At 42.7% G+C, this 231,378-nt stretch overlaps 4 protein-coding genes across 9 annotated transcripts; 2 read left to right on the top strand and 2 right to left on the bottom strand.

Annotated features, from left to right (window-relative positions):
* Window positions 1–28,615: 28,615 nt before the first annotated feature.
* On the top strand, window positions 28,616–61,123 carry TOGARAM2 (TOG array regulator of axonemal microtubules 2). The gene is made up of 19 exons (XM_065631689.1): window positions 28,616–28,740; window positions 31,142–31,276; window positions 32,029–32,331; window positions 32,800–33,035; window positions 34,587–34,747; window positions 36,037–36,083; window positions 37,934–38,124; window positions 39,062–39,215; window positions 40,176–40,331; window positions 42,447–42,588; window positions 43,862–43,967; window positions 45,740–45,975; window positions 47,149–47,307; window positions 48,376–48,493; window positions 49,421–49,524; window positions 50,895–51,096; window positions 52,285–52,501; window positions 58,377–58,463; window positions 60,726–61,123. Exons 1-19 carry the CDS (start codon window positions 28,713–28,715, stop codon window positions 60,971–60,973), a joined length of 3,030 nt encoding a protein of 1,009 aa, XP_065487761.1. The 5' UTR covers window positions 28,616–28,712; the 3' UTR covers window positions 60,974–61,123.
* Window positions 61,124–73,053: 11,930 nt separating this feature from the next.
* PCARE (photoreceptor cilium actin regulator) lies at window positions 73,054–81,071 on the bottom strand. Its single transcript, XM_065632852.1, has 2 exons — window positions 77,299–81,071; window positions 73,054–73,183 (listed from the first exon to the last, which is right to left on the bottom strand). Exons 1-2 carry the CDS (start codon window positions 81,069–81,071, stop codon window positions 73,054–73,056), a joined length of 3,903 nt encoding a protein of 1,300 aa, XP_065488924.1.
* An 8,670-nt stretch (window positions 81,072–89,741) lies between these two features.
* CLIP4 (CAP-Gly domain containing linker protein family member 4) lies at window positions 89,742–122,217 on the top strand. 4 transcript variants are annotated; one of them, XM_065630642.1, is made up of 18 exons: window positions 89,742–89,842; window positions 90,846–90,882; window positions 93,138–93,199; window positions 93,787–93,933; window positions 96,862–97,001; window positions 97,901–97,994; window positions 98,883–99,044; window positions 102,368–102,486; window positions 104,739–104,975; window positions 108,227–108,362; window positions 109,073–109,213; window positions 111,779–111,862; window positions 115,164–115,304; window positions 115,761–115,892; window positions 118,082–118,205; window positions 118,959–119,023; window positions 119,640–119,712; window positions 120,357–122,217. In XM_065630642.1, the coding sequence occupies exons 4-18, from the start codon at window positions 93,801–93,803 to the stop codon at window positions 120,676–120,678; spliced, it is 2,103 nt and encodes a 700-aa protein (XP_065486714.1). In that variant the 5' UTR covers window positions 89,742–89,842; window positions 90,846–90,882; window positions 93,138–93,199; window positions 93,787–93,800; the 3' UTR covers window positions 120,679–122,217. The 4 variants fall into 4 exon arrangements, with proteins under 4 accessions (XP_065486714.1, XP_065486717.1, XP_065486716.1 ...); XM_065630644.1 differs by lacking the exon at window positions 89,742–89,842 and adding an exon at window positions 90,120–90,347; XM_065630643.1 differs by lacking the exon at window positions 89,742–89,842 and adding an exon at window positions 90,120–90,396.
* A 2,479-nt stretch (window positions 122,218–124,696) lies between these two features.
* On the bottom strand, window positions 124,697–207,946 carry ALK (ALK receptor tyrosine kinase). Of its 3 annotated transcripts, XM_065630536.1 has the most exons (23): window positions 207,874–207,946; window positions 187,432–187,601; window positions 175,423–175,517; window positions 173,894–174,037; window positions 162,667–162,829; window positions 157,899–158,049; window positions 155,294–155,425; window positions 154,203–154,347; window positions 153,190–153,372; window positions 151,495–151,593; window positions 150,365–150,517; window positions 149,066–149,164; window positions 147,137–147,323; window positions 144,857–144,947; window positions 143,614–143,678; window positions 142,577–142,706; window positions 136,584–136,681; window positions 135,412–135,504; window positions 133,610–133,711; window positions 132,078–132,212; window positions 131,409–131,499; window positions 128,030–130,092; window positions 124,697–125,591 (listed from the first exon to the last, which is right to left on the bottom strand). In XM_065630536.1, the coding sequence occupies exons 2-22, from the start codon at window positions 187,593–187,595 to the stop codon at window positions 129,388–129,390; spliced, it is 3,225 nt and encodes a 1,074-aa protein (XP_065486608.1). In that variant the 5' UTR covers window positions 187,596–187,601; window positions 207,874–207,946; the 3' UTR covers window positions 124,697–125,591; window positions 128,030–129,387. The 3 variants fall into 3 exon arrangements, with proteins under 3 accessions (XP_065486608.1, XP_065486609.1, XP_065486610.1); XM_065630537.1 differs by lacking the exon at window positions 151,495–151,593 and having other exon boundaries at window positions 153,310–153,372; XM_065630538.1 differs by lacking the exons at window positions 151,495–151,593; window positions 154,203–154,347; window positions 155,294–155,425; ... (4 more) ...; window positions 187,432–187,601; window positions 207,874–207,946 and having other exon boundaries at window positions 153,264–153,340.
* Window positions 207,947–231,378: the final 23,432 nt, after the last annotated feature.

The raw sequence follows: 231,378 nt of genomic DNA, 5'->3' as shown, positions 1-231,378 counted from the left end.
GGTGTAATCGCCTTGTTGCTAAATACATCCTGCTGTGAGACTCTGTGACTCCCATTCTTGCCTCTTGTTATGGTCCTGCTTCCAGAGGGGCTTAGTACTACACCAGGACTTGGTGCGAGAGCTGCTTGTTGCCCCTCTTGCTCAATATTTCAGTGTTTCATCTGATTCAGGGAGGTCTGGTAGAGGAATAAGAGCTGCCTGTGTGGGATGTGCACGTGTGTCTGTGAAAGGTTCTGCTGTGTAGGAACTTGGAGTAGGGATGTTTTGCTGTTGGTTTCCCTGCATGCTATGGGAGGTGATTTAATTGGTTTTAAAAGAAACAAACTTTTTTTAAGTTCATCCTTTAAATTACTTTTGCTAATAGGTTCTCTGTCACAAAATAACACTCTTAATGACCTTGGTTAAGAAGCAAACAGAAGCAAACCGTGCTGTTGGAGACAGGGTAGAGGAGGAGGAGGATGTTGAAAGGGAGAAAAGAAGGAAAGATGCACAACTAGCTCTTAGAAAATTCCTGATTACTGGGAACATCAGCATGTAGGCATTTGAAAACTTCATACGAAAATTACAGAGATGGTACATAGCTTGATAGACAAGTTGTAGTTTAGGCTGTCTTGTAATGAAACAAGGGCTTGGTATTGCATTCTCCCTTCTTTGCGTGGGAGGGAACCGTTTGGTGAGAAGGAAAGCTCAGTCTGTGCACAGTTTTGCCCTTTGCCCCTTTAACCTGTGCATACACCAAGATAAAGTCTCTGAGAAACCCATCTGCAGCCTTTGGGATGTTGGTTCTCTGCTCCCTGGAAGGAGGGGGCTGGAGAGAGGTGATCGTGGCAGACACTCCGTTTCCTTGCACATGTGTCCAAACTCGCACCTGTGGGACCCTGATGAACCATCCAGGAGACTCTCCGCTTCCTTGGTTTGTGGGAAAGACAGATATTTTGTGAGTTAATTTATGGTGGGCAGCTTAAAACTTCAGTTTTGCTTTAGAGAGCAGTATGATTGACCTTGGAAGGAAAAATTATTCCTACATCTCCAGTCTGCTAAAGGTAGGTGACTACTACTTCGGCTGGTTGCCAGGTGGCCATACCCTTCCAGTTTAGGACTGGGTTTGTGATCAGTCTCGGCATTTCCCTCCCGACATGTAGGTCCCTAAGCTCTCTAACTGGGTGTGCAGAGCACCTGGAGTCAGCGGGAAAGCTGCTGGAGCTGTCATTTGAAGGTGATCTGGTGAAGCAGGTAGTGTGTAATATTAAGTTACGAGGTCTGGATGCCTCAGCTCTTATGGTGTGACAGCTGTGGTGTTTTTCAGTTTATTTAAACATCTGTAAAGGATTGTTTTGAACTGGAGAGAGATCCATTCTCTGGGGACCAGATACCATCGGGTATCAGAAATAATGTATGGGAAGCCACTGCACTCGAGCAGAGGAATTCACTTGCCAAAATATGTTCTGTTGTTGCTGGCATGATTGTTTTTGACTCAACCGCTGCCTAAAACATAGCCTCTTTTTTGGGTCTTTTCTTCAAAACTACCTTATACCCAGGCCTTGCAAAATCAAGATGATCATAACGAAAATCCTGCTTGGAAGGGAACCTAGGCCTCTGCATGAGGAAAATTTTGTCCAAGTGCCTTCATCTCTGCTTCTATTTTGGCAGCAAGATACAAAACTGCTCAACAAGGATGTACGAGAAATAAATAAGATTTGTGTGAGTGAATCTCACATTATCTAGGAGGGGAACTGAAGTCACAGTCAGACCAGGAGCCTATCCAAAGCTCTTCTAATCACGGAGATGGGGTTAACTAGGTTATGTCAAATACCTTGGCTCAGTAATGAGCACTCTAAGTTATTTAGGAATAACTTAAGGAATTAATGGTGCATTTTGTCCTTGAGAAGAAAATATTTCCCTTAAGCTCCATGGGGGCTTGGAGGGGATGGGCTTGTCTCTGGGTTCCTCCTATGATGGTTACTGCACACAGACGCTTAGAACCCCCTTGATCTCTGCATCTGTGATTTGGAGGACTGTTTGCTTTCATCGACATTAGAGAGCATGGGCCTGTGGGTTATTTTAGTGACTTCCCAAAGCCCCTGCAATAAACCAGTCAACAGTATTTTGGTGCCTGATGGCACGTGTCAGAAGGAGCGGGCTTGTGCGTTTTTCATACTCTCTTGCACATAGTAAACTCATTCTTTATATTCAGCTGTTTGGCCAACGGGGGGCAATAAATGGTTTATAACCATGGCAACAGTTGCTGTGGGAAACTGGCATAAACAAGAATCTTTTTCATGGCCACATCAATGAAAGTATTAAAAATCCCACTCTGAATCGTGTGAGACCGTTTGTGACACTTCCCAAAAAGGTGGTGCAGAGGTAAGTCAGACTGAAATGATATCACACAGCCTGCCTGGTATAGGAGCCGATGACCCTTTCAGCTGCCTCAAGTTGAAAGTTCCTATAATCAGATCAAAGAAATGTTTTCTGCCCCCAGCTGAACCTGAGTTTTCTGGGAAGGGTGGTTGACAGCAAAGGTCGGTAGAAACTGCTTTGGCTGGAGTTGCTCTGTGTTGATTCAGAGATATCTGTAATGCAGAGAATATCATGGTGTGACCTCGGGAATGTAGCAACACAGGTATTTGCAGCCACTGTTTCAGCTGACTGGCTTCCAGCACCTATAGGTTGGAAGGAGCTTGAGTCTTCTCCAAACCTGCGGTTCTCTGAAGCTTTATTGCGCATTTGGGCTCCTCAAAGCAAGGTGTGTAGCTGAAGTAGGGTTTGCAGATACAATTACACATTTGTAAAAGGGGTACATCTAGTGAAAGAAACTAATAGGATGAAGGGAAGGCTGTTCTGGAAAAGATGAACTATGGTGAATGCTTCAAATTAAATGACTTTACCTTTAAATAAAAGGGGTTTCAAAGTGACAATTCCTGTTCTACAGTCTCCATGTTTCCAGGGAACTATTTCCATGTTTATAGGAAGGGTTTTTTCCCCTCTGTATGTAAATAAATTGCTCTCTAACTAAGGTAATTCCACAGCAGACTCCCTTTGTAAGGTGCTGAAACCTGCACTTGCTGCAACTTAGTGGAGGAGGCTGATAACGATTTTGGAGCTTGGTTGGTGCTTCCAGGCGTTGTCCCCCCACAAGGTGCTGCAAGTAGGAAACCACGCTGCACATGCTGGTGGGCTGATTAACGTCTTCCTCCTGTGTCCCGGACAAGGCCACCCTTGTCTCTGCAGCACGGGTCAGAACCGCGGCCCTCGCTGCTCTTCATGGATTATTTCCTTTTAGTCTGACTGTCTCATAGGAGAAGTGTGTAATGTTATGGACGTAAGGCTGCTTTTAGTTCAGAAGTGGTGTTTTGAATACTTTGCTTTTCTGGAAGCTTGGAGTTTGAAATGAGATTTCAGTTCAACTTGGCAATGGTACATTTGCAGAGGAAGAAATGAATTTTGAGCAGACTAATAGTTTGCACAAAAAAGGGAGAAGATGAAGTGAATGATAAGGGAAGGAAAAATTGAAAAGAGATTTTGAAGTTTTTTTGGCTGTTTTCTTTGGGGAGAGGGTGAAGCATTTTATTTTAGCATTGTAACAGAACTGCTGACTTTTTCATTTGAATTGCTTGTTTTTAAACTGACTTTCATATTTTCATTTAACCTCCTTTAGGTGCTCACAAAAAAACCCCCCAATTATGTCAATTTTGGTTTCTTTGTGTTTTTGTTTGTTTGTTTGTTCTAAATTAATAGGTGGTTGAATCCATCTTAAATTCAGATTCCAACCTGGAAATCTTGTTTCCTGACATGGTCCTGGAGAGGAGACCCGCAGACAGGTAGTGCAGCGGGCAGCGGCGCAAGTGAAATCCTGCTCCAGGGCCGCTCACCAGATGCGATGCTCTCAGTCTTTTGTGTTGCTCAGAACTGCTCTGGGAAGCTGTGGTGCTCCTGGGACAGAACTTGAGTGCAACGCTGAGGCCAGGTACAGGAGCCGATGTCACTGTGTCACTCAGGAGAGGAAATGACTGATTAGACCAGGCCTCGAACTTTGAGGCCCAAGATTTATTTTCTCCCAAGGATTTAAGATTAGAGCCTTAATTGCATCTGCTAAGAAATGCCCTGAACGTCAAAAATAGGGCATGCTGAGTGGGGCTCCAAGTGTCATCGCATTATGGCTGGTGAAGGATTAGATTAGAGTAGATTCTCCTGTACAAATCATCCTTCCATTAACCTTTCCAGTCAGCTCGATGCTTTCAGTTGCTGGAATAACATCTCCTAAGAGTGCCTGCTCTTGTTCCTCTCAGCATCCCTCTGTTTGTCAGTCCTTCCTCTGGTTAATATCTCTCACTTGCCAAGGCCAAATAAGCAGCACTGTTTAAAAAACAGCATTTAGCACTGTTTGTATGATAGTGCTATAATATCTTGAAGAGAGGGGAGGCTTAGGGAGGAGTCTCATCTGCTCCAGCTCTCTTAACTGCAGCATTCTGCACTTCGGTAGTCTGAAAGCGTTTAAAGTATGATTTCATGGGGAACAATTCCAGTTCGGTATGTGAGGAAAAGAAAGGCTGACAGAGCAAAAGGGAGTTGTATGTGTGTGCATGAAATTCTGTTCATTAGAGACAGGGGGGAAACAAAAATGAGCGACTGTGCAAGTTCAACTCTGATGCGTGCCTCAGGGGAAGACCTCAAATGCAGCCCCGTAATTTCCTTTTAGAAATATGGATACAGCTGCAAGCGATGAGAAGTCTTAAAACAGCTGCAGATATCTTCCCTTGGTTTTCAGGTCTTGCCAAAGGCGGCCTCTAGGAGTTATCGTAGTGTTTTATACTGAGACCTCTTGCCTTCTTTTTTTCCTCGCGCCTCTCTGTCTTTGTGGCATTTCACCCTTCCCTAAGCACACTTTCCCCGGGTCCCACCGCCGTGGCTGAGGGGCCGGGCTGGGCCCTGTGGCGGGACCGGCAGAACCAGCCCTGGGTGGTGCGGGGCAGCCCCGGCCTCTCCTCACACACCCGTCTGCAGCCCCCGGCCCCCTGCGCCTCCACACAGACACCCAACACCTCACCAAAGACTGTGTGCTAAACAGGTGCTATGAACTTGAGGAAATTCAGGAGCCGCTTCGGTTTGGCTTCGTCTTGCTCTTCAGAGAGTTCCCAGCCTCATTTCCAGCGCTGTGGGGGGTGGATGCCTTGCTGGTCATGGGCTGACTGAAGAACTCCCCGGTGTTTGGTGAGCACCAAACTGCTCTCACGTAGTGAGTAAAGTGTTAGGAGAGCAGGGTATGGGTCTGTAGCTGAGGGTCAATGATCTGACTGAAAATAAGAAGCTCCCTCCTCGACAGTGGTCCTCACCCCTTACCTTCCCAATTTGCCCTCAAATATCCTCTCCAGAGTGCTGAGCACTGGCACGCCAAGCCCACAAACTTTTCCTCAGCATTCTGAAACACCCTGCTCGTATATTATTGAAATCACTTTGCTAACGATGGTGCAAACACAAGGGTGTATGCACCCAGCTCTGCCTTCGGCGTGCACACCTGGTTTTGGAGCTGTGACAACCACCTGCCGGCACTGGGTGTGGAGCTTGAGAAGGTATTTATAGATAAGCTATTGATTATGTGGCTGCAAATGGCTGTGAAATCAGCTAGCTGAAAATTAGGCAGAGGTTTGCAAGAGGAATAAAGCTGCAGTGAATTTAACTGGCCTGTTTCACCAAGGTAGGAGATGAGGTGTGCTTATCAGGAATGAATTGACAGGTGGGATGGGGGCTTAGGTCACCTGCCTTGTGCAGAGACCCATCTCTGGCAGTCCTGGGTCCAGTATTTTAGAGGAAGGCACAAGAGCCCAGCCATGGGCAGATATAATACTTCATCCTAATGGAGGGCATAAACCCAGCCGTGATCTCTGCTTCAGAGTGCTTGATGTGAGCTGTTGGGATATTTATGAATTAGGCAAGAACTGAAGATCCTCAGGGGATCTGGTTTCCAGTCACACCTCTGTTCAGATCCTTTGCACTCCCAAGGACCCCTCCTTGAAAATTCAGCTATTAGAGAAAACAAAGCAAATGAACCCGACTCTGACCTATCAAGGCTCTTTTACCTCGCTCTCAGTGGAGTCATCCAGAGTGCAGACTCTCTTTAAATCAACTTTATATAAGCTCTTAATTACACAGCTTAAAAAAAAAATGATGTCCAGATGTGAAACAGGGTAAGACATTGACTCCTACTTGGAAAAAGGTGGTAGGGAGTTTTCCACTGAAACGTATTTAACTGTTTAAGTGCCATGCAGGATTCTGGAGGTTTTGCAGTTGTCTATCAGGAGACTGCTGTTTTGGTAGATGTTTTGGAAAGGTTCTGTTATGAGCAGACAAACCACACTGCAGCCTGATGGTTCTTCCTCTTCTCCCACAATATAATGGGTCAGTTATATGGTGATGCTGCATCCAGCTCACGATCTGGTGTAACTTAACTGGCCTAACTTAACTGGTCTATGTAACCCTCCTGCTGTGCCAAAGCAAAACTCAAACAATGCAATGACGGGCTGAAAGCTGTTACTGCTGCTTTCCAGCTCCATAGTTTGTGCCTGTACAGCTGTCCCTCAGGAGAGGCGAGTCCAGTGCTTCAGCTGGGTGAAACAAGGACTGGGCTGCTAATGGACAGATGTCAATTCAGTCCCTCAGCTCTGCTGCCGAGATAGGCAGCTGTTTGCGCCTTGTGTGTCCTGACTTGACCATGAGCAGAGGAGTTTCCCTGGGGAGGTAGAAGGGGGTGGGCTGGGTGCCAGGGGAAGCTCACGAGGTTTGGGGCTGTGGAACTGTGTGGTCCTGTGCTCCTCCGGACGCTGGGGACTCAGGAAACAAAACTGCCTTCTTCAGTGTTATCCGAGCAGTTGCAGAGCCCCTCGCTATGTTTAGTAGGACGTACTCAGAAAAACCTATACTTCGACACAGTTATACCTTCTTTTGCAGCAAATGACTGCTTTGTCCAGAACTTCACACTCACTAAGAGTCCTATGATGGAAAACCACTAGAGTAGGCAGAGTGGGTTGACGAAAGGTAGGTTTATGTTTGTGTGAATAGAACACATGATCATGTTCTGGTATCTTCCAGAAAAAGCTGTGTCGTTATTGCCATTGAAGGGGTTTTGCCTAGCTACTGGTTTGTTCAGTAAGATACTAGAAATTGCAAAGATTCAAGAATTTATTACTATAATTGCTTGCTCAAAATTCAAACTGAAAAGCAGCTGTAATTTGGGGTTCAGTTTGTTTCTGGGGTTTTTGCCCATTTCAATCACCTAGGCAGCATAAACAATGCCGTATGGCTTGGGCACCCAATTGCACATGTACCACTAGCACAGAGGCAAGAGTGTGGTAAATTGTTCCAAGAATAATTACTCAGCTGAAAGTTGCTTCTTTGAGCTATTTGGAAAATATTTGCTAATAATCAGTTTCTGCATAAAAGTCAGTATTGGTTTGTAGATAGCAAAATGAGCTATATTTGTCAGTTAAATTATTCACAAACATTTCAGACAAAGCTTGTTTTTCTTTTTTAAACAAAGAAAATATCTGTGTCGGTAGATACTGTTCTGCATTAAAACTCGAGAGCTTTATCAGGCATTACCTGAACCAACAGCTAAGTTAAAACTTTAGCAAAGCATCTTATCTCCTGAAATATTCAGAACTAAATAGGTGTTGAGAGAAACATAGAAAGAGATTTTTAAAACAAAATGAGAAAATCGTCAGTAGGGGTTCTGAAGTCTGGTTGCCTCTCTTCCTTCAGTAGCAATCTAGGTACCCTTTTTCTGGAGAAGTGGCACACCAGGGCTTTCCATCCATAACAGCAAAGCCTAGATGAGAAATGGGAATTGCTTTGTTAGAGTGGGACGGTTGCAGTGTCAGGCTGTGCGGACTCCTTGGATTTTGGAGGAAGGAATAAGCACTGCACTGCATGCGTGTTATTTTGCTCTTGCTACATTCTCCAGAAACCACGAGGCTGCCATTTGCCTTTATTATAGAAATATAATCAAGAGGATTAGCTCTAGCACATTGAAGTAACTTGGAAGGAGGTTACGTGCCGCTGTGTGCTGGCCTGTTGTCACTTTTCCATCTGCACACTGCAGAGGAGAGCTGTGGGCAAGGGCCCCCTCAGCCTGACCCAGCGCACGGCCGCTCGGGTGCCATGCAGGGAACGGCTGTGTTTCCCTCTGCCCTATAGCTGCTTTACAGCCTTCTTGCAGGGAGGAATGGCAACGTGTGTGGTGTGGTGGGTGCCTCGCGAAATCTAGTTGAGTGTAGTACAGATAGCTACATCTTATTTGATCGGATCACGTGGATAGTTTTTCTATATTTAAGTATAGGTGTACTTAATGCACAGACCATATTGGTCTGGATTTTACTGCTTTCTCACACACCTCCCCTCCTCTCAAAAGAAGACCCATTTTGCAGTCATGCATAAAATGCCCTACCAAATTGTTCACATAGTAGTATCTTGTCGAAGCATGTTTCTTATGGAATTGCATGTCTTGTGTCCTGTTGCATTTCAGGATTTTCCTCCAAGTATCTTTCCAGCCTGGTCCTGCTTAATTTGTGAGGTCTAATGAGATCACAGTCCAGGGTGAAAGTACTATGGGCAAGCTGCCTGCACAAGTCAAATGTATGCCAATCATAATGTATTCAAGTGTCCTGCAAAACCATAACTACCAAATTACAGGGCCAATAGCTATATTTATCAGGAATGAAATGTGACTCTCTGGGAAGGACAGAAGTTTGAATCTCGCCACTTGTGACAGCTGGTGCGTGTTATGGGACATGACAGAATTAACAGCAAAGATAGGTGCCTGACACCAGCAACTGCCTTCTCTCACACCGGTTTGGTTTGGTGGCCTCATTAGTCAGGCTGTGTTATTAGGATGGAAGATCAGTAGACAATAAATGCTGTAAGTCAGTACAGCTGTGTAGCCAGCCACGTGGTTATGGATGATGAGAATATTCTCTGTATGGTCCTGAAGATTAATGTAGAGGTGGTTTGTGTTATTCAGTCCACATGCAAGGAATGGTTAGTCCCTTGGGACTTGTTTTGGTCATGATTAGTGCCACATTGCCTTTACAGTTGAAATGCCCTGTGTGCTATGACACATATGGAAACTGCATAATCTCTCTGGAAGGCAGAAACAACTGATGCCACTTGCTGTCTTCTGCTGTCTTGCAGCAAGCAGTAGGTTGTAAATTCTTCTAGTGCAGCTTTGTGCAGCTGGTACTTTCTTTCCCCCATCCCTTTAAGCAAGAACACTGGCAATCTGCCTGCCCTCCCCCGAGAGCCTCATCCTCCAGGTTTGTTTGCACACTGCTTGCCAAATGCCTAAAAAAAGGAACCAATCAGAGTGAGTTTGCTTAATGCATTAATGAATCTGCTTAGGTGTCATCAAGTCTAATTTCCTATTGAGCTGTGACAGTTTAATGCCTTGGGACTGAGTTGCTGAGGAGAAGGGTGATGGATGGCCAGAGGAGTGCTGAAACCTGAGGACTTGACCATGCCATGTTCCCCAGCCCAGAGTTAAACTTCTCTGGGTACTAACGGAAGCATGTAAACAAAAACACAGATGAAGGTAGGTCTCCCTTCTTGTCATTCTTGCAGCAAACATGTTATTTGCTTTGTGGTTAATGCCCTTTCACACAGGAGCTTGAACTCTGCGGCTAGTTACACAGGAGTAGATTTTACTTGTTAGTGTTTGAGTCACAGTTTCAAATTTTTTTTTTTTTAAAGGATCATTTGGGAATGCAGAATTATTACTGCCTTTGTTATTCCTAGCAAAGTGCATGAAAATCAGATTCAATGCATGCTAGCTCCTTCCCTGTCTCCTGCGGTGACACACTGACAGTTCCGTAGCAGTTCTGTTCTATGTGTAAGGGCTGGCACACCAAATTCTGACACTTGTGAAAAAGCAGCTGGTAGCCAGCAGCACCGATCCTCAAAGAAAGGGTGTGCTGCAAGCCTTTTCACACCGGGAAGGCCACTCAGAGGCTGAAATGACAGCGGCTGGCCTTTTGGCCAGCGTGAGGAGGGTGCCTGGATCTGTCCATGCAATGGTCCACCACTGCTTTTGGGGTGAGCCTGATCAGATGTTCAGTCCAAACAGATGGCGTTAGAGCTCAGAGGAGCAGATCTATGGTTTTCCTTCATCACACAGAGTCAGGCTTGCCTTAAATGCCCAGTGTAACTGGGCTCTGCAACCAGCCTCTACCGACACCCCTTTGCTGGCTGAACCGGAGGCACATTTCACTCTATCCCAGGCGAAGCTCTGTTGCCGAATGCTGTGCCGATCCGGACTGCAGGAGTTGTGCAAGTCTTGTGTGCACCATGTCCCTTCCACAGCTGCTTCGGGGCTTTTGTTAGTGCTTCTTTGGGGACCAGTGAGATCCCAGTGAGCCACTCCTTTGCTTTAGGAAAAAAAGGGGTCGAGAACTTCCTCTCAGAAGCTGGAGCTTCTCTGGGAAATGTCTAAAATTTTAAACTTCCTATAAATGCACTAGGCCTATTAACCAAAATATAATATCTTTTTAGTGGAAACTTACCAAGGCAAACATTCAACACAAAAATGAGAGCTGTTTATGTTTCAGGTGTTTGCATGGCTTTATTAAATGTTTATTGAACACCTCAAACATTTAGCTGAATTTTAGCTGCTGAAAATTGTTTTGCTATTTTTACCCGTTCTGTGGAAAATAAAATATCACAACCGAACTATGTGTTTGGAGAAATTTGTATTTTTATTGAAGAATATATTTCCAGTGAAGGTTTTTATTGCATCTTTTAAAAAATGCACAGACAACAGGCTACATAAAGAAGCTTTATTCCATTTTAGTCTGTGTGCTGAAGGTTTTTCCCTGACATTTAAAATCAATTACAGGTTTGCTGTTAGCACTGATGGAAATGAGATAAGACCTAAACTGTCATCTCTTCTCATGCTATGATTAAAAAAAACCCCACCACAAACGAAACCAAAAAAACTTGAGCAGCCAGCACCAATCAGTCCTAGGGTTTTTTAAAATTTCATGGTCTGCGTTTGCCCCACAGACCCAGAGCTCTTTGGCAGCTGTAGAGAGGAAAATGACCCTGCCTGAGTCTCCAGCAGAGCCTGTCACAGCATTCGGCTTGCCATCAGACCCAGATTTCCAGGACACTTCTTTGCTTGGGCTCTTACTTTACTACTCCAAGGTATAAACAATGCAAACCTCCACTGTCTTTCAATAACTGCTCAAAAATCACAAAGTTCGGCATTAAGAAATGCCCACATTGATATGGAGCAGCACTTGTGCCCCACAGCAGAGCACGAAGTTATCACCCGCAGGAAGCTCACTTTTTAGCCCTCTCATTTCTTGTGAGACAGCATGTCTTGTAAAAAGCCTCAGTAAAGTCTCAGAAAATGCTGTTAAGCAGATGATAGAGTTTTATGTTTGAGGAAAAGGGTGAAGTCCCGGCTTTGCTTTAAGAGATGGTGAAACTGCGGACATAATTGCTCTCACTCAGGTGAGGAATTGAATGACACAGCGTAAGGTGTATGAAAAGAGATTTATTTCCTTAGCAGCTGAAGCTACCACAGTGGGATCCAAAGTATCTCAGGACTGAGTGATGGGAAACCAGTGACCATCAAGGCTGAAAACTTGTGTTTCCAAGTTGCGTGCTTCAGTTTCCCAACTACAAAGAAGGGATAACCTCACTTGGCTAGTTTACCAAATGCTTTCTTATCTGTGGCTGAATGCCTAGAGTTTCTCACAGAAAAATGTGTGGTGGAGGCAAAGTGCATGCTGCTGAACTTTCCTTTTTCTTGAGGAAAACACTGCAGAGAGGATCTCCAGCCTGAGCAAGCTTGCAGTGTAGCTGGGCAAGGCCATCAACGAGATGCAGGGAAGAGCAAATGGTTGCAAATGGAGTGCAGAGGGGAGAGCAGAAGTACATACGCACCGCAAAATGCAGCACCCCATTGAGCTGCTGACCCTTGTTCTTGGTGAGGCCAGGCAGGCTTTACTTTGCAGGGCCATGAGGAGCGGCTGGCTTGGGATCCACAAACTGGTTAGCAATCTCCTCTACCCAGGCACTAGTTCCACATGAGGTTTTCTCTCTGCCCCTAAATTCTCCGGTTTTGGGGCCCATGTGGTCTCTTCTAAATGCACAGAAGTTTCAATTACCCACCTGTCTTTAGGTGCAGCCACAAGGCCTAATTTTGCACAGAGGCTTGAATTGCTCTGAGCTCTGCCAAGATGGGATTTATGGCATTTCAATACACTCATTGTTTGCCTCTTCATGAGCAAACTCCACTTCATACCCAAGGCTCAGCACACAGCTACCAGCTCGATGAAAGAGAGCCATCTGCTAAATGACCTGTTCCCACTGTGCTGCCACCACCTCGGAGCAGGCAGGGACGATGTCGTTCCTCCTCAGTTCTCCCATTGATGCGCTGTGCTTGCAGTATTCCTCCATACTTCATTTCTGGCTTCTAGTGTAAATGATAGCTTGGCTGTTTTTCATTCGTTATTATCGTCTGCTGTGGGCTAGTCGCTGGAAATAATTTTCTACCCAAGACTGATGGGGGTAATGTGATTCAGAAGAGGGGCCATTTCTCAAAATGTCCAGGCTGGGCACAGTGGCTGCTTGATTTCAGTGAGGTCAGATTTGGTCCTCTAACTTCTACTATTTCTGCCCTTCAGCAGGTTCAAGGAAGAGAAAGTGAGGCAGAAATGCGTCCTATACAATTTTATTTCAAGAGCAGCTATATAAATCAATCAAACAAACAGCCCCCCCACCCCTTTCACACAAGTTAAATCCGAGGTAGCCATACAAAGCTTTTTCTCCACTGTAGGCACAGAGTTTTGTTTAAAATAGTGAAGGTGAACAGGGGAATATAGCCATCTACTGCTGCACTCTTCTCCATGAATTTATTGTCATCTGTAAATACTGAGATTTTGTAGGGGTTTTTTTAAGAAATATCCACCGGCCTGTGCCTATTTTTCTGTTCTGTAGTCCTCAGGCAGTTAATTTCTGGAGCCATAGAGGATTTGAATGGAAAGACATCAACAACCAAATGGGGTCCTTCCTCATCGTGTCTCTTCTCCATGTATATGTTGTCATGATGTCCTCCAGCACAGGAGAGTGAGGAAGCCGCTGCTGCGTCGCTGTCTGTTTGAGACAGGCTGTTACCTGCCTGTGAGTCTGGGTACCCTCCAGCTTGTGGTATGCACTTTGCCAAGTTATTATCAGGGATTGATGGAAGCTGAAAGTGTTTTTCAGGACCTCTTCAAAGCTGATGGCAGGTAAAACAAGTTGTGGGCCTAATTTCTCATCTCTATTTCCAGTTCAAGTCTTCATCACCTTCATTACATGGTTGTTCAACAGCCTGAACAAATCTTTCCATCTGCTAGCACTTTTATTTGTCCATCCAAATGATCACACTTTTGTCTCTTTCAGAAATGAATAAAACAAGGTATTTTCCAGCTTTTTGTAAGACTTAAAGAAACAGCCCTGCTTCTCTGTATCACTTTTCCCCCAGTGCATTCAGGGCTATCTGCTGTTTGACCTGTGCTGTGCTATGGGGGTTACTGAGAAGGCTTAGCAGGTCCAGCATCCCAAACGTGGTTTGGTGGCTGCCACCTGGTAAAACATGTGGGAAAATGTGGGCTTCTAAACATGCCCACTGTGCATCTTCACCCTTTGTCTCCATGGTGGTCTGTCTCTGTTACCATGAATGTACTTGTTGTTTTGCAGGTTTTGAGGTTGTGTGCTCTCTGCTTGTAATCTTTGTGAGCCCTTCAAATCAGAAATGCAGTCCTGAAGCCTCAGCCCCGCACCCCAAATTGTGTCATCAGATCTTCTGCTTGGAAGATGAATGGTATGAGGGGAAAATGGGGCTCTTGGGACAAGTGCAACTAATTTTTCTGTTGAGCAGAGGGATTTTAAAGTCTGAGGACTGAACTCTGCATGACTGGGACTCAATTTGTGGATCTTGCCTGGGCTTTAATGTGGTGTTGTAAAAAAGAGTTCTATTTTTTGTGCAGCTTTGATGTTGCACAGCTGCCTCACTGTGTACAATAGCTTGCTGAAGCACTTAGAAGCAAGTTGTCAGGGCCTGTCACCCCTGCAGTTGCATTCCAAGGCAGCAGAGCAGGTATAGCAAGGCTGCAGTTAGCACCATGTGTTGCTCTGCAATAGTGGTCCATGGTGGAGTGTTGGTGGAGCTAATGGGCTTTGCCCACCCCCTTAGAGGTGCAGCAGTCCAGGCCTGCCTCCAACAGACAGGTACTCGTGTTGACATTAAGGACACTGGGCATTTGGTAAAAACTGTTGAAGCCAGGTTAAGTTTTCAGAATGATTTGGGCTAACAGGTACCAGTATAAGTTGGAGAACGACCTGCTCAAGAGCAGTGCAGGGGAAAGGGACCTGGGGGTCCTGGTGGACAGCAGGATGACCATGAGCCAGCACTGTGCCCTTGTGGCCAGGAAGGCCAATGGCATCCTGGGGTGTATTAGAAGGGGGGTGGTTAGCAGGTGGAGAGAGGTTCTCCTTCCCCTCTACTCTGCCCTGGTGAGACCTCATCTGGAATATTGTGTCCAGTTCTGGGCCCCTCAGTTCAAGAAGGACAGGGAACTGCTGGAGAGAGTCCAGCGCAGGGCCACAGAGATGATGAAGGGAGTGGAGCATCTCCCTTATGAGGAAAGGCTGAGGGAGCTGGGTCTCTTTAGCTTGGAGGAGACTGAGGGGTGACCTCATTCATGTTTATAAATATGTAAAGGGTGAGTGTCACGAGGATGGAGCCAGGCTCTTCTCGGTGACAACCAATGATAGGACAAGGGGCAATGGGTACAAACTGGAACACAGGAGGTTCCACTTAAATATGAGAAGAAACTTCTTCATGGTGAGGGTGCCAGAGCACTGGAACAGGCTGCCCAGGGAGGTTGTGGAGTCTCCTTCTCTGGAGACATTCAAAACCCGCCTGGACACCTTCCTGTGTAACCTCATCTGGGTGTTCCTGCTCCGGCGGGGGGATTGGACTGGATGAGCTTTTGAGGTCCCTTCCAATCCCTAACATTCTGTGATTCTGTAACATCTGGTAAACTTGGGGAGAAGGCTTTGGACTTTTGTGTGATAGCTAACCCTCAGAATTACAAGGTGTGTTTGCATACACTGGGTTAGCAAACTGGCTCACCGGCCCTGCTTTTTAAATGCCTGTGTAAGAGCCAGGTCTTTCTTTCTTTCTCTCTCTCTTTCTCTCTTTCTCTCTCTTTCCCTCCTTCCCTCCCTTCCTCCTTCCCTTCCTTCCTCCCTCCCTCCCTTCTCTCCCTTCCCTCCCCTCCCTCCCTTTCCTCCCTTTCCTTCCTTTCCTTCCTTTTTTCTTCTGTGTCCACCTACCCTCAGATTGTGTTTGTGAAGAGGATCCTGAGGTGATGATTAGGTTTTGGTTTTGTTGTGTCCTGTCCGCCTCCACTATATAGGAACAGTTCTATTATGGTCAAGCAAATGAAACGCAGAATTGCACGGGCCAGCAGGCACTTGCAGCTGGCTTCTCTGCGTCCCCAGATGAGGTGCAGTTTCATGTGGCTGCTGACTCTTCAGGTAGCCAGAGCAGATGGAGAGATGCCACACTTGGCAGAGATAAAGCCTGCAATTAGTCAACATGTAGTTAACTAGATTAGCAACATGGGGAACCAAGATGCCTTAGTTTAGGACCACATGATCCTGAATGAGTTAGGTAGAAAAGCACAGTGCCTGTGCATCACTCTGGATCACCAGAGGGTGTTAGAGGGGCTCTGTGCAATCCTAAACTGGGACATTTTTCTGCTGCCACATGGAGGTCTCTGTTCCAGTTCGTAGGTCCTCTTTGGGGACAGGTGCTGCGACATCCTTGACTATCAGGGATATCTTGTCCTTGTCCTCTAAGGCACACTTACAGCTTGGGGCTAATTGGCTGCACCTGTTTGTATCACGAGTGTCCAAGAAGTATCCTGAAGTCCTTTTTTCAACCCTTACAGAAGTTAAAATATTCTCTATGACTTCCTAGGCATACTGCAATTTCTACTGCACTGCTATATCAAAGAAGCACTGGAAATTGGCTTTTGTCTCATCGAAGTCTGATATGGAAATATGTCTGAGGTAGGTGGTACATGAGTTTTCACTGTGTAGAATTATGGTTACTCAGAATGGAGACAATTTTATAATTTCATGGAAGAATTAGAGACAAAATATCAAATGTTCAGGTCTAAAACTTACTTTTTCATGTAAATAGTTGAAACAAGCACATTTTCTCAGATCACATAAATTTTGTGGATTTACCAGGTTCTCCATCAAAAAAATTTGGCAAGCTATAGTCAAGATACTCTATCTATCAGTCTGAAAGCCCCTGATCCCCACACATAAATCTGTAATAATGCTTAGCTGTCAGCTTTTAATATAGTACCTCTGTAAATGAGAATAGTGCCCTTAAACCTTACATTGTTTTAGATTTCTTTTTTAAATGCCTCAGCATTTTCTTCTGCAGCTGACCCACTCCCAGTTGTTACCCTGCTACAGAGAGTTGTTGCTAGATGAAGCTGCGTTTTGCTGGTCTCACTGCAGTTTATTTACTTCGAGGTCCCAAGTGAGGTTTGGACTGCTTTTGCCTTCCTCAGTGTCCCAGTGTATTTTAACAGCACTTGAGTCACCTCCAGAAGAGGTGTGAAGTGCCACTTGTGGCAACGCAAACTGCTCTGGGCTCATCAGAGGGAAGATGCAATGTAAGTATGAGTTCAAATTAGTACTGTAATAATTTTCCCTGACCTTAGTGCTTCACAGTCTGTGTGTTTATGCCTTAAAGTGTGAAATTGTCATTTCCTTTCCCGCTTTCTTTCATGAGCTTTGTTCACAAAACACATCTCCTTTAAGGAAACCGAAGCAGTGTTTTTCCTGAGATTTTTGTCTCAGATGTTGGCCTCAGCATGCAGTGGTGCAGAAGTCCTCCCCTGCAACAGGAATTTTGAAAATGTAGATGCCAAAGCTGCAGGTTTCTCTAATGCATGTTTTTGTATCTTAACAGGTCCTCTTTGCTTGCCTTTTGTGGCATTGAGGTGCATGGCCTGCACACTTTTCTTGTCACTCCTTGGATAATTTGAGTTATTCTTCATCTCAGCACTTGGTGGAGGAAGGGTTGTAGAAGGTGGTATCCCTCTCAGAGCCCTCAGCACCCTGCTCATTAGCGGACAATGTCTAATGAATAAAGAAGAGCCAGGGATGTCCTGATGCTCCCCAGGGTTGGAGAAAGGCAGATACAGCAGTATCTATACTCTCCCTGTTTCTGTCCAGTTTTTTTTCTCTCTTTTCCTATCACTCTGAATTCAAGATTGATAAAAATGAACATCTTAAAAATAAAAGGCCTTCACACCCACCTTTTCTGTATACTGGTATTTCAGCTCCCGTTAGTTTTTATAAGTGGAGGAGTTGTTGGAGCACAGCTTGTACTTGTTACTGAAACTCAGCTCTTTCCCACAAGTCTGCAAAGATTCACTGGAACCTCCAGTCCTAAATTAATAACCTGCTTTGCTGCTGTAGGTCATATAACCAGAAGGTCTGTATAAGCTCACCAGCTCCAGACCTGTCTGCTGGGTTGTAATTAACGTTTACTCTGTGCACTTGGGCTGTTTCCCTCATGGGCTTGAAAGCCACGCAGTATCGATTGCCCTTGCCCAGTGTGCAAATGAGGTTGCCACGGGCAAAGCCCACAGGCTTGCAACCCAGCAGAGGTGCCTGTGAACAAAAAAGAAGCTGCCTGCGCACCAAGAGGCTGCTGCAAAGGGCTGCGCTGCACAGCAAGTGTTCTGTGTGAAAGAAAATGTGCTGAGAGGAATTGCTGAGCAGGTTTCTGGGTACCAGTGTGTAAGATGCCACGATTTCCTTCCCTGCTGTGGACGGTGGGAAAAGCCCTGCTCAGCCCAGTTCTCCTTCCTGTGTTGCCCTGAGGCTTCAAACCAGGGTGCAGAAGTTTGGCCAAATAAGTCCAAGATGTGTTTGTTGAAGTAGAGATGCCACGCTCCATGTCTAGAGAGAGAGGATTTCAAGGCAATTTGTTTTGTTAACTTGGGAGGGATGATGGGACTGTTCCCTGTCGGGGAGACTGACAGAGGAGTTTGGGGTGCTATGGATAGATGAGAGAGAGAGAGTTTGACCTTGTAGCAAGGTTTATTCCATGGCTGTCTCAAGGAATGTCGTGGTAGCTGTCACCAAGTTCATTTCCAGGATAGATGTGAGCACATAGACACTGCCCTTTCCCCTGTAACGTAATGTGTCATTACAGGGCATGCAGGTGACATAAGAGCACGGACACGTGGGTGATGCTGCTGGAGCTGAAGTGGGTCTGACACAAATTAGGCTCAGGAGGGAAGGTACTCTGTTCCCTGGTTATGGCTGCAATATTTTTCTTCCTTTTAGAAAGCATGAAATAAAACTTTGACTTGCTGTTTTTAAGGCTAAGCACATAGGCTTTCAAGTTTCTCTTTGGTCGAATCTGTCCCATCAGCTTCAGTATTACCGAGCCAAAAGAAAAAAGCATGTAGGTGCTCAGAGAGGGAGACTGGACATTAGATGCTCCTGAGTGGTCTTGTTATTACAGCTAATTATCCTTTCCCACTTATCTGTTGGCTTGCAGGTTGGATACACCGGCTTGGGACTCGCTGCTTACTGCCTGAATTCCTTTTCTCATAATACTTATGGGGACACTTTCCATCCAAATCATTGTAAAGACAGGTTGAGCTGCTTCTCCTCATGGTTAACAGAGAACCTCATGTGAGCCCTTGTGGTCTGACCAGCTGTGGTGGTCTGACCAGCTGACCATCTTGGCTCTACTTCTGCCACTTTTGGTGATATAACGAGGGTCACGCTTCTCAGTGCTGCGAATCCTGTTTTCCTATAGAAGTGGTCATTTTGAGACACCCAGGAGCTTAACTTTTTCTCTAGAGCTGAGATGGTAGCTCATTTCTGGGCCCTTAATTAAAGGGGAAAGACCTGACACTGTATTGGGGAAAGTCTTTTGAAGAGCTGCTGCCACCGCTATTTTATGGTGATGCCCCTAGCTGACTGCTGTGCCAGCTCTGTTAAATGATGCACACATGTTTAGGAAGAGACAATTCCCTCCCTTAAAGGGTTTATTGCCTTAAAAGAAAGCACAGAGAAAGGTGAACAAGCAGCATTTCTGCTATGCTTGCTTTGCAGACAGAGGCTGGAGCAGATTAAGTCTTGCCTGAAGCCTGCAACATGGCTGAGGCAGAATTTTTCTTGTGTCTACTAAGGTCTAAAGCAGTGCAGGAGTCTGAGGGCAGTCCTCTGCCTCTTGTTTGTAGCAAAAGGGAGAAGTTTTTCGGGAGAATTCGCCTATTTCATGAAGGAGATGTCACATTTGGAGACCCATTTGCTGCAGTCAGCTCATTTTCTGCCATTCTGCAATATATATAGGGTTGTTATTTTCTCACATATGTGATTACTCAGCCTTGGAGAAGCTGAGAGAATTGCATGGTTTAAGGTGACTCATTGTAAGGCGGAATCCTTTACTCCTACAGTGCTGGTACCAACAGGGTGGCTTGGCAGTGACAAGAAGATGTTTCCCTTTGGCTTTGCTGCTGCTTTTACCAAGTGATGTGACAGTTACCTCCCCAAATCGCAACAGGGTGTGTGTGCTGCCTGTGCTAGTTGGAGCAGGATTGTTAACTCCTGCAGATGGTTTTCTGTGGGTTTTTTTCTCCTGTAGGGGCTGAATTATTGTGTGTTATTACAGCTAATTATCCTTTCCCACTTATCTGTTGGCTTGCAGGTTGGGTACACCGGCTTGGGACTTGCTGCTTACTGCCTGAATTCCTTTTCTCATAATACTTATGGGGACACTTTCCATCCAAATCATTGTAAAGACAGGTTGAGCTGCTTCTCCTCATGGTTAACAGAGAACCTCATGTGAGCCCTTGTACCTCTGCACAAAATTTCTTTCTCTTTTTGTGTACATGAGGGTTTATAAATACAGCCAGAAGCGACCTTGCTGTGGAAGATTTCCAAACTCAACATGGACATTATGAAAGTATTATTATTTTTACATTTGAAAGTATCTTCTGAGTGAGCATAACTACAGCAAAGCTAAATTTCTGTTCTGCATTGCCTATTGCACAATTATCCACAGCAGAGGGGAGAGGTATAAAATATTTGTAATGGGGGTGGTGGAAAATTGCTGTTTGGCAGCTTTTAGTGGAGACTGCAGTGAATGTGGCCATGCCACGTTGGAGAGGGCCAGGCTGAAGGAATAATTTCTCCTCTTTTCCTAATCTTGCCTGAATGTGATGATTTCTGTAGGGCTGGTATAGACTTAACACTGATCTAACTGAGAGGGGCTCCAAGCTCACACTGCCCAGCTGAGCAATTTACCATGCAGAGATGTCATCAACTCCTGCAGCACGGGGGGTGGAAACCTTCCCCTCCCTTTTATCACTTTCCAGCAGCTGCAGACTTTGCTGTTTGCTCGCACGTTGTGCAAAGCTTTAGGGATGATTCTCACGTAGTGGTTGCAGGTAGGCAGGGAGGGACGGGGAGCACGTTGTGGTTCAGAGTGTGTCCCTGCCTGAAGCTCTGGGTGCTGCTGAGCTCCCTTGGGTGCTTTTGGCTGCAGCACCCAGGGACCTGCCTGCCAGCCCTGCAGGCAAAACATATTCCTTGCATCTCACGCTCAAGATTTCTTCAGAGAAGGGGTTGCTATGCAGCCTTGTTTATTCCTGGTATGTGACACTGTTTGCTTGCTGAGCTTGTACACCTGGAAGGGGGAGCCTGCTGTCCTGGAGAAGGGATCCAGCTTGACAAATGGCCATCCCTGCTTCCAGTTTCGGAAACACAGGGTCTGGAACAGAAGAAATCCTCGTTCCCTTGTGGGTGGCAACTCGCAGCGGGGCTTTACAACTCCTGAGGGCATTACAAGCTTAACAACGTGGAGCCAGATTTCCAAAGTGAAGGACACGTGTGTTTGTGAAGGAGGTTGGTGGACAGCCCTGTCTCCTGTGCTATTGGTTTCTCAGCAAGGTGGTGCTCCAGGGGAGGCTGGCAGGAGCCAGGCAGAGGGGTTGCTTTCACTCTGCTCTGGTGGAGGTTGCTTGGTGCAAGCATCTTTCCCAGAAGGCAATAAACTCTGGGAGAAAGATTTGATGATTTTTCCTTTTATCTTTCTCTTTTCAAAAAATTATTTCAAAAAGTCTTGAAGCTGCTGCATGACTGTAGCTGTGTGCCAGAGAGTGGGTGTCAGTTAAAAGAGACACAGTCCTGGGAGGTGTGGAAGGAGAGCAATTCTTGGGATGGCAGATGGAAGGAGGGGAGAGGACAGGTGGGAGCTGCAGGGCAGATGGGGCGGGTTGTTGACAGGGAAGCTCCTCTTCATAAGAAGAGCAACAGCCTGGCCTCTGCCACACCACGGGAGGCAGAGCAGGAGCTCCCACCTGGGCTCAGGTGCTGTCCCAGGGCTCCCTTTGCCGCTGTGTGTGGGCAAACGGGCAGGTCCCCGCTCAGCTCCTGCTCCAACTCCCTTTGCTCTGACTGGGCCCAAAAACTGCATCGTTGGTCCTTCCTGGCTCATACTGTTATTTTCCAGGTAGAATTGAGGAAAGTTAAAATCAAATCAACTTTCTGACTCAGCCCCTGCTAAAGTTTAGGTCACTGTTTATGGCTTCTGGGGGTGCTGGTTCATCTGTGCGGGATGGTAATCGAGTTTGCTTTTGCCAATGGTTTAAACTGTTGTGTTTCACAAAGTTTAACCTTGGCGCTTTGCTCCAAAGGATGTGGGGGAAAAGTGGAATCTTTTTACTCCAAGCAAAGAGAGAAGTGAACCTTAGTGAGCTTACAGGCTCTCTGATACGTAAATGCCTAGTCCCAAAGCAATATCACTCTGATGAACAAACTTGCCTTCAGGTTAGCTTCTGTTTTCAAAGCACTTTATTACTTATAGTATAAATCTCTGAAAATTTGATCTGGGAAAGATGTAGGAGGAGGATGAGGAGGGAAGATCCAGAGTCTGACAGATCTTGAATTCCTTCTGGGGTGCAGAGATGCTGGCCTGCCACAGCAGCAGAGGGACGACAAACCAAACTCTCTGAAGGATTGAGATACAGGGACCCTGCTCATTATCAGAGTGTTTGCTGGTTACTTTCTCCCTCTGCTTCTCTCTTTCTCTCTCCAGAGAGAATGTCTTTGCTTCACTTTTTTGTTGCATTCCATTTCTTCCTGGTAATACCCCAAACAATTTCGCTAGCTGGGGCTCTGCTGCAGAGACCGCTGCTGTAATGACAACAGCAACTGCTCATATTAGCGTAATATCCATCACTCCAGGGCCTTTGAGAGCTTTGCAAAGCTTCCAAGCATCATTTGCTATTTTCTGTTGGAGGATATGTACCTGAAAGAAACTAAAGCTGACTTATTAAATATCTGTGGCCTGCAGAGGTCACATTTATAAGCTCCTAACAGTTTTCTGGCCCTAAGATTTATATTTCTGGCCTAAAGATTTACATTTCTTTTTCTCTGCAGGCCAGTGAATGAGTCGGCAGCAGAGCAAGCCCTGCCTCTGCATTCTTCCACTTTTCATGACGTTCCTTGGCTTCACTCACTTTCAGAGGTTGGAAGTGATGGCAGTTGGGAAACGTGGTGTTTTCTCTCAGGTTAGTAAACCCAACCATTGCAAGTTTCATCAGCCAACTCTACATCGTTGCATGTCCAGCTCTGGCAGCTCCTTTTTATCCTCTTCCCTGTAAGTACTGCAGTTGGTTGCAGAGACAATTACCCCTTTGCCTCTTAGTGGCCTCAGGCTCATGCAAGGTAGATGCTGCCGACTGGCAGGTATTGCAAAATAAGCATTTGTCCATCTTGACTGAAGGTCCTGCTTTGGGACCCCTGGTCACCACGGTGTGGGGCTCTGAGCAGCAGGTCAGATGCAAGAAAGCCCCTGTGTTTAGCAGGCATCAGCCCGTGGACACTTGGGCACTCCAGGGATTTAAATGCCTGTGGAGTTAGGTGGTGCCTTGTACGTCAGAAGTATGGAGATTTTAACTATTTCAGTGATACCTGAATGGTGGACTTCGGACCTGAACAAGAGAGAGATGCTTAAATACTGTAAAGACCAGGGCATGAATTCTGAGCAGTGGGAACTGTTGTATTTCAAGGTTCGTACAGCACTAAGAACAGTACTGGGACTTTAGTGGAATAGATGTAAGAGTAATAAAATGGACAATTAAGCTGGTCTCGTTAGAGGATATGGTCTTGTTTTAGTATGTCAGCCCTGCACCTCATGCTCCCAATGCTTGTTACTCATAATGAAAAATTTCAATACAGACCTCGGATCCCATGTTGCAACTGAACGAAATTGCTTCAGATCATTGAGAATTTCCCTGCCTGGTGATTACACAGGAACAGGACAGAGCCCTGTCACGGTTTAACCACGATAGCCGCTCACTCACCCCCTTCCCCACCCCCCAATAGAGGAGAGAATCAAAAGGGAAGGGAGAAACTTGGGTTGACATAAACATAGTTTAATAAAATAACAAAATACTAATACACTACTAGTAAATATATATATCTAAAATAGAAATAAAAGATACTCAAGGCAATTCCTTACGAACACACTGAGCAGCCAGTCCTAGGAAACAGCACCTGGTCCCAGAGGGAGAAGAAAAACGAAAAAAGGCAGAAAAGCTCAGAGTCCTCTGCAAAACGGCAAAAAACTGAACCAAATGTCCTGCTCCAAAAACTCCCCAGGCTCTGACAAAAAAAAGAGCGAAGAAAAAAACCCAACATGCGCAAGAGAAAGCGCCCAAGAGAGACAGCGGAAGAACCTGCAACCCGGAAGGTCCTGACTTCTCTTAAATATGTGTCATGATGCTAATTGGATGGAATACTCTTATTGATCAGTCTGGATGTCAGTCAAGCTCTGCCCCATTTCTGCCCCGCTTCCTCTCTGCCTCACACCTGTGGGCAGAGCTCAGAGTGTCCTTGGCCCTCAGATCAGAGCAATTAAATACATTAACTCTGTGCTGGGGTGTTATCTCTTGTTCTCAAACTAAGTCCAAATAATGAGCATGCTAGCTATGAAAAAGAATGGTTTCTAAATGCATGAAGAAAATTAACCCATTTTCAGCCAAACCAGCACAGCCTTTAGGATGCTCACTTGCAGTTATCTTGGATTTATGCAGCTATTTGTTGAAATCTGCTGTATGAAAGATGCATGGAACACTATGCAGGGCCCTACCAGGAGAAAACTACTGGCCAGGGAATGTATTTTAGTAGCCCTGAGAGATGGCTTCACACAGGAGTACAGGGCAGGAGATCCTTCTCCCCAAGGCTGCTGAGAGGAAGGCACTGATGAAGATGAGCCAAATATTTCTAAGGAAAATGCTTTTAGAAGAAACTGATGCGAGCTGAGAAACAGCTGATATAACATTTCAAGACATGGGCCACTGGTTGGACTTAATTTGAGGATACAACTAGTTCAAGGTGCTGATTGTGACTGCTTCTGTACCCAAGCCTTGAGTGCTGGGCATCTAGAGCCTTCATCCATGGCAGAAATCCTATATGCCATGAAGACCCGCTCTCAGAGGAGATGCAGCAGCTGATTGTTGCATGCTTTTTCTAGCACTAGCCCCCGCAGCAAGGACTTCTCTGCATGAGATGCTCTGCAAAATCCTGCGTGGGCTCCGGATCTCACCTTTTGAGGGTTTTCTTCAAAGTGTCCAGATGAGGAGGGGAAACGTTTTGATGCTTTTGGTCGAGGTTGGGTTACACTCAAGGCAAAGGTGTGTCCGTGTACTTGGTTCCTTCTCATCTCATTGTGTCATGCAGTCACAGGAGCTCACAGGGCAATTGATCACCCACCTTTGGAGAACGACCGCCCTTGGCCACAGCTCCAACAGAGACTGTCACAGTGCTCAGTGGGAGCAGACTTGTGTACAGTACTCAAATAACCGTGGTGTCCAGCACAACACCTCATTAGAGCTGGCATGAGGGATTGTTCAAGTGCTTTTTGAAGGAGCTAATGAGGTTTGGCATTCAGATCAGCTTATTCCTAACTCTTGATTTGCTGCCCTGGGTAAGCTGCTGCTTGTGGTAACTCTTGTTTCATGGTTGAGCAGCCCTGCTCTGCTGAGAGGCAGCCATTAAAGGCATTTTCGATAGGGGCATTGAACTTTTAAGATCTTCCAAATGAAAGCTGAGGGCAGAACTTATAAAAAGAGCGTCATGTGGGTGATGCTTTTAACATTACATCTTTGGTCTGTGCTCCTTACTTAACAATTGGTTAATATTGTTAGCAACTTTAACAAAATTAAAAACAATTATTAGTAACAAGTAAATATTTGTGAAAGCAGTCTGCTGGTTCAGAAATTCCTCAAAACAGTAAGTTCAATGATAAGAGAAAGGAGATTTTGGATGTGATATCTCGCTTGCACCATCGTGCAGAGAAAAGATACAGGAACACTTCTTGGGAGCTGTGCCTCTAACCTAAGCGGCTTTGACACCAAGAACTTAGAAAACAGGTGAGAGATACAATTAGTGGCCCAGGGATCTGACTCGCAGTTCTCCCATAGGCCTGGGGAAGCTGCCCAGTGCCACTGGGTGATGGCTGTTTACTCTATGTAAAAACTTCATGTTAAAGATGCATTAGGGCCCTGTAAGCTGAAATCCACTGGCCAAAAAAACCCCAAACAACTGTCATCACTCCAAGTGAATTTTATCCTAACAACTGCTCTCTGGCTGGTGAGATATTTGATTCAACCTCCACAGCGGCTCCAGTCCTGATGGACTCTGCAGGGTTGTTGGCATCGGCATGTCTCATGTAATGCTACTGTATGTTTACTGCTCTGGGAAACCACCAGAGAAACAGCTTGTTAGGTGGGAAAGAAACTAATGGTAGCATTAAATAATCTCTGCATTTACTGGTTACTAATGATCCAAAGAAGCTGAAAATCCCAGAGGATGCATTTCCTTTTGATTAACCCAGCAGAAGGATGACAAGGAGTATGGTTACTGTCGACTGAAACACCACAGGGCCTGGAGCTGTTCAAATGCAGCTGTGTTCCATTTTTTCCTCTCCAGAAAGCCATTTTCAAACACTTTTTTGCTTCGTAGGGAACCTCTGCCACTGTTCTCCTCTGTACAGAGAATGGCACCAGCTTGTTTTCTAATGTCCTATCAGTAGTGGCAGAAGATGAGTCCTGCACACCCAGTGCTTCCCCCAGGCTGCAGGCAAATTGCTTTGCCTAATGATAATTCCGGTTACAGTGGTTTCAGTGCAAGGGAGAAAGGGGTGGCCCTGCATAGCTGTACATTTGGGCTTTTCCGTATCATGTAGTTGGCCTGGATTAGGAACTATGCCCTGAATTTAGGCAATTAACCCTGTGGGGGCCACAGAGGTGTTGTAAGTAATGCCTTTCTTAGTTGCGCTTACAGTGTGCTAGCATTTAGGTAGGACAGCCTGGCAGAGGAACAAACCTGAGGCATGGAGAGCCTGGCTTTGTGGTGCAGGGCAAGTCAGTGACAACCTTCTCCCCTGGCTACAGGATACACTCATTCTGGTACTTACCACTTTGGCATTTGTAATGCCTTAGGAAATGTGGCATGCTCAGCTTCACTTAAGAGCTGATCTTAACCAGCCAAAATTGCCATTGGCATATTTCTTAGATATTTATCCTGTGCAGTGAGATGAAAGAAAATATACCTTAATCTCTGCTTTATGCCCTAGTCCAACTCACAATTATAACTCCATTCCTTGTTTTAAAGTACACAGTCCAAATAGACCTACATCTCTATTTTTAAAGGTATTTAGTGCCTGCCTTCCATTGAAAGTAATGGGAATTAGCCTCTAAAAACCCTCTAAGCACCTTCATACCTTGACCTTAAGCTGTCTCTGTGAATTTATCTAGACTAACAAAAACAGGGTGAAAGCCAGAAGTGGTCTGACTGTGTCAACTGACTCCAGCCTTTCTGGAATCACTTGCTTTATTCCAGGTGAACACTTTGACAGCTTTTGAGCAGAGTTAAATCTCTTGGGCAGAGGGTGGAGCAGTACAGGGCCTTGCTGCAATATGAACAATTTCTGTTGAAATTTGCTTGAGGATACCATTTTATCTGACTATAAGTTTGATCAGTAGGAGGGTACCTAAAGTCCCTGTACAGGCATTCTTTGGTATTTGTTTAAAGCTTACAGAACACATTAATAGGGACCTGCCTTTGCTTCTTCCATCTAGTGCAGAGGCATTTTTCCTTCTGTAATAATTTAACTGAACTGTTCCGTGATTGATCCTTCTGGCTGCACTTAGCTAGCATGCGATAGTTGTTCTGTTTGCAGACCTTTAGAGGCACCTATGAGTGGATTTTCAAAAGCAGCTCACATTGGCATCCTTCTGTACTCCCTGATGTTTGTAGGAATTTTACTGCTGGTTTACCATCCTGACCTCTTATCCTAAGGTACACTCAGCAAAATCCCCTCTTACCTCTCACTTAGGCCATAAGAAATGGGTTAATACGTTTAAGGAAGCAAAAGCCCTGTATGGTGACTGAGGTACCTATCAGAAGGTGAAAAGAAATCTCTCTAGAGTTTCAAAGTGAAAGCGACCAAACTTAAGGAAGCGGACTGCAGAGATTGAGGCTGAAAAATGTCACATTTTGCTGTAGCACTAACCTGAAGGGCTAAGTATAAACTTCCTTTACGCCCATATACACTGCACACTATAACACTGCCTACAACTCCTCGAGCCCCTTGGGATGTGTGCTTGCTGATGTGAGAATGGCAGGCAGTTTCTGGATAGCTGGCAGCCCTGACTACGTGCTGTGCTGTGGCCTCAGGCTTGCTGAGGTGCTGCAAGCGCGATAGATACCTCAGCAACGCTGTAAATGTAGGCAATTCAACTACAACAGCAGTTGTTTCAGCTGCTTTTCTCCTTCCTTTCCCAAGGGGTGGCAGATTTGGAAGTATTTGGCTTGTGGTTTGAGTTGGGGCTCAGAATTACTCATGGATGTGTCAGAAAATCTTACCTACCCCTTTCTGCAGAAAAAAAATCTTGCAGACTGGTGGAAAGTGCTACAGATACAAGTTACGCACCAGTCTCCACTATCATCAGCCTTGTAACCCCTCTAAAATCCAAGTACATTTGTATTAAAAAAGAGCAAACTATTCTACCCCCCATTTTTCCAGTTGTTCTTGGGGTAAGTCCAGCATGACATTACAGCTCTTTGTTATCAAATGTGTGAAACGATGCTCCTGCCGCAGCGGCAGCAGCGCTGAGGTCAGTGGGAACAACCCCGAGGTTCTGTGCTGGGTACAACAGCACTGGGCCTGCTGAGAGACTTGCCTCTGCTGCTGTGTCCATACAGCCATGGGGAGAGCAGCTGCTGGGGTGGAGTTACGTTTCCCCCATTATGCCAACAGCAGTCTTCCTCCAGCATTTGGACTTTATGATTTTGACAGAATGTAGAAAATGTATAGCTTGAATATATTTTAATGTTGTTTTAACACCACCTGCCTTGAGCAGTTTTGCACGCAGGAACCCCACAGGCAAGGCAATGCCAGGGACTGGTGGCTGTCACTTGCACTAGCAGCGTTATTTTTCCATGCAGGCTCCTGATGCTGCAGGGGAACCCACCAGCAGCTGTGTCAGGCCCACCGACCAGCAGCACATGAAGTAGACTCTCATCTGCAAAGAACCCATCGCTCTCCTCCAACCATGGCAATGCAAGATGATTTCACAGCAGGTAAAGGGCTGCAGCAGACTGGAGACTCCTTCAGCCGGGGCTTGTTGCAATCCTGTTCCTGCAGCTTTTGCCTGGAGGATGTTTGCCTGCAGCGGCAGTGCTGGTGCCCAGGAATGCTGCTTGGCTCATGGAGGCAGAGCGTGTACAAAAGCTGCATTCAAAGTGCTGATCACAAGACCCTGGAGATGCTGGCAAGTGTAGCAGCTATTCTTCACGCCGTACAAGTGAGGGCCCAGCCTTAGAGGCTGGGGAATGGGGAAGATATTGAATGGAACAGGGGGCAGGGAAACATGCTGTCTATAATCTTGAGTTTTCAGGAACAACCAATATCAGAATTTTTTGGGGGCAGGCTATGTTTGTGTTGCTTTTGAGTGTCTCTGCAGTAAAGAAAGCAGGGAATAAAGCCCTGGAATGGTGAAGCAGAACAAAGGAGAACATTTGGATGGACAATTTGTGTCCTGCAGATACAATAATCAAATATGCCAATGGGGACACCTAATGCAGAGTGCAAACCTTTTAGTTATAATACCTGGTGATGAACTGTTTGTGTCCTAGTATTTTCTTTGTTGTGAAAAGAAATTTAAAAACAAACAAACAAACCAAACAAAACCAAAACTCAACCCAAAATTGAGTGGGAATTACAGGAACAAAGGACTTTCAAACTATTATAGCTTTGGAAAGTATCTACGTATTAGACATTGCCAAACTGTAGAGACCATTGTGGGTTGTCTACACTTTGAAAGGAGAGGAAAGAAATCCTGCAGTCGTGGATGGGCAACTAGCAAAACATATGCAAATTTGTAGAACGTTCAGCTGTCATAATGCTGGAATGCAAGTGCATCACCAGGCGGAATCATTTGAGGTTACTGTCGCGGACGAGTGCCAGTGTTTGCCACAGAGCAGTGTTAACCTCACTTAGAGTGCGGCTTAAGAGAGTGGTGTCAAAGATCACTCTGTTACCTACTGCGTGAAGGAGATATCAAGGAGAATTGGGTGAGAGTTGTTTAGAGTGATTTATATGGGGGCAGGAGATGTGAAAGGGTAGAGGGAGGTCCTCCCGTTGAGTCATGAAGTTCAGAAAGGACCCCCTTGCTTTCTAAACTCCTTCTTGGAGAGGAGTCTAGGTGCGGCTAGATCCAAACTTAGCCCCAGACTTGGTCAATAGTTTATATCTAAGAGACACAAAGGGTAAAGGAAAACAGGTCAGGGATTATATGTGTTTATGGCCAACGGATTATATGTGCACACCCAGGTCTTTATATTACTTAGCTAGGATTTAAAAGTTTCATCGTTCTGCATCTCAACCTGCTTACGTCCCCTCCAGGGGCCTGGTGTCAGGTCACTCCAAACTCTGGATCCCAGGTCTCTCAGGCATCAATCTTCATAGAAATAAATAATTGAATGGAGTAGTACAGCAGAAGGGTCAACTCAAACTGAGTGACTTCCCAGAGATGCTGAGCTGAGTATAGAAGTCCCTGGGTAATTATACCCTTACAGACTATTTACCTGCCCCTCACACAATGATTCAGTCCAATAGCATTATTTGAATCTGGGGTCTTCTTGCTTCTCATTGGATTCTTTCACTGTCTTCAGACAGGCCCTTATCTTGTTTAATTGCAGACATGTTTATAGTCCATAGCCACTTTGTGCTGGCCTTGAAGGCATTATTTGGTCGAAATGAATCCTGTTTTGCTCAGCAAAGTACAAAACAGGCCTTGTCTTAGGTGTCCATGATTGTCTGTATTTGCTTTTGTTTTAAGTAGATACAAGTTTGGTGAATACGAGCAGAACTTTACAACATACAGTTTAAGATTTCAGCAAATCTAGCTTACTAAGTAAAGTGAGACAGACAGCATCTTAAAAATTGCACAACCTTATAAATCTAAGTGATTCATTCTATTTCAAATGCGTTTACTTAAGCTAAATGATTAGTATAAAACTTAAATTTGTGCTTATCCAGTGATCAGTGAATAGTAAAAGATCATTGCCCTACAGCCACGCTTGTCTAGCAGAGAGAGCTCACTGTAGGCTCACCCAGGCTGTCATATTTATGTAATAAAGTGGTTGGCTTGAAGTCAAATTGCACACAGTGGGAAAGGTCTGCATGAGACTCCTTACACCCACAACTTATCATTATTCACTCTGCCATTCTACTTCCTTGTGGGTTTCCTAAAAGGAGTTCTTGGCCTGGCTACAACTCAGGCCTTTATCTCCTTTGGAACCTGTACCAAACTGCTGCTGGTGTGTCTGGGGGTAGGTTGAGTGCACACATCACAATGACCATTCCAGAGGCCAGGACTGGTGTGTTAATCTTCTATGAAAAAAAGTGTCTGTTGTGGTTTTTTTGTCTCCATATCAAATGTTGTGAATTTGAGTCTTTTGTACTGTCCTTATTTTAAAGCTAAATACCACACCCCAATTGCTGTCTACTGTGGGAGCGTTCCCAAATTCAAACGCAGATACAAGGCTCTGCGAGGCGGAAGCATTGATTCAAACTTGCGGTTTTGTGGCAGCAGTTGGACCACTGAAGAAGAAGGTGAGGAGGGAAGGGGGTTGAATGTGCAATGGTGGCCTCAGCCAAATGAAAAAAAAAAAAAAATCAGGCAGAAAGGGTCCTTGGAGGTCAGTCCTCATGTGCTGGCTCTGCATCAGAGCAGGTGGCTGACAGAGAGCTGCAGATGATCCTGCCCTCCTCCAGTGGTGCATATGGCATCACATCTTGCTATCATTAGTTCATTACACTTTCTCCTTCATCAACAGTAGCCAAATCACTACCACCGCCAGCCAGGACAGGGACTGTGGCCCAACTGCCATAAATCAGGCATGGTAATGAGATGCAAGGTCTGTTTCTATCCTTGCTATTATTGTGTGGTCTTGCCATAGGTAAATTCCCAGTTCTTCTTCTGCTTGCCCATCAGATCTGCCCTTGAGGATGAGATGGTGCTGTAGAAACACTGGCAAGGTCTGCCTGCTTGCTGAGATGTCTTTCTGCTTTCCAGAAATACCAGTAGCACTATGTGGGTCTTTACTGGCAGTCTTCACAGAAGCCAAGGCCTGAAATGGGAATCTGTTTCCCCCTCTTACCAGTGGGGCCTGCAACCTCTCTCTCCTGGCTTGTGAGCTCAATGCTGTTCAGAGGAAGTAAACTGAAGCTAGTTTTATGAAAAATACAAACAAACTGATCTTCAGAACTATTAAAAAAATCTTTGAATGGCTCACTTATTGGATGGGTTGATCGTAAAGGTGTGAGGTCAACTAACTACTTCTTTCTTTTTACCTGATCTGCAGCTTCTTTTCAGTCCATATTAACAATCCAGATGAAGAAGCAGCTGAGATTCTGGGATGGCGACAGCCTTGAGAAACCTTCACCCCCAAGAAGCGCCACCCCTCCCCTGGATGGCTGGGCCAGCGAGGCTGATGTGCATGACTTCAGCACTGAGCAAGGAGGTGACCTCCCCCACCTTTCTGACGGAGCCTTGAACCAGGACCCCCAAGAGAGGGAGGTGAGCAGTGCCACCCCGGATACCATCCAGATCAAAGACAAGCTGAAGACTAGGAGGATGTCTGAAGGTCTGTTAGCCTCATACAGAGGTAAGGCGGGAATCTGTCTGCTCTCCTGTGGGAAGAAGGGTCTTTTCCAGCCTAGAAAGCTAGTGCACATTCCCAGGGAACAGTTGTTCCCTGCATGTGCCCCCTGCAATAGCCTTCCCTGTTCTCAGTCCCCTGCATAGGCCTCCTGTTGCTGTAGGAGTGTACAACTGTGGGGCAGGGAGAGGAGCAGGAAGGTGAATGTGCAGGTGAATAATTCTGGGTAAGCACAGGTCTGTGGGCTCCCTGTTGTCTGACAGGAGCCCAGAGAACCAGGGTGTTCCTCTGGTGGCTCTGTGGGAGTGCTTAAGTGTTGTCCACTGGCCTGCTTCAAGTGGCTGCCAGCATGAGCATGTTTCCCTGTGCGGTTATTTAGAAGTTTCCAATAAATCCGTCCAATGAAATATCTAGCTTCAGGTGCTTTATGTTTGCAGTGTTGCTTCTATTATGCTTTGTGTCTCTGCTTTGCAGGCCTGACTGACTGCAATGACTCTAAGGAGGTTACCCTGAAGCCAGTAGTTTCCAGATCAGCTTCCCAGAAGCTCCCGGTAACCTCCAAGACCATGCCTCCCATCCAGAACAGACGTTTTTCCTCAGAGCCCAGCATGTTAAGCAACGGAGAGCAGGAGCATGAGGAAAATAGCACAGACTGTGATGACAGTGATAGCAATAACACGGAGCTGACGTCAGAGAGAAAAGGATATGAAGTAAGGAAACCAAGCCAAATCACATGTGGTGGATCTTCAGTTTATTTCCTGTAGGCAGAGCTCTGAGATCTTCTTTCTCTGCAGTGTGAACCCAGGGAAGCAGCTGAGCCAAGGAAGAGCTCAGCTGGACATTGTGCTTCAGGCTGTTTTTGCAGTGTGCATGCTGCAGACTTGATGTCCTCAGCCTGTATCAATAGGAGAATAGTTCTTTAAATAGTTTCTGTGCTCTCCAGTGGCTCCTGCTGTGTTTTCTGACTGAGAACACACCAGCAACCACTCAGAGCAACTAAATGTGTCTCACCTGGTCAAGCGTGTCCTTCTACAGTTAGTAAAATCCACGTTTCTGTGTACATGGTATAATAGTTACTGTTGAGGACACACCAGTGTCTTTGTGGCTTTTTATATCAGCTCTGTCTGGTTTAGAGGGAAATAGATGTTTGCTGGTTTTTGCTCTAGGTTCTCTCAGCTTTTGAGTTATACAGCCATGTCCTTCTACGTGGTTATCTCTAATAATATTTTTAGAGTTCAGTGGCTTCTGTGCAGCTTCATTATCTCCCATGGGTCTGCCCAGGGCTAGGTGAAGGGAACTGCCAATTCTGGAATCCAGACCACATCCACTTGATTGCCTTTTCAGGACGGATAGAAGCTGCAGTTGTTTTGGGTTTGCCGTGGTGGGCAGGAGAAGACAGATGAAAAACAATTTTTGTAAACAGGGTAACCAATAAAAGGCTAGCGTATTTGACTTCAGCCTTGCAGATACAGGGCCAAATGTATCCCTGACATTAGCTCTGTTGGTTTCACTGGAGTTTGAACAGGTCCTGATTTGGCTCTTTATCTGTGACAAGAATGATGGGATACTAAGGAAGGGTGTGTGTCTGCATCCACTTCCTCCATCTCCCTTCCTAGCCATGGCAGGGAGAGCCTGAAGTAATTTCAGCAGGCAGAGACCTTACACAGAGCTGCAGGGTGGGAGCTCTGCTGAACTTCAAAAAATGACAGTGGGCCTGAAATGAATTGTGTGGGAGCTGGAGAGCACCCAGTATCTAGAGAGCACAATAGAATCAGGGCCAAAGGGCTAGTGGGGGACTGTAGGAAAGGCAGAAGCAGGAAAAAATGATGGGCTTGAGAAAAGCAGGTTTTGTCAGCGTGCAAAATGACTATGTGGGGACTTGGCTGGAGTTCAACAATGGCTGGTAGGTGCTTTAGGGACAACGAGAGGGTAGTGATCTAAACCCATTCCCCTACCATCAGAAAGGCTGCCTCTATAGAGGCAATGGCACGCAGAACATCCTTATGTCAAGCAGATGGATGACAGGTGGGAAAGCAGCCACTGCCAGAGAGGTGAGTGAGAGGAGAGAGCTGGCAAAAGCGTGGGGACATTGTCTCTCCCTCACCACTTCCCTTTCCATTGCCCATCCTAGGCCAAGTTGCTCCACCAGTTTGACTTTTCTTCTCCTGCCATGTCCTAGCTAAGAGCATGGCTAAACTTCTTCTGCCATCGAGGGGGAAGGCTGGATGCTCCAGCTGAGCACTGTGTTCTGCTATTTCCAGGCTTCCCTGGTGCACTCGTATTGCAGTGGTGATGATGGGAACAAGTCACTGAGAGTGGCTTTGATTACCCCAATCCTCAAGTCAGCAAGACCATCTGATTGGGCTCCTAGAAGCGCTGCAAAGTCTCAGCACCTGGTTTTCGAAGAGGCCCTGGAGATGAGGTAAGCCAAAGTGTCCGCTTCTCCAACATGCCTTTCATCTCACACTTCTCATCTCGTGAGATTGTTTTCCACAGTCAGTTCTCCAATATATTTATGCAAACTTCTGTACTTTCACCACTTTGTGTATCTGTGGTGACCAGCACCATGTCAAAGCCAACATCTAAGATTAGCTCTAAGCACCTCAACCAACTCTAACCAACTCTAACATCAACTCAAAGCCACCTCTAAGATCATGGGTGGTGGGGTGCAGGAGGAGGCAGGACTTAAGAGGAACTTAAAAGCAAGTCCTGTGCTGGACTCTGATACTGATTCACTCTGTAATCTTTGTGGTGCCCTTTGGGAACTGTATTGCATGGATCTGAATACAGCATCTGGTTTTGTGTGTGAACTTTGCCAATATCTGTACCCGCAAGGTTATGTTAGGGCAAATATTGGCTATTGTAGAGCTGTCTGCAAATTCAGATGCTGCTTCTGTAAACATCAGTCATAACATCTCTGTGTCTGGGCCTTCACTGTAAAACAGAAGCCCAGATAAATCTTTGTTTATAGATGTCTAATCATATAGATGCGTAATATTTACATATGGTTTTAAGATCAAAGGGGGGAAAGCACTAGAGAACAGTTATAAGGCTGTAACTGATGGAAAGATATTTGCTTGGATATGCGTGAGGAAATCTAGCTGTCAGCTTTATCCTAGTTATAACAATAAATAAGGAGTCATAGAAATACAGTTCCAATTCAAAAGCTTCAGCATAGCTTTTGCAGTGCAATCTGAGTATACTTACCTACCAGCTCAGTTGGAAAAACCCTTTTTCTTCTAAAAAGAGCAGGAAGGTGTACAATTATTCCCAGGAGGCAGCAGTGGTATTACCATGTGTAACAAGATACTGTCATCAGTTTAAGGCATGGCCAAGCAATGTTAGGCTTCTACAGCAGTATAAAGGTAGCTGCCCTCTATACAGACTTATGGCTGGCTTAACATCTCTTGCTGATTCAGAAAGGATGTATGAACAGTGAGAGCCACTCAACTCCGAAAAAAGAGACAGCAGAATTGGATGGTTAAGGCCCAAATTGAAATCCTGTGCTTCAGCCGGAGCTTGACCAGTTCTGTGTGACTCCAGCAGCTGAAGGTTTAGTGACAATTAATCACCTTTGTGTATTGTTGGTTTTATGGGTTGCATTTTCTCCTTCATCAGACAGACCTTGCTAAGGAAGTTTGCCTCCTTTAATGCCACCCCTGCTTCTATTTCTGTATCCTCATACATTCTTTTGTCCTCAATTTTCTAAAGGTCAAGATCAGGCAAGAGAAGTGAAGAGAAGACATTTAAATCTCGAGGTGGGTACAGGGCTTGGTTGCCCTAAAAAGAACATAGGTGACCCATGGATGGCAGTGTGAAAGTTCAGCTGAAAACTGTCCTGTAACTTTTTTCGTTCTTTGGTGCACTCAGATGGCTCCCCAGAGCCCAGTCACTGGGAAATGTGCTCTGTTGATCCAGTGAAAATGACTCCAGGATGGGGTTATGAATGACAGGAGCTGGAAGGGTACCTTGGGGCCCTGGAAATGCACAGGAGGAAAAGAAAATGTTCCCCTAACTCACGCTTATACCTTTTATCCCCCAGCATGCTCTGTAGTGTCACAAAGATTAGAGAAAAATGAGGCATTTTGCATGAAACAAGAAATGTTCCCACTCATTCTTCCAACACTTGAAGGAGAAAACCTTCTCTTGAGCAGCTTCTGAAACAAACCCTTTCAGATCTGAAGTAGATTAATCAGCATAGCCTATTTTTGCACTGGGAGAAATAGTGAAACCTTGTGTGATAGCAAGTCCATGTGAATTTTCCATTTACAGAGAAACAGACTTAAGCATCCAGCCTATGCAGGATCTGAGCTTTCTGTCCTTTTAAGTACAAGCCTAAATTCAATGCTGAGTAATGAACTGAGGTTTCCTTGTTGCAACTCATTTACCTCAAGTCACATATGCTGAGTTTATGACTACAAATCTCTTCCCCCACTCTATGTGCATATGTCAGTATTGCGCTCTGAGGCTGGGACAGGAGATGCCTACTGGCTTTCCCCTGCTCCCTGCCTTGTGTTGTCACTAGCAATTAGAGTTCTGCAAGACAAAACGTGGTTTCTGGTGCATCTGTGTCAGCCAATACTTTTAAGCTGAAAACCTCAATGACACCATTGCCGCCCCGTTGCCATCTGTGGGTTTGTAGCGATAGGAGAGATGGGAATTTGAGAAATAATTGTGCTGATGCAGAAGAAGCAATAAGATCCACTGGTCCCTCAGCTCAGTGTTAGTTCTGACAAATAATGGGCATTCCCAATAGGAATAATTCCTTTATTGCTGATATGCAGCTAGGATGCTGGGTGCAACTAGGGAAACTATTGCTGAGTAAGTAATGTGACATTTTTGCTGGATACATTATAGACTAGAAATGAGATATATCATTAAACCATCTTTCTCTCTCTTTTATTATTGACCTGACCATTCTGCAGGGAAAAAAATCCTGATTTAAGAAAGTTATTCCTTTTTTACTGCTTGGCTATCACGTGATTTTATCATCTGCGAAGCCATATAAGGAATGATTAGTTCTCTGAGTTTTAATAACTCTTTTGGAGAATATTTCAGAATGAGCTGCAATGTGCTATTCCTATTAAGAAAATCAGCCTTTAGTGAGTCTGCACAGAAAGTGGGCTGACCTGCTGCAATTTAGAATGAAACCCCTTGGGGAAAATGAATTCTGGCTTCAAGAGCACAATTCTGCTTTTGGTAACACTCTAGCAATCCTAAGCTTTTCTTTTAATGCCCTCTAAAATATTTCAGCAAAGAGGAGGAAATGTTAATTCTTAGCTCTACAAAGATTAATAAATATAGCTATTAAAACCCAGGAGTTACTTAGTAACTGGGAAAAAGAGGTTGTTTACTAAAATAAAAATGGATAGGAACAGAGACGAACCCTTTTGGCAAGGGCAATCTCCATCTCTCTGTTCTCTGTCAAACACGGCTGCTCACCAGAAGCCAAGGGCTGAGGCCTTTATCACGCAGTAGGTTTGCGTCTGGTGGCCAACAGAGCAATGTCATTTCTGCTGCCAGTGCAATATGGTAGTACCCCATCTGTTTGGAGAGGTGGTATCTTCCTTGCTGTTCTCATACACAATCTATATCCGTGTCTTATCAGGGGTCCAGACTTCGGAACCCATTTTGCCTGCTCTCCAGCATCACGTTGCTCGTGGTGTGAAGTCTGCCAGACGTTTGTGTGAACCTGCGGCCCCATTACCAGGCCTCCCACTCAGCCAGGCCAAGGAGACAGACCATCCTGTGAGCCCTTGCCTTCTGAGTGACAGCGACTCCACAGACAGCAACGGAAGGGTAAGGGCTAAGGACGGGGGGAGCAGGCTTCCTTTTCAATGACTCTTCAGTGCTTAGCACAAAATGTCACTGAAAATCATAATCTTCCTCTCTTGTGGAGCAGATTCTATAGTGAATACATTTGACAACTACAGAGCAATTACTTGAGTATTTTCCCTGGTGCAGAAGTCACTGGTTGGGAGGTGGTGCTAAGGTTAGGCAAGAAGCATTCTTTATGTATGAAGGCCGATTTAGAGCAGATCTGAATGGCAGGGCAAGTTACACGTCAGTGAACATGTGCACAGTGCATGCTCGGAAGCACAAAAGCAAAGATTATAATGTTCAACGCAAGGAAGGCTGCAAAATAAAATAGAAGACCTTGCTTTTCCTTAGTTAACTTTCTTGCTGTATCTCTCATTCTCAGTTTTTCTATTCATTAAGACCAACGTTCCTCCAACTTGTTTTCACATGACTTCTCTTTTGGACTCTGTGCTCTCAGAGAGCAGCTGAGTCATTCAGAAGCAAGGAAGTTAGAAGTAACTGCAATTACTGGCCATGAGTGTTAAGAAATAGCAAATTACCTCTCATTGCTGGTTATTGCAGATGGGTTTTATTCCCCTACCATAGCCTATAGGAACTGAACCACCTGCTTACGGTAAGGTGAGCTCTTAATCTGTCTCAGAGCACTGCTATGACTCTCTTGGTTCAAGTAGGGCTTCCTGACATAGATTGAGAAACAGTATCTTGGACCAGTGGAAGGTTATGGCAATGGAGTGTTACACACCACTGGCTGTAATTGTCTGCCAAGGTGAGGAAAGGATGAATTTCTGAAACTATTGGGATGTATATGGAGCTGCAGTAAAGACGACGACACGCTACCACCGTGTTCATGATGAGGTGTTGTGTGTGGTTTGTGTATCTTTTTTCACGCACCATGATTTATTTCCATTGCAACTAGATCCACGTTATCTTGTCCAAGTCAGCTCAGAAGAAAATACACCAGAAGCGAATGAGAGAGACGGAGCTTTTGCTTATGGAGAGGGAGGAAGAGATAGAAAAGTCCTCGGAGCTCCCTACACAGAGCATTCACCCCAGGGATGCAACCAACAAAAGTAAGTGGTTGCAATAGTTGTGGGCCTTTTTGTTTGCTTGCTTGCTACTTACATAGTGTTGCAAATGTCTATGAAATCAGACTGGAAGGCTGTTAAACTTGCAGCCGAGTGGAAGCTCAAATGGGATTTATTTCCACTTTTCAAAGAAAAATACAGAGGCATGATGTGTCTTGCTCATGGCCCATACTGAGTCAGTCACAGTAAATCACTTACTCCACTTCTCCTATAAAGTCTTTCAGACTGGGTAATTCTGTCTTGCAAACTACACTGGGGATTCAGACTCTCTAATTGAGAGTAGCCTCCAGGAAAGGTGAATGGATGAGTTCAAAAGAATGCTTTTCAACCAAGGTGCAACCTGGAAGAAAAAAAATCAAACTATTTCTAATTAAAATGCAAAATATCTTGCTCACATGATAGGACAGATTATCCTGCTCACCCCACTCCTTGCTGAGGAGCTCACACTGCAGAGCTGTGCTGGAGCCTTTAGCCAGCGCTTACGTTTTACCCACACGAGCAAGCAGTGTTGCTGGCTTAATTGCAGCTGACAGGCTCTGATTGTACAGCTGCACGCACTACCATGAGCACAGCAGCAGCAAACTTAAGCGTCAGCACTCAGCCCAAGGGCATCAGACAAGGTTCTCTGCTCTTTTTCTTGCTATTATTTTGTGAAGTACTAGTGAGGAGTGCTGAGGTGGGAGCCTCTAGAACGTAACTTCCCTATCCAGCCTCTGAAACAGGAAAGCAAAAGAAAAGCAGCACTGAGTTTTCCTCATTTCTTAAGGAAAGCATCACCACATTGTGTGATCATTGTCCCATGCTGGTCTGCAACTGTTATTCTTGGAGTTGTTTGGGATAACAAAGAGATGTTACCCAGCTCCAGCAAGGTTTCTAGCCCTTTCCAAGCCCACAGCCACCCTGTCCAGAACTCTCGACTTACAAGGTCCTTTTTGGTCTCTGCAGGCTTTGGCCCACCACCTGTCAATGGGACAGTTCCCAGCATGAGGAATACAGGCAGAGCGAGTGCTGGTATTGCCTTGAGGAAGCGACTCAACAGGCCCTCACTGCCCAGCATCCCTGTCATCAGCCAGGACAGCAGCGTCCCACGCAACTCCTCAGGTGAGCCTGCTCCCTTGCAGCCCCCGCACCAGCACCTTGCACTAGGAGCACAAACTGCCTCATTCCTCAACTACAGGTAAGATCTCAGGTCCAAAGCCTGTTCAGAGGACTGAGAGCAAACCTGCTTTGGATCTACTCCAGCTCAGTGATACTGGAGCAGTTGGTGCTTACAGATCCATTGGGAAGTTGAGCTGCATAAAGTAGGGGTAAAGCCTTAAGCTCTAGCTTTTGCCGGTCCTGATAGTCCAAAACATAACACTGGTGCTGGGAAGCAGATGTAACTGCAGGACTGAGCCCCGGGGTAATGTCTGGCAGGGTGTGCTTACTGTGCACATATGTGTACCACCATGATCAGTTAGCCACTCACGGTCTTGGTACTCAGCCTGTGCTGCTGTCTGGCTCTCCAGCCAGTTTTTCTACTATCGCAGCAAGGGTTGTCTCTGCATGGAAATTAGAGACATGGTACATTCATGCTATTGCACCTAGAAGTGCTTAGTGACTTGTAGCATCTCTCATCCCACTGCCTGCAATGCAAACTGGGAACAAGCAGTGCCTCTTCGGTCACCCCACCCAAATACAGGGGCTCTCTGTAGCAGAAGACGTACATGAGAGGCTGCTGATGCTCCCAGGCTGCTCACTCCCTGCAACAAATATGCAGCAGACAGTGAGCACACTGATTCTCAGCTTTCATTTGTGAGTGGCCTACCTTGTGTTATGATCCTGAGCACCAAGAGTTAGGAAAAAGGGAGCTAGGAATGATACATTTAATGCTTCTTCCTAGTGATGCTACTCCAGTTTTCAAAACTGATCAGAACTAGCCTGACATGGCTCTCCGTTCATCTCAAATATAGTTGTGTATATGTACATACTTGTTCATATGTACATACGTCACTGATGTCAGTGACAGTGGTATCGGTAACATCCAAATTAGTCTCCATCTGAATATTTTTGATTTTACAGTTCCTCCATCCTCCATACTTTGTAGAACATGTAAGGTAGCATAAAAACCCTACAGAGTCCATAGTAGTGCATAGATTCTATGCAATATTTATACTCAGTACTCTTAGACAGCTCAGATGTTTACATCTACACTTTAGAAAATGAGCTTTTGCAGACAACACATGAAGTTTTTGACCTACAGTGCTTTCGATGATAAATAGGTTTCATAACAAATGCATTTGTCATCTGAATGTTCTTATACCTGGTATATTTATCATCAAGAAACTGTGTTTGCCAATAATTTGCATCTATATTTACATATTTTTATTCTCAGTTCACATTTGGAAGGCTTTTTTTGTCACAACTATCAAGACTAGAAATTGCCTTTTTCCACAAGAGAAAGCTTAGGCATTGCATAGTTTGCAAACAAGTACATTTGATGACAAATAAATTTCACCTCAGCATCTTCAAAATACAGCCAGTGGGTACCTCTGAAATAGTAAATATTCCTCACGCTTGGAAAATAGTGAAATCCATAAACTACTGCTTTCCCAATGGTATGCTAAAATGTATGTGCACTTAGCTGCCTGCTGTCCAGAATAGTTGAGATAAATGGGAACAGAGGCACTGTCAGGCTTAGCAGGTCAGGTATGACTGTTCCCTGGCAGTTGCTCCTTGTGGATTCAACCAAGCCCAGCAGGACTCGGTTGTTCAGGCTCGGTGCTTGCTGGGGACAGCTGGAAATGTTTCCTCCGAAAGTTACAGGATCCCTCTGTCCCCATTGCCCCAGGTCACAGCAGGTGATACAGGGAGGTATGTGCACATCTCAGGAGCTTACTCCTGGGTTAGCAAGTCCTGCTGAGCAGCACTGGCTCCTGGTGAGCGTAAGCCCTGTAGCACAAAGAATCTGAAAGCTGGCTGTGGTACCCATATGGATGTGGGAGCTGGCTCTGTGTGCACAGTTTTCAGGTTCACACAAAGAGCTGGTGCCCAACTGAGGATGAATGAGAGATGGTTGGGTAATGGAAAAATGAGCCAGACAGCAGGGAAGCCGCTGAATCAATGCCAGTTTGCACCCATATGTAATCTTGGCTGGAGACTGGGGTGCCGTCTGCTCGGTGGCGGGGTGCCTTGCCCTGGGCTACGCGATGCTGATGTCTGACGCTCTCCTTACAGCGAACTCACTGCCGGCCATGGCTCTGGACTTCTTCGAGTGGGGAGATGAGCCAGAGTGCAGGAACGCCCGGGAAGCCAAACCCTACCCTGACCCACAGAAGGGGCTGCTCAATGCGCTCACATGGCTCAGCAGCGACGACTGGTAAGCAAGCCTCCTGTTCAGTCTTTCTCCCTGTCAGTGTAAAGGTAAGTTAGAACCTTTTTTCTAGTGTCTCTTAGCCCAGACAGCCCAGATGTCCCAAGGGAACTACTGAAACCACTCCGAAGTAGTCACAATATAAAGATGTGAGAGCAGCCTTTTATTTGCCTTGGTCCGTAGCAGTGCTACAGCCGCAGCAGGTCCCTGCTGTTTCCTGGCTTTGCTTTTTGCTCCACGTAGCTGCAAATGAAACCTTCAGGGAAGAAAGAAAGTTGTGGAACAAGACGATTTGCTGGCTGAAGCCAGAAGCAGGATGGAAGCGGTCTTGAGTTTACAGATTTGGGGGCCTCAGGTCACTGGCCCGGGTGGGACTGAGTAAGGATTTATCTCTGGTCCTCCTGCACGTAAGTCCCAGAAGCATCTATGGGGAGTTCCTATTTCTGAGAAACGGACTGAGACATGGTACAGAGTTTCTCAGCCTGTCATTTCTCCTGAAAGCCTTGTGGCAGAAGACAAGGAAAAAGAAAAAAAAAATCCTTTAGGAATCTTGCACTTTTAGAATTTAACTTTTTCTTCCTCACTGCTTAATATGGGCCAAACATGTTTTTGTTGATAATCACAGTGTGTCCTGAAATTGAACACAGACAGGAGGAGACTCAGCAAATTTCAGGTGATATTGGTTGTCTCTTTGAGTCAGCATATGTGCACTAAGGCTCCATTCACACTGGGATAATAGTGAAAAGTCTTCCATGATGCACCTCCTTGTGCGATACCGCTTTGTTTTGCCTCTCTCCCCTTTCTCTTCCCCATTCCTGAAGAGTGCAAACTCAAGCTATGGAGCGGCAGTGAAGACTCGCCCTCCTGAACTGCCCTGTGGGGATGGCAAAGAGGGAAAACATCCCAGTAACATCCAGACGGGACTGTTTCTCAGACTCAGGGTACAGGGAGGGTGCAAGAAACAGAAACATGGCACAGTCGCCCAGCTTTTAGGAAGCAGCGTCACAGAGACTTTGTGCGCCAGTGATTTCAGGAAGGCTGTCTTGTTTAACAGCCACAAATTAACCCATCCATTCTGAAACCATCTATTTGCCTTTTGGATTTAAGTGTGCTTTTGAACACCACCGCATCCTGTGGCAACGAGTCCACAATTTAATTAAGTGCTGTACAAGAAGCACCTCCCTGTGCTTGTTTGAGCCAACACCCTGGTAATTTCAGAGGGTGCTGCCAAGTTCTTGGGTGGTAAGAAAAATCAATCTTTTTGGTAATTGCCTTTCAGGGAGGAGAAAGCGAAGGGACTCTTCAGCGTCAGACGCCTGGCTGTCTGCCACTCAGGAGTCCTTCTTTCTAGACTTCATGATGTTTCCTTGGCAGTTACCAAAGAGGTAAGAATGTTATGTTTAATTGTGTCCTACATACCTCGTACATGGAGCATAGAGTTGGTGTGTGCTTTTTCATTTACGTGGGTGTCTGCCTTCATCACTATTTTATTCCTTATTTTTCTAAGGGCTATGTCACCCATCTATATGATCTGTCTGCACATATAGCTGTATTTACTGGCATGGAGGGCATCTGTGTCTCTTCTCTTTGGGATAGGTGTCATTCTCATGCAATATACAAATGCACAAACTGACACATTAATCAGGTGATTCACCACAGCCCGAGTCTCTGCCCAAGCTGTAATTAAACACTGCAGCTTTTGCCTCCCAGCTTCCTCCCACTTCTTCCTCCTCCTCAGCAACCTGGGCGAGTGACTGCAGGTATTTATTTTCCTGTGTTTCCTGATGATGTTTTCTCCTCCTTCCTTTCTGCTTGCTTTTTGGTAATTTGCCCTTTCCACTGACCTGTTGACGCTGTGCACCTGTGGAATTTTGCACGGCAGCCACTGGGTGCTTAGAGTGGCCTGGCTGTGGGGTTAGCAGGGCAGTCACACACAGCTTCACTGTCTCATCTCTCAGTGAACAGAGAGGTCTCATCCTAAGCTCCTTAATAACATCTGTGGCTGTATTTCCAACTTGGCACTTGGCAGCCAGTTCAGGCCACAGACTTGTACTCTTACTACGTGATTGCCAAATATATTAAATTTTCCTTTGCTTGCAGAAGACAGTAGGACAGCTCATTTCCATGAAAACAACTCTTCCTGTCCAATATTTAATGACATTGGAGGCTTGAATGTCCCTTGTGTTGTTGGACTCTTCAAACCTTTCTGATTAGATATGCAGGACTCAGATTCTATCCGTGAGATCAGGCTTAGGAGAAGAAGCCCTTTCAGCTTAGCTCATCTGATTTTTATATCACTTTTATATTTCTGAGGAAATTTCCTCCTCTCTGTTCTACACTCATGCACAGAGACATCTTTCAGCTTTTGTTTCACTCCAGTCCCAGATTTTGCTTCCACAAGCACTTCTAGCACTTATGTGGTTCTCTTTTATTAAGAGGCACAACTTAGTCTGGCAGAAAGAAGCACTGGTCTGTCCTTCAAAGTATTTTTCAAATTAAGCATGCGACTCTCAGTTGTTTCTTCCTTACCCTTGTGGGAGAGCCTTTTGGAAGCAGAGATCACCCAAGAACAGCCCTGAATGCTGCAAAACCCATTGGTTGCAGTTGTAATTGTATGCAATCTCCAAAATCCTTGAGTACCTTGAGTCCAACAGCTGGGGTTCTCCTGATCAGGCAGAGCAGCAGATGGACCTCAAGTCCCTGCTGCAAATTAGTCTGATTGTAGACTTGAGCCTGTATTTTCAATTTCCTCGTTAAGTGCTCAAACTGCCAGTGCTGCGATTTTGGACAGGAGGAAAGTACTACTTTTCCTCTGTCTTGTCTTTATGAATTGTGCCTTTATAGTTTAAAAACAGCCCTTGCTTTAATTTTTTTTTTTAAGGCCTAAAATCAAAGCAGTGCACATTATGGGCTGAGTAGCACGCTTACTTCTAGATTAAACAATATTTTTAGGCCTTCAGTCTCATTAAAATGGTATAAGTGGGCCTGAGGCCAGGGAAGAAGTTGGTGTCAGAGTAAGTGTGCTCCTGTGCTTGTGGTCTTCTGCTGTTACTGTGCTCTTATGTTCCATCTGGACACAGTGAGAAGTCATGTTGTTTCATGGGACTTTCGCCTGGTGAACTCATTTTCTTTACATTTGCCCTCATGATTTCCTCAGGTGAACAATCTCCGCTCAAAGGTGTGTTGCTGTGCAATCAACACTCTTGGAGAGCTCTTCAGGACCATGAAGAAGGACTTGGACCACGAGGTGGATGAGATTGCTCGGGTCTTACTGCAGAAGATGGGGGACTCCAGCGAGTTCATTCAGAAAGCAGCCAATCGATCCCTGGGGATCATGGTGGAGAACGTGACTCCTGCACGAGCAATGACTGCTCTCATGGCTAGTGGAGTCCAGTATGTCGTTCTTCTCTTAGTGCTATCCTTCACCTTGAATTGCGTGGGTAGGGGGAAGGGACGGGAGGCAGAAGAGAATCGATGGGAGGGAAAGGTCCTTTCTCCTGCGTCTTCTGTGAACTCGGTGATTAGATTCTCTGATCATAAGCCTCTCTCCCTTCCTCTTGCCTCTGCTTCTGCCCTACTGCAGCCTATTTGTTCTCACAGTATGTCAATGCCACTGAGATGTGGTGAATGATGGGGAAGCAAAAGTTCCTGCAATGGGTGGTGATACAGCCTTGTGGCTTTGTGGGAAGAGGGACAATGGCAATTCTAGCAGTGAGCGCCTTTTGATATTTCGCAACGCTAACCACAGAGGTGCTGAGAAAAACCATGCATCATCATTATGCCATTAACTTGAGAAATAAGGAGGCTAATTGCTAACACATGGAGCACACCGGGGAGAACCTGCTGGGTGTGGCTCAGCAGGCGCAGCTCCTACTAAGGGGGCTCTGTCTGACCATCATGTCCTTAGACCTCCACTTTCTATTGAAATTGATGTTGCAAGTCAGCCTTGAGATAGTGAGCAGCTTTATAGGTGCCTTCACAGGCTGACTCCCATGGGATAACTGAAGCAATTGCTGCCTTAAATCACAGAATCACAGAGTACCAGGTTGGAAGGGACCACATGGACCATCTGGTCCAACCTTTCTTGGCAAAAGCACAGTCTAGACAAGATGGCTCAGCACCCTCTCCAGCTGAAACTCACTTCCCTGGGGAGATTATTCCAATGACTGATTGTTCTCGTTGTGAAAAATTTCCCTCTGAAGATTTGGAGATAAACAGGTGGAATAAGCCCCAGGACTGCTGCAGTTCTCTTTGTGTAGTGGAGCCCTCTCACAAGTCAGCAAGAACTGTCTTTCATTTCCCTCTTTCCCAGACTTAATTTCAGGAAGGAAATTAAGTATCAAATAGTCCAGGGAGGTAGAATTCCTTCCTCTTACTTGCAGGTAGCTCCTCTGTACAATGCCAATTTTGTGTTTATCTGAGGACAAATCATCTACAGGTGGCTAAGATGGCAGTGAGAACTCATGTGTCCTTTCCCCAGCAATGACAGGGACCATGCTGTGACCGAGGCCTGTGCTTCTGGCCCTTCTTTTCCCCCTGCCCCACTCTTTGTTCCCTTGTTTGCAGACACCGCAATGTCATGGTGCGCAGGAGTGCGGCCGAACACCTACTGACTGTGATGGAGCAAATCGGAGCCAAGAAGCTCCTCTCGGGCATACATAGCAGTACTGAGGTGCTGGTGTGCACGCTGGTGAAGCTTGCTCAGGACTGTCACCAGGACACAAGGTGATGATCTTCATTTCACCTCCTAAAATTTGAAAACTGTTTGATGCCTGGCTATAAATGATAAAACCACAAAAGAGTGGAAGGTAAAATTTAAAAAGTTACTTCACAGTGTGGATGACATCTGGGGAGATGACTGTACTGGGTAAGATGAGGTTGTCCAGCAAGAGGGACCATTGCCGAATTCCTGTGACTTGAATGATTCTTTATTCAGATCAACTGAGCTCAGATTAGTCAGTCAAACAATTCTGTTCTGTCTCATGTGTGCAATGCAAAGCTGAAGCATTGGCCACTGTTCATCACTGAACAGTCCCAAACATCTATTTCTGGGAAGGTTGAGACTGTCCTAGAAGAAATCCAGCTGTTTTCAAGCGACGTATTCAGTCTTTCTAAATCCCTTTTGCAGATTTAATTGCCGATGGTAGTCACAAATTTTTCTTCCCAATCATTGTATAATGTTGTTGTCTGTGGCTGAATGACCTCCAAATTTCCTCTTCACAGTAGCTGAAGTTTCATAGTAGCAAAACCAAACCAACCAACCAAAAACCAAACCAAACCAAACCAAAACATTAGTCTGATTATTAATTAAATTCCCATTAATAGATGGGAAGAACACATGATCAATTGGCTGCCTGTGTGCATACATGTAGTATAGAATAATAAATAGTAAGCATGAGGTCATTTGTCCTAGCTTCTCTGTCAGTTAAGGAGAAGTAAATTATTGTGCAGTGGCAGCAAGACACTGCAAATAAGCCATGACATCAAAGCAGGAGATGTGCTTCACTTGTCCCACGGGATCTTTCGCTCCCGCAGAAGCATACCCTCAATTTCAGAGTGAAATTGTATTTTCCTGTTACCCTATGTTCTCCTCTTGTGTTCAGCTGGCAGCATTGTGCAGTGGCAGTAAGAGGAGGTAAATCTCTTTGCTGAAGAGGTAATACCTCCTCATGCAGGTATTACACATGATGAGTTTAAAATATCAGTTTATTAATGCTTTTCCTTTGTTTATTCACAAAGCTAGGAAGAAAAGGCAGTAGTAGTCTGTATTAATTTCTCTTTTTCCTGTGTTAGATGTTATGGACGGAAGATGCTGAATTTATTGATGAGTCATAAAAAATTTGATAGTTATTTGAAAAAGACTGCCCCCTCACGTGACTTGGAAGATATTATGGCAACAATTAAGCATAAAGTAAGTGCTTGGCAGGAGAAATGTCTTCTTTATGCTAGTACTGAGATTGCTAATATGAGATTAAACATACCTAATCTTTGTTTACGTCATTCTTCTTCTGCTGAATCATTTTGCTCCTGGGAATGAGCTGTTGATCCTTAGCCTATTTATCTGCAGACAGTGAATGACCTAGTATGGTTAGAAAGAAAGTGGGTGTATTTTGAATATCAGCCACAAACAGGAGAGGGAAGTAGGAGAAGATGATTTTACCATCAAGCATTAAAAAACCCAGTGCCACTCCCCACCCCCCCAATAAAGCAAGGAAGTGAGAATAGTGCTTCTGAAGGTAGTAGAATCTTTGCAACAGATGAAGTAGTAGTGCCAAGAAAATTTCCAAATATACAAAAGATGCACAAGGCAATCATAATTAGTACATATATTGTCTGTATTTTGGGAACACTGCCCTGCTGTTATGTACTGTGAAGCTGGAAGAAGCTGCATGAATTCAGCATCTCATGGAAAATCATCCCTATTTTTTTCATTCCTCTCCATTTATGTTCTAGACGGGAATGTGCCTTTGTGCAGGAATAGGGAGAGTGAGCGTGAACCAAATAAACTCCCAACACAATGGGCCACCCTCCAGAAAGTCCAAATGTTTCCCACCAGTTTGTTTCCTTATCGGTTTGCAGCATTCCCATTTTGCACAAGACTAATGAATTCTGGATTTTATATTGCTGCCCATTATGGTAGCACCTATAACCTGCCTTAGGTTATTGAAAACAAATAGTGGACATCACTGGATCTCTGGCCCATATCCCTCTCTAAGTTAGGAGATGTTTTCCTAAGCCTTTCTTGGTAGCAGTGATCCTGGTTATAATTTGTGCTTTAAATAAGTAATTTCCTCTTTTATCTTCTATAGATTCATGTTTTTTATATATATTTGTGTAGGGGACGGGAAACCATAAACATGAACCTCCATCTGCCAAGGAGCGCAAGAAGTCTAAGAAAAATGGCTTGATGATGCCCCAGGACAACTTGCCTGCTAATGGAGGGTACTGAGCATTTCTGTTATATCTGACAAAGCACATGAAAAGCTTTGCATGTCTCTTCCTCAGGAAAATCTTTCTGGTGGAGACGAGGTGTGCCAGAGATTGTTTCCTTGCCCCACAAATCTTCTACGATCAAAAATGTCTACTTCTACATTAGGCTGAACACAACTTCTCTGGAGGGTTTTCCACAAAAATTGAGAGAGAGGAAGAGACACCCACCAGTTTTAGTTCAGAAGATCCAGTGCAGTGGCGAGGACAGTGTTGTGGAGGCTGCGAGAGGGTCATTTCTCTGCTGTTTCGTTTGGGACAAGTAATTTCAATCAGGGTATTCTTATCTCAGTGGAATCTTTTTTAGATGCATGGTTTGATGAGAAGTCCCATTCTAGAACCAAGATGCCATTCCCTAAAAATAGCACTTCCTGTGCATTTTGTTAGCCTGGCTGAGTCATCGCTTTCTGACCCACAAACAGTACAGGCAAGACAATTCCTGAGCAGTTCTGGTCAACAGACATATCAGTGTGGACGCTGTAGCTATTCATGTCATTGAGACCCATTACTGGTTGTTTGATGAACAGCATACTTTTTTCCTTTGTGCCTCAATCAGCATTCAAGATAGGAGTTTGGTCCTCGCTGCCTCGCCATGCCAGGGAGAGAGCTACTTGTACCTGCTCTTCTCTGATAACAGGGTGGATTTATTTAGCTCTGTTGTGCTCAGCAGTGGCAGGAAGACGACCACACACCTCACTAGTGGGGTTAGGAGCTGCCCGTGCTCATGGCAGAGAGAGGCTGATCCAAGAGAATTGTTCCCATTGTGTTTGTTAAGCTGTGGGTCCAATCACTAGGGAAGCAATAATGTGAGCGCAGCAGTGGGATGGCTGGCTTCAGTTTTTGTCTCTGCTACTTATCCTCTGGATCCCTTCAGCTATGCCTTTTGATCTATCTGGGTAGGATTCATTTGTTCAGATGCATCTGAGCTATTTATCCAGATTCCCATACCTGTTGTAGAGGCACTTCTCCAGGACAATTAATTTCCTTATAATACAGACACCTGCTATAAGATAAGGCATTTAAACTTTGTAGTGCCTACTTTTCCCCACATAGGGATGCTAGATGAGTACCTGGGAAGACAACTGAAGATAAATGAGATTAATTCCATCCTTGGTGCCTTGGTTTTCCTGAGTAAGCACTAGTGATAATGTTAAGTGCAGATTGTCTCCTGTAATGATTGTCATGAGATCAAAGCTGCTTTTCAGATCAAGATCTAGCTGAAATCACATCATTAGGAAGTCTTCTCAAGATGCATTCCTCACAATTAACTGAAGGGAGATAATATCACCAAAAGGTCTAACTTTGTTTTTATTTTCCATTTTAAGGTCTGGCTCTGATGTACCTAAGCTACCCTCTCAGACAGCCCGTCAGACAGCCCGTCGCACATCACAGGAAGAGACTGAACAGCTCCAGGATCTTCACAAGCTCCTGACAGCCAAGGACTTTCAGACAAGAATGGAGGGAGTGCTGCTCCTCCTAGATCACTGCAAAAGCAACCCCCAGCTCATCTCCACTAACATTGTCCAGGTAGGTAGGGCATCTCCATCGCCCCTTTCCTGTTAGGTCCCTTCCCAAGCCTGTACCAGTAAAGTTAAAACAGTGTGTCTTACACTACATACTAGCTGTCTGGGACAGGCTGGTCTCTTCTCACCCCGAATAATTTCACTCAACTCCAGGCGTCAGGGCAAGTAATTTCAGTCCAAATGTATTTCTCTGGCAGGTGTCTGTTGGTGCTGTTCACGAGATGATGGCAGAATTGCCTGTTGCTGTAGCTTTTGCTGTATCTTACTACAAGTTAGGTTGAAATAAAGGAAATACAGTCACTGAAAGCCTGGAAACTATTCTCTAGAAGAAAAATGGGTTGTGGAGGGGGACAAGTACCAGGCTGCATTGATTAAAACAAAATTAAAATTAAAGGATGCTCCTGTAAACTTTCTCTTGTCTTGCAGACACAACTCTGGCTATTTACTTTTATCCTCATCCCTTTCCTGATTGGGACCGTTCTCACCCTTTCTGTGGGTCCTTTTTTCTCTTTAGAAAGAGGATGACAATGGCTAGAGATAGATCTCTTCCTTCTCCTCCCAGCAGCTGTTTTTTTTCCCCTTTTCCAGCAAATGTTGCCTGATAATGTGGTTGTCAAGGGACTGAACCTGCTCTAATGAGAACTACACAACACATTGAACTTCAGAAGTCTGCCTGTTAGCTAGACAAATGGTCTGGATCCTGAAGAGTTCATCAGAGCCCTGCACTCCTCCAGATGCAGGTTCTGAGACAGTTAAAAAAAAAAAAATGGATCACATCCAGCCACAGTTTTGGCAAAATCGATACTACCCTCAGTACTTGAGACAACTATATGGAAAAATGGGCATCATAAATAACCTGTTTTCATACCTCTGCACCAAAGATATTGCATTATTAAATTGGGATTAATTTAATGATTTATAGTGATGATTTATAATATAAAGAGAAACACCATATGAACTATCCTGTCCCCACTCAAACCTCTTAATAAAATATGAAAATCTTTTCAACCAGCATGAGGTGCAACCACTACAGTGAGTAGCCCACAGGAAAACAGTGAAATTGTGCTAGTAAGTGCTGACCTAACAGAAAACATTACATTTACGTTTTACATTTCTGGGTGCTTGTTTCTACATCTCTTCTTGAAACAAAGACATTTTAACCCAGCTTTCATGCCCTTTGTTTTCTTAACAGATTTTTGATGCTTTTGTCCTGAGACTTCAGGATTGCAACAAGAAAGTGAACCAGAAGGCGCTGGAGGTGCTGGCTTCGATGACACCCATACTCAGAGATGCCTTACACCCAGTCCTGGCCGCTCTGGTAGCAGCAGTCACTGAGAACCTGAACTCAAAGCACTTGGGGATTTATGCTGCAGCTATGAAGGCGCTGGAAGCGTGCATTGATCACCTAGGTAAGGCTGACCTCTGACATTGACTCTCCCCAACTGCAGCTCCTCCATCTCAGAGCCAAGTGAGCGCTGAGTCTGTGGATGGCTGTTGTTGTCTGTGGGAACATCCAGCTGCTACAAGATGTGTATGAAGTCCTGCTTGCATTCTTTCTATCCCAGTCAGTTGTACCATGTTGGGATGTGTAGCTGAATGGATGCTGCTTATCACCTGGGTCATAGGTCTCATTATTAATTCAATAGAGAGGACATTCTAGGGATTATTTTAAGTTCCTGCTATAAGAGCACAACGGAAGTGACTAGCATCTGTCATGACTGTTTTTCTCCCTTCCTCCTGGGAAACTGCATGCATTTTGTTTTTATTTAATTGGATTTCTAATATGTGCATTCTGTTAAGTTTACGACCACTAAAACAAGATGAAAGGAATGTGCTTTTTCCTTGAAACACATAGGGGGAAGTGTGGTGGAGGCTCTTTGCTCTTGCTGGGCTTCTTTCCATGCTCTGGCAGTGGCGGCTCTCCCAAGCAGATGCGGCTGGCCCTTGCTGACCCAAATATGAAAAGCTTTGAACTCAGTTGCAGTTTTAGGCAGTAGTTTCGCCATGTAAAGCCCAAATGAAAATACCTTTTGAATTCAGAGATTGAGACCTTGAATTTAATAAGATACCATGTTATGTAAGATCATAGTGGCAATCAGATGATGCCTTGGCTCCCTTCTTCCAGAAGGGTAAGGAGTCCATTATTATCCCCTTTTCTGGATCTAAGAATCATAGAATGTCCTGAGTTGGAAGGGACCCACAAGGACCATCGAGTCCAACTCCTGTCCCTGCATATGACAACCCCACAGTTCACACCATGTGTCTGAGGATGTTGTCCAGTCTCTTCTTGAACACGGTCAGGCTTGGGGCCGTGACACCTCCCTGGGGAGCCTGTTCCAGTGCTCCAGCACCCTCTGGGTGAAGAACCTTTTCCTGATGTCCAACCTAAACCTATCCTGGCACATCTTCCTGCTGTTCCTGCCATTCCCTCGGGTTCTGTCACTGGTCGCCATTTGATGCTTGAGCACAGGGCCCGAAGTGTTCCCATTGATGTGAAATACGTACCTGCAGTAGGGAGAGGGTGAGGTCCTGATCTGCCCTGTGTCCTGAACTGTATGGCCCACTGCAGGTTGTGCAGCTCATCTTCTGTGGCCTACCAAGGTCAATGCTGAAGCTCTTAGGGATCCTCAGGCTCTTTTCAGCTGGGACCACCTGCCCAGCAGAGTGCACCTCTGGCCCATCCCTATTGTGATCCAAAAGCTGTATGTTTGCATGCTATGGACTAGCAAACACAGTGACATGTTCCTTCATGGGTAATACTACAGAAGTCTATGTTGATGTCTTTACGGTTCATCAAAACAGTTTTTAACAGATACCTTTTCATCAGTGTATTTGGAATTATTCCCTTGTGATCTGCTCTAGAAACTGATTATACACATGTGGGTAGTATGTATTTCTAAAAAGCATATGGAGTTACTGTCCTGATGTTAGCTCCCTGCTTTCCCTCACCTGCCACAGATTTCAATTTACCTTAATTTGGAGGCAGTAGCCTAAAAATAAGGGAGTCAGAAAGGCAGAAATAAAAGGGTGGGAGTAAAGTAGAATGGGATTATATTAAGATGTTCTTTCTCTCACCTCAGTTTTGTGGTTATGTTAAAGATTCACAACAAGTACAAGGATAGACAACTGGGTGGCTCTCTCAGTGAAGAAGGGGCTGGTAGGACTGGTTGCAGCCAGGGGACACAGTTGAAAACGAGACCCAAGTCCATAGCAGGTGTTATTCTCTGCGACTCTTAGGTTATTCTTAAGGACTTTATCTTAGGCAGCTGGATCTCCAGGAGGATTTAGCTGCAAGGACCTCGTGGAGAGGTGTTGATGTTACCTTGTTTTCTTTTTGCACACGTTTCCATCAGGGAGGGAGACTAAGGCTGTGTAAGACTGCGTAGCTTGCTGGAGGTGTTTATGTCTGCCCACTGAAACCTCAGTGAAGTGTTTAAAGTTTGGTGAGATGAATCCAGGCCTCAATTTCCCTCTTCTGGTGTAGATTCAGAAGCACACTGGCAGTGCTTATGTTACCACTGTAATTGCTGTGAACAGAAGTTTCTACTCCCTGGGAGTCTTATTCTGCTGTTTACTTCAGCTCTGACTTGAAACGCGAGATGAGAGCTGGTGTGTGTACTTGTGTACGCAAAGAGTTTGGTTTTGGCAAGATGAATGCCATCGATAAAAATGTTCACCAGGAATTTTGGTTGTTTTTTTTACACTGATCAAAATCTACTACAGAAAAGCAGGTTCCACATAGTGTTTGGGTTCTGTGGTTGATGCCAGGTTTGCAGATCACTCGTGTCATTTATGCTGTCCATCAAAGGACCTGAATTCCTGCTGACTGTAACTGGTGAGCTGGGTAGCCAGAAGCTGTGGTGGTGCAGTCCTTATGTACCAGTTCCAAGACAGGCTGGAACGTGTACCAGCATTTCCCCAAAGTCCCAGGAGCCTTTGGTTCTGTGCTGCTTGTCTGCTTTTGTACAGAAGGAGCTGAACAATAAATCCTAGAGTACAACTTCGCTAGAATTCAGGGACAAAGGGATTTTTTGAGGTTGTTTGGGCCCAATTAGACTTCTCAAATGAATTGTTTTGCTGTTGGTGTGAAGGGATGCTGGCCCATCAGAGCTTCTGCAAACCAGCTTCCTGGAAGACTCTACATTATGCACACTAGCTGGCCCTGTCTGTTTTCCACCTTCCTTCTTTGTCGTCTTTTTTTAAAAAATTGAATTTATGGTTTGCCAAGTTCATTTCTTTAGAATAAACAAGTATAAATCGAGCTGTAAATGATGGCTTGTTCCAAACGTTGTTCTGCATGGGGCAAGACTGCTATAGCAAATAACTACATAGCCAAGGTCTGCTGTAAATTCCCTTGCCACACAGATTTATGTCAGCTGTGAAAATGCAGCACTGGGTGAATATGCCTGAAAAATTTAGTGTTGAAGAGGCAGGTGTTAAAGCGGAATTAACAACTTCTCCACATCAGCTGCTTTGCAAACTCAGTGAATCTGCTGACCTGCTGCCTTTCTGTATTCCAAGTATAGGGTTGTTCCCGATCATGAAGTGGGAGAGGAGGGTGAGACCTTTACTGCTCTTGGCCCTTACCCATTTTTTTGCGGTGCCTGGGAGAAGGTTTGGGAAAAGTTGCAGAATCCTGCTAGCAGAGGATGTGGCAAATAGATCCCTTCAGGGTTTTGTATGAAGCTTTCTGTCATTCCCCTCTCACCGGTTCTGAGAGATCACTGTAAATTTTCCATGCTGGCAGATGCCAGAACAGGAGCAAGGCACATCTGTCTCTCATCACACTGGCTTTACCCAGAGACAGGTTCTCAAGCAAACAAGGTGGGATATATTTTTTTGTTCTGCTCATTTTTATGGACATCTGTAAAAGTTCAAACAGGTAACTGAACCACAGATATTTCAAAATTCAAGACCCTAGGGCTTTAGTGGGGGAAGGAAGGCTCTACTAGAAAAATGCATGAGCAAAACCATTCCATATGCTATAAATTGGCTGTCTTTACAATTTAGAATCAAGCGGCAAGTGACAAAAACACCCCAGAACGCTAAAGGATTGTTTGATGCTCCTAGCTAACAAGAGAGCACAACCTCTTGCCCCATTGCTCCTATGAGTTAAATAGCTAAGAGCCCAGCTATTGCACCAAGGCTCTGTGGTGACATGCCTCAGATTCTGAGCCTTAGGTGAGACTTCCTCATCTGCCACCTTTAATGATCCATGCAAAAATGCAAGCTGTTTAGAAAATTGTTTGATCACTTGATGTGAAACAAAAGAACCCCAAACAACATACAAACAAACAACATAAAACACAACCCCTTATCCCTTAGACCAAAATTCTACCTAAAACCAAACTAATTTGCTTCCCAATAATACCTGAATCATTTTACCTTAACTCTGGCATTGGCTTGGATGTCCCCAGCTGAAGGCCACACACATTCATTAGCTGTGACCTGGGACCCTAATCCCACTCAAGGGAGCCACCTTGTAGGTGGAGGTGAATTAGCAAATCAAGCTCGACTGCAATGGGACCAAGACATCTTGCTGTCTCCTCTGACATCTGTCCTGCCCTGTCCTCTGTCATGAAAGAAATGCCCTTCAGATGGCCACTGCCTGACACCAGGGCCTGGAGTCAGACCAGCAGCCCCAGTAGCTCCCAGAGGAACCAGCACTCTGCAAGAGGGGAGGGGGAATTTCCCTGTAGTTGTCAACATAGCAAAGAGGGGAACGCAGTGAAAATGGGAGTGTGGAGAAGCAGATTCTTCTGCTCATACTGCAAATGCGGGGCTGCCTGTCCTGTGGCCAGCAGGTTTAGCTGATATGTAGTACAGGGAATTAAAGCTGGGTTAGTAAGAACTGGACTGCCTGCTGCCGTGTTTTTTCTAATAGCTATTAAAAGCTCCTCTGTCTTTAGGTCTCTCAAGGCAGCAGAAGTAATGGCTGGGAGAATTTGTTATTTACTGGAGCTTTACTGTTTCAAAATGCACAGGGCATCTGAAACCCTTAAACTGGAAGGTGAATAGTGCTGATATACTTAGCTTCCTAAAAACTGAGAAAACAAACAGTTCCCCCTCACCCACCCAAAACCCAAGTGTTCCCCTGAAAATCTGTGTAGATACCAATATTAATGACTAATTAACATTTTGTGCTTCCACAAGACCTCCAGACCTCAGAGTGGTTTATGGGGTTTTTTTTGTTTCAAAGCAGCAGCTGTAACTCCCTGGGGAGGAACAGCAAGTGTGAAACAGCATCTGCCAATACTACAAGAGTGTAGGGCAAAAAGTGAAGTGTCTATTTGAAAAGGTGAATGAGAAGAGTGTAATTACCAAAGCAGAAGCTTAATTAGTGTAGCAGGATCAATTCTTTACTGCACACTCACAAGAAGGGTGTTAGGGTCTACCTTTTTTATATCTCATGCAAAAAGGAGCACTTAATAGCACAGTGCTACTTAAAACCACTTTGGGATTTGACTCTGTAGTGGTTCACAAAGAAGCAGGTTGCCTACTCTATTTATCGGTGCTACTCCTGGTGACACTGCGGGGTATCGTAGTGCATCCGACATGCATTCTGCCTCCAGAAAAAGCTTTTGCTTGGCTTATCAAAGCAGTGAGACTGGAGGCTTGCAGACCAATCCAGGCAACAGTTTATTAATTACGACAAGACTCCAAATCAACAACAGGCAGCACAGGAGAAATTAAAATATATATGGCAGTCAAGTATCGGGAAATCAGGTTGTTTTTCACTCTCTCTGCCAAGATCTGATTTCGGAGATGTTATAAGAGCACCCGAGAGCGGATGGTGTTGGTAATGAGCAGCAATTATTTCTTGTAAGAGTAACTTGGAGTGTTGTCCATAGATCCCAACAGGTAGCTTAAAGATTTAACACCAGCTTATCCTTAAAGTGTGAATGAATGTGTGGACTTTTGAGCCTTCTCACGAATTTCCTTAGGCAAGGGAAAAGGTCACTTCTGCAAAGCTCCAGGATGCAAAACATTTTCATTGCTTACATGTGACTTAAATTTTGATGGCCCTGATGTGGAAGCTTTAACACAGCTCCTTGTACAGCAGTTAACTTTGGATTTACAAATGTGAAATGACAACTTTTCTTTTTGAATTTAAAATCCTCCCAAGTAAGCTGGAGGAAAGAAGAAAAGGACTCAGAAACTGGCATAAATTTGCTTTGTTCTACAAAATGCAGTTACCCCTGCCTTTTCCCCTCCTTCCCTTTTTAACTATTTTTTTTCTTATAACCTCGGAAGAGTGAGCAGAAATAAATGTTTCTCTTTCAGACAACACATTGCTGCTGCAAACCTTTGCCCACCGAGTGTGTTACCTCAGCGGCCAAGCTCTGCTGGACGTCATAGAACATCTCTCAGGTATCGCCTGCTTCAGCTAATCTCCGCTTCTAAGTCAAGTCTTCAGAGGGAATATTTAGAGGGAATGCCTCAGAAGAGACAGTGCAGTCACTCATCAAACACCAGAAGGTCCTGAGCTTGTTCCTCCTGCAAAATACTCGTACTTGGTGTATTTGGCAGGGGTTTGCCTGGCCACTGCAGAGGCGTGCAGTGTGTGAGAGGAGAACAGCGCTTGGGCTCCAGCGCTGAGCTTTCACTGAGGCATCTCAGGACTGGCCTCCAGGAAAGAGAAGGCCTAAAAATACCCTGGCTGGCTTCTCTCTTTGAAGGACAGTACAGTAAAGGTCATGGAGGTCTGTAAGAGGTCCCCGTTCTACAGCGAACCACCATCCTTTAGAAAAAAAATTGCGGCAACTGGTATTTCTGAGGATCAGTTTGTTTTGTCATCACAGGATTCTTCTTGTCCTGTTGGAAACTTTTGAGGTGGAGTCCTGCAGAGCCCAGGGGGTCACAGTATATGTGAAAACTCAACACACATATTACAGGCAAGGACTTTGTGCAAGGCAGGATGTGGGGGCAGAAGCAGGCAGTTCAGCCCAACCCACTGAGACTCCCTGCCTGTATTGCAGATACGATATGGACTCATTTCAGGATGTGCAAACCGTCTATTTCCGTATCAGCAGTGTGCAACACACTGGAAGTACAGCTGATAATTGATTTATAATAGTAGCTTGCTCTGTCCAGCAATAGCCAAGGAATGGAAAAAGTTATAATCTCAATATATACTAGAGAAGAGTATTTATAGCCTTGCTTTAATGAGGACTAAATCCATTTCTAATTATGCCAGCATCTTTTAATCCAAGGTTTAATACACTTTGCTTTTTCATTATGAATCTCAAAAGGGTATGTTTAGCCGTAACAAATATAAAAGGGCCTTTAAAGATAATTTGAATAAAATAAATCTCTGTAAACATATAATTTACTTTTACAGTTATTTTAATCTCTTTTTCAAATACAGCATTTGAACATAAATTGGAACTAGAGAGCGCAGATGTTCTCTCTGAGTTTCAGTGGGAACAGACAGCTCTTTCTGTTCTGAAGCTCCATAGTGACCACTGTGTTTAATAGCATTTAAATATAAATTAACTCCTATTTAAAAATAGGTACCCTTTTCCTGCTTACCAGAATTGGCTTTAGGTACTGTCAGGAGCTGTTTAAATGTTGATGACTGATGCTAGATTAACAGCATAGAGGAAATGAAGGTCCTTCCACTACAGAATAATAAATAGTTACTGCATAACATTTCCACTGAACGGAAGACAAGAAAGCTCTCTTCAGACCATTTCAGATTTTGATCTCTCAGCAAAATCTGCCATGCAAGGAGCCTATTGGTAGTAAATTTTTGTTTGTATTTAATAGAGCTCAGTTCAGAAAATGAGCTGAGAACAGACTTCAGAGAGAATGTGTGGGAACGCTTGACTTTTGGTTAAATTTCAGGCCTCTGTGTAAGATTTTTCTCTATCCCCCTGTTTCAGGGAATGTTGTGAGGGCAAATGCCATTAAGCTCCTGAGATTCTCAAATGCCATGGCAATGGGGTTTGGGTAATTATCTAAGACATCCTGAAGTTTGAAACAGCTGTTCATTAGAAGCCACCAAGTATGAGGAGAAAAAACCTCAAATTGGACCCTTCTGTCACAGACCTCAGTTAGTCACTGATGTTTTTAAGAAAACTGTCAAGCAGCACACATCTTTTGTGGGCTGAAGTTTTGAAGTGTGGTGTAATACTGCCATTTGCTGTGTGCCACTGAGCAAAGGGAACACTCAGATGGGACTTTTGGCATTTTTCATCAAAGGTCACAAAAAAGTAATCATCCTTTTTGTTAGAAATCTTTCAATTACCTCTCTGAGCTGCATTTCAAAATCTTCAGCAGCTGGTTTAGACAACTTCTTAACGGAAATAAACAGCAATTTGACATTTTTGGCATTTGTAATGCAGAAGCAGATAGTGAAATTATTTACAAAATGTGTATGATTCACTTCGATAAGTCTATCATGGATACAAAGCCTCTGATTTGGAGAAATTAAAGTCCTCAGAGGTTGATTATCCTGTTCGGTGGATGATCAGCCACTGTTGCCTGTTTTTGGATCATTGGGCCCTTTGTGCTTGCTGATATTAGCCAGAAAAGCCTTCCAAGAGCCAAAACTTGTAGGTACTTGTAGGTACAAGGTAGGTACTTGTTTACATTACGGTTGTTAATCCGTTTGTCTCTCTCACCTGGCAGTGCTCGTGACCACTGTTTATCTCCAGAAACCTCAAGCCATCCAGCGCTACGTCCTGCCTGCGCTCTGGTTCCTCCTGGGAAACAGAGCCCTGCCTGTCCGAAGTGGCAACGTCAGGGCTGTGGTCGCCAAGCTTGCAAGGAGCCTTGACCAAGTGATGGGCCCCAGGCTGAAGAAGTACGCCACCAACCAGCCTCAGCACGTGACAAGAAACCTCTGGGACCTTTTGGACCTGAATGTGAGGGCTTGATGTGCTCCAGGAAACACAAGGAGGGGTGCGGAGTGGGACAGGTGGAGGCAAAGGTGGACGTGGCAGTGGCATTGGTTTTATTCTTTGTGTTTGAAGAACAGGATTTTCCCAACAGAGTTTATAGTTACAGACGTACGTAGTATATTTTGATGCAGGCTTTAAAAAAAAAATTTTAAAAAAACTTTAAAAAATAAAAATTTTAAAAAATATTTTAAAAAATTTTAAAGTTATTTAAAAATAAAAGTTTTTTTTAAAAGTATTTTTCTAAAGTTTTATATCTTTAGCTCATGTTCCCTAAGAAGCTTGCATAGATATCAGACAAATAAAACCTGTGTGTAAATACAATTTGTAACTGTAAAAAGGAAAATAATATATTTATATACACGGAAAGTAAGAGATGTGCACATACATATTTTTTTACTTACAAAGTAAGAGATGGGCATTAGAGCTATAGGAACAGATGGATTGATTTGGGAAGCACAGAATGAGGAGCCAGGACCTGCTTGCCCAGAAGGTATGCGGTGGGCTTATGGGAGGATGTGCAGCTCACTGTATATGCCAGCGTACGCAGTGGGTGCCGAGCTGCCAGGCAGCCCCTTTACAAATCTGCTGGTGCAATGGCCTGAGATGTCCAGGCCAAGCTCACACCCCCAGTCCAATGACAGCAGAAACCTCACCAGCTGCACTGAATTTTTCTTCCCGTTTCAGGGGGTGCGTCCTGTCTGTGGTCCCCTGTGCACCCCATGCAATGGACTGATGTGGCGAGGTGACGAGTGCCATCCGACTGCCACCCAGCGCCCTGGGGCACCCCTGGGGAGGGGCAGGAGAGGGGCTTGGGGCAGGGGGCTGTGACACCTTGCACGTGGGGTGCTGGGTGGGCAGTGAGTGGGCTGAGGCTCTCCTACAGAAGCTGGGCAGAGGTAAGCTGTGGGCAGGCATTGTGGGACAAGGTATATTTTTTTAACTATATAGATTTCCTAAACATCTTTCCATCTTTTGAGATGTGAAGGATTTGCCTTCTATGCGGACCAATAAAGCACTTCTGAACCTGGGATTCAGGAAACAGAGTGAGGAGGGGATGTGCCAGTCCTTCGCCATACACAGATTTGGAAGCACAAGGGGGAGAAGTGATGAGAGCAGAGAGGAAGGGCTGAAAGCACTAGATGTTGGTGCATCTGTATAGTCAGATATGAAAACAAAGCAGCCTGATCTATGTTCATATAATCTTCCATATACAGGCAGGGTTTTGAAAGAAAGAAGAATAGAAGTTTTGGGGAGAAGAAAAAACAGGAAAATAACAGCATGAGACACATGGGGCCCATGGAAGGTTAAAAGTGCCTTGACAGGTTCTTGAAAGGTACAAGGACCTTGTAGGAAGCTGGAAGGTTAAAGAATACTCTGGGGAGATCTGACCATCCCGGGAGTTTTACAGTCTTATGTTTCTGTGCTGCATTGTTCAGTATGTCTAAAGCTATACAGGACTCCAGCTTGCCAGATAAAATGGTTGCACTGTGCCACCTCTTAAGGAATCTCTTTTTAGTACAGTACTAAAGTGGCAAAATTATTTAGTAGACTCTTCTAAAATGTTTTGTGCTGCTGGTGTTTGTGTTTTTTTTTTGTAACTCCCAACTTTTGGTAGCAGGGAGCACTCAGGAACTCACCTCTATGAAGTCAGAGATCCTGCAGTGGAAGCCACAGTCCTTGCAGATCTGATAGAGCATTTTGGAGTTTCGTTTGGGTGGCTGAGTTTACAGAATCACACAGAATCACAGAATATCAGGGACTGGAAGGGACCTCGAAAGATCATCTAGTCCAATCCCCCCGCCGGAGCAGGAACACCCAGATGAGGTTACACAGGAAGGCGTCCAGGCGGGTTTTGAATGTCTCCGGAGAAGGAGACTCCACAGCCTCCCTGGGCAGCCTGTTCCAGTGCTCTGTCACACTCACTGAAGAAGTTTCCTCTCATATATAAGTGGAACCGCTTCTGTTCCAGCTTGTACCCATTGCCCCTTGTCGTTTAAATTGCAGATCTGGAACTATGTCACTTCATTAAGCACCTGCAGTTTGCTACTGCCTGAGATCTATTTCAACAGACTGCTTTTCTGCCTTTTTTTTTTTTTTGAATTAAGCAGTTGGCATTTCTAGAGGGCCTCCTGGTTTTGCTTCCTCTACCTCAAAAGTTATTCTTGCTATTTTCCTCCTCTGCAGATCTCTCCCTCTGGAGCCCCGTAAATGCTCCCCGCACAGGCTGCTTTTGCTGGGCTGAATAATAGTCCTTTAGTTTTACTTTCTCTTTGGCTATGCATGGGCCCTTGGGAATGTGGGGGGGAAGCTTCTGCACTTGGGGGAAAAAAAACCTTTTGTGCACATGATATGAGGCCTCTAGAGCATGTTTTTATGCATTTAGTTGTAGCACTTGCAAAGTCGGTTTGAAACGTAACCCATGTAACTGGTTTCTTAACTCTCTGTTGGCCTTGAGTGGTGCTTTCATGCATACTGTTCCCCACAGTTGGTGAGAATAAAGCATTGCCTGCCAGTATCTATTCTCTGCCTAGGTGTTTTATTTTTTTAACTCTCCAGCTGAGGCAGTTTCCCTGTAAGAGGGGCAGTTCTACAACAGTAAGATCAAATTTAGCTGACAATGTGACTGTCTGTGGTGACAGGCAGAGGATTTAATGGGTGGAGGCTAATTCAGCTCAGATGAGCTCTCCTGCCGCAGGTTTGCACAGGTGCACATCCCAGAAGCTAGTAAGAAGCTGCTAAGGTTTTTGGATGATACAAACAAAAGGCAAAAGCAGTGTTGGACCTTCTTCCAGCACTGGTAAGAATTTAAATATTTAATTTCTCTAACTTATTTTTATTATAATTTTATTACAGAAGTCTCACCAGAGAGGAGACTGCAAGCTGCACTTGCAGGCCCAGTTTAATTCATTTAATTATTGCATTTAATGTGCAGTGCAGTAGCTAAACCACAGAAGTTAGCATAGGAAAATAAATGAATGGCAACCTTGTACTTTGGCTTACTCTTACCCTACATCCTTCCAGAGGCCCCAGGACAGACCCTGGCTGTCACAGATGGTTCCTCCTGCTTGATGAAGGTAGAGATGTTGTCGTAAGGGTAGGTAGGGGGGAAAAGGTAAGCATGGTGTCTACCATAAAGGAGTGAAGAAAGTTTACACTCCCCTGCAAAGTAGGGAGTAGTCTTCTGCCACCTCCCTGTGCAAGGGGGCATTAGAGCTCTGAAGCTGCAAGAGCAGAGAGACTGGTGCTATGCACACTGAATCCAGTCTGCAAAATTCATCTTTTCCTCAAATGGGAACTTTCTTCTCACCAAGACTCAAAGCACACACCTGATGGCATGGCTCATCTGCTCTTCAGAGTGCCTGTGCCATGCAAATGGGTTAGCTGGACCCCAAATCTGCCTGTGGAAGTGCAACCACAGACCCCTGCAGCAGAATGTATGTGCATGAACTTGACAGTGCCAAGAAGACTTTGGGAAGGGTATGGAAAAACGAATGGCAAACAGGGAGGACAAGGAAGGAAAGTTAGACCCAAAGTATGGTGCAGAGGCTGAAGGCTCCTGTTGTAAATAATGTTGATCTTGCTTCATGGTGCTGCTGTGAGAGGTGGAGCAAAGAATTAAAGAATGCACCTGAAGGGAGCTGCTTTTGCAGAGGTGCAGCTGGGTCATGGATCATAATAAGTTGATTCTGGTAGAGTTTGCTCTTGCCAAGGTTAAAGGTGAGCTTGGGAACCAGGTGCTGCAGTCCCTCTCTCAAGCAGAGGGAGGGGGTTTGCACTGAGGTGGCTATTTTCATCCTTGTTAAATAGCGATGATGGGAATAAAAGTGGTTGCATTGCTACCAAATCTCTGACAGCTGTTACTGAATCCTGATACTGTGATACTGCCTTTGATACAGACAGAGGTGAGAAAACCACTCTAGTTAAAATTAGAATTGACCTGAACCATTAAGCCTCCACTCTGCCTTGGCATCTTTAGCTGAAAAAAACAGTAACTCTGGCCAACAAACTGCTCCTGTGTTTCCTTAAAAGCCCCCCAACAGCTTTGAATGCAGTTGGCAGCGGTAAAGGAGCTGCGCTAATAGCTGTGCCCTGGATAAATAAAGGCTGTGCTATTTCCATGGTGGTTTAGCATGTTTCACCTCTGCTGCATTTGAGAGCAGAAAGTACAACCCCGGCCCCTTTTGGAGACAGGGTGAAGGCTGCAGGATGCGCAGGTCTGTCACTCCCGCTGCTGGCTCCTGGAAAGGACGTAGGTGCCCTGCGGCCGGCACTGCGGCTGTGCCCCGGCTCCCAGGCACAGCCTGAAATGTCACATTCCTTGTGATTCGACTGCTGCAGCTGGGGCTTCCTCTGCAGATGCATGCACATCTGTATGCACACGTCTATACGTAGAGACACTTCCTTTTCACAATAGTCCTCCTCCGTGCATGCTGTCAGTGTGTATAATAGATCAGACTATAAAACTGCTCAATGTTGACACATCCCTGTCAGTTCATATATACAAGTAGTAGTACATGTTATTTCAAGAAGGGAAATTGGCTGTTCTAATAAGATGACTTTCACATGTGCATAATTGTGCCAGTACCGGGATCTCCATTGCTTTGATTGCTGTATTATTCTGGCAGCTTTTTATTTTTGGTATCACCCAGTGAAAACAAAACATGCTCCTGTTTCCCCAGGGAACGGCCACCCTCCGGCTGACTCAGCCCGGTGGTGCTGGTGGGTGGCCCTGCAGGCTGGACCTCCCTGCATAGCCTGGCAGGTGCTGCTGGTTCGTTCTCCAGTGATCCTGCCATTCATGCTCCATTTGAAGGTAATGCTGACAGTGTGCCCCTCTTTCGGTCCTGCCCAGCGGTGACAGTAGTTCACGTTTCATGCCTGTAGGAAGCTATAATTTCTTTTTTTTTTTCAAACTTACAGATTGCTCTTGTCCCAGTAACCATTGGCCTAAAATCTTCCTTAGTGCATTTCCAACAAAGAATAAATCTGTCCCACTGTATCCTTTCCTCACTGGCCCTCTCCTCCTCTTTGTCTTTTGCCATGGCTTCTTTGTGTCATCTGCTGCTACTTTTCATTATTTGGCATTACAATGGCACCATTTATTTACATGTTTGGCAGACAATGTACCCAAAAGGTCCTATATAGAATAAAGTTTTCTAACTAGATATATCCTCTGCTCACAATAGACCTGAAGAAAACTTGGCCCAAATCCCAAAGCTTTGCACATTTGCAATCCAAGTAATTTCTGGCTTACAGGTGCCTTCAATCACAATTTTATATGTAAGAAAAGGAAACATTGGGAAAAGATGCCCTGCTTTTCAGAAGGCATATATATGTGCATTTACCCGGAACAGCAGTCAAGTAGTGTTGTTTGTAACTTGTTTGTAGAGGATGAGCTGACCATAAGGCCAACAACAGGTGAGAAGGGTTTCACAAATCTATTTATACTCCAGCCTGAGTGCCACTCAGCCCAGAGCTATGTGGTAATTTATTGCCATGGGCCAGTGCTTCCCAGTGTAATGAATTCCTTTGTAGCTGGAACAAGCACTTCTAGGTTGGGCTCCAACTCTTGATGGACTGCATAATCATTGACATTGCTGCCTTTTAAGAAATTGTTTAACAGTTTTGTTTCATAATCATTTGAATCTGTTAAACTTACATTTTCATTTGTAGCTGCCATTATTCCTGTGCCTTAGGGAAAAACATTTCACAGCCCAGTGCAAACTATAACATTCTGTCAGCATATTCTGCATGGTTGCCAGTTTCTGATGTTACAAAAGAAAATGCATGTGTGAGGTATGAATTAGGATTTCTGGAGGAAAAAAATCTATTTTATGTGGCTGTGTGTATTTGCTTAGCTATGATCTAATCCTGGCCTAGTAAAGCCCAGGCAGGGTAGCATGATGAACGGAACAGTCCTTGAGCTTACAGGGTTGCCATTACCAGCAAAGTGAATGCGTCTTTTTGGGTTTTCCTTGGAGATAAAATCAGGGAAATAGACTGCCTGTTTACCCCCCTCTCTGCTCTAATATTTTCTCAGATCTTTTTAAAACATTGTAGTAAAGACAGTGAAACTTACTGTTGGAAGGGCAGTATTTTTTTCTCTCCTTGAAGTCACTGCTCTTTCATACCAGAAACATTTCTTAGTCTTCAAACGTGGTAATAAACAAATGTGGATGATGCATGGTCCTCCTGATGGTGCTTCAGAGTACTGCTAAGTGCTTGGCTTACAAAATTAAATTTAGATATAGCTCAGGTCTTGGCTCAGCTTTATGCAAATTTAGGAGGAAAAGAAAATTTCAGATGGAAAACTCAAGATAATCGGATCCATTGGGCCCTGTGCTAGCTTTCTGCTTACCGCTTTGCAGGACTGGCTTGTCATCCACAAATGGGTGGGTGGGAGATGGTCAGCCCCAGCGCTGTTGCCTTGAACTTCTGGAGCACGTTGGTCTCCTGGGAAGCATCATCTGAAGAACAGAGAAGCTCGCACAAGTTCTAGTCTCCTTTTCGCTGCAAGGAGTCTAAATCAAACCTATTGAGGGACTCCTAAAGTTATTAGTACACTGTTTATTTAAAGAAGTGCCTTTCTATTTTTGCTGGTTTGTAAACAGCCTCTGCGGTGGTTACGACAAGCTTCACTGTGTGGCGGGAGCAGACAGGCTGCTGAGCCGTCGTGTTGGGAATACACTGGTCATCTAAATGCCTACTGCACTCGTTGTGTGTTTCCAGCAGCTTTTTTTATTTTTTTTTTTTTCCTGTGGAAAAGCTTTTTCTAGCTCTTTGGCTGTCAAGGGAACTCTGTGGGGCTGGAAAGGGGAAATTGTTGCCTTGCCTGGGCTAGCAGAGCTCAGAGGTGCAGTACATGCTTTCTCCGTCTCTTGGCTATTGGTAGGATAAATAGTTCTGAAGTACTGAGTTTTTCAACATGAAGAACGTAGTATTGTAATTTTATTTTAACTGTCCATGGTGCTTTCTAGATTATTTCTTTATTTTGCACCTCGGACATATCCTGTTACCAGTTGTTGTTAATGTGATATGTGGATTGATATGAAATTCATCTAAGATTCAGAATTAGGTAACTGCTTACCAGGAGCCCTGTGTCTGTCTGCAGAGCACTGTGCGCCAGCCGGGCCGCCTTCATGCTCCCCATTGCCTGGCTTATCCATGTGAAAAAGTGTGCTATGGAAACCTACTGCTATGCCAGGTCTCTTATGGTAATTCACACATGTATGTATATGCATGTGTTTTCTCTGAAATATAAAGATGAAAGGATCTGCATGGATATCAGGTTATTGATTAAAAAACATCAGTATTAAAAAAGTCCAGAGAGATGCATTGCCTTGTGCCCTGAATGGCTGTGGTAATTCTGTTTACAAGAAAAGATACAAAACTTTGAAGTGGAGGAAAACATTAAAAAAAAAAAGCACCATTGTATTATACCGACAGGTTTAATTTTGAGTTTGAATGTAAGACATCTTAAACTGATATTGGGTTCAAGAGGCAGGAAGGCTGCAAGATGGAAATTGCCCCATTAGGCTGACTTCTTAAGAGTCACACTCAAAAGCCAAGCAGCCAGTGAATTTGTTGGTTTAGGTTTTATCTGTAGCGCCATCTCAGCCTTGCTATATATCTTTCTGTGTCTGCTGGAATGCCCGGAAAGTTTTGTTCCCGGCTTTACAGTCACTGCCCTGGGGAAGGACAGGGCTTTGTTGGCAGCCCTGGACCTCAGCTTTTGTTCATTCATATGCTGAAGACCTAGTGGTTCAGTAGTAGTAATAATAGATGAAGGGCAGCCTATAACATTGAAAGCTTTCAGTTTCTTCTTATTTGCTATATAATCAATTCATCTATGCCTCAAGGAAAACTTTATTAAAGCTAGAGGGATTCATAAGGAGTAAGACAGGCTTATCGCCCCTTTCTCCTTTAAAATAACCTTGATAAAGGGTGTACTCTATACAGTCTAACTCCAGAAATCCTCACAGGGTTACTTAATGCAGTCACATAGTGGTATATTAGTAAAGAAACGGTGAGGAGAGGTAAGCGGCCAGATTTTGAAATTCAGAATGTCAGTAAAGTGGAGAGCAATTAGGGATGGTGAAGGCTGTAGATAATTTTGTGCTTGCAGTGGTGGAACAGGGTATATGCAGGGCAGGCAGATGTGAGATGAACCGAAATGAGATCAGAGGGATAATGTGGTCCTGGGTCTTGACCACCTTGTCCTGCTGAGTGTCTACTGTCTGTATCTGCACATCTTTTTTTGATATTTACATTTTCATTATTCATCCAAAATGAGCAAGAAATGCAAACTTGGGATCTTTGCTCCAAACTTCCAGTTGATCCAATATACAGTAGTGAGTTTGTATTAATCTTCACCTTTGCTGAGGACAACATGGAAGTGAGTCCCTAATCCATACTCCAAGCATTATGAAACCTGCAGGATCTTGCCCAGGAAGATAAAAATCTGAGTTTGAAGTTCATACCTGCAACATGCATCTATACACACTGCAGTCATGATGGCACTGAGTATATTTGCTGTGGAAGGATTAATGATCTGCTAATCTAGAAGGATTTCTCTTCAGGAGATGTTGGCAGCTCCTTACTGATGAGGCATGACAGTAAGAACAGGTTACTTTATCTCTGTGCTGTGATTTCTTTCCCTCCTACATAGAGCAAAGGGAATATTCCTCTTAATGACAAAACTTCATAAATGATTATGAAATGCTTTGGATGTTCAGAGGCGTGGCAGTGCAAACACTGTAACACACTGGTTTTATTGATAACCTGCATAGTGCTGTCAGCCAGATCGCTAATATCTGGGGTAGTTCTTGTCAAAAGAGGTAACTGGAGTATGTATAGTGCTTTCATGTTCTTGTGGTCTTCAGATGCTGAGGGTATGGAATGACAAGTCCTGCAAGGTCTGAGATGCGAGCAGCGTCACTGGAAGCAGGGGCAGCTGCCAGCTTGTTAAAGGTCTGCAGATAAAGTGCCACACAGAGCTGTTGGCCACTCTTTTTGCAGCAATGAAGCCCTGGCTGGAAAACTGATAACTGCTTCACTCTGTGCTCAACCCCCCTGCAATGAGACTCCACTGCAGCAGGTGCACTCTGGTTTTAATCCTCAGGACAAAACCACTACCCTATGCTCCAACTAGCCATGGTTGTACGTAGGAACTCCACTAAACAGAGTACAAAATTGCCAGGTAGCTCAAGCTTAAATCAGGGCAGGGAAAGGGTGGAAGCACAGCTGACCTCTGCTCTGGTCTGTCAGTGTACAGGCTGGATCTTGTAGCCTAGAAAAGGCACGTTTGCTTAGTGGAAATGCAACCTAAATTAATTGATGTACAAGTAAAACATAAAACAGGCTTGCACTGTGGTGAGGAGGAAACCAATGGACTTTTTATAGCACAGGGTACTAGTTAGTGCACTAAGGAAGAAATCAATAGTATAACGTTGGGCTAAGATTTAAGCCGTTTGCATACAGAATGTAAGAGAGCTCAACTCATACCTTGCATATAAAAACTCTGATTTATTTACATCAGTAAAAAATAAATCTTAAATTTAAATATGGTCTTATAAAACAATTGTATTCCAGAAAAATTGCATTAATGAAAAATGGAAGTGGTGTCCAAAAAAACTGTATAATTTTTTTTTTTTTAAAGAGGCCAGCCAAACTATCATTTCCTGCATACTATAGTTACTCTTAATCTCATGCTTGCGATACAAATTGAAGGTAAACACTTTATTTGCAATAGTCCTGTACATTAACTGTACCGAAGAGAATCTGTTAGCTGTATGTAGTCATGAATTCATACTATAAACTTGCTGGAGAAGCTCTGTTTCTTGAATATAATGCTCCGTTTTCTGCAGCGTCCTTAGAGCAGCATCCGAACCTTTCAGCAGCTGCAGTGTTTAGGTGGGGTTGTGTTTGCAATGAGCCTCCTGACGACCACGGGCTTAGTCAAAGCTGGGAGAGATGCTGTGGTAGGATGACAGCTCACGCGCCAGGTTTTCAGAGGAGCCTGGTTTTTGGGGGAAGATGCTTTGGCTGACTCCATGTCTGGCTGGAACATGTCTGAGGAGGTTTCCAGCCTGATTGCTGAATTGAAGTGTTGCTCCATGTGCTGCCGTAGCTCTTGTACCACAGAATTTGGTGCTTGGGGTGTATAAATAAATACTTTTCTCTCATCACCCATCAGGGGTTCTGGGAAATTTCGGCTTGAAACCATAAAGAGATAAAATGATTGTAGCAGCTGAGCAGAAGTTGTCCTCCCACTCTGTCACATTTTCATCTTCAAAGCTACATTGAGGCATGCAAAGCGCTGGCTTTCTGCTGTCACGTTCCTGGTTTGGTTCTATTCTGGGTGGTTCCTGCCAGCAGAACAGACAAACTCAAAAGTGCATGCAAATGTATTTGTATCTTTGTGCAGCTGGGAGAGAGCTACGCTTCTGATGAGGGGGAAGGCCAGCCTGCGCAGTTTGCCCTGCCGCTGATCTTTGCGGTGCCCCGCAGTGATTTCCCAGTTCAACAGGGGATGGTGCATCTGCCTGTGTGACTGCAAGGTGGATCTGTTGACATCTCCTGGCTCTACACTGTGGGTAAGGCTGCTTTGCCACTTCAAGCTCACAAAGCCCTGACGATCCAAAGCATCTGTTCACCATGAGTTACTTCGTTCTGTTCAATACCTCACCTTAAAATGACAATTAAGGTTTCTTTGTGTCTGTGTCAGAAGATGGCACTGAAATAATTGAAGAAGGATCGTTGTGATTAAGGCACCAGACTAAAACCTCAGGAGCTCAGTATCCAAAGGGGTCCCTTGTACAGCACAACATGAGTCTCAGTTCTCCCACCATGAAGGTGGCAGGAAGGGTTAAAAATCCTTTGTGAAGGCAGAGTGCCCAGATGCCACTATCATGAAAACTGGAAGAAAAAATTAAACTATTCCTATCAAAATAGGACCACAAATGGCGCCTTTTTTTTTTTTTTCTGGATCTCATTCTGTACTAAAGTTGCATATGAAAACACATCAAATTAAATTAATTAAAATTACATTAATTCAAATTTGTATCTTAATTGTGATGATAAATGAGATGAGCAAGATCCAGTAAATTCTGAAACTGTATTCCACTGTAAAAGCCTAGGATTAATCAACTGTAAAGAACTTGTGTTTTTATTAACAAACATCTGTCTAGACTCTTCAGTGAAATGACAATAAATCTCCTCAAACTGTATAAATCAGAAAGTATATAAACCTGTTTCAGGGAGAACAGGGTTCTCTATGCTAGCATTCTCTTCTCTTAAAAAAAAAAAAAAGATACATGTCCTTAGGTGCCTCAGGATTCATAATGTTGTTTGACTGGGCTATTACAAAACTACTCTAATCAGGATTAAGCTTTGTACCCTGGAAACTAGAGGTGATGAGATTATATGATGATCAAGGGTGATTTAGAAGATCAAAGCCTTTTTGAGGGAATAAGGTCCCTAATTTTACTCCTTTAAAAGAGGTTATTTTGGTTTAACTTGTATTGACCTTATTCTCTTTCTGCATGTTGATAAATACCTAGTGTAAAGATGTGGCTTTGCTGAAGCCATTGATGTTTTGCAATAAAAATCAATTGGTTCAGGATTTTACCTCCCCCCTGGAAATGTCACGACAGCCACTTTTTACATAACTGAACTTTGATGCCTCCTGAATAAATAAAATGTCAAATATTGATAATTTCTGAAAGTTTTTGAACTCCTTTAGCCAAACAGTGAAAGAAAGGGCTTGTCTATGGGTCCTGTCTTTATCAAATCAATTTGCCTCAGACTTGACCAACTGCAAAGTATTTCTTTTGCTCGGTGTAAATCTTTGAGTTGCACCACGAAATGCAACCCAAAGGAGAAGCAGCTGGCTACCCCTCTACTGATATTTCACTAGACTGTTGGGACCAGTCTGGGTTTTTCGATGTGATGCCGTCATATTGTTTCCTCGTGAGAAAAAATGGAGCCAAGCTTTGGAAGTTTGGGTGAGGCCCCCCGGGGCCTCTGGCCTTGATTCTTTGCAGGTGCTTCTGCTGTCAGTCCCTCTGCAGCCCCTGGCCCACGATGTAGAGCTCGGGGTGGGAAGCGGATCTGTTGGACTCTTTGATTTCGGGGACACAAGGGCTGTTCCAAGAGTCGCCTGCTTTTCTAGGGCTCTCCTCCAAGCTGCAGAAGGAAAGATGCTTAAGTTAAGAGGCTAATGAATTGTGACTTTTTAAAACAGCACTGATTAGACCACATTAACCCTCAAAGCACAGATGCTGCACGATACTATGTCATTCCCTGTCTCCTGTGTATATGCACTGTACTGTTCCCTCCCAAAACTCTCTTGGGAAGCAAACATTTCATATGTTGAACCAGGGATCAGTATGAATCTGGGTTTACTTGCAGATAGACACAGATTTGCACAAAAAGTCTTGTTCCAGACTCTGCTGGAGGAAAGGTCTTACCTCTGTTACGCATCTGTTAAGTGAGGTTACAGTGATTTCTGAGTATGCCAACATGACTGTGGGATGTGTGTTCTGGTGGTATAAATCCACCACGCTGCAGTCAGGAGAACTGAGACACGGAAAGCGTAAATGATGTTCCTGAAGTCACACTGGCAACCTTTAGGGTCACAGAGACTTTATGAATCAAGATTTATTATAGCAGTGGAGCTAGTCATGAATGTCTCACGCCCTGGGCCTTCATGCTGAAATGTGCCCTGTGTTGCTGTAGCTAATTAAAGTGGTTTAAGCTCAACGTGAGGAAATATTCCAGAGTTATCTGGGAATCACTATTGTATTTTAAGTACATAAACTGCTAAACTGAATTAGCTTTCAACTACAGACAAGCTGTTTGTTATGTTCCTATTCTGACTGCTAAGAGTTTAATTATTTGAACTGAGGAAGAGATTTCTGATATGTGACCAGTCACGAAAATAATCCAGACTCAAATATCACCCAGTTGCAGAAGGTCTCACTTGGGCTACTTGCTTTGGGCCTGATTCAGTCAACACAATCCATCCTCAAGCCCTCCTCGAACAATATCTTAAAGGCATTTAATCTTTTATCTTTGTTCTAACTCTTGGGAGATTAGCAATCTCAATAAAATATTATTTTGTTTAACTGCACACACAGAAATCCTATTACAGATCAGCAAGATTTCTGTGAGCAGAGCAATTTTACATGTTATGCCTTGATAAGATGCCAATAGCTGCTGTTTGCTTTCAAACGACCAAGCTTAGTCAGCTAGTCTGTCCATCTACTGGCTGTCCATGTGGGAACCAGTTGTACTGACTTGAGCACTGAAACCTGAAACTCTCATCAAGTACCCTAAGACTAGACACAAAAGCTCTAGCTCCAGCCCTAGGTAGGGCTGATGATGTCTGAAGTCCTGATACTCCTTAGAGAACAGGATGGGCAGGAGACATGCTTGGGAAAGGAGTGCTTTTCGCTTTCTAGGGGAGCAGCGAGTGTGCAGGAGACATGCAAATCTGCGAATAGCACTGACATTTAATGCCTGGCAACACCAGCTAGCAAGAGAGATGGAAGTCACCCTCTTTTTTTGGTGTTTCTTCTAAAATGGAGTGGGTGGGAGAGGGCACTCAGCTGCCTAACGAGAAACATGTTGCTTGTACAAGCTCCTCTCTTTAACAATCTGTTTCTCAGCAAATGGATGTTTTAATTGGGCATGGAAAAATTGGAGGACTATATCCTCGAGTTTGGGAGCATGGTAGAAACTGGCTAACTCACTGATTTTCAAAATGCTTTACTTGTAAAAGAGTGATGCTATTGCAGGTTTGCCTCTGCCTCTCCTCCCTCCTGTGACTAGTGCTTGAAGCTGCTAATAACACACAAAACCCACACACAGGCAAAAAAATAGGCGTTGTTATATTTGTAGAGGAGAGGTAGAGCAAGGGAAGGAATGAAGGAAAGGAGACTGACAGCTGGGTGAGAATAGCTTGTGAACTTGAGACCAGATGCAAACATGGCCAGAACGAGGAGGTTTAGGAATACAACATCTGGTTTGGGGACATATTTCAAAATTTCCCTCTGTCAGCTGAATGAAAGTCAAGGCAGAGGAAGCCTTGTACGCTTAATGAGCTTGAAGGAGAAAGACGGACCAGGGTATGGTGGTTTGTCTGTTATGGCATCTGCTGCAAGAGCAGGGGTCAGCATCTGTGCATGGGGATGTGGCGCTCACAGCTGCGGCAACCGCGCTGGTCCCCAGCGACAGGAGATGAGCAGCAGCGAGGGGAGGAGCTCTTGGAGCTTCTGCCTTATGCTGGTTCCTAAAACAGTCCTCTGCCCATCAGTGTATTTGCTGTGATATTCAAATAAGGCCATTTGATGTAAGGTCTGTAAAAGCTTACTCCAGGCAGCTTATTTTAAGTGTAAGAAAACACACAGTAGTGTATTGCATTTTAAATCACTGTATGTGGCAATTAATGGGCCAATTTTCCCTTTTGCTTATATGGATATAAATTTGGACTAACTCAGCAGGACTACTTTTGATGTCCATTTGTATAAATGGTAAGCTGAATTTGGCTCAGGATATATGTCGTTCTTCCAAAATGCTGCATATCATAACACTAGCATATATAATTTTTTTCATGAAAGGGATTATTTTATTTACAGTGGGGTTTTTTTATATTACTCTCTATGCTCTGACAGACTACAATAGCAAGATAATACACCCCATTTAAGCATAAATTAGCTAACAATTTATAAAAGACTGTTTTTCAAATTGATCCATAAAACTGCCAGGGCTTTTGTCTTGCAAGGTTTGATATAAAGCCTCTTTTGAAAACATTTATATCTGCTAGCAGGCACTGGAGTAGGCAAAGCTGACTTCACACAGTACATAACAAAAACAGAAAACACAGCAACAACGTACAGGACTTTTAGGAAACTTTCAAATGTCAGAATATATTGCAATATTAGAACTGGGAATGCAAACCGGTTTGCATTTCTCCGTGTTCTTTGCATGTTTTGTTCAGTACTTTCCTCTACTGTCAGTGTGGGAAACTTGGTCCTTTTTCTGTCTCTGGGGAGGGAATTCCTGGACACCTTACTTCAGTACCCATGACTGTCCCTTTACTCGTTCAGTACCCATGACTGTCCCTGTACTCACAGTGCGCTGAGGGCTTGTGCACTTACAAGTGCAGTTTTGTCTCCTGCTAGTGTTGGTCTTGCAATCTCTACTCATGGGGATGATTCACGTGATTTCAGCTGTTCTCTGGCAAGAGTAAAAATACTCCTCACATGAGGAAGGCTACCTGAGAAAGGTCTTAATCCTCTTGCGTAGCTTAGAGCTTAATGGACTTAAACATCCTAAGATGCTAAGAAACTAGAATAACAACCCTTTTTACTTCCAGGCTGTTACACTGATCTTTGAGTATTCCCAAATATCGTTTCTGTTTCCTAGCTGGTTTTGAGATTTTTTTTTTTTTTAAATGGTAGAGAGAATTTAAAGCTAAGCCCAGATTTTTTTAAAAATGGCCAGCAATGGTTGCAAACATGGAATTGGTGTGTGTTGATGCTTCAATTTCTTTAAACTGACTTTTTCAGAGCAATTAATCTCCAGTAGTCATGGGAGGTTTTTCCACTTTGAAAACTGGGCTTGGGCTGTGGACTCATTAGACTTGAAATTGGCACCTAGATGTGAAAGCCTACATGAGAAGCTCAGAATTTCAAGCTATAATTACATCCATACAGATCCTTGCCTACACATTATCTATCATTCTTGCCAGCTGATTTGAAACATTTTAATAGACATTTCAGGTGAACAGTTTACTGGCTTAGAAGCTGATGTTAGGAATGATACCGTTCCTCTTGGTCCAAGCCTACCTCCTAATGGTTATTTAAAGATGCGTATAACCTGATGGTTACTTCAGAGCTTTTAAGAATTAAATGTGGATATCTTTAGCCCCCATGCAAATGAGAGAAGTTCTGTGCCATGAAACCAACACTGAATTTTCCCTGGGGTACCTGTCACAGCAGATATGTAAGTGTAAGGCTTGAGCAACCCATGGAAGCTTAACTCTTCCCTGTATTCAGACTGGTAGTCTACTGAAATCTGGGGCAAGAAAACAGAACAGAATATTTCAGTTGGAAGGGACCTACAACAATCACCTAGTCCAACTGTCGTGGTATCTTTTGCCCAGCCATCTGTTCTGCACATGAAGAGGGCACTTTTCTGGGAAATCTCTTAACGACATTATATTCCCACCAGGAGCTCAGAAAGCCAATGCAGTGCTACCCTTCCGCTTCCTTGGCCTAGATTGGGAAGTTTCTTACCTTGCGTGGTTAAGCGCGGGTTCACTGCCAGCTGTCACGGGAGCTGGAAGACGAAACAGGACCCCTGGCCGGCGGTCAGAGAAACTTCTCCTCACAAACGGCTGAGGATTGGCAGCGCTCAGGGATAGCTTTCTGGTCCGTTCTCCAGGCTGCCGGAAAAGCAGGCTGGTCTTTTGGGAAAGCGGTGAAGCTTCAGGCTGGCTGGTCGCTTCCACAGAGGCTTTGGTGGGTTCCTGTGGAGGTCTGGCTTCAAATAAGGAAGAGGTGGCTGGGCAAAATATCGAATGAACATTGCTGCCTCTCTTGGAGGAGGAGAGCTGGTGCTCATCTCCAGCATCCAGCCCAGGTCTCGGCCCCTTGTAGGAGCGGGATGGGGAGGCTGGTGGGGAAGGGGCAGTGGAGAACGGTGGGGGACTTGCATCTCGGTGGTAGGCTGGGGAGCCCAGCATCCGGTACGGTGTTGGCGAGCTTTGCTTGTGTCCCGTGGGAGGGCTGAGCGGTTTTCGCTGGGGTGGTGGAGAAGGCAGCTTCTTCTGTGAGGGTGGGCTGGGCACCCTGGGACTTGTGGGGGGACTCGGTTTCCTTTGCATGGTGGGTGAGCTTGGTTGCGGGTTGCTACAAGCCTGCAGAGAGCGTCTGTGGTGTGTTGGGGGGCTAAAAAGCTGCTTCTCCATTGGTGGAGAAGGAGGAGTTCTCGTTGGGGAGACCCTCCTGGCAAATGCTGAGCCTTTTTCGTTTCTCCTGAGCAAATCAGGAGAACCTTGCTTCTGGTACTGCACCAAAGTCGCAGGTGAATTGGGCTCTTTACACTCTGAGCTGTTGCTGTGTGGTTTTGAAACCCCACTGGGATTTTGAAGAGGAATAATTTTATGGGTTTGCTTGTACAAATCTGCAGCCTCTTTTCTCTGGGTTTCCAGTATCTCCTCCTGGCTAGGTATGTGCACATTGGTAGGGTTCAGCTCCAGAGAGTACCTTTGCAGTTTCTTGTCCCCTGCTCCTGTATTCCTTAGACCTTTATTAGTGATCACACTGGGGCCACTGATATTTTTACTTGGCAATAAGTCAATGGACTGGAGGGAGGCTTTCATTTTTGGGGAAACTTGTGCTCTCTTAGCAGCATGCAATTCTGTTTTGGCAGGCTTTTTGGCATCTTCTGAAGAGTTTCCTTCTATTCTTGCAGTTTCTTCAGGCTCAGATAAATCAAAACAAGTGTCCATTAACATTTCAGGTGGTGGTGGTGGCAGGTTCTCAAGGTCTTCGTCAGCCTCTTCCTTGGCGTCCTTCTTGCTTAATTCTGCAGCTAGTGCAGGAGGAAAGGCATTTGGAAAGCTAGAAGAAACTCCATTGGTGTCTGAAGAGTCTGTGTCTTCTACTGGTGAAATACGATGCTTAAGATTTAAAGGTGCCAGGCCTCTCTGAAAAGGAATAGTGGGTGGAATGACTGGAAGTCCAAATTTTCTGATGCACTTTATTGGTCCTAAAGATCTTAAAGGTGCAGCTTTTACGAGGTCATCAGTAGGACTGAATGTTTCAATAAGCTTTTTGACAGACTGTCGGGGGGCACAGCTGCTGCCACTGAGCATTTGTGTTCCAGGAAGCTCCTTTTCTTTGTCTCCTGGTGTCTCCTGCATGGGCACAGTAGCTCTTAAAGGCTTCCTGCCTCTTTTTTCATCCAGCTGATTGGCAGGATTTTGATCAACCATGAACAAAGGGACTTTATCGTGGTTAGGAAGGATGCTGAAATTTTTTGAGAGGCACGCCTTCAGTCTGCTAGAGGACTTGGCTGTAACTTGTTCATCCTGTAAATAGGGTGCTGCTCTTGATTTCCAAGGCTCTGGGTTGCTATCTGTATCCTTCTTCTCATAAAACATTTCAAGCCTTTTGCTGAGCTCTTTCTGAGTTCTCTGAAGCTCTAGGAGGGTTGGGTCCTCTGCCTGGCTTCTGAGGGACTCCTCTGACCTGGACCGTTGTTGTTTCCTGAAGGTTTTCTGGCTGCCCGTTGCTGTACTGGGCCTTGTTGTTAGAACTGCTCTTCCACTCTCATCCTCTATCCATTCTTTATGTCTGGATTTAGCTGGGACAAACTTGATTTTTTCACTGATGGCATATTTCATCTTCAGAATAATTTCCTCTGTCTCTGCATTCTCCGTCCTCTTGATGGACTGCCTTTGCGTGTTATCAGTGACCGCAGGTGAAGACAGGGGCCTCCTCGGCAGGGCATCCTTCCCCATATCTGATAAACTTGTGTTGTCTTCATCCTCCCCCAGGGTGCTTCCCTCATCATCATCATCATCATCATCATCATCATCATAAGGAAAATCTGTTGATTCACAGATTTTGAAATGTTCATCTTCCTGAGTAGAGTCAGACTGGAAGGAGTTATAGGAACAGCTTTTTCTCAAGTTTGCATATCGGGGCATGGTAGAAATGCCTTCTGGTACTCCACCCTGACAAGAAGTCGCTTCTCTACCCTGCACAGATGAATAAAATATATCTTTAAAATGCCTTTCAAGTGCACAGTCATGGGATGCGGCTGTGCCCGGTGACATTGTCCCATCACGCGCTGTTCTGGCATGCTTTTGGGACAGATGTCCCTGTGCATAGGAATCACAGCTTGCTTGTCCTCCATGCTGGCTGAGAGCACTGAAGTCTTTGAGGGACTCGTTGTCCACGCAAATGCCACTGTCCTCAGAACAGAGAGTCCTGTCATCACCCTGGGACTGAGAGGATCTCACTGCTGAGGCTTCAAGCAGCCTCACCATCCGCAGCAGGCGCTCATCAAAGCTTTGCTTTGCTTTCAGTTTTCCTTCCAGGTTGCTTGCAGCAGACTGCAGGTAGCTGCATGTTTCCTGCAGGGCATCAGACGTGAGAGAGGCCAGTGTCCCACTCACTAACTGCATTTTATTGACCGTGTACTGCAGTAGTTGTTGCAGAAGATCAGGGTGCTCCTTCAAATCACCTTTTTCTGCTGGCCATGCCAGATTCCCACCTATGTCTTTGAGGAGACTTTCCCCGTCACTGGCAATTTCTTCTAAGAGCTGGTTGATTTCATCAAACCGAAGCACGAGAAAGCTTACCATCTGCTGTAGGAAGAGTTGAGTTTGGGTAGCCTGGTTGGCCATACGAAGTATAGTTTCATATTTCGAGAGGTTGGGATTTAAGTAGGCGTATGCACTCTGATGAGCCTTAACAAGCAGTTCTGGGAAATCTACTTTTTTCTCTGTCTCGCATGGTGACAAAATGGACTTTTCTTTAGTTTTGCTAGATCGACCTTGTTTTGCCAGCTTGTGATTTTTTTGCTTCTTTCCTTTCTTTGGGATTTGCTTTGCATTGCTTTCATTCTTGTCATCCCAAATGAAAGGTGATGCTTCTGATTCACAGGAGCTTTGCTTTCTGATCTGTATGGCCTCAGTGATACGTTTTTGAGACTCAATCAGTTTGGACATAACGACTTCAGCATCTGTGGCTGTCCTCTCAGTTTCCTTGTCTTCCCTGGAAACCTGGGGATCTGAATGAGCCTTGGAAGATAACTGCAAATCATCTTTGTTGTCCTGCTCTGATAGTTCATCCTCCTTTTCTCTCAGATATTCTTTCCTCTGGATCCCATACTGGTGGAATTCATCAATATTGTAGCAAGATGAACCTTTAACAAGCAGTGGGATTCCTTTATCTCCTGGATCAATACGCAAAACACTTTTGGGTTTATTGAAAGCCTTAAGACCACTTCTTGTGATTGTATTCGCAATCTCACTGTGAGAGGGTGTGCAGCCCATCCTTTCTCTGTCTTTGGCTTTATCTTTGATTAAAAATCCAAATGAAATAGGGAAAATACAACAAAGAGTCAAACTCACTGTTTTATCCCGAACTGCAGACTGGCATTTTTCTCATGACTTTTCCATCACAATTCCAGTTTTGTTGTTGGTTTTCATTGCTGTTTGCCTCAAAATCTCATGTGCTCACTGCTCAGGATCTTCTCTTGAGTTCTGCACTGTCCCATTGTGTGTTCCCACTCAGGTTTTCTTCTTCAATTCAAAAAAGGAGTGTGAAAGCTCTGCTGGATTTAGAGCTAATGGATTAAGAGGACTTGTGTGCCTCACTTCTATCTTGACAGATGTCCACTACAAATAAGAGTTTAAGCTCATTAGGGTAAGCAGGCACCAGCCAGTCAGCACCCATGTTGTATTTATAATGGCAGATTTTTTTCTGCACTATATTGGGAGGCAAAGAGACTTGGTACCTGTCCCTCCTTTTTTTCCCTTTTTGCAAAAACATAACGTACACTGAATGCGGAGATTCAAAGGAAGAGACTGTAGTTGAGAGGCCTTTTTGAAGGGAAACTATGTGAACAGGTGCATAAATGATACTCCTTAACTAAGAGAAAGGTGACCTTGACCAAGTACACATCTACTGGAAAGTACAAGACACAAAATCAAAGGGGTTAGAGACACCTGTTAGACTTCTGCCTTGAGGGGCTTCAAATTTTTCCCCTACTTCCCAGTGACAAGCTGTTTACTCTTCCTTCTAAGACTTCCAAACAAGATTTTGATTTTTTTAATTCCCCTCAGTTGATCATTCTTGGAAAGTATTTTTTTCTCTTCTACATAGTTTCCCAACCTGAAAAGGTGAACTGCACGATAACAGTATTTATAGAATAAGTTTTGCATATGTTGTCAAGATGGCGTTTGCCTCTAGTGGATCTAAACTGTAAAATTTTAGATTAAAAAAAAATTAAATGCAAATTCATATTTTCCTTCCTCTGAGTGTCTTGGGATAAAATCTGAATGTATTCTTTGCAGTCACAAAAGTGATTTGCTTACTTTTATTTCTTTTCATCACTTAGGGCTTAGTTCTCTTAACTGCAAAACTTTATGGGTTAAAACTATAAGAAAAAAGCTAACAAATTAAAAACACAGACCCATTTCTGAAAAAAAAAACCAAACCACAAACCTGTTGTTTGAATAACTTCTGAGATCAGAACAGAATAATCCTTTCTGAAAGAGAAACTTAAGAAGCCAAAGTAGGAACTGGATGAAGCAGAAGATATTTATCTTTTCCAAGTATTGGTTTACGAAGGGTGGTATGTGGATGAGGGTGATAATAGCAATCCCCGCCCCCTAATTTCCCTTTTCATTACTCAGACTGGCCTAAGTGGATTAGTCTTTTAATTTTCAGATGCAGCTTTTCTACCAAAGGTGGCCATTTCTCAGTGTCACAAGGTCACAGACAACAGTGGCCAAATCTAACGCTCAGTAGCCACCTGCAGCTTCTCTCTAGAAATGTGATTTCTAACTCCGCGGTTGCGGGTATCACGTCTGATTCCCAAAAATCTTTGCATGCTGCCAAGCCTGTAAAACATTCTTAGACTTTAATGAAGGGCTTACATGATTCATTCCTTGGACTGCAATAGCTGAATATATATGCATGGAAAGTTGTTATTCTCTGTAGCCTTGTTTAAATCTCTTTTTCTGTTCAATGGGGGAAACAAAATTACTGTGTTTTACCGGGGACAGGGCATGACAGTGATTCCCAGCAAAATTTTTAAAACAATGTGCTTTCTCAAAAGTAATTTTCTGGAACACATAAATTGTACTTAATATACATGATGGCGTAGTCATTTCCTTCAAAGCTTTTCTGGAAAGTATCAGGTAATTACTTCTTGGCTCTGCTTCTTGCAAGTCATGTAGCTCACTCTCTGGCTGCTTCTGGGTCTCACTGTGATGTGGTTTCTACACGATGGTCCCAGCTCTTTTTCCATTCCCTTTTAGGCACATATCTAATGTGTTCAAGTGGAGAAGTGGAGCAGATTTAGGCAGCTGCTTCATCCTAGTGATCTGAATGGTCAGGATGCTGTAGCCCTCCACAGTAAGTCAAGGAAAACACAGTAGACAAAGCAGCGAGCCTTAGTGCGCCTCTTTTGGTTACAGTGGAAGTTGAGAGACATCTTTGGCTATAAAATATCACATGACTTTCCTTCGAAAAGCAGCTCTAAGGGTTGCATTGTTAGTACTGGGAATTTCGACAATTAACTCCATGTGAGTTATTTGTTGTATTTGGGAAGTTATTTTTCTTTACTTTTTTCTTTTGATTATCCATTCATGTCCCCTATTTTTTTTTTTTTTTAGTTATTTTCAGGTCATGCATTAATATCTTACAGGAAATATATGCATGGTAAAAAAATGCAAAATCCTGCTTTATGCTTATTTATTATACATGCTTTTATTATTTTAAATATTAATATTAAACCAGTATTAAGTTTATTATTCATTTATTATTAAATAGAGATCCAGGGTCATGGAAAACATGTTTTTATCAGGCACCTGTTTTATCCTAACTGTAATTGCAGTTCACATGTATATGCAACAGGATTATTTAATGTTGCATCAAATTTTTTAGCTTATGTGAGAGAGAAGGAACTGCTTCCAACCACTTATGAAACTGCATTTCCCCCATCAATACTCCTGTTACTAAGTAGTTACATATTGCTTTGAATGTCTGAGGCACTTTAGAAAAACCCAAATGCTCTACCTCATAGAAAATGCTAAGAAAAATGCTTTGGCTCATGGTCATGCAACAAAAATGAAGACAAAATGGATAAATTAGGTAAAAAGCAGTGGTAAAAGAGAATATCAATGAGGTGAATGACAAGGAAATATTTTTGAGTATAAGGGGATTAGATGAATTTATAATCTGTGATTTATGATTGCTATATGTTGATGTAATTACAAGTGCAGTTACTATAGTAATGTATTTTGGTTTACAATGCTACTGTTTGCAGAACCCAAGCTGAAAAGGCAACAGCTGGTCATGTTCAAGTGGATGCCCAAGTGGTGTTACCTGTAAACTTGGTAACTCAAGTGATTTTTACAAGTGCACCAGATGAACACAAAACTGTGTTTGAGGAAGGGACCCTATGAAAGCACCAAAAATAAGATAATTAAGGATTAAAGGAGGCTTTTCTTTGCATGTGGATTGTGTATAAATTGCCTTTGCTCTTCCTTTCATATACTTTCTTCCTACTGTTAAAATTGGCAGTATTGTCATTTTGAGGGGGCTGCCTGGTCCTGCACTGCTCCTGAAGGGAAGAACTTAAATATTCAAACCCCATCAGACATAGTTGGTGCAATAGATTATAAAACCCAAAGACTAGTCTGAAAGTGGCACTGTAAGTGCCTTAGAAAAGGCAAGAAAAAGTCCTGAACCTAGGTGGAGATGTGGGATACTCAGCCCCCAGAGGTCTTGTCAATGCTGTAACCATGGGATGGATTTTAGAGCCTTATGAAGGAAGAGTCAGTTGACTAAAACCTGTATGAAATGGCAGTGTAAAACCAGTAACATAAGCTTAAAAATTATGGAAATAAGGAAAATAATAATGAGGGACTGCTTGTGAGAGTGTCCTTGTTTCAGCTGGGATAGAATTAATTTTCTTCCTAGTAGCTGGTATAGTGCTGTGTTTTGGAGTTAGAATGAGAATAATGTTGATAACACACTGATGTTTTAGTTGTTACTCAGTAGTCAAGGACTTTTCAGCTTCTCAGACCGTGTCAGGTGCACAAGCAGCTGGGAGGGGACACAGCCAGGACAGCTGACCCAGACTGACCAAAGGGATATTCCATACCATATGATGTCATGGTCAGTATAGATTTTACAGGAAGCTGGCCAGGAGAATGGCTGCTCAGTAACTGCCTGAGTAACAGTTGATGGGTGGTGAGCAATTGCATTGTGAATCACTTGCATCATCATCTTTTTTTTTTTTTTTTTTTTTTTTTTTTTTCCCCTTTCTGTCCTATTAAACTCTGTCTTAACCCATGAGATATACCTTTTTTTTTTTCCAATTCTCTCCCCCATCCCCTGAGGTCAGGGGTGAGCAAAGGGCTGTATGAGAAGTTTAGCTGCCTGCTGGGCTAAACCACAACAGAGAAGTTGCAGGATTTAAAAGAGGAATGTGCATAAATGCTCATATCGGATCTTAAAAATTTAAGGTTTGTATTTGTGGATGACTTCTGAGGAAAGTGCACTCTGCTCACTGAGGAATTATGAAGCGCTTGAGTGATAACAGCAGCTTTAAAGAGCTATTTTACTCTGAAAGAAACCTGCTTTTTCTTCTTTTATATCAGCAAATTGAATATAACAAGGGAGCTGTTCATATTGTTGGCCTAGATATCACTAAGTAAATAAGAAATTGCTGCTTTTTATTTCAGCTTCTCCTGCAGAGCTGATGCTGTTCTGGGAGATGGAGTAGATTCTCTCTTTTCTGTAACCACTAACAGAAATACTTACAAAGCTTCATACTGTTTCCCCTGTGGAAACCTGTTGACAATGGTAAGGAATAGGAGTATCATGGCCTGAAGGAAATCTAGTTGCAAAGAATTAAATGAACCCAGTGCATCTATACAGAGCCTTTATTAGTGGTGATGGTGCAAGTGAAAGACAAAATTCATATTGACTCTGGGTCAAGGATAAACTTCTCACAACTGGCTGTCTGAAGCTCAACTTACACCTTCTTTTATTTCTAACTTCTAAGTAGGTTGCTTCAGACTGATTGCATGAGACAATAAATATGAACTCAATGTTTTGCAAAAGCAGAAGCTATTTTTTTTTTAACAGCAGCAGGACAAGAAAAAACAAGTTGTTGAAAACAGGTAGGAAACCAGTTTCGTTCTCCAGCAAAAATACTTTATACAGGAACTAACAGAACAAGAAATATAAATAGAAAATTAAAGAGTTCTGGGTGTTTGCCTGCGCAGCACTGTTGATACACCCAAGATGACGCAAAGGAGTAGAGAAAAATTGTGAGTTTAAAGCCACTTGAGGTCAGCAGTAGTTTTGTGAGATATATTTACATTTGTCTACTATTTTTGGAATGTATATTCTGGTCACTTTGTCATAGTTTCTCTTTGCTAAGCATGCCACGGGTATCTAAAAGCTTGCTATCTGTTGTAACTAATACATTCATTGCTGCTTTCAATGATTAAGACAGTGACTGCCAAAAGGTAAGAGTTAGGAGTAAGAATTGTGTGAAACAGCATAAAGCTTTAAGTACAGATTTCCAGAGTTATGCAAATCTAGAAAATTGAAAGGGGACAGTCTCATTAGCCCAGGCAGTGGTTGCATCAGTTCTCACAGGTGGAAGCGGGTTTGTGTTTGCAATTTCAAGGAAAGTGAGTTTCTACAAGGTGAGGGTCTGGCAACTCAACAGGTGGGCAGTGTCATTTCTAGTGGAAGGTGGTACGTGGATTTGAGATCTAGAAGTGAGGTCCAGGTGACTCATATTCCTGAAAAACATCCCAGGATGCTATAGAAAAGGGAGCAGATATTTAGCCTCATGCCTTTTCCAGTTCCCAGTGGATTCCCTCACCTAAATCACTCAGGGTTTCCCTGAGAACAGAGATAAACACAGTGTTCCTCCTGGCTCCTCCTGCAGAGCATCTCAAACCATGCTGTGCACTGACAGCTGTGTGAAACCATGTCAAACCCACGGGCAGATGCAGTGTGGCAGCTGTTCCCGGCAGCACAGCTTGTGCAGGGGTAACCGTCCTGGTGCGGGTCCTGGTGCGTGTGTGCCGAGCAGGTGTTTACTCTGGAGACAAGATCATCTTTCACTGCTGGGGCACTAATGAGAGAGGAGCCGAGTGGCTCTTGCTGAAGTGCCAGGCTCAAGGCTGTGGATCCAGAAGCAGTGGATGTGATCTGAGAAGCTGGCGCACCTGGCAGAAACTGGAAAGGGCAATGTACACAGCAGGGCATTGGCTAAAACTCAGAGGGAAAAAGGGTGGCATGTCCCTCGGGAAATAATGGGCAGGGCTGGAAAAACTGACAGTAACCAGTAGCCTTTTTTGTAGGAGAGAAATATCCTGATTGTGGGTGTATACACAGCTTCCTTGTTCCACACCCAGCTCTGAGGGTAGCTCCTGCAGTATCCATGGTTTTTTTCAACATGCTGGCTGTCCCAAAGCTGCACTGAAAATGGTACGTAAGCGTGCTCCTTTTCGGAACCTCTCTGCTGCCCCAATCCTCACTCTGGAGTGGCTCTACTCAAAGCTGCAGTGTCTTCCAAAGCCATTTAAATGATCCGTTTCCTCTGACACGTACATTTATGAAGATGAAGGAACTGGCTAGTAATGCTCTGTTTCTGCCCAAGAAGTGAAATAACATTTTAGTTAAAATAGGCTTATTGTTCACAAGCATTGTTTCCCTGTGTTCCCCCTGAGGTGGCCAGAGCTGCTGCAGCCCATTGTTTTGAGTCCTCCAGGTGCTCAGCAACTGCTGCCCATGGCAGCACTGAATGAGTCAGACAGGATGGGCTGAACAGGCTTGTATTTAGACTCATATCCTGGCATGTAGAAGGTGCTGAAAAAGATATTGTGAAAAGGTACAGAATGAGGTTTAAATATATGCTTTTAAATTTCCATTGCAGGGCCCAGGGGTGGAAGTCAGGACAGGCAGGACTTTTGTCAGGCAATGGTGTCCAGTCTCCTTTGCGGCTGCAGAACTAAGTCACAAGATTCACTCTAAGCTAAAATGTTTGGGTTTTTTGCCTTTAATGCTCCAACCAGAAGGATGTTCTAGAACCCAAGATGCTTTATTAGGTGCTTGTTTTCATTTTCTAGCATAAAAGTATTCATACACAGTTTTATCCTCACATTCAACATTACCTTTGAATTCACACAGCGTTTTCCATAGTTTATGGCAGATGGCAACCCTATCCTGCCTCAGCTTTCATTCTGCTGCATTAAACAAGCCATGCTCTGGTAACCTCCTCAACCAGATTGTTCTTTTCCTTGACTGTGCTAGCAAATCATCTCTGGACATGCTAGATTAGCTGCCTCTTGCTGAAAAAGGGTGGTCAGAACTGTGTGCAGTTTCCCAAGAGGATGGCAGAACCTGCTGGCATGAATACTTCCCTGCCACAAGTCTCCAGTTATGCATCCTAAGACGAGTGTGTGCTTTTCATGCCATTGCATCATATTGGTAATGATGTGCATTGTGTAACTGTTGACTACAATTTCATCTTTCTCTCCTTCAGTCACTTCCATAAGAAGATCCCATACATCAAACTTATTAGTTTGTTGCTTTTTGACAGCAATTTTTTTTGTCTCATCTGTTTGCTGTTTCTTCTGCGAAAATGACTAAAGGAAAATATGAAAAAAAGTTCCAACAATAATATCCCAGGATGTCATTGGTAACCTCTCTCAGTCCAGTACTTTCTGTTCAACTTACTCAACACTGTTTCCCTCTGTGCTTGCACTTCAATTGAAATTCTCCTAAATTCTAGTCTTCTCCAGAATTGCTAATAATTTCCATTTCAGGCACTTCACTACAGTCCATTATTCAGTATCAGCCATAAAACATTTCAGTTTTCCCAGAACATCAAGAATCTAAAAAAAAGCAGATATCGACTGCCAATAGTAAGCTCACATTTGATCTCGCTTACATCCGTGTCTTTGATTATGCTTCAAACTCTTTCTAAAGTACCCTTGAGGTGAAAATTGCTGGCCTGCATTTTCCTGGATTATAGTTTTTCTTTGCCTTTTCTAAGTATGAAACATTTCTAAGAAATGGAAGAATTATCTCAGCTTTTCTCTAGCCATCTGGTCTCACATTTACTATCGCAGCTCCATGTTCCACTGCCTTCAGTTTTCAAGTCTCTGCGATCTGAGAGCACTTACAGCTCTTGACTTTTCCAGTACTTGAGGTAATTTCCACTTGTCCTTCCCATTCTTTGCCCTGCCTACCTTCCACAATTAATATTATCACTGGAAAAAAACAGCAACAAAAAACCCTGGTTCTAAACATCAGTTATATTTCCTTCATAATGACACACACTGAGCATAAAAATATAGCAAAACTTGTCTGAATTTTTATCCAGGTCAAATTCCCGTCAAGTAGGCTGGGCTCAAGCCGTACGAAACCGGGCTTACCACCGCACGGGTTTCTTAGAGATTACCAACCTTTGGATTTAGACCTTTATTAGGTTTAGAGGAACGGATAAGCACCCCCTGAGAAGCCTTCTTGGAAGCTGCTACTTTCGTTCCTCCAGCTGGTTACTGAAACAACTGGGAAACGCAGGTTCGTGAGCTCGGTGCTTAAGTCTAGCAGTGATTAGGTGTGACCTTAGGCCAGTCCCTTCACGCGGCTGTGCGTGCAGGCACACGTTACGGCGTTAAGCACCCACGAATACTCGGCACCCGAAACCCTCCGTTAAGAAGCCGCCGCCTCCCTTTGCTCTCCCAGTTTTTCCAGCTCTCCCCGCCGCGGTTCTGCCGCCGCTCCGGAGTTACCCGAACACCCACGACTCCGGCCGAGCAGCCGCCGGACAGGCCCCGCGGCGGGGCGGGGCGAGGCGGGCGGTGCTGGCAGCCGATAGGCCGATGGGCGGGGAGGGGCGGGGCGAAGCGGGCGGTGCTGGCAGCCGATAGGCCGGTGCGCGGGGAGGGGCGGGGCGGTGGCTGCGCAGGGGCGGGCGCGAGGATGGGCCCTCGCCCGGTTCCCTCAGCTGCGGGCGGGCGCGGGAGGTCCCGGCCGCGCCCCTCCCCGCCGGGAGCAGGTAGGGCTTGGGGGGGCGGCCGCGGCCCCGCACCTTCCGCGGGGGAGCGGGACGGGAGCTGGCGGCGTCCCGGTGCTCTCCCGCCCTGCTTCCGCGCGTGGTGGGGGCGGGGTGGCGGCGCGGGGGCCGCCGCAGCGGGCGGGCCGAGCCCGGCCCTGGCCCCCGCCGCTGCGGGCACACGCGCGGCTCCGGGGCCGCCCGGCGGGCCGGGTTGGGCGGGAGCGGGGCTTGGTGGTGCGGTGGCCTGGCGGCTCGGTGAGGTGTCACCGGGTGCCCCAGCCCGTGAGGCGGCGGCCGCGGCCGGAACCCCCCGCTCCCGGGGTTCGCTCTGATAACCGGGCCGGGCCGGGCCGTAGCGGCGTTTGCTGCGGGAGCTACCGGGGGCAGCTCGGAGGGGCAGCGCGGCCCGCTCTGAAGCTCTGTGAAGCTGGCAGCCTCTCCAGACCAAGCGCCGTGTTGCAAGAGGCCCCGCTGAAAAACCAGTCTGGGGTGTACCTGTACACACGTAACGTGTCTGCCGTTCTGCTGTACATTTTATAAAGCCAGCAGAATGTGTATGTGCAAGAGGCTTGCTCTCCAAACTTAGTTCTAGTTCTTGAGCGCATATAAGCATGCAATAAGTAGTCCATTATATGTGCTTATTGTCAAAAATAACATCACATTCATGACAACTTCTGCTGTCAGAGCCCCAGTGCAATTGTATTTAATCCCTTGAAGTGCTTTAGCATTTTATAGCACTTGCAGGAAAACTTTGTGCTGTAACACATATTGCAAAATCTGGAGTACGGGAAAAAGTTGGATCCTGTATTATACAACTTCTTTTTTTTTTTTTCTTTTATATATATATATATGCACAGTGGTACCACGCAGCTCTCTGTAACGCGTGGATTTCAGGAATCCTGTAGTTGCTCTTCAATCTTGCCAGCATAAGTTCATGCATATTTGATGACTCCTCCAAGTTTTCTTTACTTTTTCCAATGATATTTATATTTTTCATTTTCAGATTGAATTCAGTTAGAAGAACGTATGGCTGTCAAACGGTAAGCGTGGTACCCTGTGCTGTGCTAAACTACGTTTACTGATAGTTTGGCAGTACTGTGAACAGGAGATTTCTGTCCTTTCATTGAATTTCTCTAACCATTTCCTGCTGTTTGTCTAAAGTTCTTATCCTACTAATGCAGGGAAGTCACTGCTCTTCTGGAAGACCTTCTATTCTGTTTCACCAGGACATCCCACCTGAGTCTGCATGCCTTGGATATTATGAATACTTCAGGCAGTTGTGTTTATGCTCAGAACAGACATTACTATGAGGACAATGTTTTTTTTCCCTTTCTTTGGAATAGTTTTCAACCTTTTGCTTTCCTTTGCCTTTCTAGGTATGCACGTGTGACATTAACTGGTTGTGATGTTCTTGTGCCCGAGCTAGCAGGCTCTGGAGGGTAGTCATGGGTGCACAGCATGTTGCCTTGACATTGCACGGTTCAGTACTGTGTCATGACATGGTAATATTATTTCTGGATCCAAATTAAAATCCTGTGATGTAAGGATGTGCACGCTTGGGCCAAGGATTGTTGGCACTGGTGTGAACCTGGGAAGTCATTCTTTGCGGTGTTGGGTGGGCACATGCATTGTAGCACTTGGATCTTCATGTCAGCTGTCCGATGACAGGGCTTGTTTCCCTGCCTGCTTTGCTTTGGTAGCTTGTGTGCTGAATTCTTTTCACTTGTGTGACAGGTTGTATTCTCCCCTCTGGCCCCTCAGAGTAAAAGGTGCCCTGGATACTTGCAAATGCACATATTCTCTCCTGTTCAATCTGCTTTTCTGTGTGCAATAAACATCTTTTTTGGTATTAATTTTCAAATGTCTGTGTTGATTTCTAGTTGTAGCAGCTTTTGTTATTGTGCTTTACAAATCTCACCTCTTCCTGTTACCATTGGCTTAATCAGATCTGGCTACTTTTCATGGTGTTTCTTTTGTTTCCTCACTGTTGTACTGGCAGCGCTGTGCAAAAAGTTTAAAATTGCTTTCCTGTCTTTTTCTGACTTAACAGGTTCAGCTGTCATCTCTTCTACACTCATGCACATTACTTGTTCCTTTGTGCATTTCGTGAGAGTGTCTGATGTGCTACCTGTGCAAAACTGTTGTGGATTCATGCATTTTACAAAGCTTTGCTTTGTTTTGTTTTGTCATAGTCTCTGAACAAATATCAGAAGGCAGCAAATTTATTTCACTGTTGCCTTGCCAAAGAGATTTAGTGACTTGGAGCTTAAGGGACTTTCTAGTCCCTCATACGAGAAAGTCATTGCTGTCATGTTTATGATGACTATGAAGCCATTCAAAATGTAAACTCTAACTTTTCCTTACTGGATGAAAATAATTGAAATAATTAGTGATGTTTTTGGCCTTGTTGAATCTAAGAATGCTTAAGCCGATGCAATTTGATAATGCTGTGGGAAGAAATAGTCCTGCCCTTCCCAGTGGCCTTTTTCTTGATCTTTGTGTTGTGCCAGCATATGCATTTGTACAGCTGCGTAAGACTGAAGGAACAAACTAGTTGGAGAAAGATGAGCAGTTTTCACCTGGATCTCTTTTCCATGTTGAGGACAGGGTGGACTGTTCATGGTGTCCAAGAAGAGGAGGTTTTCATTTATTTACTTCAAGTTTAGCATCTGTAATCCACTGTTAAAATGATTTTTATGTTAGAATGTAGATTATGAGAGGTTCCCAAATAGTGTGATAAACTTATTTGGGGAAATATTAGAATAAATCTATTTGCTTAGCTGATTGTGTGTAGGATACAAACCCCCAAATGAGTCTACATATAAGTCTACTACAGACTACCTTTTTTTTTTCCTGTTTACTCATGTGTATAGGTTAAATATAATAAACCCAAACATACCTTAAAGCTCCACGAATTATTTCTGTCAAGCAAACTGGCTAAACAAATTCCTGAGCAAAGAGCGCTGTATAGCAATCTTCAGAATAAAAATGTACGTTGTCTAGTAGAAGCACTGCTTTTACTCTGAGTATTTAACCATGAAAATTCAAGATGCAGAATTCCAGTTTTTCAATTGTAAGCTGTAGTCTCTGAGGGGGCAATAATGCCTGTTTCTATTAAGAATAATGTTTTTTGTTATTTGTTACTGAATTTTTGTGACTAGATGTCTTACAAGTGGTAACCAGCTCTAATCTGGTCTTAGTAAGTGAACCGTAACTAGAATGTCACTTGACCCGGTCGTTAGGAAAATGTCAGTATAACTTCGTACAGCCATTTAATCTTTCTTCTGTCCCCTAGATTGCGCTAAGGCCTGAAAAGTTGTCTGGAAACAACATCAGGGTGGAGGTTACAACACTGTGGTAAGTGTGCTATTTTAAAACATAGAGGGGAGAAGCTGGGAAAGGAGCTAATATGGAATCGTGAGTCCAGGAGTGAATCACTTGGTGATGAATTGTCTGCAGCTTTGTGTGGGAAGATTAAAGTGCTGAGAACTTTAAAAGAGGAGAAGGCGGTAGCTGGTAGCGTGTGTCTCCTCATGGTGAAGGAAAGCAATATACATGCAGAGTATGAGGAAAGATACTTGAGCTTCACATTTTCATAAAGCTATAAAACATACCAAGCCATTCATCATCACTGTGTGCTTGCTAATTATAGCATTATTATTTTCATGACTGCTCAAGTGGGAAAGTGGGGAGAAATATAGTGTTTTCCATAAATAACATGCAAGTTTAGTGATTAAGTCAAAACTAGAAGTTGGGTATCCTTAACACCATACTCTACTAGCTTTTACTAATTAACTTTCTTTGTTTGTAAGAATACAATAGTAGTATTATTTTATGTTTGCAAAAAGAAAAGATTTTAGTCTCATTGCACATTCTATCTTACTCCGATAGAGCTGTTCCAAAGTATTTCTAATGCGGCTATTTATTTTTTTTTCCTCCTAAAGTGGCTTTCTAGAAGATGACCATAGAGGATCTCCCAGAACCCTCCTTGGAAGGAGATTCCCTCATTGAAAGAGAACGGTTCTTATTCCCAAATTCTGAAACTTCTGTTACTTTTTCTGTTGCTGCTGCACCAATGCCCTCAGACTGTGGTATGTACTTTTAAGAGAAAATGGATGTGATCATCAGACAATATATTTGAATAATGAATTTTAAGAAAAGCTCTCAACTCTTAATTTGTTCCTTATTTTCAGAAAAAGTTTACTGCTTGTTAAATGAATTCTCTATTATTTTTAAAGGAAATGAAATGTGAAGACCTATGCTTTTTCTGTTGTTCTGATTGCATACATTTTAAATTACACTATCTTTTCCTTCATACTGTTTCTTCTGTGCGTGTGGTCAGATGTTTGTAGGTTTTTTACATTTTGATGTGCAACTGGATATTGTGTTAAATGTAAAATTGCAGTATTTAAATGTAGTTAAGCATCTACATCACATTTAAAATCTCTCGAGTTAACGCTTTATCTCGTATTTTCAGTATGCAAGCAATATGCTATAGGGGAATATTTCTCTTGGAAGTGTAGATGTTTGTGGTGGTAAGGACTGTGAAATGAGTGTTTACAGAAAACTATAGCAAGTATCAGTGATCAGCTTTTGAAATAATGTTGAATTGTCTTCACATGTATAAATTATTATAAAATTTAAAACAGGATATATAACATTAAAATGTCACTGTAGGTAAGGACCTTCACAGATAGCTACAATTTTAATGTCTTTGAATGTTGCAGAAGATGTTAATAGCATCTATATACCTTCAGAATTACTGTCTCCACCTCTGTTTTTCCCATGCATTTATTACAGCAATCAACTGTATTCAGGAAAAAGAAATACACATGATGTTCTGTCTTTGACAGACTCAGTGTTCTTGAGACCCATTTGATGAGTTAGCACAGGCTGGAAATTTAACAGTTCCATAGGATATATTTTAGTACATGAACATGTGTCTTTATGTGGCTTAGCCCTGTTCTCATAACTTGTCTTTCCTATTCTACTGTAAGTACTGTGATTTATTCCATTCTGTTTTCTTATGCCTTAGAAAAATTCTCCGTTCATCCTTCTTTAGCCATTGTGTGTTGTGATGTCTTCTAATAACACTAAGATATCACTTGCTTTCAGACTGACTCAGTCTATGCCTACTTACTGAATTAAAAAATTTCCTTTTATAGGAGGTTACTGTCACCTGTGTAACAGTAATATTATGGAATCTGGTTAAAGAAGGTTAAACCACAACAGACAAAGATTCTTGGTCATTACATTAAGTGCATTTATTTTTCCTTAATATAGTTGAGCACTGTAATAAATGCATGGGAAAGATACAGGTAGAGAAAGCAATGTTTTAAAGTATTCTGGATGCTACTGTCCTTTCATGGAACTTCTTGTTTTAACAGATTTTCTGTAACATTTCTTTGGTTTGCAAACACTACAGCTGATCACCTGTTAAGCACTTAGGATGATTGTTTTTAATACTTAATATATTCTCAGATTTTTACCCTAGCATGCTGGTTGTAACAGTCTATTGGAGTTGATTTCTGATACATAATTTGGTTCAGGTTCATAGCTAGAAAGCTTCCTGGTAGACTAAAAAATCATGCATGTTGTGGAAGATCATTGATCTTGTTGGCTAGTTGTCTATTTACTTCATAGCTGTCAGAATGAGATCAACTGTGGTTTATGCAGAAGTTAAATATCAGTAAATACATCAGTAGATCTGTGTCAATGCATGGGATGTAGGTAAGAAGCACATTTTGTGTAGTGCTGGGAGATAGGGGGTTTGCTTTTTTTATTTTTGTATGCTAGGTACAGGTAAAAATTTGTGCTAAATATCAGTGAAGTTGTCCTTTTTCATCCTCGTTGGATCAAGGCAATGCAAACTCAAGACAGCCAGGAAGTGAGCACCATATGTGCTTTTATCTGTTAATCCAAGCTAGAAGTGTGGTATGCTCTTTTTGAGGGAAGGTAATGATGACTCATCTAGAGGTAGTTTATACCATGCCATACACCCAGATGGTTGATGCTCTATTTTACTTAACCTGTATGTCTGTTCTGAGAGCCTTTTATCTACGATTGATGCAAGCTGACATTGTACATTTATTTGAAACCTTTTTAAAAGGCAACTCCCTGATAGCTGCAGCGGGGCCAGAAGTTCATTGTTTTCCATGATTCAGTAATTTGCTGATGACAGTAGGTTCTGCTTCCATTCCCTCTCCTAATAGCCGTTGCTATCCAGATTGTTTCATACAATTTTCCGGAGTTTGAAGAAATTCCAAAATTTAAAATAGAGTATGTGTATACACGTGCACACACATACCCCTGTAAGTAACGTGAAATACCATACTTTAATAATAAGGTGTTTTTTACACCTGTACTTTGGGTTGCCTTAAGCAACGTGAGGCTTAAAATCTTAAAAATACATCTGTTTTCTGTTCTTGGTTTGGTGGCTTGATTTTTGAAGGTGTTTGTTATCTGCAGCTGCCACCAGCCGGGATTGATAGATTTACAAAATACCTGAAAATAGTGGAGGCCATGGGATGCCTTCCTGATTTGTGCATGTGTTTATATTTTGATATGCTTTATGTAAATTGTGATGGAAGAAGGAGGAAAATACATGTTTTACAGCATATGGAGAAATCATGTATGTATTTAATCACCAAGAGATCAAGAGGCTTGTCTGTGCTTGGGGACAGATTAAAACCAGCAGTCCTTTGCTAGCTTGAAGGAAGTGTATTAGCATAATCACTGTACACCTCTCTTGGTCTTTGCCTAAACTTAAAATCAGTCTTGCAGTACCATTGTATTGGTTGCTGATTCACAGCTTTTCAGAAGTACAAGACAGATGTTAGTATTAAAGAAAAAATAGACCAGATGCTAAACACAGTTTTCTAAATTAATTCAATATTCTCATTTTCCACTGTGACTTGTAGTAAAGTGACTCTCTCTGCTCTTCTTTGCCTCTGGGTTTGAAACGTTAGAAGCATGTTAAAACTTACGATGGTACCTAATGATTCTTTTTCTTTTAACAGAGTTTTCCTTCTTCGATCCCAATGATGCAGCATGCCAAGAAATACTTTTCAACCCCAAAACATCAGTTTCTGAATTGTTCGCTATCTTAAGGCAATGGGTTCCACAGGTCCAGCAGAACATTGATATTATTGGGAATGAGGTGAGGTATAAATGGGGATCCTGGAATGCTTTCAGTGTTAAAATACCATGGTGACAACAAATAAAAACAGTTCAGCGAGAAGCAGAACTAATCATCAGTTTCTGCCATGTAACAAGTACTTACTGATCAGTGCCTTGTATTGCACATGTTGTCATGTTTGGAAAGGGAAAGATGCTGGGTGAAAAATCAGTACATTTGGATTGGTGGTAGAAACAATGTTTCTTCTCAAAGCAGTTATTTAGAGACCCTTGGTGTTTCAGTTTCCTACTAGCAGCAATCATAAACTCCAGTGTCTGACGTTACAGTGAGGCCTGACCTTAAAGGCAATGTTTCCAAGGCACAAAATGAGGTAGGATCTGAAATCTTTTTGCAACCTGCAGTAGGCTGCTTTGAGAAGACATCTTGTTTCTAGTAATTCCATCCTACTTTCTTATTTTTCTTCTGGATTACAGGCTTTTCTAGCCAGGTGAGGAAGTATGGCAAAGATTCTTCCCGCCATAGTATAACTGGGGGCTTTTTTTTGGGAGGGGAAGGGAGCGGAGGGAGGCAGGAATTGTTGAGAGACCAAAGAGCGAGCAGAGAGACTTGATAAATGATGTTGTTTTCATGTTCAGTTAAGCAGTTAACTTTTCAGAATGTGAAATGTATGTTAGAAGTAATAATATAAAGAAGCTTTAAATTCTGTAAACAATGAAGGTTAATGATATTCACATAATATTATTTATTACGTTTGTGCATGTTGCTCAGTTCTGCAGTTAGAGTCTGTTCTGACAGACTTCTTTTTTATTAGCTGTTGAAATGAATCTAGGAGTCCATATATCTGAAATAACTCACTAAATAATACTGATGTCAGTGATATGCTAGAGCTAAAGTGTGTTTGTTTTCTACTTGTTTCTCAGATCATTAAAAGGGGTTGCAATGTGAACGACAGAGATGGACTGACCGACATGACTCTTTTGCATTACACTTGCAAATCAGGGGCTCATGGTATCGGTGAGTAAAGAAACATCGTTATATATGTAAAAACCCTGATAATCCCATCGACTATTACAAAATTTTTCCTTGCAGTAGATTATTTTTTAGTGATTGGTTTTAGCCCTTCTAGTGGCCATCAGAAAGGAAGATACAGAACTCTAGCATGCTTATGGCTGTGGCAGTTGGGAGTAAGTTGAGTTAGTGATATAGGTATTGCAAACAATGTTATCAACAGAAATATATACTTAATGTAGCAAAGGCTGCTTCAGATTGAGGTGCAAACTGTGAACTAAGCTATCGACAGTTTTCTCATGTCAGTGAAACTAGAACATTTAGGTGACTGGCTTTTCTTTTTTTTTTTTCTTTCACCCTGATCATGCCAGAAGAAAACAATACACTTTGTTTGTATTATTATGATCATAAGTACTGGAATAAGAGTGTATTTAATTCTGTTTGAATGTACCTGTTAGCTTTTCTATGTTGTGCTACTCTTTTGTTGACCGAAAGCCAGTTCTCTGAATTTGAGCTAAGTTTCTGAGTGAGGTCTGGCAGAGATGTGCCTTTCTGGTGGCAGCAGATCTCTTAACATAAACTTCAGTATCGTGGAGTGTATTTTTTTTTCTCCTATCAGATACTAAAATCCCTGTTTTTGATGGGTGACATGTTATTTACATTAGAGATAAACAGGTAGCGTTACTACATACTATAGTAGACATTTCAGCCCTTCATGATAAAAGGCAAAGCTTTCCTACATCCTAATCTTAAGAAGAAAGGCATCTACTAGTAAGTGTTCTGCTATGAGCCTTAAGGGTTTAATGTACGTTACATTTACATGTAAGCATGTCCATATTTTTGATGCCATTTAAATAAATCCCTGATGCACATTTTACAAAATTTGCCTTGCAGGTGATGTTGAAACCGCTGTAAAATTTGCGACGCAGCTTATTGATTTGGGTGCTGATAGCAGTTTACGCAGCCGCTGGACAAATATGAATGCCTTGCATTATGCTGCCTACTTTGATGTTCCAGAACTTATTAGAGTTATTTTGAAAAATGCAAAGCCAAAAGGTAGGCATCGTTCCTTTTTTTTTTTTGTGTAGTTGTCAGTATTTTCTTACTGTGTTGACCCTAAGCTGGTGCATAGTGGTCTTTAAGAGTGGGGTTTGTTTACACATTATAATATATAAATATTTCTTGTTCTTTTAGTCAGCTTCATTGGTTCATTTTCTCCTAAAATTTTTTGTTGTGGTTTAATGCACTGATGCCATTGCTGTTTCTTAAAGTTGATAAACTTGAGCTTTGTACAAGATGGTAGAGAAATATCTAATAGAATGGAAAGCAAACAGGTTAGTTCTAAGCTGTTGAGGACTAAGAGAATGTATGCAGAAAAACACTGATGTAAGTACTCTGGTGAATTCTTAGGGTTTTTAAGATGCCTTAAACATTGAGAGGTATGTTTGAAATGCTGGGAGAAGGGTAAAGGAGAAGTGGAGATTTGGCAACGGCACGTGGCAAACTAGTGACTGAAGCAACTTTGACACGCTCATTTTTCCCATATCTTGGCTATCTAGAAGGTCATGTGTAAGAAACAGTTTGTCTTTAGTGTTTGGCATAAATAAATGATACTTTTTAGAATGATAATATAAAGGATTGGTAATTGGAGTCTTATTTACAGTAATGCAAATGGAAATACAGAAATGGTTCTGAACCAGAACCATTAATTCCTAATTTTGTCAAATATCAAAACCAATAAGCAATTTTAATACTAAAATTGTACAAATGTTAATTTGTTCCATGGAATATCCTCCTGATTGTGCTATTTTGCAAAATTTTTAATTCCTTTTTTTAGCTAGTTGAAGCTAAAGGCTCTGTCTCAATATTCTGAAAAGCTGGTAGGTTTTTGGAGTACACAAGGCTTGCTTACCGTGTTGTGAGTCGTCATGGAAGTAATTGTTAAACAGAGCTGCTATTGGTGTGACATGCTTAGGAGGTAACGTGCAGGTTGGTAACAAAAGACAAAACAACACATTTCAATAGTCTGGTCTCCATAATTTGCATCAGCAGATTAGTTCTTTCAGACCTCACTTGTGTTTGGTGTTCTTGTCTCCTCCTGTGCAGTGCCTACAGAAGGGATGGGGATTTGCTCAGATTTCTAAGGAAACTACTCTGGTTAAATGCCTTGATTGTTGGCGACTCTTGGATCAGCAGATGATTTTTTTTTTTTTTAAAATCTCAGAAAATGTGTAAAATGATTTGCCCTGACTGTGACATGAAAACAATGGATGGGCTGAATTAACAGAAAGAATGATCTTAGCTCCATACTTCATCAGGCAGTTTGCAGAGAAGGGACCATGTACATAGAAGGCAAAAATGCCTTGGGTGGATCCATACTGAACTGGAGAAAAAAAGGCTGATGTATAAATGGCTCCTCAAGACAGTGCTGTACTGACTCTGAGACACCCATTGTGAAACAGCTGGTACCACAGATGTTTCCTTTTCATTTACTGCTAAACTATGTCCTTTATGACATTCTGCAGTTAAATTCTTTATACAGATCTACTCCTCAATAGTTAGAATAGAAAGCTAATTTGATCTTAGATTTTTAGAAGTGTTAAATATAAAAATTGTTAAAAGCTTAAGAATTAGAAATGTTGTGTGGTACTATTACGCAGTGACCGTAACCTGCATGGGTTGCTAATGACAGACCATTGCTGCATATTAATTTTCCCTAGATAGTTTGGGGGTAGTTATTGGGTAACATTTGATATATATGTGTTTCTTTTTGTCACGTGGACTATGCCAACTCAGACCTAGAACAAAGGTGTAAGAAAAATAGTGTTTACAAACTCCAAGTGTGAAGCTTGCAAGTCTGAGGAAGTCACAGGAGTCTAATTAAAAAAAAAAAAAAAAAAAATCAATGTGTCAGTTACTTTTAAAAATAGGAGTATGTACAACTCTTGCTGACTCAGTAGCTGATGTTACTGATCAGTATTTCTGCAAACTGATTCCTTCTATGTGTGCAGAAAATACTTTGATAGCCTTATCAAACATGGAAGTTTCCAGTGGTTGTTTAAAACTGCACAGGTTCTACTGAGTTTTAAACTGGTAACAGTTGTTTCACATTTGATCTGTAAAAGGTACATTTGCATAAGTAGCTGTGATGTCAATGCAGTCTTTTTTTCGTGCATGCGCCAATTAAATTTAAAATAGCTAAGTTCGTATTCATACTGGTGCAATTGTAAAACTGTTAAAAATTTATCTTTGATCATTATAAAATTCAGAATCAATCTTTTGTAGTATATAAAGTTGACATATATATACAGACATATTTTTGTATCTTCTATATATGTTGATGCTTTATTCGCCCTCAAAATATTAATTTAGTATAACTGTATAAGGATGTTGATACAGTTGGGATATACTTTCTTTATCACACTGTGAGAAAGGCTAGTGGTATTTGAGATAGAGACTGTAACTGGAAAATACTAGGAGACTGTACAACCCTGAGGTGGAAAGTTTTATGTTCCTCACCAGTATTTCAAATTGGAACATTATGGCTAATACTTGTTGGCTTTTGGGTTGTATATTAAATCAGTTGGCATTTTTAATAAATAAATAAATAATATACATAATTGACTCAAATTGACATCTCTCCTGCGTAGTTTAGGAGAGCAGCCCAAGACTAAATAGACATTAAAACTTCAATCTTATAAAACAGTAATAACTTTGTAGCAGATTGAAAGATATATTGGAAACAATTGATGGAAATAAGTAGTATGCTAAATATCTTCTAGACAAATACAGTGCTCTGTTTTCCAAACTATCAGTGCAAGACCCTTCAGAATGCAATTCTTTGAAAAGAAAGAAATTATAAAAATTGCTAGCTCTTACTTTGTTGTTGGCCATTTGTAAGTGAATCAATGTAAAGCAGAGGTGTAGTAAGCTTTTGCTTGCCCCACTACCTGCTCACAAAGGAAAACAACTGGTTGAAGATGCCTCTCATTTTAAAATTTGACACATAGAAGCAATAAAATAGAAATATTTTCTGAAACACTAATCTACATGCAAACCTAAATTTACTAACTTGTTAATGTTGGCACAGTAGATTGGGTATCTTGATAGCAACATTTTTGCAGTTAAGTCATCAGTATTATAAAATGAATGAAAGGAAATGCTTGTCTTCCAGATTGATTCATGGTGTGAATAAACAGATGCAGTTAAAGTTGATATTCTGTGTAGAATCACCTTCTATATGCATTTAGTACATAACTAATGGTATCTCTGTATAAATGTAAGCATAAACTGTAAAAAATCAATGTCCTCTCAAACAATCTGTAGGATGAAATGTTCACATAACACTTACATACCTCGCATGTGATGTTTAATTGCAGATGTGGATGCCACCTGTAGTGATTTTGATTTTGGAACAGCTTTGCATATTGCTGCATTTAACCTGTGTACAGGAGCTGTCAAGTGCTTACTGGAACATGGAGCAAATCCTGCCTTCAGGGTAAGGAGTTAGGCTGTAGATTCACCAAAAAGTGAAAAGTACCTGGAGAAACTGAACAGTCTGTCTGGGGTTTTGGTTAGCTGAAAATGTGTTACATGGAGTGATAGTGCCTCAGAAAAATTATTTGTAACTCATAGTCGATGATTTTGTGTGCTTTGTCGTACCTGTGTATTGAAGTTTGTGGCTTTGTGTCATGGTCTAGTTCACTAGTTCAAATAGCTGTCAAGGTGTTCTTCTATTTGTTGCTTGAACTTTCATTTGTTAATACTCCTTTGTGTCTCACAAAGGTTGTCATGGCAGTGGTGGGCCTTTTCAGAAATACAGGAGTGCAGTCTGTGACTTCCAGAAACGCAGTGTATCGCTTAGCAGTGAACTTAGTCTTAGCATAGGTAACTGGTAATGAAGAAACATTAACTGCTTCACTTACTAACCAAATAACAGGCCTGAGTCATAGTATAAAATGCTGCTGTGTGTGTAGCCACAGATCTTGGCTTTTAGTGTTTTGGTTTAGTGTTGCGGAGTTTGTTGTTGTTTTTTGGGATTTTTTGGTTGGTTTTTTTTTTGCATAGGCATTATCTCAGTTCTCCATTTTCGATTTTTTTTTTAAAATGAGAAATTATGATTGTTTTAAAGGTACTCAAAAGTAATTATTTTATGTATCACTGATAGTATGAAATCTTCTGGAACATCATTGTTCATACAGGAGTTCTTCATGATATTCAATCTAGATCATTTTAAAAATGCAGTTTTTCTCCTTTGTTTCATTACTGCTGTGTGCATGTACATGTTTCAAATTCTATGGCAGCTGTATGTTTGAAAGGCTGTCCCAGGGAGTGCTGGTTTGTAGTTGCACAAGCGTTCTGAGCTGGCAAAGGGTGGCTCTGCCCTTGAGAAGAGCAATCCAGTGCCGCGGTGCCCACTTTTGGTGCCCACTTTTGCCACCTTGCCTCTGCTCTATCCCCTGCCTCGTGGTGACACAAAGATTTCAGGGCACCTGGTGGGCTGAATTGCAGGACTGATCTGACTGATACAATCGCTAATGTGATGACTGAAAATTCAAAACAAGCTGCCAGCTCAACCTTAACCCGGCTATATAATGTTTTTAAGGTACTGTGACTTAAATGGGGCTGAACTTTTACTTATGGAATGACTGTAGATTTTTAGGGAATGGTAGGTATTTGATTCTTCAATCCCATGATAAAGCTCTGACCACAAACAGTGCGTAGAGCTTGCTCATATGAGGACAGCGGAGTGTAAATGCTGAGTAAGGATGATAGTTTTCTAAGGACGCGACAGGGAGATTTATAGGGGCTCAGGGAAGGTTGAGCTTTTAGTCTGTTTTTTAAGGGAACAAAGCAAACACAGTCTTACTCTGTGTCATTCCCTCTTTGAGTTTCTGGTAATTTCTGAGTCCAGGAGCTCAGCTGAGACAAATTTGGAAGACCAAGGTAATTAGTTTTCCACAGACTTTGTGAAAATCGGCAGATAGGTGAAGATCCATTACTAATGCCTTTGCTGAAGAAAGTGCGGGCAGAACTTGCCATCGTAGCAGCCTGACAGCCCAACACTGCACTTGCGGTCTGGCCGTGGCCCGGAGTTTGGGTTATCTCCAGGTGATCTGGTACTCCAGCTGCTCTGGCCAAGGGCCAGTGTCACCTGGGACACACAGAGAGTCATAGTCACTGCCCCCTGGGAATGGGAAGTGTTTGGAAAGGACTCTCTCCTTCATTCATCTCTGACACAATAGTCTGTATCTAAATCTGGACAGCTTTATTCAAGTATTTATATGAGACATCAACTTTGTATAGTCTGTGCATGCAATACGTATTAATTAAATTCTTACACTTGAAATAAGCCTCATCAAGGAATAAGCTATACACTGAGTAAAGCTAAATTCTTTGGGAAGTATTAGCATTACAGTATTGGTATTACAGACCAGAATTCTTGCTTAATTTTCTAAATCTATGTTCAGGTACAGAGATACATACAGGTGTGCTTTTCATGTGTTCTGAGTAGCAATAATGTTCTTTAAACTAAAAATTTTGGTAACTTAGCACTTTTGAAAATAAGTCACTGTAAATGCTAGTTTATGTATCTAAGGCTGTTTTGGCATCTTTCTTTGAAAATGTGGATGTTTTTGTAGCTGTTTATATTATCAAATATCTAATGAACTTCATAAACTACTATAGTTTTGCCTAACCAGGTTTATCTTGTCACAACACCAAGTCCTATGCTATGTTATGTTTCTACAGAACGACAAAGGGCAGATTCCAGCGGATGTGGTGCCTGATCCAGTAGATATGCCCCTGGAAATGGCCGATGCAGCAGCCAGTGCAAAAGAAATCAAGCAGATATTGCTGGATGCAGTGCCTCTCTCATGTGACATCTCAAAAGCCATGATTCCAAACTACGATCACGTCACAGGCAAGGCCATGCTTTTATCGCTTGGCCTGAAACTGGGAGATCGTGTTGTTATTGCAGGACAGAAGGTAAGATAAGCAACCTGATACTACCCTCATAATTTCTAGACAGTCAATTTATTTACCCCTTTGGAGACATACCTCAAATTTGAGGGTCTAAAATACTTTCTGGAAGGTATGAACTCTGTATGGCAGTAAGGATCTAGTTACAGATAGTAATAAGCTGAACGGTTATTTGTTGCAGTCACTGCTATGAAAAGCTGTTTTGAAGGGCACAGGCTGCATTTTGTATCTGTAGACATTTTTTTTAACAGTCTCCTGTAGTACATCAGCATGGCTCAGATTTTATTAACATTTTTGGTGTCACATCAAAATGATGGTAAAATCTACAGATTACTTGGTGAGTTACCCAGCTTTCAGTTCTGAGTATGCATCTCTGAATTACCCCTGCTAGTTTCCAGAAGGCGGTAAAAGAAAGCTTTGATTCTGCTTTGGCTGTAGTAACCCAATTTCACTGGTGCAATGCAGCTAAAATCTTTGAAGCAATGCTGTGCCAATGGGGTTGTTATAATAGGTGGTTCTGTGGAAGGGTAAGAATGTAGCTAATTCTGGTCCACCTCCAATGTGAATAGCTTTTGAGAAGCTACCTTGCTAGACACATTTTTAAAAATGTATTTGCAAAATGTAACATTGATATTGCAGTTAGTAGCCATACCTTTTATTTGTTCTGGTGGCAATGGCTCTGAAATGAATTAGGAGTGCCGGCACTCTTTTAAAGGTTTCAAATATTTTTCTGGTAAATATTGAAGGCATTTGTGAGCAAAATTTTATGTTTGAGTAGCTTTAATAATTTTTCTAGTCTAACTTCAGATTTGTAATTGTCACAACTGAAGTGTTTTAAAGTGAACCCCACCGAGAGCACAAAGCAGCTTCCATTCTGTATTGTCATTTGGTGTATTCTTGAAACTGAGTCAGGAAAAGTGAAGGAATCACTAGCTATGCAGAATGCATTTTAACTGAAGTATGTACAGGAAGGCGCTTATTCTTTAAAGGCAGTAGAAGTTCATGGAAGTTTCTTTTACAGAAAGCCATTGCACAGTGAAAGCAAGGGGAAATAATGTAATTGCAACTTAATGGAGGCTTTATAGCACAAAAGGGAAGAAATTAGTCCTACTGTGTGGTTTTTTCCTCCAAGTAAGGCCCATGGTACTGTTTGTACTGTAATGTGCTTACTGTGTATAGATAAAGCTTCCTGAGTTTGGTTGGTTGTTACTTTTTTTTTTTTTGACTATGCTATTACAGTGATTTTTAAGAAGTTGTTGAAGGCTGTTTTTCTGTTGGCAAAGGCCAGCAGGGCTTTCCAGTTTTTTTTAAAGGAACCAAAGCTGTGATTGTGCTTTTTGGTCTTCCTTTTCCACGTCTGCTTTACTCCCTTTCTTTGTATGTGAGGAGCGGTTCTGCATTACTCCCACGTTGTTTCCCCCTCCCTTTCTCCATTTGTCCGAATGAATATGTGGATCTCAGCCCTGTCTTCCCCTCCCCTTTCATACTCACAAATGCAGGATAGAGCAAAAGTGAGAACAGGATGATGGAAATGGTGCCTGATTCTTGATGTCCTCTTGGATCAGTTCTCATTTCCAGAATATGGGAGCTGGGACGAGGGTGCTGGGATGGCAGCATTTTTATGAGCAGTATTTATGGATTCCTGCTTCTGCAGTCTCCTAACGTATCAGCTTTAATGAAGCTTGAAAGCCACGCACAGCAGATGCCAGAGGGAAAATGGATTCCTCTCTCGATTCCTACTGTGCCTGTCATTCTAGTTGTCTTACAGGGTAGGAAGCTGTGTAAGCAGGTGTTTGTGTACATGATTTGGGGTCCCCTCAGCTTCACCGGCTCCTGCTGTGCTAGATTATATCTTATCGAACGGACAGTCAATGAAAATGCAAGTGCAGGGAAACAGCTGGGAGAAAACTTCCTCCTGTTCCTGCCCCGTTTCTCGTGTGCGAGATATCCTCTGCTCCTTGCTTGCACAAGTCCTAGGGCTTGTGCGAAATTGGAGCCTCAGTTTTGCCACCTCCACCTCCAGTTTCAGATGCCTGCTGCTCTCTGCCCTGTACGTGCCCTTTGGCTGGTGCCTGGAGAGTGGAGGAATCTGTTGGGCTGCTTGGCCAGGCTTCCTCCAGCTGAATTTGATCTCTGTGCTTGTACCCGGGCCTAACAACATCTGGGTCTAGATTAGTGTGATGTACTTGCCTATAACAATCAAGTTTAAAGGAGACCTTCTGAGTAAAAGAATAGAGTCTGGGTCACGTTTATTCCTTTACAGAACATTAAGAAAGAGTAGCTGGAAGTTTTTATAGTAAAGAAAAAAAAATGGTTTCTGTCTTTGTACTCTCTGAGGGTGGATTAGACAGTGCAGTCATGGTAAAAGTGAACTAATAGTATTAAGGTCACATGAGGTAATGAAAACTGAGCAACTGAAAGACCAAAGGTTTTTATTACTAAAACTAATTTAAAAATCAAACATAAAAATGAATTTAAATCTGTGCTAAATGCATCTCTGTTAGTTATTCCTCCTCCGTTTGGATGAAGTGTGTGAGCTTATATGCATATTTGTGGAGACTGAGGTCCACCAGCAGGACTGGTCTGTCTTGATATTCTTGATATACTTATCTGTTCAGCGTCTATATAGTATATATTGAAAGAGCAAAAAAATGTTAGAACATTTCCTGGCTTTTTAAATTTTGTTCTATCATAAAGAGGGAATAAATCTTTTGAATCTTTTCCAAAGAAAGAATTTAGTATGCTCTGAAGTTTACCCTTTAACCTTTGCAATAGATATAAGAATACATATACTTATGTGTATATATTTATACACACAGATATATTTATGGAGTTTTTAATCTAGTATTTCCATGGAATGTCCAGTTCAGCAAGACACCTAGTCGTGATTCTGCAACTGTTGTTGTGGAAGGCACTGAAAGTAAAACTTGTAGTTAGGCATATACTGCTGTACCTTACTGACTTGGAGCTGTGTTGTACAGTGGTGGTGTCTAATTCTTGCCTGTTGTGAGATCTGTCAATAACCTCTGCGTTTGTTTGATACAAAAATATACGCAGAAAAACTAATGCGTTTTGAAAAATGCATTGGCTGGCATTGAAAGACAGGAATGTCAATAATCAAGGGAGATTGTTATATTTGTGTTTCTCTGTTCTGGTCAAAAGCTTGGTGGTGACTTGCTTTCTTTGTAATCTAGACTATGTCCTTGTGGACAATAATTTTTTAGCCAAGTCATTCTATGTCGATGCTTTTGGTTTAGGTTGGTACGTTAAGATTTTGTGGCACAACGGAATTTGCCAGTGGCCAGTGGGCTGGCGTGGAGCTGGATGAACCAGAAGGAAAGAATAATGGAAGTGTTGGAAAAGTCCAGTACTTCAAGTGTGCACCGAAACGCGGTATAACCTTTAATGTTTTTCTTAAATTTTTTTGAAACCCGAATTTAAAAAAAGTATTGGAAGATATGGAAGAATAAATATAGATAATAAATTCTGTTGCTTTTCTTCTTTGTAGTGCTTGCTTTGTTTGTTTTATTGACTCTCTTAACTGTTCCTGGTTTTTTAGCTGCAACTATTTGCAAAACCACTCAAACAACGAACTAGTCAAAATTTCCTGTTACTTCTTTGAAAGTGTAAGATAATAGACTTTCTTGTTTTCCCATCTGTATTGTTGAAGTTACTTGTTTGTGTTGTAACAATAATGGCCATGTTTCTTTACCTGTTTTGTCTTCCTTTTACTTTAAGAGGGTCCACACTTGTAGCTGTTTTCTAACTTCCAGCTTGAGGTATTTTAATTGGTATTTCACGGACACTCATGATATACAAAGTCTTGCGTTTTGTAACAGTGGAGACTGAATGTTACCATTAGGACGAAAAGGAGATTCTAATCGATAGTTTTACTGCCTTCCTGAATTACTCTGTTCAAGTTGCTTGATAAGCCTCTTGGTTTCACTGTTCCTTTGAGCTAGTCCTTCCTACCCTGCAAGTGCTTGACAGCATAACAAGCTGAACAAAACCCCAAATTAATGGTGTGAGAGATAGTAGCTGGAAAGTTTTGTTACATGATTTTTACTCCTGGTTCTTTTTGGCACATCTGATTTTCTCTCCAGGTATCTTTGCACCTCTTTCTAAAATAAGCAAAGCTTCCGATCGCAAAAAAAGCTCTTTACGAAGTTCTTCCACGCGGTCTTCACCTTTGGTCAAATCCAAGAAAATAGACGTGACGCACATAACTTCCAAAGTGAATTCTGGTGGGTATTTACTTGTATGTTGAGACAGGATAGAAGGATACTAATGTTCAAGAATTAGCACCAATCCTATAAATTTTGATATTAAAATACTTGTTTGGTTTTAGTTCATCACTTGGGATAAGAAGTTGATATTTATTAACTACGCGTTCTCATTCACTAGCCTTTAAACTGGTACCGGAAGGAGATGGTGTGTACTTGCTTAGTGATTATAGTGATCTGATATACTATAAGAGGTTCTAGTCTTTGCGTAGTCTATTAAAAAAAAGTTCAACATTTATTCTCAAGCCTTTAAAGTTAATTTCTGATTGACTGTGATATTAGTTAAATGTCTAAGCTTAATGTGATTTCATTTATTGAGATCATCCTGGGTAATTTGAAACTTCTCACTGAAATCAGTGAAAATGTAGAAACTAATCTATGACACCTTTATGTATAGAAATTGAAGAAATGTAATTTTTTTTCTGGCAAAATGGTCAGGGAACTATTTAACTGATTGCATTTTATCTGCTAATTAATTTATCTGAGTAAAACCAGAGGGAAATCAGAAGAGAAAGGATGTCCTTGTAATAAGGCCTTGGTCTACTGATTGGAGTTCTAGGCTCAGTCTCTGGCTCTGGTTCAGTCTTTTAGTAGTTAACTGAAATTATTTAATCCTTCTAAGTTACCTCCTTGTGAAGGAAGAATGCCACATCTTTTCTCATCTGTTTAGGTTCCCAGGTGTTTGGAGCTCTGACTCTTTCCTGCTCTGTACAGTGCCCACCATGCATAGTCTGGCCCCGTGTCTGGCTGGCTACATAACGATGTCATTAAACATATTACATTAGCGTTTCTTTTGCCTTCCGAACCCTTTTTAGGTGACTCATACTAAGGGATGGAAGATATGCACACAGTCTCACGGAATTTACTCAAGCACCCTAAACCACTCTGCTCTTTACCAGTGATATGCAGGGTACAGAAAGAACGTGCCAGGCTGGTAGAAGAGGTGTGTTTTGGCAGCATTTTGCATGATTTATGTAACTCTTCCCTACATAGATTGAGGGGGAAGTAAGCCCTAATTATGTGTATTTACAATTAGCACAAGATTTAAGCTATTTATAAATGGACATCCTGCATAAAAAGCTTCTCAGAAAAACGAGGAGCAGATCTGAGCTGACTTTTCTGTTAAGTATTTTTCAATGGTTGATTCAGTTCATTGTGAACTGATTGTAACTCACTAATCTATAATGGAAAGCACTGTTTCTTTTGTCACAGACAGCGTGTTCCAGGCAGTTTAGTCATAAACCACCTTTTCTGTCACAAAGGTGCATTTGTGTCTTTGTAGATTTTAAACATTTGATACTTGCTTTAGGTAAAAAATCAGTGAGTTATGCATCATCTGCCCAGCAGAGTTACACCCACTAACAGTCATCTGGAAGCTGCTGTTTATAAGATGTTCTTGTGTTGAAATTTCCATTAGCATTTAATGTGCCTGGCTGATACGTGGGCTGGAGTGGGAGGATAAGGCTGCAGAGGCAGAACTTCGTTTTGCAGCGTTTACATCCATCTCCATATTACATTTATTTCTCTTAAACTTCATCCCTGCAATACACTGGTTTGCAATGATCCAAGAAAAATTAATACGCCATTCTACATATCTACAAAGTAAAATATAATACTGTATAGAGATTTTCAAATTTGATTGTTTCTACTGGATTTGAACAATCTATCAAATTGATGATAATAGGTCTTTTTCATGTTTTTAGAAAAAGGATTATTGTGATCAAATTGAGAAATGTGTTATCTGTCACAAACACTGGTTTTTAGATCTGATGCCTTAATGGATAAACTATCCAGTTTTTGAAAATATAATATATTTGCGAACTAGTTCAGTCCCTGTAGCTGAATTAAGCTGAGAGAAATAGTTACATAAAAAAGATGTGATTTTTCTTTCTTCACTGGAGGGGATCCATTATAGATAAGCTTGTTCTTCATTGAGTTAGGGTAGGAAACTGTCAGAAATGCGAAATGACTGTCCACAGATTATAACTTTGTGGCAATACTAGTTCACATGCATATCATAACATTGTTGCTCTAAGAGTTGGGCTCTTACAAATGGTATTGGCATACTTCATTATTGTAGACAGCCTGAAGATTTGATCTCTAAACTTTTATGCGTAATCTTTAACGCAGAAATTGTGAAATTAATCCTAGTGAATAGTATACCTTAAGTACTATGAAAGTGTATGTTGCTTATATAATAAATGTAAATGTTTCAAAGATTTAAGTAAAGCTCCTTCAATATAAACATTAATAATTTTTAGATAATTTGTTTATTGTTGGTCAAGATAGTCAGGACTGGTTTAAAGTGTTAAGTGGTTTAAACATCTGTGCTTATCCATCAGAACAATTCTGCAGTCTTGTTTTACCCATTTATCAAGAGTCTAAGAAATTGTACAGTTTTATCTGTTTTATCCATGCACCCACTAATCTGCAGATCTGTCAAATGGTTTTTGTGTATGACTTTCCTGTAAAATTATTGCTCATTGTTAGGATGTATATATTTAATTGTATATATGATTTTTATAGGACTAAATACGCCAAAAAAAGACAGTGCTTCTGAAACCAACTTTATGACTCCTAATAGGGGCAAAACTGTACCTGCAAAAGACGGTAATGAAATTTTTAAAACTTTTTTAACATCTTGAGAAAAATTTTGAGTAGGGTAGAGGAAGTGTTATTACTGCCGTACCTCTGAAAAAGTCCTGTATCTACACTATAGGAAAGAGTTGCCCAGCGTGTCTGTATTCAAGTCCCAAGCAGGCTGTACACATTTATTTTCCCAGGAGCAAGAGTAATTTGTGTGGGTGTTTGGCTGGCGTTCTGTGTTGGTTTGATAACAGCTTTGATCCAAATGTGTGGACAAGAATATTGACAAGCCCTTAGAGCTGAAAGATGTCTCTTAGTGAATGATTTTCCAGAGGATCTGCAGAGTTACCTTCTAGGGTTTCTGAGGGGAGGAGACCTTTTGCCCTGTATCGTTACTGCTTAGATTTTAATGAAGAACTGTGCACATCTTCTGTTGGAATTTTTATTCTCTCCTATATCTGTATGTTCACACTTGTATTATAAAGTGTTGTCATCTAACAGCACTTAACAGTCTTGGCATTGTATCATGGAAGCCTCATAGTAACAAGGTTCAAGTATGAAAAATGAAACTCTAGCATTTTCAAAAGTTCCTTTTACATATGAATCATTCTCTGCAATTATTTAGTTTCAGAATTGGATAGTGACTTCTACTGCATCAGTATTTTGTTTGCTGAATGAAAACGTAAAGGGACCTCACTTTCAGAGGTGTCTTTAACAAAGTGTAACAATCCGGTTTCCTTTGAGGTTTTCTCTTTGGAATCATACTGTAAATGTTGGTAAAAGCAATATTTCTTTGAAATAATTTGAAGTGTGAATTTCAGTATACCTTCTTTGAAGAAAAGCATCTTTTTATATCCTCTATCAGTGAACAGTTGTGAGGAAGAGACTTGGGGAAGAGGCTAGTGTAAGGTATTTAAGAGGTGAGCTAGAAAACTTGTGTAGACAGAGGTTTCCAACATTTTGTTCATGGAGGGCACTTAATGGCTTGGTCTTCAGGTTCTGGTCACACAAGGAAAATAACTGGCAGTGTAGTGTCTCTGATGGATACAATATGATATCTGCAATTAATAGGATTCCAAAGGCTTTGCAGCCTGTAAGTGATGTGAAGCCTCATTTTATGATTTAGTGGTTTAGATGATGCTGCTATAAAGGAGGTGCAGAACCTTTAGAAAAATCCAACTTAGAAAGTAGTTCAGCTTGGGGTTTTCCTGGAGTTTGTGCTGAGTCTGTTGTGTGGGGTTTGTTTGTTTGTTTTAAAAAAACTCCCCAGAAACCCTTGACAAATTTGTAAAAAGCTCTTGGGGAGACAGGAGGAGGCAAAAAGATGGAGAGGAGTAAGGACAACTACAAAGTTCTGTAGTAAGGCTGAAACAGTCAACTCTACAAATACACCTTGAGAATGATATGCCCAGTCATAGCTCTGTAGAAAAGGACCTGGAGATACTGAGGATTACAAGGTAAACGAGAGTCATTTCTGCCGTGCTGTTGCAAAAGGAGAAGCGTACTGCGGTGGGCCACCAGCCATGAGGTAATGCAAAGTGACCTGGATGCTTCACTTGGCACAGGTAAGGCCTCAGCTAGAACATGGGATCTAGTTTTAGATACCACATTTCAAAAAGATATGAATCATCTGGAGAGAATTCAGAGAAGCCACCACAGTAACTGGAGGTATAAAACATGACTTAGGAGTAGAGACTGTGATTGTGTGATTAACAACATGTGTGACAAGAGTAAGAAATCTTGAGTTAAAACTGTGGTAATTTAGGCCTTTATATTAGGGGGAAAAAAAAAATCCCTTGAACAGTACAGATAATTATGTGGTGAAATATATTGCTGACAAGTCCTGAGATCTCCCTGATGGGAGATTTTTAAGAACAGGTCAAACGCTTGTCAGGAGTGAGCTAACAAACAGGTGTTTTGCCTGATGAAGAGGAGTGGATTAGAAGACCTGCTGAAGTCACTTTTGTTCTTCCTTCTCCCACCCCATGATTTCCCACAAAATGAAGCATCTCAATGGCTGGTTTAGTTTCAGCGGGTTTTGTTACGTTCATGTAAAAGTGCTTGGTGATGGTCTGACCTCCAGCGAATCCATCACTGGACTGACTTCTAAATATGGACTTGTAGTATGTGTTCACAAACGCAGGTGTATATTTATATAATATCTTTGACTTGAAATTTGCCTGTTTAGTCACCATTCATTTAGTAATTTGCATTTTTTTCACTGTAGGACAGCTGCAGCCAATATCTCAGTCTTTAGATTGATGTCTCCAAATATCTAAGCTTTTGCTTTGACCCACTGAATTTGCTGTTCTGCAGTTCTTTACTGTTTTGCCAAACTGAAGGATTAAATTAAGTTGAACATGCTCTTTTGCTTTGTGAAGACTAATCTATTAAGCCTCTCAGAATGCTGGAAACCTCTATAAGCCATAGAATCATAGACTACCAGGATGGAAGGGACCACAAGGATCATCTAGTCCCAGCTTTCTTGGCAAAAACACCGTCTAGACAAGATGGCTCAGCACCCTGTCCAGCTGAAACTTAGAAGTGTCTGGTGTTGGGGAATCCACCACTTGCCTGGGGAAATTATTCCAAAGGCTGATTGTTCTCATCGTGAAAAATTTCCCTCTTGTGTCCCATCAAGATCTCCCCAGGAGTAACTTTTACCCAATACTATCTTAATTTTTCACATTGAGAAACTGAGGCATAGACATGTCTTGCTGAGGGTAGGAAAGGGAGGAACTGGGGAGAACCTTGAAAAGGAAGGAGGAAAGCTGAACATAAATCTTACCAGACAGTTTAGACTGCAGGGTTTGCAAATGGAGATAAAAGTGATTTATTTCCCATTCTTACTTTATGGTACAGTTTTTAATATTAATACAGTATGTAATGGAATATAGTAGGCTTTAATCCAGACAATAATTCACTCACATAATATCACCTTCCTTCTACTTCTCATCAGATCTTTAATAGGCTGGATGCTGAAAGTGTGGTGGTGTGATCTCTTATTACTAAGGCTCCCATATTTTAATTATTGGGACTTGGGACTATTTAGAACTTTAGCAGAGCGATAAAGAACAGGCTTTTGGAGACCTCTTCCAGCACTCAGCTATCGCCTTATTTCTGAGGCAGGGTCAGGTGCACCTGTCTCATTCCTGACAGGTGTTTGTGTAAGTGCTGCTTAACAACTTCTAGTTTTGGCTCTACTCTGTATTCTGCCCACCATGGAGAACAGATAACCTCCTTTTTACAGAAGCTTTCCCTTCTGCTTCATCTATCCTTTTCAAAAAATGATCTCTGAAGGACTATTTCCATTCCTGTCTTTTAGGTTTTCCTGGGTACAGCAGCTCTTCCTCTTCTACTACCTCATTGGAAGGCAAACAGAATTACTCCAAGAAGCGGAATGCAACTAGCAGCAATAAAAAAGCAGTGACTAGAGTCTCTTCTGCCTCATCTAAAATTAGTGCTGGTATAGTCTGTTTTACTGAGGTGTATTTTGACAGGTCGGAGTTTATTGCTATAGTGACTACTTATGTAGAACTACTTCTGCTGTTTCAGAATCTGAGATAGTTCAGGAAAGACACTTGGGAAGTAGTTTAACCATAAACTTGAGTTGGGCAAATTAAAAGAAAAAAAACCACAACCAAACAAACAACGTTTTTAGAACACATTCAAGAAGAAAAAATGTTTTTATAGTTGGTCACTGTGCCTTTCAACTGCAGAGAAAAGGCTGTAGTCCACAGTTCATGATGAAGCAAAGCAATTCTTTGTCTAAGCAAAATTTGTGGTATGTTGCCATGGGTTGAAGGTACACTACATTAAAGATAGATACTGTTTACCAATCCTTTGGCTCACTATTTTAGTCTTTTTTAAATTTTAAAGATATAATGTCACTAATTTCAGATCTTGTTCCTCTGTTGAACAGGGTTATATAGTTCTCTTGCTACAAGAAAAAATCGTTTTGATGAAGGAGAAATTCAGGTTGGAGACAGAGTGCTCGTGGTTGGACAGAGAACAGGCACTGTTAGATTTTGTGGGATGACAAAATTTGCACCAGGTATTTGCAATAATCTTCGTGTATGTTGTAGAATCAATATGGAATAACCTATATGTGAGCACATGAACATTAAGAGAACTCCATCTTTTTCCTCACTCCCTCAAAAAAAATATCTAAATTTACTGGTTTGTTTCAAAGTTCTTCCTCTCTCCTAAATCTAATTGATTTTTTTTTTTTTTTTACTTTAATGTAACTGCCAGGAAAAAATAATGGTTTTAAATATGACTTTTTACTTGTCCACTAGCTCAGCTTAATCAGGAGAAATATTTTGATGTTGAAATTGTAGGTATTGTTACAAAGCTTTCTGAAAATTCTCAGTTTAGTCTCCAAAGTGGCATATAGTTTATTGAAAACACATGCCTTTACTCCCTACTTGTTGTAGTAAGTCTTTTTGACACAGCTTCTCTCTTGCAATACTGGTACTCTTATCATGTCTTACACCTGTCTCATCCTTATCTTTTTAGCATCTTTAAGAGGGTAATTGTGAACATTTAAATCTTAACTAAGAAGCGTTTAGGTCAGACAACAGATTAAGAGTTACAAGCATCTCAAAAAGCCCCGAACTACCATTCTCTCATCCTTCTCCCTTTCAGCTCCTCCCTCCCTTCCCCTTGCTAAAAACCGCTTTGCATGAAAGCAGGTGTTTTCAAATGGAATTGCGTTGTTCTAAATTATGGAAACTGATTTCTGAATACTATCTTTTTGCAACCGAAGTCCATATTCTTTAAGTCCTTATCTAAAATCTTCTTGCAAGAGTAATGCAAAACCAGTTGGTAAGTATTGGTGTAAGTACCTAGCTTAAATGAGGGCCATTTGATTGATATGTGAGTGGCAATACTCTGTCTTGACACTTGGTGGCATCAATATTAAAAAAAAAAAAAGTTAGAATGACAGAATGTGAGATTGTGGTACAAGCTACATACTTTTTTCATTCTTGCCCCTTTCGCCAATTTCATTGTAGGCAAGTCCTTGCTTAAGATATTGCAGTTAACTGATTCTACACTTCCATGTGATCACTCTTACTTTCATGTTGTTGCTTACAAAGTAAACAATGAGAAAAGGATTGCTTTTCGAAATTTACTATAATAAGTGTAAAATCAGAAAGCTGTTTGACAATGTAAGTCTCTTCCCTCTCCCCCCAGGTTAGGGAATGAAATTTTTTTTTTAGAAGAACATGGTATTGTAAGAAGTGAGGATGGAAAGATCACAAGTCTTCACCATTTGCAAAGCCAGTAATTTATAGCAATTGTAACAGATGCATTTTTAAGTATTTCAATTTTAATGTGGATCAAAGCTCTGGAAGTTACCTAAATTTTATTTCTTTTTACTGCAATGCAGGTCTTTATTTAATTTGGAAAACAGGAAGGGAACAACACCTGACATTCTGAGTGCTTCTAATTGATAAGCTGTCAGCCCTGAGTTTCTTGGGCTGATAATTACAATTACCATTTTATCCAGTGCCTTAGTACCAAGTGACTTGAATTAAATTTTGAATCTTTTGGGGATGGATAGCATAAGGACTGCTAATGGAGTATGAAATTTAGCACCTTTACATAATTAGCTCACATTTATCACAGATTATGAATTATCAAGCTTATTACCATCTTGATGCCTGCTCAGTGTTCTGTACGAGATGAATTGCTGGCCAGGTCTGGTTCTTACACCCTTCTCCCAAAATCATACAACCAGCCTTGAAATTTGTATTAATTATAACTTGCTAGATGGAGAGAAGGAATGAATTAATATCAAAACTTTAATTTTACTGTTGATGATCTCAGATGAGGCATAAACCGTGTGGTCAGAGGACCGAAGAGGGAAACTTGAACCACTGCTGCTCTTTGTTCCCATCTCCTTTTTTGTCAGATGGCCACTGTTACATTCAGTAACATTCTGTTCAGCTTTAGTACGTATATCAAGGGGTTTACCTTTTCTGTATTAAATAAAATGTAAATAATTTTCTTGAAAGCAAATAAAAATGCGGAGATAATTCTCTTTAGGTTATGATATACATTTTTGCATAGTTACATAAATGATAATAATAATAAATATATATATTATAACTATCTGTTTCTAACTAGAAACCATTTTCCTTGATGTGGATAAATGCCAACAGCACCAACTGTCTAGATGAAGAAAAGCCTGTGGTGTTTTGTTCAAAATACTCTTGGTTTTACTGTTCTGAAATGTAGGATTCTGGTGTGGAATTGAATTGGACAAGCCTCACGGGAAGAACGATGGTTCCGTGGGAGGCGTTCAGTACTTCAGTTGTCTTCCCAGATACGGTATATTTGCACCGCCATCTCGCGTGCAGAGGTAAGCACTGATGCTGTTGTAATGTTTGTGTCGCCAAACGCTTTCTTAATACTTTTCTGGTAAGAAACAAAGTTTTGCAGCAGAAATGGAAGAAATAAATGTTTTCTTCTGCTAATGGAAGTTTATAGCCTCCACTAAAAACCTGGTAGGTTTTAGATCAGCTTTTTGAAAGCAGAATATACATTAGAAATGCAGCTCCCTGTTTCTCTTGCAGCCTGTTCAGGTATTTTCATTCCAGGGCCTCCATTTCTGGTAGTCTGTGTTCATTAAATCTTACTTCCATAACCCAGTCTTGATGTGTTGAGCTGAATTTGGTTATAAAAGGAGGTTGCCTTGGACATGACTGGAAATGCTGTTCTCATTCCAGATAACTGCACTGAGCATCCACCACTTCGTAGCCTCTTTGTGAGGTTTCAGGAAGAACATTTGAGGAATACCATGCTCTTTCCTCCTGCATTTGTATCTTGTCATTCTGCCAAACATGTTCTTGCTTTTCTATCCCTGAATATCCTCAGCCAAACTTAAAGACCTTGCCTTAAAATTATACATGCTCTCTTGCTGAGTAAAAGGCAAGTAACTTGAATAAACGAGTTTGCTCCAGGCACCTCTTACATAGCAGCCTGATCACAACTGAAATTCTAGTGTCTCCTGGGGTTGGATGGAGAAGGGAAGGAATGAGAACTTTGACAAGAAGGACTCTAGCAGTTCAGAGTTGAGTTGAAATGAATTCTTCATTGTGTTCTTGCTTTTCAGACTAACAGGTTCTTTGGATTCTCTCACAGAGACCTCATCGAGTAAACTAAATCACAGTTTTCCAGGTAGGAGCGTAAGATTGCAGTGATTTGGCTTGGGCAGGTGACTGTCCTACAACCAGAACCCACAGCACAAAGCCCCCTTCTCCAAAAGCACAACGGGTTTTCAAGGAACCCAAATGCCAACCAATAGTCTGGCTGCTCCCTTCCTAAAAATGTAGCCTGTGAAAGGAACTGTGGAGTACTGTGGTTGTTATTAACCCTAAGCTGGCAGAAATAATTATGTCAAAAACTGTTGCCACTCTTCTCTTATTACCATATTACATTCTAGAGTTAACCATAAATCGAAACTCTCCTTAATCTAAACTGAGATTGATGAAGTGTGGGGAGGGGTCTATATGCAATTACTAAAACTCCTGTGAGAAACTTGAAGTATTTTTATTTTTCCTTACCTCAGTGTTTTGTGAAAAGGCTGCTTCAAATTATCCTTGTCCCATTTGTTTAATTTCATTTCTGTGCTCTCTGAACATTTGAAAATGTAATGGACACTTAATTTCATGAGAAGTTTCATCACTTAACTTCCAAATTGGAGGAGAGAATGTGTAGCAAATGCAGAGGAAGGAGTATAAAAGAAAACACAAAGAATATGAGATCATAAAGGCTTTTTAACCTTTCCACTTAGGTTTTAGACGCAGTCTAAGCACCACTTCTGCATCTTCACAAAAGGAGATAAACAGAAGAAACTCCTTTGTTAGGTGAGTGTTTTGAGTTAAAAATGTTTGGGTGAGCTGGCTGTTAGCTTTACAGTGTCTTGTTCAAAATAAAATCTTTGCGTATAATATTTAGACCTTTACATGTTCATTTTTTTTTTTCTTCCAAAATGGACCAGTAGTAGACTGTCTTTCTGTGGGTATCCAGGAGTACAGTCCTTGGATTCAGGTTGGCATTAAAACTGTTTTCCAGTTGTTCACCACTGCATATTCTCCAATTCTTGTGTTCTCACACAGCTGGGTGAAGTTCAGGGGCTCTTTGTAAAGGACTCCACTTTGTCCTGGTGATTGTGACTGACCCTTGCACACTAAAAGTTGTTTTGGCTAAACTCTTTGAAGCCCCAAATACAATGTTTTGTACTGCTGAATTTACCAATACTATCACCTGCGGTAAATATTGTAGAGCCTGGCAGTAGGTGACAGGACATTGATTTTCCAAGCATTTCAGACTGCCATGTGTACTAGCCTGGTGATATTATTACGTGTTTTGCTAGCGACATGAGATCAAACCCCAATTATTTTAGAACGGTTTTTGAAGTTTTTTTGCCCTTGCACTTCACAGAATTACAGATTTGCCTGGGTGCTTTATAGAAAAAAGAACTCTTTTTTTTTTTTTTCCCCCTAACTAGATCTAAGAGCTCTGTGTTGCGGCGCAGCTGGAGTAATACCACTACAGCTACCATGGAGGGACCGGTGAAGCTGCACGAAGGCTCTCAGGTTCTTCTGACCAGCTCCAACGAAATGGGGACAATCAGGTACATTGGTCCTACAGACTTTGCACCAGGGATGTGGCTGGGACTTGAACTCAGAAGTGCCAAGGGAAAGAATGATGGTTCTGTGGGGGACAAGCGCTATTTCACCTGTAAGCTGAACCACGGGGTCTTGGTTCGACCCAGCCGAGTAACCTATCGTGGGATTAACGGAGCAAAACTTGTAGATGATATTTGCTGAGCCAAAATGTCCTCATACAATAGGAAATAAGTATTTAAAGCACACAAGACCCCATCTAGAATGCAAACTTATTTTTAAATTATTAAATCTACATAAGTATCTATAAGATAAATTTTAACATAAATAAAAAAATATATATAGACAAAGAAAGTTCGGTCGCACTAAGAAGTAAAAACCACTATTCAGCCCCTGACCGGGAAGATTATTGCAAAAGCATCTTGGGTTTGAGATGCTGAATTATTTGAATAATGTTCCAGTTAGAGAATGAGAGTATCACCAACATTCTCTGAAGTTGCTTTGTGATTCATGTAGTATTTTCCTCCATGTAGTAACAAACTGATACTGCTTTGCACATTGCCTGCTTTTGACAGAGGAGGCGGTTAATCAGTGACATTAGTCTGGTCACCAGGCACTTTGTCAGTTCCAATGTCAGCTGCTAGCAATAAGAAAGCAAAAAAAAAAAAATCATCCATTTTTTCAAGCAGTTGCAAAGTATTTTTAGATGTTATCATTCAGATCCCTCCTCGCCCCTCCTGTTCTCTTCTCCAGAACACAAAAGGGCTGATAAAAAGAAGTATTTGTGGCTGTACTAGTGTACAGCGGCAATTAAATACAAAGCCCTTAAAAAAGCACAAATAATGCTGCATGTCAGTCTATACAGTAAAAAGCACTTTTTGCTGGATGCATTCGTAGAAAGAGCTACATATAAGAAGCGCTCCTTAAAATAATGCACTTTGCACTCTCCTGGAGAGCTGTCCCTCATTTTTAAAGACTTTTTGTTTAGTGTGCTGCAGGCTAAGAGTATCACAGTTTTTAAATGCAAATAAACCCAGAGTGGAACTATACATAATAGCCTCGCCATTAATAGTAAGACTGTGTAAATACAGCACGGTAATTCCTGCCAGTGGTATGGATTATATGCAGGGTTTTCAAGCAAGCTATTACCATGATTTGATTTGTTTGTAATACATTTCTTTTTGTTTCCTTTGGAACAGTTTGCAGTATAAATTTATTGTAAGAGTCTTATGAGAAATTAAAGATGGTTTTAGGTACAGCATTGTTAACGCACCTTGATGTGACATTATTTGCATATCAGCTTTTTAAAGCAGCTAATATTTTGTCCATGTTTTAAACATATATTGTATTTTAATTGCTCAGCATATGTAAACATGATCAGGATAGTTTAGTGTTCCAGAACAGTAATTTTATTCTTAAATGATCTGCTTGCTCTTACCTACTTGAAGAAGTGACACTTTAAATTACATCATAATAACCTATTTTTAGACAGAATTCTGCTGCTGTTACCTTCTTTTAAATATTGCTGTAGCTATTTTTCCTGAGCTGTATTTAAAATAATGCATATTGTATTCTAACTTATGTGAATTTTTAACTGAATAAAAAAAGCTGTAAATTTTGAATGTAAAAAAAAAATAATGCTTTGTATTTGAAGATGCAGATGTTCAGTGATGTACTGAACTTTGTCCAACATCTGTTTCTTGCTGGTGTTAGTAAAATAAAACCCTGGTGAATAGTTTGGCAAAAAGAATTTCCATTAGGTTGTTACAGAATGTACATCCTCTCACTTCTGTTCTTAGGTACAAATTAGGCAAATAGCATAAAGGGTGGAACAGCAACTGTGGTATATAAACCAGCAGTTTTTATATCTTCTTGCTGTTTGGTACCAAACCGCCAGCTGCCAAACAAAGCGTTTGTACGTTTCGCTGGTTTGTCCCAGCACTGTGCTCCCGGGTGGGCAGTTCAGTTTCTGTGATGAAACACTCATTATCAGAACTGCTGTTTTTCCTGCCTGACACGATGGAATGGCTGTAGCTGCTTTTCCTGACGGGCAGTGGGAGTTCTGCAGGAGGCATGCGAGGGAAAGGCAGCAAGCTCAGGCAGTTGGTTGTAGTCACACCATTTCTATGTTGTGCATCTTGCACAGAGGAAGTACCACATGGAAATAAGTTATATCCAAGAGCGCTCTGATTCACTGGCAACTCTTTTTTCCTCCAAGGGTGCCAGGCTGCACCTTCCACAGCTCTGTAGCTGTACCCAGGTAGGCTGGAAGTGGGAGTCTCCGGGGCCTGGGCTGGCAAAGCCTGCAGGACTTCACTGAATCCTGTCTGAGGGGCAGCCAAGAGGGCACAGATGCCATCTGTGTTCTGGGGCAGTGTGCTCTCCCTTCAGCTTCTCCTGAAAGCTCTGGCTGTAGGTTAGCACTGTAGGTCACAGGAGCAAGTCAGGACTGTTATCAGTACAGAGCTGAGAATCTTCTGTACCGAAGAAAGAGGCTCTGTAAGTTTATGTGGCCTGAAACAGAAATAAATCAGGCCCTCCATTCCGGAAAGGATTACTGATGGCTGTTTTCAAGTTGGTGATGTGAAGGGATTTGTGCTTGCCTAAATCCAAGGTAAGTTGCCATAATCCTTTTCTCCAGCTCTTGCAGAAGGACACTTTGTGTCATAAAACAAGATTCTGAAAATAACTGGCAGTGAAGTTTGAAATTAGGTGCTGTCCTGAGGTCTGTGCAATCACAGTCCAGGACTGGTTAGAAAAAAAGACAAACGATCCTCAAAGTCCCCTTAAGCCATATAAATAAATATTATCTGTTCTATAAATAAATAAATAGATGGTCTCTAACAATTCTGTGCTGCCTGTGCAGACTTTGAGGCTTGTCCTTGTTCCACACCACATTTCTGGGGTCCAGTTTCAGAAAATGTTCTTCCTGAGTGCTCTCAGCAATGACATCTTTCAAAATTTGTTGGATGCTGGCTGGAAAGGTCACAAGTGTGACAATAGGACAGGAACTTTCTTGAAGTGTCCCAGGATGGGGAATTCATTTCTAGCGTTCAGTCCCATTGGATTCAGTGATAGTTTTCCAGATGTTGACAGTAATGGTTTTCTTGGCAGGAAGCCTGTGTTTTGAAGTGCTGCTATCTAGCAAGATCTGAGGCACAAGGAAGCAAAATTGGCACTGCAGATTTTCAAAACATTACCTAATTTCTCTGAGAAGTTAGCTCTGTTACCTGTGAGTGTTGCATAGGAGGCAAGTCCAGTATTTAAGTCACGGCTTTTAGAGTTCAAGTTTTGCAGAAGCCTTGTCCAACACCAGGTGGAAACCGAAGCCATGTCCATGAAAGCCACCCAGCGGAGCACCCACCTGTGTCCTTTCTCCTGCCTCACTGCAGATAGAAAATTCTGGAAAAAAGGGACATCAGAGCACAGGTTGCCAGCCAGTGCCAGATCTGAACCAGGATGTGGTGGGTGCCCGGGGACTGGAGGCTCCTGGGAGGGCAAAGGAGAGCTCCCTTCTCGGGGAACATACGGAGGAAGCAAAGTGTGGGCAAAATGGAGAAAGAGGAGAGGTGCCTGCCGGATACCTGCTCAGGAAAAAGTCTTGTTAACTAAACCACAGCTCCATCCTGCAGGAGAACGAGCAGTGCAAGAGAATATGGTTTATAGGTAAGTCAGTGCTCATTTTAAGGAGCATTTCTTGAGAAAGCAGCTACCTGCAGCACAGGAGTGGTACAGAGAGGGGGGAAAAGAACATTTCAGGGCAGGAGCCACCTCTTCCCATGTTGGTCACAGGACTGTAGGGCACTCCACTGTATTAAAATACAGCTTGTAATTAGACCTACTCAAAGTCCACGTACAGACTCGAAGAAAAATGCTGTCTTGGGATATAAACATTTAAGAATGTAAACACCTAGATTCTCTCTTCAGCCATATACTTTGTTCTCTCTATACCGGCCAGTCTCCTGTAGGTAAAGGCCAACCTTGGTGATTTGGCACCTTTGGAAGAAACTTGGAGATGTGACATTTGCAATGCAAACAAGTCAAACTCGCTGCTGCCAGCCAGGAAGGTGACTGTCTCAGTTTAATACCACACCTGCTCCTTTCTCTGTCCTTCTGTAACTTCACCAAGTAAAAACTGATCTCCAGAGCCATCCCTTGGTTATTACAGAAATGATTTGACATTGACCCAATCATTACACAGCGCAACACAGAGAAAGCCATTTTATTTGTCTTCATGCCTTGTGGTTCACTACACTTGTTTACAATACAAATACACTATTCAATACAAAATACTCATTACCATATATTAGTATTTTTCTTCATAGTATCCCTGAAGCCCACAGGCCCTTCCTTTATAAACAACGTTGCATAAACTGCTGTACATGAGACAGACACTCCTATAATGAAGCTTTGTTACTAAAAGAAGCCAGATGCAGACAATTCGGACATTTTCCTGTGATGGGTTGAACTTTAGGACAGACAAACGCTGATGTCTTTGCTGCAGTGAAAGGCTGTTTTATGCTATTCCTATCTCAAGGTTCTCGTCAGCCAGCAGACGGGCTCAGTAACAGGAGCAGACATGCAAAGTTAAGTCCTTCAGAGCCCATTTCACACCTCTTACATCAGGCAGCATGTGAGCGGCTGCGCCCAGCGCTGCTGCGGCTGCTCTGGCGCTGAGCCTGTGGCCTTCGGGCACAGACAGGGGGACACCAAGGGACCCACAGCACTGGGAAGGGCTCAGCCACATTAACGCAGCCCCCCCTGCTTTCAACCCGTGGTATCAAAACCTCCTTCCTTGCTAGAGCAAAGCCCCTCTCCTGCCACCACGCGAAGAAGCAGAACCACCCAAACTTCTTGCCTCCATTTCCAGGCACAGGATGGAGAAAAAAGATTCAGCAGCAAAAAGGAAGATGGAAGGAGGGCTGGAAAGGTAGACAAACAGGCATCCCAACCTCATTTACCTTCAGCAGCTTACAGAATCAGAAACCTACCTAACATTTACAGGAAACGGTTAAAATCCAGGTGGAAGTAAGCCATTGTCCGAGTAAGAGTGGTAGCACAGGATTGTCCCAGTCGTGCTTTACATCCTGTAGATCATACTGCTTCCTGCTGCTCCCCTGTAGAGTGAGGAAGACACATAAGACAAGAATGTAACCATTGCCAATGGAAAAGATTAAGTCTTAAAAACAAGTTCCTTAAAACTATTTACATTGTCTCAATGAATTATATTTTAAAAAAAAATAAGTCAAAGACAAAAAACAGGTAAGGAGGTTAAAATAACTTGATGATTTTTTTTTTTTTTTTTTCCTCCTACATCACTGTAAGGGAATTTGGGATTAACACATGCTGAGCTGCTTTGGTCTTGTGAGCTCACGGTGACTTAAGCCCCACTGTTCTCTGCAGCTCTGAGAACTGAACTGGACACAGAAATTTAAAATTCCTGGTTTATGACTGGACAAAACGCTGCTGCTAATGGTGTACAGCTACAGAAAATGTGCTAGAATGAAACTGCGAGAAGCTGGAACACAAGAAACATGAACACTGAACACTTCTAGATGTTGCAAAAGAAATGCTAAAATAAATTCTATCAAGTACCTTCTTGTACAGAATGTAAGCCACAGTCTCCCCACAACTGTGTTGAGTAAGTAACTCAGCTCTTTACACGGACACACCAAGTCTAGAACCTCTGAACTGCAGTCTGTTGGCCTCACCCTTCAGCTGCTTTGGGGTGCTGTAGTAAATGATTGTGCCCGAGTGTGAATTGTTACTTGAGTGATGGAAGAACTGGGTACCATGAAGAAAAGCTTTCCTCGCAGCATCCCAGTGATACCAGTAAAATCTTGCATTGTCACTGAAATCCTGGCAATGCTTTGGCAACAGGACGGATGCTTAAAGTTAAGCAATGCCATTGCAGAACGACCAGGAAACTCTGTGGTGCAGCTGCGCACAGGTAGCAGAGCAGCCTTAAGTACAGGCAATTAATTCACAGACATCATTTGTCATTGATGGCATTAGTTGTTTTCTAAGAAAGAGGACAGGCAAATACTCCAAGTGTTGTTTCTGAGTGGCAAGATTTGATTAGCATCAGTATTTACAAAATGATTTTTGCAACCTGGGGTACTGTGTTTGGACAGCACACAGGGGTACCAGCCTGAATGCTTCCTCTGCAAGAGCTCAGAGATTTTTTTTTTTTTTTTTAATTATTGTACTAAAAATAAGTGCAAACTAGATTTCTGAATTCCCCTCAATTCCAAGAGTTAATAGGGGAGATTTAAAAGAAGCCAACAACACAAAAACCCCACAACAAAGCATTTTACACTGAAGACACTGGAAGGAAGCTTACTTAAAACCACCTGCTACTGCAGGAACAGGATTTATCTTAATGCGCTGTACTCAACAGACTGGAGAATTTCAGCAGTAATTCACTATTTCCCTTGGCCAGAATTATCTCCTCACGTATTCCATAGGTAAGAAGCAGTAATGTGTTTAGCTCCTTCGTTGTTTACAACTCCCATTCTTCAAGAGCATTTCAGTTGAACTTCTGGGATAAAATAACTGCCCAGCACAGCTGGGGCCTTTTACCCCCTTCACTCCCACAAACTTACAATCATCTCTTGCTGCTCGCGCTTTTAATGCTTCTTTAGAAATGCTACTTTTGACATCATACCCTGGCAGCCTATCTGCCTTTGTGCCACATCAGAGCTTTGCCCCAGATCTAAGAATTAATAATTTCCACTAGTCAAACATCACTAACTTTGCAACTTCTTGTATATTATTTAAGAACATTCATCAGTATACAGGTCAGATCCTGCCCTCAGTAACAAGCAAAAGGCAGGACAGCAAAAACTCAGAGTGCTCCTATGCAAAGAAGAGCTAAAGAAAAACAATATGACGAGATTCAGCCCTTTTGAAAATGAGAAAAAAGAAATATTTAAATGAAAATTGCTATTATATGTGAATAACAGACCAGCATAAGAAACTGTTCTAATAGTGTGTACCTGGTGAATTAATCAGCCTTCCTGAGACTCTGGAAAACTACCCCATTGAGCTCGAACGAGTGGCCCGTGTGACAGGAACACAGTCCTACGCTGGACAGAATCCCTCCCCAGTGGCTATTCCCCAAGCCTCATAACCTCGCAGATCACAAATATTCTCTTAATGCAAGCTGAAGCAGCCTGCGCGCAGCAGGAGAGCACCCGAGGTGTGCAACCCTCGTGATCCCCACCAAGCTCACGCGGCTGCGTTGGATCACCAGCAGACGAACATGAAATCTGGAGCAGCTCCTGACCCAAGCTTCCCAACACAAGAGCAGAGCCCCATTAGCCAACCCCCACACTCAGCTTCGGCATTCATCTAAAAAAGGTTTTTAGTTCTGTGTATCAGAGGTGTCAGAAGGGCAGGTTAGGAGAGCACACTACCTCCCCTCTCTTATTTATTATTTTTTTAGAAGGATGGTGGCCCAAACCTAGCCCTCCGATGTCAGTCTGCATGTCTCAAAGGTTAGGAGCAGTATATATGGATTCTGGTTTGCTCTCTTATGAGGACAGGAGCTCACCTCCATGTTTGGATCCAGGGCCAGATTCGGTCACTTCACTGAAACGCAGAGTCTCAGACTGAAGAACACATCCACATTCCTTTGCTGATGCTCCATTACACCTATTTCCTTGGAAACAGGCATCCCTTTTTCGGATAGCGTTCATGCTAAAACAGCTCCTTGCAACCCTAAGTTGAAGTTACTAACGCACAACTTTACACGTGAATTACTTCCTACATCTATGTTTTGACAATACACTTAACTGGAATATTTTTCATGCACAAGGTGTACAAAATGAGTCAATGCAGTGCTTGTCTTTAAACCACTATCATACACTTTTTGTTAAAGAACAAGGGCTCTAAACCTTGCAAACACAGACAGTATCTGGCATCCAGACTGTGGCACGATGTAGTCTTCCACCTTTATGTTGTTGTCTGTACAGTGTACGTCAAAGGCTCTTGTAAACCTCTGAGGTATGTGGGTGGCTGTCCATTTTCAGGGCACGATGAAAGTTCCTCTCATGGCTATGGTCCTTTAAAACTTCACCTTGGTTCTGCTTGACATGCACAAGTTCCTGATGAAGGACATTCCTACTTTTGTAGGCCAGAAGGAATTTTAAAGGGCTTTACGCAGTTTTAGTTCTTAAGTATGGGGGAAAAAAAAAAAGAGAAACAAAACAAAAAAACCCTAGCCAAACAATGTCCTCCACACTCCCAACCCAGAATATACCTCATAGCATCTACACGCATCATCTGTGCTTCCTCTCCTCTCTCTTTCAAGGAATGTGGTATGACCAGTGTATTGCCCTGCCACCACCACCACTGTGCATTCAAGGACTTTCGAAGACCGGACTGTAGCTGGGACACAACTTGGGCATGTGCCATCGCGTCACCATTCAGCGCTGTTGTATCCTTTTTCAGTTTGGATGGAGGACGCTCTCCCCAAACCCGCTACAACCTCTGGCAGCTGCCGGAGACCTTCAGGTGTTCTACAGCAACCACAGGGTCGGCCTGGAAACCCCAGACATGAAACACTCGGTGAGCCGCAGCTTTACACTTAAGCAGAGAATGAACAACTGAGAAAAGCTCACAGGAAGGGCATGACAACAACCATGCGTATGAGTTGATGCAACAGCAGCAGGGCCTTGCAGATAACATCTCTTTCCTGTATCCTCCCTCCCCCTTGGTTCTTTTACTCTGGTGATTTGAAGCCTCTCAGGTCGGTTGAAATTACAGCTTCGAGGGTGGCACTTTCGGAGCAAGTTGGCACAAGATGGAAGGTGATGCGGTCGGATCCCTTGCTCGTGGTGTGTTGGGTAACAGGACATCTCTTCAAGGCTCAGGGGCCACAGGGGGAAAAGTCAAGAGGGTAAAGGGCTCTCATGGCCCCTGCTGGGTTATGTGGCTCTTGTTTCTAAGGACGGGGTCCTCGTAACTGCTCGTGCAAGGTGGCGTGGAGGCTTCCAAGGGTAAGCCCTGCTGTTGGTACCCATAGTTGACATTCCCACAGGGGAAGTGGCGGAGCCTAAAGAGAGGCACTTCTTTAACGCTTGCTGTTAGGGAAGATGGCTCCAACAGCAGGGAGGACCCGGGCAGCCGGCCAGTCACAATGTTGGGCCCCACAGTACAGTTTCCTTCCTGTCCCAAATTCTCCCTCTCGGGCATCTCCTTCTCCAGCAGAGAACTGTTCTTGCTGGCCTGCTTCTCTGCAAACCAGGAACCGTAGGTTGGGTTCCAGAGGTTGGTGGGCTTGTTTCTGGAGCCCCGGCTTTTGTGCAGCTCAGAAGGGGGATTGGACTGGGCATAGGCCATGTTGATATGTCCCCCCACTGAGGTTGGCGGCACCTTCCCCGGGACTGGTGGTTCCAAGGCTCCCACTTTGCCTAGAGCTTTTCCAGCAGTGATGGCTGACGGCAGGGGTGGTGGAGACGGCAGAGTTTGCTTGTCATCCTTTCTATCTTGGTGTGTGGAGACCAAAAGAGGAGGAATTCCTTCTGGATCGTCAGGGCGCATCGCTACCTTCTCCTCCTCCTCAGCTGACGGGCCGTATTCTACTGGCAAAGCAGTGTTGATGACATCTGGATCCTGCCGGAGAGAACAGCGAGAATTTCTCAAAGCCTGCTACCGTCATGCATACTCGGACTTGATAAAAAACCCGACACGCCTGACAGCTGTCACGCCATGATCACAGAGCATCTTTCCCACCACCCAGAGCCCATATTCCATGGGTAGAGGATGCTAACAAAATCCAGTTAGCCATGAGATGCAATAGGATATCCTTAAAATTGAACTCTTCAAAAAAAAGCAACCCTAAAACTCACCACAGAACAGCAGAGGCACAAAGCCAATGAAAAACATGAAAAACAGCCAAATTTCCTGTGGGAATGTTGTTTTGGAATCTATATCATCTTGAAGTTCATAACTTCCTCAGATAATATGAGACAGTTTCAGCCATGAAAGTATTGCTTCCACACACAACAAGGGAGGAATGGGAATGCAGAGAGAAGGCAATATTGGCAGACCCCTTGAATCCTGAATCCATAGGGACTGCAGTCCTGAGCTATTTAAGCAGTTTTGAAAATTAAACTGAGAGAAAACGTGGTGATCTGAGCAACCTTTAATTATTGTAGATGACATGGCAAGCTATAGATAGCAGAAAACAACGCTTCTCAATCCCAGCATCCAAACACATGAAAAACAGACCAAACCTCCCGACCAGCGAGGGAAAGCAAACTGACTAGAGGCAAATAACTGTGTGAGCCCACACAAGAAGCCTGCGCTGATGCAGGCAGCAAAACATTTTCAAAACTATTCCATTCCTTGGAAGCTAAAAATGGTGGTAAAAAAAAAAAGAAAATCAGATTTCAACCTGGAAAGCCAGCCATATCCTTCCCCCACTGCTTAGCCTTAGAATCCCTACTCCTTTGGGATGGCTGCCTCCACCTGCATTCTCCAGCACAGCCAGATTTGGAAAAATGTGCGCGGCTGCAGAAGCCACCTGGAAAAGGTGCTCTAAGCCAGGACCAATTCTGCTCAGTGCTGACCACATCTTAAGGGTGAACACTGGGATGGAGTGGCTGACATGACACATGGGAAGCATGTATGGGTGCTGGCCTGTCTTAACTCTTTTGCTTGTTAGAATCTGTGCTTTTAGGAGCAGAACTACAGGTCTACTCTTTGTAAAGCTAAGTTTGTGCCTTTTGGCAGTAAAAGACAAGAAGGATCAGCCTCCTGATGGGGTAAATACCCCAGCCACTGGTCCCAGGCTGACACAGTAATGGTCCCAGGCTGACTGCAGAAATGCAGTGCTGCCTGCTCATCGCATGTTCTGGCTCGCCTAAACTGCTCCTCGATGGGAATCCTCCCCACCCCTCTCAGTCGAGACAAATGAACATTGATACCTGAGTGCAGTACTCAATCCTCTCCAGGATTATGGCAAAATTTGGCCGGTCTTCCGGCTGGTGCTGCCAACATTGGGTCATAATGCGGTAACTGGAAGAGCAGAATAGGAGATGCTCATAAATAGCAGATCCTGTTGGTACAGAACAGCTACTTGCTGCAGCCTAGAAACCACGAGTACACATCACCACTCTGACTGTAATAAATACAAGTGCTCTGCCTTCCCCAGAGTCAGACAGCTGAGGTGATGGCAACCACGGAAATGTGGCCACCAGTGGGGTGAAATCCACAGCACATCAGAGAAATAACCCACCCACCTGAAATCCCTTAGGCAATTCACTAGAGATAGGCGAGGCTACAGGTAATGGAGACCAGTTTTCCCCACCTGTGAAGAACCTCATATATTAGTGGTTTCAGGGCTAACCTAAGGCACAGAAATATTGCACCATCTTTGACTGAAAAAGCAGTAGCCAGTACTTCTCAAAGGGGCCCTGAATTCTTCTCCAAAGCACACAGAAAAATTAACTAGTAGAGAAGTCACTGGCACTTAAATTCAATAAGGTAGATCCGTCAAGATAAGATCAATCTTAGAAGTGATTGAGTTCTGACTAGAGAACAGCATTCAAACATAACCTTATTTGTATGAATATATCAAAGTTAAAATCTCGTACACAGGGCCAGGGCAGTTTTTAGGTGGATCCATCCTTCCTCCGTTGGTTACAAACTCCAGAACCTCCTGGTTGCTTTTGCTAGGGTAGGGCATGTATCCCAAAGAGAATATCTCCCACAGCAGTACGCCAAAGGACCTGAACACAGAGGAGAAGGAAAACAAAGTGAAGGACATGGGAATGACCATCACTGAGGGGCAATGCCCCTGGATGCAGCACCGTCAACATTGCTCTCTGTGGTCTGTTCTCAGGCAGCTTGTGGAAATCACTGCTGCAGGATTCAGACATAAATAAGCTGCATAGTTGTAACTGTGGACTTTGAGTAATTTAATGAATGCTAATAGTTGACTGTTAAGTGAGTGAATCCTATGATAAAGGTAGGTAAATATGGTTGCTTTACCATTGTACTCAGCACTGTTCAACTAGATGTAACAAATGAGAAAGTCAGGTTATGCTTTTCTGAGACATCAGTCCCTGCTGGAGACAGCTCTGAGTGGAGCAGTGGCCTGATCACTTACGAAAAACTTTCCCTCTTGATTAAGCTGCTCTGCATGAAATAACACACCAATGAATCCCCACCGATGCTCTGAGCCCCACAGCCCCAAACTGTAGCTCAGAGTGCAACAAAAACGTTCCCCAGCTAACATCACAGTGCTGGGCCTGTGTGGTGTGGCTTGCGAAGCCCTGGGGACAACGGGACAGGACCCCCTCCAAATCTGCTCAGCTGCTTGGAAGTCACCCCCTTATTGATTAAAATTGCAAAGCACTATGTGCAGCAATGGGAAACTCTTGTGCTTGGTGCTGCGACAGGCAGCAGCTCAGCCACACGAGAGCTTGTACCTCCACCCCTCTGTCGGGGCTTGCTCTGGAGCTGTGTCCCCTCCACAAACCTCCAGAGCTCTTGCCTCCTGCTCACCCAATCTCCCTCCCCCTCTTGTAGCCACTGGCAACTCAAGAGCTCACAGCGCTGCTGCAGGCCAGGAGAAAGATGAAAGCTGCAATACATAACATCACAGAATAGTTTGGTTTGGAAGGGACCTTCAAAGCTCATCTAGTCCAACCCCCTGCAATGAGCAGGGACATCTTCAACTAGATGAGGTTGCTCAGAGCCCCGTCCAGCCTGGCCTGGAATGTCTCCAGGGATGGGGCATCTACCACCTCTCTTGGCAACCTGGGCCAGTGTACATGATGCTCTTCTCCCTCACTGGCAGGATGGACCCTGCCTGCAGCCTCCCGTGCTGCTTTCCTCTGTATGGAACTAACACATTCTTCCCTGTAGCAGTGAAGAAGCACTTGCATCTGCCTCAACCTCCCTTCCCTGCCTGCTCACCTCCCTGGCAGCACCCGCCTTTGCACAGGTCTGACCTTTCTGTTCCGTTGCCTCCTCCAAGAGTAATGGCTCTGAAAGACCCAGCTTGTCTTTTTAGTAAAGGAGAAATGAACAAGAACATGCGTTTTTTACAAAATATTCACACTTTACAAAAGAGGTTACAACACAGACAGACAGACGGGACTAAGAAAGAAAGGAAGCGCACCATGTGTCTGTTTTTGATGTAAATATCCCTTCCATGAAAGCCTCAGGAGGCATCCATTTGACAGGCAACATTGCACACCCCCCCTTCCGATAGTAGCTGGCTCTGCAAAGAACAAACAAAACAGAGAGTCAGCCAAGAATTCAGAAAATGTCATTAATTTAGAATTTTTATAATTACAAATATCAAAATTATAAGCCAGAGGAGACACCATTTAGACAAAACAGCATGGCACAGCTGAAGAGATCTGCTCCTTCTCACAAAAATAGTGGAAATGGGCAGACCAGGGAATGACTGCTCTCATGTCCCTCGCTTTAGGCCCGATCTGGTGAACCCAGGTTATGGTTACCTGTGTGCACACTCCTAGTGAATTACTCACACAGTGACCTGCTGTTGGCAGGGCCGTCCTCCTGTACCTTTCAGCCACAGCAAGATCTCCACCTCACCTCACACATGGTCACCTTGAGCACCCCCACCAAAAATAAACAAAGTCTGTCCCATATGTCTGAAGCACTGCAAGTGAAACGCAAAAACCTGAGTGAGAACCAGGGGTCAGTGAGGGGGATGCTTGGCCATTAGAGCTGGGAGAGGAGTACACAAACCACCTCCCGTGCTCCTGAGAGAGGAAGTACATCCATTCTTTAGTGTCATCATCATTTAAAACAAAACCTACAAGCCTTAGATCCCATGCTGGCAGCTGCAGGAGGCCGCTTGTGGTATCACTGTTCAGAACTACACAGCCAGAGCATCCAAAGGATGTTCCTGGACACAGGAACATGTGCAAACTTCAAAGGCATCTTTGAAAACTCAGCACCAAAGCGCTCATCTTGGCAGTCGGTTCTGCTGATTGTGTGACAGACGCTACTTTGTCCCAGCAGAGTCCCATCTGAGAGCGGGGCAGAGCGGGGGCTCTTTGTGAAGGGAGAGGGAGGAGGGAAGGAAAAAAAATAAGCGGCTCTGACACACTTGGGCTTTTGAAGGTAGCACTCTGTATCACCTCAGGCTGTGATACTGTCAGATCTCAAGTTAAGCAGAGCCAGGCCTGGCTTAGTAATTGCACAGGACAATCCCCAAGCAGGTAAAAAAGAAGGCAAGGCACCGGAATAAACAGCGCGGGTGACTGAGAACAAGGCATTTCTTCCGAGTCAGAGGCAAATCAATTCCTCAGCACAGCAGGACAAGGTGCTGCGCTTCTGGAGGTGCTATCTGGAAGATGAGGTATCAAACTGCAGCCCTGACTGCTCATGGTCATTAAAGATTTCCTGGCACTTCCTGCAAGAGCAGAGTAGTTAACCCTGCGTCCTGGCTGAATTCCAGTTTGGGTGATTACATTTTCCTGACCTTCCTCTGCACCTTCCTCCTTTATCTGCAGTAAATTGAGGAGATTTACTGATGACATCAAACCAAAGGGGCAGAGGTAGTATCAAGGAGAGAGATTAAACTCAGAATGATTTGGAACCACAAAAACAAAAGGGCACATCAATGCCATTCAGTGTGGAGAAGCTAAAGACAAGAAACTGAGGACATAGTACAAGAGAGAAGAAAAATGCCCTCCACGACCATCAGACTTCATCACCCGGAAGAAAGCTGTCAGGAGTGGGAAAAGTTTGCAGAGCACGGTTAAACTACGCATGAAGACAAACACCAAAAATGCATTAGCTGGGATTCAGCAGGGTAGCATCTCTCCACTCTGCCTTGCTAGCGTTATGCAGAGCAGGGTAGAGCCTGCTCTCCTGCACAAACACCGCTCCTCACTCGTTTTAGCCAGCTGCCACTTGCAGATACCCTGGGCTTAGCTCTGCTACCTGTATATATCCCGGGCCATTCCAAAGTCTCCAATTTTAGCCACTCTCCCCGGCCCTCGACAGGTAAGGAGGCAGTTCCTGGCAGCAATATCCCTACAAGGAAAGGGAATAAAAGCAAGAGAAAGAGAAGAACCACTTAATCATTTGACAATTTTGCAAGCCAAAAAGAAAACAAACAATAGTAGCTACTTTCCTGAGCTGCAGAGAGCCCACAAAAGCCAGATAAGTCAGTGTTTATAGATAACTGGTGATGTCCCAAATTCCAATCTAGCCCAAAAGCAGGAACAGTTTTGCTTTTTAACATTTCCTCTTTAATCCCCATGTAACAACTTCCAGCTGAAAGGATGGGCTCCCATGAGCCTCCCTTCCAACCAGGAGCTATTTTTACGTCTCTAAGGAGTTGCAAGCAGTGAGGCTGAGTTCAGCAATGTGCCAGTACCAACACTAGGTTGTCTGGGGAATGATCTGCTGACCTGTTACTACCATGCTCGTTTGAATATTGTCAAATGGGTGTTGTACTGTCAGAGACAGGATAAACAACAATGTGCAGGTGTTCTGAAGACAGAAGCTACAGGCCTGAATCCGTGTGTGCAGGTAAAGCTCCAGCTTCACCTCTGCTGGGCTGAAGTAAACCTTGAGATCTGAATAATGTGGTGGTATATCTTGTGGGTAACTCTTTCAGGAGAGTGAACTACAATTTCTCTCTACTCATCTCTACATAATGCTCCAGGCAGAATAATAGACATTTGCCAAACACCCTGCTCTGCAGGACCAGGTAACAATAGTCATAAGGTGTTGCACTTCTGGCTGTACTTCCATTCTTCAAGAGGGAGAAGAAAAGGGTTCCAGAACAAGCAGAAAGGCACTAAGCAAAATTTATGACGGGGAGAGCTTCGAAGACTTCCGTCACAAGATTGTGTTTCCATTTGCAGAGTAGCCAAACAGGCTGCACAAGTGCATGCACTGAGGCTTTGGTAAAACCTCAGTCCTCTGCAACATGGTTTATAGCAGCCTGTCTGTTAATTGCTTCTATTATTCTGATTTTACCTACCTTGTTTAAAGGTATCCAGCCACTAGAGTGCAGCAGGACATAAACATCAAGCAGCATATTACGAGTCCCTCCTGGCCTGTATGCAAGCCATGCCCATGCTGACACAGGTGTGCTCACCTACCTGTGAATGAAGTGGTTCTCCTCCAGGTACTGACACCCACAAGCGATGTCACGAGCCACATGGAGCAAGTCCAGCATGGAAAGGGAGGAGGGCTGATTCTACCAAAAGACAAATGACAAACATGGGTTAAAAGCAAGAACATGACATGATTCATCACTGGTACAGCACTGGGAACTCTCCAACATGTGACATAGCCCAGACGTTAATACACAAAGGGATTGCAAAAATGCACAAGAGAGAGCTCATATGCATGAACTATGCAAAGGATGTGCAGGCACGATGTCATGCAAATCCCAGGGACAGAATCAGAACAGCTGGATCTGACTTTCCAGCTCTGTTGGGAAGCCCCTGTAAGAATTTCTCCCCATTCTCATGGGAGATACTTGTGAATTTTCAGCCTGATTTTTGAGGAGATCTGTAGCCTGAACTGGTCCTCACTCAGTTTCTTTGTATTTTTGCTAGCTCTTCTCTAAAGTCACCTTGAACAATGAGAATGACATTTGGTATAATAGCATGAGTCACATTTGCTCTTTCCCTCCTCCACATCTGTGTAGGTTTTTTCTTGCCCCTCAGAGCACTGACACAGGTTTGTGTAGCCAAGGGCTATGGAAGAGTAAGGCTGCCAACTCCTGGTCCCTGCCCCTCTGATGAAGGCTACAGCCCTTGCCAGCAGGAGCAGATGCTTTAGTGAGCAGGGCAGGCTGAGTACCAGCTTGCGTTTGCTGGCCTCTGAAGCAAAACCATCAGCGTCTGCATCGAGGTGTGAAGCCGTGATCCCTGCAGCCAGTCCTGTGTAGGAGGAGGAGACCAGCGGGGTGATGATAAACAACCGGGCAGGACCTCAGGGAATGGCAGGAAGATGTGCCAGGGGAGGTTTAGGTTGGACATGAGGAAAAGGTTCTTCACCCAGAGGGTGCTGGAGCACTGGAACAGGCTCCCCAGGGAGGTGTCACGGCCCCAAGCCTGACAGTGTTCAAGAAGAGACTGGACAACACCCTCAGACACACGGTGTGAACTGTGGGGTTGTCCTGTGCAGGGACAGGAGTTGGACTTGATGATCCTTGTGGGTCCCTTCCAGCTCCGGACATTCTATGATTCTATGACTGCTTACTCCACAGCTGCCATTTGCTAGCTAAGTGTTTCTCTGTGGCCTTAGTTACTTGACCAAACAAGCCTGTCCCAACCTTTGGCTCTTTCTCGTGACACCTACCATGCTGCCCAGTGCCCAAAAGGCACACCTGCCCAGGGGTCTCTCCCACCGATGCACAAAGCAGCACGGGTTCTCCAGTGACAGGGACTGCTGGCTCTGCCAGCCCGTCTGTTGTGATGAAACTATCTCCAGACTGATGTGATGCTGTGCTGGCCATCCCATCTGATCTAAACCACTGCTAACTGGGACTGGAAGTAAGTCCAGGCTCTGCAGCAGGCAGCAGCCAGTAGTTAAACAGGGAACACTGGCTCGTAAAACGTAGAAAAAGTCTTAAAGAGATTAGGAAAAACCTGGCCTCAACACGCAACTAATGCAATAATTGAAAAATGCTGCATCTCTGTGTGAACAAAGCCTGCTTTTTTTCAGTGCAGTGCCATAAAAAGAAAATTGTTTGTGACTATGTACCACCTGCCTATATTTTATTATTTACACAGTATAGTTCATTGCATATATATACTTAACTGATTCTTTAAAACACCAGACTGCATCTCCCCCTAAAACCTTTCTTTTTGCAGACTAACAATTTTCTGAAAACATAAAGCCTTTCTCTCACCCCACTTTTGTGGGGAGGGGGGAATAATATTTTTTTATCTCTGCATGTTAAACTGACTCACCAGCTACACAACATGGCTACAGTAAGAAAGGATGCAGATGCCTTCTTTTTTTCCCTTCAGGGCACAACCAATGGGAAATAAATATCTCTATCCATTCCCTCCTCTTCCGAGCAAGGGTCAGAAACCTGAAGTGAAAACTGAGTAAAAAGCCCAATTCTTTATGTGTAATCGATTCCAGATCTGAGCTATACTGCAAGGCAGTCAGTAGGCTGAAGCCACAGGCTGATTTCAACAGCATAGCATTTTTTCCTCTTTTTCCCTTTTTTTCCCTTCCTTCTCCTCCACGGATGAATTCCTTCCACCTTTTATTTGGCTAAATATAGTCCTAAAACAGATGTGACTGCCCACCCAAGGACAATTTAGCCATGTAATTTGTTTGAAAAATGGAGGTTTGGGATACATTTTGCAAGGGGAGCAGCCTTGAGACACCAAAGGATTCACTTTACAGCTTTTGCTCCCCAGATGAATGGACAATGGCAGCTGCAATGCACCACTGCTCAGAGCAGTGGGCACGCTGGAAGCACTCGCCTGACACCCCCCTGGGTGAGGCTGAATCTTGCTAAAGGTGAATGGAATTCTGTGTACTGTTCAGTGTAATCACTGCTCTGTGCAACAGGCTGTGCAACGCAAAGGAGGGGAATCATTCATCCATATACGATTTATCTTCCAGAGCTGTTCTTTGATTGCTGTGCTGTGTGTGCGAGAAAGATCAGCACTGAACTTCCCAGAATAGACAATTCTGCAACACTCATAAGGAGCAAAGGCTCTGATTCCAGGCATCTCTGAATCTACCAGAATGCTTCTCTCCAGATGAGGAGGAAGGGGTAATTCTATAATAGATGTGAAACTTTACTAGAAATGGGGCTGAGAAGCCCTTCAGGACCATAAACCCTCGACCCGTGGAGAAGTTTCAGTCTGAAGCTTACAAGAGTAGACCTGGCTGGCACAAACTGACAATATTCCACAAGTCACTGGTATTGTATCTGTGATGTTGGATGAATATTTGGTTTACACATATGATCAATTCTTGCTTAGAGTCCAGAAGAATCACCACGTGTTGGCTGAACATTGCTTTCATTATTTATGTGAAGACGACAGACGAACGACATGCCAATAACCTGTGCGCTGGCAGCATCCTGATCTCCCATTAAGTTGCATCCCATTTCCTGATACCTCCTGCAGAAGCTCTAGCTTCCCACTTCATGTCCCTTGCAACATCTTAACTTCCCCCTTCCCTCGCTTTACCTCCTTCTCCTCCATTCCCTCTCTTCCCTTCCATGTTTTTCAGTGGCTTGCTCCGAGTCACACAGGTTCTTGCTGGCAAGCCAAACAAGACAACTGTTCTGCTCAGTGCTCATTCAAGGATGTTGCTTTCTCCTTCCAGGAGCCCTGGGAGGTGAGAATGCCTTTGACATCTCTATTAAGTTTCACTGAAACTGGCCAATGAATTTGAGGTTAGTGGCAGGGGAGTGGGGAGAACAACTGGGGGAAGAAGGTTGAGAATGAACACATAAATCTTTTATCTTCTGCAATCAGGATGAAAACAGAAGTAGGTGCAAAAGACAAGGTAGTAAGGAAATCAGATAGAAAAGACAAAACTGGGAAAGAAAAAAAAAAAAGAGAACCAAGTGAAAATGACAACAGTAATTCATATGGTGTTTACTGCACAGTGAGCAGTGCACCTCTGCTACAGAGTCAGTCAGCCAGGTCTTGTGTGTTCAGTTCATTCCTGTTGGAAGCAAAGCTCACAAAAGCCTGTTTACTCTGCAGTGTTCCTTGTCTTTCCTTTCCGTTAACAGACCTGGAAAACTAGACATCCAGTCTGCTAGGCCTGCTTTCAACCTGCACTCCTTGAATGAGCAATAGGAGGAACAAAGCAGCTCACGGTTCATTAGGAGCAATGCAAAGATACAGTCGGCAGTACTGAGCCACGGGCCTCATGTGCAGAGACTGTCACACCTCAAGTACATGCAGAGGATGAAGCCACTTCCACAGCTGCATCCCGTACCTCGCAGAGCACAACACCCCGACACATCTCATCTCTCCTCAGTGAGCCAGTCTCCTAGCTTTGTAGTTTCTGAGCCAGCAGTCAAGCTTGTGCACCAGAGGCTGATTTCTCAGCACTCACAGCTGCCATTAGCCCCTCAGAAGCTGCCCCCGCAGCCAGAGAATGAATTACCCTGTCATTCTCACCAGGCATCCACCGCATGGGATGGCAGCAGAAGCAGGGCAAGGCAAGGGGAAGGAAGCTGTTAGGGATGGAACTGAAACACCGGGATCTGTGTCTGCACATAGGCCATCCACATTCACCCAGCTGTTACAGAGGGACTGGAAATTATTTTTCTGAATCAGTTCCGGCTTGTAACTGCCCACCTGCCTTTGAACCTCAGGCTTTCCCCAAGAGTGACAAGCATGGGACAGAGCAGAAAACAGCAGCATCAGTCCCAGGTCTGCTTCAGTCCTGGGAGCAAGTTAAAACACAGAAACAGGGGAGGATTTCAAGGTGCTGGTAACAGCTCCTGCGTGTAGTAGTAGTTGATGGTCAGTCCCAGATAACCTCATACAGGTCAGGCAAGACAGTGAAAGAAGTGGCAGGAAAGGAGAGCAAAGGCAAAAAGAGAAACAGCAAGGAAGTAAGGTATGCTGTGCCTGGAGTGAACCGTCCACCTCTTCTGACATGAGCTTTCACAGGGGTTGCACAGAGCTACCGGTAACAGAAATGGAAGCCCTCGCATACAAGGAGGAACTGCTGACTGGGGTAGGGGCAGACAGAAAGAAATCCCTCAGCTCAGAAGGCTCCCATGACTGCATCCTATGAAGATTAAAGGCTTTCCATCCACAAAAGCAACTGCTTCATCTTACTGCAAGTAGGTAAAAATTCCTGCTGTTCAACACTAACGTTCTTGGTGTTTCCTCACAAGACCCTGAGCTGGCTTCTCCCTCTAATTTAATGAGCCAAAAAGATGCTTCCATTGTAAAGTGGTGGATGCCCTTGCCCTACACCACCCCGTTTCACCTGCCACTTCATCCATCTAGCACAGCCTGCCCCGGCAGTTTTGAACCAAGCACCTCCCAGGCAGCACACCCTGCCCATGCTGTTCTGCTCTGCACTGGATGAGAGCGGAGCCCACACTGCAAAACATGAATTTTCCCACTCTCCTACCACCAAGTTCAGCCCATTTGTATGAGCTAACAAAAGCATCTCTAGGTGCTGCAGAAAGCCAACCTCTGTTTATAAGGACTGCTCAGATTTCAAACATCTCAACTTTCTGTGTGTTTAGCTTTCTATCCAGGCAGGAGCCACTTTATTGCAATCTATCCAGGACTGCAGTGCTCACGGGCAACACACCATTTTATATGTCTGAAAACCAGACCGCAAGGAAAAAATACAAAGTCGATCTGTGTCAAAATGCCTTGAAGAATAATCTTATTTATATGTGTTAGATTCAATTTGTGTCTCTCTTGTACTGATAAAATTGAGCACTTTGCCCTGTGTCAAAGAAATGTAGAGACAAAGTATGAAGCTGGGCCATGGTGCTAAACTACAACAACATCTGGGTGCTTCCCTGATCCAGAGGCTCAGAGCAAAATTTATTCTTCTGAAGTACTGATTCCTCTCTTCAAGTCATAATTTATTTCTCATACATTTCTGACTCATTTGCTACTGATGCTGATTTCAGTGGGAAAATCTTTAAAACTCTGGACTAAAGATATTTGCTATTAAGTCAACAGCTCCAGGCCTGATTCTCTTCTTGCCTGTGTCAAACGTGTACTGACAGCTAGCCACAGAAATGCACCTGATCAGCAATTTAAATAACGGATTTATCATTACTAGCTTAATGCTTTCCCCCAATCTGCCCCCAGAGGGTGTGAGGAAGGTAAGAGTAGAAGTTTGTGGGGTTTTTCTAATTTTCATTTTGTTCTTTCTTTAGATAGTACCTGTAATGCTATCTAGCAAAGTCCAGGGATGAGGCGCCTCTGCATAACCCCAGCAGCATTGCTCTCTATACATCTGCATCCTGCCAATAGAGTGGTCTTCTAGCAACAGAAATTTTCTGACCCTCTGAAATGCTGGGAAACAGTAGCTGCATGGATCAGCTCTTTTATAGTTATGTATTTGCCTTGTGGCAGCAGCTTACTAAATAAAATTCAATTTTCTCTTTTCTTACCGGTCTAGGCCGTGTCTCTCTCAGGAACGATTTCAGGTCACCTCCAGCCATGAGCTCCAGCAGGATGAAACGTGGCAGTGCCTGCAAGCTCACCCCGATACAGCGCACAATATTCTGGTGGTTGAACTTGCTGTGGAGACAGGGAGACTCAATTATGGAGCAGCTTTGATCCAAAAAGCACAACTACAGAAAAGAATCAAAATGTTTTGCTGAGGGGAATTTTTTTTTTTTTCAGAATAAGTAACAAATCTCAAAGGCAGGGTAGCTGGAACAAGCCAAAGTGCTACCCCTGCACTCTGTGTCCATCTGTGTAGTGCAGAAATGGAGGTGGAGAAGTAACAGCTTTTGGCTGCTTTTCCACCTCCTGTATTCCGCATCCTTTTTAGGCTACAGCAAGACTTGGGGGTAACAGGAAGCAAAGAATGTCTGCTAAAATGGAAGTCTGCTCCTAATTTTACTGTCCAAGGGGCAGAAGCTGAGCCAGGGCAGAGTTGTCCGAAATAATATGCTGACAAAGGGATCTGCTTATGTAGGGGATATTCCTCGAGGTCTAGACTAATTCCATTTTCTTCCAGACCTCAGTATGATGGGAAACTATTTCTGTGGGTCCTAGGACTCAGTCACCGAGATGTGATATGACAGAAGCATTAGGTCAATGCCATATGTGAGTTTTGAGTAGTCAAACTAAAACTGCTAAGGTTTCTTTTTATCTCATGTTCTGATCTCTAAGAGAAATCAAGAGACCCTATTATTAATTCTGAAAACTGGGCCTAAAGATTTTCAATTTGGATAATGAAATCCACTGTGGAGTCTCCTGAAAATTCAGCCCGTAATCATTTGGTGCCTTGGTGTCTTCATTTGTAAGAAGAATACAAAAGGATGGCAATGCCTATCCTCTTCGTAAAATACTGACAGCCATGCACTAAAATTACTGTATAGATGTGTTGCGTGGACATAATCTCTCAAAGCATCATTTTCCTTACAGTGCTGGGCTTTGCAAGCCTACACAAGTGCTTGTTGATCTTATTCACACACACCTAATAATGAGAGCTTCCATGAGGAAGTCCAGCTCATCTTGCTCTGAACACACTTCTGGCAACGTCTGGAAAAGAAAGAACAGGTTGACAAGGAGAATGTATTTAAACTTACAGATATAGAACACCTGATACAATCAAAAGCACCAACATTGTCTGCAGTAATCCTTGTGATTGCTGCATTGTCTGCAGCAACCCTCCATGACAAAACCAATTTTTACAATGCGGGTGGTGAAACACTGGCCCAGGTTGCTCAGAGAGGTGGTCGATGCACCATTCCTGGAGACATTCCAGGCCGGGCTGGACAGGGCTCTGAGCAACCTGATCTGGTTGAAGATGTCCCTGCTCATTGCAGGGGGGTTGGACTAGATAACCTTTGAAGGTCCCTTCCAACCCAAACTATTCTTTGCTTCTATGATTTTTTCACTAAAAGAAACCACATTCTAAGGTAATACCTACACCATTACTAAAGTAGATTGTGAAGCCTGTTGAGGGATACAGATGAGAACACATGGCCCATTAACGCCACTGTCATCTTCCTCCCAGCAAAGGAAATAGCTCAGAGCATACAGGGAATGGTGTTCAATATATGGGACTCTGCTGGATGAGGAATGAGAGCCACAGCTCCTGAGCTCTCAGACAGTTCAATCCTGCTAAGTCCCAGCAAGACTATGAACTATAACCAGCAGTACGACTGTGCTGCTATGTAACCTCTAGGTAAAAACAAGCCAGCTGGGCTGCTGAAGGCCTGGAGAACCCTACCAGGATCTTGTAGGATTTAGTTTCACATCCAGCACATATCCACCTTGTAGTGGAGTGGTGAGATCCCTGGAAAACCAGACATCTCCTACCTGCATGCTCTTTGATGTATGTGCCAGCTGCTCTTGGCCCTGTGAAGACTTTTGGCCTCTGACTCAAAGGCTTTGGACAGGTTACAACACCAGGTGTAGCATGTGGAGGATGGGACAGAGCATGGATTTATTTCTCGTACCTGCTGTCTACTGCAGCTGTATGGGAAACCTTTGCCTATTTACTACTTACAGACCTTTTTTAATAGTCTCACAAGCCCATATGCTACAAGTTGTACCATCGCTATGATGGATTAAAGTCTTGCAGTAGAGCAGCAGCCTTTCCAGCCACATCCTTCAGTAACACTTAATTAATCTTCATTTTTATAATGCATTGGGGGGACTCTTGGGTGAGAGGTGCATGAAACCGTCATGATAACTCATACACTGTCACTTACTTTCACAGCCACCTGCAAGGGAGTGGGGTCGCTGGGGATCCCTGCCACCTGACCTTCATATACCTCACCAAAGGCTCCGTGGCCCAAACCCCTGGACAGACCAGAGAAGACAAGAAGGTTTTACTATAGAGAACACACATTATAACACTGTGGTCACAGCTCACAGAATGGGCTCACAATTTTCATTGTAGTGAATCAGGGAGAACTGGATATTGACACTGAGGATATCGCTCCTCACACTACACAGAGGACCAGAGCTTGATGTGTTCTTTCCTTCGCCTATAATGTATTTAATTGGTAGGGAAAACAATCTTCCGAAGTGAACAGTCCTCGGTGAAATCAACCTGCTGGCAGTGCAGTGTGTAATGGATAGCACTCTTCTATGGCTTTGGTGTCAGTGCTTTAGCAGTGGATGCTCCATAACAGGTCAATAAGGATAGGTCTTAAGCCTTGGTGTTCCCACACCCTGAGTACATTAAGAGTTCCTATGATGTTTATGCATCATTAAAGAAAATATTGAACAAGAAACTAGGAAGCACAATGGTTCTCAAAGGACCTCAATTCCCAACCAAGTATCTTTTCCTGATTTATTTTGTGATTCTGGGTAAGCACCTAAGCCAGTAAATGGTGATGATAGTGCTTTGTAAAGCACTCAGCTTTGGAAATTCATGGTGAGGTTTGTTTCTGGGACTGATCATATTATGAAATTTACAGTTTTATTTTGAATAAGGGTACAAGAGAGAAGAATTAAGAGTAATTACACAACAGATCCTGTCCTATGTCCTTGTGATACAGATGTTGCATACCTGTCTATTCAGTGTTCACTCGCTTAACGTTAAGTCGACTGCTACAACAACAGCTATACCACACAGGTGGCATATTGTAACAACACAGCGAACTCTGGCAGAGAATGAGGCTGCATCCCAGGTCCTGAGTCCCTCTTAACCCTGCATGGGCTGCACATTGGGCAGTTGTGGTCTGAGCCTCTAAGAGGCATGCCTGCACCTCGGTCTGGGCAAAAGGCTCTCTTCTACAGCATGAACTTTCCTGGTAGAGCCAGGTCTGGCCTGAGAGCTGCACTGATTCTGTTCTCTGGTCTATCAGTGGACAGGTTTTGCAAGGGCTATTGCCCTGCGGGCAGTTCAAACAGGCGCTGCTAAGGGCAACCTGCTTTGTTGTTGCATAAGCTCTCTCTTGTCGTTTTGCCAGGATAAAGACCAGTCTAGGCAGTGAAACCGCAGTGAGGACTTGCATTGCTTGTGACTCAATTGCTTCTTTTAATAACATTTTGTAGGTAGCAGCTTGAGACACTGTTCTTCGCTATGCCTGACCAGCTTGTTACAAACTGAGAGTATAAACCAGATCTCTACAGCTCATAACTAACCCATCTCCCAAAAAGCCCATCTTCCCCTGCCCTTATCAATTCCTGGCTGTAGCTTGTGCTCTCTGCAGCTTGCCACACTTCAAAAATCCTTTCAGAGCCCAAGTGACAAAGGCAGCAGCAAGATATGCAGGTAAGAGGAAATGAGGTAAGAGACAGCAAAACACTGCAGACTGCGCAGACTGCTCTGAGCATCATCTTTGTAGCACTGTAAGCTCCCTAGTCTTCCAAGCTCTCATGCTTCCACTTCTTGGCTTTTTGTGTAAAACTGCACAGTACCAGGGTAACGGCACATTCACAAATAGCATGCACTGTACCCTGGAGGAGAGCAAGGTGGGAAAGAATTCTGAATTTTCATGTTTTCTTCTTAAGAGACTACTTCAAACTTTCCAGAAGTTCTGATCTAGACATGACCATCCTGCTGGCTTTATGTTCCTGTCCTCTTAATAGTCTGGCAGTCTCAAACCATTGCTTTTCCTGCTATTGTACTTAAGGATGTCATTGTCTTTACCAAAGATGACATCAAAGACTTTTAAAAAGCTTCCTACAATCCTCAGCCTTCCCAGCATTTAATCAGTTAAAACTGGAAATGGGCTGTTCATTGCGCAGTCTGCAAAAGGTGTGTCTGAATTACTGGTGATGACTCTTCAGTTCCTCTCATAATCCCAGAAGATTAACACTGCACCTGTAAAAGGTTAAGGAGACTGCCAAAGTCTAGTTCCCTCCTCACAAGCCTAACTACTGCAGATTTACATTTTTCTTACAAAAAGGAGCATGAGTCTAGAAGTGCATGAGAATTTTTATGTGCCTGCACAAAGACATGAGTTCACACCCATGTAAGTGAGCCAGCATACGTGAGTGTACAGTGTGAAGCATGGGGAAGGCAAAGGTGAATTTACCGGATGAGGGAGATGTTTTTGCGAGGCACCTCTTTGAGGTCACTAATGGATGTGGTCTTTCCTGCAAAGCAGTAGTTGGGATTGTAGTCTGTCATGATAGTGGAGGTACGCAGCTTGCTCAGCTTATATTCCGGGCTCTGTAACTCCATCTGCATGGCTTGTAGCTCCTGGTGCTTCCGACGATATACTAAATACGGAGAACACAGTAAACCAGAGACACAGAGCGACTTTGGAACAGGACAGCAGCCATGCAGCACGTGTCACTGGCATTTGCTGTGTGGCCAGTTTTCAGTGAATCAAACCAGACAGTGACACTGTCATATTTCTGTACATCAAATAATTACAGATAGAAAATGGAATCTGAAGTTATCCAGGAACCTTTGATTTACACATCTTATGGAGAAACAGGCTTGGTCATGAAGAAGTAAAATGAATTTCACTTACAGAGATCTCTGATTTCACAGTTCTGAGGTTTTTGTTTTGTTCTTTGTAGCTTAACTGGACCTTCCAAGTATGAGTCTAGACCTGAACTTGAGGGAGCTGGGGTATAACCAACTTTCCTAAATCACACAGAAGTGACTAAAATCTGAAATTATTTATTGCATCATATTGTTCAAAATGGACAGACTAAACTGTTACCTCAAGAATAACACACTGTACATTAAACTAGCTCATTTAAGAAAACTTCCTGTTTCTAAACAACAATGCTGAACTAAATTTGAAATCAGTTTATGGTAGTGTTATGTTCCTTGAATCACCTCACTGATACTTCTGAAATGTCATTAGAAATCACACCTTGAAAGAAGACATCCTGTGGATATTCCTTGAAATAGTAACTGATATTGGAGAATTTTTTTTCAAAGCAAGATGCCAATTGTGAGCAGGTTAAGTCACTATTACCCTTACTATTGATTTCTGTGGGAGCTGGACTGAGCCCAAATACTGTGACGGTAATAGCTATCGCATCTTCTCCAGCAGATGTTGCTCAGGGGAAGAATTTAAGGGGTAAACATACACTGGCAAAGGCAGACGGATGTAATGACTTACCCACAAACCCTTCCTGCCCTCCATTTTCCTCCTCATTGCTTTTGCTTTGATTTTTTAAATTGCTGCTCTATCCTGAGATGGCAATGATAGGTTAGTTGGATGGAAAGAGGATTACTCTTCCACTCCCTGAGAAGTAATTAGTAATTTTAAAGGAGTACTGTCAGGCCAGATGTCATACATGTAGGACCATGTGTGTGCAACTGATAACTCCTGAAACTCTTCAAACTGAAACAGCTGCGCAAATCTAATTTAATAGTTGCCATTTGCTGCTCTGGCTGCATCCCTCTGCTCTCCCAGAGAGTGTGGACAAAGAAAAGTGGCAAAGCTGTGGTTTGAATCCCTGGCTGCTTTTTGTTGATTCAGATCTATTCTGCTTGCAATTGAATGCAGGTGAGCAACTTTAAAATCAGAAAATGAAAGGCTGAAAAATACCTTTTAGAATTTCAAATAAAGAAGCCCAAAATTCTCACATCCTACTAAGCAGTAGTTTGTAAAAGTGGAACCTATGTGAGAATTTCAAACTTAAATGTCACACATTAAGAGGCTAAATATGTACACAGAGACACAAATACAAGCTTGCTTTTAGGCATTAAGCACCAACAGCTCTCACAAAAACAGCGGCAGTTGTGTTCTGGCAGCTTCACACCACAACACGAGCAGTAATGTCTCTTTCAAGATGCAGTCAGTAACTGAAACCTCCTCAAATTGGTCACTGTGGTTAGAAACAACTACTGAAATCTGAAGTTAAGGTGTATGTGTGCCAAGGCGTCATTAAATACAGTAGCAGCTAAAAATCTGAATGCTTTTGCCTGCCAGGCCCCAATTATCCCTGGCTCAGATCCAGCCCTCATATGAAAATATCTTTTGCAGAGAAACACTCACCTATCATGATTCCTGAAAAAGCCAAAATTAAAGCAGCCACCAATGCTGAAGTCACTACAGACAAGACCAAGGAGAGAGGGAGGTGAACCACTGGCTCAGCTGTAACAGAGGCAGGAGAAGAAGGAATTACGTTTGAAATGATCTTCCAGCAGCCCCTTTTTTTTCAGACAGATTTTTCTGCTCTTCCTTCTATTGACTCTGCTGCTGCTGCTATAGTGCAGGAGCAACCTCTGGCATGAGCAGTTCTCAGGATCTATGACCTCTAATAGCTCATTGTTTCACTTCCCTCAGTTAATATCAAGCCATTAAAACAGATGGTTTGCTATCAACGAATTAACATGTGCACTTTCTAGGTATGAAAACAAGGCCATAAAAAACAGGGGCAGGAGGTTAGGGAGGTGGAAAGAACATTACATTGCCAGGGTGCTAAAGTGCTGCTACCAATGCCAAACCACAGCAAAAGCAGAAGGAGGGCTGCAATATGTCATCTCCCAAAGGCACCTAATCCAGGCAGAAAAACCTGATAACAGTAAGTGCAGTACTAAGTATCCCATAGCTGCATGCTCACTCGGGACCATGCAAGGCATCTATTAAGGTTTACTTCACCCTGGCAAAATGACCATGCTTTTTACCCATTTTACAGATGGGAATGGTAGAAATACAGAACAATTTTCCCACGCCAGTGACAAAGCTGAGAGCAGGATCTTGAGTGATCCTGGAGTCACTTGCTCTAACTGCTGGGCAAGAATATGAAGGAAACTGAGTAACGGAGCTCTGAACACTTGCTTTTTAAGTAAGGCAAGTACAGGCACTGTCTTTTGTTTTCCTCAGACATCACTCACTCAGAATTTCTTATCAATTCTGCACATGCACCTTATATGTCCAAACCCACAGGAAGTATATTCTCCTTTACATTGTACATTTTTTTTGGTTCTAAGAGGATGGACCTGGAAATTAAGTTTAGCTGGACAACTCCTTCAGTGTGCAAACTTCCATGATTTCAGAGCAGAATGTGAGCATCAGCACAACCAGATGCAAAATTTGACTCTCCTCAGTGCTGCCCAGTATGCCAAACATACTGCTGTAAAGCAAACCAGTGCCTCAGCACCAATGTGTCCATAGCCTAGCAAAATAACTCTGTAGCACACACCATCAGGAAAGAAGGTAACATTCAACAGAAGCCAGTTTTGAGAAAGAGACCAGAGAACACTTTCAGGACGTCTTAAAGTCCAGAATACAGATTTTTACCATGCATTTTCTGTTTCACATGCTACCAGCCTACCTCATACATCTACTTACCTATGCAAGACACACCATCCTCAGCCAACTCTGTGCCTGGTTCACAAAAGCAAATGACTTTTTGAGTCTCAAGATCAACACGGCACTCGTCCATCTCACAGTGACTGCAGTTAAGATGAAGCCTAATATCCACCTCTCCGTGCCCCTCTGTCACTAGGGAGTGGATGAAAGAAGCTGAGTTAACTACTGTAAAGATCATTCATATTGTTCCCTTGGGCTCTGACAGAAACAGGAGACACGGTAGACACAATTGCTGGATGTGGCACGGTGGGACCCCTTTAAGAAACTGATTTCTCCCCATGTTCCACAGCTCCTGTCCTTTCTCATGTAGAAAATAGAAAATTTCAGCTAAATAAGCCCCACTGCAGTTGAGGTGCACCGGCTCTCTTGCAGCAGGTGGTCCTACCAGGTTAGGAAGGAGTCTGCTGCCCAGCCTAACAGAAACCTGCCCTTTCAGCAGTCCCTGAGGCTCACCCTTCTCATCCTGGCCTTTCCTCCCTCTGAGATCAAACACTGCAATGTTTTCAAAACCTTCCGGCTGAATCTGTCAGGCCAGTCCATCGGTATTTGAAAATACTTTTGGCTGTTCTGAAGCAAACTTTTTTTTTTTTCTGAACAAAGAGATATTTTTGTATTTTCTGAACACATCGCAAACATATGGAAGACGCTGACTTCTGAGCAAACATAGGCTGGAGTGGCAGTATTTATCACTCCCATGCGCTGCTGGGCAGCACTGCACTGTTTTCTCTAGAAACTCCCTGGTCCAGCCTGGATACTTTGCTGAAGGATGCTCTAAGGAACATATTTGTTACTGAATATTTTGTCTGCTTCTTTCCAAAATTATCTGAACTATGAGGTTCTGTTAGTACTTTCTTTGGACAAAATTATTCTATAGTCCGGTAAACTATCTTGTTGGGAAGTGTTTTCTAACATCCATGATGTTTTCTCCACCTGCTGTCTTCCTACTACTTCTGTTTATTTTCCATTGGACTTTGTTATTCTATCTTTCTTTCTCCTTGTGTTCACGATGACACTAAGCTGTACCCAAAGGCTTTTAAATTGTCCTACAGATGCAAACTATTCTTAACATAAAAGAAACCCACTAGAAGACTTTTGACCAACATTAATACCTTTAAGCGCTGGAGTGTATAAAGTACCAATTGGATTAATAAAGGACACACCATCCTCCCCATCCATCTCTGGGTCATTGTCCACTGCAGCATTGCCACCTACGTCAAACCAGAAGTTACCTTAACAGACTGAGGCTCATTAGCACTAAAATACAGATCAGCATTGCAACATGCATGACTTCAGTATATTTAGGGAGGCATCCAAATGACAAAAGAGAATAAATCAAAGTATTTCACACATAGGGAATACTTAGTGAGTTGTGGCATGAACCACTGGTCTTTCATCTCTAGAACTTCAATTTGATCGCAGCATCTTGTGACAATCGATTTCTTAGCTCTGTTTTAGGCAGACTATTGCAAACTAAGGCACACCTAAACCAGAAACTTCACCTTTAACCATCTGGATGCTGTGAAAACACAGAAGTCCTTCTTAAAATTAATGTGGCCAAGAGACAAGAAAAGACCAGTGCTCAAGGGCTAAGTTCAGTACCCTTGCTGATCAAGGTATGTACTGTGTCAGGAATGAATAATTCAATATCCTTCCTCTTCTTTGCACCCTGAAAGCTGGGTGGTCCACCAGGAGTGGGGACTGAAGGAATTCATGAGTTACTCACTTGTGCTTGGGCATATAGAACATATCAGGAACAAAGTATGGGCAATACATAGAACATATTAGAAGCACAGTAGGGGCCATGTATTTTGTAGTACAAGCATGCAAAGATTCCCCCACTCCACCCAAAAATGGCTTTTTCCCTTTAACTATCTTCAGTGACATTAAAATTATGTCATGTGAGGCATTCTGTTGGAAAAAGCAGCATTACACAGTAACATTGGTACAAAACATGCACTTAATCATTTAAATGCAACTACTCCTACATTTATACAGTCCTAAAATTACATTCGGCCCTTTGAAGGCAACCACGAGACTGATGCGGTCCCCAGTGAAAATGAGTTTGACACTCCTGGTTTAAACTCATTACTTCCTCTCAGGATTTATAGTACATCATACACTTGATTTAAGCTGTGGGGAACCAGGGGTTAAAAAGTCCACCACAGTGCAGATGGCTGAAGAAATTATGTGGCCCAGGAGATTACAAGTTAGTAGAGATCTTTAATCTGGCCCATACCAGTTATAATCAACATAATGCCATCTGACAGCTGTCCTGAGACCCACAGCACATGAAATTAGCTCCTTGTTGACTGAAGTCAACACTGCCATCGTTATTAAGAGGGGTCCTGGCTGGCAGCCTGAACCCCTGTCCCCAGAGACCACCTGCGCAGGACCACAGCAGGACAGGGTAGAAGAAGCCGCGTCCTTCCCCTGGCATAAGGCCTGGCTGCCGGTCTCCAGGACCAAAGTCCTCCAACCACAGGTGCTGGCAATGGGAGCACATTGCCTGTGGCTCCTCCTTCTTCAGCACTGTAACCCCCCAATGGAAGGCTCAAGAATCGCAGCAGGATCTTGATGGCACATTTTGCAGAGTGCAAAGCCAGGATTACAGCTGAAGGACTGACATCTGGCTATTTGCTCAAAGACTAAATGCCATACGTTCATGTAATGCTAAAAAGGCAACACAGACATACTAGTACATAACAGTCAAATACACTAGCTACAGGAGAATTAGCTATCAGTGTTTTGCTGATCATTAGCACTAAAGGAGGGGAAGGGACACCTTGAACATGAAGCCACTTTACCTATATATCCTCCGCCTCCTCCACCTGAGGAGCACCCCCCTCCACCCCCTCCGAAACCCCCTCTTGTCTCCCACCCCCACTTCTTCATGGCCTGGGGGCAGGATCTTCCTCCAGTAGCACCTTCCAGCAAGGATTTTCCTGACCACAGGAAGGAAGTGTTATCATTCCAGCCACCTCCACCACCTGCAGTTAAGAGAAGAGAAGAGGCACGGTTAGGGATTATTTTGTGTAAAAAACACTGCAGGGAGCTGCAAAACAAGCCCTCCTTTGAAAGCACCTCAGCTGAAAGTGAGTCTCATGCCTTGGTTAGAAGAGGGGATGTGCTTGCTACACAGTGCTACGGTGACCTTTCTGTGGGGCTTTTGACCATGTCAATCATCTGCACCTCTTTTCACCTACCAAACAGGACAAGTATTTTCTATGGAAAATGTAAAAAGATATCCCTGCCTACTCCCCAATCACTTGTTTCTGGCTATGAGAGCTTTCTCCTCTTTGCAAAAAATACTTTCAAAAAACCCCTATGTCAGTTCCGAAGTGGAGAAAAAAGGGTGTTTAGTGAAAAGGATGTGAAAACAGGTCCCAGCCCTGCTCTAAATACAACATACTCAACAGTGATTCACTTTCATCTCTGCTGGCTGATCAGTCCAAGGTCTCTTCACAGAGACTTCTAACCAGGGTGCAATTATGCTCTTTCTGCATAAGCCGGGGAAACTGTGAGTACGTCTACACAGCACGAAATGGTGCGGGGAGGAGGACTGCTATGTTGGCACTGCAAACTCCCACATCAAAATATCAAACAACTTTTCTTATGAGAAGTACTTCATTATTTTGGGAAAATATTGCCATTGTTATGGCTATATCATCTTCAATACCTGTATTTAGGCCATCTGTTTAACACCCTTGCTCCCCCTGAACTGTGTTTTCGTGAGTTTCACCTCACCTCCTTGTGAGGAGGAATCTGGGAGTATCACATATTCACAAAGGTTTTCTTAAAAAGATTAAACTTTCCTTACCTGCAGCTCCTGAATTTCCATTCAACCCTGGAATGGAGGAATCATTCTCCAGCCTTTCTGGATGAAATGTGTCTGTTTTGGCCCTGTAGGCCCTGCCACCACCTCCTGCTGCAATTATCAAGGGGACAGGTTCTCCATTCTCCATCTTAACAAATTCAGAAATAAAGGCAGCGTTCAAACTGAGTCAGACACACAAATGGAAGTTCAACCACATGCTAGTTACTGTAATGTTGCACTAATGAGGCATCTAGGACTGCTCAGCACTATAAATTATCATTGCATTATTTATGTAACCACATCCAAAAGATTAATGAATGGCGCTAGTCCAACCAGGTTCTGCAACAGAGAACAGTGGCATCAGCAGCTCCATGAATTGTACCTACAGTGCTGATGGCTCTTAGAAAGATTGTAATGTTACCATGTGATGACTTCCATCAAACGAAACAGCTGAGGAGTGCTGCTCTATGTAATGCAATATATTGTCTCCACTGGTAACGGACTGCTACACTGGAAACTGTCTGAGCATGCAGAGTTATGTAGAATTACATAGAAGTTGGGTGATTCAAACATATTGTTAACACCCGAAACAGGTGTTGGAATGAGTACCGTCTCAGCTAGTACGTGACAGAAAAGATCAGTGGTCCCTAGCTATAGGGTTGCCAACAGAAAACATACAGGCTATCCTCAACTTTTCTTGTCATTGCACCATACAGACCAGACGTGTAGCTGAAGTCTAAGTTCTGCAATGACAGATTTGAATGAAGTCCTGTGGAATTTGCCTTTTACTATAGAATTATGCTTCAGCATCTCAGCTCACATTGAAAAAAATCCAATTCAAGCTGTTATCTTTGCCAAGGAAACTCCAAGCCACTGAAGCAGTGTGGCCATACTGTGTAGCCGTCCTAAGAAGCGTAAAGGGCCAACCCAGCTCACTATGGCTATCAACTGGAAATGAACCATACCCGGAGCTCACTTTATGGACCCTTCCCCAGGGATGTATAAAGGGTTCTCAGATATTCCAGGCTGCGATACTAGGGGCAAGTGGCAGGATGTGTTCATGCTGAAGGTGCACAGGGACTATGTTTCCATACCTTAAATATGTAGGTTGCACCTCCCCCACCTCCACCTCCTCCTGCCCATTCTTTGACACTTCTGTTCACACGTATCTCTTCTTCAATCACATTGTTCTCTCCAATGCAGACTTTCTGTATAACATCATTAGTCTGCAAACAGAAGACCAGGTCTGAATTCTGGTAAGAAATTGCCATGTCCTTGTACACACACAAGCCTCATGGACCCTTCACCCTCCCAAACCAATAAATTGTCCTCCAGTGAAATTCCATAAGCAGAAGCAAGTGAATGCTCTTCTAGAAGAATCTTGCTTTTTGCTTCAATCTTCATCAGAATAATCTGTTGCCATTTTAATTGAATTATTTTGAAGCAAGCTCAGTGCTGGTATCTATTACTATGTAAAACAGCTCCATAAACTTTTAACATAAAGATGTAGCAGAATTCACTGCAAATACTTCCCAGAATTAACTATCTGCATTTCACAACTGGGGGAAGGGAGTAACTCGGTGATGATGTGACCTGCCCCATGTCACGCAACAGCCAAATGGTAGCAACATAGAGAGAATCCAAGTTTCTTTACTCGTCTTCCAGCACCCCATGGGTGGGGGCCAGGCAACCAACGAGCATCTACTCAGAATGAAGGTGTATTGGTGGCTCATGCAGATGTACCAGAGCCAGCTTTAACCTAGGTAGTCACAGCATGGACTGTAGCAACAAGGTTGGTGTAGACTGGTCACCCAGTGTTTATTTAGGCTTCCCAGCAAGTTTTGATGTTGAACCGATGCTTACGTTGTAGCAGCAGTTTTACTGTAATTACCAGTGCTAGCTAGTTCAAAGCCTACCAAGACAGCTGCAATCCTACCTTTGACTGCAAGGTTGACCTAATGTTATGGGAAATACCTCACTAAAAAGCCTCCGTATTTCCTACTTAGCATTTTTTTCCCCTCCACCAATTAGCACCAAATGTAATGAACCTTTGGTATTAGGAAAATCACTGAATTCACTAACTGATTTCAAGCAAAACATTAAACCATTGTTTATAAGTACTTCTGGACTATGAGGTAATTGTTGCTTTGATTGTGCATGACAAGCAGGACTCTTGTGTTTGTAAGCTTCAAGCTTTGCTTCTAGCTTGTTTTACTTTATATGTTTCACCTCAGAAATAACCTCTTTTTATGCACACTGAACTCACAAAGTCAACAACACTTTAAGGGAAAAATTCACAAACAGTTGTTATAGTAGGATTGACCTTCTGCTTCCTTCTACTTCCTTCTTCTGTGTTTTCTTTTTGAAGAGGAGCCTGATAAAAGCATCCTCAAGCTACAAATTATTCTGTTGGCCACAAAATGTGTCCTAGGTTGTGCCAGAGAATGAATGGCATCCATTTTGCGTGTGCAGACTTGCCTATGGAACTAAGCAATCCTCCTTTCCTTAGTCTTCCCTCTCCTTAATTGATTTGGAGTTGGGTGGGTATGATTAATAAAATGACAAAGTCAATGACCCAAAGGAACCACTAGATTACAATTGAATTAAAAAAAAAAAAATCCTTCATGGCAAAGACATAACTGATTACAATCCAATCTAGTAAAAGTCCCTTCTACAAGTCAATGCAATCTCTTTGCCTCAATGAAAGAATTACATTAGCACTCAATAAATTCTCACTAAGATTACAGCGGCCTGCAATTTAATGAGTCCATATATTACACTCAGCTGGAATGTCCTAGTTATAGACGTTAGATGGAAGTTTGAGTTAGGGCATTTCTCATTTCAAAGAGGCTTCATATTAATGGTTTGTTTGTAGATATGTGTAATTCCAGTTTTGACATTATTTACTTCAGCACCCAACCTTGAGAACCCCTCTTTCTTGTCTACATCATTCAACCTTTCTCTGCTGTAAAAGACTGCTAAGCTTTCATCTCTTGGATGCTAGCCATTAACAGGTGAGAAATGCACAGTATTTAAATGTCCAGCTCAAACCTGCAGGTGAAATTTCATCAGTTAATGCTTAGTTTCCTCCATAAGAATCTCCTATTCCCTCATCCTCCAAAGAATACTAAATGATTAATAGATTATTGTGCCTGCAAATGGTGGAAGTTGCACCTTTCTGTCAAGGCATTTGCAGCAATGATTGGTTCATAACAGAAAAATCAGGACTGATCCAGCAGTGATTAATTTGTCTCTCCCATTCCCATACAGATAATAACCAAACAGGCCATGTGAGGTGGGTGTCTCAGGAGCTGCAGAGCACCATGATAGCGGCAGGGCTGGGCTCAACAGCGGAGCAAAGACAAAGCCCTGTGAAATCAACTTTGAAGACTGATCTCCAGAGGAAAGGAAGGCAGGGTTGTCTTTTTCCTCCCAAACCCCAGAAAGATCCTCTAAGATATGCAGATCAGTCAGGAAACTGTAGTGTATTATCAATGGGACCTGACTGTTGAAGAAGAAGTGAGCACAGTGACATGGTATTTCATCTTTTCTCGCTCACACCCTCTCCATAGAACTGTAGCTATCCCTTGAACCACATAACCCAAAACTCCTCAAGGACAACAGTTTTCTCTGTAAACAAACAAAACTCCACAGATTTGTAGAACGGATTAAGGCAAAACAGAAAGGGCAATGACTTACACTAGGACAAGCATCTTCTCCTTGCTGTCCTACCAAGATATACAGAGTGTCATCCTTCTGGAGGTCAAAAATTCCCAGCACAGACACGCCATGGGACCGCACCATGGTGTTCTTCCCACCTTTCCCACCAGCAGCTCCATAGCCTGAGATGCTGCAGGAAAAAAAAGAAAAAGAAAAAAGTCCAGCATCTGAGTTGTCCCAGACTAGCAGAAAGTAGCACCAACCACTTCTGGGAACTGCGTGTTTTGCACAGCATCACAGGGCTGTGCCCTGAAGACCTGACACTCTAAGTCAGGGATGTCAAATTCATTTTCACCGGGGCCACATCAGCCTCGCGGTTGCCTTCAAAGGGCCGAACGTAATTTCAAGACTGTATAAATGCAGGAGTAGTTACATTTATACAGTCCTAAAATTACGTTCGGCCCTTTGAAGGCAATCACGAGGCTGATGTGGTGAAAATGAATTTGACACCCCTGCTCTAAATAAACCTAAACCCAAACTTGAAGACTGAGGTTCTCTGATCTATGTGGACCTATGAACGTGGGTAGCTACAAAACAGCTTCTTTCACGTTGATTCTTAGGCAAACACTTGCTGAGGATAGAGTGAGCAAGCCGCTGTAGATTCAAACTTTAATATAAGAAACACATCTTGTTTCCCAGAAGGCATACCCTTGAGAGGTTTGCAGCAAGGAAGAGAAAAAAACAGAAGCAAGAGAAGCAATAAGTACAGCACATATGGCTAAAGAGAACACTAAGCACGAGATTGACGGGGAGATTTGAGAAAGGAGACAACACAACTGGTCCTGGTAGCATGGACCAGATGGGAAACAGCCCTCCTATTCCCAGGACCAGAGGAAGCTAGAAGAGTAGATGGGCACAGCACCACCTGCAGTGAAGAATGAAGGCAAAAAGCCCCTGGCTGAACTCAGAGCCTCCAGGAACATGTCCCTGTTTCCAGCCAGGAGCAGTCAAGTTGCACACACAGGCTGCTGCAGTCCCAGTTCAGGCTCTGGGGCTTTTATTTCAGGCAGTCAAGACTGAGAGGTCCTTACGGTTGTTGACGTACTCAAATATTTGACTGTACTACTGTATGGCTCAGCTCTTCCCTCTCATTTTCTAAGTATGTAAACCATTTACATACTTGAAGCAATCCTTTTATCAAAGGATTTCAAAACATTTTATAAAAATCATGATAAAACACACATCTCTGCTGCAACAAAAGACAGAGATACTCAACTTTCTGAGCAAGTGAGTGGTGATACAGCAAGCCCCATTTAGAACTGAAATAAGCAGGTGATTCTCCACTGACATTAGTAGCTTTGCAGGTATTTCCACAAAAGCAAAATTCAAGCTGGAGCATGTGAACAGTGACTGCAGGGCTGAGAGCACAAAACTTACTCTCAGCTTCCTACTCATTACAGTACAGCTGCTCTGCTTTAACTACTCCTTCACTCCAGCACCTGGTTGGTCTTTGCTCAGCACAGTCCTGCATGCAAACAGGCTACAAGGAGGAGGAACCAGCAATGCTCATTGTTTGCGAGCACCCTGAACAGGCTGGGCAGCCAGCTCGCTTTCAGCCAGCAACTTGTCTGAACCATTAGCGTGAGAACTCACCTTGTGGTCCTGCTCTGAGGCAGCCAGCATTGAGCAGTTCTGATGTCGAAGCGACTATGGAGCATCAAGTGCCTCATAAAGCACATTAGATCCTCACAATGTGACATGATTATGTTCATGCCACTGTTGATATCCAAAGCAATCATTCCTCAGTAATCCTGCACTGGAGCCAGCAGAAAAAGTGATGTACACAGCACTGGGCTACACTGAACAGATGCTGCATGTATCTGAAGACTGAGTTGATTTGGCAATGGCTAACAAGGTGCACTATCAGGCACAGCAAGCTGGCAGGGCTAATCGACTGCAGTTAGGGGCCATATTTTTCTGGGTATAAACAGATTTCACATACAAGCAGTGATGTCTGTAAGTTCAGGAGAACCCATTTTGGCCTCATTCAAAGGCTGCAGACAAATAAAACCCAATAGACTGAGATGACAGTAATTCCCTATTCAAAATGTGTGTCACTATTTAAACAGATGGGTTATCTTGACTTCAAGTTTTAGCAGGATCCCTTTCCTTAGGCACAACTTTCTTTTACAAGAGGAATCCATTTAACCGTATTGGCCTTGAAGAAAGATTCAGATCACCCTGAGCAGATATATCCAGAACACAGAATCCCTTCCACTGTCTTCCTCCTTTTCTTTTACTATTATACTTGTAGGAGCTGAAAAAGAAAACTGCAATTCAGGAAGGATCAGGATGAGTCAAGTGCACTGGAAAAAACAACCCCACCTCTAGATAGACAGTCAGGGCAAATACTCGAGCTAGTTTTGAGAATATGAGAAAATGCAGTGCCCAGGCTGGCCAACCGAGAAGGACACCTTTTTGCATTCCACTGTGCCATATTCTTGTGCCACCTTACAAGAAGGGACCAGACAAAACAGGACAGTGGAAGTGATAACAAAGAGGGCACTCAGCACATGGACCAAAGATTCTTGCTTTTATAAAGAATTAGGATAATGGATGGTAACGTGTAATTTATTACAGTTCACTTCTCTCATACTTGATCATAAGCCTAGATATGGGATGACAAGACCTCCTGAATGCTTAGAAGGAAATTTGAAATAAAAAATTCTCTTATGTTGCCTATCTTTATTGTTATACAATGTGTAGTACCCATGGGAGCAAACCAGACGATTTTGTTTGTATCAAGCACTGGAGCGCATAGGACTCCAGTCTTCAAAGGAAGCCACCTACAGTATGTGTCAGCTTACCCAGACCTCCAGACATGGTGGGGTTTTCTGGGTGGGGTTAGCTTGTGCTAGCAGAAAGTTGTGCAAAGTTGAGCTTTCCATCTTTGCATTTTAACAATGCATATTCTGCCTCGTGTTCACACAATCTATATCCCTCTTATGCAATTATCAGGAATGTAACTCACTGCTCTACATTGTGTAGTGTAAAACGCGCCGATATGGCATAATAACAGCTTTCTTCAGAGCCCAGCAGCCAGCTGGAGGGTTTTATCTCTGGGTCTGGTATCCTGGAGATGGCTATCAGGCTGACAGGACCCACAGTGCAGCAGGCCTGCAGGGGAAAGCTAGACACAGGCCATGAGTCCAGACTGTGGGAAGTCCAGAATTGATATCGCAACTTGACATTTTCCTAGGGCTATGCTGCACTGGGGGACTCTGCTGCCCCTTCGGCAGCCCAGAATCAGGAAGACGTCAAATTAATTTAAGCCCACAATTGCCTCCTCCTTTCCCCAGGCTGTGAATTCTCTACTACAGCCTTAAGAGGTATAGAAGAGAATGTCATCCATATATATAGGTTACCTATGACATTAGCTATCTATTATCTATACCGAACCTAAAGCCGTTTAGGTCATTTATAGGACTTAAATAGACAGGTCCTCCCTGCAGGACCTGCAGTTTTTACTGTGGAACAAAAATCAGCCCACGGTTACACTGGAATTCTGGCTCTTCTTGGACTGGGTTGTGATATTAAAGAAATGACAAGGTTGTAAGTTTATTGCCTCTTCTCTTTTGGGCTATACTTTATAACCATATTTACTGAATGCCGGTCCTGAAAAATTCTGTTAACCTCAGGCAACTCATTTTTGATAGCTGAGTAAAACACCATTAATGCTTTTTTCATTACCATCAATCCTTGTGGTAATAGGCACTTAGGCAGAACTTGCGCCTAGCCTAGCCTAGCCAGTTTCTCAAAACTGCTTTGCAGTAGACTTCTGTTAGAGACTGACATCTATTCCTCAATATTAACACTCTTTTTCATTAACAAGAAAAAAAGGAAGGTGCCAGGAAGTTTTAACTGAAATTTGTTCAAAGCTTTCAGTAGAATGTTCTGCTTTGAAATCCATGATGCCATCATTGATTTCAACAAGGAATCGTGACTAAAAAAACACCACTAGACAGTCATTGATTCAGACAGTTCTGCTTACAAACTGATGCATGTAATGGCTTGATGTTACCACTAAGATAGAGTGAACTAAACTTTGATTGTACTTTTTTTCCCCAGCAAGAGCAAAAAGAGAAAAATGATTGGTAAAAATCTGATTAAGTGGCATTGAACCGTATCTGATCATCTCCCATTGAAAATAACTCCACAGAGGGATTTAAGCATTAGAACCCTCAGTATCACAGAGCCTAACATTAAGGTAGCTGGTTTCCAAAATCAATTCTACAGTGGTGTGCCAGGCTTACAGGCTCAACTTAACATGCCTAGATTCAAAAAACTCAAGATGCTGAGCAGAGCTTGATGCAAGCTGTCCCATAAGAAATGCTGACATACAATTGTGCCTTCTATACCAGGTGGACAATGGGAAAAACTTATTCTAAGCCCAGAGTTCAACGGACAGCATACGGGATATGTCTGCCCCTTGGCCTAAGGAGGTCGAAACACTCAATTTGCAGTTACTTATAGAAGACTCCCAACCTGTAGCCATTCAGGCTAAAGATTTGTCTGCCTCTGATGGTTGTTTCTCTTTTTTCTCTCTTTCAACAAAATTTTGCATTTTTCAGAGGACAAATCTGAGACTGGGAAGATGGGCAATCACAGGATCAGGGAGAATCAAAACCCATGTAGGTCTGGCCCAGCTTCTGAACATAATACTTTATACATGCTAAGCATGTATCTGCAGCTTGGATTAGTTTCAAATGCAAAGATATATCATGACAATCAGAGACGGTTCCCTTACCTGTATGTGTTGGTTGCTGGTACTCTCCAGATTTGAATGCCTTGGAGAATCCCTTCAGCTCCCACAACCACACTGAGGTTGGAGTTCCTGTAGGCATCGTTGCATTGGCTCTGTGTGGGGCCATAGGGTCCACTGGCACCACACGTTGTGAATAACCAGTGATCTGAAATAAGGACATATACAAAGCATCGTCTGAACACCCAAAGATCGAGCAGCTGTTCAGCGCTTTATTCACTCTCTCTTGTTGGGCCAAGAGAAGAACCCGGCCCCTGAGGTTTTAGGCAGAACAAATACCCACAGAATTCTTTCAAAAGAGTCATAGCACTGTGTATCTCAGTATTTGACAGCTTTTCGTCTCCTGAAAGCTATCACGACTATGACCATAGCTTTACTGTTTCTAAGGTTCATAAAGGCAAAGTTCACAGAGTAAAATGCAACACAGACCACGAGTTGTGGGCTCTGGTCTCTGGGCTGTTAAAGTGCATGCTGGTAACCTCAAGACCAGTGCTTTTTAGCCCTTTCAGCTTCTACAGGCATTTGATTATTGAATTTATTTAAAATGGGAAAGTAGCTGTTAGTTACATAAAACCCTGTAAATACAACATCACCTCAGTGATTAAAACATAACAATAAACTAATTGTATCTTGAATAATTATTTGCTCACAACAGATTCAAGTTAAGCTTCAGAAGGCAAACCACTTAACCGAGGCTTGTAAAACAAGCATTCAGCTCTGCATGTTCTAGGCCAGACCTGCAGGTATAAATAAATGCATCCCTGTTACAGCCATTTCCATCAACTGGAAGTACCAGCTCTGTACAAATAGATTTATAAAAGAAGACTTTGCTAATTTGTGCCTCAAAAATCTAATTTTTAAAATTCGAATAGATTATGCTGAAGATGCCATCCTTGTCCTTAAAGATTATTAAGGCCACCACAGTTGCAAGACCACAATGCTCTTGTAACACTCATCCTAACATATTTGCTAGTATATCAGGAAATATTTCATACGTAATCAAAACTAAGATCTATAGGGCAAATAAGTAGACTAAGCATTTTTTATGTACACTACATGATTCGTCATTCATACTTATTATATTAACGAGTTAATATACACAATCCCATAAACTCTGTTAGTTAATTCTACTGCCATTAAAGACAAAAGACTTGAAATACATCTAAAGAACATTATTTCTACAAATTATGTTGGGTCAGCCATCTCTCCTTATGGGTTTCTCAAAGGGCGGCATTTTTACCCCAGCTTCCACTCTTTCAGCGATGGTACTAATTAGGTCAGATAGAGCAAAAGCTTGATCTCCTTCTTGGAATTTGGAGCTATTTTCTAAGCAGATCAGGTCTTCCATGTGTCTGGACAGGAGAGGCCAACACTTCCATCATTACTGTCACTGGAGGGGTTCGCCCACCAAATAGACAGAGAAACACATTAGTGTAGCCAGGCACAAGGTCTGAGTTACCTTTTCACAAACTAATTCTGAAGTTGAGCTAAATTCCTTCTTATAAAAAAGTGCAATGCATGAAATGGATCAAATAATTTGGCAGGACTTTAAGAATAGAGTGGCTGGCATTTTTGAAAAAAAGTTTTGCAATATAGTCTTGGCTATTCCAAGAAGCAATGTAAAATTAGTACTTTAGGAAAGCTTTCCAATGTAAGTACTGTTGAGAGAATAATATCTTCCTTATTGCAAAATCTATGCCACTCCTCCTTAAAACTCCCCTGCAAGGGTCCCCTAGAGACTTTGCTACTGTTACTTGTTTTATATGGATACTCACATACTTATTTTACTTATTTGTCCATCCTTCAGCAAAAGGTGGCAGTATGAAGTCTTAAAATTAGTAGATAGCAAATGGAAGAATTGAAGAACTACCCCCTCCTCCTCTGTCTCCAAGGTACTCCCCCCAAAAAACCCAAGAAAAACAGGTAAGAGGGGAAAAAGCACCTGAGAATGCAAGGTCTAAAAGTTCCTAAGCAAAATGCCTCACTACCTCTGATATTGAGTGTCTTGCACCAGAAGTTACCTATGTTTATTCTTCAAAAAAAATCCCCAAACTAAAGCAAAATCTCACACAAAACGGAAGATGAGAAACTCATTCTGTCAGCTATCACAGTGATTTAACATTGCAGGATCCCAGTGGGCTAAGCCACCTGCACTGAAACATATGTTTAGTAAAGCAGGCAGGTAAGTGTCTTCGTTTGGAACAATAAGAAGCCATTTGGATGTCTCTGGTGAAACATCAAATATGTTCCCAAAGGCAGAAGCAGGTGACCTTCAAGGGGACTATAAGCTCAAAACACAAGAGAATCAAAATGGAAAACTGGAAGTGATAAAACCTAGCACAGACCACAGCATATGCACACTGCTGCTATGCTTAAGCTTTACATTTATGATTTACTCCCTTTAAATAAATCTCATTGCTTACATATCTGCTTACCCGGCCTTGGCAAAAGTATCTCTAGATATCACACATGTAACGCACAGCACAGATGGACCTGAAACGAGCAGCTCTTGACTCCCACTGGGTTCCAGGGATAGGGCATCAATGAACTACGTTGTATTCCAAAATGCTTTTTAATAGCCCTTGGTTTCCTTAAAAGCTCAGTGCCCTTGTGGAACAGAAGAAAAATGCCCTCCTGCTGCAAACGTTATGCCTCCAGACTTTGAAATGAAGCATCCAGAAAAACTTTCGTATTTCCTGCCTCTTGGACAGAACAGAGGAGGCTCACTTCCAGCGCAGAGGCAGTACCAGGGTAAGAGCAAATAGTGTTCGTTATTTCAGATAAGTGAATGTGCATCTAAGCTCTTAGAATCTGGCTTTTAAAACAGAGTATGGGAGGTCTGGGGAATGAAAAACCACATTATGCCAGGGAGTGTGATGTAAGGAACCTGGAGATGACTGAGCGCAGGAGGTACTACCTGAGATTTCAAAAGCAGTCCTGTTGTAATCGATAAGGTGGTATGTAGAAGATTATATGTAAAGCCTCCCAGGTTCTGCAGCTGCTGCAGTCAGTGCCAGCAGACACATTTACTTGCTCTGCTCAGGTAGATGGCAGGCAGGAACGGGAGAAGTAGCAGAGCTGGTTAGTGACCTTCGCCCAAATCATTGCAGGAGGAAGTCTGACCCAAGCGAAGTCTATGGGGAGACTGCACCTGATTTGAACCAGCAAGGATTTCGGTAAAACCCACAGCCAGGTGTTGCGTGGTCTCCTCATTTGTCACTGCTGCATTGACTTGCAAACAGTCCTCCTCCTGTTGATACCCACTTTCATATGCAATACTGAAAGCCTGTCCAACACGTAACAGCTCTGTCACTGAATTAAATGGGACAGAATATGGCATGGGAAGAGGTCGCCCCTCATTTCAACATAATTAGGACAGACAGGCCTTAGTTGCAATTCTGGATACAGACTAAAAATCTCGCACTTCCCTCCGTTTGGTCTCTGAAAAATTTCCCAAAGCCAACCCTCAATCTGCAGACCAAATAGCAGCCCAAGATCTTAAACCACTAGTAACACAACAGAGTACTGCCCATATTAGATAACACACCACTTCTTTTTTGAAGAAAATCCATTCGCCCCCTGTAAAGTATTGATTTTCTCCTGATCCTAGAAATGACTGCAACATTTCTCATGAGCTCAGACAGAGCATTTCTACAGGTTGTTGCATGCCACAGCAGTTTACAGTAATTCAATCTGAAGCATTATTTTGATCTCCAAAGACTAAAGTAGCAGTGCTGAATTGAAACTCCTTAAGCAGCTTGGTGAGAAGCATTGATTTTTTCCACTGGTACACAAGTGCGGGCTGTTGCATACTGCAGGGCACAGCTCTCCCTCCTTCTGCAGGCTGCGACAGGACAACGTTGCTGGCACCTCATGCTCACACAATTGGAAGAAAAGCAGGACTCTCCTGTCTAAATCCCTCCAAACAATGAGTAGATTTCGGAAATTTGCCCAACTTCACAAAAGTTACAGACGCCTGGTTTCCAGAAACAGCTGAGCATTCCCATGATGACAACTAACAGGTAGTTAAATGTAGGGTCCCTGTATATTCTGTCACTAGCAGTTGCAAGATGCTAACTGGGTTTAAAAACTGGAAATTCCCGTTTAAGGTGGGGGAAAAAGAAAAGGAGTGAAGAGTACACTGAGATTCAGAATGGGGATACCACACTTCAGTGAATAATTTATACATCATTCATTTGATGGAATCCTCACTTGCACAAGAAACATGGCAGACGAAACATTTGGTCTTCTGCCCGTTCACCCACACACCTGCCCTCCTCAAGCTCCCTGGCAATGTCTGCAACACATTGGTAAGGTCCCAGCAACATTTTGCAAGAAATGCCATTTTGGCTCTATGAAAACAGATTTAAAAAAATTTCCTTCTTCTCAACTTTTCTTTCCAAATTAGATTTACTGGTACATTTAAAGACACAGTCACTTATGCTTATTTTCTTTTGTACAGCAGAAATTCTAGTTTTCACACAGCTTGACTAGATACGTAAAATGCACAACAACCAAGGCATTGGATTTCAGCCACGGCAAAGGGGACTGATGTCCCGCTCTTGGAAAACAAAAGGAACAAAACCCCACAAGACTTAAAGTGACTGATTCACTTGAAGCTCTGATACCACTTGCAGCCCTAGGCAGCACGGCTGCCGGCAATGCTGCAAATAACAACCAGCAACAATGAAAAGAAATGAGCAGAGCAAAGCCTAAAGCACATTTGTACTTCTAACATAGAAAGCTATTTCACTGGCACGTATAGCATATAAACTCCACATCACAAAACAGACAGAGGCATTTTAGCTATACCTCAAGGGCCTAAATGTATTAAATGTCATTTGTTAAATTAAGCTGGTTTGAACTGAGGTTCAACTCATTCCAAACCCAAACTTTACTATGATTTGAGAAAATTACCAACCAAGCACCATGGTACTTGGCTTATTTTGGAACCTGGAGTAATGCACTAATGAAATGCGTAAGTGCTTTAAAACAATGCGTAGGCAGTTTATGGAACTTGCTGCCACAACCTGTGTTCAGGCCAAGAGGCTATTCCTACTTCCAATAGAGTAAAAATCCCCAACATTAATAAGGGCTACAGGATCTCATGCTTCAGGGATGTAAGAACTCCGGTGACTAAACTTCTGGAGGCAATTCTGTTAGCTGTCCCTCAGGAAGCTCATTTTACTTCTTCCTCTAAGGCGGATGGAATCAAACTTGATGCCATGAACAAGCTGAATAGTTGCTTCATCTATTTATAAAAATTTCACAAGTTCCCTTGCAATATCTGGCCAATATAGGAAATCAGAGGCTTACAGGAAACTGCCCATCTTAACCTTCACCAACATTTGGCTGCCATTAGCACCATGGTGCGTGCGGAGGGATACGCCTTTTACTTGGTGCATAAGCAATCTCAGTTATACATTACTAGTCACTCCAGGGTTCGTCTGTGCTGATAGGCTGCAGGCAAAATTTACTACAAGCTCATCTAAAAAACATGTTCAGTGATGTAAATAAGTAAAAACCTTTCCATTTTTAATTTGGGTTCAGTTGTTTAACAGTGTCCTGTGAGTAGTAATTTGAGATTATTACCTTTTTCAATATTAGGTTTGCCAGAGATTACTGGGGCAGGGCAGGGGTTTGAATGATAATGGTAAATGGCAGAACTAGGTTGTGCTGACAATCACAGTCCCTGAACCTGTTCTTCGAGCAATAAAGATGACAGATCTTTCTGAAAACCCCACGTATAAGAATATGTGAAGCCTTGAAGTGGAGGATTTGCACAGAGTCACCCTCTAGATACATTTCCCTCTGCCTAAAATAACTGGAAATGTACAAGTATGTCTATACTATGACATTAACGGGATATAAGATGATCAAAGAAATTAGTGAGTCTTGCCAGCAGTACCAGAACAGTTACACAGGTATGGTTAGACTAAGAGGACCCTGTTTTTTCAACTATTTACGGAGTTACTATTTCTACCTTTGTCTTTCCATTTTCAGAATGAGGGCAGCAATGGAAGACTTGACATGTTTTTGAGTCCAACAAGAGGGGCATCTGCAGTGATGACAAATGTATGCCAGGCTGATCCTGAGTATCATTTCAAAGAAATACTCAAAGCTTTTTCTTATGTGTCCATACAAAAGGAACACTATCAGGGCATCTTTGTAGGAAAGAATCTGTGGTCAATAGAATGGGGCAAGGGCATTGCTGACTTTGAACAGCAATGAGAATTTCTTGTTTCTTGGTACCTTATGGGACGAGAAACTACCATAGCAGCATGAAGAAAACTAATTTCTTTCACCTTTTATGTTTCGCTTAAAGAGATAGCAGGAGTCTTCCATAAAGTGAGACATGCTACTAACTTTTTGGAATTTGTGTGTTCACAATTACAAAGACTAGAAATGTGTGTTGGATAATAAAGACCAAGCTGGGCGGAGGTGGCAAAATTATTTCAAAACCTTTCCTGAGATTTACAGCAGTTTCTGCACAATTTAAACTGCTATTCTTAAGAATGGACAGCTTTAAAATTTAGGTCCCAATTTAGGTCCTGTTTACTTCAGTTGTATGAATAACTCTGGAGAGCATTTATGCCAATTCAACTTTGATATGTTAGGATCTGGTTGCATGGTGATTTCAGTAATGCACCTTTGTGATTTTCAGTTGTATAGAGAAAGCAAGTGTAAACACTGCAAGAAATAAATTCTTGTCTACATAATCTGAGATCTCACCATCCGTCTCTGAACATTTTCTGTTACTGTTCAGGATGCTACTTTTGTTGGGGGAAGGGCAGTGAACTGTTATTCACTGTGTTAATTGATGCTTAATACAAAAATACAATTCTGCAGATACCGTTATTGCATTATGCCAACAGTTCAGTTAGTATAACTGCACACAAAGAGCAACTAAATGTAATTTACTTTTACTTAATACTCACTCCGCTGTTCCTTTCGGCTCCTTCATCTGATTAACTAATGTGACTCAGAGTTCTTCCGAGAAACAGCTATGTAAGTACTCATAAGAGGACTCTCCCTGATGCAAAAGACAAAACTGTGCAACAACTAAGTGTTGCAAGGAAGAAGAGACTGGAGCTGAAGAAAAACAGCAAGCCAGTCTGGATGAGAAAATGATTTGATGACAGTTTCCATGCAAGAAACCATGGTCACACAATGGCTGATGGATACGCAGATCAGATGAGACAAAATAACGCAAAACTTGAGGGGGAAAAAAGGTTAATATTTTTGTACATTTCACGACACATCATTTTTGTTCTATGTGCCCTGACACGAGTAAGTTGTCAGTGGGACAGATGAGGAGCTGAAACATCGAAAGAGAGGCTATCCTCATACCATTTGCAGCCTATTCACAAGCACCAGAAATGTTTAATTAAAGCTTGATTGCTCTGTGTCTTGTTATCTCCTTTTGCCTACTGAGAATCCTATTTTGTCTCCTCCAGTTTCCATGATAGTAATTTGTTTACCTAGAATTCCTCATTATTGCTCACTATATCTTTATTTGCCTGAATTTCCCATATTCTGGCCTTGTCTATAAAAGGAAATTGCATTAGTTTGATATAAATTGGCTTTTTAATTGGTAGTTAAACTCCCTGTAGAGAAATGCCATGGTTTGAGCAGCTTTCAGTTTTACTTACGCTAACACCTAATAAATTCAAAGAACAAAGCCAAAGTAAGTTTGGTTTACATTAAAATAAACACTGCACAGATTTAACCATTTCAGTAAAAAATCCTAGTTCCACATGAAGTTGTTTCAATCTTCTGGTATACACAGGTTTTCTTACAAGTTTTTTGCAGGCTTCTTTCTGAATCAAATTTCACCTGCAGCCGTTGAGCAAGAAGCTGGCATGTCAGCAACAGCACGTCATTAATTAGTTGAAAAGGAAAGCATTTGCATTGCTTGGTGATCATCTATCTAACGGCCACCTTGCACTGCAAGTAACTGTGTGACTTGAAACCTACAGGAATTTTTCTGTGTTAGTTCTGGTCATCATCAAGAAACTTGACAGAGTAACACCACCACATTAGTTGTAGCAATTTTGGGTCTTTTTCTCTACACAGAGCATTCATCATCTCATGTGTCACACATGACAGTGGTTAATAGATTTCTGGAACTTTAGGCTCTTTCACAGCGTGGCTGCGTTATGTCTTTTGAACCTTCAGTGTACATTTCCCAGAGGCACACCCAGCCATGGTAAGCATTGGCAAGGTTAAAGAAATAATTCACTGGGTACAGGGCCTAAGAACAGAGTGGACAGAGAGGCTGGTGGTGATGACTATTGCTTTTGCTGCAAACGCATTTCCAAGCAAAACCAGCAGCTGCATGTATGAGGTTGTTCTCGGTTACGAAGGAGCAAATCGAGGCCCATGCCCTTGGAAGTAATGGAGCTTCTTTGGATTTACTGTCACGTAAACAAAGTGGTACCTGTCTTTCAGATTGTGCTTCCTGCTGTGTAGGCTGAGCTGGCTTGGGGACTTGGGGAGGGCATTTTGTTATCCTGTTGTCTCCTCAGCTATAGGAACAAAGTTCTTTGTTTTAATATGATTTCTTAAGAAGGAAATATTATAGCCTACGATCCATCACGCAAGCCAAAGATCACATTAGCTGTAATTACTTTTGGATGAGCTCATATTGGTCAATGCAGTCTTTGGGACTTCAGGGTGGCGCTGATGCTGTTGGTTCACTTCCACCAAGGTAAATATGTGGTGATCAAAGCAAAGGCCTTGACAGACGCAGCCTGAAGTTTCTCAAATGCATTACAGGATGCATAAAGAAACAAGATTAAAGCTGGGTAAAATGCATGGCCCACGGACCAAACAAACAAACATCTGCAGTGTTTACTGAGAGCAGGGACTCAGCAACACAAAGGAGAAAGGTGATTCGGTGCTGTGGAGACCCTCAGAAATGCAATGACTTTTCACTGCAAGAAGCTGCAGCTTAGTTTCTCTGATTTCTGCTCTGTCTGCAGTGAGGGCACAAAGAGTAGAAAATTACTGTAGGAGTGATTTCAAACCTCAAAGGCTGGAGACAATTTTAGACAGAACGTGAACAGGACCAAGGGCCAAGCCCAGAAATTAGACAAGTTGTCTTAGATACCATAGGAATTGCCTTGAATTTTCACCCCAAGGTCATAACAAATTATTTGAATTGCTCGAAATACCTCAGTGATCTTCTATTCCCATGCAATCTGATTCCCATTATTTCTACTATCCAAGCTTTTCTTTAAATTGCATTCCTCAGATAGGACAGGGAGCAGAAAAGCTAGAAGATGTTCCATTATTTGAGGTGTAGTGAAAAGCAGGAAGTACCAAAATTCTCAAAGAAACCTACAGCCTATTTCTAGCCTAACACCCACACAGCCACTTTACATTAACTTTGCATCCAAACTTCATGCCCTTCTCTAATCAGAACCTGACCTAACCTTTTGTGTTTCTAAACCAGTAGGTACCCTGAAAGGAAATGTACAGCTGCCTCGGGGAACTACATCACCACCTAAGCACTGATGTTGCTATGGGAAGTGAGTCAGAAGTCTATAATCTACACCTGTGTATGGATCCTGCCATAAAATCACCGACCCAAGAGCAATACTGGAAGCACTTATAAGGGGGTTCCACTTACAGGCAGGGAAGGGAGACACAGATACCGAAGGGAAGACTGCAAAGGATCTGCAAAGAGGACATAGGGGTCTTTTTGGAAATTATACCTTTGTGACCAGCCCAAGCTCATACACGACATCTGAAACAGAGCTAGACACAACCTCCATAGCTAAAGTACAGGCCCACCCAGCCCAGCATCCCCTCATATGGGCTCATTCCCTCTGTCTCATTCTTCCAAGACTCCTGTCAGTGCTCCTGCACTTTTCCTGCTGTATGATGCTCGGTATATAAAATATCAATAAACTCCACTTGATGGCAACTCTTGGCCTCCACTGTCAGAGCTCACTTCACAAGAGAATTCAGGTACCAGCAGCTACCCTGCTGCAGCAGCATGCAGTGGGCTAATACGGCCAGCTTTTCAGGCAGGCTTTGAAAACTGTGTGGAGCTTTTGACCATGCTGACCAGACTGCTGTTGCTATCAGAGCTTATGCCGCTAGTTCATGCACTTCAACAGCACGCTGCAGGTAGCAAAGTGAAGCATGAACTCGAATAGAACTGACTCAAAGAAGTCTTTCTAAGACGGAGGAGTGGGAGAGAGGGAGGCAGCAGGAACAACCCCCTGGGCTTATGGAGGCATATACCAACCACAGCTCTACCTTAAGAGGGCTGGTATTTCAAATTGGCAGGTAACCACCTAGCCCTAAGTGAGAAGAAAACAGTTGCACACAGTGCTGAGGGTGGCAGTTATAGCAAGTGCTTGTCTCTTGTGCAGTCACCCCTCATTTCCATGGTCAGCCCTGCTCCCCCAGGTAGGCTGGATGTTGTGGCCACCTGATTCAAACCAGGAAGGAAAGCTGGCAAGGAAGAGGGAAGGAAAGGAAGCACATTTAAATAGAAACGTAGAGCCCAAAACAGATATTTTGAATGTGTGGCAAGCATGGGAGAGGGAAGAGACAAACATTTGGGAAACAGTGATCTGAAAGGGAGGGAATGGAAATCTTGCATCTATTGGGCCCACGTCACTACAGTTAAGCTGGGAAGGGGAGCTTGGGGAACAAGGAAGAATGAAATAACACTGATCATATATGACTGACATTTCTACCTAATTAAAAATCATGTTTTAAAACAAAGTCCAATGCTGTAGTCTTTCAAATGGGCAATGAAAATATCACTGAAAAAGCAAAGCCGTGTTATTTCAAACCAAGCCTATATTAACTAGAGATGGGTGTTCAGGTTATCACATGCTGGACTCAGTCAATTTGGACATTTCACTTTGATTCCTGCCTATTTTTAAATGACCACAACACCAAACAAACCTTTCTTGCAGTTTAAAAGCACTTTTCACTTGAAGAAGAGGCTCCCTCTGGTTCTTTCTTTCACCAGCTTGCTATCAAAATCCAAAGTACAGTTAACAGCTAAAGGTAATTGCTTTCTAGAGCTTGTTTTGTTATGTTTGTAAGGGACTTGGAAAAAGCTCTGAACAAAGGCTTTGGTTAAAAAAAAAAAAAGAATCATATTGCATTTAGCCACATCTAACTGAAATCTGCACTAGCTGCAAATCTCTGCTCTCTGAAAATACTTCTCAGACCATACAGTTACCTGCTGGACCAGAAATGGGGGCAGTGTTGAGTTGGAGATTTCCCAGAAGCTTTTGTTCCCATCCAAACTTCTTCTGGCCACCTCTGCTGGTGAGCAAATTGCTTGAGTCTGGAGTGGTACCTCGAGGTGTCTTCTCTCCACTAACTAGAAGAAAAGAAGTCACAGACTGGTTTATCACTGAGGGTGGCTGAGTCAGTATGTAATCCAAAACTGAAGCTAAATTAAGGGCTGGAGGCTTCTCTGCTGAGAACAAGAGCCTGCAGCCACAGGATATAACACTATTAAAAGGAAAGGGCAGATTGTCTTTCCATTGCTGTTATGGGAACTGTGACAAAAGAAAAATAAACAGGAATGAGTGGTGTGAAAAATAGCAAGTGAATGAAGACACAAAGCAGAAATACAGAACACAATCTTTAGCAACTGTCAGAAAGTTTCTTTTAGCCAGTAAAAAAGTATGTGCAATTTTTTTTTTAATTACAGCCTAATCTCAAGACCGCTTTACAATGCTGGAACCTGAGGTACATTGTACTCATGTACAGAAACCAAGGGGTATCACTGTGTAAATGGAAAGACTCGCAGACCCAGCCAGTGCAAATTAACATAACACAAAGCAGATAAAATATTCTGACTGCTGTTGGACGAGGAAGTGGCTTAGATGTTTTCAATCTGAACAGAGGTTGTAGCTTCAAGCCTAGGAGATGAAAGAAGGCAAGTTCTACTGCTCAACCCAACGTAGAAGTTTCCTGTGTTCAGAGCAGCAATCCTCCAATCCTCATGTAAGTTGTTGGTCTGAGGTACAGACCGACAGATCGTTGAACACATTTACAAATTAGCCAATTCACTATGCATGAGACTGTGAAAGATGAGCCAGACACAAATGTTCAATAAAAATCTAAATGGGGTGAAATCTGGCAGCTGAGGTACAGACTGGGCATATTCTAGAGGCCAGTCAGTCACGAAAACCGGATCAGAATCCAAATTTTTCCCAAGAGTAGGAGAGAGTGAAGATCCTAGTTTCTGATTCAGACTTAAATGCATGTCAGTCCAAAGAAAATAAGCTTGTTCTAATTTAACCGGAGTATTGTGCCCAATGTTATTGGAAAGTTAGTGTCAATCACAGGATGCCAGTCTTCCCCCAGCCAGAGTCCAACTGTCATTCATTTTGATAACTGTCACACAGCAGACCTGGTCATGTGGAACTCTATAATCACAGATTGGCTTCTGCATCAGCCTGGGTGGAGAGGTGATGCTACTGTCTCAGCTGGAAGCTGACTCTCCCACACCGTATGTCTTACAACCCATTTACTGCCAAGCTCAGAACCCATTCACTGGTCGGCTCCACAAATCAGGTCTGCATCTGAATGGCCTCCTCCAACTAAGCACAGTTATTTTTGAAACATGCCTTTACATTTCAAGACTCTTTTGAAGATAACAATGCCAAATCCCTCCCCACAGTTTCAGCCCCTTTCAAAATTTCAATTACATGGCAAATAAAAGACAAGTCACTTGCAGATAAAAGGAAAACTTACTTGTTAAATAACAGTCCAGACTAAGGGAGACATTGTCAAAAGCAATAACGGCATCAGATCCTTCTTCCCATGAAGCGATGATCTGAAACCAAAACCTGCACAGATTGGAAGAACAGGGATTAAACTCTGTTAAAAGAGATGAAACTCACACCTTTTCACAATTAAAGCTGTTTTAGAATGGAGCAAAAAGTTTTTCTTTTCATATATAAAAATATTAAATTGTCAGAGAAAGTATCCTCACCCCTAACAAGCAAGATGATCTGAGGAGGGGAGCTGTACATGAATATAGGTAGACAGAAAAAAGAATACAGCCCCTCTTCCCTCCAGAGGCATATAGCCTGAAGCAAGTGTAAGTATGTGTGTGGGCGTCAGGACAGAAAATAAAGTCCCTTAGCTTCTGGCACAAAAAAAACCCCTCAAACCACCAAAAACCAGACATCTAAGTGATTTTATTTTCACAAGTGATTTACACCCTAAAGTGTTAATAAAAATAACTAGACTGGGGCTCATGAAATCATTTGTAGTTTCTAAAAGGAACTGGAAATAAAAGGCTGAAACCAATTGAGAAAGTATTTGGTGTGGATCCACCATCTACTGTCAGCAAAGGCTGACAGTCCTTGTAGCCACAAAAGAAAGGACCTGACACCAGGTAGTCCATAGGAGGAGCAGAACTCATTATCTTCTCGCAGAAGCTGAGCAGATTTGCCTTAAATCACTTCCACACTCTCAGCTGGCTTTTGCCAGGAAGTTCTGCCGCTCCTACACGGCCAGAAGAAAGATCTCTGTAAATTCACCCTCAGTGATATAACAAGTCAACAGGAAGAACAAAAATAACCCACAATCAAACACTTCTAATCTGATAGTATATTGACTACACATTAATTTAGTGCACTCATGGATTTAGATTTTCTCTTAGCTTAGCAAGTTCATGTTCTCCCAATTCCTATCTACCACATAAAATTGTAATACTCTGCTTAGGAAAGAGAACAATTTCTAAAAGCGGCCAACCGTGGCCTAGAAACAAGATAAGATGCTGAGAGGTTGCATTGAGACTATAAAAACATGAAACTATCATATGGTGTAGAACAAGATGCAGAGAATAAGAAATATTACTTAAACCTCATTCTCTGTTGTATCTTGGTGTTTTACACCACCAGAAGTCAAGCCATTCATGGGTCACTTTAATGTGGATCTGTGGCTGATGGTTCCTGCTCTTCTACATATGAGCCATGAATGCGAATTCTTGCAGGTGTTCCAGTTTGGACCAGAAACTGGTGACAGAAAAAGGAATTTGTGAGGAGCAGTCTTATTTATTTAGAAAGGCTGTAGAAATCCTGTACCTTCACTGCAGCAAGAATCTAAACACCAGCAGAATTTTTTTCTTCTCACGGACTCTACTCCTTTATGCATAGTAATGGGTCTAAAATATTTTCTTTTAGCTTTTTGTCTGCTACCAGTATTCTTCCATGAGTCTTGTTGTCTCCTACTCTTTAAAAGCTACCTCTCCTTTGCCAGCAAACCAATACCCCCAAACAAAACTCAAGTCAATCTTCTCTGCTTATATGTACATTTACTTCGGGACAGGATGTTCCTGTGTTTTGAATGAGGGTTTTGACTACTTCAGCCACCTGACTCTGTCAACAAACACTATAATCTTCCATGTTGTTCTGAAATACAGTGCAGCTTTCACCACCAGTGAGGACAGTGAGGTTTGGCATAAGCTAAAACAGACCCCAGGGATATCTGTGCCTTTCGAGGATACCTAGATTGAAGTGTTGTCTTCTTCTGCAGCTGATGTTCTTGTTAAGCTACAGACGGGGACACGGTGAGAAAAGCTGACCCAACCAAAGCAAAAACTTCAAACAGAAAAAGATCCTAGCAGTCCCTGGAGGGTGGAAAAGGGTTTATAGAACGCAGCACTGTCCGTTCACAACAGAAAAGAGTTGATATAGTAACTACGTTCCTCCTTCTTTATTTCTGGTAAAGTAAAACAATAATGCTTCAATACTGAAATTTCTTGCTTCTTGGAGATATGCACTGGACATATGGAGAGACTTTTCTAAAATGGACTTATATGTTCTAAAGACATGAGCAACTGCTATGAAAAAGCAGGTGACTGACACAAAGAACAGTGGATATAGTGAAGGAAGAGTATCCCTAGCATTAAATGAAACTCCAAAGAGCAAGACATAATTTTCCTTGCTAAATGATTTGTCATTATTAGCTCAAAAGGTAGCATCTCCATCCAAACAAATCCGGAAATCACAAAAGTGTATTTTTTGACTTTCCAGTCCATACAAAGTGCAAGTACAGTCTGATGTTGCCAGAAGCCCCACAGTTCTCAGCTGGTATACCTGAAACCCATTGTGGGTATGTCTAGGAGGAGAACTGGAAGGAACATAAAATCCTTGGATGTTAAACTGTCTTCAAAGTACTTATTTCCTTCCTGCCTCCCCACTCCGTTTGCTCCATGGCTGACATCCCACAACACTTCAAATGGAATTACAAGCTCTAGCAGAAACATAAGCTGTTCAGTTCCAGACATGCCATGTGAGTCTTAAATAACAGCTGTTGGACAGACAAAGGGGGCTCTGATCTACTTCTCCCTCTAAGTTACTGTGGCAGCAGCAGCGATGACTGAACTGTACCTGAAACAGGTCCTGAACCACCACAGGTCACAGTCTGGTATGTGATGGAGAACCAGGACCTACCTTGGGCTGTAAACTACAGGCTGTAGCTCAGCAGAAGCTTCTCCCTCTCTGTTGTGTGTTGCTGAAACCCCCAGGAAGAGGTAAGGTGGAAATGGATTCACCTACATGTCTTTCAGTTGGCCGTGTCTGCAAATCAGTGCCCCGCACACAGTGAACGTTGGTGCTGCATGGAAGGGACCACTAGAACTGAGTCTCTGATGCATTTCATCTTCAGCCTGTTTCCTGGGGGCGTACACTAAATGCCACTTGGAGATGTGGACATTTGATGAGTACTTATGTTTGTAAGGTGCTAAGCTGAGGCTGGGAAATTAATGAAAAAGACAAATAAGCAGTTCCTAGATGTGTCTACCCTCCACTTCTGCAGTCTTTATCTCAGGTTGCGCAAAAGAAGAGACAGATACTTCTGCAAAGACTACTATATACCTTTCTTTGTACCTGGCAACTAAATACATCTGAAAATAGCTCTAGGCAGTTTCCTCGGCAGAACCTAAGCTTCATGCCCCGGAGTGTTATCCTTTGATGCGCTGTGCATGTCGTGCCTTTTCAGACAACGAAGGGTTGTTCGTACAAGAATTATCAAATGTTCAGCCCCTAAGAACAGAAAGGCATGATATAAACCAGTATTTCTGTCATTGAAGGGAGTGCCATCTAACGTGCCCATATAAGAACACAATAGGTTGCATTTTTTATTCGCAGTTCATCCAAGTTAAGACACAGCCGTGCTGATCTCACCTGCAGGAGCGCTGGGACCAGAACACTTCAGAAGTTTTCTGAAGTTCACCGGGGATGAAAAAAAAAAGACAGAAATGCCTCCAAAAGAGAAAAATCATGTGAATGTCAAACACTGTTAGGACCATCAATGCTGCTCTGGTTGTCTATTAATCTGATTTTTTTTTCTAACATGAATGAAGTTTCAGTACAAATCTTCTCTTGAGACCAGTACTTCTGCAACAAATAGTTCATCTTTTTCTCTTCTCCAGTTTAATGCCACTATTAATTTAGAAATATGATGTCTTTCAAGTTCCATTGAAACAAGATCATCAGTTAACCAACATTTCAATCATTAGCTTTGGTGGTTTTAGCTTAATGGGCTAATTAAAGGAAACTTAATCAAAACTGAAGATGGAAATGTCACACATCAGTGAAATGGAAAAAGCCCTCACAATCTCGTTCCTCTGCCCCCTCCCTTTTTTTTTTTTTTTTTCATTTTCTTTCTGTCTGATCTGTGAAATGAATGAAACAACTTCCTTTGACTTTGGTGAAAGCTGATATGGACACACCAGAAGTGTATGCTATTACAGGGACTCTATAACAGTGGAGGTGACAACATCTCACTGATATTTTTGCACAGATCAAAGTGGGGTACGATGACTGCACATCCAGTACTTCAACCGGCACCTGTACAGCACAGCTACTGGTCCACAGCACTGAACAGACACACTCACTGCGAACACAGATGCTGTGGTGGATGGCCATGAAAGGGTGTTCCTGAAGGAAATTACACAGGAGCAGCAAGATTAGTCCTGGCAAGTTTGTTGTGACTTTGTTGCTTAATAAATCCCAGCAATTTCCTCGCATGGAATCCAACTACTCATCAGATAAATCTGTGTTTCTAAGCTAGATTTCTTCATAGGAACAAAAATATGGCAAAAGTCCTTAATGGCTTGGATATTAGAAAAAAAAATGTTATGTGAGGACTGGTAGAAATTACTTCTTATCTGTCTCTTCTTTTGTCCTACTTGACCCCAGGACTACAGCTAGAAAAAAATGTTCCTTAGATGTAAGACAATTGGGAAGTGCAAGTTACACCCCGCAGAGATGAGTGTCAGCTGAGCTTTGAATGCAAGTCATACAAAGGCCTGGGTTTTTTTTTCAAATCTCTTTGAGGCAGATGGGAATTGCTGTACCAGGTGGACAAAAAAACCCAATCCAAATGTCTCCCTTGGGGAATCTCAGCTAGGCTGTCTGAAGGATACAAGTTTTACATAAATTCAAAACCCACTCAAAGGTGACTACCAATTAAATATTTCAGTCACAGATCAGAAATGGCACCAAAGGCATAACAAGTAAGCTTTTTGGTTTGTTTCTTTGGCCCAACCTGTGAAATCTGAGTCTAGATGAGCAGTTCTGTGAAAGGTAGGACCAAGCATATTCCAACTCAGTTAAATCTGACAGAAACAGGATAATATCAGAGCTTTTGGGTTGTAATCTTCTCCATTCCTCAGGATCTTTAAATATTGGGTTTTATTTCAGTGTGGTCAGCATTTGAACTTCATCACATCATCCAGGACTTTCTGTTCAGTTGGTTCTTTTTGCTCACTTCTTTTTTTTTTTTTCCTTGATCCTAACAGAAGACTGGCTCCCTCTCAAAATATCTGGGGCTTATCTAAAGAGGGAAATATAGAGCTAAAAATATGAAAATACTTCTGTGGCTATGTTGGTATAATCTCCATGAGGACAACCTGGTTTGCTTATGTCACCTATCGTTAAGTCTTCATTGCACAGAAATGTTAGCTGTTCGGTATATTATGTCCTCTTCTGTTTGGAAGGAAATAAAAAACATTCTTCTTGAATCAAAGACCTCAGAAAGCTGACTTGGTGCAAAATCTGCAGCTCCCTCCCTTCAGTAACAATTCCAAGTTCCACCTAAATATTGTCCCTGGCTCATACAGACAGTTCATGTTTCCATTAGCCAGACTCAGGCAGCTGTCTTCATGCCATTATTTTAGAAAAGCTCATAATCGCTATTTTTTTTTTCTTTTTATCATAAAGATAGGGATTATTAACCAAGATTGAATGTTAATCTCCTCTGTACTCAATCCTCCATACAGTGACACGATCACAGCATGCCTATACGTACAAATCCCATTTCATATCTTGTAATGTTTCGCCTCTGATGGAACTGATTTCTCTATCTATCTAAAATAATTACAGCTGAACCTGCTTGAGATCGACGTACTTACAGAATGGAGAAGTTTCAGGTCACTAACCCTTATTACATTCAGGTTCCCATTAACTTCTCTGTTACAAATGATGCATTGTTAGCTCACTTCGCAAAGGAATACTTACTATTTGAGATAAAAGATACACTTAGGTGGAATGAGATTATTTGGAGAAATACAAGCATCTTAACCAAACTCAGTTACAGGGACAGAATTGCCACAGAGGAAGTTACTTAATAGCCAATAATAAAGGCAGAGATTCAAAAAGTGTTACTAAAGGCAACCATACCGAATACACACACCTACAAAATCTGTCACAGGTTCTCTGCACACACTGTCACCAAACCCCCCTTTTTCAGATGAAAAGAACAGCCATCAGTAGAATAACTCTTATTTCAGACCAGAAGCAGACATAGCTAACAATACAGGGCAGAAGAGAAGCAATAGGGGCATTAAAGTCTCACTCTGTTTTTAACAAAGTAATGTGGGACCACATTGGAGCAAAAGAGGTTAGGCTTGTTGGATGGATATAAGAACAAAGAATAAAGAGATCTGGGTGTAGATGTGACCAATGAATGTATATGGGGTAATGTGGTAACTGAAGGAAAGAAGCCAGAGAGTTGTGGTCAATGGGACAGAGTCTAGTTGGAGGTCTGTATCTAGTGGAGTCCCTCATGGGTTCAATATATTCATCAATGACTTGGGTGAGGGACTAGAGTGCACTGTCAGCAAGTTTGCTGATGACACCAAGCTGGGAGGAGTGGCTGACACGCCAGAAGGCTGTGCTGCCATCCAGCGAGATCTGGACAGGCTGGAGAGTTGGGCAGGGAAAAATTTAATGAAATATAACAAGGGCAAGTGTAGAGTCTTGCATCTGGGCAGGAACAACCCTAGGTTCCAGTATAAGTTGGGGAACGACCTGCTCAAGTGCAGTGCAGGGGAAAGGGACCTGGGGGTCCTGGTGGACAGCAGGATGACCATGAGCCAGCACTGTGCCCTTGTGGCCAGGAAGGCCAATGGCATCCTGGGGTGTATTAGAAGGGGGGTGGTTAGTAGGTCGAGAGAGGTTCTCCTTCCCCTCTACTCTGCCCTGGTGAGACCTCATCTGGAATATTGTGTCCAGTGCTGGGCCCCTCAGTTCAAGAAGGACAGGGAACTGCTGGAGAGAGTCCAGCGCAGGGCCACAAAGATGATGAAGGGAGTGGAGCATCTCCCTTATGAGGAAAGGCTGAGGGAGCTGGGGCTCTTTAGCTTGGAGGAGACTGAGGGGTGACCTCATTCATGTTTATAAATATGTAAAGGGTGAGTGTCACGAGGATGGAGCCAGGCTCTTCTCACTGACAACCAACAGTAAGACGAGGGGCAGTGGTTGCAAACTGGAACACAAGAGGTTCCACTTAAATTTGAGAAGAAACTTCTTCTCAGTGAGGGTGACAGAGCACTGGAACAGGCTGCCCAAGGAAGTTGTGAGGTCTCCTTCTCTGGAGACATTCAAAACCCGCCTGGACGCCTCCCTGTGTAACCTCATCTGGGTGTTCCTGCTCCAGCAGGGGAATTGGACTAGATGATCTTTTGAGGTTCCTTCCAATCCCTAACATTCTGTGATTCTTGCTTGTATGGAGGGTCCCTGTTTCTTCGCAGTAGAATGGGATGAAAGTTCAGGAGTAACAGGAGACAAACAGGTCTCTGGGTACAAAATGTTGCCAAGAACTTTCCTTTTCTTTTTCTTCCTTGATGGGAAAACTAATTCTCAGAAACTTATTAGAAAGATAATCTGAAAGCAGTGTGAGGGAAAGAGAGAGCAATGCGAGACGAAATTATTAGACAAGAAGAGTGTTCAGCCACAGCTGGCAGAAATGCAGCAGAGTGGTATGACTGAGACAACTTCTTTTTACTTCTCTGTTTCCTGCAGCAATGAGTGAGAGGTTCCACAGCTGCTCTGGCTGTCACTGAGATCAGCGCTGCTGAAGGAGCCAGACAGAACAAAGAGGCTCACTCCCGAGGACTGAAACAGAACCCCACATTGGTACACAGGTGAAAAACCGATGAGCACCAGCCTAGTCCATAAAAACCCAGAGAACCAGCAAGAATGGAATAGGTAAAGAAGCCAGTTTAAAGAAAGAAAATATAATCATCTGGACATGAATTTTGACTTGTTGCAACAGAATGTCACCTTCTAGGGTAACGTAAGTTTGTAGACATTTTTGCATTCTTCCTCAGAAAAGTCACATCCATACTACCTACCTAGTAAGTCACATTTTTCTCTTCCAACATAGTAAAATTCCTCAGTCTGTGTTCAGAAGATCATCAGCAAGAAAATAATTTTTAAGTTCTCTGACCACAATGAGACCAAAAGAAAATTGTTTTTCACTTTCTGAAGGTACTGCCCTGCTAAAAGGACACAGAGTCTAGTCTTGCTATCAGTGACAAGGCAAATGGTACCACTGCTTATGACCAAAAATGTAGTTTCTAGGGATCCCAAGTAAACTCCTTCTCTCAGTCCTCCTTCCATCTGGTCGCTGCTACTTAAGACTGGCTACACATTTAGACTTTGTAATACCAAAAAAAGAAACTTAAGGATAAAGGAGGCCAAGGAAACCTTTCTAACCAGTAGACACATTTACATTCCTTTTGTACTTCTATACAATCATTTTTCTATCAGAAGACTGCACTGAGGTTGGGCAGGTTGCTATTAATACTTGCCATTTGTTAAAAAGTTCCTCTCAACAGAAGTTACAGGGAAATCTTTAAAGAAAAATACAGGTTTAGTAGAGAATATAGTACTTAAAAGACCAGAGCTGATCTGGGCTGGCTCGTGTGAAGTCCACTTCAAGGCAACTGCAGCCAGGTGGTAGATGGACTCACAGAATATTTAGTCTACACGTCACTCCACGTGGCTGGCCTCAGCTTCTCCAAGAGAGCAGAAATCAAGAGAATTAGCATTTGTTTCTCAAAGTATCTTTTTTTTCCAGCCAGGCTTCAGCCTGTTAGAGCTAACTCTTTTCCACCGCCTGGCAAAACAGTTGCTAGGCGGGCTGGTGGCAATAAGCATCAGCCTACAGCCAGCTCTAGAGAATCACTTTGCTGCATGTGCTTGTAATTTATCTATGTGATATACCTTAACCATACTGTTAAACTAACAAAATGTCTAATTATTAGCTACACAAATCACTCATCTTCAATTACATGAGGCTTCTGTTTGCTCTTGCTGTCACATTCCCATGACTATATCATTGTCAAAATTTAAACTCACATTTACTTATTAACTAAAACCAAATGTATGAAAACAGCAAACCCAAACTACCAACTACGACAGAGCTTTCAAGACTGTCTCCTACTTGCATTTCTGTGAGGTTAAAAGAGAACAATTCTCAACAGACTCATCTCTGGAAAACAAATAGTAATCTTCCACCTAATAAAACAATTTTACAATAACACAGTTTTCTACACTACTCTCAACCAAATCACTTTAGCACTGCATTAATGTGTAAATTCCTGCAAGCAAAAATTACCAGTTCCCTGGCTTTCACTAATCTGTGCTGATTATCTGATTTGCAGATAACGTGTCCTTCAGGGAGGGATAGGTGACTCCATGGGGGCCAAATGAGGATTGTTAGTTCATGCCGAGTGTGTTTAAGTGGCAAGTTAAAACACAGCACCTCTGGAGACTTTGTCTTTTGCCTCTGGTAAGCACAATCTGTTCATCCAGAAGCTCTTGCCCACAACTGGCTTCATTGGTGGTGGCCAATTTGATGGCACATCCTTCACCAGGCCCTTCGTGCTTCCTCCCCCCAACACAGAGGACACCGAGCATTTGGAACTGGGTTACAGCTCCATTAACCTCCACACCACATGGGCAAACTCTCAAGATGAGGAAGGATAGCTAACTTTGGAAATATGTAAGAAGCCAGGACTTCAGCTTCTTTAAAGGCCACACAGGAAAGGAAAGACCTCACACCGGGTGACATTGCAACTGGAGCTTTCCTAAGGATCAGATGGGAGGAAAGAAGACAATCCCCTCCTCATTGTACTCTTGGAAATGAGGCATGTATTCCGGGTTGCCCAGGATAAGGCAGTGCTAGAAATCTAACATCCCTCAGTCCCAATTTAGCATCTTTGTCATAGTCCTCCCTACTTGCTCTTACTGCCAAATCACCTGAAATGTTCTAGCTGTGATTTTCTGCCAAAACATAATTTCTCGCAACAGCCCGGGGACATAAAACATTTAAGAAATGTCTGTTTCTAAAGATAGAGCTGATCTAATTTCTTGGAAGTCTTCCTAATGATTCTTCGAAGTGCTATAAGCCAAACATGGAAATTATGGCTAAGCAGCTTTTGAACATGCATGCTTTTGAGCAGTTCTAGAGCATATTACCTTGTTATTAATAACACTTTCCATCCAGCTTCCCAATTACAATGGAATGTGCTTTAATTATTTGTGGAACTGGCATACTGGTGTGCTTTATTCAAGAGCTTTACTTCTGAGGGGTGATTTAAAGTTTCAGCTCCTTCTGTAGGAATATCTGCAATATCATGCTGCTGCTAACACAGACCCTCACAGCTACTGACACAGGAATCAATTAGAAAAAGACAGACGCAGCAAGCTTTCAGCCACACCAGCATTGCATTCACATCAATTAAACACTTCTTACAGTTCAATAAAACTGCCATTTATCTCCAAAGTATATACACTGCAGTCTCCCCCATACCGTTTTGGTGTACACTTCCAAGGAGTTCATTCTTAATCTGTCCATATCAGTCCATATTTCCTAAGAAACAGGTTCCAAGATGATGAAAAAGACACCTGAAGTATTTTCAAGTCTCATGGGAGATGTATTCCTTTCCAGGAAGGACTGGTTTCAACTAAATCAACCTCAGATAAAATTCATTAAAATAGTGCACTTTCTCTGAATAAATAAGGACAAAACTTTTCAGGAGACACCAAAAGTTCAAAGATTTCCTTGCTTATGACTTAACCTCCCTCAGTGAACCCAGTTGTCTTTCTCGGTACATAAGGGGGAACTAAGGGTGTCAGTACCATGTATCAGTTGGATTTGTGATTCCACATGAACCAGCTAGCCTGGCTCCTAAGATCAAAGTAGTCTCTGCCTGACTGTGCAACCACAGAGAATTTAAAGGAAAGCAATAGTATAAGAATACAGAATAATTCAGGTACAAAACATTCCCCTGGCAACATTAGAAAATAAATCACATAAATAATAATGACGAAATATACCATTCTTCAAAGGAAACACTGAATGGAAATGAAGCTACCAGGTATTTTCACAAATAGTGCTTCAGCAGTGGCTGCACAATAAGCCTAATGCTGGCATTTTTTAAATCTTTGACGCATAATATTAATTATGCATTCAGGACCAAAGCGTTGGCAGTGTCCTTGTATTTGCAGCCTACGTGCATCCCCAAGAGCCAGCAAGATAAAAGACATACTCATACAATGTTTGTTCAAACTTCTTGTAAGGCAAACTATCCCTTAATGAAATCCATTATTTCTAGGGCACAGATTTCCAAAAAGACAAAGGACACTAGTGCTCATGACACAGTTCGTAGAGGCATCTTACAGCCTAGGGGCCAGGGCAGCAGGAGGTGAAGTATGTCTGTGTCTTCTCTACAAACACCAGAAGCCAGAGCACACACAAAAAGTAAACAATGAACAACAGAGTATTCCCTTAGAGCTGACTTGTAAGAAACAGCTAAAACAACACTCTTTAAATAAGCGTATGCTACCAGATAAAGCATATGCTACCAGATAAACCTTTTATGCTTAAAGCCAGAATACAGATGTAACTGAGACAGACTTTTATTAAGTTGAGCCTCCTGCTACAGCTAACACAAAGGTGTTCAGATACATCCTTGTCTGATTTTCAGCAGGTTTTTCTCAGCAGGTTTTTCTCCCATCGTTTTCATCCTCAGATCTAGACACACTGAACACTGGGGACTTTGATACCCAGAAAAAAAATCAGCTGTGCAACTCACATCCAACTTTAGCAAGCCACATAAGAGGATCAAACACACTACATGAAACAGTATGTGAGGAGAATGATTATTTCCAGTCAATGAAATAGAGACACAGAAGTTTAAGCCCCTTGCTGTATACTACTCAGGGACCCAGTTTGTGAACCAAGGCCACCACTCAGGAGTTCTAAAACTGGGTGCTTTTCTCTAACTACTCAGTCATTCTCATTCCCCGCCTGTAAAAGAAGATACCTCCTGGCGACAAAGCGCTCCCTCTCCCTGTGGGAACCACTTCCAGGAGCGCTGCTGGCCATTTCCATTGCCAGGTAGCTAGTGATGAAATGACTGATGACCATGAAGGAGAATGATGAGGAGACTCATACCTATCCAGAATATCTGTGAGAGGTAAGATCATCCACTGCCATATTCCCAAACCTTCGCTGTTATCCACATGCCAGAACGTCCGGCTCTGTTCCTTTCCTGTCTTGTTCTCGACCAGCACCAGGGATATATTTCCCAGCAAGACGCCATGGATGAGCCATGACATTCGTAGCTAAAAGAGAGAAAACACATGAGATTAAAAGTCACAAAGATTATCCAAAAGTTAACAAAATTTGCAACTCTTCTTTGATTTCTTTGTTTTCCAGTCACCAAAAAGTTGATTCTCCCTCTCTTATGCTCATGTAAACGTTTTAGAAAACTCCACAGATGTGGAAGCCTGTAATACTTAGTAATGCTATTTACTTTTGGAACTACTGGGCTTTTTTCTAGGTAAAGTTGAGACCAAAACACCTGTTTTAGCTTTCGCATACGTGTCTGCGGTTTTAAAGGTATAAGCTAATACTTCTATTATCTGCAGTACAAAGATCACACTCAACTAAGATGTCGCCTGAGAGATTCAAGTTAAGACTTACCGCTTTTTCAGCAATAAACTTATATTCTGGCAGCAGCAAAACCACAAGGAGAATAGCTGTAAGAAGCCGGCATCACTAGTAATCAAAACCTCACCCCCCAGATACTCTTTTCAAAAATCAAGTTTTCCCTTACCTCTTTCCAAGTTTCTACAGACTTTCCAATTAAAGTTCAGTAACGATGGGGTTTTTTATTAATTAAAATACCTTAGGGAACCGGGTTTCTAACATTTTTTAATCACGTTTAATCTAATTGAGTCTACTTCTTTGCATTTATTCCCGTATGTAAAACTATTTCATGTAGTTTTCTCATTTTACGACTGTCTCTCCCTCCTTGTATTAAAAGAAAAACAATCCCTTCTACATCAGGCTAGTCTCAGAATCCGTGTTACATGAATATAGTCTTCTAATTTTCTTGGGAAGAAGACCTAGGTCTTTGTTGATGAAGAGCATAAGTAAAATACACATATATATTACATGCAGGAGCTGGGTCTCATCTCAAAACCAGTAGAGTTGAGAATGCTGAAGGAATGACTTTATTAAAGGCACATTAATGATGGATTTTTGGACACAAGAAACTCTTCAGCACAGTATCAAGCATCTATGCATGTTAAAAAATAGGCCTCTGGTTTGTAATACTTCAAAGCCAACACCTAAGTCAGGAGGAATTAAAATTATATTTTACACAGAGATATCTGATAACATTACTTACTTCCTTGCTTGGGTAGCATAGAATATTCATATCCATTTCTCAGCATAAAACATAAATGCTAGATTTTCCTTGCTGTTCCTATGTCATAGTGTAAGTCTGTCCTGGCAGATAAGTCAGATTTAGGGGTTGAAAGGACAGGAATTTTGCTATTATTCCTAGCTTATGCTCACAGTTTTGGGGTGCATGAAACAAAATTCTGAGTACCCATTATATTAATTATCAGTTCTGAATTTAGGTAAACAGTGCAGTTCACCTGCCTGTCTCCAAAGATGCAAAACCAGCAGTGACTTTGACTTTGACCATGACAGAGACCAAAAAATCTAGATGTGGTTCTTCTCTTTATCCAGTCCAAAAATCACTGCACCTGCCTGGAGTCCCTCCTGGGTCTGCTGAACTGCTAGTGCATATGACATAAGCATTGATAAGGTGTACAAACTGATATGCAGGTATGGGTCTCTGAATCCATCCCGTTACCTCGTTTTGACCACAGATGTTCAAGACTGATGTGTAGGTTTTCAGTAGTCCAGAAAACCACCAGTGGGGCCTACCAGACCACAGCACTTCTGGGGACAAGCAACTGCCCAAGTCTGACTACCAGCTCCCTCTCACCCCAAGTTTGGGAAAGGACTTGTGGAGTCCCATGTCCATTTCCATAACATCAGACAGTGGAAACCACGGGATGAACTGAGAGGATTTTCACCTCACAGACACCAGAGAGAAAAAGCAGAGTTGAGCAGGACTGCAAAGAACTGCTTCAGACCTGACACGAGGTGATGGGCAGGGGGGCAGCTGGGGGAGGGCTGAGTTTACACCCACAAGTTCAGCCCCTCAGTTCAGGAAGGACAGGGAACTGCTGGAGAGAGTCCAGCGCAGGGCCACAAAGATGATGAAGGGAGTGGAGCATCTCCCTTATGAGGAAAGGCTGAGGGAGCTGGGGCTCTTTAGCTTGGAGAAGAGGAGACTGAGGGGTGACCTCATTCATGTTTATAAATATGTAAAGGATGAGTGTCACGAGGATGGAGCCAGGCTCTTCTCGGTGACAACCAAGGATAGGACAAGGGGCAATGGGTGCAAACTGGAACACAGGAGGTTCCACTTAAATTTGAGAAGAAACTTCTTCACAGTGAGGGTGACAGACACTGGAACAGGCTGCCCAGGGGGGTTGTGGAGTCTCCTTCTCTGGAGACATTCAACACCCGCCTGGATGCCTTCCTGTGTAACCTCATCTGGGTGTTCCTGCCCTGGCAGGGGGATTGGACTAGATGATCTTTTGAGGTCCCTTCCAATCTCTGACATTCTGTGATTCTGTGAACCAACAGCGGTGGAAGAGGCTGCTGACAAGGGTTTATGGTGTAGGAGGCTGATGCCTTCAAACTTGATATCTGCGTGGCTGCTCCCAAGTCTTAGTGCATACATGATCCTAGTGTCAGGTGACAATCAAGATTAAATAACCTCTTGGGCATTTTATACTTTCAAGGGTCTATGAAGTGAGACTACTGAAATTACAGTGAAGATTGCTCTTGCCCTTATATATCATTAGAATACCTTTCAGATCCACTTCAGTAATTTCCCTCAAGAAAACTGACCAGGAACAAACTGTTGTATTTTTTTAATAACTTTGGAATGCCAGTGGAAATTTAAAGCACTCATCTCAGTTTAAAGCAACTCCTTTTACTGAGAGTCCATATGCGAGGTACTTCTAGGACCCTAATGCCAACTCTACTGTAATGCACGATGTGAAATTTCTCATACAGGTAAACTGGAGCAACTTCACTGTGCCATTTTGACAGTTTAAAATTTGAGAGGTAAAGTCCTGAAGCTCCTACTATGCAGGAGCTTTCAGACCTCTGTCTCTTCTGGAGACCTGCCAGGCAGTAAGAGCCAACATCTGCATGGTCGGAGTGAGAAAAGAGTGAGCCTTTGATAGCTATTAACGTAACACTAGAGCAAAAGCTGAAGCTATTGAGGAGTTGGAATGGATGCCTTTGCACACATGTCAGCTGTTTGAAGGAAAGACATAGCTGGCATTAGATGTGGGAGATCAGCTCGTTGGCAAAGTGCAATATGCAGAGTCTAATGAACTGGCTCTGAGTGAATCGACTGGCACTGTGTCCAAATGGGCATTTTTGGCTGTGATTTCCATGGTTTCTGAGCTTCATAGCAGGGCAGTCCAGGTCTTTTCACACCTGCTGAAGTGAACCAGAGCAGATGATGAGCTGGATGCCATAGTAAAGACTTACGAATGGGGCTGGCATTCATTCCACACAACACGGCATCAGTGATGGCAGATGGTACTACATACACCACGCGTCCTGTAAGTAGTGCAGTGGCACAGTTGGAAAAAACTGAATCTGGACTGTTGGTGGCATACCCCTAACATTATGTTATTAAACATCTTCCTCTGTGTAAAACCAGCAGGACAATATTCAGAAGGTAGAAACATCACTGAGAAATTAATTAAGCATTGCAGGTAGACATTGGCTCAACAGCACCTTGTTTTCTGGTTTTAGAACCCACCATGGCTGGTGATTAGCTGTTCAGATGCAAACTCGGTGACTCAGTAATGAAATGCTCTAAACCGATTTGGGGAAAATTGAAGGGAGAGCCCATGGTAAATACACAGCATACTGAGGCAAAACTTGGGTCAGACAGCCGCATGCACTATACTGCAAATACCATCTGGAAAGAAGCCTTCTGAGAATCCCCTTAGCCTCTGACTTTGTGGAATTTCTGAACTGACAAACAGGAGACCCAATTCATCCAAGAAAGAACAAAAACCTAATCCTTATCAATATCAACAGGACTTGGCAGGTTTAACAGAGAGGTGAAGAAAAACAAGGAGGGCACATTTTCCAGCACAAGCTGCATAATTTCAAGAACACCTGAGAACTGAGACTTGTATTTTACTTTCTTATGCACAAAAGAAATAAAATACTGAGAGCCTTCTGGGTAAAGCTGACGCCTGCTTATGTCTGTGAGTCTACTTTAACGGCCAGAAACACTCCAGTATGAAACCAGTGCTTAGATGCCTGACTGAGAACCAATGACACACATTCACAGTAGCATAAATAAAAAATTCCTCAGTGGCACTCCAGAGTGTTGCTGTTTCTTTTTCCTCCCTTTCTGAGTGGCAATGCCCCAGGCTATTAGCACAATGGTCCTACCTGGCAGGAAAAGTTAGTTATCTGTCTTTAGCACAAGTAACCAGAAGAGAGAGGAAAAGAACACACTTCAAACAGGTCTTGGAGTAAGGTATTTTTAAGAAGATGGAGAAGAGCCTACAGGCATCCTGCTCCCAAGGACCTGCAGCAGTTGGATCTCACTGGTGGCTCTCTTGCTGCCCACACCCCAACTCTGCATTACAGGCTTACATCTTGTGAGACCCCACATTACTTAGTTCTCATGCCCCCAGTCCCTTCCTCCCATCTATCATACTTGCTCAAAGGAATTGCTCAAAATTTTTCTGACCAGGACCTGTGGATTTCTGAAATACAGACATCTATTCTTCTGAAAAACATAACTCTCATATTGGGTTTTCTTCACGGGACAGGAAACAGTAGAAGTTGTTTTCAGATGTGAATGCACTAACTTGGTAAATGTAAGTCAGACATGAAAGAAGCTTGGAAAACACCTGATTGTTGAATAGAAAATGAAGCTGCAAGTTGGAATACAGTTTACACAGAATTAAACAACAGCTGCAGGCATCTTTGCCAAGTCTCAGTAAGTTCTGTCCATGAATATGCACTACGTTAGAGGCATGAAGTTTATCACATTGGCAATATTGTTTTTCTTACTAGAAATGAGCAGTGGTTGCACACAACCTAGGCAGGCAAAAGAAGCTTATATTTTACATGAACATATTTTCATGCCATTTATTATCACATTATTTCTTATTTATGTCTACTTTCATAAAATCAAGCAGCTAATAAAAGCACCTACATTTCAGGAAAAAAAAAAAAAAAACACAACATAAAAAAATAGAGATTATGACAAAAGAGAAAGAGAAAACATGCATAAGTTTGCTGCCAGAGTACTGTGGACTGACCAGGCCTTGAAGAAATTTTTGATATTATAGATCATCTAATCCAACACAGAAGCCAGGCAGCAAAGGAAGCAAGAAATTATAACGGCAGGTAACAGTGAATAAGCTGTATAGATTTTAAAAACAACACTTTAAAATAAAAAAGGATGCTAACAACATTCTGCAAAATAAAACACATGAAAGGCTGCGCTAGCGGCATATCCATGTTGCGTTTTTCATGCTCATAAATGTTCTGAGTCAATGTTATCACCAGGTACCCTTCTAAGTTATTTAAAGCTTAAGGAATAGAGGAGAAAAAGATACACTCTGCAGGTGTCAGCATGGGGCTCAGAATGCACTCAAGGAATGATTTATGTTATTGATATACATGCTTCAAAAAATACACTTTTGCATAGAAAAGAAAACGGAATTAATAACCACAGAGGATGAAAACATCTTTATATCAATAAACTCGAACGAGAGGGCAAACTTCAACTATACTGTTTTATATCAACTCATTATATTTATTTTCTACAGAGAGTATGTTTACATTTGAAAAGTAATCTCAGGCTTAAAAGAAGTCTGGCTCAGTTTAGTACTTACTTACATAACATAACGGTGGCTTTCAAGAAATAACTAGTTGACATGTCAAAATAGTATCAGAAAAAGATTTTCATTATTTTAAACATGGCCAAAGGCACAAAGCTCTTTTACTATCATAGGAATCTGTTTTCATTGCTTTTCAGCAGACCTATACCCTTTAAAATGTTTGAGCCAGGATCTAACAGAACAATGAAATAATTTGGTTCCCAATCACACTGTAGTCCCTCTTGCAAAGGAGTCACCTTTCATGGAGATGCATGCGATAACATTTAAGGCTAATTTCAAGTCCATCACCATTCAGGCAACACCATCTCTGTTTTCATTCTGCTTCTCTATTATAGCCTACACCAAAACTGCTTGCATGGCTTTTATATCTCAGATAGGGCACTAAGGTCGATCGCAGATTCCCTTGTGCTGAATAAAGCACAGCCTTTTTAAAAATCAGTTTCCTGACTGTTCATGTTTCTGCAGTGACTTTCAAACAGAAGTAATAGTCACTATGCACTACAAAATAAAACCTCGCAGGACAGATACAACTACTGCTGCCCAGGCAGGTACACACTGTACCAAGCCCTCATTGAATGCAGCAGTCCGAGACATGGTTTCCATATTTTTATGACAGAAGCCCAAACACATTGGGAAGACACAGTTATGACTCTGATGATGTGCAGGCATCACCACATCCTCCAAAACCTGAGGTTGCAGATGGCAGATGGCATCTCTGAAAAACGGAATGAAAAGCAAGTCAACGCGTGTGACTTGGCACTTGTACAGCAACAATGCTGGGGGGCTCAAGGAGATGGGACTGCCTCGCTGTCCAGACGTGGGGGACCAGAACTGAGTCTCCAGCTTCCACATGAAGGTGAGCGCTCCCTGGACATCTGCAACACTTGCGTCAGCTCTCTGACACCTTTGCAAAGTACTGAGAAGTAGGTGGCCATTATAGTCTTGCAACTGTGCGCACCTAGGGGCTATCAGCTGTGGCAAAGTAATTTAGTTTTGCCATGGGTGTTGTCTGAGATGACGGCACTTCCCTTGGATTTTAATTGCAATGTGGTTTCCCAGGTTCCCAGACAGGAGTACAGCTTCTAACGACACACATATGGATTTATTCTTCAAAATGAGGAAATGTCTAACTACTTCATGATCCTCTTTGCCCTGTCAGCCTTGTGCAAGCCAACTGATTCCCACTCAGAAGGGGGGAATCGCAGTGTGAAGAGGAGTGAATAGTGCCGCACTTTATTACCCAAGCTCTATAAATTCTGCCTTTAAATCAGGCCACTGTTTGTATTAATTCTTCGCACTTTATGTGCATTCCTATGCTCAATTTCACGTGCTTTGTTTCCAATGAACTTTTACATGTGGGTTAAAAGGTTTTCCCTCTTGATTACTGTGACTCAGTTTGGTTACTCAAGCATTTCCTGAGCTTTTTGTTGCATCTCCCCTTTCTGGCTACTTCAGGGTAATTGAGCATCTTTTCATGGACTATGCGTACCACTTCCTGCGTTCCCCCAAGATTTAGTAGAAGTGCCACAGTTTCCTTCTTCCATATAAATTGGATTTTAAACACACAGTTAGTGGGGTCAACAGGCAAAGGACTCTACCGAATGTGCAACACAAAAAAGATAACAAGGACTGTCTGGACTGCAAACAAGAGAGACTCTCTGAAGCCAGGATACTCTAGCCAAGATTTAATAAAACAACAAAAAGAAAGAGAAAAACTAACTGAACCAAGAACAAAGGGCAGCATCACAAACTAACCACTCTGACCTGCCAAAAGCACTGAAGAACAAGAAAATAAAACATAAAGCTGCTCAAAACAAACAGGAGCAAAGTTCAATACAAAGCTACACAAAAAACACAAAGCACATCAGGGCCAATCCCAAACGTGTGGGAAAGTATAGGCTGTGTTTATTACTGTATCTCCCGCGTGCATTTTTATCCTCATCTCATCTTTTGATACATGTGGGGCAGTACAGAGTAGGTCAGGCTGATTTTTCCCTTTCTGAGTGAATGAGGAGCCTCCCACAGGGGATGGGAAACGCCAGGGGAGCACAGCCCAGCACGCTCCTGGTGACCAGACTCAAGCCAGGGAAAGCACAAAGACGGAGGGTTGTGCTTGTCCTGTGCTTAGCGGCAACACACACACCAAAGATCACCCAGGCACTGGAGTGCCCCTGTGCCAGTGTCAGCACTGATGCAAACAGCTGCCCAGAGGCTCCGCAGCGAAGGTGTTGGGACCAGACCACCCCACAAGTCTCCAGGGTGTGAGCAGTCATTTCCTCAGACTGTTCAGTTCTCTCTGTTGTCAGTCTGTCACAGTGGAAGATTAAACAGCCACACTGAGAGAGAAAAAACAAGTCTGAACCATTAGCAAACTCTTTGTGGCTGATACCCACTGTAGACTGCTTGACTGTTTCCTTATCAGCATTGAGTCCTGCTTCCATGGACATTCTGGCCAAAACCCAGAATGCTCCAGCCTGGTAAACAGCACTACAGCAGGTAATCCTCCTCACACTGAGGATGAAGTAATTAATTCCTATGCACAGCTCAGGCTAAAAAGCAGGGTGCCAGCATTTGCTGTGGTGGGTGTAATTGTCTAACATGACTGGGTAAAATAAAAGCAAATCAAGGGAGAAGGTGGAAAAATAGCAGCTTCGGTAAACAATGGGGCTAGTAGTGCCCCAGAACTTCTATGTGGCAGGGAGAGAGGAGTCCAGATCAGCAAACTGGGGATGTCTGCTGGGCTCCTCGTTGCTGTCGTGAAGTCCTGCACAGAGAGCAGGGTCAGCGCCACTCGCCCAGGAGAGCGACCCCAGCAGCCAGGGCAGCACCTCCAGCCTCGGCCCACGAGTTCCGCTGAGCCCGCTGTGTGTTGGCGCTGGGGCAGACACAGCACACGAGGAGGAGGAAGGGTGTTAAATGACAGGCTGCAGGACAGCCTCCATCATTAACATATATTGGTGCAGGATGTGAATCTGAGCTGAATCTCTCTGGGAATCAGCTGTCAACACCAGCCACTCTGTAAGTGAGCACGCAAGGAGAGCAAGCAGGCATCTGAAGGAGCATGTGAGCTGGATCAAATACAAGAGGGAGGGCAGGCTTATGGTTTGCTCTGACTGCGGCAGAATAAATGGGTCTAATTCGCACACACTTGCTGATATCCCTTCGCCACATGAATTATGAGAGGGTTTTGTCTGTGGGATTTCAGTTGCCAGAGAATCTGTCCTGGTTGTGACATGCCAGGTGGAGCTGCCAGCAGTGACAGGTAGAAGAAAACTCATCTTTTAGTGCCTGAACTTGAGCCAGTTCAACTGGGAAGTGATTGAAGGTGAATAAATACAGGACAGCATTATGTATTTTCACAAGCTCTTTTCTGACTATAATTTCACTATAAGGAAGTTTGTTGGCACCTACTGGAGGAATAAGTGCATAGGGGGGAAATATCTCCTTTCTCCTCTTGTGTTGTGCTGAAAAGTGGAATGAAATTATTCTGCTCACAGACAGATTGTTCCAGTAAAATAGAACTTGAAGCCACCAGGGGCTCATTGAGAAGGGAAGCTTTTACACTATATGAAAAGGCAAGAGACAAAACCCTTGCCAAACTCCTTCACTCTTTATTACCGACAGCTGCAATGCTGGATGCGTCCGGATGCCTTTTAACTGCCAAGGGGAGTGACGGAGGTGGGATGGCATGTGAGCAGATGAAATACATGGCAGCTTCTTCCCCAACGGCAAGTTTAATTATTTGCACTGTTGTATACACAATAAAAAAATATACACATATTGGGAAATCATTCACTTTGATTCCTACGTCAGGTGGATTATGAAAAACACTCGCTCTTCCTGGTCCATAGCAGAACAAGGCCTTAAAATATTCAGAACCTGCATATGCCTTTGTCATGGAAGGGAGGAAAAACAAGGCAGAAAGTATGTCCTAAAGAAGGAGGACATTAATATATCAAGACAGCAAAAACAGACGAGCTTTGCTATATGAACAGAGATAGCCAACAGAAGTGAACCAAACCAAACTGTAAGCCAAAGAAACACTTCTATGTACTTCCATTCCAGAGGACTTTCTAATACACCCCTTCTTGTCCTTTCTGCACTTTAAGATCAGTGGAACAGGGGGAATCTGATTCTTTTGTCTGTTCAGTGCTCAGCCAACAAACACCAAACTGTACTTTGTTAGGATCAATTTTCCCAAACCCCTCTGCTCCAGGATCCAGGAGCTTGTGTGACATTTCAGGGTGACCATGCAAGATGTGAAATGGTCTAAGTCTCCAGGCGTGGTTCAAAGTCCTAAGTCATCAATAAATCCTATCAGTGATAATACAATATGTGAGGCTATGCACTAAAGCGAAGCAGACAGGTCATCTTTCTGTAATCTGCAGTTTAAGGGTTAAGTACAATTGACTCAGAAATGACAACCATTTGTGCAGAGCTGGCAAGCTTTGATATACTCGCTTAAGTCAATGTCATACAACTGTCAACAGCTTTTCTGCTTGAATAAGAACCTGGTTCCATTCTACATCAATTTATCTCTGCTGCTGTTAACTTCAGTGCACCTATGAACAAGGCCTTCAGGAGGGTTGGTAGGCTTGAGGAGCAGCATGATGAAGACCTGCCGGCTCAAATCCCAGCTGTGCTAGAGGAAGCATGCACTGTATTTTGTGAGCAGCTCAGGTGCAGCCCTGAAGCCTACACTTTCTCAGATCTTGCAAATACAGTGTTTGTTCGTGCAGTGAGCTTCTTCCTCTTTGCGTTTATGTCATGCTGGCTGCAATACCCTTACAGCAGATACACCTAATTATGAAGACTGTAATACATCATGTGAGGCCATACAATGAGGACAAGATATGCTAAGCTTTTCAGAGTGCTTTTTGTAGCATTTCAAGTAGATAACCATATGTTTCACCTGCATACAGAGGCATTAAATAAGCATATTTTACAGATAAGCCATCAGAGATAGTGGTTGCTGTGCTCCTGACCCAGTGCCTATATTTGAAAACCAGAGTCAGACACACAAAAGCTCTGTAAGTTGCAAAAGAAAAGGGAACATTAGGACTTGCCTCGCAGGGAGAGTTCCTCAGAGGAGCTGGAAATGCAGTGCTGGTCATGACAGTGTTTGCTATTGCTGGTGCTTTGCTGGTGTTAAGGAGGAGTGCACAACCTGGATAAAAGAGCAGGAAGAAAGTCAAACGGCAGCATTCACCTTCTGGTTTCAGGGTTTGTGAAACATCCCCAGAACCTATGTCAGCTGGCTCCAGCTACAGAGAGCAGAAGGCTTTTTCAATTTATAAGGGATGCAGCTTCACCTACTCAACAAACATACTCAGGAAACACACTTAAAAAGTCTGTCTACCCCCTACGGCTATCTTCTTTTTTCTCCATGACTTCAGAGTCATCGTCCTTGCAAGGCTGAATAACAAAATGTATCTTTTATTAAAAAAAGGTAACTTGAAAGAGAATATTTATCTTAGCCAATCCCAAAACAAAATACAACTGTGGCAAAATACCACCAGAGTAATAATATTAATGCAGCTGGAGGCCTCTTTGCTTTGCTCCTTTAACCACTTGTTGTAACAAGAGCAACAAGGGCAGTAGTAACACCAGGGTTCTTCCTTGGCAGCTCTGCAGGAAAAGGTGTGTTATTTGCATTATTTCAGCTCTGCCTCCCCAGCTCAGGAGGGTACCACTACTTAGAGCCCAGTTATTTGGGCTTTCATTGAAATAAGTGCCTCTACAGCATAGACAAATCATGAATGAGCAGCACTTGCCAGCTTCTCACAGTACCCTCTTTCTTTGCCTTCATTTTCACCTGTCCTTCCATCACTCTGTGGTCTGTAATACTGTGGGCTGAGCCATCAGATGGAATAAAAGCACCAGAGCCTATACCATTTCACACAAAAGTAGAGAATCTTACTCTTCACGTTTAACTCCAGATGTAACTTTCTAAAGTAATGTTGGGATTATAAACCATTAATTTTGCTGTAATTATCCATAGAAGTGGAACTCAAGGGACAATGGAGCAAAGAGAAGAAGAATTAGGAAATGAGAAGGGGAAAAAATAAGCAGAACAGGGAAACAGAGGATGTAAACAGGAAAACTGGAAAGAAAAAAACAGATCAGTATGGAGGAGGGTCATGCAGATGAATACTTGGTGTGAAGTTGTTTAGAAAGGGTCAAGATCAGTATTTGGTGTCAGTCATGGAGACCTGAAGTACCAGTCTATACCCTCAAGACAGAAAGTGAGCAGGTTAGTCTTTTCCCCAAAGCACTTAAGAGTAGAAAGATAGCTTTTTTTTTTTTTTTTTTTTTACCAGAGGCTGAATATATAAATACACAGGAAAACATGCCTTGTGTTTTATTCCTTCTCCCAACAATTTGTGTATCTTTTTTTTTTTTGCTCTCTGCTGTTTATTCTCTGCACTTACTATTTGCTCTCACACACCTTCTACTGAAGGAAAACGGTTGTGCTCCGGGCTCCCAATCTGCCATGGAGAAGGATGGGACGCAGAAGAGCCCTGCATCCAGCCGCAGTCTCCTTCTTCAAACGAACAGTAAAAGCCAGAGGGAAGATTTTCTGCAAGAGGGAAAGACACACACACAGAAGAACCCAGGTGAGCTGAGGAGGAGACTCCTGGGCACGCAGAAAAGCTGCAGTGACTATTCTGACCGGGATGCCCAGGGCACACGGTCACCCCCACAGTCCTTCTGTGTGGGGTCACGTACCTGACTGACTGTGGGGAGGGGGCTGGCAAGGGAAACAACCCCCAGACTGTGACAAAGTGACTCTCCCCACACTTCGACAAATCCGAGTGAAAAGACACATCTCAGTGTACACTCTGGAGTCTCCTAAATACCTGGTCTCTACAGCTCCACAGGTATAAACCCACCCAAGGTTACACCTTGGAGATGACTTTCCTAACCCCTGCTTCTGCAGCTTGATGGAGGGAGATCTTGGAGAGGGATAATTTCCTGACATGATTCCCCTTCCTTCCAGTCTCGATCTCCGGTCAGCACAGCTCAGCAACATGACTTCTCTCTGCAAACACTAATGTGGTCTCAGGTGAAGCACTGAATCATTTTGTGCCTCCGTTTTTGCACTTGTGGATCTGTTTGGTGAGATTAATGGATGAAAAGAGGACAGTTTATTTTAAGCCATACTTTCAGGCTTTGAAGCCCACTCATTCTGTCACTGGCTTGGGATTTCAGGCAAGTTTCCAGCTCCAAACAATAAAGATACACTGTTTTTTTACCTTTAAATTAACCAGCTTTAAAGTAATAGTCATCTCATTCAAAGTAACTTCATGCCTTCTTCATCTCTTTCTCTATCTACATTGCAAGTTCTTACACAGGGTGCAAAGCACATCTCATGCCCTGAGCCATACACTTATACTGCCACAGGTGAACATCCTCTACTCGGCCACGTATCACACATTTCCATCAAAACTCATGAAGTCATTTTTCTCATCACCCTCAGTAAACACTTACTGCCTCCCTAGTTTCTACTGTTGTCTAGTTCTGCCTTTGCATTTCTCTTCTTCAATGTTTGAGGCCAGACTCTGTACTTACTGAGTAACCTCAGCAGAAAACAAACCTTATAAAATGCCATGTAAAATCACTACCATTATAACATGACTATAACATGACACCTTTAGTGAATCTCTATACATAGAGATTCTTCATACAGATTCTGCACCCAGGGTGCTGCTGACAACTCTGTCAGATACCAGAGGGCTTCCCAGTAATAAAAGGGCACAAACTGGGTTTTACCGGGGAAAAGATAGAGCACAAAGCTAGCCTGGGAGAAAAAGGTGTCTTTTTAATACAGAATTACATTAGACATGAAAGATGCCAGAAGAGAAGAACAGCAACCAGTCATTTTAGCCTGCTATCCAGACTACCCAGTCCTTGGGGCTGGCAGTACAAAGCCCCTGGACACGCTTGCTCTTTGGGGTGATCCTCCTTCCAATAAACTTGAAAAACTGCTGTGATGAACAGACGTAGCTGCAAAAGGGATGATGATATATTTCTGACTTCGCACAGTTTTTACACCACTGTATACTCAAATCTGTTCTTAAAAAAGCTTAGTCCATATTTGTTTTCTCCTTCCCTGTTCCCCCAAAACTTCCTCTAAAACTATCTTTCTTTTTTTCTTGTGGGTTTTGCGGTTTAGTTTTTGTTTTGTTTTTTGTTTGTTTGTTGTTTCGTTTTGTGGGTTTTTTTTAAATAAAGGAAAACGAGACAAGAAATCTGTGTAAAATTGCAAGATAAAAATGAAATTTCTTGTGCGAACACATCGTAAAACCCCATATCCAGGAAATCAATTTTCCCTTTCAACTGCTTGTCAAAAGCAGAGTAAAAATTTCTTCCCTTACAAAATGGAGGATAGACTACAAACTCCTAAAGCAAAAGGATCTGCCAGTCAGGTGATAACGTGCAAGGTCATTATCCTCTCTATGAAAAGAGGAGGCTCCCGAATTCAGATCTTCTTGTGCCTATTAAAATTTTTCTGTCTGAAATTTTCTGTCTGTAAAGTGGGTGCCAGACACTGAGGCACCAGTATCCGAACCCCAGATCATGTGAAATGTTCAAATACCAGCAGAATTCCCTGGCTGAGATTGCAGGTCCATTAAATACCTACTCCCAGGGCCCCTGCTTTTACTCACACACCTCGAAAGGCAATTCATTGCCAGTGGCACATGCACCTATTCCTTGGTCTACCCTGAGAAAACAGCTGGGGAATCCCACAACTGTAGCGTCTAGACCACAAGTATTTGATTTTCTAGTAGCCTGGATCTCAACTCACTTCACAGAGGAAACTGAAACAAATCTTACATCTGTGTCTTTTTAGTAGGGCCAAATTTGAACCTAGAACCTGACATGAAGGTGAGAGCAATGTTTTACTGTTATTTTCTGCAAGCACACAAATGTGCTATGAAAAGATCAAAACCTGTACTGGACTTAAAGCTTTTTCAAGTTTTTCCTTTTAAAAATCTCCCAATTCATTCAGCCTAGTCTTTAAATGTGGAACTGTTAAGCAGAGAGTTGCTTCCTTGTGCTGTACCCCTCTGCAGAACTTGATTATATTTCATTGTGCAGCCTGAGGCTGGGTTTCAAAGAAAATGACAAATTATAATGTGTCCTGAATTCCTACTGAAACAGCTTGGCTCAGTGTCCAACCGAATTCATTTCATGGCCATACGCTTCCTAGGATGATGTAAACAAGTCAGAGCAGCAGGAGGAGTCATCTAAGTAGCAAACCCTGCCTGGAGGCCATGAAAAAGCTCACTGTAGATGGACAAGTAAAGGGCATAAATAAGAAGCTATCACTTTCCCAGAAAATTTCATTCCTCCTCCACAAATTAATTTTTTATGAGTCTTCAGATGTCCCGTGCACTGGATGCATTTTTCTCTGCTGTTCTTTCTTATTTTGAATACATATAGCATTTGGGATTCCACGTATCGCTACTCCACACGGACCTCTTTGCCTAGTTTGTCGACGACTACTTCTCAATTTTCTGAATGTTTTTAATTCAAACTCACATTGGTGCAGACACTGCACTGACGGGGGAAAGCTAACCTGACTTTATTGGAAAATCAAGTAAATGAGGGGGCAAAAGTTAAGTCTATCGAAACCTGCCATGTTGGATGTTATCATTAGTGACAGAAACCTCTGAAGATTTAGACCTTAGCAGGATTAAGATGTAGCTTGTGGATACAGGATGGAGATTAGAGTAATCCAGCGAGACTGGAGCACTGTGGGAACGTAAAAGTCTCTGCTTTTGAGTGATGAAGTAGAGAAAAGCTGTAGGGTGTTAAACTTGTTCCTAGGTAAATACTTTCAAGCCTTCAGAATGAATTATCTTTCAAGCAAAATCTAAATAAATTCAAGGATTTTTGGTTTCGCTCAGATTTTTCATCCTTTAATAGCAAGAAAAATTAGCAACTGGGATAATTTATGAAGTGAATGGATCAGGCTCTTGATTCCAAACTAGGTGTAAATCAACCAGATACTACAGTTTAAACTTTTGGGTGAAATTCCAGACTCGTATTATAAAGGACACAAGCATAAAAGACTACTCTCGTATGTATGGATCTTTACTAAATTTAGGAGGAAATCTCAGAAGCCAAATAGATCAGCTACTCAAACAATTTAAAGAAACACATGAATCTTAAATGTGAGCTTGTTTCAATGGCTGCCCCTAGCAAAGTTGGTCAGCCAAATGCTACCAGAAATGAGGCATAAAAAGGGAAAATACTTTTCAACACAGTCAATGAAGAGTTATCCTTTAATGCCAGAAGGCTTTGCTGAGTTCAGAACTGCCACAGGTTAGAATTTGTTGCTAGAAGTACAGCTTTTGATCAAGACAGAAGCAAAAGGCTTAGTGTGTGCAAGACAGGAACCTTAAGAGAGCGCTGCAGGGCAACAGGTTGTTACTTCATCATTTTGCTCGCAGGGAGACTATGCTGGGCTGGATCTGTCACCAGGATATAAATTAATCCAGTGGTTCCTTCATGCATTTTTGCCTGGAAAGTAAACTGGCCCCTGTCGAATTACTTGTCTCTGCTTTTTTGCTCATGTTATCACAAATTCAAACCTTATAGGTTCCTGGTCCAGCTGCCATCTGTCTTTCGCCAGGTGTGTGCACGCACTCCTCCAACCACCCAGCTCGAGTCCCTCCTTTCACAAGTCAGATACTCGTCTTCCTTATCTCATCTGGTAATGTGTTCAACAGCCTTATATAGTCAATGAGGCAAAGAGTGAAAATTACCCTATAACCTAGCAGTTATGAGATTTATTTGAAAGATGGAGGACATTACTTTCAATCCCTGTTCCAGGTAAAACTTGCAAAATGTGGAAGAGCAGCCCCAGGAGACACTTGAGTAACCCTTTTTCTTCTGAACTAGACCCCAACTCCGGACCACAATGTCTTGGAAACTTTTAATGGAAATAGGAAATAAGGGTTCAAATTTACTTAGGCAGACGAAAGAATCAGACCTAGGTTTGTCATATCCTGGGTGAATCTTCTAAGTTCTGGATCTCTAAATAATAAATGTACTGCCAGCAGTCAGCACCTCCTTTTTTTTTTTTTTAACATATCCATAACTTTCCTAACCACTATTTTCCCAGGCTGAAATTCTGTGGTGAATTTGAGCCAGAATTAAAATAATTTTGGACTAGCCAAAAGTATATGCACTTTTTCTCAGTAAAACTTTCATTTTTTGCCCAAACTTGCTCTCATGCAATAAAAGATTCCTGAACCAACATCCAATATATTGTTAACTAAAAACAGAAGTATGAAACTACTGAAACAAATTCTCCCTTACTGTAAAGCAGAGCTTTGTCAATCCATATTAGTAAATAATTCGAATTTTCATCTGTCCTGTACCATACCAGGTATACTAGACATATGATTCTCTACTACAATAAGAAGTACGTGGGTTTTTTTTTTTTTTTTGCAGGAAGTTATAATCCATAAAAGTATGAATTTACTAGCAAAGACATAAGACAACCAGTATCTGAAGTGTTAATGTATGTCTGCAAAGTATTCTTCTGTGAAGTAATTTTCAGTGTGGCACTTCCATCAGTCTGTTAAATCTATATGTCTGATCCCAAATCAACACAGTTTGGCATCCAATACCACATCTGCCTCTTTGAAACTGTCTTTTGCTCCTGGAAGAATATTTGATTATGACTCAAACAAGAATATGCTTTTCTCTAGGAGTCATCCCTCTGATTTTATACTCTCTACACAGACTAGCTGATTGCATGCAGAACAAGCACTGTGACATTTCATTGAGTATTAATAAGTAAAGAGATGTTAACAAACAGCTGGCTTTAGGGAGATTTTGTTCAGCTAAGAAAGGAACAAAAATCAAATGAATAGGAAGAAAAAAAAAATAGCAAAAAAATAATTAAAAAAAATCAGTACATGCACTGATTCACCTGACTGTGAAAGGAAAAAAAAATCCAGCATCTCCTTGAAGCTCAAAGACAGAAGCTTTTGGTTAACAGTAATTTTAAAAGCTCTCCCCTCAGTTCACGAGCATCTTTTGCTGACAGCTCTTTTGTGTAAGCAGAAGCATTTGGGAAACCACTTTCTCTGCTTTATATATCTGAATCACTTTTTGCCACACTTGCAAAAAGCTGATGAAAACATCCGTGTTGCTCAGGAGTAAAATGACAACTGATACGCTGAAAGATGACATATGTTTTGTGTTAGGCTGCCATGCGGATGTACTGACAGGTAAAACATTAGATCATTTCTCTGTTTTGTGTAAGAAGTCTTATGCCAACAATATTCAAGACAGTAACAAGGCAAAAGCAGAGAAATCAGCCCTAGAACTGAGCAGGCTTATATGTGGATAAGGAGACATACCCACAACCTGAGCTCTTGCTCTTGTTTTTTTTGTTGCTTGGGTGGAAGATGGTGCTTTTTGGGCCTTTGGCTGTAAGAACTCTCATTCCCAGTACCTGGGGTTGAAAACAAGCCATGTGGTCTTCTCCTCAACCTGAGGAGTGATGCTCTGCTACACAGGTAGTTAAATATCTTCTGCTTTTTATATTTTCTCATTTACATTCTCTGTACATTCTTTCTTGATACAACTGTAAGTGCTATTTACTGCTTTATGCAAACAGCAACAGATGAATGGTGCATGGAAGAGGAAAAGGCACCCAAACCAAGCCCTGTGGGTGGCTTATGTGAGAGGGACTGGTGACTTTAGCAGCTGTCTCACCACGGGATACAGGGTGGCAGCCAGGGGTAAAAGCAGCCTCCTGATATGTGAATATGGATGAGACACCAGCCACAGGTGCTCCCGGTGTTTGAAAGGAACAGGTAAGCGTGTTCCTCTAGGCCTGCCCCATCCCATGGCCGTATTTAGTTTGCATCTGCGATTGGTACAGCTCCACCTGTGAGCTCTGCTGGTTCCACTGGTATAGGATCACCCTCACAAGGTAGAGCCATTTACAGCAGATAAACACAACAGTGTATCTGGACATACAGTTGCTGGTAAATAATCTCTCTCTCTACTAACACTGTTCCTATAAAAGCAAATTTAACATTCACTGAGTGTGGGTCATTAATGAATAAAACTTCAAATGATAACAATGTCTAACATAACGGAGAAGTGTATAGTTTCAAGCTTTTAACTAGTTTACTAGGTGATCTCAGGTCAAACTACTGTTCTCCACAGCAATAAAATCTATTACTTTATTTCTTTGTTAGCAGCAAATAACTGGAATTTGCTAGAAGTTGTGTGTCACTCTTATGTTAAGTTTCTACAAGAAACAGCAAAGGTCTGTAAGTCTAGACATCACTTGTATCAACACAGCTTGCCTGAGTTACCCAGATTCTCCCCTGCTCTAGCTGTCACACAGAAAGCTAAACTGAGAATAATTGCCTCTTCTATTCTGAAAGCTCTTGCCAGTACTGGTACTTTGTTCAGGGAACATATTTTTTGCACACCAAATAATGCAGCTCTGTTGACAAAAGTCCATAGGCTAGATCAGCTGTGACACATACACTTCAAACTGATAAATTATGAACTTTCAACAATTATTTTTCTTAATATATTTGCCCTTTGGATAACCATACAGCTGACAATCTACCACTCCTTAAAAGAGACTGAGGGGTGACCTCATTCATGTTTATAAATATGTAAAGGGTGAGTGTCACAAGGATGGAGCCAGGCTCTTCTCGGTGACAACCAATGATAAGACAAGGGGCAATGGGTTCAAACTGGAACACAAGAGGTTCCACTTAAATTTGAGAAGAAACTTCTTCTCGGTGAGGGTGCCAGAGCACTGGAACAGGCTGCCCAGGGAGGTTGTGGAGTCTCCTTCTCTGGAGACATTCAAAACCCACCTGGACGCCTTCCTGTGTAACCTCATCTGGGTGTTCCTGCCCTGGCAGGGGGATTGGACTAGATGATCTTTCAAGGTCCCTTCCAATCCCTAACATTCTGTGATTCTGTGATTCTGTGATGGTCCTAAAGTACCTAGGTTATGCAACACAATTACAAAGTATTCAGGCACAGGAAGTTTTAAGAAAACTCAGGTTGCTATCTATTTTCCACTGTATTTTATTAGACTACTGACTGCAGAAGAGGGGGTAAAAAACAAGAGGAATTATAAAGACGAAGGAATTGGTCAAAGACAAGCTACTGGCTCTACTCATTTTTCACCTTGGAAGTTTTCTCCTTCCTCTCCCTTCTGCCACATGCTGTGCTACATTTTGATTAAAGGCTCTAACAAACTACACATATCTTAATTCTATAAGACATCTAGCTATTCAGGCTATACTTCCTTTGCATTTTTGATCACGACTTTAGAAGAGATAAAGCACTAAGAGCATTGTAAGAACCTGCTGCAGAACTAATGCAGGCAAATAAAGGAACGTTCCAAATGGTCTGCTCCAGGCAAACATCCAGTAAAACTGCCTGTGGATACTGGTCAGCATACTGGTCTTTTGTTAGTGCTAAATTAGTGCTGAAGCCTCAGGCATCAACAAAATGATCAGTGCTCTTGGAAAAGGAGGCTGCATCCTGGGGGTTCGGATTTACTCACTGCACATTTCTCCCTCGTCTTCTCCCTGGGCGCAGTCCTTGACGAAGTCACACGCCTGCCCCAGCCTGATCGCCGTTCCGTTCCAGCAGCTGAAGGAACCCTCCAGAGCCATTTTTGAGCCAGAGGCAGATCCTAGAGAAAAAGAAAACAAAAACCACTTCAGGTTACTGAATCGCTTTCTCCAACAGGTTATAGGATCCTGGGGAACACCAAAGAAGAAAACACCTTACTGGGTAATTATTTGACAAAGTAATTATTTTATTCTGTTTGGCCTGTTTAATCTTGCCAAATATCTAATGGTCCACCTAATGGTGACCTTCAGTTCCCCAGGTGTTCCTGATATTTCAACTTGGAAGGCATCTTTGACCCTTGAAAAGAGGGTTGAAATCCTGCAGTCTGCTCTGTGGTACTTCTCAAGAACACCACAATACACATGATAGACTTTTTAATTGTGTGTGAATTTACTGCTATACTGACAGTCCTAAAGACTGATACCTTCTCTGTCTAGCTCAGGAACAACATGACTACATGGCTTGGAAAGAACACAAGCTTTCATCATGCCCTCCTGTCAACACATATTACCTACAACTTGGATAACTCACATTGTCATATCTGCGCTGCAAGAGAGAAAACAGCCTGATCTCTGCTTGTAGTTTTCTTTCTCTTCTATACCCACTCCTGCTCCTGCATCCTGCACTCCCCTCCTCTTGAGTCAGGGAGCCCACAACAGACTATAACTACAAAGATACAAAAATCACTAATACATTTTACCTATGCCAAGCAGCGAAAGGCAGCTAGCAATGTGGAAAGGAGCCAATTCTTATGAAAAGAGATCAGTGAACATTATAATTAGAGGCCAGTACCATCCACTCAGGAGTGAACCTGAGTATTTCCTTTTCTGAAGGCACTTGATTCCCTTGACAGCTGAGAAATCAGAGATCATCCAGCCCAGTGGGTATAATTTTCCTTACCTATAGGAGTTTTCTCATCCTTTGATTTTGGCCAAGTGAGCTACTTAGGACAAGGCCTTTTTTTTTTTTTTTTTTTTTAAGAGATATATGCTCTAGATCAGCCATCTGAAGGAGGCAGGAATTAGTTTAGCAACATCATACAGTCAGCATGTATGGAGGAGGCCAAGCTTGAAAAGTGCAAGGGCCCTTCCACAAAATCTGGGTGTAGATGCAATTAATCGAAACCTCCTGACTTTCTCTAAAGATGTGCTTCCAGTTCACTACTCCTAGAAGTAGGAAGAGGTCTGTGCTGCGAACCCCCCACTGTAACATCTCCTGCCCTGGCTCATATTAAATGGGTAAATACTCAAGATTAAACCAAAGCCTGTGGGCAGACTGAGCCACTGTTTGCCTAACTCATTCGTGCTTGCTAAACAGCACAGCTACATCATGTTCTCTGGCGCTACAGGGAGTTGGGAATCACTGGTGATTCAATTAGATGTGCACTTGATACTTTTATTTATATTGCCTGCCAAAACTAAAAATTAATGAAGCATGTAGGAAAACAACCACCATTTCTCTTCAGGCTCATTTTATGGCACAAATCAATTCAGGAGTGGGGGAATACATGCCAAACCTTTTTAATAAAGGACCCTGGCTCCTGAAAGGGTGCTCTGTGTTATTGTCAGCTCAATTTTTTTCACCTGCCTTTGAGCAATTCTGGCTTGCCGCATACAGGCTGCACAGTGCCCTTGTATTTCAGTCAGGGTCAAGGCTGACTACAGAGGAGAGCTTTGCAGAAAAATTAGACCAAGTAACTTGGAGCTGGCTGCTAACAATTTCTGCAGGCCCCTCAGTAAGGGTTTAAAGCAATGAGAAGATATCCTCCTTGGCCTTGCTGTGCTCCTTGCAAAGTGCACTCTCAGAGACACCACTGAGAGCCTTCCCTGCGTCAGAAGCAAAGCTCTTCACATGTCACCGGCCAGTCACAGTGGGCTCAGGTCAATGAGCAAACGATGCCAGAAAACCGTAGGAAGTAACTCTGGTAACTCAGTAGGTGATCCCTTCTCCTAGGGGTATGCAATGAACCTATATGGTACCGTGTTGCTGGAAGTACCACCCAAAGAAAAGTTAAGGAACAAGGCCCAGAGCACTTCCATGAGGTTAGTAACATCACGACACTCTTAAAAAGTTTTACTCGAAATCAGAAGTACTTTTGTCTTTCTGAATTACTGCACAAATGGTTTTGAAGTAACACCCACGTTCACTACCAGCTCTCATGGCCCACTCAGTTTATCTGCAATCTTTTCAGCAACGTCCATGTTTTGTCTCAGCAGCTGCTGGGATATGATATGCAGAGATTCAGAGGAGGGGTTATTGTAGGCAATGGAGTTTTTCTGTTTACTCAATTCATTTAACTTTCTAAATGCAATCAGTTTTCCAAGCACATTACTGCATTAACACTATTTATAACAGAACCAAGGCATTCAAGAGCACCTACTGTCTTCCCAGGTGTCTTTGTTGCAGCCCAGGAGCACAAATCTCCTGAAGTCAACTGACTGTTGTATTCAAAAGCCATCAGTTGCAACTAGACATCAAGCAATTCCGGGAGCTTTTCCTCCAAAACAAAGCAGCAGATTTGCATGCTCATTCATCTCTGTGGAGACGGGGCTTGAATTAGCTCAGATTTACATTAGATGCATATATACATGCTCCTTGTATAGGTTAGAGAACACAAATAGCAAAGCTGCAGCCCGGGGAATGGCTGGGCTCTGTGACAATGCATGACTTATTCCTGTCTCCTTTTTGTTTGCCTACTGTGTGCACAAAGGCAAAATGAATTGGATAAAAGAGATGATTAACTAGTAGAACAAATGGATAACCAAAAAAAGCCCAAATAAAAATGACCCTTTTAATGGGCCACTTGATGCAGCTGTTTGCATCCAAGCTCAAGAAAACTTAATTCTTAATTAAAATATTTTGTAACAAAAATAGATATTTTCTCTTTTCATTTCCCAGCCCCAATGACTCCTGGCAAGGTGAGCCAAAATGACCTGGATCACTGAGTCAAGTGGCCTCAACCAGCACACACAAAAGATGTATAAGGAAAGGAAAATGAATGGTATCAAATCAGTATCAAAGTAAAATTTGTGGGAGACATCCTTTATAGTTACAGCAGTGTTTATATAGCCAGTGGCATACATAAATTATAGCAGTCATTAAGCCGTACCACGGCTGGCCTGGAGTCTTATAAATCATTATTTAAACAGCAACATTAAACAAATGGCATTTCAGGCTCTAGATTGAAAGGAGAAACAAACATCTCCTTGGGGAACAAGTGCTGACTTTGTACCTCCCAGGTCCTGCTTCTGAACACAATCCAAACTTGGCAGTGTTCAAACCCAGTACCAGACCCTGGACACAAATGACAGCCTGGGCTCTCAACTGCCCATGCTTTTGGACTTAGTTTCCATGTAGCTGGATCAGCATGAAAGGGCAAAATCATGTTTCTTAGCCTAACATGGGATAAGGAACTTACTGCTGAGATTGTGGGGCCAAAGGGGATGTATTTCACTCCTCAGCAGATTTTCTGCGACTCGGGTTGCCTCTTCTCTCCTCCCCCCTCCCTTGACCAGCACAGAAATTGAACAGTGCTGGCAAGCTCCAGTGAAGCTGGCTCTGAGGGATGTGGCCAGGAAGACTGTGATGCCTGATCGCTGCAAAATGGGAACCTCCAACTTACTGACATCACGCTTGGTCAGGAGGGACAGAAGACCAAAGTTCTTACAGGTATTCACAAAGATATTCCTTATCTTGCAAACTGGCTATGCTGCTAATTATCATGCAGAATTAATCCAGCTGAACATGATTATACCTTCATGTGTTACATTCAACTTCTCAGGCCATAATTGTTAATGCTACTGAAAGCTTTTGGGACGAACGCGGTAAGATAAAGCTCTTCTACTCAGCACCCATTAAAATAAGAGAGCTTAACAGGGCAGTACTTGGTTGTCGCTTAAAAACCTTGTCATTTGTATTCTGCAAAAACAGGTGAACGGAAATTGCAAAGACCTGGGATGAATGTGCACCCACGTGCATGTTCTACCAAGAAGCAGCTGCTCCCTGGACTGTCCCCAAGGATCCCAGCTGGATGCAGCTGAACTGACTCCAGTGGTTCTTGGGGCAAGACCCTGTCTGCACGCAAGGTGAAAAACTTTCATTTTTAATTCCATGTATGTAGTGAGAAATAGCTACCCATGGAAATCCATCATGCTTATCTCACCATACGTGCTACCTCTCAAAAAAGAGAAACTTTCCTACTACTTAATTACACCTCTTTAAAATATTTTCTAATGGGCTAGTGCTGCAGTCTCACATTCATCCACTAAATGCCACTAAAAACCAGGGATTGTGCAACCTCACTGACAATGCTTGTCTGTCACAAGTATTTGTCATTAACTCCTCAATTTCATCTGCTCCTCCTTTGGTTTGAGTTCAAGGCCTCGTCTCAGAGATATTTAAAAAGAGAGTCCTCGGGGGATTTAAAGGTTGTGTGAAACAAAGAAAAGCTGCTGTCTAGCTATAAAAGGATAGTGAGAATTCTGGGGAGTTTCTGATTATGGATTTTTATGACTTGCCATTTCTGATGGGCACATCATTTCCTCACTCTGCGTCTCCAACCCTCCAGCCTTATAGCAGTGCAGACATTTGAAGGCTGATGGCTCACTTGGTGCTAAGGAAAGCCATATTCTAGAAAAAAAGTAAATTTTCTATTGATACAAGTCATTAATACTCCTGCTTTTACCATTAGAGAAGTTGGAAGGTGTGAAATAAAGGAGTTAGGGAAGTGAAAGAAGAGAAAGATGAGTTCATGTTTAAAGGAACAGAAGCCATCCTTGGCAAATGGCCATTGAACTCTAATATGATACAGGGCAGATGACATAAATCAAAACTTTCACAGCAAGCTCCGCTGCTCTCATGTTCCAGGCACCCACCCCAGGACACCTGTATTCAGATCTGCAAAGAAGCCAAGTGGTCACAGCTGCAAATGAGACCAGCGAGAGAGATACTTGGAAAACACAATGTCCTCAAAAAACGCTTTGAAAAAAGATTGGGCTCCAGGTTTCCCACACCAGGCAGCCAAAATTAGTCAACACTTCATAATTTCTGGCTTTAATCTTTGTAGCAGCATCATTACTGTTGCTGTCATTGCCTAAGGACGCAAGTGAAGCCACATTTGTAGGAGGAGGCCATCTCTTTTTATTAGGCTGCCTCATACGGGCAGAAAAAGCAGCCCATGTCTGTATATGCCTGAAAGCTTACCCATTTTTCCAGTTACATACATTGGCTTTAATCTTCTTATTTCACTTCCTATACATAAACTGGGAATAAACTCATCACAAGAGCTCTGTAATATTCATTTAATTAACATTTGTAAGGAACGAAGATGTTATGATAACAGAGCTATGAAAAAAACCTGTAAGGAAATTATTTACTCTATCTCCAGAGTGCAGTTTGAATAATTTACAGTATAAAATGAACAGGGCCACACAGTTGATGAAGGCAGGACAGTAAATAACTTCCCATTGAGGGAGCACCCCCTGCCCCGCACGCTAAGGGCGCAGCCTTCCCACAGTGAACCACTTCAAGGAGAGAAATCTTGCTCATTAGAGCCACACAGAGAGAGATTTTTCATTTCATGGAAAATGTCAACATTTCAAAATGTATCTAAACACAAAATATAAATGCCCAAATTTCTCAAAGGACAAAAGTTTCAAAACAATTCTGGGTTGGAAATACTGACTTAAGAGGTTTCAACACATAACTAAATATCATCATAAACCCCCAAAAATTAAAAATGTAAATTCAGACAAAGATAAAATACTGGGCAGGAAACTCAAGTGGAAACTTACTGGTTTGGAACTCACACATGTCAATAATTCAGCCAGCTCAGTTCTGACTGCTCTCCCTCTCTGCTGCTGCTGCTGCTGCTGTTTCAAAGTAGGGATGTTATGCTTAGTATACAAATTTTAAAACATCTGCTCCTTCAGCCTCATCTAACGCCCATATGATTGCTTACACCAAAGCAAGCTCCACAGCACGTCCGAGGAGCCGGCACGTGTTCACTGCCACTTTTCAGCAGCATGAACTTTCCACAGAGCCGTACAGCATTCAGAGCAGCCAGGCCCTCTGCGTTCTCTTGGAAATGCTTTTGACCAGGTCTAGGTAATTTTCCTGCCTTTCGATTGAATGACTTCCCAACGTTAATGTTGGTGTGACGTAGCTTTCCTGAATTTACAGCAACAACTAGCTTCCTTAAAACTATAATGAAATCAGAATGTGGAATAAGAAATTCAGCTATATTTCACACTTTCTCATTTTTCAATTAGAGAAGTTGACTTAGGATCTAATATTTATCTTCATAGCTCCTGAGACAGCAAATAATTGTTGAGCGCAACAAATGAGATGATAATGTTTTTTCCTATTAATCTTGCACAAAATCTAGCTCCTTTTTTTGTTTTTGTTAGGACTCAAGCTAACATATGTATTCTTTCCTGTGATTTGCTAACCAACGAATAAGCATCTCCAACAGCACATCAAAAAATTAATAGTAAGCAAGTAAACAGAAGCAGCAAATTTTACAAAGGAAGTGTGATTTTTCAGCATGCAGTGGTACTTATACATTCTGCAGTATCTACAAAATTGCAAAGGACCAAAAGAGATGGAAAATACTTATTCCCAAACACCTATGAAACACGGTGCCTGAATAGTCATTGGGCTTATTTTAAAATTTCACCTCACACAGCAGATCTTTATGGTTTTTATCTCTAAATATGAACATCCTGGCTTCGAACCATACAACGAGATAGAGTAATGTTGTTAAAATTTCTCATTCTCTCATTTCTTTTGGTTGTTTTTTGTTGCCTTTGTTTCAATATCGAACTGCATTTGCTATTTGATTCCCTTTTCTCTCAAGTACCATTGCATATTTGTGAGGTTAAAAAAACCCCAACAAACCACCACCACCAAAAAACCCCCTCCCCCCAGCTTTCATATCTCTCCTAAAAGCAGTGATTACCGTATTTGTAACAGTAAGGAACTGGTTAAAAAAAAAAAAAAAGGCCAAAAAACCTTTTCTGTGATTTTTCTGTGAATTTTTCAAAATACAAACCTTGGAGAGGGAAAATAAAAAGGTTCAACTTCTATTATTAGCTCTGCCATTCCCATCAGGCCTCTCTGGGTCTGAATAGGCTGGGAGCCCAGCTCTTATCAGGCAGCAAGCTCACCCCCGGGAAACACCGGCCAGAATGATTGCTGGCCCTGGAAGATGAATGGCGCTTGCCACATGCGGCAGGCGCTGACACAGTCATGAGGTGGTTAAGATCTCTGAGCTTATTTATAGACAACAGGAGCAGATTTAACACGGGGCCACTCTCAACATCAGACGTGGAGCTGAATATGAAATAAAACAAGGCTACTGGAGAAAGGACGTGAAAATAGTTCTTCCAAACTTCATGTGTGCCTCTTGGGTAAACTATAAGAGCTGATTAGATAGGAAACACACGTAATTTTCCACATTTTGCTTCTGAGAAGGTTTGGTTCAAATCAATTTTCAATTATTAATGTAAGTTTTATCTTTGCCTGTTCAGGCCCCCCATTTCCAAGCACAAACAACACTGCCACTATACATAGTGGATTTTTTTCAATTTTTGGTTCTTAAAAACACCACCAAAAAAATCAAAAACATTTTAAAGATGAGGAAACTGAGGTACACAACAACCAATTTCAATTGCTTCAATGAAACAATAAATTGCCTAAACCAGGATAACTTTGACTCCTGTTCTACCTCTACCAGTTGGACTGAAGTTGCCCATATGCAAGAAAAAAGCCATGGAAAGGAGAGATTGGAGAAAATTGCATCAGGAGCTGATTCCATGTAGGTCACATATAACCTTTCTCTAAACCCTGCAATAGTAGCATCTCGGTAATCTCTCAGTCATGTACTCTTAGCACTGCCAAAACAGTCAACAGAAGTATATTTGTACGCGCTGTCATGAAAACCACAAATAGAGGTATGACACTTAATTGTATTCAAATGCCATTTTAGATAGGAATCTTATTTTTCATTTCTAAAATGCAATTCTGCTTCTATAACTGTTTAAAGCAGTATCTCTACTTTAGCTGTCAGCAGTATTGAATTAAGGTTGATGGCCTTACTGCAGATCAGTTGCTGGGGGAGGTGGGTGGAATATCACGAATCAGCACAATCACGAGCGGACGTGGTGCCTTTCAGCAGGGTGCAGTGATGCATCCTCACATCACAGCCAAAAGCTTTCCTGTGCTGGCCCCTGAGTGAAAGAGCAATAGCTGTTCCAGGCAGAAGCAGGAGCTTGCTAAGGAAGAAAGTTTCATGTCGTGCGCCTCTCCGCTGTGCCAACCTCTGCAAAACTCCACTTTGTGGAAAAACTCAGCAACAACACCTCAAAAACTGAAAGCACAAGCAAAATGAAATTGCACACGAGCGCTTGTTGTGAGGGAGAGCAATACTATTGGTGACACATAACAGGCTTGCCACTGGAAGGGACGGAGGCTACCTAGCTTTCAGCCCCAGGGAAGCCAGAGGAAACGCTGCAGTGCTACCCCACCTCCACACATCCCTAACATCAGCCTGTTGGTGGATGCCATGACTCACTGGTGACTCTTCCAGCTGAATGCACTGACAATTGCCTACGTCTCAGTGCACTGAAGCCAGTCCGGCGGGATGGAGAAGCAGCCCTTCGTTGCTCTCGTGTGTCAGACTGTGCTTCGAGGCCTTGCTGCACTTGAATGAAATTATCCCAGGAGCGTAACTGCTGAAGGTCAATGGCCCTCAGCATCAAAAAAAGCCCGGAGAAGGACTCCTGCCTGGAGTCCGTGTTTCTGCCAGAGGATTTCTGCTAACCTTTGAATATGGGAAGACTTACAAATAGGGAACACTTACAGAAAAAACACAGATGTCAGCGAAGAGCAGAACAATCAGCTCTGTGTAAGCCAAGGTATGTACTGAAGATATTAGGGAAAAAGCACAAGAAAGGATGACATTACAATTTCAAGACAACCACTCAGCTTTCAGGCAGTCTCTCTACTGTCTTGTGGCATGCTAAAAGACACTTTGGTTAATGTTTTCCATGCAAGATCTCTTTCCCAAACATCTACTGAGGCGCAGAAGGAATTGTAATAAGAGTTGACCAGTATCATTACTCAGAATTACCATGCCCTGTGGATGAGATGCCTGTGAGTTGCTAGCCACAGTAGAACAGCTAGACAAATGTTAAATTATATTAAAATGGCTCTTGTATTATTTTTAACACTGTGATAGAATCTTAATAAAACAGTTACTGTGTGCAAAGGCAGATCAAAGAGACAGAACGTGTCTTTTCTCTCTTTATGATTCTAGATTTTCCTTAAGATCTTTACCTTTCAATGAGTGCACTGTGCAATCAAACTCTCAGAAGATTTTACACCATTACTCAGAACTGACAACTATTTCTTTTACAGCTCTCATCTTTAAATTTGGCACCATAAAATGTATGTCGCCTCAAAATATTCCTTTCTATCCACTTTGCCAATAGGCTTTCTGTTGTGTGCAAGCTCCCCTTCAAGGTTCTTCCAATCCCTCTTCCCTCCATTTTGCTAACTGATTCGGTTGGCCATTAATTAATCTCTTAACTATCATCAGCAACAGTATTAAAATCTCACAAATTTTCTAATGCTGTTACTATGTAAAATGCTTCTCCCAGCTAGGTAGCTTTCAGCAAAGCATAACACCTTGTTGATTCTAGATAAATCTATCTCTACAATGCAAACGTACCTCTTCCTGGCAGACAAGTACTTTATAACTAAATCCTTTATAACTGCAAAATGATTCATTATACAAAACAGAGAAGAGGACACACAGCTTATCGCTCATTCTTCATTGAGACTTAGCAAACATAAACATTTGGGTACAAAACAAGTAATAAAAAGAGAATATGAAACAGGGTCTGCTAGCCCTACTGCAAAGGAAATAGGGTTAGTCTGGTTTGGTGGCAAACAGAGGTAGTACGCTGGCCACGAATAATTATGGGAAGGTCCAAAAGAATGAACAGAGCACCTGGAAATGACATGAACCCAACACAGAACCCAACTCAGCCATAGAGTCTGACTGACTTGCAATAAAAAAATAATTAGACATATAAGGAATGAAGAAGACAGAAATATAAATCCATTTCAGGAAATAATGAAATTCTGTATAATCTCCACCAAAGATCTACTGGACTGTGCTGCAGCTTCAAAGGAAATGTTGGGAAAAAATCTCAGCAGTTTAGGAGAGGGTTACACTTAACAAGCTGTACTGGACAGAACTCACTTGACAGCACAAACTGTGCAAACACACTGAATAATAAGAAAGAAACACTAAACTTTCTTTTGGCCATAAAACAGATTAGGGGAGACCTAAAAGGTATTTTATATTTAGATGTGTCTACCCTTGGTCTTGAAGTATTAATTTAAAAGACCAAATAATGAGTACGCATTTCATCAAGCCTTCTCTCTAAGCAGCAGCCATCTTGGGGTAGTCTTAGGGAACTTAAGGAATCTTAGGGAACATAAAGTCTTCCTGTTTTTTACTGTGATCCACTGGTTGCTATTTGTACTTCCATTCATCTTAAGCTGCCCATGTTCCTCTCCATGGTACAGTTAAGTTATACCGAGTGCAAAGGTGTTAGATACACGCTATATATTTTTACACAGAGAACAGTTAAAATATCTGACTTCCAGCCCTCCTGGGGCTTTAACTTAATGGTATGTGGATGCAGTTCACCAGCTATAATGAATGTCACTGGCCAGCTACTCACATCACTGAGTACCTCACAGCCTGGAATGTAACCCACGGTGCATGGGGAATCTACATTCAGAAAGTTTGGTGAAATCCTATCAACAAAATCAACCGCCCTGGGATTTGTGCTTGAACCAGGAAAAATGCCTTGCTTCCTTTTCCTGGATTTCTTGACAAACAGCAACAGGACTCTCACGCGGCAGCACTTACAGCAAAGGCTCTCAAAGCTACTTTGACCGTGTCCTTCCTTCCCACCCTACAGGCAAGGACTGCTGCTTTTCACTGAGCAATTTAATTTTAAAGAGTCTGTCGACAAGGTATCACAAAGATGATAAAAGTGCCTTGCCCTAGCATCTAATATGGATAAAATAAATGATTCACTGTTCGACAGGTGGTAACATAAAAAGCTCAGAGGCCTCTGTGTCCATGGCAGTCAGGTCTTCATGGGCTACAACCGCTGTGTTCTCTGAAAGGTTTTCAGCACAAGAGTAGGACAGCTAGGCAAACTAAGACCTGCCAACGACAGAGTAGCAAATCCAAATTATCGCCCCCCTGTGTATGAAGCAGTTTCAGCACAGACAGTAGCAGTTCAAGGTTTCTCCGTGCTGCGAGAACTCGTCCATCCTATGTCTATTTTACCTCGCTCTCCTGTTCGGTCCAGTGACAACCCCGCTGGGAAGATGTCTGGACAACTTTGTTCGTCTCTGCTAGCAAAACGTAGAAGTAAAAGGTATCTCACAGCAGTCACAAGGCTTCTTCCAGGTAGACCATGACTAAGTTACAAGCTCATTCAAGGTATTCTTGGAAATAAAAAGCCTGGTATCCTATACCCAACAAAAGGAAGAAAGAATTAAATAACCAAGGACTGAGAGAAAAGCGGACAAAACACAGCAGCCCAACACCATTTTTTGAGGTATTTCAAACCAGCACTCCATTTGTGTGTGCAGGGGCCTTGAATTGCGAGCAAATCACCTTCAGAAATGCCGCCTATCAAATATGGAATCAGATGGTCAGGATTTCCAAACTGCCTCTTATGCTGTGACCTTGGATAAGTCCCTTCACTTCTTCAAGCTTCCATCGTTCTGCCCATGACAAAAAGATATAACATTTTGGGGGGGATATGTGGCCTCATTATTGTTTAGAACTAGCACTATGTAAATTACATGTATTTGTGTGCACAGAAAAAAAAAAAATCTCATTTTTAAGAACTATCTAAAATGAAAATGTCACCTGTAGAAGAAAAAATGTTTGCTCAGCATTACTGCAAAAGATTTTATTTGACCTGAAATAAAATATTGGTTAGCTGCAGGATATTTGTTATTGTTCAAAATTTGTTTAATTTCAGATTTTTCATGCTCGTTTTATGCCTTTTAGCACAGTTTCAAATAAAAAAAAATGGAAGTCCAAGGAAAAGGTGTTAAAATTTAGTTTTTTCCCTTCTAAGTTGCATTTTTAACAAACGTAGGATAAAAATGGAGATGCTGCTTACCCTTGTGTAATAGATAGAGGCTCTCAAGTGAAAGGCTATTCTAAGTGTATCACCAACTGCTAATCACAAGCATGGAGGACGACAGAGTTCCGTGAGTCATTACCACATGCTAATGCAGCATCTGTCTGAGAAAGCCCTGGGTCCCTGCAGCTTGGTCTTGTCCCCTGAAATGTACCCACTCACCCAGTGCACCAAAGACACAACTTTTTACCATGTTAGCACTGACAGGACTGACAACATTCTCTCCATTTTTGGCATGTATTAAAACGTGCCAAAATATTAGCAAAACACAGATTAAACTGAAAGAACCTCAGATTTAGAGAGTACTGAAAAGCAACCACGGAGCCTGCACAGTTTCACATGAGCACTATGGAGGTACTATGCTGCTATTCCAGAAGCAGTATGGAAAACAGGTAATGTAAACTCGACATTAAAAATTTCACTGTCAATTAAAGTGACATATTAAACTGATCCACATGCAATCTGCAAACTGATTTGGCATTCACTGATTAATGCAGTAAATTAGATATTAGCATCTCACATGCGATGTTATAAATCACTAACTTCACTCAGCAATGTATATGTGGTGTCGAACAATTTTTGATGCTGTGTAAGTTATTAACTTTTCTGTAGGTGAAGCACTGAGTATCTATTACAATTTTAGGATGAGATTATGAACAGAGACTTCCAATTGCTGACCAAAATTACTTCCAGACTTTGTCACTAGTGTACTTGATACTATTATAACTGCTCAGATTTCCAAAATTCAAGTGGAAATTGCTTTTCATTGTAGTGGAAAATAGCAAAATAAACCTACCAGCACCAAGTCCAGACCCAAGCTTCTTTTTAGTGAACAAGCATTTGAAGGTGGAGAGATGCTTTAGAAATGTGATTTATTTCTCTAAAAAGGTGCTTTCAAGAACTGCCCATCTCTGAGTTCTGCTAATGCTCAATACAATATAGATTTGCTGCTTGAAGAAACTGCAGCAGAAGAGGCCTGAGATCAGTTATAAGTATTTAGCCCAACTACTGCAAACAAGGCAGAGTCCCTCTCTTAAACTTTTACATGGATGTTACCCTCCATGAGTCAACAGACTCTCAGTACTTTCAGCTATACAGTCACAAATTCACAAGGTGAAGGTATTGCCCTGCACAAATCCTAGGCAGCGCAAGGCTCTAAGCCTTAGCAACAACACTCCAGCTCACAGTTGCCAACACTAATGAGTTAAACTGGATGGTAACAAGATCCTGGAGTTACTTGTGGCTGTGGTACAGGTAAGTCCCTTTGGCTGCAGGCGGACATCCTCCTCCAGCTGCACTGGCAGGAGAGGTTATTGCCTCCATCTGCTCAGGGCTGCTTTCCCTCCGGATCCGCTGATGAAGCAGCACATGCGAGAGCTCCCTGATTTATGGCAGGCAAAGTCAGACAGGTGAGACCAGAACAACAGCTCTTACCTACTCAAGGATTTTATGTTAACCTGTCTCATTTTCAAATGGCAGCTGCTCTCTGGGCTGCATTAAAACATCTTCCAGACTCTTGTGACCTGCCCAAAGACGAGAGGAGAATAGCTACAATACAGTGGTGCTACAAGGTAGAGGAGCAACTCAGTGGCTGTGCTCTAGCCACTTTTAAAATACATTGTTCTAATATGTGAGAAAATTCCAATACGTGATAATATTCTTACTATTCCATGCAAAGAAATTTATGGAAGAGGGAGTATGTCCCTTTCCCTTTTTACAGAGGGCATACTGTGGGACATCAGACTGCTAACTCTCATCACCTTTGCAGCTTTGGGAAAACTTGTAAACACAGCTTGGTCTCTACTTGAGATATTCAGCTCAAGTCTGCTTCTAAAACTTGTAGAATGGAAAAAAGCAACTGCAAGCAGGATGAAGTTCAGAGGAAATTCTGTCTCAATTTGAAACTACACAAGAGGGGCCTTTCTTTAAATCAAAGATGGACATAAAAGGGTGTGTTTATGTACAGCTTTTTTGCAGAATAGTATTAAAAATTATTAAAACACAATGCACATATAACTAAAAGAAAAGTCAGTACAATTTTCTGTTCAGAAACCAACATTTTATTTTACATTTTCCCAATAAAGAAGAAACATTGATTACGTTAATGTAATGGAATAGAAATTCTCTGACATGACTCTTAATGGTATATCATGCCTAAGAAGTCCAGTCAGTTGAAATTTAGGCTAGAACTCAATGATCTCCAGAAACTGGATTTGGAATGACTAATTCCTGAATGTAACCAGATATCCTTGCAGAAAGAGGACAGATTAAGGTTCAAGGCAAATGCTGTATGTAATACAGATCTTAACCTCATTTAGCAGCAATGTTGTTTAAGGCTTTATTAAGGGATTGAGTTACCACTTCCGCTTAAAGAGAAGTGACAGAGTCATTCACAAGGGTAATAAAAATAAATAAGATAATGCAAGAGAGGGAATTGCACCTACTGGTAAGGAAGTAACTGAAAAAACTATGTGGCTCTTCTATTACCACTCTTTGGAAAGCATAATGGGATCCACTGTCCAAATGAAACTCAATTTAAGTAGATTTTTCAAAAAGCCTTCATTGAGGTCTCCCATTAAAGGAATGTGGTCAACAAAAAAATCAAAGCTTTTCCATATAAGTGATTTTGTGAGGATGCAGAGAAGCAATACGATCTACAGGGCTCCATTAGAAGGCTCTTGGCTATAGCCCTGCTTCTACCAACAAGCACTTTGATGAATGTTCTTCTGTGTGAAAGGACTGGGGTTTTGTTTGGTTGGTTGGTTTTAGGAATTTACTTTTCTTATCTATCCCCATTCATAAAATATCTAGAGAAGGTAAACATTTCTGGCTTATAACTTATACAGGTTTCCCAGAACAGCTGGTGCCTTTGTCTTCAGTGCAGAGAGGCTTCTAGGTCTGACTGGAAGCATCCTGTCAAAGCTGCACGAATGAAGCTTCTTTTGGTAATGCTGGTATTGTAAAGTATTCCTGGATAGCACTATTAATCTTGCACTCAGCAGCCATTTAATTTTTCTCAGGGTTTATCCTAACAGACTCTGAATAAACTCCTGCAAAATAATTACTATAAAATGATTTATCTAGCACGCTAACCAGTGAATGCTGAGGACATTCAATAGAGAATCTGTTCGTTAAAGATTCCTTGCCTGACACTATTCATTTGCAAGTGAGGAATTGGTGGGCAGACTTTATAGATTACAGGTTTAAAGCACCCACTGGCTTTAAAAGGATAGTTCTGTTAGAAATTCCAGGCTACAATTCTTCAAGCAAAGCATTGTCCCCTTCCTGACACTCTGATGATGCTATGATGTTAAAGGTGGAATGAAATCCTCTCTGAAGTGCCTCATTTTCTCTCTGTTGACTACAGAGGGACCCTGGAGACTGACTTTGACATGATGCCTAACTTTCAGATCGCCGAAGTCACAGAAGATGAATATCACCTTGTCTAACTTCATACAACAAAGCATCTGAATGTCTGAACTAAATCTTGCCTAGGGAGATTGAATCCCATGATGTCGTGAATTAGATAACTGGTTTATGATACAGATTTTGTTTCCTGACAGTTCAGTTGAGGTCTAGGCTAAGAATTGCAGTGAACTGCTTGGGAATTAGCTTTGCAAGTTGGAGTTTAGGAGAGCACTTTTTTGTCTCCTATCCAGTGAAAATATTTTCTGACCTTAGTTCAAATGCTAAAAATAGCAGCCAGCATCAGCAAAATGTAGATGTGTTAAAATGAGGGCTCTTATACACTATTAAGTCAAAGAAATACACCATTGCTTGGCTTAGAAACTGGAAAAGAAACTGTCTTCATTTCATCAAATGCCTTTCCTACGCACTCTTTATGAACACTTGGCACTTAGTAAAACCCACACAAGTACAGCAAGATTCCTCAGGCAAACAGGGAAGCTCTGCCATGACCAAGCTCTCTGCCCTAGTAACTTTTGGACTGAGTGTAATATTCTAAAGAAAACTCCCAAGTGACAGCACTCAATTATACCAACACAGTCCCAGCTTAGGCAATGCCCAGCATGAACTAAAATCTCAAAGCTGACAGCAAGTCTACTCTTTCCTGTTTCATCAGTCAAATCCCTTGACTTAAACTTGTTAGAGATCCACCAGTAAACTGCTGGTTATTGTTGCTACCACAACTGGCCTGACTCTGTTCACTCACTACTTGTCTCTCATTTCTAAGATGGATGAAAGGGCTATTTAAAATTGTTTCCATTTCCTCCCAACTAATTCCATCCCAGGTGTCAGCTAATCTAATGCTAACTCACTGTGGCCCAGCCAAAGGGCTTTGGTCATCTTTATTCATCTGTTGCCGCTTGCCTTTGTAATATGCATGCTAAGGAATTCACAATCTCATTTCTTTGTCCTTTGCTTGTACTCAGTGCACAGCACAGACCAGACTCACCTGTGAGTACTTCTCTGAGATGGTGCAGCAACATGAATAAATGGAAACAGTAATAAACTCCTCTGTAGTATTTACAGAACAGTATCACTGTGGGCTTGCAGTGTAGGAAGGGAAATTTTGCACAACTGACTTCCATTTGGTGGCATCCTGCCCGGTCATGACACTTCAGTTCCATTTCAGCAATTATCCTAATTGTCCAGGAAAGAAATGCACTGTTTACTTGAAAATTCAAAAAATAATATGAACCAGAGAATGCTCTGACTGCTATTATACTTGAGAAAGACAACTGTAATGCATTACAGACACTGCTGATGTTTGGTACTGTTAGTAAAAGAAGCAGCAAACGGACACATCTATTATAATTTAAGGGGAGCTACATGAAGTCACAAATTAGCCCACATTCTACAAATCAACAATTAAGATGAAGACTGCTCGCTACAATATAAACTTTTAATGGAGTAATAATTGCCCTAAAGGTTTTGTGATGAGATTAGATAGGCAGGAATGTTTTACGACTAAAGGGAAAGAGGAGAAATAGGCTTGTCCAAATGAGAGAAATTGCCTGATTTCACTTGGGAGCAGAGGAAGTTGGAGGTGCTCCAAAGATGAAGTTAGAAGAAAACAGAAGACAAACACTGTAAGCATGGAAGATCTCTGCAAACCACTCTGTGCAAAGATAATAGAATCATAGAATGTCCTGAGCTGGAAGGGACCCACAAGGATCATCGAGTCCAGCTCCTGTCCCTGCAGATGACAACCCCACAGTTCACACCGTGTGTCTGAGGGTGTTGTCCAGTCTCTTCTTGAACACTGTCAGGCTTGGGGCCGGGACACCTCCCTGGGGAGCCTGTTCCAGTGCTCCACCACCCTATGGGTGAAGAACCTTTTCCTCATGTCCAACCTAAACCTCCCCTGGCACATCTTCCTGCCATTCCCCTCAGGTCCTACCACTGGTTGCCAGTTACTCACTTCTTTTACTTTGGGAAATACCTCACATGCAGTAAATACTTTTGTTACTTTGCTGTCTAAGCCACTTGGAATTTTTTCTAGACAGGTGAGTCATTTTACTACTGTTTTGTTACTGGTGTGTACAATAAAAGCACCTGATGAGTTAACACTGTTGCCAAAACTTTACACGTAGTGTTTCTGATCTTACAGTGATTGCTTTCTTTTTGTTATGGTTTCACCAGCATATGTTCACAAACTGATGTACACACACTGTTATTCCATGAGGTGCTTAAAGAGTCAACAGTGACTTTCTCTAAATCAATAGCAACATTGACAATATTATAGAAATATTGAAATTTGATCCTTTGCATATTTATATTTTTTGTGCTGTATAACATGATGCTGGATTTACGCAGTTGTTGCTTACAGCCCTAAATGGCATCTTAAAAATACAGTACATAGTTTAGGCTTAAGCACATGGAATATTCCCTGCTGTAGTCTCCACAAAATCATTTACTCTAGATTGTGGCTCACACAAATCAACCAAAACAGCTCAGATCCCAGTGTGCCGCAACCCACCATCTCACAGAACCAGACAGATTCTCTCTCAACCCTCAAAGTTTTGAGGTATCAAAATAGTTGCTTTGTTCATCTCCATTCACATCAAACGAAAAATCCACCATTGATACTATTTTTGGAACATGATAAATTGCTCTGTAAGAGTTGACTAAATAGTATTTCCTTGTAGATCTGAAGAATATTGCCAAACCTCTTATTTCGCTTACAAATATGCTGATACTCCATCAATCAGACCCCATGAACAACACAATTCAATCTGGAATTGGACCCAGAATCCAGCCAACTCATTTAAGTGCTTACAACCTCCCATTTGTACAAAACTTCAGCACTTCAGCTGGCAATCATTTAAAGAAGGAGGGGAAAAAGTATTCTTAAAATTTCTTTCATGTAATAAATCCTGACTGGTAATTTAAGATCTTGCCATCCCTGTGTGTCTTCTGGATCAATATGCCTTACTAGCAAGGCTTTCAAAGGCTCAATTCATAAAAGCCCTGCATGCTTCATTTATGGAGGGACTCCGTAAAACTGCCTCCACGGAAGCACCGCGCAGTGTCTGTCCTTTCTCATCCACACAGGTGGGAGGCACGCCTCGGGAAAATTCAGTAATGACAGCACTTTTGAAAACTCCTGGGGGACTAAGGAACATCATTCCTATTAATTTGTGCTCCTAAGTCACTTGGCAGCTTTTGAAAGATCCTCTCTTTCCCCACTTTTTTCATTAGTTCAAAGCAAAAGAATCTCAACATACAGGTTTAATGATCCCGACCGAGATTCTGATGTGCGGCTACAGGTTGTGAGTTTCCAAATACAGCATAAAGGAGTCTCATTTGTTCAAAGGGCACGCACTTCTTTTCAGAAAATTTTGGTCCCCTGTTACAGACTCTTAAATTTTTCAGGGAAAAATCAATGTATCAGGTTTAGTCAGTTGGCATTTCTATTTATGTATTATGGATTTGATTTGCAGCTACAAGGTCAAGGCTTTATGGTTTTAATTATTCTATTCCAGAGTGTCTACTTCACTGTATCCACCACTGCTGGCACCAACGTGCCATACCTCTCCCATAATAGATACAGTGCAGAATTATTAAAGAATATCGGTGGTTTGGTGCAGCAGTTGGTCTGCTAAGAAAGCTGGCTGCAGTAGACACACAGAAACAGAAGAGCAGTCCAAAGCAAGCAGGGCTCCCTGAGGCAGGTTTTGGACAAGAAAGGAGGTTTTGGACAAGAAAAGGGAAGAGCTGGACAGGGCCTTATAGCAAGACTGGGGCACATCTGCAATGAGACCTCTCAGACAGAGAAAAGCTGAAACTGAATACTTCAGACGATAAGCCCTGAGGTATAGAAGTGCCCTGAGCCAAAGTCAAAAGAAGTCCTCACTGTGGTAGAAAGAAGGAATTATAAGTTTTCTGAATCTTGATGACACCAAACTGGGAGGGGTGGCTGACACGCCAGAAGGCTGTGCTGCCATCCAGCAAGACCTGGACAGGCCAGAGAGTTGGGCAGGGAAAAATGTAATGAAATATAACAAGGGCAAGTGTAGAGTCTTGCATCTGGGCAGGAACAACCCCAGGTTCCAGTATAAGATAGGGAACGACCTGTTGGAGAGCAGTGCAGGGGAAAGGGACCTGGGGGTCCTGGGGGACAGCAGGATGACCATGAGCCAGCACTGTGCCCTTGTGGCCAAGAAGGCCAATGGCATCCTGGGGTGTATTAGAAGGGGGGTGGTTAGCAGGTCGAGAGTGGTTCTCCTTTCCCTCTACTCTGCCCTGGTGAGACCTCATCTGGAATATTGTGTCCAGTTCTGGGCCCCTCAGTTCAGGAAGGACAGGGAACTGCTGGAGAGAGTCCAGCGCAGGGCCACAAAGATTATGAAGGGAGTGGAGCATCTCCCTTATGAGGAAAGGCTGAGGGAGCTGGGGCTCTTGAGCTTGGAGAAGAGGAGACTGAGGGGTGACCTCATTCATGTTTATAAATATGTAAAGGATGAGTGTCACAAGGATGGAGCCAGGTTCTTCTCGGTGACAACCAATGATAGGACAAGGGGCAATGGGTACAAACTGGAACACAGTGGGTTCCACTTAAATATGAGAAGAAACTTCTTCATGGTGAGGGTGCCAGAGCACTGGAACAGGCTGCCCAGGGAGGTTATGGAGTCTCCTTCTCTGCAGACATTCAAAACCCACCTGGACACCTTCCTGTGTAACCTCATCTGGGTGTTCCTGCCCCGGCGGGGGGATTGGACTGGATGATCTTTTGAGGTCCCTTCCAATCCCTAACATTCTGTGATTCTGTGATTTCCCTTGTTCTTGTTGTTCTTCATCTTCCAAAAATTATTTTGCTCACCAGTGCCCCTCAGACTCTCACGAGTCATGCCAGAAAAAGGGACTAGCTTCCACCTGAACATCCCAGATATTTATCTTTCCATTTGATAATTGTAAATGTTAATTGTTTAATCCTTTTGCATTAAATTCAATTTTCACAATTCACTGAATTCCCTTCAATCTCACTTGGTTTCTTTGCCGATCCAACAGATTATCCATCTAGTTAGTTCAGTCTGGTTGACTGAGTGGCTATCTGATCAAGTTTGATTGCTCTACTTAATTAATTGGATTGTAAGTGTTTATTCCAGTCACTTTCTAACTGGTCAAACTCTTCAATCATTTTCACTTTCCAGACCAATTATTCCTGCCTGATAGCCTGTCATTTGTTTTCAGTGTTACTGGTTTATCGCTTTCTCTGCTCTCCTCACCTCTCCCTCTCTCATTTATTCTTTTGCTCACACAGTCCGACTCCCTCCCTTTATGCTTGATCATCTCCCTCTTCTGCTCTTACTTTCTAAGCTTCCCCGCTGTCTCTCACCTCTTCTCCAAGACCACTGTAATTCCTCACAAACAGGAATCAAGTTGCATAGCCAGGTCTTAACATCTTCAAACATCAGTCCTGTCTAAATAAAAACCTTTCCTACAGTTAACAGGGAACTTCATGGATCTATGTAAAACAAAGCTCGGAGCAAAACTACCCCTGACCTTGTTTTAGCAAAATCAAGGTTCTGCATTCCCTCTGTTAGAGGGGTAGGGGCTTGTTATGGAGGGAGAAAGGGAGAGAGAGACCATCATCTGCTTGTGCAATGGATCAGCTTGCATAAATCACTGAACCTGGAGTAATACTTGTTTAAAATCATTGGGTCACCTATAAATCATCAGTGTCCTCCCCATTTCTCAAGTGATAATAGTGAATCCTATGATTGTTTCAATAAATCCAAGTAGTTAAAACATCACAAGAACTAAGTGGCAGCAATTAATAGTAATAAAAATAAGTTCAATTTGGGGAAAGCAGATTAGAGAGTTCATTTTCTTTCACTGAATCAATGGCTCCCCTGTTGAAATAAGCCTCAATTAAGGGAGAAGGTCAGTATAAAAATCATATACAGCATTAAAAAGATAATGTATTGGCCAATTCTTCAAGGTGTTAAAAAGTACTTAAGAGCCACAACTGCCAACATTGGTAGAAGAACTGAGGGATTTGCAGTGTCTTTCAAGCAGTTCCTGGTACCTCTTATGAACAAGCCCTTCTCTTTTGATTATTAATGCTTTGAATTTTAAACGCTGATATTTCTCAATTCTGTTTCTTATCCCAAGTCACCTACCTTTCTTAGAATTAGAGCAGATGAACCTGCCCCCTCTGGTAAGACTAACTGTCTAATACCCAAATTCCATCCTTCTGTGGCAAAATCCAGCCTTTCCACCTTCTGTATGAATGCATCCATTTTAAAGACCAGTTTTACAAGCATTATTATACCATATAAAACATTTCTTTATATCTCCCTCCTTATATCTTAAAAAAACCAAATATATGATCAGTTGATTAATAAATAAGACAACAGAATACTACGTCCCATTGACTAACACACTGGCATGACAGACCTATGAAAACCAAATGCTTTAGTTATCCAGGTTCATTTCCCATCCCTCCTTTGGCGAGTACACTAATGTTCTAAATAGATTAAATTATTTAACAAAACTATAGCTGTCTAAACTTGGCTCCACAAGAAGTACGTGTTCACAGTCACTAACAGAAGTGCTAATCACTAATTCATTACTGTAAGAAACTACCCTACCACTAATTGAGTTACTGTGCCTTTTCTAGAAGCAATATTAAGACTAAATTTGCTTAATTTTTTATTCCCAGCATTACTACAACTTAATTTTTAAAAGATGAAAATGAAAAATGAAAAAATATATAAGCTCCATAACAAGTGCATTAAATTTATTTTACTTAAATGAGCACAAACCCACAAGTGAAATAATTTTCACTTTGGAATTACCTCAAAATGATTTAGCTTCACTACAGCCACCACACTCATCTGTAAAGCAGTTTTTTCTCCAACACAAGATCCTCACAGCATTAAAACACTATCAGGTTAGAGATGGGTTTTGGCACACAATGTGAAGTCAGAATAATCAGTCATATCTCATGGGAGAACAGAGGTGAATGGGGAGGAAGGTGGTTGCCAAAGAATTTGGAGGCAAATATTCTTAAAATAGTAAAGCTTTTCCAAATGCCTACTTAGTGAAATTAGATTCACAGGAAAAACAGCTCAGTGGAACTGTATAAATAGTATAGGCCACTACCACGAAAATGCGGCCAAGCTGCCTAATTATTATTATTTTTTAAATTAAGGATACTCAGAACTTAATCCAAACATACTGAATAAAATTCCCATTGACTGCAATTAGCACTGGATCTATCCTCTGGCTTGGTAAGCTCCTTAACCATGGCATTAATACCAAAGAAAATCCTCCAGCTTCCTTTACATAAAAATGACCTGGATAGGCCAAGTAAGTATTATGGTAAATGTTGGTTCAAAACCTCAAATAGAGACAACTATTTCTAAAGTTTAAGATCGCTTTTTTTTTTAAAAAAAAATCATGTGTATTTTTCAGTTTTATAACACTGGCACGATACTGACTGTGCTCATTGTCCTGGTCACCCATGCCCTGGATTTTGGAGCAGTGGTGGATCACCGGACCATATCAAATGGCATTGCTGGTTCCAGTGAAGGTCTTCTCTCCTCTGTCCCATAACCATAACTAATCAAATAATTAATTAAAAAACATTGACATAGTTAAGTTGGTCACTTCACAAATCTTTTGTAAACATATTGCAATTTTACTGAAGTGAAACTTACTTAAAAGTAATACAACATTTTTTATTAATTAATTATTAACATCCCAATTAGCTGCAAGCG

The sequence above is a fragment of the Caloenas nicobarica genome, chromosome 3 (genome assembly GCF_036013445.1).
Source record: "Caloenas nicobarica isolate bCalNic1 chromosome 3, bCalNic1.hap1, whole genome shotgun sequence".
In the NCBI taxonomy this organism is placed as follows: Eukaryota; Metazoa; Chordata; class Aves; order Columbiformes; family Columbidae; genus Caloenas; species Caloenas nicobarica.
Note: the sequence above shows the minus strand (reverse complement) of the source record. Positions and strands in the feature narration are given on the sequence as shown.

Bases quoted from the DNA above. Each gene is read 5' to 3' on its own strand.
- TOGARAM2 (XM_065631689.1), top strand. From the start codon at position 28,713: ATGGCAATGCAAGATGATTTCACAGCAG. The intron at 31,277-32,028 runs GTGAGGAGGGAA...CCTGATCTGCAG, and splicing joins TTGGACCACTGAAGAAGAAG to CTTCTTTTCAGTCCATATTA. The intron at 58,464-60,725 runs GTATCGCCTGCT...CTCACCTGGCAG, and splicing joins CGTCATAGAACATCTCTCAG to TGCTCGTGACCACTGTTTAT.
- PCARE (XM_065632852.1), bottom strand. From the start codon at position 81,071: ATGGGCTGCACACCCTCTCACAGTGAGATTGCGAATACAATCACAAGA. The intron at 73,184-77,298 runs GTAAGAAACTTC...TTCCTTCTGCAG, and splicing joins CCCGCGCTTAACCACGCAAG to CTTGGAGGAGAGCCCTAGAA.
- CLIP4 (XM_065630642.1), top strand. From the start codon at position 93,801: ATGACCATAGAGGATCTCCCAGAACCCTCCTTGGAAGGAGATTCCCTC. The intron at 97,995-98,882 runs GTGAGTAAAGAA...TTTGCCTTGCAG, and splicing joins ATCAGGGGCTCATGGTATCG to GTGATGTTGAAACCGCTGTA. The intron at 119,713-120,356 runs GTGAGTGTTTTG...CCCCCTAACTAG, and splicing joins AGAAGAAACTCCTTTGTTAG to ATCTAAGAGCTCTGTGTTGC.
- ALK (XM_065630536.1), bottom strand. From the start codon at position 187,595: ATGTCATGGCTCATCCATGGCGTCTTGCTGGGAAATATATCCCTGGTG. The intron at 162,830-173,893 runs GTAACTGTATGG...TCCTTATTTCAG, and splicing joins CCCCATTTCTGGTCCAGCAG to ATCACTGGTTATTCACAACG. The intron at 153,373-154,202 runs GTAAGGAAAGTT...TCTTAACTGCAG, and splicing joins TGGAAATTCAGGAGCTGCAG to GTGGTGGAGGTGGCTGGAAT.